This window comes from Hemiscyllium ocellatum, chromosome 16 (genome assembly GCF_020745735.1).
Source record: "Hemiscyllium ocellatum isolate sHemOce1 chromosome 16, sHemOce1.pat.X.cur, whole genome shotgun sequence".
NCBI classification, from domain to species: Eukaryota; Metazoa; Chordata; class Chondrichthyes; order Orectolobiformes; family Hemiscylliidae; genus Hemiscyllium; species Hemiscyllium ocellatum.
This window is the reverse complement of record NC_083416.1, coordinates 87149479-87437836: the sequence shown is the minus strand read 5'-3', so window position 1 is coordinate 87437836 and position 288358 is coordinate 87149479. Positions and strand designations below refer to the sequence as shown.

The following is a 288358-nucleotide window of genomic DNA, read 5'->3' as shown; positions in this document are numbered from 1 at the left end:
GAGCCTTTTTTCCTAGGACGGAAATGGCTACCATGAGGGGGCATAATTTTCATGTGATTGGAGGAAGGTTTAGGGCAGATGTCAGAGATAGCTTCTTTACACAGAGAGTGGTGGGTGTGTGGAATGCACTGCCCGCAGCAGTAGTAGAGTCAGATACATTAGGGACATTTAAACGACTCTTGGATAGGCACATGGAAGATAGTACAATGAAGGGTGTGTAGGTTAGTCTGATCTTAGAGTAGGATAAAAGGTCAGTACAACATCAAAGACCGAAACTGAAAATGTGTTGCTGGTTAAAGCATAGCAAGTCAGGCAGCATCCAAGGAACAGGAATTTCCTGTTCCTTGGATGCTGCCTGACCTGCTGTGCTTTAACCAGCAACACATTTTCAGCTCTGATCTCCAGCATCTGCAGACCTCACTTTTTAATCAAAGACCGAAAACCCTGTACAATTATATGTTCTATGTACATTTCGCTGGGAGATGGGGGAGGAGATTATAGAGGTTCTGACTCAAAATTTTTAGATTAGATTCCCTACAGTGTGGAAACAGCCCCTTCAGCCCAACAAATCCACACTGACCCTCCAAAGAGCAACCCACCCAGACCCATTCCCCTACACCTACCACTATGGGCAACTTAGCATGGCCAATTCACCCAACCTGCACATCTTTTGGACTGTGGGAGGAAACCAGAGCACCTGGAGGAAACCCACACAGACACGGGGAGAGTGTACAAACTCCACAGACAGTTGCCCGAAGCAGGAATTGAACCTGGGTCTCTGACGCAGCAGTGCTAGCCACTGTGCCACCATGCCACCCTTTTAGTTCCTCTCTGGTTGCAGGGGTGGTGCCAGAGGACTGGATGAAAGCTAATGTGATTCAACTTTTAAAAAAAGAGTGGCTGATATAAATCAGAGAATTATGGACAACTAGTCTCACATCAATGGGCGGCACAGTGGCACATGTGGGCGGCACGGTGGCACAGTGGTTAGCACTGCTGCCTCACAGCGCCTGAGACCCGGGTTCAATTCCCGACTCAGGCGACTGACTGTGTGGAGTTTGCACATTCTCCCCGTGTCTGCGTGGGTTTCCTCCGGGTGCTCCGGTTTCCTCCCACAGTCCAAAGATGTGCGGGTCAGGTGAATTGGCCATGCTAAATTGCCCGTAGTGTTAGGTAAGGGTTAAATGTAGGGGTATGGGTGGGTTGCACTTCGGTGGGTCGGTGTGGACTTGTTGGGCCGAAGGGCCTGTTTCCACACTGTAAGTAATCTAATCTAATGCTAGGGAAACTGTAGGAAGTCAATCCGGGTGTTCCTGAACAGAAAACCCTGGATGAATCAGGACATACAGAACCTGCTAAAAACCAGGTGTGAGGCCTTCAGTTCAGGAGACCCACTCAAACACAATGTTAAAAATCACACAACACCAGGTTATAGTCCAACAGGTTTAATTGGAAGTACACTAGTTTTCAAAGCGCCGCTCCTTCATCAGGTGATAGATGAAGGAGTGTCGCTCCGAAAGCTAGTGTGCTTTCAATTAAACCTATTGGACTATAACCTGGTGTTGTGTGATTTTTAACTTTGTACACCCCAGTCCAACACCGGCATCTCCAAATCACTCAAATAAAGGAATCCAAGTATAACCTTGGCAGAGCCATAAGACAGCCAAGGACCAATACCGATCCAACCTAGAGACCTAGACAGACACCCGGTGACTGTGGTAAGAACTGAATGCCATCATAAGTTCTAAAAAGGGACAGTGCAAGACAATGACACTTTCCTCCCAAATCATCTCAACGCCTTCTAAACTCTCTTTGAGCAGAATATAGGCGGAGAGGTAACACCTATTCCGACAAGTTTTGACAAACCTATCTCAGCAGTCACTGCATCAGAGATCAGATCAGTTTTCCTTCGTGTGAATCCAAGGAAAGTGATGGGACCAGATGGAGTACCAGGCCGTGCACTCAGAGCATGTGCAGATCAACTGGCAGAGGTCTTCTCGGACATCTTCAACCTCTCCCTGCAGCAGGTCACTCTTCCTGCCTGTTTCAAGAGGGCCAACATCAGCCCTATGTCTAAGAAGGCTCATGCAGCATGTCTCAATGACTCAAAATTTGGGAGAGGATTTGTAGCTCGGGTGCTCGTTGTTGTGGTTCAGATCGCCGAGCTGGGAGTTTTTGTTGCAAACATTTCATCCCCTTTCTACGTGACATCCTGAGTGCTTGGGAGCCTCCTGTGAAGCGCTTCTGTGATGTTTCCTCCTGCATTTATAATGGCTTGTCTCTGCTGCTTCCGGTTGTCAGTTGCTGTCGGCTGCAGTGGCCGGTATATTGGGTCCAGGTCGATGTGTTTGTCTCAATGACTACCGCCCAGTGGCCTGAACTTCAGTGGTCATGAAGTGCTTTGAAAGGCTGTTCATGGCATTAATCAACTCCAGCATCCCCACTACCCTTGACCCACGCCAATTTGCCTATCGGACCAACAGATCCACGTCAGATGCCATATCACTAGCCCTTCGTTCCTCCCCAGAACATCTTGACACCAAGAACACCTACGTAAGAATTGACTACTTGGTGTCAAGTTCAGCCTTCAACACTATTATCCTCTCGAGACTGATTACCAAACTTAGTGATTTCAGATTAAGCCCCACTCTCTGCAACTGGATCCTCAGTTTCCTGACCCAATGAAGATCGGGGACAATATTTCAGCTTTCTAACACTCAACACTGGAGCCCCCCAGAAGTCCGCACTCAGCCCCCTACTGTACTCACTGTATACCCATGACTGTTCGCCAAATACCAGACTAATGTCATTTACAAGTTCACTGATGACACCACCATAGTCAATCGAATCTCAGATGGCAATGAAACAGACTACAGATGGGAGGTGGAAGACCTGGAAAAATGGTGCACTGAGAACAACCTAGCTCTCAATGCTGGCAAAACCAAGGAATTCATTATTGACTTTCGACGGGATGTGACTAATGTCCCCCTACACATCAACAGCACAGAGGTGGAATGAGTGGAGAGTGTCAAGCTCCTGAGAGTGGTCACCCACAACAAACTTTCTTGGACTCTTCATGTGGACGCACTGGTTCCAAAGGCGCAATAACATCTCTTCTTCCTCAAGCAGCTGAGGAAATTTGACATGAAAACGAATACCCTTGCCAACTTTTATAGGTACGCCATCGAGAGCATTCTGTCTGGATGTATCACTACCTGGTATGGCAACTGTACCATTCAAGATCGGAGACAGTTACAGAGAGTGGGGAACTCTGCCCGGACAATCATAAAAGCCAACCTCCCATCTACAGAATCCATCTACCAGACCCGCTGTCAAGGAAAGGCTGCCAGCATTCTCAAAGATCCATCCCACCCTGGCAATGTTTTTCTACAATCTCTACCATCAGGGAGAAGGTACTGAATCCTGAACACACACACCGGCCGGTTTCATAACAGTTTCTACCCGACTGTTGTTAGAATACTGAATGGACTCACAAACTCTTAACATTCACCTGTACCTGTGTTTTTGTTTTGGCTGCTGTTTACCTATTATTTCCTATCTCTGCTACTTAACTCTGTGATCTGCCTGTATTGCTCACAAGACAAAGCTTTTCACTGTGCCTTGGTACACGGGACAATAAATTCAATTCAATTCAGAAGAAAATTCTGAAAGAGAGAATTAACCTCATCTGAAAAGTAAGGTTTCATCTAGGTTTGTAGGCATGGCTTTGTTAGAGGTAGGTCACCCTAAACAAATTTGACTGAATTTTTGAGGAAGTGATCAGATGTGTAGATGAAGGTAGTGCAGTTGATGTAGTTTTTCTTGATTTCAGAACAGCCTTTGACAATTCCCCACTTGGGAGACTGATAAAAACTCATGGGATCCATGGTAACTTGGCAAATTTGATCTAAATTGGCTTAATGGCAACAGACAGAAAGTGATGGTAAGAGGCTGTTTCTGTGACTAGAACCCAGTGTCCAATCACATATCACAGAGACCAACGCTGGGTCCCTTATAGTCCATCATAACAAAATGTGTAATGTGTGTGTATATATATATATATATATTATATAAGGAAGAAGATCTTATGTTACTGTAGAATATAGGTGGTTTAGTCAGATGGACAGGTCAGTGGCAGACGATGTTTAATCCCAATAAATGTGAGATGATGCACTTTGGAAGAAGTAACAAGACAAGGGAGTACTCAATGAACTGCAGGGTATTTGGAAGCTTAGAGTAACAGAGCGAAATTAAGGTTTTTGTTCATAGATCCTTGGTGGTGACAGGGCACGTTAATCGGGTGGTTAAGAAGGCATCCAGGACATTTATCTTCATCAGTTGTGGCATGGATTATAAAATCAGCCTGTTGGAGCTGTACAGGACTTCAGTTAGGCCACAGCTTGAGCACTGCTCACAGTTCTAGTCTCCACACTTTAGGGAGGACATGATTGCACTGGACAGGATGCAGAGGAGATCACCATGATGCTGCCTAAGATGGAGCAATCAAATGATGAAGAGAAGATAGTTAAGCTCGGGTTATTTTCTCTGTAGCAGAGAGGTTTACTGGAGAACCTGACATACACATTTAAATGATGAGGGCATGAACAGAGTGGATAGAAAACATACGTTCCCCTTATTTGAAGGATCAATAACTTTAGGGTGAACAGCAAAAGGTTTTGAGGGGATTTGAGGAAGAATGTTTGCTGTCTGAAGGTGTGATTCTAGAATGCACTGCTAGGACGGGTAATTGAAGTGGGAAACCTCACAATCTTTAAAATGTACTTGGATTCTCTCAAACTGTCATAAAATTCAAGACAATAGGTCTCATTTGGGAAAATGGGTCTGGAGTAGATTTAGTGTAGTTTTTTTGTTGCAGACTTGGGCTGGAGGACTCTTCTCTCTTGTATGATACTATGATTCTATGAAAATACAAACAGGTGAATCCTGGGGCTTGTGAAATACAACAGAAAGACAGAATTTAACAAGGTCTGACCATCTTGATTGACAGGCTGCAGATGATTAACAAGTTCCATTTGTACCCATTATCCAGGACAATCCCATGGATCTCTATTGGCACAATTAGGTTGTTAATTGTTACACATCAGGAATAGATTAGAGATCGCAGCCAGATTCCAACTTTGAGAGAAAACAGAGTAATTGCAGGGCAGAGACAGGACGCAGACTGAGATCCTGCTTTCAGTTCTGCTGTTAGTTCATGATATTAAACAACCAACTCCATGTGAAAAGGGATCAACATAAATGGAAAAACAATTTTAAACATAAAAGCAAAGAACTTGGTTGCTTTACCCTGCTAAGTGTCCAAAAGCAGGCAGCTGCAAATCTTAAAACCAATACCATACTTCTTTTAATTTATGGGCTGTAGGTTTTAATGCTGGGCCAGCATTGATTGCCTGTTCCTAGTTGCTATTGAGAAGGTGTGATAAGCTGCTTTCTTGAACTGCTGCAGTCTATGTGCTGTGGGTTGACCCACAATACTGTTAGGGAGGGAATTCCAGGATTTTGAGCCAGCGACACTGAAAGAACAGTGATATATTTCTAAGTAAGGATGGTGATTGGCTTGGAGGGGAAGTTACAAGTAGTGGTGTTCCCATATATCTACTGCCTTTGTCCTTCTAGAGGGAAGTGATCATAGGTTTGGAAGATGTTGTCTAAGGATCTTTAGCGGATTTCTGCAATGCATCTTACAGCTGGTACACACTGCTGCTACTGAGCATCAGTGGTGGAGGGACTAGATGTTGGGGGATTTGGTGCCAGTCAAGCAGACTGCTTTGTCCTGGATGGTGTCAAGCTTCTTGAGTGTTTGCTAGACCTGCACCCATCCAGGCAAATGGGGAGTATTGCATCACACTCTTGATGTGTGCCTTCTATGGTGAATAAGCTTTGGAAATCAGGAGATTAGTTAGTCATTGCAGGATTGCCAGTGTCTGACCTGTTGCCAAGGGCTCTTTGGGTGCTGTGGTAATGTGTTGAACTGGTCCTCACTCTCAACAACTTCTCCTTCCAATCCTTCCACTTCCTCCAAACCAAAAGGGTAGCCATGGGCACCCGCATAGGCCCTGGCTATGCTTGCCTTTTCATTGGGTATGTGGAACAGTCCATCTTCCACAGCTACACCGGCACCATTCCTAACAATTTCCTCCACTACATCGATGGCTGTATCAGCGCTACCTCGTGCTCCCACGAGGAGGTTGAATAGTTCATCAAATTCACCAACACCTTCCACCCCGACCTCAAATTCACCTGGAAAATCTTGGAGACCTCCCTCCTCTTCCTAGACCTCTCCATCCCCATCTCCAGTGACCAACTAACCATGGGCATCTACTTCAAATCCACTGACTCCCACAGCTACCTGGACTACACCTCCTCCCACCCTGCCTCCTGTAAAAACACAATCCTTTATTCCCAATTCCTCCGCCTCCACCGCATCTGCTCTCAGGAGGACCAATTGCACCATAGAACATCCCAGATGGCCTCCTACTTCAAACAGCACAATTTCCCCTCCCACAAGGTTGGCGATGCCCTCCAGCACATCTCCTCCATTTCTTGCACTTCCATCCTTGAACCCCACACCTCCAATCACAATGAAGACAGAACCCCCCTGATCCTCACTTTCCACTCCACCAACCTTCAGATATATTGCATCAGCCTCCACCACCTCCGCCACCTACAAACAGATCTCACCACTAGGGATGCATTTCCCTTCCCAACCCTATCTGCATTTCAGAAAGACCATTCCTTCCGTGACTCTCTTGTCAAATCATCGCCACCCCCACCATTCCCCCCTCACCACACCAGCCCACACCCCATTCCTGGCACTTTCCCTGCATTCCTGATGAAGGGATTATGCCCAAAATGCCGATTCTCCTGCTCCTCGGATACTGCTTAGGCTGCTGTGCTTTTCCAGCACCACACTCTCGACTGCTGTGGTAATGTCCCTGACTCTGGACAAGAAGGCCCAGGTGCAAGCTCCACCTGCTCCAGAGGTGTGTAATAATATCCCTGAGCGGGATGATTATGAAATATTTAATCTGTTGTTGTTGCCACAGTCTTTATATTGCTGGTCCTGTTTATTGCTCCTATGTATCTGTTGCCCTTGGCCACTTTGTCACTTTAACATCACACAGTGGAAGTGAAAGTGGAAGAGAATTCCTGATTGGCCGCTTTATTAGGAAGATTGGGGCACTGGTGTGAATTTAAATCTGAAAGGAATGTAAGTGTAGGGAAATATTTGTAGGTCAAATTATTTCCTCCTTGTATGCTTTTGGAACTTCTAAAATCGAAAACAAAAACTCTAAAATATTAAGCAATTTGTTACTCATTAAATAATCTTCAGTAAGAGGGATCAATACTTTTGGTGCAACAAGCTGTTGACCACAATGTCTATTGGCTCAACACCGGAATTCAGTGAGTCCAAGTTCCTGTTTCTTGGAGTTTAACACAGAAGGTGTCATCTTTTAAATAACCAGCTATTGATTGAGTCCTTCTCAGATCCTAAATCACACGGCCGTTCTGGGGTTTTCTGCAAAGCTTTCTCCAAAAACACTGGCAGGATATTTCACACAGAAAAACTACTTTAATTTTTCTTCTTTGTCTTTCATAACCAGATGCTAAACACAATGGCTTCCCACAGCTTTCTTCTCAGAAAGGTTGTTTTTAGATAGTATTTGAAATAACATGCATCACTAAAACAAGTCTTTCACCCAACTGAGTTTAGACTTCTTACAAGTCCTAAACTGTTGGTGGAGCTAAGCTATTGATCTCACCTCAGCCTTTCAGAACTGTTCTACTCACTTTTCTCTCGTGTTTTGAAAGCTTATTTCTCTCTCTTTTGAAAACATCAATGTTTTTCAGCTCAATCACTTGTGGTGATGCATTTTGAGCTATTCCTTAGATTCTTATAGGACCTATTAGTCACTATATGGTATCTACAGCACCAAGAATTGAATTCTGTCCTTTGGAAATATTTTCTCTGAATCTACTCATTCCAACACATTCACACTTTGAAAGTTCTCTGTCAGGTCACCTCTGAGTCTCCTCTTTTCTGCAGAAAAGCAAGCCACAATTTATTCAAGATTTCCTGATAGCTGTAATCTTTAAGTTCTGACACCATCCTTATACATCTTTTTTGTGCTTTCTTCTGTGTTTTCAAAGAAGGGTAACGTTCTCCAGCCTGGTTCAGGCCTAAATATATCTGTAGATCTAAATCTAAAGTTGCACAGAATTTCAGTGTTTTCTTAAGAAATTAATGCCAGTGTTTTAAAAACATTTTGATTTTTATCTGTTTGTAATGATATGCAATGCTTTGCAATGCTGTTTATAATGATTATCTAATATTTATCCCTTGATCCACAATCTTGACTACACCAATCAGCTTTTTCCTCTTGAAGGTGTCAGTGGTATTTCTGTTCTTCCTGGCAAAGTACATTAAAATAAAATCAAACAGAAAAAGTGAGAATATGATTTTGCTGCCTCGATCTCTGGGCCGTGGGTGCAGTATGGCTGTTGTGTCGCTGTACATCACATGCAAGCCTGAGCAGATAATTGTTCATGATCTGTTTGGCTGCATGATCTCCTGCAACATATATACACATGCCATGAAGGGGAGTCCAGATGATAATCAGAAACACAAATGCAGCGGTTCTGAACCTATACTACTTCCCACTTGTCAGTCCAAACCTGGATATTGTTCAGGTCAGGCAGCATCCAAGGAACAGGAGATTCGACGTTTCGGGCATAAGCCCTTCTTCAGGAACCTGAAGAAGGATTCCTGAAGAAGGGCTTTTGCCCAAAACGTCGAATCTCCTGTTCCTTGGATGCTGCCTGACCTGCTGCTCTTTTCCAGCAACACATTTTCAGCTTTTAGATCAAAAGTCTAAGATAGATTTTATGAAAGTCTATGGAAAGTATTTTACTTAATATTTTAAGCAGCAGAGAAGAACCTTTTCCCTATGTTACCTGAAAACTTCAACAAATTAATCTGCTTCTTACATGTACATTTATATACTTAAAAATAAATATTGTTTAAACTCAGTTCTCACATTCAAGCTTTTTAGTTTTTTCAGGAAACAGAAGTGCCAAAAGGATGATTCTCCAGTGGTCTCCAGCATTACAGATATTAGTCTTCAGCCAATTCGATTCATTTTACCTGATATGAAAAAATGGTCAGAGACACTGGATCTGCATATAGGCCCTGATAACATTCTGGCAATGGTGCTAAAGACTTGTGTCTCAGAACTTGCCCTAGCCAAGCTGCTCTAGGACAGTTTCAAAACTGGTATCCACCTGTCAATGTGGAAAATTGCCCAGATCTTCCCTGCACACAAAAAGCAGGACAGATCCAACACGGCCAATTACCATCCATCAACCTACTCTCAGTCATCAGTAAAATGATGGAATGTATCACCAACAGTGCTATCAAACAGCACCTGCACAGCAATAACATGCTTAGTGACACCCAGTTTGGGTTCTTATTTCTCCTATTTCTTATGTTCTTATTAAAGGAATTAAGGGTTCTGGAGCTGAATCCACAAAACGATCAGCCATGATCGTATTGAATGGCAGACCAGACGGTCTGCTCCTGCTTCTATTTCTTATGTTCTTGTTTTCTGCTAGGGCCACTCAGGTCCTAGAGAGGAATTATCTTATTAGGGAGAATTATGCAGAGGAGGTTTTGTCTCACAAGCTTGATCGAGCTTTGAGGAAGTGATGACGATGATTCATGAGGGTAAGGCAGTGGATGTTGTGTACATAAACTTTACAAAAGGAACTAACAAGATCCCTCATGGTAAGTTGGTCCAGAAAATTAATGAAATCTACAGTGAGTCAATAAGTTGGATATAAAATCAGCTGCAAATGTGTTGCTGGTCAAAGCACAGCAGGTTAGGCAGCATCTCAGGAATAGAGAATTCGACGTTTCGAGCATAAGCCCTTCATCAGGAAGGGCTTATGCTCGAAATCAGTCTGGCGATAGAGGACAGAGGATATTTGTAGAAGGATGTTTTTATGACTGGAGGTCTGTGACCAGTGTGTTCCACAAGGATCAGTGCTGGGACCTTTGTTATTTGCAATATATGCAAATGGTTTGGATGAAAATGTATGTGATCTGATTAGTAAATTTGCAGATGACACAAAAATTGGTTGAGCGTGGATAGTGAAGAAGGATATCAAAGGATACAGAAGGATATGGATCAGTTGGAAAGTTGGGCAAAGAAATGGCAGTTGGAGTTTAATGTGGAAAGTGTGAGGAGATCATATGCAGGAGGAAAATACACAGTAAATTGCAGGACCCTTAGAAGCATTGATATACAGAGGGATCCTGAGGTGTAAGTCCCTGAATACTCCATAAAAGTAGCAACATGAATGGATAAGGTGGTAAAGAAAGCATACAACAAGCTTGCCATCATTGATTGGAGCACTGAGTATAAACATTTGTAAGTTCTGTTGCAGCTGTATGAAACTTTAGTTATGTGACATTTGGAATACTGTGTACTGTTCTGGTCCCAACATCATGGGAAGTATGTGAAGGCTTGGGAGAGGGTGCAGAAGATATTTACCAGGGTGTTGTCCAGATTAGAGTGTATTGGCCATAAGGAAAGATTGAACAAACTTGGATTGTTTTCACTGGATTGTCAGAAGCTGGCGGGTGACCTGGAAGAAATCTATAAATTATGAGGGGCATAGAGAGGGTAGATAGTCTGAGTCTTCTTCCCAGGATGGAAATAGAAAATACTGGAGGGAGTTGGGGGCAGGGAGGTGGAGGAGGAGAGGAGGCATAGGATGAACATAAAACCATACAGTGCTGAACAGGCCCTTCGGCCCTTGATGTTACGCTGAACTGTGAACTATTCTCAGTTCGTCCCCCTACACTATCCCAAAATCATCCATGTGCTTATCCAAGGATTGTTTAAATCTCCCTAATGTGGCTGAGTTGACTACATTAGCAGGTAGAGCATTCCACGCCCTTACCACTCTCTGAGTAAAGAACCTGCCTCTGACATCTGTCTTAAAACTATCGCCCATCAATTTGTGGTTTTGTCCCCTCATATAAGCTGATGTCATCATCCTAGGAAAAAGATTTCACTGTCTACCCTACCTAATCCTCTGATCATCTTGTATGTCTCTATCAAATCCCCTCTTAGCCTTCTTCTTTCCAATGAGAACAGAAGGTGAGAGGCAAAACTTTAAAGGAGATGTGGGAGTGGTAGGTGGTTGCAACATACTCCCAGAATGGTGGTAGAAGCAAATACCATAGCAATGTTTAAGAGGTATTTAGACAGAGACATGAATACGCAGGAAATAGAGAGATACAGACCATGTGCAGGTAGATGGGATTAGTTTAGAATAGCATCATAGTCAGCACAGACATTGTGGGATGAAGGGCCTGTTTCTGCACTGTACTGTTCTACATTCCATGTTCCATGTTCCATGTTCTATGAGCAGTGACCACTGTTGGTTTGACAAGCAGTTCCCAAATTCAAAATCCTGGAGTTCAAGGTCAGTTAAATGGGCCATTCTTTTGGCTTTGAGAGGGGTGAGGTCCCAGGTCACTGTGGAGACAGAGATGTGATTTTAATGAAGAGATCACTCTTGCTGGACAGAGTACGGAGGCTGTCTATGGGGAAGTCTGCCCCACTCCTCATGTCCAAACTGAGCAACCTGTGGGGCTGTACCCAAACCTCCCACCATATCCTTGACTTCCTTTCAACTATCTTAAAGTTGAGGCCGGGTGGACAGTAATTTGCGGCCTGCAATGTGAGGGCAGGTAGAGGGTGTAAGGTAGGGCAGTGAGTAATCGTTTTGTCCAGCCATTCCCCCAGCCTGAGCTGCAAGCCTGCTGGTGAGAGGTTACCAAGGCCTAGTGATTGCTGTCCTTTCTCTCAATGGCAGTTAACAGGTGTACTAATCTGGACGAGTTCCAACAACTTCCACATTGTGTGACTAGAATTTCAGAAAACAGGAAGTTTAAGATGATGTGGCACTTTGGAATGTCTTGGTTTGGAAACCTGCCAAATTGTAATTAACACTAAAATGCTTGTTGCAAGTGAGATTCTATATGAAATCTAACTCTGGGCAGAAAGTTTGAGTTCAAACCTAAGTTCAGAGCTTGAGCAGACATTCAATATTTCTGATGATATGTTAAACCAAAGCCCAGGCTTGTTTGTTCAGTTGGATGTAAAAAACTCTACAGCACTGTTCATAAGGAGAACAAATAACTCTTTTGATGCACTGACTAACCTCCAACCATTACACTGAGAACAAATTAACCGGTCAGCCATTAATTCATGTTTGCAAGGCCACACTGTGCACAATCTGCCACTCACACCTTCCTCCCTGAGGTAGTTTCAAAACTAATAAACAAAACAAAGCAAAATATTGCTGATGCAGACATATGAAATAACATGGAAAATCAGCAGGTCTGGCAGAGGTTGAAAGAGTTAACCTTTTGAATCCAATATGACTCGTGTTCACAGTCCAAAAGTAATTTGTTGTCTGTGAACACTTTGGGACTATCTAAGAACATAAAATTAATATTTCTTCTTCAATGCAGTAAAAATTGTCAAGTTAAAGATTTAAGACTGTACCTAACAGCACAGAAGCATAACACTGAGGCCCCTTCTCCTGTTGGAATAATGTAAATAATCCCATCACACTATTTCAGAAAAGAGTTGGAGGAGTCTTCCCAGTATCCTAACCAACATTTACCCCATAAACACCAGCACACAAACAAATTATTAGGTCATTATCACATTAGTCATTCCAACACATTGATGTCAATGTCTAAGGTTATTAAAGGCTGCCCAAAAAGTGGAAACAAATACTTAATTTGTGTAGCATTGATTATTTGTAAATTGTGGAACCAAATATGTGCTGCTTTGTACTTTTCATCTTAAATTTTCAGTCTGTTTTGATTTTAGTATGGAAAAAATTGATGTTTATACAAACATAAGTGAGGTTTACATCCCCGGGCAAAAGATGGACAGTAATCTGAATGAGCCCTTCCTGAAGAAGGGCTTATGCCTGAAATGTCGATTCTCCTGCTCCTCGGATGCTGCCTGGCCTGCTGTGTTTTACCAGCACCACATTTTTCAACTCTGGTCTCCGGCATCTGCTTTCCCCTAATAATCTGGATGATGCCAGTTTGTGGTGCCCACACTTAGGGCACATGTTTAAATGGAAAAAAAAGAGAATGTTGATGGCACATTGTGGTGTCTACACAACTAAAACACAATAGAGAAGCACAGACACTGTGGGTGTTGCCACACCCCAAAGAGTGCCACAGCTTGTGAAAACAGCTCACCATCAAATTCTGCAGAGCAATTAGAGATAGATAATAAACTCTAACCCAGCCAATGATACCTACTTTCTGTGAAAGAATGAAAAAGTAATTCAGAAATATACTGGTTTAGTTTTGCCTCAGACAAATTTGCTCTGTTAAACCTTGGAAACTGACATTGTTAGGTAAAGCTGTATTTTCAGCAGGAGTATAAAATGAGCTTTCAGTGAAAGCATTTATACCATGACTAACTTTCCTTTGAACTTATCTACAGCTGCACTTCAATGCTATTCATTGCCTAAATATCACTTTTTAGATATTCTCAGTTAAAAATCACACGACACCAGGTTATAGTCCAACAGGTTTAATTGGAAGCACACTAGCTTTCGGAGCGTTGCTCCTTCATCAGGTGCGACACTCCAAAAGCTAGTGTGCTTCCAATTAAACCTGTTGGACTATAACCTGGCGTTGAGTGATTTTTAACTTTGTACACCCCAGTCCAACACTGGCATCTCCAAATCATAGATATTCTCAGGTTGTGATGGGTGATGTAAACACTGTCTGAAAAAGTTGGACACTATCAAAACACATTGCTGATTCACTGGCAGTGTAGGTTGTCGTACTCAAGAAGACACAAATATTACATTTTAGTTTCCATTTTAGTTCAAAAAGGTGAATCTTATGTGATGAAGGGTCCAAAACGTCGGATGCCCCCCTCCTCCAATGCTGTCCTACTATGTTTTTCCAGCTCGGCATTTTATCAACTCCGACTTCAGCATCTACAGTCCTTACTATCTCTAAACCTATGTCCCAAACTACTTTGAAATAGCTGTGAGCTGCTGTTGCAGTTGTAATGCACAGAAACAGAAACAACTTTGCACATAGCAAGGGCCCAAATTTAGCACCGTGAAAATTTTGGAGATTCTGTTGAGAGATAAATGCAGCCAGAACAGCCCAACTCTGCCTTGAAAGAACCACAGTGAACAGAAGTGTCTCATTACATTCTGAAGTGGGACTTTAATGCACAACCATCTGACACAGAGGCAAGAGTTTTCAACAAAATCAGGAAGTCCAAACTTACATTATGTTTGAGCTGAAAAATGTGTTGCTGGAAAAGCGCAGTAGGAAGTCCCTCTCCCACTGCAACTACTCTATGCTACTCTCTCCCCACCCCCACCCTCCTCTAGCTTATCTCTCCATGCTTCCAGCTCACTGCCTTTATTCCTGATAAAGGGCTTTTGCCCGAAACGTCGATTTTGCTGCTCGTTGGATGCTGCCTGAACTGCTGTGCTCTTCTAGCACCACTAATCCAGAATCTGGTTTCCAGCATCTGCAGTCGTTGTTTTTACCTAGCATCCAAGGAGCAGAAGAATTGATGTTTCGAGCATAAGCCCTTCTTCAGGAATCGCATTCCTGAAGAAGGGCTTATGCCCGAAATGTCAATTCTCCTGCTCCTTGGATGCTGCCTGACCTGCTGCGCTTTTCCAGCAACACATTTTTCAGCTCTGATCTCCAGCATCTGCAGTCCTCACTTTCTCCTTACATTATGTTTGGGCCATTTTGAACATAAGACCCTTCAGAGCAACACTGAACAGCTATTTTTAAATGCAGCATTAAACTAATAACCTACCAATTGGATCAGTATAAAATATTCCATAATACTATTCACACTATACAGCAGGGAAGTTCTGCTAGGCCAATAGTTATGTCTCAATCACATCACTAAAACATTGTCTAGTCATTTACCCTATGTTGCAGGTGAAATTTAAATCCCCAAGGACTGCAGCAGTTCAAAAAGACAGCTCACCATCACGTTCTCAAGGGCAACTAGGGACAGCAATAAATGCTGGCCCAACCAGTGTCCCCACATCCCATAAATGTCGGAAACAAACCAATTGCAGATTTTCCTCTACTACACCAGTGACTGATGTAACATAAATAGAAGTCCTTTCCATTTGCTCACTTTCTGAAAGAAATTTGAGCAGCAGCACACAGAGCCGAACTCAGACTAAAAACTGAAAGAAAAAATGAGAGAAGGTCTTTGATAAAACTTCCTTTGTTACTTCCTGTCGACAGTTAAAGCTGACTGAATAATGTGATTGTTCTGAAAGCTTTGCCTAGTACAAATGTTTAGACATTGTTTTGGTTCCTTCCGTTTCCAGCAATTGTGTTCCAACAATTACGTTCCAGTTCACTTCCTTCCCTATGTAACCTACAAGACCTCACGCAGAAAATATGATACTCTCCAATTTTGGACTGTAATACACCTAACTGTAGAGTAATCAAAGCACAAATACTAATGCCAACTGGGTCCTTAAACACCCACCCCTCTTTTAAAAAAAATTAGTGTTTTGGTAAGACAGGCCAATTACTGTACAAGAAGCTAGGAACAACAATGATGGAACTTCAGGTCTGCCCCACAACTCAATAAGATCTTGGCTGATCTGGCTGTACTCTGCTGTCTACTTCCCACTCACACCTCCACTGCCCCACCTCCCCACTCCCCACTCCCCATCCCCCACCTTCACCATTACCCTTAGCTCCTCTGCTTATCAAAAATCAGCAGTCAAGATAAAACAGACTGTCTCATCACTGCGAGAGAATAATATCAGCCAATTTTCAGCACATTCCAGATCCCAACTATGTATTGCATAATAAAAATCATCATCTTTTACCTGCTACCTTTCTAGTCATCAACCATACAGTGAGAGAAATGTGCCCAAGTCTCTCAGTCCTGGTGCTTAAATCTGTTGTTTAAACATATTTTCAAGCTCCCAATTCTAGGCCTTTCAATATTCGGTTACTTCATCAATTTAATTGCCTATTCCCACCATAAATGTCTGTAATGATAAGTGTTATTACCAGTGAAACCACCTCAGCACCATCTTGATGAGACAGCTCCACCCAAGGACTTAAGAACAATTATCAATGAGATACACCCATTTCCAAAGTAACTTAGTACTCTTACAAGCAAATCTGTTCAAAGACCGATGTGATTCCAGCAGTAAAAGTAGAAGCATAAAGAAAAAGTCAATTTGCTAACTTACACCAAGTTTGCCAAAATTCCTGAAGAGTTCTGAAAAGTGGTCACTGGGCTCGATATGTTAACTTTGTTCTCTCTCCACAGATGCAGCTGGACCTGCTGACTTTTCGCAGCAATTTTTGCTTTAATAATAATTCTACTCTGTAACTTACTGTTTACAGAAAGCTACCTTAAACCCAACCTCAACAAAAACAGAAATTATTGGAAAAACTCAGCAGGAGTGAAGGGTCACTGCACTTGAACATTAACTCTGTTTTTCTCTCCACAGATGTTGCAAGACTTGCTGAGTTTCTGCTTTTGTTTCAGATTACCAGCATCTGCAGGCTTTTCCTTTGTTTATTAAATCTGACCTCATTTCCTAACTGGAGAATGATCTGATAATTTTCTGCTTCTAAACCATAAATACTTGTTTCACAGTTTACGTCATGGAGTCATAGAGGTCTACAGCACAGAAAAAGGCCTTTCAGTCTATCAAGCCTGCACTGGTCAAAAACAACCACCTGACTATTTTAACTCGATTTTCCAGCACTTGACCCATAGCCTTGTATATCTTGGCACTACAAGTGCACATCTGAATACTTCTTAAACAATTTGAGGTTTCTGCCTCCACCACCCTCACAGGCAGTGACTTCTACCACCTTCTGAGTGAAATAGTTTTTCATCACATTTCCTCTAAACCTTCTGCCCCTTACCTTAAATCTTTGCCCTCGAGTCATTGATCCCTCTAACAAGGGAAAGTGTTCCTTACTGTCTACCCTATCTACACATCTGATAATTTTATACATCTGAATCATGTCCTCTCTCAGTATCCTTTGCTCCAAGAAAAGCTACCCCAATCTCAATGTTTCAGGTATAAGTCCTATGCTGATGAAGGGCTTACAGCCGAAACGTCAATTCTCTCCTCGGATGCTGTCTGACCTGTTGTGCCTTTCTGGTACCCACACTCAACCCACATTCAACCCCTCAAGCCTGTTCCACCATTCAACATGGTCATGGCTGTTCATCAAGATCAATACCTAATCAACCTTCCCCCAAAATTCCTTGATCCCCTTAACAACAGGAACCTTACGTCCTTCTTCTTTGAAAACCTGTTTATATATGCTCCTAAAATCTAAGGAGTACATTTAGTACCTTGCCAATTTTCATTTTATGGAGGAGCTAGTGTTAGACTGGAATGGACAAGTTAAAAATCACTCAACACCAGGTTATAGTTCAACAAGTTTATTTGGAAGCAGTAGCACTCCTTCATCAGGTAACTGTGGGACAGGATCATAAGACACAGAATATATAGCAAAAAATATAGTGTCATACAACTGAAATGATATATTGAACAAACCTAGATTGCTGTTTTTGTTCAATATATCATTTTAGTTGCATGACACTGTCACCTTTTGCCATAAATTCTATGTCTTATGATCCTATCCCATGGTTACCTGATGAATATAGAATATTACACCACAGTGCAAGCCCTTCAGCCCTCGAAGTTGCACCATCCTTTGAAACCAATCTGAAGCCCATCTAACTTGGATACTTGTGGGGGGGATGACTTACCAGGGGCAAGCAACGAGGTTCAGGCCTCTGGCACGGAGCCTGGCCCCGTTGCTCAGAAGGGAAGGGTGGAGAAAGGTAGAGCAATAGTTCTTGGGGACTCGATAGTGAGGGGTACAGACAGACGGTTTTGTGGGGGCGACAGTGACTCACGTTTGGTATGTTGCCTCCCAGGTGCAAGGGTACGTGATGTCGCTGATCGTGTTTTCCGGGTCCTTAAGGGGGAGGGGGAGCAGCCCCAGATCGTGGTCCACGTTGGCACCAACGATATAGGTAGGAAGAGGGGTGAGGATGTCAGACAGGCTTTCAGGGAGCTAGGTTGGAAGCTCAGAGTTAGAACAAACAGAGTTGTAGTCTCTGGTTTGTTACCCGTGCCACGTGATAGAGAGTCGAGGAATAGGGAGAGAGAGCAGTTGAATGCGTGGCTACAGGGATGGTGCAGGAGGGAGGGATTCCGGTTTCTGGACAACTGGGGTTCTTTCTGGGGAAGATGGGACCTCTATAAAAAGGATGGTCTACACCTGAACCTGAGGGGCACCAGTATCCTTGGGGGGAGGTTTGCTAGTGCTCTTTGGGAGGGTTTAAACTAACTCCGCCGGGGCATGGGAACCTGGACTGTAGCTTTAGGGTACAGGACCTTGAGTGGAGGGAGGTTATGAATAATGCAGCGATCTCGAAGGAGGGTGCCTGTAAACAGAAGGGTGGCTTGAAGTGTGTATACTTCAATGCCAGAAGTATAAGAAATAAGGTAGGTGAACTTGCAGCGTGGGTTGGTACCTGGGACTTCGATGTTGTGGCCATTACAGAGACGTGGGTAGAACAGGGACAAGAATGGCTGTTGCAGGTTCCAGGGTTTAAATGTTTTAGTAGGATCAGACATGGGGGTAAAAAAGGGGGAGGTGTGGCATTACTTGTCAAAGATAGTATTACAGCAGTGGAATGGATGATGGAAGAGGACTTGCCATCTGAGGGAGTTTGGGCTGAGGTTAGAAATAGGAAAGGTGAGGTCACCCTGTTAGATGTTTTCTACAGGCCTCCTAATAGTCCTAGAGAAGTAGAGGATAATATTGCGAGGATGATTCAGGAAAAGAGTGAAGGTAGCAGGGTGGTTGTTATGGGGGACTTTAACTTCCCAGATATTGACTGGGAGAGCTATAGCTCGAGTTCATTAGATGGGTCGGTGTTTGTCCAATGTGTGCAGGAGGGTTTCCTGACACAATATGTAGACAGGCCAACAAGAGGTGAGGCTATACTGGATTTGGTTCTAGGTAATGAACCAGGCCAGGTGTTAGACTTGGAGGTCGGTGAGCACTTCGGGGACAGTGACCACAACTCGGTGACTTTTACTTTAGTGATGGAGAGGGATAAGTGTGCGCCGCAGGGCAAGAGTTGTAGCTGGGGGCAGGGAAATTATGATGCAGTGAGGCATGACTTAGGATGTGTGGATTGGAAAAACAGGCTTCAAGAGAAGAACACTAATGAGATGTGGGGATTGTTCAAGGAGCAGCTACTACGTGTCCTTGATAAGTATGTACCAGTCAGGCATGGTGTAAAGGGCCTTGTGAGGCAGCCGTGGTTTAGTAAGGAATTGGAATCCCTTGTGAAAGGGAAGAAGGCGGCATATGTAAAGATGAGGCGTGAAGGTTCAGTTGGGGCGATAGAGAGTTATAAGGTAGCCAGGAAGAATCTAAAGAGAGAGCTAAGAGAAGCGAGAAGGGGACATGAAAAGTCTTTAGCTGGTAGGATTAGGGAAAACCCAAAGGCTTTCTATAGGTATGTCAGGAATAAAAGGATGACTAGGGTAGGTATCGGTCCAGTCAAGGATAGTAGTGGGAAGTTGTGTGTGGAGGCGGAGGAGATTGGAGAGACACTAAATCAATACTTTTCATCAGTATTCACTCAGGAACAGGACACTGTTGCTGACGTGTATATGGAGTCACAAATGATTAGAATGGATGGCCTGGAAATATGCAGGGAAGAGGTTCTGGGAATATTGGAGAGGATGAAAATAGATAAGTCTCCTGGGCCTGATGGCATTTACCCTAGGATCCTATGGGAAGCTAGGGAGGAGATAGCAGAGCCATTGGCCTGGATTTTTATGTCGTCATTGTCAACGGGAATAGTACCAGAAGACTGGAGGATAGCGAATGTGGTCCCCTTGTTCAAGAAAGGGAGTAGGGATAGCCCTAGTAACTATAGGCCAGTGAGTCTGACTTCAGTGGTGGGCAAAGTCTTAGAGAGAATGGTAAGGGATAAGATTTATGAACATCTGGATAGGAATAATGTGATCAAGGATAGCCAGCATGGTTTTGTGAAGGGCAGGTCGTGCCTCACAAACCTTATTGAGTTCTTTGAGAAGGTGACTAAGGAAGTGGACGAGGGTAAAGCAGTAGATGTTGTGTATATGGATTTTAGTAAGGCGTTCGATAAGGTTCCCCATGGTAGGCTAATGCTAAAACTACGGAGGTATGGCATTGAGGATACATTAGAGGTTTGGATTAGGAATTGGCTGGCTGGAAGGAGACAGAGGGTAGTAGTTGATGGACTAAGTTCACCTTGGAGTGCAGTTACTAGCGGTGTACCACAAGGATCTGTTTTGGGACCATTGCTTTTTGTTATCTTTATAAATGATCTAGAGGAAGGGCTTGAAAGCTGGGTAAGCAAGTTTGCGGATGACACAAAAGTCGGTGGAGTTGTGGATAGTGAGGAAGGAAGTGGGAGGTTACAGCGGGATATAGATAAGTTGCAGAGCTGGGCAGAAAGGTGGCAAATGGAATTCAATGTAGCTAAGTGTGAAGTCATTCACTTTGGTAGGAGTAACAAGATGATGGATTACTGGGCTAATGGTAGGCTACTTGGTAGTGTGGATGAGCAGAGGGATCTTGGTGTCCATGTACACAGATCTCTGAAAGTTGCCACCCAGGTAAATAGTGCTGTGAGGAAGGCATATGGTGTACTGGGCTTTATTGGTAGAGGAATTGAGTTCCGGAGTCCTGAGGTCATGTTGCAACAGTATAAGACTCTGGTGCGGCCTCATCTGGAGTATTGTGTGCAGTTTTGGTCGCCATACTATAGGAAGGATGTGGAGGCATTGGAACGAGTGCAGAGGAGGTTTACCAGGATGTTGCCTGGAATGGTAGGAAAATCTTATGAGGAAAGGCTGAGGCACTTGGGGCTGTTCTCATTGGAGAAGAGAAGGTTTAGGGGAGATTTGATAGAGGTGTATAAGATGATTAGGGGTTTAGATAGGGTCGACACTGAGAACCTTTTACCGCTAATGGAGTCAGGTGTTACTAGGGGACACAGCTTTAAATTAAGGGGTGGTAGGTATAGGACAGATGTTAGGGGTAGATTCTTTACACAGCGGGTTGTGAGTTCATGGAATGCCCTGCCAGTAGCAGTGGTGAACTCTCCTTCTTTATGGTCATTTAAGCGGGCATTGGATAGGCATTTGGAAGTTATTGGGCTAGTGTAGGTTAGGTAGGATTCGGTCGGCGCAACATCGAGGGCCGAAGGGCCTGTACTGCGCTGTATCTTTCTATGTTCTATGTTCTAACCTACACTATTCCATTTTCATCCATATGTTTACCCAATGACCATTTAAATGCCCTTAAATTTGGCAAGTCTACCAATGTTGCAGGCAGGGCTTTCCATGGTCTTACTACTCTGAGTAAATAAACTACCTCTGACATCTGTCCTATATCTATCACCTCTCAATTTAAAGCTATGTCCCCTCATGCTAGCCATCACTATCTGAGGAAAAGGGCTCTGATTAACTCTCTGATTATATTGTATGTCTCAATTAAGTCACCTCTCAACTTTCTCTCTAACAAAAGCAGCCTCAAATCAGTCAGCCTTTCTTCATAAGACCACCCTTCCAATTGAATCTAATCATTTGGAAAGGAATAACTTGATGAGGGATAGTCAACATGATTTTGTGAAGGGTGGATCATGCCTCACAAACCTTTACTGAGTTCTTTGAGAAGGTGACCAAACAGGTGGATGAGGGTAAAGTGGTTGATGTGGTGTATATTTCAGGAAAGCATTTGATAAGGTTCCCCGCGGTAGGCTATTGCAGAGAATACGGATGCATGGGATTGAGGGTAATTTAATGGTTTGGATCAAAAATTAGTGAGTTGTAGGAAGAGAGAGTGTGGTGTTTGATGGGAAATTTTGATCCTAAAGTTCAGTTACAAGTGCTGTACCACATGTTTTAGGGCCACTGCTGTTTGTCATTTTCATAAATCACCTGGATGAGATCTTAGAAGGATGGGTTAGGAATTATGCAGATGATACGAATGTTGGTGGAGTTGTGAACAGTGCAGAAGGATGTTGTAGGTTACAGAGCATCATAGATAAGCCACAGAGTTGGGCTGAGAGGTGGCAAATGGAGTTTATTGTGGAAAAGTGTGAGGTGATTCACTTTGGAAAGAGTAACAGGAATACAGAGTACTGGGCTAATGGCAAGATTCTTGGTAGTGTGAGTGAGCAGAGAGATCTCTGCATCCATGTGCATAGATCCCTGAAAGTTGCCACCCAGGTTGATCGGGTTGTTAAGAAGACGTGCAGTGTGTTAGCTTTTAGTAGAAAGGGAATTCAATTTCAGAGCCACAAGGTCATGTTGCAGCTGTAAAAAACTCTGGTGCAGCTGCACTTGACGTATTGTGTACAGTTCTGGTCACCGCATTATAAGAAGGATGTGAAAGCATTGGAAAGGGTGCAGGGGAGATTTACCAGGATGTTGCCTGGTATGAAGGATGGTCTTATGAGGAATGGGTAAGGTACTTGAGGCTATTATTATTAGAGAGAAGAAGGTTGAGAGGTGACTTAATAGAGGCATACAAGATGATCAGAAGATTAAATAGGGTGGACATTGAGAGCCTTTTTCCTCAGATAGTGATAGCTAGCATGAGGGGACATAGCTTTAAATTGAAGGGTGATAGATATTGGACAGATGCCAGAGGTAGTTTCTCTACTCAAAGAGCAGTAAGAGAATGGAATGCCCCCTGCAACAGTAGTGAACTCACCAACATTAGGGCATTTAAATGATCATTGGATACACACATGGATGATAATGGAATCGTGTAGGTAAGTGGGCTTTAGACTGGTTTCACAGTTCGGGTCAATATCAAGGGCTGAAGGGCTTGTGCTGCACTACAATGTTCTATGGCCTATCCTCCACCAGCATTTCAGTATGTCCCAACACCTTGAAAGAATGTTCTTTATTTGCCTTATCCCATGACTCCAGCTACTTCGTCAAGACCAGAATGGACACCAGAGACACTTCAGTATCATCACAGTAAGAAAGCAAGGCTATATTCTCTTCCCATTCCTTTTCCTCTTGGTTCTTGGTTCCATTATGGTGAAGGCAATGGTGGATGCAGATTTTGGGATTCAACAATAACACCATTGATTGATGGATCTGGATGCTGGCAATAACATTGTCGTGTTGGCCAAAGAATTGCATCTGCTCCAAATCAGCCTCAAGAGTATTGCACCAAAGCTGGTTTGTGCATCAGCAGAGGGAAGGCCAGGTCAGTGATGAGTAAACTGCAAAATGGATCCCTTCACCATCGGTAAATGAAATACTGAAGGTCCTCATCACTGCCCCTACCCGGGAAGCAACATTTCCAAGGAGGTTGATATGGAGATTGATGTCTACATGAGTAAACAAAGCATCATTGGTCTTCCAGTGACTTTATACAGTTTGGAAATCAAATACTATTCACAAGTGAGACTGCCACCCCACTTGTCAATTGTAATTCCAACCACAATCTATGCCAACAAGACTCAGAATAGAACACCAAAGATATCACATGCGATGGGACGTTTTACATCAGCACTTATTACATAAGATTCTGGGCATCAATTGATGATAAGGAATTGCTGGACAGAACTGATCAGAAGTAATTGTGTTACATTGTAATAACATAAATAAGTGTGAAGTTATTCACTTCATTTGAAAAAAAAAGGAAGGCAGAATATTTATTAAAAGGTGAGAGTTTGGGAAGTTCAAGTGTCCATAGGGGTGTCCTTCTTAATGAATCACTAGATCTTAGCTTCCAGGTGGAGCAAACAATTGGAAAGGTAAACAGTTTGTTACCCTCAATTTCAAAGGGATTTTAGTCCAGGAGTTAAAGTATCTTGCTGCAGTTGTGCAGAGCCTTGATGAAGCCTTTCTGGAAAATGGGATGACTCAATTGTTAGCACATCTGCCTCAGAGCACCAGGGACCCAGGTTCTACTTCACCCTCAGGCGACTGTCTGTGTAGAGTTTATACATTCTCCCCGTGTCTGCGTGGGTTTCCACCAGGTGCTCTGGTTTCCTCCCAGTGTCCAAATATATGCAGGTTGGGGTGGATTGGCCATGCTAAATTGCACAGTGTCCAGGAATATGCAGACTAGTGGATTAACCATGGGAAATGTGGAATTACAGAGATGGGTTTGGATGAGATGGTCTTTAGATTGTCAGTGCAGGCTTGATGGGCCAAATAGCCTCTATCTGCACTGTCGGGGTATTTTGATTCTAGAGTATTATGTACAGCTTCTTTTCCGTTGACTAAGGAAGGTTCTGCTTGCTGTAGATGAAATGCAACAGAGATTCAACAGACAAATTGTGGGAGGCAGAAATAGAGTTGGTTGTAAGAATCTTCTTCGCAGAGGGCAGAAGGTTAAAGGTCAGGAAAAAGTAGTTTAGAGGAGATCTGAGAAAAGTGCTGCCTGAGAGGGTGGTGGAGGCAAGTACTGTCACAATATTTAAGCAGCATCTGGATGGGTATTTAAAATGCCATAACAAAAGAACAAAGTACAGTACAGCACAGGAACAGGTCCTTCGGCCCACCAAGACTGTGCTGACACAAGGTGCCTTTCTAGACTGAAAATCTTTTGCCTATACAAGATCTGCATCCCTCTATTAGCTGCCAGTTCGTGTATCTGTCAGGCTGCTGTATGTGCCTCCACCAGCTCCTCTGGCAATGCATTTCAGGCACTCACCACCCTCTTTTTTAAACTTACCTCATTTTACCTTCAACACATCCACAGGTAATTTACTTTCTACCCTGGGAAAAACAGTCTGACTATCCATTCTATCCATGCCTGTCATAATTTTGTAAAATTAATCAGATCACCCCTCATCTTTTAATGTTCAAATGAATAAAAATGTTTCTCCATTTCTTCTCATAGCTAAACCCTCCAAACCAGGCAACATTCTGATAAACTGGATCTTTACCCTCTCCAAAGCCTCCGGATCCTGCTGGTAGTGTGATGAGATGACCAGAACTGTACAGAACATTCCAAATGTAGCCCAACTAAAATTCTATACAGCTGCAACATGACTTGGCAATTTTTAAACTCTACATCCTGACTAATGAAATAAAGTGAGGACTGCAGATTAGAGTTGAAAAGTCTGGCACAAGTAGCAGGAGAGTCAATGTATCGGGCATAAGCCATTCATCAGCATTCCTTCCACATCCCCACACCCCCATTCATCCCTACATTCCTTCCTCCTCCTCATTTCCCTTCCCCTCTCCATTCCCCTCATCACCTCACACTCCCTCACAAGTATTCATGTGAGAACATGTGACAATAAAGCCAATTCAATTCAATTCATGGTGGTGATGCCATTAAATATCAAAGGATGATCGTTATATTATCTCTTGTTGGAAATAGTCATTGCCTGAATTTCAAGGCATGGCAATGTAGCACTGACTATAACATGACTGAACTTTACTTTCAATTTGAGGGAGAGTGGAGAGGGTCCCAGATGGCAACACTAAACACATGGAGGCTGAGCTGGCTAAAATGAATTGGGACATTTGGTGAAAGGAAAGATCAATAGAGATGTAATGCAGATATTTAAGGAGATATTTAAAAGTACACAGGATAGATCCATTTCAATAAGTCAGCAGTCAACTAATTAAGATGTGGAGGTGCCAGTGTTTGACTGGGGTGGACAAGGTCAGAAGTCAGACAACACCAGGTTATGGTCCAATAGGTTTATTTGAAGAGTGCCAGACGGTTTGAGTAAAGTGGCAACAGCTGAACAACAAGTAAAGGGATGATTAAATGAGGGAGAGAGATAGTTATAATCAAATACAGTCTTGCTAAAATAATAATAATGATTACTTATTACTTTTATTAGGCCCTCACCATGCGACTCTAATACTTTACTTATCATGTTATTCCAGTCATTAGATTTGTCTTCAGCACCACCATATTTTAATTTTTATAATTATCTATCTTCCTCAGTTAATTAGATTATAGGTTATCCTTTTGCTTACTATTCAGCTCTTGACACTCTACTCACATGGTCTGACACTCTACTCACATGGTCTGACACTCTACTCACATGGTCTGACACTCTGATCACCTGCAGAGACCTATTATTTAACCTGTCGACACTCCACTCACACCATTTGTATGCTCTTTTGATGTCTTTGCCCAGTAATCTCTCTCTACTTATAAATTCTGTTTCTGTGTGCACTTCTCTCTTGCTTCACCTGACAAAGAGACAATGCACAGAAAGCTTATGATTTCAAATAAACCTGTTGGACTAAACCTCTGACTTCTGACTTTGTCAACTAATTAAAATAGCGATGAGATGAAATAGATTCTCTCTGAGGGTCATGAACCTTTGGCAGTAGAATCAGAGTCCTTGAGTTATATTTTAAGACAGAAGTTGGAGATTATTGATAAGCAAGACGGTGAAAGGTTATTGTGGTCGGTGGGAATGTAGATTTGAGGTTACCATCAGATCAGGCATGATCGTTTTCAATGGCATAGCAGGCTCAATGGACTGAATGGTCTACCTTTGCTCCTTGTTCATGTGTTTGCTGTACTTGATTGTATTTTCCAAAATGTTCAAGAAGGTTTCATGATAGCTTATATCACTCTATGCTGTCATTTTGTTGAACATAAAGAACATAAGAATGTAAGATTCTGGAGCAAGAGTAGACAGGTTCTTGAGTATCACGGGGATCAAGGGTTACAGGGAGAAAGCGGGAGAATGGGGTTGAGAAATTTATCAGCCATGATTGAATGGCAGAGCAGACTGGATGGGCTGAATGGCTTAATTTCTGCTCCTATGTCTATGGTCTTATGGAGCAGGCAATCAAGCCCCTCAAGCGTGCTCTGTTACTCAAAATGATCATGACTGATCTCACCTTAGCCTCAACTCCACTTTCATTCCTATTCCCTAAAACCCTACAACTCGTTACTAATTAAACATCTGTCTGAAATGTACTCAATGTCCCAGTAGCCACTGCACTGTGCTCTGAGGGACTGAATTCCATAAATTCATGACCCTTTGAGAGAAATAATTTCTCTTCATCTGTGTTTTAAATCTGCTGTCACTCACATTAAAGCTTTGACCTCTTGTTCTAGATAGACTCTTCCTGTGGGCCGATCTTGGCAATCCTCTTTTGCATCTCATATATCTCAAATGGATCATCTCATTCTTTTTCAATCTGCAGTGTCCAGGACCAAACTGCTCAATTTCTCCTCACAAGACAAATTGGAATCAAGCGAGTGATCCTCCTCTGATCTGCTCCAATGCAACTCATCTCTCCTCTTGTTAGGGGACCAAAACTGTACACAAAACTTCAGGTATGTTCTCTCTAATACCTTGTACAATTGCAGCAACACTTCCCTAGTCAACACTTCCCAACACTTGACAGTGGGTTGAACTCTGTTGCTGATCCATTAAATTCAGCGCTGTAAGGCCATTGAGACAGAGCTGTACAGCACTGAAACAGACCCTTTGGTCCAACTCGTCCATGCCGACCAGATATCCTAAATTAATCTTGTGTCATTTGCCAGCACTTGGGCCATATTCCTCTAAATTCTTCCTATTTTCTACCCATTCATTTAAATGCTATAATGGTGCCAGCCTCCACCACTTCCTCTGGCAGCTCATACTATACATGCACCAAACTTTGCATGAAAACGTTGCCCCTTGGATCCCTTTTAAATCTTTCCCCTCTCACCTACAGCTGCAGCATGACTTCCCAATACCTACACTCAATGTTCTGAACAATATCTACAGCATACCAATCATATCCTATTTACCTGCAACTCTACTTTCAAGGAGTTATGAACCTGCACTCCAAGGTCTCTGATCAGCAACACTCCCCAGGACCTTACCATTAAGTGTATAAGTCCTGCTCCAATTTGCCATTCCAAAATGAAGCACTTTGCATTTATCTAAATTAAACTTCATCTGGCACTTCTCAGCTCAGTGACTCAACTGATCAAGATCCTGTTGTCCTCTGAGGTAACCTTCTTCACTATCCACTACACCTCCAATTTTGGTATCATCTATAAATTTACCAACTATACCCCCTATATTCATATCCCAATTATTTAAGGCCGAACCCCGTATCCACAGAACCATTTCCATGGTTTCAGTTACCTGCGGTTTACCACGGCCTGAACATATTATAGAGAACCTTCTGGAACCAGTGACCAGGGGCTGCTGGGAAGGTAAATTTCACATTGAAATGAATGGGTTCATTCCTATCTGTGGTAGGTCTTGGAATGTATCCCACGCACATAGTAGTGGGGGGTGTGGAATTACTTTAAAAAATGACGAAAAGCAGTGGACCCAGGACTGATCCTCGTGGCACACCACTGGTCACAGACCTCCAGTCTGAAAAGTAAACCTCCATGACCACTCTCTGTCTTCTACCTTCTAGCCAGTTCTGTATCCAAATGGTTACTTCACCCTGTATTCCGTAAGATTTAACCTTGCTAAGTAATCTACCATGAGGAACCTTTTTGGACACCTTACTGAAGACCATGTAGATCAGCTAATGTGGTTCCATTATTCAAGAAGGCTGATCGAGACAAACCAGGAAACAAAAGGACATTGTGTCTAATATCAATGATAGAGAAACTATTGGAAAAAATTCTGAGCAATGTGATTAATCTCCATCAGGAGTGGCAACAATTAATTGAGGATAGCCAGCATGGCTTTGTCAGGGGGAGATCATGCTGAACAAGTTTAAATGAATTTTTTGAGGAGGTGACCAGGTGAGTGGCTGAGAGTCATGGAGTTGATAGTATCTACATACTTTTGGCAAGGGCATGCATGGGAAACTGGTCAAGATGTTAAGTGCCAAGGGATCAATATGACATTTTGCCACAGGGAACAATACGGGAGATTGATGTGAGTGGTGCAGGAGAGTTGACAGCAAGATAAAAAGACTTTCATTTGTTGTCTCCACTCTCCCCATGTCCAGGCCCTTGATCAGGCACTGATACATTGAGGTTCCTCACCTCCCCCACCTAAAGATGAGAAGCTGGTCATATGATTTTAGTTGCTCCAGAGACAGACTAGCCACCACTGAGTCAATCTCTGTTGAAATGAGATGCAGTCCTTAATAAGTCATTAATTTGCTACTTAAGGGCCTCAATTATAGCCATGGCAGGAAGATTAGTCATGGGATTTCTGACCAGATTTTAACTCCAGAGGAGATGGGAAAACAGCGAAGTTCAGGGGCATCACCATCTGCCTCTTTACATTCCTTACTGCCTGCAAAATCAAACCTGCCCAATCTTTCTTTGTAGCTCAGTCCTGCAGTCTAGGAACAAGTCTGTGAACTGTTACTCTTTCTATGGCAATAATATTCTTCATGAGATAAGGAGAGCAATACTGTTGACAGGACTCCAGGTGCAGCGATTAGGAGAAAGTGAGAGCTGCAGATGCTGGAGATCAAAGTCAAAAGGTGTGGTGCTGGAAAAGCACAGCAGGTCAGGCAGCATCTGGGGTGCAGGACAGTCGACGTTTCGGGCATAAGCCCTTCATCAGGAATGTGGGGGAGGGCGGGACCAAGAAGGCTGAGAGATAAATAGGAGGGGAGTGGGATTGGGGGAGAAAGTAGCTTGGAAGGTGATAGGTAGATGAAGGAGAACAGGTGATGGTGATCGATTGGAGCAGAGTGGAGCAAATAGGTGGGAAGGAAGATGGACAGGTAGGACAGTTCAAGAGGGCAGTGCCGAGTTGGAAGGTTGGATCCGGGATAAGGTGGGGGGAGAGGTGATCAGGAAATTGGTGAAATGGGAATGGCCTCTGCTGAATGCTGATAGGCATGGGGAAGGAAATATATTCCGCAGAGACGACTCCATCCACGACTTTCTCGTTAGGTCCATGCCCCACAGCAACCTACCCTTCACTCCTGGCACCATCCCCTGCCACTGCAAGAGGTATAAAACCCTCACCCACATCTCCCCCCTCACCTCCATCCAAGGGCCCAAAGGATCCTTGCACATCCAGCAGAGATTTTCCTGCACATCCAAACACCTCACCTACTGTAATTGTTGCTCTCACTGTGGTCTTCTCTACATTGGAGACCACCCTGTGACCAATCACTTCAACTCCTCCTCCCAGTCCACGAAGGACTTGCAAGTCCTAGGCCTCCTCCATCACCAAATCTAAACCACCTGATACCTGGAGGAAGAATGTCTCATCTTCTGCTTTGGGACCCTCCACCACTTGGCGTCAATGTCGATTTCACCAGTTTCCTCATCTCCCCTCACCCCACCTTATCCCAGATCCAACTCTCCAACTCGGCACTGCCATCTTGAACTGTCCTTCCGACCTACCCGCTTCACCCTCCGCTCCGACCTATCACCAATCTTCCTCCTTCATGTACCATCGCCTTCCAAGCTACCTTACTCCCAGCACCAACTGCCTCCCATTTATCTCTTTGCCCTCTTCCCTTGATATTTCTGATGAAGGGCTTATGGCCGAAACATCGATTCTCCTGTTCCTTGGATGCTGCCTGACTGGCTGTGCTTTTCCAACTAGAGCAAGCCTTCATTTCTCCTGCATTCAAGTCCTCACTACTCCTGTACTCAAGTCCTCATTAGCCTTCCTCCTTATCATTTCAAAAAACATTTTCTAAGTTTTGCTTTTTTGATTTTGTACACACTTTAATTGTCTGACATCACTGTGATGAGGGTATTTGGTTTCTCTGGCTGATACGCCAAATCAGTAAGAAAGAAGCCTGTTTGTACCAACCCCAGCTAAGATTACTTCATATGATTTAACACTTGGTCCTATGTATGACCCTGTAAAAAATTCACAAAACGAAAACCCAAAAGTTTCAGTTGCCTATTTTCTACATATTTCAAATGGCCTTTAATTCCTGCTGTGTATTGCATTTGCTGGAATCAATGTGAAATTCCATCACTAACAACCCCTTGACTTTATATAACTTCCCCTCCTTTGCCTTCTGTTGTAAACTCCCACGGGCGGAGGCAATGTAATTACACTGTAAAAACAGACAGACTTCCTTCAGTCTCTGGACTAAGGAAGTTACAGCTTCATAAAAAAAAAACCTCAAAGACTGCAAATGCTGGAAATCAGAAACAAACAGAAATTACTAGAAAAACTCAACAAAACTGGCAGCGTCTATGGAGAGAAAGAGAGAACATTTCGGATCCAGAGACCATTTTAGATTAGATTCCCTACAGCATGGAAATCCACCTAAACCAATTTCCCTAACAGACTATGGGCAATTTAGCATGACCAATTCACCTGACCTACACACTTTTTGATTGTGGGGGAAACCAGAGCACCCAGTCGAAACCCACACAGACACGAGGAGAATGTGCAAACTCCACACAGACAGTTATCTAAAGCAGGAATTGAACCCAGGTCTCTAGTGATGTGAGATAGCAGTGTTAACTACTGAGCCACCTATCAAAGCTTGCATAAATAGTGATGTTGCCTAGTTATCCCTTCCACTAAAAGCATGCACTTTGATTACAGGAGAGTGAGATTGTTCCAGCTACCTGAACTCTGTCTGGATGAATGGACTTTGCACAGTTCAACAATGTGTGTTGATTACTGCACAACATATAAATCAGGGTTGTGATTTGAACACACAAATCTCCGACGGAGGAACTCCACAAACTGACGTTTGACTGCTGCTGATTCACTCAGTCAATTACTGGCAATAACATCGGGCTATGGTCAGACATGACCAAGGCATTTGTGTACAGCTGAGTTTGCTGAAATGGCACAGAGGGGTTGCAGCTAGTTACAGAAATGCTTCTTTTATAGTGCCTATTTCATTGGTTCCACCCCATCACTGCACCCAGCCTCTGGCATAATCCCAACTTCTGGAAAACTGACCCCCGAAGGTAAAGAGCGAAATGTAACTTTTAAAATTTTCTTCTTTGTGTTAAATATACTCCTTTGAATTTGGCAATGACCCAAATCTCAGTCATCGTTTCTCAAACTCTGCTTTCCAAGCTGTCCTTTTGCTATGTACTTTGCCTGCTTGTCTTCCTTTAGCAATGTTGGCATCAGCTGTCTAGGCTCTAAGTTCAGGAATTCCCTGTCTGAACATTGATCATCAGCTGTGAGTCATTCCTTCATTCAACTATTCCTTCTAAACTTACCTCTTTGACTAGGCTTTCCGAATCTTGGCCCAGTGTCATTTTCTTATCTGATTATGCCTCACTGAAGAGGTTTGGAGATATTTTGCTAATTAAATGAAAGTTATTGTTGTAGTAGAAAAACTAAGCATATTTGTTGTCCTTAGGTAAATTATAGGAAGGAGGAGTGAAGGTCAGATATTGTTCAGGCAACTAAAAAACCTGAAAATTAAATAAAAAGGTGAAGAGCTGGAAACCCTCAGTAGAACAAACAGAAAATAACTGAACCTTTGGCTGAAAGAGCTTGCGTTATTCAGGAACAATCTGTCTTATTGAAGGACAAGAGCAGCACACACATGGGGGCACCACCTCCTGCAAGTTCTCCTCCAAGCCACTCACCATCCTGATTTGGAAATATTTCATTATTCCTTTAGTGTCACAGCATCAAAATCCTGGAATTTCCTCCCTCAAGGCACATAGACTGCAGCGGTTCAAGAGGCAGCTCACACCACTTTCTCAAGGGTAACTAGGGACATACGATAAATGCTGGCTTAGTCAGCGACACCCACATCCCACCAGTGATCCTCCAGCCCTGAGTTCACAGATGGTTAAGTGGTTGCAGCATTTTCTGTTTATGTTTCAGACCTTCAGCACCTGCCCTGTTTTGTTTTTCTCCATTTCAATAATCTGCAGCCATTTAGACAATGACACATCCTCCAATCAAGCAATTTCCTGTAAGATGTTAAAAAGACTGGAAAGGAAGTCTCGGGTCAATTTAGCAATAACCGAGGAATTCTTCTCCCACTAGTTAACACAAAGCTGCAGGAGCTTGTGGTTTCCTGCTTATTCTTCCTGACCCAACCAACCTTCAACTTACGGAGTGCGTTCATCCTCAGAATCTTTGCCTGCTCCCTCCTGAAGGGTAATTTTTTTTTGCTTAGTTAGTTTTACATTGGGATATTACTGAGTTTTTTTTTACAGGACAGGCCCACAAACATTTTCCTATTTCAATGCTGGGCAGTTGCATTGATCCATCAATGAGTCTTTAAGAGTGACAGGGTTGGGTGTGGGGAGCCTGGGAGAACAGATTGTGAGAAGATCTCTTGGTTTTTTTCAAAACTATATACAGACTATCATGGCTCCAGGACTCAGGCTTTGTGGTGAGATGTTTATGCCTCACACACAGTTTGAAGAAATGACAGGTTTCAAAGCTCCCTGACATCTGTTCATCAGTCAGGACTCCATGGCAGTATAGTTCACAACTCCAACATTTAGACTGACTTCAGGTCACAAACTCTACTTCAAGAAGCCCTGTTCTACACATGAGCAATATATAACTTTTTAAATTGCACTGCGAAATCTTATAGGAGAAAATGAGGACTGCAGATGCTGGAGCTCAGAGTCAAGAGTGTAGTGCTGGAAAAGCACAGCAGGTCAGGCAGCATCCGAGGAACAGGAGAATCAATGTTTCAGATGTAAGCCCTTCATCAGGAAATCTTATCAATGAATACATGAGTCTGGAGTCTCCCAAACATCCGTCAAACCTTGGCAGAAGAGGTGTCAAACCTCTTAAAACAATGAGAAATAGTTGCTGCCATCACTTCTCCAGGGTTCCCATGATATTTCCCATAGGAAGGTAGGTGACAAATGGTCACTGGAAGAGGAAGGAGATCTTTCAGTGGGTCACAGGGAGTTAATGGAGAATGGAAATGGAGAGGTATATAACTTTAGTTGGTTGAGGACAAGATAGTGACATCTTCTAGTCAGGAGGATGTAGTCAGGGGAAGACAGAGGATGAAAGGACATAAAGAGCAAAAGTGGTGAAGGCATGGATGAGGATTTCAGCAGGGGGTCAGGCAGAGGCAAGAAGACAGAAGAGATGGAAATTAGAGGTGTTTAGCCCAAATCCTCTTGCCTATATCCTCAGTACCACGTCTTGCTGAAATCTGGGAGATAGTGGTGCAGGGGTAATGTCACCAAGAACTTCAAGGTGTAAAGGGTTCAAATCCATAGCAAAATTCCTTAATAAAGTTCATGGAATTTAAAACTGAAGGTGAATTGTGAATTTGAGACTCAGAGCAAACTGAAGTCAGGATCAACTCTGTCAGCTTTACACCATTACTATGTGATAATGAGCATTACAATAATAGCCTTTCTGAACTACTCCTGATGGAAAGGGTATTGAAGATGGAAGGTCTGTCTGTCAAGTGTCAGTCCTGCTCTTGTTTGGCATGGAAGAAATATAAAAAAAGGGAGCAGGAGACTGTCATTCACTCCATTAAGCCAGCTCCTGCCATCCAGCATAATCATAGCTGCGCTTCTATCTGAATTCTGCAGGAAGTTTTTGTTTTTAATGTTTAATCCTTAAATTAAAAAATCCAGGAGGATTTAGGCACTTCTATGAAAGAAAAGTGAATGATGTTTTGTCATTTGCTATTGATGTTTTTCAGAATGAATAACAACCCCTATCTACTCCTCATGTCCCTTCTTCCTAATTCATGCTTGTTCACACTCCCCAAAAGGTTCCTCATACCCTACCCATGTCAATTCTACCTCTCATCCACTTTCAAAGAACTCTCATACATTCCATGACAGTTCATACCTCTGCAACCACACCAATTGCCGTGGTTATACCCTCCATGCCAAGCCGTACCTCCCATTCATCTCCATGGCTCTGTAGCCCAGATGTCACCTCAATGACAGTCCATATCCCCCATCCTTTGTCCTTGCACTCCTGATGCCAACTCAGCTGGTCTTCATCATGGGGAGAATTCAAAAGTCATGATGAGATTAAATAAAGGTCTAAATTGATCACATTGTTCAACAAATTGAAAAAAATCATTTATCAAGAGGCTACTCAAAACAGTTTTCAGAAGAGGCTGAATAGGATGGGGCTGTTTTCCCTGGAGCATCAGACGCTGAGGGTTGACCTTAGAGAGGTTTACAAAATCATGAGGCCCATGGATTGGGTAAATATACAAGGTATTTTTCCTGAGGTGGGTGAGTCCAGAATTAGAGGGCATAGGTTTAGGGTGAGAGGGGCAAAAATTTAGAAATGACCTAAGGGACAACTTTTTCACACAGAGGGTGTGTGGAATGAGTTGCCAGAGAAAGTGATGGAGGCTGGTACAATTGCAACATTTAAAAAGCATCTGGATGGGTATATGAATAGGAAGCGTTTCGCGGGTTATGGACCAAATGCAGACAAATGGGACTAGATTCATTTAGGATATCTGGTTGGCATGGATGAGTTGGACGAAAGGGTCTGTTTCCAAGCTCTACATCTCTGTGACTCTAATGCAGGCTGTTCGAAAGGATATAATTTAAATGGTGATGGATTGGGAAATGGTGACTGACAAAGGCACCTGGGTTTCCTTGTGTACCAGCCACTGAAAACAAGTGGGTGCAGCGAGCAGTGAGGAAGGCAAGAAGTATATTGGTCTTCATTGCAAGACGATTTGATTCAGAAATCTTACTGCAGCTGTACAGGAGTATTGTGTGTATTTTTTGACTGCCTATTTAAGGAAGGATAGACTTGCCTTAGAGGGAGTGCAGTGAAGGTTCACCAGACTCCTTACTGGCAAGGTATGTTATTGTACGAGGAGAGATTGAGTAATGAGACGATGAAGGGGGTTCCAATTCTGACAAGGCTGGATTACTGATGCAGTGATAATGTTCTCCCTGGCCTGGGCATCCAGAATCAAGGACCAAAGTCTCAGGCTATGAGACAGGTCATCTTGGATTGAGATGGAGAGAAATTTCTTCGCCCCCACCCCACTCCGGCCTATCACCCTCACCTTGACCTCCTTCCACCTATCCCACCTCCATCGCCCCTCCCCCTAGTCCCTCCTCCCTACCTTTTATCTTAGCCTGCTTGGCTACTCTCTCTCATTCCTGATGAAGGGCTTATGCTCGAAACGTCGAATTCCCTATTCCTGAGATGCTGCCAAACCTGCTGTGCTTTAACCAGCAACACATTTTCACTGACAGTGAGGCAAACCTGGTCATTTTGAGACACCCACAGTACTGCTCATGACGCAATTACCTCGGGATACTGTAAGGTCAGTGATTTAGTTCCAAGTCAGGGTCCTGTTTGACTGAGAGACTTTGAGCTGCTTAATCTTCTATGACCCCAATCTGTGCCAATGAGAGTAAGGGCAGTAGCCTTTCAACTTCAACATGTCCCATTTATTTCTATTCCCTTCTTACTGTCTATTACTAAATCTTCTTTGCTGCGAGAAATCATGACGTGGAGGTGCTGGTGTTGGACTGGGGTAGATAAAGTTAAAAATCTCACAACACCAGGTTATAGTCCAACAGGTTTATTTGGAAGCACCAACTTTCAGAGCACAGCTCCTTCATCACATAGCTAGCTGATGGACTATAACCTAGTGTTTTGTGATTTTTAACCCGGTGAGAAGTAGTTGAGTAGGTTGTGTTTGCACTCATTGGAGTTTAGAAGAATGAGTGGCAATCTTATTAAAACATAGAAGACTTAGAGTTCTTGGCAAACAGATACAGCATATTGTTAGGCTGGGACTGGAGGGTTTGAGTTATAAGGAGAGGCTACAGGCAGGGTCATTTTTTTCACTGGAGTGTAGGAGGTTAGGAAGCGATCTTATAGAGGTTTATAAAATCACAAGGGCCATAAATAAGGTGAATAGCAAATATCCTTTCTTTAGAATGTGGGAGTTCAAAACTAGGGGGCATATTTTTAATGTGAGAGGAGAAAGATTTAAAAGTGACCTGTGGGGCAATGTTTTCACACAGGCAGCGGTCCATATGTGGAATGCACTGTCAGAGGAAGTGGCAGATGCAAGTAGAGTTACAACATTTAAAGATATTTGGATAGATGCATAAGTAGGAAAGATTTAGAGATATATGGGCCAAATGCAGGCAACTGGGACTAGTTTAGTTTGGGAAATTTGGTTAGCACGGACGAGTTGGACCGAACAGATTGTTTCTCAGCTGTATGGCTCTACGACTCAATGATTCTATGATTGCTGACATTAATTGCAAGGGGATTGCTGTTCAAGATGAAAGATATCTTGACACAATTTCACCAGACTTTGGTCAGACCATGTCTGGAATACTGTATTTTTGATGTTGTCTCTGTATTTAAAGAAGGATAGATTTGAATTGGTGATGGTAGCAAAGGTTCACATGTTTGGTCCTAGGGATGAGAAGGTTGTCTTATGATAAGCTGAGGAAATTGAGTTGTTATTTTCTGGAGTTTAGTATAATGAGAGATGATTACATTAAAATGTGGAAGATTCTGAAGGCTCTTGACAGAGTAGACCCTGAGGGGTTAATTCTGCCTGCGTATTAATTCATCATTTTTTCTCCTGAGTCATCAAAGGAGAGTCTAAGAGTTCAACCTCTAAATCCTGGACATGCCTGATGGGGGATCGATCCTATCCTGTGGCCTCAGCACTATCTCAGGGACCCCACATACCCTTTAAAACACAAAGTTGCTTTAATGCACAGCTACTGCAGTAAGATATTATACATTTGTGTCATTTTCATGATCTGAAAATGTTGCAGTATATATTTCATTGCACAGCATGGTGACAGACAGAGGAAAAGGAATGTTAGCACTGAATCCCATTCTGTTAATGGGATAATCACTGAGTATTTTCATCCACTGTGAAGTAAACAAATGATCACAGCTGTGCCGCATTCCCTTTTACTGAAGGACCAATGCAACAGACGGAGCTCATTAGAAACTTCAAAGGCACTATTTCAGCTGACTCTAATTAATCATTGCCTATTAACCAAAGGTTTAAAAATAGGTAGTGGGGTCTTATCGAGCACAGTATTAGTGCCATTACCTTTTGGCCAAGATGATAGGTTCAAGTTCTACCTGCCCTTGAAGTATGTCATAACATGTTTGAGTAGATTGGTTAAAAAACACATTTGTTTAAACATGTATGCACAGATAATGAATGAACTAGACATGGGAATCGATGGGCAGAACACAACAGCAGCAAATCTCATTGCCTGAAAAAGCTGAATGTAGTGCTCGTTCAGAGGAAGTGGCCATTCAATTGTTCAAGACTCTTTCAACATTCAAATAAATTTTGCCTGATCCAAACTTTGGTTTCATCTACCCAGGACCCATAACTCCATTCTTAGGAACAATGGACCTTTAGAGGTCTATCAGATGTCTGTTTCTTCCTCCAAACATCTAGCTTTTCAAGGCAGGGTTTCAACCATTGAATTAATGTCTTCATTTAATTATTCCTCTTTCTGACTCTACTCAGCTTTGGTGTTCTGGCTCTGAACTGTGGCCTGTGTTTTTGTCCTAGGCTCACAAGTGTGAGGTGATACATTTTAGGAGGTCAAGTGCAAGAGGAAAGTATACAATAAATGACAGGACCCTTAGCAGCATTGATATACAGAGGCATCCTGGAGTACAAATCCATAGTTCCCTCATAGTGGCACCACACGCGGATAAGGTGATAAAGAAGAAATATAACATACTTCATCCATTGGAGCAATGAGTAAACAAATTTGCAAGTCATGTTGTTGCTGTATAAAACTTTAGTTAGGCCACATTTAGAATATTGTGTCCAGTTCTGGTCAGCAAACTCTAGGAAGAATATGGGGCCTTTGGAGAGGGTGCAAAGGAGGTTTACCAGGATGTGGTCTGAATTGGAATGTATTAGCTATAAGGATGGGTTGAACAAACTTGGATTATTTTCACAAGAGCATTGGAAGCTGAAAGATGATCTGATAGAAGTGTATGAAATTATGAGAGGAATGGATGGAGTGGATAGTTGGAGTCTTTTTCCCTGCTCGAAATGTCAAATACGAGTGGCATAGGTTTAATGTGGAAGGATGGAAGTTTCAAGAAGTATGAGGCAATTTTTTTTACACAGAGGGTATTAGGTGCCTGAAATACCCCGCTAGGAGAGGTGGTAGAAGGAGATATGACAACAATGTTTAAGAGACATTTAGACACACACATGAACAGGCAGAGAATAGGAGAATATGGATCATGTGCAGGTGGGATTAGTTTAGAATAGCATCATGGTTGGCACAGACATGATGGGCTGAAGGATCTGTTCCTGTGCTGCCCTGCTCTATGTTCTACGTGACCACTCCTGATACCCTGTAATATTTTCCAACTCTTCCAGTGTGCGGTTCTGGGAAAGGTTTCTCAGGCAGCATTGCTGTCATCAATCCTCCTTTGCCTTAACTTGATCTTGGGTCTATTTAATGATTATTTGTATAAGATACACCATAATACAGAACAGGAACCATTCTTAGATAACAAGAAGAGTTAATATGTGTGAGCAATAAGTACAATTACTTTTGATCAGGCAGAACGACCAGGACTTTAAGGAGTTGGTACAATTATATCCATTCCCTTCTTGATCAGAACTCCTTTTCTCCACATTTTACACACGATCCTTTCACTTGATTCTTCAAGCAAGAAACAAATGTCACAAACGTGAAAACAAAATAGCCCCAATAACAAACTTATGTCATTACATTATTGAAGAAGCAATCATATTTGGGGCATGCCAAAGGTTAGAATAAAACAGGCATAGATATAGTAGAGGGGTTCAATTTCAAGGCATGATTTCTTCATTTTTAAAGAACACAACATTTGGAAGGATAGAAGAACAAGCCCCTTCAGCCAATAGCATCATATACCTTGGTATCACAGCTGCAGATTTAAATATTTATTAAATGTTATTAAGGTTTTCATGCCGCTTCCATCCTCCAGGTGAAAAATAATTTCCTCACATCTCCTCCTCGCAGCCTGCTCTTATCTTTAACTTCTAACCCTCATCACTGATCTTTCCTACCAAGGGGGAAAAGTTTCTTCCTGTTTATCCAGTCGATGCTCCTGATAATTTTATACATTGCAATTACACCCAGCTGGAAGGAGTAGAGTCTGTCCAATCTCTTTTCATAACCAAAACTCTCCAGACCAGGCAATATCCTGGTAAATCTTCTCTGCACTCTTTTCAGTGTTATCACATCCTTCCTATAATGTGGATTCCAGAACTGCACACAATACCATAACTGTGGTCTAATCAACATTTCACAGAGTTCTAGTATCATCTCCCTGATCTTAATCGCTGTGCCTCGGTTAATAAAGGCAAGTGTATCATATGCCTTCTTAACCACTTTATATACCTGTCCAGATACCTTAAGGGACTGGTGTATGTGCATAACAAGGTCCCTCTGATCCTCGGTGCTTCCCAAGGTCCTGACATTCATCATGTCATGTCATGATGGAGTCAGGTGTTACTAGGGGACATAGCTTTAAATTAAGGGGTGGTAGGTATAGGACAGATGTTAGGGGTAGATTCTTCACACAGCGGGTTGTGAGTTCATGGAATGCCCTGCCCGTATCAGTGGTGAACTCTCCTTCTTTATGTTCATTTAAGCGGGCATTGGATAGGCATTTGGAAGTTATTGGGCTAGTATAGGTTAGGTAGGACTCGGTCGGCGCAACATCGAGGGCCGAAGGGCCTGTACTGCGCTGTATCCTTCTATGTTCTATGTTCTATGTTCTATGTGTTCCTGTGCCTTGTTTGATCTGCTCCAGTGCATCACCTCACACTTATCTGGATTGAATTCCCTTTGCCATTGATCAGCCTCACCTGGCCAGCCTGTTTATATCCTTCTATAATCTAAGACAACCCTCCTCATTATTTATCCGCCTACCAACTTTTGGATCAACCACAAACTTAACAATCAACTCTCTGATATTCAAGTCTAAATCATTTATATGAATCACAAACAGCAAGGGCTCCAACACTAATCCCCGTGGAAAGCGAATGGACAGTTACAAAAACATCCCTTGACCACCATCCTCTGCTTCCTGCTGCTCAGCCAGTTCTGGATCCAATTTGTCAAATTTCCTTGGATCCCATGGGGTCTCACCTTTACTATTGCTCTCCCAGTTTGGTGAAGATTATTGCTATATTAGTATTCAGAAACCTGCAATCTGAACTGGAAGAAACATGTATGGTTTAGTTTGTATTTCCACATTTATATTTCTACTCTAATCAATATATCTCACTTTCATTCAAAAATAGCATATTAACAAACAGATCATCATTCATATCTGAGCTGCACAACATTGGTCCCAGTGTTACTCACCAAAATCTCAGAAGTTTGCTGGAAAGACAAGAGTCATAGAGTCATACAGCGCGGAAACAGATCGTATAGTCCAACTAGTCCATTTTGACCTAGTCCCCAACTAAATTGGTCCCACCTGCCTGCTTTTGGCCCATGTCTCTCAAAACCTTTCCTTTTCATGAACTTAAAATGTCTTCTAAACAGTGTAACTCTACCTGCATGCACCACTTCCTCGAGCAATTTATTCCACACACTAGCCACTCTCTATGTTAAAAAGTTGCTCCTCAGGGATAAGACCTTGAATAGTCACCTTATTTATGCCCCTCATGATTTTATAAACCTCTATTAAGTCATGCGTCAACCTCTGACACTCCAGTGAAAAATGTTCCAGCCCATCCAGCCTCTCCCTATAACTCAAACTCTTAATTCCCAGCAGTATCCTGGTAAGCTTTTTCTGAACCTTCTCCTGTTTAATAGTATCCTTCCTGTAACAGGGCAACTATAACTGTACACATACTCCAGAAGAGGCCTCACCAACATCTTGTACAACCTCAACATGACATCCTAACTCCTATACTCAAAGGATAAGCAATGAAGGCATGTTGCCAAATGCCTCCTTAACCACTTTGTCTACCTATGATGCAAATTTCAAAGAATTACGTACCTGAAGCCGAACTTTGTTCTACGCCCCTATCCAGGGCCCTGCCATTAACTGTGTAAGCCCTGCCCTTGTTTGTTTTACCAAAATGTAATACAAATGTCAAATGATAGGAAGAAGACCAGAATTGCACGCAATATTCCAACAGTGGCCTAACCAATGTCCTGTACAGCCGCAACATGACCTCCCAATTCCTGTACTCAATACTCTGACCAATAAATGAAAGCATGTCAAACGCCTCCTTCACTATCCTATCTACCTGCGACTCCACTTTCAAGGAGCTATGAACCTTCACTCCAAGGTCTCTTTGTTCAGCAACACTCCCTAGGATCTTTCCATTAAGTGTATAAGTCCTGCTAAGATTTGCTTTCCCAAAATGCAGCACCTCGCATTTATCTGAATTAAACTCCATCTGCCACTTCTCAGCCCATTGGCCCATCTGGTCAAGATCCTGTTATAATCTGAGGTATCATTCTTCGCTGTCCACTACACCTCCAATTTTGGTGTCATCTGCAAACTTATTAACTGTACCTCTTATGCTCACATCCAAATCATTTATGTAAATGACAAAAAGTAGAGGGCCCAGCACCGATCCTTGTGGCACTCCATTGGTCACAGGCCACCAGTCTGAAAAACAACCCTCCACCACCACCCTCTGTATTTTACCTTTGAGCCAGTTCTGTATCCAAATGGCTAGTTCTCCCTGTATTCCATTGCAGAATTAGATTGTTCTGGAACGCTAACCAAAGAAAGGTCCAGTCTTTTGAGTCATACAACACAGAAGAGGCCCTTTATGTCATGTAGTCTGCACCAATGTACCCAGACATCCCACTTTCCAGCACTTAGCTCATAATCTTGAATATTATGACATTTCAAATGCTCATCCACATACCCTATACAGGTTGTGAGATTTTCCACCTCTACTACCCTCTCAGGTGGTGCAGCGTAGATTCTCACCACCCTCTGGTTCCTGGAAGAAATAAATCCAGTGCCTTCCTTATTTTCATTACTCTTGATCGTATCCCAGATTTTTTTTTAAATCAAAAGAATCCTTTTTTTAAGCTCTTCCACATATCGTGTTTTAAACAAGATATTCATCTTGTGGACTTTCTCTACACCTTTCCAGACCTCTAACATCTCCCATGATATGAAGGGACCAAACTTGACATAGTGTTGTAAGTTAGCCTTTAACAAGTTGAATTGACAGAAACAAGTACCTGGTGGCCTCCAGCATTAGCAAAATTTAAGGTAGCCATCTGAACAAACTGTACTTGTTAACATAAGTAAAAGAAAAATACTGCAGAATCCCGGTAAACCTTCTTCGCATCCTCTCCAAAGTCTCTTATCTTTCCAAGAGTAAGGTGACCAGAACTGGACACAGTATTCCAAGTGTGGTGTCACCAGGGACTTGTAGAGCTGTAGCAAAACCTTGCAGCTCCTAAACTCAATCCCCCTGTTAATGAAAGCCAAAACACCACATGCTTTCTTAACAACCCTATCCACTTGGGTGGCAACTTTGAGGAATCTATGTACTTGCACACCCAGATCCCTCTATTCCTTTTCACTGCCAAGAATCCTGTCTTTATTCTCATCCAGGTTGAACTCCATCTGCCATTTCTCAGCCCAGCTCTGTATCCTGTCTGTGTCATGGTGCAGCCTGCAATAGCCCTCCAACTTTTGTGTCATTGGCAAATTTACTGACCCACCCCTCAACCTCCTCATCCAAGTCATTTATAAAAACTACAAAAAGCAAAGGCCCAAAAACACAGCCCTGTGGGACACCACTCAACACTGACCTCCAGGCAGAATGCGTTCCATCTACAACCGCTCTCTGCCTTCTGTCAGCCAGCCAATTCTGAATCCAGATAGCCAAATTTCCCTGTATCCTGTACTTTCTGACTTTATGAATAAGCCTACCATGGGGAACCTTACCAAATGCTTTGCTGAAGTCCATTTACACCACATCCACTGCTCGACCTCCATTAACCTGTCTTGTCACCTCCTCAAAGAACTTAATAAGATTTGTGAGGCATGACCTGCCCCTCATGGAGCCATGCTGACTGCCTTTAATCACACTATGCTTTGCCAAATAGTCATAAATCCCATCCCTCAGAATTCTTTCCAAAACTTTGCTGACCACCAACATAAGACCAACTGGTCTATAATTGCCTGGGATTTCCCTATTACCCTTCTTGAAAAGAGGAACAACATTCGCCTCCTTCCAATCCTCCGGTACGACTCCTGTGGAGAGTGAGGAGACAAAGATCCTCGCCAGTGGCTTGGCAACCTCCGTTTTTGCTTCCCGGAGCAGCCTAGGATAAATCTGGTCTGGACCTGGGGACTTATCAATCTTAGTGTTTTCCAAAACTTACAGCACATCAACTTCATCAATCTTGATCTGTTCAAGCCTGTATCCCAGCTCCTCAAAATTCGCATTTACAACAAGTTCCCTTTCCTTAGTGAAAACCGAAGCAAAAAAACGCGTTTAAGGCTTCCCCTATCTGCTCAGACTCCACACACAAGTTCCCACCACTATCCCTGATTGGCCCTACTTTCTCCCTAATCATTCTCTTATTCCTCACATATGAGTAAAATGCCTTTGGGTTCTCCCTAATCCTTCCTGCCAAGCCTTTTTCATGCCCCCTGCTGGCTCTCCTCAGTCCATTTCTGAGCTCCTTTCTAGCAAGCCTGTAATCCTCTAAAGCTGTGCTAGATCCTTGCTTCCTCCACCTTACGTAAGCTGCCTTCTTTCTTTTGATGAGAAGCTCCTCTGTTCTCATCATCCAAGGCTAGTTAATCTTACCCCTTCTTACCTGTCTCAGAGGAACAAATTTGTGCGTCACTCACAGCAACAGTCTCCACATGTCTGCTGTGCCCTTTCTGTGGAACAATTGCTCCCAGTCTGTACTTCCCAACTCCTGTCTGATAGCGTCATAATTTCCTTTTCCTCAGTTAAATATCTTCCCTCCGTAACTGCTCCTTTCCCTCTCCAAGGCTAAGGTAAATGTCACCAAGTGTTCTCCCACCACGATATCTGACACCTGTCCTGGCTCATTGCTGAGCACCAAATCCAAAATGGCCTCTCCCCTCATTGGCCTGCCTACATACTGAGTAAGGAAACTCTCCTGAACAAACCTGACAAAAACGGCTCCATCCAAACCATCTGCATTAAGGAGGTTCCAATCGATATTGGGAAAGTTGAAGTTACCCATAACAACAGCCCTGCTACTTTTGCATTTTTCCAGAATCTGCCCGCCTATGAGATCTTCAATCTCCCTACTGCTATTAGGTGGTCTATAGAAAACCCCCAATACGGTGGCTGTTCCCTTGTTGTTCCTAACTTCCACCCATACTGACTCACTAGAAAAACTTTCCTCAACCACCTTCATTTCTGTAGCTGTGATGCACTCTCTGATGCATCCCTTCCTCTTTTTCCACCCTCCCTGTTCTTTTCAAATTTTTGAAACCCTGGAACATCAAGCAGCCAATCCTGCTCCTGGAAACCCTGGAACATCAAGCAGCCAATCCTGCCCCTGTAGATATTTAAAACTGTGTGCACAGGAAGGCAGAGTAGTACAGTATGGAATGCACTGCCTGGAAACATTTTGGGCCAGGTTCAATTGATGCATTCAAGAGGATATTGGGTGGTTATTTGAACAGAAATGGTGTGCAGGGAATGGGAAAAGTCAGGAGATTAGCATTCAATGATACAGCTAGTGCAGTCATGTTGGCTGAATAACTTCCTCCTGCCCTATAACAATTCTGTGATTCTGTGAAGAAAGGTTTCATGCTAGGGATGTGAATTTTTTTAAAAAAATGCTGGAGAAACTCAGCAGATCTGGCAGCATTTGTGGAGAGTAAAATGGAGTTAATGTTTCAAGTCTGATATGACTCTTCTTCACAATTCCATTTCTCCCCAACCAAAATCAATATATTGCAGATAAGCTTATAAGATCTACTTAGTAATCAGAATGAACTCAATGTAACAATTTAGGTGACTTCACATTCCTGTTCTAGCTCCAATGTCCTCCCAGCCTCACAGAAATTCACTGGACTCTGAGTGGAGTTTTAGAACAGTGCCAATCCAATTGGGCCTACGGAAGTCTGGTCTGTAGGTTACAAAAGCAAATAAGTTGAAAAAAACAAAGGCAATGGTTGTACAGGCATTAATTAAGAATGCCTATGGTGCAGTGGTAGCGTACATATCTCTAGACCAGGAGGTCTCAGTCCAAGTCCCACATGCACCAAAGATAAGTCACAAAATCTTTGGACACGTTCATTGGAAAAATATTGACAGGGCATTGGTGAGACCACATTTGGAATAATGTGAACAGTATTGGTCCCCTTATTTAATGAAGGATGGAAAAGAGCTGGAAATAGTTTACAGTAGGTTTACTGAGTAACGCCTTGAGTGGATGGGTTCCCTTCCATCAAAAGCTTGGGCATGTTTGGTTTGTATCCACCAGATTTAGAAGCATATCAGGCAACTTGATTGACACATATAAGATCATAAACAATCTCAACAGAATGTGATTGCACTGTGGGAGTATCCAGAAATAGGGGTCACTATTTAAAAATAATGAACCAAACATTTAAAAGAGATGAGAGGTTTATTTTTCCCTCACAGCAGGTTGTGAAATCTGTGGAAACCTCTTCCTCAAAAGATAATGGATACAGATTTTATGAATATTATTAATCAGATCAGCTATGATCTTATGGAATGGGAGTGCAGCTTGAGAGGGCTGCTCCTAATTCATATGTTTATATGTGTTTTTGTCTTAAATTTGCAATTTCTTCCTATAAGTTCAAAGTCCATTGAAGCATACAATCTACTCTTAAACTTTTGACTGTTTCCAATGCATTCATTTTTTCTTTCAGCCGTCTGGATGTAAAGTTTCAGTTTAATTTGTTGCCTAGTTAGGCTGTCTTGTTCACCGTTGAGATTCTGGTGAGAAATACTGGAACTGACTTTATGCAGCTCAGATATTAACAATTATTTTCTTGTTAATACACTGGCTTTGAATGAAAACAGGATATAACAGTTTATGTGAAAACTCTAAGTATGAGAATAAAAGAGGTATTGTTCTTTTGTACTGATAAATAATCAGAAGTCTCTCAAGTTTTCCACAAATGGTATGAGGCCATATTTTCTGATAGTTAGTCATCGGACAATACCACCACCATAACAGCTCTGAAAGAAATTTAACCAATGTTAATTGAAATATAGCCATCTCTCAAACTGAGAGATCTATTTTGAAATTTATTTAGTACTCATAATTTAAATTCAAAACTTTCACTGTCTCTAAGTTTGGATGAGCTTGATTAAACCTGCATGACAGGAAGGGTCATAAGACCATTAGACAAAGGATGATAAGTAGGCCATTCAGCCCATTGCATCTGCTCCACCATTCAATGAGATCATGATGGATATGATAATCCTCAACTCCACTTTCCTACATTTTTCCCCATAACCGAGAACTCCCTTAATGATTAAAAAGCTGTCTGTCTCACCATCAAGTATACTAAATGACCCTTGCTCAAGTAGAAAAAGTTTCTAATTAACATCTGTTAATTAGTAACCAAATATCTGACTTTCCTGAACATAAAACAAATTTACAGCAATAAACAGTGAGTTGCCAGGTGCTAGTTTTCCTCCTGTGGGAGGGCTTGCATTGTATTGTCCAAAGTCTCATTCGTGCACAATCGGTGTGTAGGACTCGAAAGGTCTCAGCATGAGTTGAGGGAAGAGGAAGTAGTGACAGAGAGGGGTAAAATGGTCAACAATAAAAAGCAGAAATGAAGTGGGAGTAGGGAGAAAGTGAACAGTCAATACTGGAAGCACAAATAATGGAAATAATGGAAATAATGACAAAGAGCATGAAGCAGTGAAGTTAACACAGAGAGTTCATTTAACAGTATCAATAATTATTGAGTGGAACAGAACAGTTCAGGGGAAGCAGGCAGTAAAGGTTAGACTAAAAACAGAATGTAATGAGAGGAGGAGAACATTGTCACTAATACATTTTTTTTAACAAAAATAGAGATTGTCAGCAATGGAAGAAATTGAAAGATGAAATGGAGATGGTGTATTCTAATCAGGAATGAGGTTTTGCGAACTGGTTCATTTTCTGACCACATTGTTCAGATGAGAACATAAAGATGTTCTGAAATGGTATTAGATAAAACAATACAGTACCTTACAACTCAGAAAAAGGCCCCTGACCCAACTGTGTACACCGGTCTCCTTCCAACAATCCAGCTCTCTCACTTTCTATTACAATGACCTTCTTGCACCTTCTTCTCACAGTGCAATTCATTTCAACAAAACAGGGTGCATATATCAGACTACTTCACCTGCAAATCAACAAACTGATGGTTTGGTCAAGTTTTGGTCATAGATCAGGGGTCACAAGCTGAAAGCATGGAAGTGCAAGCTTTGAGGTAGAAGCTGCCAATACCCCTTTTGTCTGCTGTCTACCCATCCTCCTGCTCACTGAGGATTTGTGACTGTTTTCAAGCATTCAGTTAGGATCATGGAGGGAAATGGTTTGGAAAGAGCTGGCCATAGGGCTGTAGGTTAAAAAAGCAGATCTTTGTCTCAAAAGCAGCAAATTGTTTTAATTGTGTCTCAGGTATTGCGGAACGGGAGTGTTCTGTGTGTGACCATAAGGGTTCTGGTTGGATACCCCTGTTTTAAATGCAAAAATGTTTCATTGTTTATCTATTGGAGATTTTGTCATTTCCAAATGGCTCCTGGCAGCATAGAGCAGACTTTACCCCCTCACCTCTGAATGCTCATTATCATGATTGACTAACCTTCCAGGTCACTGCTCTGACACTATGTTTTCGTGGATGAGCAGGATCCATTAATATGGTGTATATTCAGAAACACTTCAATTTACAACAAGCTTTTTTTCAGACTGTGGAACAAATGCCAGCTGAAAAATGACAGTGACACTGGAATTCCATGTCAGCTTCAGGAAATGAGAGACAATCACTTGCAGAGAGCCTCAACGCGAACACATCATCTCCTCCATCAAGCATCATTCCACCTCCTTCGATTTTCCTCTGGAGACAAGGTTCTGATCTGTCTCTTCCTGAGGCTGATCAAAGACAGTTTCAGAAAGAAGAAGGGGTGATGTGGGGTAGGAGCGTCAAGGATGGCTTGCTGGCACACCCATGTAGCCTCTGAGGAATATCAGTCCTGCTGTCCACATCATTTTTATATAGCTCACCTGCTAATTGTCTCACCCTGTACACTCCTGCTTGCTATTCCTCCATGCCTCCTCATTCTCACAGTTCCCCTCTGCATTTTCCATAGCCATTCATCCTGTTTCCACTATGGACAGACATCAGGAACTATGCAATAGAAATGGGAACTCTTTGAAATTTGATATGAAAAAGTTAAAGTCTTTCAAGCTTTTGAATCCTTTTTGTTTCTTGGTCAATACAAGTTTCAGGGTACTTAACTTCGATAGTTCCTGCTAATCATAATGTCTAGTACAGTACTGGAGCGAAATAAGGCAGACTACAATCAGGCAAAGTTAAAAATCACACAACACCAGGCTATAGTCCAACAGGTTTAATTCGAAGCACACTAGCATCACCTGATGAAGGAGCGTCGCTCTGAAAGCTAATGTGCTTCCAATTAAACCTGTTGGACTATAACCTGGTGTTTTGTGATTTTTTTAACTTTGTACACCCCAGTCCAACACTTGTTCTGTTTGGGATGGTTAGAATTTATTTGCCCCCATTTTTCTGTTTCTCTTCTGAGGTCAGGTCAACATCAGTGAGAGTTGTGTTTGTTTGCAACATGGTTGTGGTTAAGAGGTTGTTGGCTAGTTTTTCATACCTACATTTGTAAGACAGCTGCGGCTGTAGAATCGAGAATCCTATTTTCTTTATATCCTAGTGACATGGGTGTCATTGGCTAGTCCAGCATTTATTGCCCACCTCTAACTGTCCAGAGGACAGTTAAGAGTTACTCACATTATTGTGGGTCTGGAGACACCAGACTAGGTAAGGATGGAAGATTTCCTTCCCTAAAGGACATAGAGTCATAGAGACGTACAGCATGGAAACAGACCCTTCAGTCCAACCCATCCATGCCGACCGGATATCCCAACCTGATCTAGTCCCATCTGCTAGCACCCGGCTCATTGTTTTTCCAACAATCAACAGTAGTTCATGGACATCATTAGACTCTTAATTCCACATTTCTATTATTGAATTCAAATTCCACCATCTACCACGGCAGGATTCAAACCTGGGTATCCAAAATGTTATCTGCGTCTTGAGATTATTAGTCTAGTTATTACACCGCTAGGTTATCATCTCAATAGCATCTTGCTGTTGCCTGAAAAAGGCCACTGTTTCTGCTGACTTGAAGCCAAGTAACCTGACTTCTTGTGGGAGGGTTAGGATTGGAGTCTCGTTCTTTCCTGGGCCTGTAACTCTCCCACTGGACAAACTCGATGACCATCTTACTGACTGAAGAATTTGGGACTGTTCTTCTTACAGAGAAGAAGGATGAGAGAAAATGTAATAGAAGTGTTCAAAATCAAGAACGACCAGATGGAATACATTGGAAAAAGCTGTTCCTATTTGTTTTTTTTTAAATCGAGGTGATATAGATTTAAAGTCATGTGCAAATGAAGCAAGGGTGATGTGAGGAAACCCTTGTTCCAGCAGCAAGTAGTTAGGGTCTAGAATGCGCTGCCTGGTAATGAGATGGAGGTAGGTTCAATTGAGGCATTCAAGAGGGAATTGGATGATTATTTGGGTAGAAATAGTGTGCAGGGAAAAGGGGAGAAAAACCAGGAGATTCGTATTGGGCAATTGGACCAATGCAGGCACAATGGGCCAAATGCCCTCTATCTGCATCATAACAATTCTGTGAGCTTTTCTTTTTTTTCAAATCTCTAACAACGTCTTTGATCTGTCACCAAACACAGCAATTTATCCTGACAAATATCCAAGTGGCCAATCAATTGTAAAAACAAACAGACATCTACTCAGAAACCATACCAAAGACAGATAAATTTTCAATAACCCTTGTGCATTGCTGTGTTGAGAGGTGTAATAGCTTATGAAATTCAGCCAATCAATTACACGGGGCTCTCTCTCAAAACAGGCAAGAGAAGCCCAAGACAATAAAGCCTATTTCTTTTGATGTGCCAATTGGCCACAAGCAGGTAGCTGGCTTTTTATTGAAGTTAAATCAACAGAATAATTTCTTCAAAGGTAAGGGGTAATTGAATTATTTCAGATCATGACATTTGAGTTCCAAAGCATTGTTTTTACAGCTTAAAATAATTAATTGCACTTCTTTCACTGAGAAAAATGCTCCAATGCACTTCAATAATTTTATAATGACAGCCAATGTAATAAACAACTTATCATTTCAGGAATTTAGATTTAGGTTCACTACAGTGTGGAAACAGGCCCTTCGGCCCAACCAGTCCACACCGACCCTCCGAAGAGTAACCTACTCAGACTCATTTCCCTCTGACTAATGCACCTAACACTGTGGGCAATTTAGCATGGCCAAATCACCTGACCTGTACACAGGAAGAAGGTGCAAAGAAGGTGCAAACTCCACAAAGACAGTCACCTGAGGCTGGAATCAAACCTGACACCCTGGTGTTGTGAGGCAGCAGTGCTAACCACCATGCCACCCTAGAGGTTAAGCCTTTAGTCAGCAGTATTTAGAATAATGAAGGATGATCTTATTGAAATATACAAGACTCTGAGAGGTTTTACAGGGGAGATGTTGAGAAGATGTTTCCATGAGAAAGGAGTCTCATACTTGTGATATATAATTACAGAATATGATTGGTCACATTTACAACTGGAATGTGAAGGTATTTGTTCTCCCAGAGGATACTGAACATCTGGAATTCTCAACACCAGCGAGTTGTGGGGGTTAGATAACCGAAAATGTTCAAAGAGGAGCTAAATAGACTTTACCTAAAAGAACAGATGAGGCCTGGGGCAGAATTGTGATCAAAGAATGGATAGACAAGTTTGAGGGGCTGAATGGTCAACTTCTATATCAATTTCTTATGTTCTTATAAAAGCAAGAATCGAAGAAACAAGATTATGAAAAGACATTACAGCTCCTCAAATTACATTACTCTAGGACTCTGAACATTAATATCCAGACCACCTTGAATGCCCCTGGTGCTTTTATCCAGGAACACATACCTAATAAGATATTCCAATATTCTACACTTCTGAAATAAAATTCTTCCTAATATTTATTTTTAGTATAATTTTTATTTGTTTCAGTTTCAATCCATCATACAACTTTTCATATCTAATTTATAGGAATATTTTCATGTTAATGTACATTGTAACTCAGTTGGGTTATTTTCGGGACCATCTCTGTCCTGACTAAGGGCTGGCTTGTTGCAAATTCTCTCCAGGCTCAGTTTCCTGCACTCACTCTGACCCCAGTTTTGTTTTAGCTTGAATTATGATGTACAAGGAGAGCGTTGTCATTTGATTGCCCTCTACATGCATTCGGAGAGAATTTATTAATCATTTTCCCTAATGACTGTTCACAAATGAATGCTTCCTTTATCAAGGAAATTCAGTGAAATTTCAAAGTGCCTCTTTTCACCATTCACTGGACAGGGGAGCCATTCCTAATTGGAAGTAAAGATGGGTCACAATGTCACAAGAGGTCACATATGAACTTCTTCTCTGCATTCCCATTTCCATAGCAACAGACTCCATAATATTTCTCATATCGTTTGCATTTCATTCTGTATTGGATACTTTGTGGTGGAAGCTCTGATATATTTTAATGGTAGTAACTGGAACATCAAGGGTGTTTTCAAAAACACAATAAAATCAAATATTTCACATCTTTAATTCAAGTCAGTTGGGAACAAAAGCTTAATACATTGTTAAAATCTCAGCTCTCTTCAGTCATTACTCATTTTTAAAATCCTTAAGTGATATGTCCAGGCTTCCCAATGGATGCTTGAAGTTCTCATCCCAACTTTGCCAGGACCAGGGAGAGGCCATCAATGTCCAAAAAAGTATTATTTGTTTATCATCAATCAACAGGCATTTCTCTCTTTATTCCTAACTTCTAACTGGGTCATTACATTCTTCACGTGAACAATTTATCTGATTAGGTTTTCCTTTGTCACAAATATCAGGATTATTGAATCAGCTGCCTCTACCACTTTACATCCTCCTCAGCTTCCACTGAGCTAAACTTTCTCTGAATGGCCCCCTTGCCCTTTACACACATTTTTCTCTTGTTTTTCTCCTATGTCCTCCACCATCAATGCTCAGTAGAAGCAGCGTGTACTGCCTGAAAGGTGCACTGCAGGAATTCACCAAAGATCCTTAGACAGCACATTCCAAACCCACGAGCCCTACCATCTAGATGAACAAGGGTTGCAGATACATTGGGAACACCACCCCCTTCAAGTTTCCTTCAAAGCCACTCACCATCCTGACTTGGAAATATATCACCATTCCTTCACTGTCACTGGGTCAAAATTCTAGAATTCCCTCCTAATTGCATTGTGGGTCGACCCACAGTGGGTGGATTGCAGCAGTTCAAGAAGGCAGCTCACCACCTTCTCAAGGGCAATTAGGGATGGGCTATTAGGGATGGGCAATAAATGCTGGCCCAGTCAGCGATGTCCACAACCTACAAATAAAAAAAACTCTCTGCCTCCTGACCTCTCATTGGCTCTTTAGCAGTTCCTCTTTAGCCATCTGCCCAATATCTTCTGAAACTTAAAGTAGGTTATAACCTGTTTGTTTCTGATTCTGCAAAGTGGACTATGTCATTATTTTTATAAACTGAAGTTGTAGAACATTGCTGTTGATCATCTCAAAGCTTCCAAAGTTCATGGAAAATCTGTTTTGTGTTATTTTCACACAAATCCTTATCACAGTTTACTTGGCGTACAGTGTCCAATATATTAAAACACATTGACATCAATGTATTGAATAAACAACAGGACATTTCGCCTTGTGTTGAAACTCTTTCTCACTGCACCCAGGGCAAATTCCTTAATCAATGTCAGATTAACTGAATCCTGCATTATTCCAACACACAACCTTATCTCAGAAGGTCAATATTTTTCACTAGTCACTTAAACATCACAAACATTAGTGAAAGTTTACTGATTATATTGTCATGATTGTAGAGATGGACAGGAAAGTATTGTTAAATATATAGTATTTTAGGAAAGGGAAGGGTTTCAGGTAATCCAATTGCATTGCTATTCAATTCCAGGGAAGATCAATTGGCTTTCAGCTAAATCTTCAGAATATTGATTCAAAAATACAATGGTCCAGAGACATGAACAGCAATTTGTCAGCTGAAGTAAAGATGTGATTACAGTCCATTTGCTTGTGATCACACAATGCAATAAACTGAAATTGATAATAATAGAACCAGGTAAATCCAAATCCACCCTCGCCCACTCCCCTACCCCTCCCCCAAAAAAGGGCAAGGAGAGAACTATTCCCATTTCATATTTGCAGCAATTCTTCTCCCTTGGTGTCACATGTTACTTTAGACAGCTTTAATTTCTACTCCTTATCAGCATTGCCGTTGAACCTTCATCTTCATCAACATCTTCGTAGAACCTCTGTTTCATGTCATTAGATTTTCTAATGGACAGATCCAATATTGACTGAAAATTGCAAATTTCTGAAAAAAATGATTTGAAGTAGTTCAGATTTTGGAACTGAACAGTTATAAATGACAAAGAAGGCATCAGAGGGTCAGTACTGATGGAGGGTCGGGCTGAAGGACAGTTGGAACTGAGAAAATGCGGTTGGAGATGCTGTCTTTTGGATGAAATATAAAACTAATAGGTTCAAGGCAAAAGGGGATAAGTTTAAAAGGAGTTGTGAGAGGCAGTTTTTTTTACACAGAGGCTGGTAAATGCCTGGATTGTACGACCACACGAGGTGTGGAGGTGGCTGCAACAGCAAAGTTCAAGAGGCATCTTAACAGATACATGAATAGTCAGGAATTGAGGGATGTGGACCGCTTAGAGGCAGAAGGGTTTTAGTTAGAAATGCATCATATGTCGACATAGTCTTGGTGAGAAGAAGGGTTAAGATTAGAGTGGTGCTGAAAAAGCACAGCAGGTCAGGCAGATTCCAAGGAGCAGGAGAATCGATGTTTTGGGCATAAACCCTCATTCCTGATGAAGGGCTTATGGCTGAAACATCGATTCTCCTGCTCCTCGGATGCTGCCAGACTGGCTGTGTTTTTCCAGCACTACACTCTGGACTCTGATCTCCAGTATCTGTAGTCCTCACTTCCTCCTGGTTGATTTCAAACTTCAAAACGACAGGTGATAGAAAAAGCAACACCTCCCTTTCATTGGTCAATGCCAACATCAGAAAAGTGTCAATAATTGTCAGATGTGCATCAACTTTTAAACTATATTTGATATTTCCCTCAGTGATGGGTTCCACTAAAAATTATTAGGACTGCTATATCAAAGGGCTTAAAGATTTTGATAAAGTGCTATGATTGGTTGTTTTTGTGGAATATTCATTACAATTTCGAAATGGGGTTTAGTTGGTTCTTTTTCTTTCTTCATTTATTTGTTTTCTTAAATCCACAAACTGCGTTTTTTAAAAAAAACACCCCAATGCCAAGCAGCACAAACGCATGGGAATAGTTCCTGTTTTGTTCCATGTTGATGGCTGGGTTCATTTTGTTTTCACTGTGAGGATTTACAATATGAAGATTTTGGATGCTTTTGAAAAATAAGTTTTTGTTATTTTGTGTTTTCCCACAGTTTTTGTTAAAGCCTGTTTCACATATGGCATCAAATGCAGTTTTCATGCTGCATTTAAATTTTCTGTTGCAATGTATATCCCGTATTTCTTAAACCTCAGTAAATATTGACACACAAGACAAAGGAGGAACAACAAAGGCTTGCTGGAGACTTGTGGCTGCTTCACAAACTCAATACAAAACTACCTTGTAAAAGAATTGTTGGATTCATTACAGCAATATTTAAAATAAAAACTCAAATCTTATCCTTTTTTTTGTCCTCTTGTTTCCAGAAGCTGCTGAATCTGTGTGCGATATACCTCAACAACAATTTGCATTTATATAGCATCTTCAGGAGTAAATCATCACCATCTTCAGGAGAAACTCAACTGGACTCATCACATAAACACAGTGACTACAATAGCAGGTCAGAGGTTAGGAATACTGCAGTAATCAGCTCACCTCCTGACTCCCCAAAACTTGTCCATTATCTACAAGGCACAAGTGTGATGGAATTCCCTCAACATGCCTGGATGTTTGCAACTTCAAAAGCACTCAAGAAGCTTGACACTATCCAGGACAATGTAGCCTGATTTATTGGCACCACATCCACAAGCATCTATTCCCTCCACCACCAGTGCTGCAGTGATCTACAAGATGCCCTGCAGAAATTCACCTAAGATCATTACACAGCACCTTCCAAACCATGACCACTTCCATCTAGAAGGACGAGGGCAGCAGATACATGGGAACACCACCACCTGCAAGTTCCCCTTCCAACCACTCACCATTCTGGTTTGGAAAAATATCGTTGTTCCTTCATTATCATTGAGTCAGAATCCCTGGGATTCCCTCCCTAAGGGCATTGTGGGTCTAGCTACAGCACATGGACTCCAGTTGGTCAAGAAGACAGCTCATCCCCAACTTCCCAAGGGTCACTAGGGATTGGCAATAAATGCTGCCCAGCCAGCGATGCCCACATCCCACTAATAAATAAACAAAAATCTCAAAACCTGCTGGCTGTTACAGTGATAGGAAGAAATGAGGTCAAGTCACAGAGAGTGGTCTTTATGCCTTAGACTATTCAAAGCAATAGCTTTGCCCAGGAATTACATTCCCATCATGTCTTGGTCTAATGATACCAGGCACTGGTAGGACAGAATGTCAGGGCCAAATCTCAACAAAATGTCAGGGGAAGCTGTCAAACAAATAATTCTGCAGCAGAATGGAGGAGAGTGAACTAAATGCAGAAATCACTCTCTCGTGTTCCTGTTGTAGTTGAGTGACTGTTAGAGAGCAGCAACTGGGATTAACCTGGAAACACATCAACTCAGAACTGACTGGAATTGGAGGCTGTGTTTGAGAACAACGGACACAATCATAACCGCATCTGCCCCAGAAGCTCAAACACACAACTCCTAAAATCAAAATACACGCAACATATCCGCCTGAAATTCGGGAATATCTGGAGAGGTCGATGGGTAATTGCTATGGCCCCATTAATGAAATTGTCAGTTTCTGGGTAAAGACTGGGATAAAGTTGCAAGATAGTAACAAGGAGCTGGGTTAGGGCTGATATCTCGAGAATACCGTCCTGCGGTCAGACCAGCCACGGGTACAAGGCGGAAACACTGAATGAACAGGCGAATTCTCGAAAGGGATGAAGTTAAATTCAATGCTGATTTTTTAAAGATTAGAACTCGGATCTCCTGCCTCCGATTCCTGCTCGCAACCTTTTCTCAAACCCGGTAACAATCATGAGCTACAGCCAGGAACTCGGTGTGAGTGAGAAATTGCGGTACCTTTTCCTGCTCTTGATGTTAACTCCGGGAGTTGGGTTTATTCTCCTCCTTCTCTGTGTCTGTGTGTGTGTCTGTGTGTGTCTGTGTTCCGGAATCCTAACCAGCTGGCGCCGCACTTCTGCAGTTGTAGTTTGAGGCTCCGGGGAGGAGAGTTTCTGTGAGATCAGGTCCAGGAGGAGGAGGAGCGAAGGGCTGGAGCATTTACAGAGCGAGTATTAGACACTGAAAGACCAGCTGCCTGCCTACTCTCTGCCCTATTCCAGTCCCACACTCAGTTGCAGGTTTCAGAAAACTCTATTTCAAGCAAACAAATTGCCAGGGATTCATGATCTTTGCGACAGTAAAAGTGAAATAAAAGCAAATTCCTGTCGATGCTGGAAAAGTTTCAGGAAATGTTGAAATGTCATCTGCAAAAACCCATCGAGGTTAGACACAAAAACACCTGCAGATGCTGGAATCAAAGGGAGACAAGCAGAAGAAGGCTGAGAGAACACAGCAAGGCAGGCAGCATCAGGAGGGAGAGGGAACACAGCACGGCAGGCAGCATCAGGAGGGAGGGGAACACAGCAAGACAGGCAGTATCAGGAGGGAGAGGGACATAGCAAGGCAGGCAGCAGCAGGAGGGAGAGGGACACAGCAAGGCAGGCAGCATCAGGAGGGAGGGGAACACAGCAAGACAGGCAGTATCAGGAGGGAGAGGGACACAGCAAGGCAGGCAGTATTAGGAGGGAGAGGGACACAGCAAGGCAGGCAGCATCTGGAGGGAGAGGGACACAGCAAGGCAGGCAGCATCTGGAGGGAGAGGGACACAGCAAGGCAGGCAGTAGCAGGAGGGAGAGGGATACAGCAAGGCAGGCAGCATCAGGAGGGAGGGGAACACAGCAAGACAGGCAGTATCAGGAGGGAGGGGAACACAGCAAGGCAGGCAGTATTAGGAGGGAGAGGGACACAGCAAGGCAGGCAGCATCTGGAGGGAGAGGGACACAGCAAGGCAGGCAGTATCAGGAGGGAGGGGAACACAGCAAGGCAGGCAGTATTAGGAGGGAGAGGGACACAGCAAGGCAGGCAGCATCAGGAGGGAGAGGGACACAGCAAGGCAGGCAGCATCAGGAGGGAGGGGAACACAGCAAGGCAAGCAGTATTAGGAGGGAGGGGGACACAGCAAGGCAGGCAGCAGCAGGAGGGAGGGGAACACAGCAAGGCAGGCAGTATCAGGAGGGAGGGGAACACAGCAAGGCAGGCAGTATTAGGAGGGAGGGGGACACAGCAAGGCAGGCAGCATCTGGAGGGAGAGGGACACAGCAAGGCAGGCAGTATCAGGAGGGAGGGGAACACAGCAAGGCAGGCAGTATTAGGAGGGAGAGGGACACAGCAAGGCAGGCAGCATCAGGAGGGAGAGGGACACAGCAAGGCAGGCAGCATCAGGAGGGAGGGGAACACAGCAAGGCAAGCAGTATTAGGAGGGAGGGGGACACAGCAAGGCAGGCAGCAGCAGGAGGGAGGGGAACACAGCAAGGCAGGCAGTATCAGGAGGGAGGGGAACACAGCAAGGCAGGCAGTATTAGGAGGGAGGGGGACACAGCAAGGCAGGCAGCAGCAGGAGGGAGGGGAACACAGCAAGGCAGGCAGTATCAGGAGGGAGAGGGACACAGCAAGGCAGGCAGCAGCAGGAGGGAGAAGGAACACAGCAAGGCAGGCAGCATCAGGAGGTAGAGGAACACAGCAAGGCAGGCAGCATCAGGAGGGAGAGGAATACAGCAAGGCAGGCATAGAAGATAGAACATAGAACAATACAGCACAGAACAGGCCCTTCGGCCCACGATGTTGTGCCGAACATTTGTCCCAGCTTAAGCGCCTATCCATGTACCTATCCAATTGCCACTTAAAGATCACCAATGATTCTGACTCTGCCGCTCCCACAGGCAGCACATTCCATGCCCCCACCACTCTCTGGGTAAAGAACCTACCCCTGACATCCCCCCCATACATTACCCCCTATACCTTAAATTTATGTCCCCTTGTAACACTCTGTTGTACCCGGGGAAAAAGTCTCTGACTGTCTACTCTATCTATTCCCCTGATCATCTTATAAACCTCTATCAAGTCACCTCTCATTCTTCGCCGTTCCAATGAGAAACGGCCTAGCACTCTCAACCTATCCTCGTACGTCCTATTCTCCATTCCAGGCAACATCCTGGTAAATCTCCTCTGCACCCTCTCCAAAGCTTCCACATCTTTCCTAAAGTGAGGCGACCAGAACTACACACAGTGCACCAAATGTGGCCTTACCAAGGTCCTGTACAGCTGCAACATCACCTCACGACTCTTGAATTCAATCCCTCTGCTAATGAACGCTAATACACCATAGGCCTTCTTACAAGTCCTATCCACCTGAGTGGCAACTTTCAAAGAGCTATGAACATAGACCCCAAGATCCCGCTGCTCCTCCACCTTACTAAGAACCCTTCCGTTAACCCTGTATTCCGCATTCTTATTTGTCCTTCCAAAATGGACAACCTCACACTTGACAGGGTTGAACTCCATCTGCCACTCCTCAGCCCAGCTCTGCATCATATCTAAGTCCCTTTGCAGCTGACAACAGCCCTCCTCACTATCCACAACTCCACCAATCTTCGTATCGTCTGCAAATTTACTGACCCACCCTTCGACTCCCTCTTCCAAGTCATTAATAAAAATTACAAACAGCAGAGGACCCAGAACTGATCCCTGCAGAACTCCACTTGTAACTGGGTTCCAGGCTGAATATTTACCATCTACCACCACTCTCTGACTTTGACCGGTTAGCCAGTTCTTATCCAACTGGCCAAACTTCCCTTTATCCCATGCCTCCTGACTTTCCGCATAAGCCTACCATGGGGAACCTTAGCAAATGCCTTACTAAAATCCATGTACACTACATCCACTGCTCTACCCTCATCCACATGCTTGGTCACCTCCTCAAAGAATTCAATAAGACTTGTAAGGCAAGACCTACCCCTCACAAATCCGAGCTGGCTGTCCCTAATCAAGCAGTGTCTTTCCAGATACTCATAAATCCTATCCCTCAGTACCCTTTCCATTACTTTGCCTACCACCGAAGTAAGACTAACTGGCTTGTAATTCCCGGAGTTATCCCTATTCCCTTTTTTGAACAGGGACACAACATTCGCCACTCTCCAGTCCCCTGGCACCACCCCCATTGACAGTGAAGACGAAAAGATCATTGCCAACGGTACTGCAATTTCCTCTCTTGCTTCCCACATAATCCTAGGATATAACCCGTCAGGCCCAGGGGACTTGTCTATCCTCAAGTTGTTCAAAATGCCCAACACATCTTCCTTCCTAGCAAGTATCTCCTCTAGCTTACCAGTCCGTTTCATACTCTCCTCTTCAACAATACGGTCCCTCTTGTTCGTAAATACTGAAGAAAAGTACTCATTCAAGACCTCTCCTATCTCTTCCGACTCAATACACTGTCTCCCACTACTGTCCTTGATCGGACCTACCCTCGTTCTCGTCATTCTCATGTTTCTCACATACGCATATAGGGCCTTGGGGTTATCCTTGATCCTACCCGCCAAAGATTTTTCATGCCCTCTCTTAGGTCTCTTAATCCCTTTCTTCAGCTCCCTCCTGACTATCCTGTATCCCTCCAACGCTCTGTGTGAACATTGTTTCCTCAACCTTATGTAAGCCTCCGTCTTCCTCTTCACTAGACATTCAACCTCCCTCGTCAACCAAGGTTCCCTCACACAACCACCTATTTCCTGCCTGACAGGTACATGCATATCAAGGACACGCCGTATCTGTTCCTTGAAAAAGTTCCACATTTCAACGACATCCTTCCCTGACAGCCTATGCTCCCAATTTATGCTCCACAGATCCTGTCTTGCAGCATTGTATTTACCTTTCCCCCACTTATAAAACCTACCCTGTTGCACGCACCTGTCTCTATCCATAACCAAGGTGAAAGTCACAGAATTGTGGTCACCATCACCAAAATGCTCACCCACTAACAAGCCCATCACTTGTCCCGGTTCATTACCGAGTACCAAATCCAATATGGCCTCCCCTCTGGTTGGACAATCTACATACTGAGTTAGAAAAGCCTCCTGGACACACTGCACAAACACCGCCCCGTCCAATCTTCTTGATCTAAAGAGCTTCCAATCAATATTTGGGAAGTTGAAAGTGCCCATGACTACGACCCTGTGGCTTCTGCACCTTTCCAAAATCTGTTTCCCAATCTGTTTCTCCACACCTCTGCTGCTATTGGGGAGCCTATAGTAAACACCCAACGAGGCAGCATCAGGAGGCTGGGGGAACACAGCACGGCAGGCAGCATCAGGAGGGAGGGGAACACAGCAAGGCAGGCAGCATCAGGAGGGGGAGGGACACAGCGTGGCAGGCAGCATCAGGAGGGAGTGGAACACAGCAAGGCAGGCAGCATCAGGAGGCTGGGGGAACACAGCAAGGCAGGCAGCATCTGGAGGGAGGGGAACACAGCAAGGCAGGAAGCATCAGGTAGGGAGAGGGACACAGCAAGGCAGGCAGCATCAGGAGGGAGAGGGAACACAACAAGGCGGCAGCATCTGGAGGGAGGGGAACACAGCAAGGCAGGCAGCATCAGGAGGCTGGGGGAACACAGCACGGCAGGCAGCATTAGGAGGGAGGGGAACACAGCAAGGCAGGCAGTATCAGGAGGGAGAGGGACACAGCAAGGCAGGCAGCATCAGGAGGGAGAGGGACACAGCAAAGAAGGCAGCATCAGGAGGGAGAGGGACACAGCGAGACAGGCAGTATCAGGAGGGAGGGGAACACAGCAAGGCAGGCAGCATCAGGAGGGAGTGGAACACAGCAAGGCAGGCAGCATCAGGAGGGAGGGGAACACAGCAAGGCAGGCAGCATCTGGAGGGAGGGGAACACAGCAAGGCAGGCACCATCAGGAGGCTGGGGGAACACAGCAAGGCAGGTAGCATCTGGAGGGAGTGGAACACAGCAAGGCAGGCAGCATCAGGAGGGGAGAGGAACACAGCAAGGCAGGCAGTATCAGGAGGGAGAGGGAACACAGCAAGGCAGGCAGCATCAGGAGGGAGGGGAACACAGCAAGGCAGGCAGCATCAGGAGGGAGGGGAACACAGCAAGGCAGGCAGCATCAGGAGGGAGGGGGACACAGCAAGGCAGGCAGCATCAGGAGGGAGGGGGACACAGCAAGGCAGGCAGCATCAGGAGGGAGGGGGACACAGCAAGGCAGGCAGCATCAGGAGGGAGAGGGAACACAGCAAGGCAGGCAGCATCAGGAGGGAGAGGGACACAGCAAGGCAGGCAGCATCAGGAGGGAGGGGAACACAGCAAGGCAGGCAGCATCAGGAGGGAGGGGAACACAGCAAGGCAGGCAGCATCAGGAGGGAGGGGGACACAGCAAAGCAGGCAGCATCAGGAGGGAGGGGGACACAGCAAGGCAGGCAGCATCAGGAGGGAGGGGGACACAGCAAGGCAGGCAGCATCAGGAGGGAGGGGGACACAGCAAAGCAGGCAGCATCAGGAGGGAGGGGGACACAGCAAGGCAGGCAGCATCAGGAGGGAGGGGGACACAGCAAGGCAGGCAGCATCAGGAGGGAGGGGGACACAGCAAAGCAGGCAGCATCAGGAGGGAGGGGGACACAGCAAGGCAGGCAGCATCAGGAGGGAGGGGAACACAGCAAGGCAGGCAGCATCAGGAGGGAGGGGGACACAGCAAGGCAGGCAGCATCAGGAGGGAGGGGGACACAGCAAGGCAGGCAGCATCAGGAGGGAGGGGGACACAGCGTGGCAGGCAGCATCAGGAGGGAGGGGGACACAGCAAGGCAGGCAGCATCAGGAGGGAGGGGGACACAGCGTGGCAGGCAGCATCAGGAGGGAGGGGAACACAGCAAGGCAGGCAGCATCAGGAGGGAGGGGGACACAGCAAGGCAGGCAGCATCAGGAGGGAGGGGGACACAGCAAGGCAGGCAGCATCAGGAGGGAGGGGGACACAGCAAGGCAGGCAGCATCAGGAGGGAGAGGGACACAGCAAGGCAGGCAGCATCAGGAGGGAGGGGGACACAGCAAGGCAGGCAGCATCAGGAGGGAGGGGGACACAGCAAGGCAGGCAGCATCAGGAGGGAGGGGGACACAGCAAGGCAGGCAGCATCAGGAGGGAGGGGGACACAGCAAGGCAGGCAGCATCAGGAGTGAGAGGGAACACAGCAAGGCAGGCAGCATCAGGAGGGAGAGGGAACACAGCAAGGCAGGCAGCATCAGGAGGGAGGGGGACACAGCAAGGCAGGCAGCATCAGGAGGGAGGGGGACACAGCAAGGCAGGCAGCATCAGGAGGGAGGGGGACACAGCAAGGCAGGCAGCATCAGGAGGGAGGGGGACACAGCAAGGCAGGCAGCATCAGGAGGGAGAGGGACACAGCAAGGCAGGCAGCATCAGGAGGGAGGGGGACACAGCAAGGCAGGCAGCATCAGGAGGGAGGGGGACACAGCAAGGCAGGCAGCATCAGGAGGGAGGGGGACACAGCAAGGCAGGCAGCATCAGGAGGGAGAGGAACACAGCAAGGCAGGCAGTATCAGGAGGGAGAGGGACACAGCAAGGCAGGCAGCATCAGGAGGGAGAGGGACACAGCAAGGCAGGCAGCATCAGGAGGGAGGGGGACACAGCAAGGCAGGCAGCATCAGGAGGGAGTGGAACACAGCAAGGCAGGCAGTATCAGGAGGGAGTGGAACACAGCAAGGCAGGCAGCATCAGGAGGGGAAAAGGTCTTGAAGAAGGGTTACACCTGAAATGGTGACATCTCCACCTTCTGATGCTTCCTGCTAGCTGTGTTATTCCAGTCTCCTGCTTGTCTACCATAAAATCCCATCTGCCTCATTAGCATTCTTTCGGGAAGGAAACTGCTATCCTTACCTCGTCTGGCCTACATGTAACTTCAAACCCACTGTAATGTCATTGACTCTTAACTGACCTCTGGGCAATTATAGTTGGGCAATAAATGCTGTCCGAGCTAGCTGCACACACATTCCCTGAGAGGGAAACAGAGTTAATGTTTCCAACTTGGTATGACTTGTCGATAGAATCCTGTTCAATTGGGGTCCCTCATGCTCTTTCAGATGATGTCAAAGATGCTTCAGCAAAGGAGGTTCTGCCTGAGGTCTTGGTCATCTCAATAAATTCCACTAAAACAGACAATCTGGTATTTATCTGAATGTAGTTATGTGGGATCTTGCTTCGTTCCAATTGCCGACTGTATTTTCTACATTAGGACAACAACTACACTTTAACCTTATTTCATTGGCTTGATCTATCCTGGAGATGTGAAAGGCACAACATAAATGCAAGTCTTTTATGATTTGAGTAGAAGAAGAGGCATCAATCAAACAGAGCTCAAGCAGTGAATGCAGGATAGTCGGGCAGTGTCTGATGCCAATCACTCTAAGTGATGACACTCCAGCTCTGTGCAGCCTGAACAGATGAAGGGGTGATACCTAAAGATTTGATGGTAACCATTTAGAATTATAATCTCTGGTCATATTCCTGGAGGAATCATCACAAGGAAGCCCCCCCTCCAACCCTCACCCCTCAACCCCAATGGTAAACCCTCCACTGATTACCTGAGTTGCGTGGTTCCGATCATCATGCTGATCACAAAATGAACAAAGTCTTGGAGTAGAATCTTCCAGGAGAAGTTGAAGTCCTGCCATTAGTTTGAAAGCAGGAGGTGACCGAACTTCCTGCAAAGGGAACGTGGGGCATATTCTGAGGAAGGGTCACCAGACCTGAAACATTAACTCTGCTTTCTTTTCACAGGTACTGCCTGACCTGGGTTTTTCCCAGCATATTCTGATTCTGTTTCTGATTTCCAGCATCCACAGTTCTTTCTTTTATTTTATTTGGGGTGCATTTGTTTTCAGCACCAATTAAGAGGCATACATGGGGCTATTGTCCAACTGAGGAAATTGGGCCATCCGACACCTCAGCAGCAGCAGCGCTGCAGACTAACACATTTGCAACACTTGTGATGATTTTTAACAAGACTCAGAAAGCAATTTCTGTAAAATAGTTTATTTCCTCGCTCCGTACCATACACTGTGATATTTCCTTTTGTTTGTATTCACTCATGAACTGTAGGTATTGAAAGCCAGCTTTTATTTTCACTCCCGGATTGACAGTGAGACAGTTGAAAGACTGGTTATGCAGGTTCAGTAGACAGTTTAGAGTGAACTACATTCTGGATTAGTGGTGCTGGAAGAGCACAGCAGTTCAGGCAGCATCCAAAGAGCAGCGAAATCGACATTTCGGGCAAAAGCCCTTCATCAGGAATAAAGGCAATGAGTCTGAAGCGTGGAGAGATAAGCTAGAGGAGGGTGGGGGTGGGGAGAGAGTAGCATAGACTACAATGGGTGAGTGGAGGAGGGGATGACGGTGATAGGTCAGGGAGGAGAGGGTGGAGTGAATAGGTGGAAAAGAAGATAGGCAGGTAGAACAAGTCATGGGGACAGTGCTGAGCTGGAAGTTTGGAACTAGCGTGAGGTGCCACCCTAGTTGCTCTCCCCCACTCACCTATTGTAGTCTATGCTACTTTCTCCCCACCCCCACCCTCCTCTAGCTTATCTCTCCACACTTCAGGCTCACTGCCTTTATTCCTGATGAAGGGCTTTTGCCCGAAATGTTGATTTCGCTGCTCCTTGGATGCTGCCTGAACTGCTGTGCTCTTCCAGCACCACTAATCCAGAATCTTGTTTCCAGCATCTGCAGTCATTGTTTTTACCAGAGTTAACTATAGTCAGACAAAGATATCATTGTAATTGACAGTAAACTAGCAAATTACACACATGATCATAACAAATATCAAAATAACATCAACAACTAAATTTAGATCCTAACAATAGCTGAGATTAAGATCACTGGCATAATCATTGCTGGTTTATGGCAAACAGTACATAGCTAATATTGCATAGTGACATTACGTCCAAATTATTTTAGTAATGGTGGTTGGGTGCTGGGAGCATTTGTAGCTGAATAGAAATAATGAGCCCCACTGAAACAGAAGCTCCAGCATATGAAATGAAATAGTTCAATGTTCACACAGGCTGAGTCTCCAGTGAGACAAAGGGGCAGCTCCTCAGTTTTCTATTAAGCATTTCCAGCCTTACACACAACAGTGAGTTCAATAATATCATGTTAAATCCCCGGCCCACAATTAGATATTTTTTGCTTCCTTTTTGTTTTTGATTTGTTTCCATGTGGCAGCTGTCCATAATTCTGCTGGACACATCAAGTAAAAGTGTGCAGATGCTGGAAATCTGAATGAGAAACAGAAAGTGCTGGAGAAACTCAGCAGGTTTAGAAGAATCTATGGAGAGTCAAATCAAGTTAACACAGTAAGTCAAGTATGACACTTTGTTAGAACTTATTCTAGACCCATGCTTTGTGTCTTTATTTGTTCCACTCCCACTTCCTTTGGCCTTTCATTTTTTAATCCAAACAATACCCCCACAGCCCCAGGTCCTGGCGTGAAACAGGTTGCTTTCAGTACAGTAAACCCATTTTTAATTACTCAGCGTTCCCATTATCACCAATCGCCTCCCTTGATTTACTATCAACAGTCGCTTTGTCTGCTACCCATTTTTCTGACTCTCTCTCACTGGCCTCTGTCTCCACTTATTCACTCACTCCTTTTTCCTCCACCCATCTCTGCTCAAAGTTTCATTATCAGCATAAATACAAGCTTTTCCTCTCTGTTTCTATTTTTGAAGAAAGGTCTCAAAACATTAACAAACTCCAAAAGCTTGTGTTTTTTAAAAAAAACTGTTGCACTGTAACCTGGTTTTGTATGACTTTTGACCCTGTTTCTATCTCAGCACAGATGCTGCCTGGCCTGCTGAGTTTCTCCAGTATTCTCTGTGCCTATTTCAGATCTACAGCAACCACAGTTCTTGGTTTTATTCAACTCATTGTCTTTGAATTAGAACTGTTTTCTCCCATTTTATTGCCCTTCTTTCTTCTCCTTGCCCATTTGTTCAAAACTAATTACATTGCCAAGGTTTCTCAGTTCTGATGAAGGATTGATTGAATTTTATTTTCTGGTACAGTTCCCACCCACTGACATCAAATTCAAAGGCACAACAGCTTTTTGTTGTTCTGGCAATGAGAAGTAGGAAATTGAAGAGTAAAGGCAGGTGTGATAATTCACGGGAATTGAGTATACAGAAACACAAACAGGAGTAGGCCATTCAGCCCCTTAGCCCTGTTCTGCCATTAAATGAGACCACAGCTGATCCATGTCCTAACTCCACATACCTACATTTTTCCCAGATCCAGGAAAGACCCAAAGAGAGAGTTAAGAAGAGCCAGGAGGGGACATGAGAAGTCATTGGCAGATAGGATCAAGAAAAACTCTAAGGCTTTCTATAGGTAAGTCAGGAATAAAAGAGTGATGTCAGTAAGGTTAGGGCCATTCAAGGGTAGTAGTGGGAAGTTGTGTGTGGATTCAGAGGAGATTGGGAAGCACTAAATGAATATTTTTTGTCAATTTTCACACTGGAAAAAGACAAAGTTGTTGAGGACAATACTGAGTTAAAGGCTACTAGACTAGATGGGATGAGGTACACAAAGATGAAGTGTTAGCAATTCTGGAAAATTTGAAAATAGATAAGACCCCTAGGCCAGATGAGATTTACCTTAGGATTCTCTGGGAAGCAAGGGAGGAGATTGCAGAGCCTTTAGTTTTGATCTTTATGTTGTCATTGCCTGCAGGAATAGTGCCAGAAGGCTGGAAGATAGCAAATGTTGTCCCCTCGTTCAAGAAGGGAAGTAGGGACAACGCTGGAAGTTATAGACCCGTGAGCCTTACTTCAGTTGTGGGAAAAGTGTTGGAAAGGGTTATAAGAGGTAGGATTTACAATCATCTAGAAAGGAATAGGTTGATTAGGGATAGTCAACATGGTTTTGTGAAAGGTAGGTCATGCCTCACAAACCTTATTGAGATTTTTGAGAAGGTGACCAAACAGGTGGATGAGGGTAAAGCAGTTGATGTGGTGTATATGGATTTCAGTAAGGTGTTTGATAAGGTTCTCCATGGTAAGCCATTGCACAAAATACGGAGGCATAGAATTGAGGGTGATTTAGCAGTTTGGATCAGAAATTGGCTAGCTAAAAGGTAATGATTGATGGGAAATATTCATCCTGGAGTTCAGTTGCCAGTGGCATACTGCAAGGATCTGTTTTGGGTCCACTGCTAGTAAATTTGCAGATGACACTGAGGTCGGTGTAGTTGTGGGTAGTGCTGAAGGATGTTGCAGGGTACAGAGGGACATAGATGAGCTGCAGATCTGGGCTGAGAGGTGGCAAATGGAGTTTAATGCAGAAAAGTGTGAGGTGATTCACTTTGGAAGGAGCAACAGGAATAAAAAGTAATGGGCTAATGGTAAGATTCTTGGTAGTGTTGATGAACAGAGAGATCTCGATCCATTCCTTGAAAGTTGCCACCCAGGTTGATAGGGTTGTTAAGAAGGCATACGGTGTGTTAGATTTTATTGGTAGAGGGACTGAGTTTCAGAGCCATGAGGTCATGTTACAGCTGTACAAAACTCTGGTGTGGCCGCACTTGGAGTATTGCATACAGTTCTGGTCACCGCGTTATAGGAAGGATGTGAGAACTTTGGAAAGGGTTCAAGGATATTTACTCAGATGTTGCTTAGTATGGAGGGAGGATCTTATGAGGAAAGGCTGAGGGACTTGAAGCTGTTTTCATTGGAGAGAAAAAGGTTGAGAGGTGGCTTAATTGAGACATATAAGATGATCAAAGGATTAGATCGGGTGGACAGTGAGAGCCTTTTTCCATGGTTGGTAATGGCTAGCATGAGGTGATGTAGCTTTAAATTGAGGGGTGATCGATATAGGACAGATGTCAGAGGTAGTTTCTTTACTCAGAGAGTAGTAGAGGCATGGAATGTCCTGCCTGCAACTGTCGTAGACTCGCCAACTTTAAGGGCATTTAAATGGTCATTGGGTAGACATATAAATGAAAATGGAATAGTGTAGGTTAGATGGGCTTCAGATTGGTTTCACAGGTCGGTGCAACATCGAGGGCTGAAGAGCCTGTACTGTATCATAATGTTCTTTGTTCTATCCCAAATACAAAAGGAACTCTAGCTCAGATTGAATGTTAACAACTAATCTAGCATCAGGTGCCATTTGTGGAAAAGAGTTTCAAAACTCGATCACTTTTGTTGTATAAAAGAGCAGATTTTGAAGCGGAAGAAGGAGGATCCAGCTGTTGTAGTCCATACGGATATGAGCGACACACGTAGGATTAGGAAAGAGGTTCTGATTCAGGATTTTGCACAACTAGAAGCTAAATTAAAAAAAAGAGGTTACAATCTCTGGATTACTCCCCAAGCCATAAGCAAGGGGAAGTGATAGTCTTGTGGTATTATCACTGGACTACTAATCCAGAAACTCGGTTAATGTTCTCGGGACCTGGGTTCAAATTCCACCATGGCTGATGGCAGAATTTGAATTCAATAAAAAATTTGGAATTACAAATTGACTGATGACTACAAAACTATTGTCAATTGTCTCAAAAATCTATTTGATTTACTAATGTCCTTCAAGGAAGGAAACCTGCAAACCTGTCCTAGCTTACATGTGACTCCAAACCCACAGTAATGTGATTGACTGTTAACCATCCTCTGAAATGGCCTCGCAAACCACCCATTTGAGTCAGATTCTATGAAGCTGCAACAAGGTTATAAAACTGCATAAATCATCTGGCATCGACCTCGGCACCAGAAAAGACAATGGTGGAAATGGCGCTGCCTCTCCCGTGAGGTTCTCCTTACTAACATCTGGGGCCTGGTGCCAAACTTGCAAGAACAATCTTACAGAATTGTCAAGCAACAGCCTGACTAGTCATACTCATGGAATTATACAAACAATGTCCCATACACCACTATCACCATCCCTGGATATGTCCTTTCCCATTGGCGGGACAGGCCCAGCAGAGGCAGCAGCACAGTGGGATATATTTCGGAGGGAGTTGTTTCGGGAGTCCTCAACATTGACTCCAAACCCCATGAAGTTTCAAGGCTTCAGTTTGAACTTGGACAAGGAAATCTCCTGCTCGCCACCATGTACCTAGACTGATGAATCCGTACTCCTCTGTGTTGAACACACTTGGAGGTCACACTGAAGATGGCAAGGGCACGAAAAGTATTCTGGGTGGAGGATTTCAATGTCGACCACCAAGAGTGGCTCAGCAGCAGCAGGTTACTGCTCAAACAAGTTGGGTCATAGAGTCATTGTCATACAGCACAGAAACAAACCCTTCAGTCCAACTCGCCCATGCCAATCAAGTTTCCCAAACCAAAACACATCCCACTTGCCTGCAATTGGCCCACATCACTGTAAACCTTTCCTATTCATGTACTTGTCCAAATATCTTTGAAATGATGTAATTGTCCTGCATCTACTACTTCTGGCAGTTCATTCCACATACAATCCACCCTCGGCTTGAAAAGGTTGCCCCTCAGGTTCCTTTTTAAATCTTTCTCCTCTCATTTTCAAAATATACCCACTTATGTTTAACTCCCCTGCCCGAGGGAAAATACTTTTGCTATTCACTTTATCTATGCCCCTCATGTTTTTATAAATCTCTGCTAGGCTGGGTCTGCAGCAGGTGGTGAGGGAATCAACAAAATGGAAAAATATACTTGACCTTATCCTTGCCAATCTGCTGGCTGTGGATGCATCTGTCCATGACAGTGTTGGTAAGAATGACCACCAGACAATCCTTCTGAAGACAAAGACCCACCTTCAAACTGAGAATACCCTCCATCATATTTTGTCACATGATCACCATATTAAATGGGATAGACTTCAAACAGATCTAGCAACTCAAGACTGGGTATCCATAAGGAACTGTGGGCCATCAACAGCAACAGGACTGTACTCCAGCACAATCTGTAACCTCATGGCCTGGCATCCAAGGATCAACTCTGGTTCAATGGAGAGTGCAGGAGGGCATGCCAGGAGCAGCACCGGGCATACCAAAATAAAAAATAAGTTTCAACTTGGTGAAGCTACAAAACAGGACTACTTACATGTCAAATAACATATGCAGCAACTGATAGACAGAGCAAAGTCATCCCTAACCAGTGGATCAGATCTAAGCTCTGCAGACCTGATACATTCGTCATGAATAGTGGTGGACAATTAAACAACTCCCTGTAGGAGGAGTCTTCACAAATATCTCTATCCTCAATAATGGAAGAGCCCAGCACATTCACGTAAAAGATAAGGCTGAATCATTCACAACAATCTTCAGCCAGATGGGCCGAGTGGATGGTCCATCTCAGCCGCTTCCAGAAGCCCCAGCATCACAGATGCCAATCTTCAACTAATTCGATTCACTTCACGTAATATCAGGAAATGGTTAGAGGCACTGGGTATTACAGATACTAAAGCTATGGGCAACATTCAATAATAATACATGGCTTTGTGCGTGGGAAATTATGTCTCACGAACTTGATTGAGTTATTTGAATAAGTAACAAAGAAGGTTGATGAGACAGAATGGTAGACGTAATCTACATGGACTTCGGTAAGGCGTTTAACAAGGTTCCCCATAGGAGACTAATTAACAAGGTTAGATCTTATGGAATACAGGGAGAACTAGCCATTTGGATACAGAACTGGCTCAAAGGTAGAAGACAGAGGGTGGTGGTGGAGGGTTGTTTTTCAGACTGGAAGCCTGTGACCAATGGAGTGCCACAGGGATCGGTGCTGGGTCCTCTACTTTTTGTCATTTACATAAATGATTTGGATGTGAACATAGGAGGTATAGCTAATAAGTTTGCAGATGACACCAAAATTGGAGGTGTTTTGGACAGCAAAGAAGACTTCAGATTACAACGGTATCTTGATCAGATGAGCCAGTGGGCTGAGAAGTGGCAGATGGAGTTTAATTTAGATAAATGTGAGGTGCTACATTTTGGGAAAGCAAATCTTAGCAGGACTTATACACTTAATGGTAAGGTCCTAGGGGAGTTTTGCTAAACAAAGAGACCTTGGAGTGCAGGTTCATAGCTCCTTAAAAGTGGAGTCATTGGTGGACAGGATAATGAAGAAGGCATTTAGTATGCTTTCATATATTGGTCAGAGTAGTGAGTATAGGAGTTGGGTTGTCATGTTACAGCTATACAGGATATTGGTTAGGCCAGTTTTGGAATACTATGTGAAATTTTGATCTCCTTCCTATTGAAAGGATGATGCAAAACATGAAAGAGTTCAGAAAAGATTTACAAGGATGTTGCCAGGGTTGGAGGATTTGAGCTACAGAGAGAGGCTAACCAGACTGGGGCTGTTTTCCCTGGAACATTGGAGGCTGAGGGGTGAGGTTTATTAAAGAGGTTTATAAAATCATGAGGGTCATGGATAGGATAAATAGAGAAAGTCTTTTCTCTGGGCTGGGGAGTCCAGAACTAGAGGGCATAGGTTTAGGGTCAGAGGGGAAAGATATAAAAGGGATCTAAAGATCAACATTTTCATGTAGAGGGTGGTACGTGTATGGAATGAGCTGCCAGAGGAACTGGTGGAGGCTGGTACAATTACAACATCGAAAAGGCATCTGGATTGGTGTATGAATAGGAAGGGTTTGGAGGGATATGGGCCAAGTGCTGGCAAATGGGACTAGATTATGTTGGGATATCTGGTTGGCATGGACATGATGGACCGAAGTGCCTGTTTCCGAGGTGTACATCTCTGTGACTCTATGACTCCATGATAATGATGTAGTCATGAGAATACAGCAGAACCTGCCGCCTGAGCCATGTGCAGCTGAGCCCCACTGGTCACCCTGCCCTATATCAAGAACATGTCAGAAATGACAACCAGACTACTACAACCGCTAGGAATCACATAGCACACCAACCCACAGCCACACTACACCAACTACTCACAAGAACAAATACCCCATACCCGCAACATGGAGAACTAGTGTAATATACAAAATTCCATGTAGTGACTGTTATAAGCACTACATCAGACAAACTGGAAGAAAACTAGCAATTCGGATACATGAACACCAATTAGCATCAAAACAGTATGACCAGCTCTCCCTCATCTCAATACACACAGACAAAGAGGGCCATCAATTTGACTGGGTGAGGTATTAGACAAGCTAACCTGAGACACTCACAGGACTTCCTGGAGGCCTGGTTTTCAATGCCATAAACAAGCAAGTAGAAATCGATCCACATACAAACCACTGCTGAGCAAAACCAGAAATGCCACCACCCATCTTAACAGACCGGATCATATAAATATCAAATGGAGTAGAACAACACTTCACGGGTGTCGCACTGATGATGTTACCGAGCATGGTGATGAAACATTTGCATGATAACCCACCAGCTCAATGAGAAAATTAACAATTGCTTATTCAGGTATGTCCTGTACACAAACATCAGGACAAGTCCAACCCAACCAATTAGCACCTTATCAGTCTACTCTTGATCATCAGTATAGTGATGGAAGGTGTCATCAACAGTGCTATCAAACAGCACCTGGTCAGCAATAACCTACTCAGTGACAAGTATTTGGGTTTGCCAGGGCCACTCAGCTCCTGACCTCATTCCAGCTTTGATTCAAAAAGGGACAAAGAGCTGAACTCCAGAAGTGAAGGGAGAGTCACAGTCCCTGGCATTAAGACCCCATTTGATCAATTGTGGTATCAAGGAGCCCTAGCAAAATTGTCTAGTTCTTTTATGAATTCCTTTAATCTGTGATACTCTAGTTACTGACTGTCCTGCAGTTGGAAATACTTTCTCCTGAGTTTTGTTCTCTGGACTTTGAACATCTCTCTGAAATCTCACCTTCACTGTTTCCAGTCTCAGGAGAATAATTCCACCTTCTTTTGTAATGCAACATGGAAGTTAATTCAGTAAAGCAATGGCAGAGGTACTTTGAATGCAAAATGTTTCGGGGTGCTTCAAAGCGTCGGTCTTTAGGAGATAGTTAACGGAATTAAGAAGATGTCCTTCCTTTCACCGTAGGTCATAGAGTCATAGAACATTGCAGTTCAGTACAGGCTTTTCGGTCCTCGATGTTGTGCCAACCTGTAAATCCAATCTGAAGCCTGTCTAACCTACATAATTCCATTTTCATCCATATGTTCATCCAATGATTATTCAAATGCCCTTCAACTTGGCGAGTCTACTACCATTGCAGGCAGGCCATTCCACGCCCTTACTCCTTTGAGTAAAGAACATATCTCTGATATCTGTCCTATATCTATCACCCCTCAATTGAAAGCTCTGTCTCCTCATGCTAGCCATCACCATCCAAAGAAAAAGGCTCTCACTAATCCTCTGATCATTTCATATATTACTATTAAGTCACTCCTCAACCTTCTTCTCCGGAATGAAAACAGCCTCAAGACCCTCATCTAATCTTCCTAAGACCTTCCCTCCATACCAGTCGACATCCTGGTAAATCTCCTGTGCACCCTTTCTAATGCTATAATGTGGTGACAAGAACTGTACACAAGTGCGGCCACACTAGAGTTTTGTACAGCTGCAACATGACCTTATGGTTCCGAAACTCAATCATTCTACCAATAAACGCTAACACACTGTTTGCCTTCTTCACAACCATATTAACCAGGTGGCAACTTACAGGGATCACCGAGATCTCTCTGCTCATCCACACTACCAAGAGTCTTACCATTAGCCCAGTACTCTGTATTCATGTTACTCCTTCCAAAGTGAATCACCTCACACTTATCCACACTAAACCCCATTTGCCACCTCTCAGCCCAGCTCTGCAGCTTATTTCTGTCCCTCTGTAACCTGCAACATTCTTCCGCACTGTCTACAACTCCACTGACCTAGTGTCATCCACAAATTTACGCACCTATCTTTCTACACCCTCATCCAGGTCATTTATAAAAATGACAAATAGCAGTGGGTCCAAAACAGATCCCTGCGGCACACCACGAGTAACTGAACTCCAGTATGAATATTTCCCATCAATCACCACCCTTTGTCTTCTTACAACTAACCAATTTCTGACTCAAACCACTAAATCACCCTCAGTCCCATGTCTCAGTATTTTCTGCAATAGCTTACCATGGGGAAGCTTATCAATCAGAGATGTACAGCAGAGAGATATTGAGCAGAGAGATGTACAGCAGAAAGATGTACAGCATGGAAACAGAACTTTTGGTCTAACTCCATGCCGATCAGATATGCCAACCTAATCTAGTCCTGTTTGCCAGCACTTTGCCCATATCCTTTTAAGCCCTTCATATTCATGTACCCATCCAGACACCTTTTAAATGTTATAATTGTCCCAGCTTCCATCACTTCCTCTGGCAGCTCATTCCACACACCACCCTCTGTGTGAAAAAGTTGCCCCTTAGGTCCCGTTTAAATCTTTCCCCTCTCACTAAATCCATTCATATTCTTCTTGATATCTCTAGAATTTGTTGCAATGCCAGAACGTTGTACTTTTTACTGCACATTCTGGAGCCCAGCTGGCTGCCTGTGGCAGCACATTGCTATTACCCTCTGGCCATTGAAAATAACAAAAATGGAATGGTGTCAGCTGGCAGCTTTTACAGAGGAAACAGGAACTCACTGACAATGAGAGATTAGGAAACACTGACTTGCTGGGTTCCACAAAAATAATCCTGACCTCATATTCAGGAGAATTATGATTAAATCTTATTAAAATAGCAATGGAGAAACTGCAAATAATAACTGTCAATCATACTGTCATTATCATTGTATTTATTTGTTCGCTTATTTAAACACTCTTTTAATTTAACATTGCCTGACAGAGCAGAGAAACTGCTCATTTTGGGTCGATCAATCAGGGAAATCGGGTTAGAAATATAATCTGCCCCGTCATAATAACACCGTAAAAAATGGGAGCAGAAGTAAGTCATTTATTCCATCAAGTCTGTTGCATCATTCAATAAGATTATGGCGGATCTGATAATTCTTAACTCTGTTCCTACATTTTCCCCATAACCTTTGAATCCCTTATTGATTAAAGATTTATCTATTACAAGTATACTTTATGACCCAGGCTTGACAGCCCTCTGTGGTAAAGAATTCTGTAGATTCAACACTGTCTGAGAGAAAAAGAAAGTCTCCTCATCTCTGCCTTAGATGTGTGACCTCTTATTCGGAGATTTTCCCTCTGGTCCTAGACTCTGCCATGAGGGGAAACAACCTCTCTTCATTTCCCCCCTCCAGTCCCCTAAGAATCTTGTATGTTTCTAAGGTTAACTCTCATTCTTCTATATTCCAACAAGTCCAGGCCCAACCTGCACAACCTCTCCTCATATGTCAGTCCCTCTGTACCTGGAATCTGCCGAATGAACCTCCTCTGGACTGCCTCTGGGTTAGGTGAGGCGGGGTGGGGGGCACAGAATATAGGGCAGCAGCTGGCCTAGTACCTTCTTATTCAACCTGAGCTTAATTCCACAATACAGAGAATGTGGGTGTGTGGGTACCAAAATCAGCAGCTTGCCCATAATAGCTCAATAAATGATTCAGTCACTGGTAAGAGCTGCACATGGCACAGTTCGGCTGTTTTGAAAAGTTGGGGTGATGGTTGGAGGGGAAGAGTGGAATTTATGATTTCTTTTGGAAGTGATTAAAAAAGGAACAACTAAGGGAGTTGCTGTAATTTGACGGTGACCCTTATCAAGCACAGCCACAATACAATAGCATCCCATGCCCAGCTTGTTCCTAACCACACATTCTTTATAGTGGTCCTCTTCTGTGGGTCTGTCCGCAATCCTGGCACCACCCATTACGGTGTCTAATGTTCCTGGGGGTGTTGGAGATCCAGAGAGTGGGACTTCCTGTGCACTGCAGATGAGAATTATGTCAGTTTCTGCTTTGAAGTAATCACAAGCTGTATGGGGCTGTCAGACTGGGTTTCTATCTGGTCAATAAGTTTCCTTGAATTAGGGTGATAGAGATCTCCTCTGAGATCTTTTGCCCCATGATCAATTTGAAATGTAAAACAGTTTCAAAAAGTCCAAATGGTCTTCTCCTTCTCTATTTAATGTTGTTTCCACACGTAGATGAAAAACTCCTTCTCCATTCTCATACTTCATGTTGAACTGGACCTTGTAAGGGATGGATGTTGAAGGAGACACAGTGAGGGCCATTAGATTGTTTGCTGGAATGGAGGGGGTTAAATTATGAAGGCAGGGGAGGCTGAAAAAGTGTGTCAGCAGTTTCTGGAGCACGGTTGAAGCAACAAGGTTCTGAAGGTTTTTGAGAGGGTAGACTCTGAGAGGTTTTTTTAGTGGACCAATGTAAAACACTGGCACACAGTCCCAGGATGAGGACCAATTGTCTCGGACTGTGATGTGGAGAAGATATTCCACTCAAAGTGAATATTTGGAATTCTCTGACAACAGGGTTATGGGTGACCCATGAACAAATACATTTAAATCTTCGATAAAGAGAGTTTTGATCTCTCAAAGAATGAAGCATATAGGGGGTGAGCAGATACAGGAAGATGAAACATTAGGTTAGCCATGATCTTTTTGAATAGTAGAGCAGGAGCAACAGGCTGTAAGCTCTGCTCTTGCTCCAATTTCAGATATTTGTCTACAGGGGAGAAAGTGGCACAGTGGTAATATTGCTGGACGAACAATTTAAAGACCCAGATCAATGATTTCGGGGACATGGGTTAAAGCTAAATATAGACGTTGGGAGGTCATGTTCCGGCTGTGCAGGACATAGGTTAGGCCACTTTTGGAATACTGCCTGCAATTCTGGTCTCCATGCTTTAGGAAAGATGTTGTGAAACTTGAAAAGGTTCAGAAAAGATTCACAAGAATGCTGCCGGGGTTGGATGGTTTGAGCTATCGGGAGAGGCTGAATAGGCTGGGGCTGCTTTCCCTGGAGTATCAGTGGCTGAGAGGATTACCTTATAGAGGTTTATATAATCATGAGGGGCATGGATAGGGTAAATAGTCAGGGTCATTTCCCTGGGGTGGGTGCACTCCAAAACAAGACGGCATAGGTTTAAGGTGAGAGGAGAAAGATTGAAAAGGGACCGAAGGGAAAACGTTTTCATGCAGAGGGTGGGGCATGTATGGAATGAGCTGCCAGAAGAAGTGGTGAAGACTGGTACAATTACATTGAAAAGGCATCTGGATGATTATATGAATAGGAACTGTTTGGAAGGATATGTGCCAAATTTTGGAAAATGGGATTAGATTAATTTAGGATATCTGGTCAGCATGGATGAGTTAGAATGAAGGGTCTGTTTCTGTGCTGTACATCTCTATGCTCTCTGACTCTAAAGTGGCAGTTGGTGGATAATTTGAATTCAGTTCTTAAATCTGGACTTGAAGGCTATTCTCAGTAATGGTAATCATTGATTGTTATAAAACTCCATCTGGTTCACTAATGTATTTTAAGAAAGGAAATCTGCCATCCTTACCTTATCTGGCCTACATGTGATTCCACACCCACAGCAATTTGGTTGACTCTTAACTGCCCTTATTCAAGAATAATTAAGGTCAGGCAACAAAATGTTGACCTTGTCAGTGACACCCACGTTCTGTGAAACAATTCTGTTCTTTGACGGTGCCATGAAAGGATTTTGTGAAGAATCAGGGCATGGTGTTTAGGCTTGGCCTCCCTCTACAGGAACAGAAACAGGAACAAGAAATATTGGAATTACTCAGGAGATTAGGCTAGGTGACATCTGTGCAGAGAGAGACAGAGTTTGTTTTTCAGGCAAAGGAAGGTGATTAATACTTGGATAGTTTTTACCAGGACAGTCTGGCCCCATTCTAGTGGTTTATTCTGTAGACTTTTAATCATTATTTGTTTAAGTTGAACCTCCACCCTCATTTGGAAAGGACATCCTGCCTCCTAGTGCTGCCACCAAATAATTGGCAGTGTTCCAGATTGAGCAGTGGCACTGGAAGTAATGGCTACACCTGGAACTACATCCTGACCCGAACCATGAGGAGCCACGGAGTATGAGCCAAACGTAAGTGGAAGCTGGGATGGTTTTAATGAGACCAGGCCAGAAGACCTGAGCAAGAGGAGGGGGGGGGGGGGGGGGGGGGGGGGTTGCGGTGGAAAGAAGGTGGGAGGTGGGTTGATAGCCTCAGCTGAAAGGACAAGGCAGCAGATATTAGATTAGACTTACAGTGTGGAAACAGGCCCTTCGGCCCAACAAGTCCACACCGACCCGCCGAAGCGCAACCCACCCATACCCCTACATTTACCCCCTACCCAACACTACGGGCAATTTAGCTTGGCCAATTCACCTAACCCGCACATCTTTGTGACTGTGGGAGGAAACCGGAGCACCCGGAGGAAACCCACGCAGACACGGGGAGAACGTGCAAACTCCACACAGTCAGTCACCTGAGTCGGGAATTGAACCCGGGTCTACAGGTGCTGTGAGGTAGCAGTGCTAACCACTGTGCCACCGTGCCGCCCATATGTGGGAGCACCATCGATTGTAAATTTTCCCTCCAAGTCACTCACCATCCAGACTTAAAACCATAAGACCATAATACATAGGAGTGGAAGTAAGGCCATTCGGCCTATCGAGTCCACTCCGCCATTCAATCATGGCTGATGGGCATTTCAACTCCACTTACCCGCATTCTCCCCGTAGCCCTTAATTCCTCGAGGCAACAAGAATCTATCAATCTCTGCCTTGAAGACATTTAGCGTCCCAGCCTCCACTGCACTCTGCGGCAATGAATTCCACAGGCCCACCACTCTCTGGCTGAAGAAATATCTCCGCATTTCTGTTCTGAATTGACCCCCTATAATTTTAAGGCTGTGTCCACGGGTCCTAGTCTCCTCGCCTGACGGAAACAATTTCTTAGCGTCCACCCTTTCCAAGCCATGTATTATCTTGTACATCTGTATTAAGTCTCCCCTTAATCTTCTAAACTCCAATGAATACAATCCCAGGATCCTTAGCCGTTCCTCATATGTTAGACCAACCATTCCAGGGATCATCCGTGTGAATCTCTGCTGGACACGTCCAGTGACAGTATGTCCTTCCTGAGGTGTGGGGACCAAAACTGGACACAGTACTCCAAATGGAGCCTAACCAGAGCTTTATAAAGTCTCAGTAGCACAACGGTGCTTTTATATTCCAACCCTCTTGAGATAAGTGACAACATTGCATTCGCTTTCTTAATCACGGACTCAACCTGCATGTTTACCTTTAGAGAATCCTCGACTAGCACTCCCAGATCCCTTTGTACTTTGGCTTTACAAATTTTCTCACTGTTTAGAAAGTAATCTATGCTTTTATTCTTTTTGCCAAAGTGCAAGACCTCGCATTTGCTGACGTTGAATTCCATCAGCCATTTCCTGGACCACTCTCCCAAACTGTATAGATCCTTCTGCAGCCTCCCCACTGCCTCAGTATTACCTGCCTGTCCACCTAACTTCGTATCATCGGCAAACTTCGCTAGAATGCCCCCAGTCCCCTCATCCAAATCATTAATATATAATGCGAACAGCTGTGGCCCCAACACTGAACCCTGCGGGACACCGCTCATCACCAGCTGCCATTCCGAAAAAGAACCTTTTATCCCAACTCTCTGCCTTCTGTCAGACAGCCAATCCTCAATCCATCCCAGCAGCTCACCTCGAACACCATGGGCCCTCACCTTGCTCAGCAGCCTCCCATGTGGCACCTTATCAAAGGCCTTTTGGAAGTCTAGATAGACCACATTCACTGGGTTTCCCTGGTCTAACCTACTTGTCACCTCTTCAAAGAATTCCAACTGGTTTGTCAGGCATGACCTCCCCTTACTAAATCCATGTTGACTTGTTCTAATCAGACTCTGATCTTCTAAGAATTTAGAAACCTCATCCTTAATGGATGGATTCTAGAATTTTACCAACAACCGAGGTTAGGCTAATTGGCCTATAATTTTCCATCTTTTGTCTTGATCCTTTCTTGAACAAGGGGGTTACAACAGCAATCTTCCAATCATCCGGCACTTTCCCTGACGCCAGTGACTCTTGAAAGATCTCAACCAATGCCTCCGCTATTTCCTTAGCCACCTCTCTCAGAACTCTAGGATGTATCCCATCGGGGCCAGGAGATTTATCAATTTTAAGACTTTTTAGCTTTTCTAGCACTATCTCTTTTTTAATGGCAACCATACTCAACTCAGCCCCCTGACTCCCCTTAATTGTTGGGATATTACTCATGTCTTCCACTGTGAAAACTGACGCAAAGTACTTGTTAAGTTCTCCTGCTATTTCCTTATCTCCCATCATGAGGCTTCCTGCATCAGTCTGAAGTGATCCAATGTTTACTTTTGCCTGTCGTTTGTTTCTTATGTATTGAAATAAACTTTTACTATCATTTCTAATATTACTGGCTAGCCTACCTTCATATTTGGTCCTCTCCTTTCTTATTACTCTCTTTGTTATCCTCTGTTTGTTTTTGTAGCCTTCCCAATCTTCTGATTTCCCACTGCTCTTGGCCACTTTATAGGATCTCTCTTTTTCTTTAATACATTTCCAGTCTTCCTTTGTCAGCCATGGTTGTCTAATCCCTCCCTGGATAATCTTTCTTTTCTTGGGGATGAACCTCTGTACAGTGAACTCAATTATACCCACAAACTCCTGCCATTTTTGCTCTACTGTCTTCCCCGCTAGGCTCTGCTTCCAGTCTATTTTTGTCAGTTCCTCTCTCATGTCCTCATAATTACCTTTATTTAACTGTAACACCATTACATCCGATTTTGCCTTCTCTCTTTCAAACTCCAGACTGAACTCTACCATATTATGATCGCTACTTCCTAAGGGTTCCCTTGAAAATATATTGCTGTTCCTTCAGTGTTGCTGGGTCAAAATCCTGAAATTCCCTCCCTTATCACATTGTGGGTCTACCTACAGCACATGGACTGCAGTGGTTCAAGAAGGCAGTCGGCCATAACCTTCTCAAAGACAACGAAGGGCGACTCTTGTCCCTAATTTGAATGTTATGATAAGAATGAGTAATAGGCACTGGTGTACCCTGCATTTTTAAAATTAATCAAATTACAATATAGACCCAGATGGAAAATGTAGAGAGGAATGGAAGGGGTGGGGGCACATTGTAAGGAGGAAGCACAAGATGAAGAAGGGGAAAGACTAGGACCCGAGAGCACATCCTCAGACCGAAGGGAATGATCCTTTAAAACTGAGATGAGGGGGGTGCTGAATCTGTGGAACATATTGCCACAGAAACCAGTAAAGGCCAAGTCATTGAAAGCATTTAAGACAGAGATAGATAGTTTCTTGATTATTAGGCTCAAAGGTTACAGGGGGGTGGTAGGAGAATGATGTTGAGAAATAAACCAGCCATTTCAAACAAGTTTGCTGTTTTAGGGAATGGTGGATTCTCAGGGGAAATATAGCATGAACAGTCAAGCTTCTGGTATTGAGACTGGCTCTAATGCAATGAGGGGTACGTTGGATACCAAGCGATTGATTGGGATAGGGGACTCACTAGTTGGGGTACAAGCAGATGTTTCTGCGGCCAGCAGCGAGAAATCAGACTGGAGGCCTGTGGCCAGTGGAGTGCCACAAGAATCGGTGCTGGGCCCTCTACTTTTTGTCATTTAAATAAATGATTTGGATGTGAGCATAAGAGGTACAGTTGGAAAGTTTGCAGATAACACCAAAATTGGAGGTGTAGTGGAGAGTGAAGAATGTTAGCTCAGATTACAACAGGATCTTGACCAGATGGGCCAATGGGCTGAGAAGTGGCAGATGGAGTTTAATTCAGAAAATGCGAGGTGTTGCATTTTGGGAAAGCAAATCTTAGCAGGACTTATACACTTAATGGTAAGGTCCTAGGGAGTGTTGCTGAACAAAGAGACCTTGAAGTGCAGGTTCATAGCTCCTTGAAAGTAGTCGCAGGTAGATAGGATAGTGAAGGAGATGTTTGGTATGCTTTATTTTATTTGTCAGAGTATTGAGTACAGGAGTTGGGAGGTCATGTTGCAGCTGTATAGGACATTGGTTAGGCCACTGTTGGAATATTACATGCAATTCTGGTCTCCTTCCTATCGGAAAGATGTTTGAAACTTGAAAGGGTTCAGAAAAGATTTACAAAGATGTTGTCAGGGTTGAAGGATTTGAGCTACAGGGAGAGGCTGAACAAGCTGGGGCTGTTTTCCCTGGAGCATCGGACGTTGAGTGGTGTCCTTATAGAAGTTTACAAAATCATGAGGGGCTTGGATACGATAAATAGAGAAAGTCTTTTCCTTGGGGTCAGGAGTCCAGAACTAGAGGGCATAAGTTTAGGGTGAGAGGGGGAACGATATAAAAGAGGCCTATGGGGCAACATTTTCACATAGAGGGTGGTAAGTGTATGGAATGAGCTGCCAGAGGAAGTGGCGGGGGCTAGTACAATTGCAACATTTAAAGGACATTTGGATGGGTATATGAATAGGAAGGGTTTGGAGGGATATGGGCCAGGTGCTGGCAGATGGGACTAGATTGGATTGGGATATCTGATCGGCACGGACAGGTTGGACCGAAGGGTCTGTTTTCATGCTGTACATCTCTATGACTCCGTGTGTGCTGCCTCCCTGGTGCCAGGATCAACGATATCTCAGAGAGGGTGCAGAATGTTCCCAAAGGGGAGAGGGACCAGCAGGAGGTCATTGTACCTATTGGTTCCAATGACACGGGAAGAGAAAGGGATGAGATTCTGAAGGGAGAATATAGAAAGTTAGGCAGGAATTTAAAAAGGAGGTCCTCGAGGGTAGTAATATCTGAATTACTCCCGGTGCCATGAGCTAGTGAGGGTAGGAATAGGAGGACAGAAAGGTGTGGCTGAGAAGCTGGTGGGTGGGAGGAGGATACACATTTTTGGATTGTTGGACTTTCTTCTGGGATAGAAGTGACCTGTGCAAGAAGGATGGATTGCACCTGAATTGAAAGGGGTCTAATATATTGGCATGGAGATTTGCTAGAGCTGCTCGGGAGAATTTAGACTAGAAAGGTGGGATATGGGAACCAAGGAAATCTGAGACTGATACAGTTGGGAAAGGGAACAAGTCAAACAGTCAGGGCAGAAAGAAACAAAACAGAGAACAAGGTAGGACTGATAAATTAAACTGCATGTATTTCAATGCAAGAGACCTAACAAGGAAGGCAGATGAACTCAGAGCATGGTTCAGAACATGGAACTGGGATATCATAGCAATTACAAAAACATACCTCAGGGATGGACAGGACTGGCAGCTTAATGTTCCAGGATACAAATGTGATAGGAAGGATAGAAATGAGGAATAAAGAGATGAGGGGGAGTAGCGTTTTTGATAAGGGACAGCATTACTGATGTACTCAGGGAGGATATTACTGGGAATACATCCAGGGATGTTATGTGGGTGGGAATGAAAAATAAGAAAAGGATGATCACCTTATTGGGATTGGATTATAGACCCCCTAATAGTCAGCAGAAAATTGAGAAACAAATTTGAATGGAAGTTTCAGTTATCTCTAAAAATAATAGAGTGGATATGGTAGGGGATTTTACCTTGCAAACATAGACTGGGACTGCCATAGTGTTCAGGTTTTAGATGGAGAGGAATTTGTTAAGTGTGTACAATAACATTCTCTGAGTCAGTATGTGAATGCACCTACTGGAGAAGGAGCAAAGTTTGACCTACTCTTGGGAAATAAGGCAGGGCAGGTGACTGAGGTGTCAGTGGGGGAGCACTTTAGGTCAGCAACCATAATTCTATTAGTTTTAAAATAGTGATGGAAAAGGATAGACTAGATCTAAAATTTGAAGTTCTAAACCGAAGGAAGGCTAATTTTGATGGTATTAGGCAAGAACTTTCAAAAGCTGATTGGAGGCAGATGTTCGCATGTAAAGAGATGGCTAGAAAATGGGAAGCCTTCAGAAATGAGATAACAAGAGTCCAGAGAAAGTATATTCCTGTCAGGGTGAAAGAAAAGGCTGGTAGGTGTAGGTGAATGACCAGAGAAATTGAGTTTTGGTAAGAAAAAGAAGGAAACATGTGTCAGATATAGACAGGAGAGATTGATTGAATCCTTAGAAGAGTATAAAGGCAGTAGGAGAATTCTTAAGCAGGAAATCAGGGGGGCAAAAAGCTATGGCAAATCTGGTCAAGAAGAAATCAAAGGAATTGTATAAATACATTAAGGACAAAAGGGTAACTTGGGAGAGAATAAGGCCCCTCAGAGATCAGCAAGGCATCCGACATGTGAAGCTGCATGAGATGGGGGAAATACTAAATGAGTATTTTGCATCAGTGTTTACTGTAGAGAAGGACATGGGAAATATAGAATGAGCGAAAAAAGATGGTGACATCTTGGAAAATGTCCATATTATAGAGGAGGTGGTGCTGGATGTTTTGAAATTGCTAAAAGTGGAGAAGTCCCCAGGACCTGATCAGGTGTACCCTAGGACTCTGTGGGAAACAAGGAAAGTGATTGCTGGGCCCTTTGCTGAGATATTTGTATCATCGATAGTTACAGGAGAGGTGCCAGAAGACTGGAGGTTGGTTAATGTGGTGACACTCTTTAAGAAAGGTGGTAAGGACAAACTGGGAACTACAGACCAGTGAGCCTTACAGCAGTGGTGGACAAGTTGTTGGCAGGAATCCTGAGGGACAGGATTTACATGTATTTGGAAAGGCAAGGGCTGATTAGGGATAGTCAGCATGAGTTCTTTGAAGAAGTAATGAAAAGGATTGATCAGAGCAGAGTGGCAGACATGATCTATGTGGACTTCAGTAAGGCTTTCTACCAGGCTCCCCATGGGAGATTGGTTAGCAAGGTTAGATTTTATGGAATACAACGAGAACTAGCCATTTGGATACAGAACTGGCTCGAAGGTAGAAGACAGAAGGTGCTGGTGGAGGGTTGTTTTTCAGACTGGAGGCCTGTGACCAGTGGTGTGCCACAAGGATTGATGCTGGTCCACTAATTTTCTTCATTTATATAAATGAGTTGGATGCGAGCATAAGAGGTATAGTCAACAAGTTTGCAGATGACACCAAAATTGGAGGTGTAGTGGACAGCGAAGAAGGTTGCCTCAGAGTACAATGGAATTTTGATCAGATGGGCCAATGGGCTGAGGAATGGCAGATAGAGTTTAATTTAGATAAATGCGAGGTGCTGCATTTTGGGAAAGCAAATCAGAGCAGGACTTATACACTTAATGGTAAGGTCCTGGCGAAAGTTGCTGAACAAACAGACCTTGGTGTGCAGGTTCATAGCTCCTTGAAAGTGGAGTCACAGGTAGATACGATAGTGAAGAAGGCGATTGATGTGCTTTCCTTTATTGGTCAGAGTATTGAGTACAGGAGTTGGGAGGTCATGTTGCGGCTGTACAGGACATTGGATAGGCCACTTTTGGTATATTGCATGCAATTTTGGGCCTTTCCTATCATAAGAATGTTGTGAAACCTGAAAGGGTTCAGAAAAGATTTACAAGGATGTTGCCAGCATTGGATGGTTTGAGCTACAGGGAGAGGCTGAATAGACTGGGGCTGTTTCTCCTTGAGTGTCAAAGGCTGAGAGGTGATCTTATAGAGGTTTATAACATCATGAGCGGCATGGATAGAATAAATAGAGAAAGTATTTTCCCTGGGGTGGGGGAATCCAGAACTAGATGGCAGAGGTTTAGGGTGAGGGGGAAAGATTTAAAAGGGATCTAAGGGGTAACTTTTTCATGCAGTGGATGGTGCGTGTATGGAATGAGCTGGCAGAAGAAATGAGGGAGGCTGGTACAATTACAGCATTTAAAAGGCATCTGGATGGGTATTTGAATAGGAAAGGTTTCGAGTGATATGGGCCAAGAGCTGGCAAATGGGACTAGATTAGGTTAGGATAACTGGTCAGCGTGGACGAGTTGGACCGAAGGGTCTGTTTCCATGCTGTACATTTCTATGACTCTCTGATTGAATGACAAAGCAGACTTGATGGGCTGAATGGCCTTATTTTGCTCCTGAATCTTATGTCTTTTTCTTATGGTTTTATAAGGTTGAGGATGAGGATAGGGTGAAGGGTAATGAGGAGGCATAGGGTAAAGAAGGGACACAAGAAAAGGACAATGTACTGAGTCTTATGATGTTGGTTGATCCTCTCATTGATTGAGAATTCATCTCCCTGCCCCCACTATCATGTCAGTCTGTCCAGTGAAAGCTGCTGCTGAGCAGAGAACGAATGTGGATTTCACCCTTTGTGGGTAATAGTGAAGGTAGGGTGGGGTGTAGGGACTGTCAGTACATGTGTATGAATGTGATTTGCTGCATTTGAGGCCACTCTGTCCTACAAGACACTGCCAATTGACAGTGGAAATCATCCCATTTACTCTTAGCCTCCACAGACATTGTCTAAGCTGTTGACTATTTCCAGTATTTCCTGTTTTCATTTCAGATGAAAGAATACCAGGGATATGTTGGAATGTCAAGTTGATTTTAAAGTCAGATCAGCCGTGATCTTATCGAATAGCGGAGGAGACCTAAAGAGCTGTGTGGCCTATTCTTGTTCCTTGGTCGTCTGAACTATTACCAGTATCCACGTACTCTGCTCTTGCTGGGAACTTCCTAAGTTCCATTGTCTGAATGTCAAGATATGGTCAGTATGAATCTGCAGTGACATCAGAATCCAGTCATATGAGGTTTCAGTTATTTTTGATGCCCTTTAGTTTATGTCAGACAGCCCAGAATTACAACAAGAAACTTGTTGCAACCTGTCAGACTGTTTCGAGTTGTGTTTTTCTGTTTGTAGGTTAAAGCTCAAACTGCCCCTGTAGAAGTTGTGGCATTTTTTTTGAAAAAGAGGATAATTTTCTTTCCTTATCATCATTCCCAATCTACTTTAGTTGAAATAATTGAGGTGCCTGCTGAAATTGGGCATGAGATAAATGATTATTGTTCAGTTGAATAAAAGGAGCAAAGTGATTGAAGAAACAAGAACATAAACAACGCTAAATTCTTTAATTCTAAACACAGCAAGCATCTTCACATGGCAATTTAAAAGATGGAAACCATAAAATATGTTCAGTTTTGCCAAAAAAGGCTCAATTGTGCTACTACATTTGACTTAAACAAAGTGCAGTGAAGTAATGTGATGCTTAATTAATGTGGGTGGGTAAGGCACATAGATCGAGTACTGAGAGCAGTAACATAGCTTCGGGTGAAGAAAGAGACCTTTATACTAGTACATGGAAGCCAGCCAAAACCAGCCAATGGATAGGCGAAGGGGAGTATGTAACAGCCTCGGGGTTATTATGGCAGTGAAGGTGGAGACAACTGAATTTCTGTCAGCTCAGAGACACTGACAAAACAGGATTAGAATGTCCAGATTGATATCATTTTCTCTTTGTCTGGAAAGGCTTGATTACAACCATTCACTGGGAACCTCACCCTGTGATTCTCAAGTTAGTCCCTTCAAAGATTAAAAAAATCCCTATTTTGCCAAGAAGCCACTTTCATTCAAGTTCACTAAGACCCAAACAAACTGCAGAGTGTGGTGGTGCTGGGAATGCTCAGCAAGTCAGGCAGGATCTGAGGTGCAGGAGAATTAATGTTCTGGGCATAAGCCCTACATCAGGAAGGGCTTATGCCTGAAACGTCGATTCTCCTGCTCCTCAGATGCTGCCTGACCTACTGTGCTTTTCTAGCACTACACTTTCGACTCTGATCTCCAGCATCTGCAGTCCTCATTTTCTCCAAACAAACTGCACTCTGTTTATTTTCAGAATTCTAATTGAAAAGTGGATTTGTTTCACCAGAGAATGAAGACAGAACAGATTCCCCCTCTCACTAGGCCAAAGACACCCATATGTTTTTATTGTTAAACAGCGTTAAATGGAGATACAAGTTCAGTTCACGGAAGAGTAAAACAGTAAGGCATCATCTGAAAAGAGAAGGGGAAATGTTGAGATTTTAGCTGGAACCTTGGATGTAAATTACAATCAAACCACAGAAACAGGTTAAAGGTTCTCAGACCACTGGAAAACCTTTCTCCATCCAATGCAAATCAGGAATTAAAACTGTTCACTAGTATCTTTTAGGGAAGAAATCTGTCATTCTTGCCTGATCTGTGACTCCATGTGACTCCAAACCCACAGCAATGTGACTCATAATTGCCCTCAAGACAAATATGGATGGCCCAGCCAGCGATGCCATGAAATGTTGTGCTATAACATCCTTTACAGAGATGAACATTTTTAGATGTTTAGAGAAGCTCATTGGCCAAACTGTTCCTTTTGCCTCCTTTCCTTTTTGAAAAAGTTTGTCACATTGGCAGTTTTCCAGAACCTAAGGATTCCTCAAGGTCATGCACGGCCTCATTTTATGCTGTAATAATTCTGTGATTCATTGATCTCCTTGACTTTGGACTACAAGTTACAATATACACACTGAGCTTGGCACAATAAAATTATTGGTATTCCTATGTGCAGTGGGTTTCTTTGAATAAATTTTGATCATTGCAATGACAGCGGTGCTTCTTCAGTGTGATCTTAAGTTTATATTATGCCTGTGCTCCCTTACCGATGCCAATTAATGCCCATTGGTTTGCAGTCCAGTGCTGTCATTGTTTCATGGGTAGACCCCTTTTTGCTCTCTTAATGTCCTCAGCCCCATGACACTGAGGTACTTGCACTCTCCCAACTTTGGTCTTTTCTATATCATCAATTTTATTTTCAATCAGCCATTAGTTCATAAGTTCTGGAATTCTTACCTAAGCCTCTCTGCCTTTCACTTATTTCTTTATAATTGACCTCTTTGATGAAGTTTCTCACTCTAACATCCCCCAAATGCCTTCAGCAATTTGATTACATTTCTTGGGATAAATCACAATGTTACAGGTTCTAGATAAATTGATGCTTTGTTTTGTGAGAAGGGAACATGGAAAAACCAATAAAACAGAAATGCTTTGGAAGTCAGGATTGAAATGTAGTTGTATTTTAATTTAATTTTCATGAAACATAAGAAATCTTCTAGTCTTACAAACTAACAAACAAGAAAGTGCAAAAGTAGCTGAAACTTGGGATCAGCAAAATGGAATACAGAATCTTTCATTTCAATCACAGTAAGTCATAAACATCAACAGTTAATCAAAACATTCATTCATTTCAATAAATAATTGTTGCCTAAAGTTAATCCTTTAACAGCACATGTCATTCAGAATAAATGCTGTTTTCGTAGAAACATAATGTAATTCAAATGCATGCAGTGAAAAACTCAACTGATTTTGCGAGATGATCCACGAACAGAAGCCAGACTAATCTCATCTGATGATGTGGCTTGGGGAAAGGGGAACCCGTGCTCCTAAACTAACTTTCAGTAAATGATGTGACAATGATAATTAAAATTGATTCAATTGCTCATTCCTTCCATTTCATATACAGTTTGAACAATTTAACCATATTCATTCCAGGCTGGAACAAATTGATGGTGAAAGTGCAATTGCAGATTCTGACTGATGTAAACTGGGCAATGTGTCATCCCACCACACCCATCAACATCTAGGGAGAAGGAGGCTTTTTACCCATGTGAAGATGCATCTCCACTAAAGTTATAACAGTAGAAGGGATGCGAGTCGCACATGCAAAATTATTCCTAATATCATAAATACTAAAAGCAATTTCCTTTGCCCCTCATTTTTCTAATATTATAGCCTCTGTATTACCTCAACATATTCTGCTTCCTGACTACAAAGTCTGATTTAAAAACACTCAAATCATGGTTTCTCATCTCCTCCAGGCATTACAAAAAGGCAAGGTCAGAGGTCACACGACACCAGGTTATAGTCCAACAGGTTTATTTGAAATCACAAGCTTTTGTAGCGCTGCGCCTTCTTCAGTCTGACAAAGGGGCAGTGCAGCTAAAGTCTGTGATTTCAAATAAACTTGTTGGACTATAACCTGGTGTTATGTGACTTCTGACCTTGTCCACCCCAGTCCAAAACCAGCACCTCCATATCATAAAAATAACGCATATATGATACTCCCCCTAGAGGTGGGGTTTGTGATAGAAACTGAACTCGGTTAAAATGACACTTTGTACAGCACTATCCCACTGAGTTATTGTAACAGTCAGAAATTACCAGAATGTCCAATAATCATATGCACAGATACCGTATGTAAATATGGCCAGTTGGAAAAGAATTTGGTCAAAAATACAACTGACTGTGAACATCAAGATGAAACCATAGCTGGCAATCCATGTGTCATATCACTTATCACCCCGTATTTGAGATCAACACTGACTCCTTCTTTTAAACCACATCTAAGACAACAAAATATAAAATGAACAAAATTAAACAAACTGTCAGATAGAATGCACAACAGCAAACAGCACAAAACACAGATTTTAATAAAATCCTTTAATGTCAATTTGTTTTGGTTCACTGACACAACATTGTAATTGTAGTCAGTGTAAGGGGATTGGAGACTGAAGGCTGATTGAGCTTTAAAAAGGTGGTTAGCAAACCCTGACAATGACTGTGAGGCGCTCAACAGAGTTCGAACGGTTTGTGTGCACATGAGTATGTAAGTAGGAAATTCTTTGTTCCAAGCGTTGAAACATAAAAGTGGCAGAATTTTATTCTATATGGCAGCTTCCCACAGTGATGGACAGGGTTTCAGAGTGCATGTCTGTGGAAGGCCTTGGGGATTGTCATCTGGACTGGACAGTGGACTCTGGGAAGCAAAGGCATTGCCTTCAAGTAATCAGTTTTCTTTTAGAGTCCTAGAGTCATACGGCACAGAAAAGGCCCTTCAGCTCATTGAATCTGCACCAACAATAACTATCACTTTGCTGAAATTGCTAATTTTTTTGAGTTTGTCTGACATATGCTTAATGTTCCAAACTGGCCAAACCTAATTAAGGCAATTAAAGACAATGTTAATACAAGCTCTAAATATTGCAGAGTTTGGAATGCTAATAAAACAAACAAAATAAAAAAGTGCTGGAAATCCACAGCAGGTCAGACAGTGCCAGTGGGGAGAGAAACAGATTCTAGTGGCTCCCACGTAGTTCACTACAAGGGGAAGAGGATTATGTTGGTAGAATAAGTGGATGATATTGTGGTGCTAGTAAAATGCAGATCTGTGGCTGTAGGATTCTCTGACACATTCCTGCCACAATCACATTCTTCCAGCTATGGGAATGGCAGTGGCTGTTGGATGCTCAATAAATAAAGCCAGTCAAATTTCCCCAGGCCTGCATAGGTCATGATTAAACTTAATACCCACTAACTCAATCCCAAATCAGTTGATGAAGATGGAAGTCAACATTGTTACTTTTCCTGATAATTGCAATATTCACAGAATGCAGCATTACATACATCTGCTTCTATCTACTGATCTTATATCCCAGCAGTATCTCTTTATGAGTGCTCTAAGTACTTGATCAAACAATGACTTTCATCTGTATTTCATGGAATTACCTTACCATAACATGTCATTGACACTAAGCTTTCAGATGCTCCTGAACTGCTGAGTAATTCCACAATTTCTGTTTCTAGGCCACATCAAAGCTGACACAAGTATCTGAAGGGAGTGTAGATTGGCAAGTTTGTCCTAATCAAAATACTTGTAAAATGTATAAATTAGCCTGAAGGCTTAATCCATCTGAGAGAAACTTAGCAATTATGTTCAGAAATGTAACACATTGCTCAATTAAAATAGTATTGATCTTAAACAAAATTAAAGAATTTATAGTCATAAAGTGATAAAAATAACTTGCTGTTCAGTTGTTCATATCTCTAATTATACTTGAGAATGTAGGTATGAAAATTGCAAAGCTTTATAGTTTCAAATGAAAGTCACAGAATTTTCATTTTAAATGTTTGTTACTTGAAGAGTAATGGAATTTCTACCAGGTGAACTGCTACTGTCTGATAACATGGATATTCTCCTGATTCTGGCTTGCTTCACAATATCAAAACAAATTCATTCATTGTCAGGTCTTAAAACTAAGAACAGAATCTGCAACAGTGTCTGGCTAAAATATTAATGCTGTTGACAGCACAGTAGTCCAGTACTGTCAACACTTTTACACAAATGCCATGAATCAAAGCCAACGTTTCAATGAATAAAATACTGTGGATGCTGGAGAAACTCAGCACTCACAACTCCCCAGCACTTTCTGGTCTTAGTTCCAAACCTTGTCTGTTGTCAAACATAGAGAATACAGGATGACAGAGTTGAATGCCTTTTTCTGCACAAAAATAATCTGTGATACATTACAGCATGTTTGGTTGCATCGATACTTTAAAGTCGATTTCTGGTCTTCACTAATCAAGTTTATCAGTAGTTTGACAACAGAGTATCCAAATCCTCCTTCATTATGTAATTTACAATGTTATCAGAAAATAAAACCTGATGTGCATATAATGTAAAAATGTGTTGAATATTTTCTGACCGAATCAAAGTGAGAAACATCAAATTTGGCAGTTAATTAGCATGCAAGTTCCAAAAGACATTCCGTGCTCTAAAGGGTTAAGTAGTGCCTTTTGAATGTTAATTGCCAGCTCCTTCATAAATGCTTGACTTGTCTTTACAAGGTCCTGCTCCATTTAATTAGCATTTTGACAAAAAAAAGGGTTAGCAGCGCACTTAAAGGTGAAAGACTTTTAAGCACAAAAGCTGTAGGCTTCAGTCACTTGCACAAAACAGAACAATATTGTCAAAATCTAATGTTAATATTAATAATATTTTAAGATGTGTATTAAATAGAACACAATTCAAACTCCTTCAAATTGCACAACCATGGCTGAGGCTATTTAGCTTAAAAAAAAAGAAAACTATCTTGCACATTGAATCTTAAATGGTCACCCTGAAAGGGAAAAATTGATAATATATTTAAAAATATATAGGTCCAGACAATCTGATTTGGATTTTTAGATTTAGATTTTGCAAGGTAACACCTCACAATATCTGCTAGTTTATCTTGAAGAAAGATCCTGTTGGGTTTGCAGCATAATCTAATAAAAATGAAGCTTACGCTATCAATTTGTATTCCATTTGTAATCCACTGTCAACTCTTGCACATTTTACTTTTCAGATACTAACTGTACCTAAACTATTGTAATCTTATATTTTCTGGAGAATCCTAGGAGCTCTCACATTACACTGGTGACTGAAGACAGTGGAAGACTGTGGAGGGCAAGTCATTTAAAAGTATTTAAGATAGAGATAGATGGCTTCTTGATTAGTATAGGAATCAAAGGGGAGAAGGCAGGAGAAAGGAGTTGAGAAATATATCAGTCATGATTGAATGGTTGAGCAGACATGATGGGCCAAATGGCCAAACAGCTATACTTTATAATCTTATGGACTGACTTCATACTGAGGAGTGTCAAGTTAAAAGACACAAATGTTATCTTAGTGAAATATCTGGGCACCAAACCAACATGCAAGAATTGAATTCAAGTTTGCTTTAATAGAAATTGTGTATTTTTCAAACAAGGTGTCAGAGTAGATCCCTTCAGCCTGCTCCACCATTCAATAAGACAGGTTTAGAGGGGATATGAGAAAAGATATTTTCACCTAGAGGTTGGTAGAAATATAGAACATGCTGCCTGAGAGAAAAATTGAGGCAGATACTCTCACAACATTAAAGAAGCATCTGGATGAGCACTTAAAATGCCAGGGTACAGTCGACTATGGACCAAATACAGGTAAATGGGATTAGTATAGTTTGGTGTTTGTTGGTTGGCATAGACATGGTGGGCCGAAAGGTCTCGTTTCTATGCTGTATGATGTAAGACCATGGCTGATCTGATTGTATTCTCAAAATCCACATTCATGCCTATCCCTGATAACCTTTCATCTGCTAGTTCACTAGAGTCAATCCACCTCTGCCTTAAAATATTCAAGGAATTTTCAGGAAGACAATTTCAAATATACACTTTATAAGAGAAAATAATTCACCTCCTCTCTGATTTAAATGGGTGACCCCCTAGTTCACAGTTCTCTCCACATGCACCAGTAAAGAGCCTTCAGCATTTTACATAGAACCTCTACAATGTGGAAGCAGGCCATTTGGTCTATTGAGTCCAAACTGATCCTCTGAAGAACATCCTGCCTAAATCCACCCCTCTACCCTATCCCTGTAACCCTGTATTTCCCATGGGCAATCCACCTAACATGCACATCTTTGGAGTGTGGGAGGAAAACGAGTCCCTAGAAGAAATCCACACAGACACAGGGAGAATGTGCAAATTCCACATGAATAGCCACTCGAAGATGGAATCAAATCCATGTCCCTGGTGCAGTGAGGAAGCAGAGCTAGCTACTGAGCCACATGCTGCCTTTTCATAAATCAAATACAAGAAATCAGTGAAAGATGCAGTATATGTAAATCCAGTACAGCATATTCTATCAGCAACTTTACTGAAGCTCTGGTAATGGACTTGAAACATGAAATAAAAGTAAAAAAAACAATCTTTTACTCTGTAGACATGACAACTAGATTTTGACAATCTATGAAGAGATGAGGGAGAAGGCTATTTGTCTCAAAGGCCAACTCAAAGTTGTCACCATTGTAATGTATATGGCCAAGGGATCCAGCAAATTGGAGAGAGAGAGCAGGAGAGTCCTTGGTAAATACAATCAATAGTTACATTTGCTGGATAAGGGATAATCAATTCACCCTTTACTCTCTAACGTCCAGATTATACCAGCCTGGTTTTCCCAAACTTTCCTCATTAGGTAAACCTCCTGCTCCAGATATTTGTCTGGTAAACCTTCTCTGAACTCTGAGGATAAGAAACCGTTTAGAATTCAGCAAAGAAGGACCAATGGATTGATTAAGAAGGGGAAAATACAATATGAAAGAAAACTTGCAAGGAACATAAAGACTGATACAAAGAGTTTCTATCGGTATATGAAGAGAAAGTGACTGGTGAAGACAAATGCAGGTCCCCACAGGCAGAACTGGGGGAATGTGTAATCAGGGACAAAGGAATGGCTGAGCAACTAAATACATACTTTGGTTCTGTCTTTGCAAAAGAGAACACAAATCAGACACCAGAAATGTTGGAGAATGAAGATTTAGTGAGCGGGAAGAACTGAGAGAGATCAATGTTAGTAGAGGAATGGTGCTAGGAAAGAATAGGAGTTAATGTAACTAGTAACTAGTGGGGTGCCACAGGGACCTGTGCTGGGACCCCAGCTATTCATAGTATATATTAATCATTTGGATGAGGGAACAAAAAGTAACATCTCGAGTTTGTAGATGATACAAAGTTGGGTGGGAGGGTGAACTGTAATGAGGATGCAGAGATGATAATTTGGATAGATTAGGCAAGTGGGCAAATCAATGCCAGATGCAGTGTAATTTGGATAAAAGTGAGGATATTCACTTTGGAAGCAAAAACAGGAAGGCAGATTAGTATTTGATTGGCTGTAAATTGGGAGAGGGGAGTGTGCAGTCGGACCTGGGTGTCCTTGTGCACCAGTCGCTGAAGGTAAGTATGCAGGTGCAGCAGGAGGTAAAGAAGGCAAATGGAGTGTTGGCCTTCATTGTGAGAGGGATCGAGTATAGGAGCAGGGATGTGTTGGTGCAGTTATACAGGGCCTTGGTGAGGCCACACCTAGAATATTGTGTGCAGTTTGGTCTCCTTTTCTGAGGAAGGATGTTATTGCTCTCAAGGGAGTGCAGTGAAAGGTTTCCCAGGCTGATTCTGGGGATGGTGGGACTGACATATGAGGAGAGATTGACTAGGTTAGGATTGTTTTTGCTGGAGTTCAGATAAATGAGGGGGAACCTCACAGAGGAGCAGGAGAATCGATGTTTCAGGCATGAGCCCTCCTTTGTGTTGTTTTTTCAGCAACACATTTTCAGCTCTGATCTCCAGCATCTGCAGTCCTCACTTTCTCTGGGAACCTCACAGAGGCTTGTAAAATTCTAACAGGACTATACACGGTAGATGCAGGGAGGATGTTCCTGATGGTGGGAACCAAGAGTCAAGAACCAAGGGTCACAGTCTGAGGATTCTGGGAACCCCATTTAGGACGGAAATGAAGAGATATTTCTTCATCCAGAGAATGGTGAGCCTGTGGAATTCATTACCACATGAAGTAGTTGATGCCAAAACATTGAATGGATTCAAGAGGCAGTCAGATATGGGACAAATGGGATCACAGGTTATGGGGAGAAAGCAGGATTATGCTACTGAGTTAGATGATCAGCCATGATCATGATGAATGATGGAGCTGGCTCAAAGGCCAAATGGCCTCCTCTTGCTCCTATGTTTCCATGAACTTCATCAAATGCACATACATCCTTTCTTAAATAAAGCGACCAATACTGTAGCAGTTCTCCAGATATGGTCCTGTCCTTTATAACTGAAGCAGCTTTTTCAAAATCTAGTGTGATAAAAATTTTCCCACATGTATCCTAATGGAGCTGTTAATTTTGATGGTATGCAGTTCTGCAGGTACCAGTCACACTCTACCTTATACACACTGGCACAGGCAGTAAATATTATTGATCACAATCTGAAGCTAGACTCTGACTGGTAGAGGAGTAAGTGAGGACTGCAGATGATGAAGATCAGAGTCGAGAGTGTGGTGCTGGAACAGCACAACAGGTCAGGCAGCATCCACGGAGCAGGAGAATTGACATTTCGGGCATAAGCCCTTCACTAGAAATTTAAGGGTTTTTGCCTGAAACTTTGATTCTCCTGCTCCATGGATGCTGCCTGACCTGTTGTGCCTTTCCATCACCACACTCTCAATTCTGAATGAGAGAGAAGCATCACTAGTGAATGTGATTTTTATCACAGGTAATATAAGAGATACCAAATAGGGTTGCACATAAACTATCACCCTTATAGGCAGCACTCAGTTCCTTGTGGAACAGGCAGTGAGTGTAGGACTTCCCTCGCCACACAAACACTGGGAACAGGAGAGGCCATTCAGCCCTGGGGTCTGCTCGAGTGTTCAGTTAATCTTATCAACCCGACAACTCAATTAACTCACCTTTGTTTCTCAAAGCACAACATCCTGGCCAGTGGAAAATTGATCAATCTCAGATTTGAAAGAGTCAGTTATCCCAGGGCCCACTGAAATTTGAGGCAGTAATTTCCAGCTCTCTCTGAATCTTCATTTTGAAAAACGGTTTCCTGATTTTTGAACCTGGGACCCTGGTGCTGTGAGGAAGCAATGCTAAACAGTGAGCCACCATGCCACCCCAAGCTATTAGATCCAGTCTATCCTTTTCCATCACTATTTTAAAACTAACAGAATTATGGTAACTGGCCCCAAAGTCCTACCCCACTGACACTTCAGTCACCTGCCCTGCCTTATTTCCAAAGAGCAGGTCAGGTTTTGCTCCTTCCACATACTGAATCAGAAACTTTTTATTATGCATACGTGACAAATTCCTCTTCATCTAAACCCTTAACACCATGGCAGTCTCAGTCTATGTTTGGAAAGTTATAATCCCCAACCATAACAGCTCTATTATTCTTACAGATAACTGAAATCTCCTTACAGATTTGTTTCTCAATTTCCCACTGACTGTTAGAGGGTTTATAATACAATTCCATTAAGGTGATCATCCCTTTCTTATTTCTCAGTTCCACCCAAATAACTTCCCTGGATGTATTTCTGAGAAAATCCTCCCTAAGTACAACTGTAATGCTATCCCTTACCCAAAATGCCACACCCCTCTGCTCTTGCCGCCCCCCCACCCCCCCCACCACCTTTCTATCTTTCCTGTAGCATTTCTATCCTCTAACATTAAGCTGCCAGTCCTTTCCATCTCTGAGCCATGTCTCTGTAATTGCTATGATATCCCAGTCCCCTGTTCCTAACCATGCTCTGAGTTCATCTGCCTTCCCTGTTAGGCCTCTTGCATTGAAATAAATGCAGTTTAATTTATTAGTCCTACCTTTTTCTCTGCTGTGTTCCTACCTGCCTTGACTGTTTGACTCGTTTCTTTTCCCACTGTACCAGTCTCAGATTGATCTCTTCCATCATTATCACATCCCCACTGACATGTCCAGAACTACATAAGCTCAAACAGCAAAGGCAGTAACTGTGTAGATTCATTGCTGTGTCAGAAAGCAGGATAGGTTTCTTTCTCTGACCCTGTCATCTCTGCCTTTATTTGTGTTCCTTTTTTTTAAAGTGCCATTGTTTTGGTCTTTTTACCCCAAAGTTCCAAAATAATGCAACTGTCTATAAAATAGTAATTGCTGCTCCTGCAATTAGAGGAAATCACTTCTAACACCTAAAATATCTCAAAAAGGAGCAGTACTTACAGCCACAATTTTTCCTGTCCTTCATCTTGGATCACCCTAAATCCTTTCTCTTCCTGCCTGTTGTAATTAGCATTTCCCCAGTTTAACACTTTCACCTAAGGACCAGACTCATTGTTGCTACAACTATCTTAAAACTTATGGAGCTAAGATCACTCTTCTCAAAATTCTCCGAGTAAAACGTGAGGTCTGCAGATGCTGGAGATCAGAGCTGAAAATGTGTTGCTGGTTAAAGCACAGCAGGTTAGGCAGCATCCAAGGAACAGGAAATTCAACGTTTCGGGCCAGAGCCCTTCATCAGGAATGGGGATTGGCCCGAAACGTCGAATTTCCTGTTCCTTGGATGCTGCCTAACCTGCTGTGCTTTAACCAGCAACACATTTTCAGCTCTTCTCAAAATTCTCCCACACTGAAACTTCAATCACTTGGCTTGGCTCATTCCCCAGTAGAATGTCTAGTATGGCCCCTTCCCAAGTTGGACTACCTATATCCTATTTCAAGAAACCCTTCTGGCTACACCTTACAAATTCTGCCCCATCTAAGCCCCTTGCAGTAAGGGAATCTTCGTCAATATTGGGGAGGTTAAAATCACCCACAACAGCAACCCTGTTATTTTACATCTTTCCATCATCTGCTTACATATCTGTTTCTCTGTCCGCTGCTAGCTATTGGGAGGTTTATTGTGTAACCGTATCATAGTGATCGCATCTTTCTTATTCCAAGTTTTACCTGAAAGGCCTCTCTGGATGAACTCTCCAAGATGTCCTCTCTTAGTGCAGCTGTGACATCTCACCTGATCAGGAATACAACTCCTCCAGCCCATTTACATCCCCCTCTATCACTCCTGAAACATCTAAACCTGGGAATACTGAGCTGCCTATCTTGCCCTTCTCCAATTGAGTTTCTGTAATGGCTACAATATTATAGTTCCATCTACTAGTCCAGGCTCGAAGCTCATCTGCCTTATCTGCTATACTCCTACCTTTGAAATATATAACCGTATCCTATTGGTTGAGAAGCACTGTCTGCTGGTCTGATTAAAGAAGTTTTTTTAATAAGGACTATGTAATACTAGCCTAGGATCTCAATATTGTGGCCTGTGTCACAACACAAGGATGTTTAGTCTCATCTCACCAATATCCAACAGTTTCACCTGAAATTTAGAAACCTTGCCTAAACATAAGTTAGAATTCCTACAGTTTGGAAACAGGCCCTTCAGCCCAACAAGTACGCACCACCCCTTTGAACAGTATCCCACCCAGATCCATTATCTTACATTTCCCGTGACTAATATATCTAACCTATATATCCCTGAACACTGTGGACAATTTAGAGTGGCTAATTCACCTAACTTGCACATCTTTGAACTGTGGGAAGACACCTGAGCACCCAGAGGAACCCCACACAGACACAGGGAGAATGTGCAAACTCCACACAGACAGCTGCCTGAGGGTAAAATTGAACACAGGTCCCTGGTGCTGTGAAGCAGCAGTGCTGACCACTGAGCCACCGTGCCACCCAATGTTCTCTAGTGATGAGGCGTGCTGCAGTGAGAGTTCCGAAAGGCTGAGACTTAGCAGCGTGTTCTGCTCAGGATACACCCAGGGCTTGAAGTTAGGGTTGTGTCTCTGCTTCCACTCAGGATATTTCAAACAGGCTTTGTAAATCCGCTTCATAGCTGAGAGAAAACAAAGAGTGGGTCTTGTTTGAGGCTTAGAATCATACAACATGGAACAGGTAATTCAGCCCACTAAGTTATCATTTTATAAACTGGCAATTGGAAGCAGTTAATAATAACAATACGAATGAGGGTGAAAGTTGCTCATGTAGTTCATGTCATTGAATCAGACGAAACATTAATCTTTGTACATCTTAAAATGCCATTGGTGAGGGGTGAATCTGCCAACTGGTGCCTTTGAAGGAGTCTGAGTGAATGATGGAGGCTATCAGGATTTTAAAAGAGGCAGTATCCCTTTTGACATTAGCTTCATTGTTTGCTGGTGTTCTCCAATAAAAGCAGCATCCAAACATTACAAAGCTCAGTGGGAATGGGAACAGCTTGCTTCTTTTGTGATGAATGAAAATAAGAAACACAATGATGTAGCAAAATCGCCAGCCAATCCATCCACACCCAGTAACCCACATCGCAGAGCTATACGATAGAGGATGGTTATTATCTTTTGAGGGACCAGGATGGAAAATGCAGCCAAACCTTTAGTGTCTACTCAAAGTAGCTTAATCCTGGATCTAACTGCAGTGTTTGTCAATAAAGACACACCGAACTGTTAATAATTTTAAAGTCTTGTACTATATGGTTTCATTGCTGCAGAGAGAGACTACTCTGACACTTGGTTAGATGTGCGACTTAATGTAAAAGGGATACTGAGTCTTTAATTCCACATAAATGATTCTACCACTTGCATTTTTTAAAAATCTCCTGTCCCTGTGTGTTATGAGTCCTTTGTATAGCTATCCTCCTCATCACTGATGTGAACCTTCTCCTCCGACAAGCTGCTTTCGTCAATGTTCTCTAGTGATGAGGCGTGCTGCAGTGAGAGTTCCGAAAGGCTGAGACTTGGCAGCGTGTTCTGCTCAGGATACACCCAGGGCTTGAAGTTAGGGTTGTGTCTCTGCTTCCACTCAGGATATTTCAAACAGGCTTTGTAAATCCGCTTCATAGCCTAGAGAAAACAAAGAGTGGACCTTGTTTGAGGTTTAGTATCATAGAGTTGTTGAATCATACACCATAGAAGAGGTCATTTAGCCCACTAAGTCTGCACCAATAAAACATTTCATTAAATCTACACCAATGCCACTTTCCAGCTCTTGGTCCATAGCCTTGAATGTTATTACATTTCAAGTACTTTGTAATTATTTTGAGGTTTCTTGCTTCACCTAACCTCCAGATTCCCATCACCCTGAGTGAAGGAGGTTTCTCGCTTCACCTAACCTCCAGATTCCCGTCACCCTGAGAGAAGAAGGTTTCTCGCTTCACCTAACCTCCAGATTCCCGTCACCCTGAGAGAAGAAGGTTTCTCGCTTCACCTAACCTCCAGATTCCCGTCACCCTGAGTGAAGGAGGTTTCTCGCTTCACCTAACCTCCAGATTCCCATCACCCTGAGTGAAGAAGGTTTCTCGCTTCACCTAACCTCCAGATTCCCGTCACCCTGAGTGAAGAAGGTTTCTCGCTTCACCTAACCTCCAGATTCCCGTCACCCTGAGTGAAGGAGGTTTCTCGCTTCACCTAACCTCCAGATTCCCATCACCCTGAGTGAAGGAGGTTTCTCGCTTCACCTAACCTCCAGATTCCCGTCACCCTGAGTGAAGGAGGTTTCTCGCTTCACCTAACCTCCAGATCCCCATCACCCTGAGTGAAGAAGGTTTCTCGCTTCACCTAACCTCCAGATTCCCATCAGCCTGAGTGAAGATCTGTCTAAACCTTCTGCTTTTTGCTTTAAAATTATGTCCCCTTCTTTTCCACAGATGTTCCACAATGTTACACAGATGTTACACAGATGTTGCACAGATGTTCCACAGATGTTACCAGACCTGCTGAGCTCTGCCAGCAATTTTTAAAATTTTGTTTTCTATTAATCCCGGCCATGGATCAACCTTATCTTTTCTATCTGTCTGGTTATTTATCTATCTATTTATTTATATATATAATGTATTGTCACTTGTACCCAGGTACAGTGAAAAGTGGATGACGTCGCCACCTTCAGACGTTATCTTGGATTACAGAATAAATGACTGAATAAACCGTAAAAAATATTAAAATACTGAACAAATTAATTGATACTGATATTATTTAAACTAAAGCAGCTTCAAACGTTCATCTTTCCTTCTCTGTGGCCTTCACTCTCTAAGCTTCTCCAATCGCTGTTGGCTGACATCAATCCCGGGGCCCTGGCAATGTGCTCCTTTCTTGCTTCCACGAGTGCCATTGCATCAATGTCCACTGCCTCTGAGCTGGAGACAACCACGCTGCAGAGGTCCTGTACCTCCTTTGATACTGGGTCGTCTGATGGGTCCTGGCTCCGAGTTGACCAACGAGGTCCTGACTCATCTTCTGATGGAGCAGGGATAGAGATACATGGGACCCTGGCCTCCTGTAGAAGGGCATCAGAAGGAGATCCCAGGGCAGTCAAAACAAAAAAGCTGAAAAGACCATGATTCTGTGTAATCTCCAAGAAGGAGGATGGGAAAAATTTATAGCTGTAACTTTTGCTCCCTTTTTGAGGTATTTTGGGTGTTGGAGGTGATTTCCTTGAATTCCAGAAGCAGCAATTACTGTTTTATATGCTTCTGCAATTGTTTTGGAACTTTGGAGAAAAAAAAATCAAAACAACAGCAGTTTTAAAGGGGAGAAAGACAGACAAAGGCAGCGAGTACATGGTCCATAAGGGGGAGAGAGAAAAGAAACCCACACTGCTAATTGACACAGCAGTGAATCTGCACAGTTACTGCCTTTGCTGTTTGAATTCACGTACAGGGTATCGCTGGACATCGGAGTATGTCTAGGAAAACTTAAACAGCAAAATTCACAAGTGATCTTGGAGGAACCTGTTTGAGAGAGGTTACAGCATAGAAACAGATAAGTGAATAGTTTTGAGTATAGCCTTACTGTAAATGTTGATTGGGAATACTATAGTTCAAGTAGTTTAAATGGATGGGTTTTTGTTCAGTGTGTGCAGGAGGGTTTACTGACACAGTATGTAGACAGGCTAACAAGGGACGATGCCATGTTGGATTTGATATTGAGTAATGAACCCAGCCAGGTGTTAGATAGGGAGGTAAGTGAGCACTTTGGCCACAATTTGGTTATGTTTGCAATAGCAATGGGCAGGGTTAGGTATATACCACAGTGAAAGAGGTGCAACTGGGGGAAAGGCAATTATGATGTGATTAGGCAAGACTTTGGATGCATAGGATGGGAAAGGAAACTGCAAGGGATGGACAAACTTGAAGTGTGGAACTTATTCAAGTAACAGCTACTGTGGGTCTTTGATAAGTATATCCCTATCAGGCACGGAGGTAGTTGTTGACAGAGGGATCCATGGTTTACAAAAGGAGTTGAAGCTCTTGCCAAGAGAAGAAGAAAGCTTACGTGAGGATGAGACGTGACGGCTCAGTTAGGGGGCTTAAGAGTCTTAGGTTAGCCAGAAAAGGTCTAAAGAGAGGGCTAAGAAGAGCCAGGATGGGACATGAGAAGATGTTGGTGGATGGGATTTACCCTCGGATTCTCTGGGAAGCCAGGGAGGAGATTGCAGAGCCTTTGGCTTTGATCTTTATGTCATCACTGTCGACAGGAATAGTGCCAGAAGACAGGAGGATAGCAAATGTTGTTCCCTTGTTTAAGAAGGGGAGTTGGGACAAGCCAGGTAATTATAGGCCAGCAAATGACCTGGATGTGGGTGTAGAAGGATGGATTAGTAAATTTGTAGATGACAATAAGGTAGGCAGAGTTTTGGATAGTGCAGAAGGATGTTGTGGGTTATTGAGGGACATAGATAAGATGCAGAGCTGGGCTGAGCAGTGGCAAATGGAGGTTAATGCAGAAAAGTGTGAGGTGGTTCACTTCAGAAGATGTAAAATTTGTGGCAGTATAGATGTACATAGAGATCTTGGCGTCCAGGAGCATAAATCCCTGAAAGTTGCCATCCAGGTTGATAGGGTTGTTAAGAAGGTATATGGTGTGTTGGCGTTTATTGGTAGGGGGATTGAGTTCGGAGCCATGAGGTCATACTTCAACTGAACAAGATACTGGTAAAGTCACACTTGAAGTATTACGTGCAGTTCTGGTCACTGCATTATAGGAAGGATGTGGAAGCTTTGGAAAGGGTTCAGAGGAAATATACTGGAATGTTGTCTGGTATGGAGGGAAGGTCTTATGAGGAAAGGCTGAGGGAACTGATGCTGTTTCTGTTGGAGAGAAGAAGGTTGAGAGGTGACTTAATCGCAATGTACAAGATAACGAGAGGGTTAGATAGGGTGGACAGTGAGAGCATTTTTCCTCGGATGGTGATGGCTAACACAAGGGGACACAGCTTTAGATTGAGGGGTGATAGATTTACGACAGGTATCAAGAGTAGTTTCTTTACTCAGAGATTAGTAGAGGTGTGGAACAGCCTGCCTGCAACTGTAGTAGACTTGCCGACATTAAAGGCATTTAAATGGGCATTGGACATACATATGGATAATAATGGAACAGTATAGGTTTGATGGGCATCAGATTAAATTCACAGGTCGGTGCAACATCAAGGGCTGAAGGGCCTGTATTGCGCTGTTACGTTCTATGTTCTAACTTTCAAAAGCTGATTGGAGGTAGATGTTTGCAGGTAATGGGGTGGCTAGAAAATGGAAAGCTTTCAGAAATGAGATAACGAGAATCCAGAGATAGGATATTCCTGTCAAGGAAAGGACAGCAGCTATAGGGAATGCAGTATGACTAGAGAAATTGAGGGTCTGATTAAGAAAAAGAAGCAAGCATATGTCAGGTATAGAGAAGAGAGATCAAGTGAATCCTTGGAAGCATATAAAGGCAGTAGGAGTACACTTTTGAGGGAAATCAGGAGGGCAAAAAGGATACAAGAGATGGCTTTGGCAAACAGAGTTAAGGAGAATCCAAAGGGTTTTTATATATACGTTAAGAACAAAAGGGTAACTAGGGAGTGAATAAGGTCCCTCAAAGATCAGCAAGGCAGGAGATGGCAGAGATACCAAATGAGTATTTTACATCAGTGTTTACTGTGGAAAAGAACATGGAAAATATAGAATGTGGGGAAATAGATGGTACCATCTTGAAAAATGTCCGTATTACAGAGGAGGAAGTGCTGGATGTCTTGAAACGCATAAAAATGAATAAATCCCACGACCTGATCAGGTGTACTCTAGAACTCTGTGGGAAGCTAGGGAAGAGATTGCTGGGCCCCTTGCTGAGATATTTGTACCATCTATTGTCACAGGTCAGGTGCCGGAAGACTGGAGGCTCGCTGACGTGGTCACATTATTTAAGAAGGGTGGTAAGGACAATTCAAGGAACTATAGACCAGTGGGCCTGACATTGGTGGTGGGCAAGTTGTTGGAGGGAATCCTGAGGGACAGGATGTACATGTATTTATAAAGGCAAAGACTGATAGGGATAGTCAACATGGCTTTCTGCATGGGAAATCATGTCTCATGAACTTGATTGAGTTTTTTTGAAGAAGCAACAAAATAATTGATGAGGGCAGAGTGGTTGACGTAAGGCATTCGAAAATATTCCCCATAGAACACTAGGTAGCAAGTTTAGATCTCATAGAATACAAGGAGAACTAGCCATTTGTATATAGATCTGGCTCAAAGGTAGAAGACAGAGGGTGGTGGTGGAAGGTTATTTTTTAGACTGGAGGCCTGTGACCAATGGAGTGCCACAAGGATCGATGCTGACTCCACTTCTTTGTATCATTTAAATAAATGATCTGGATATGAACTTAGAACATAGAACAATACAGCACAGAACAGGCCTTTTGGCCCTCGATGCTGCGCCAACCTGTGAACTATTCTCAGCTCGTCCCCCTACACTATCCCAAAATCATCCTTGTGCTTATCTAAGGATTGTTTAAATCGCCCTAAAGTGGCTGAGTTAACGACATTAGCAGGTAGGGCATTCCGCGCCCATACACTCTCTGCATAAAAACCTGCCTCTGACATCTGTCTTAATCTATCACCCCATAATTTATAGTTATGCCCCTCGTACACGCTGACATCATCATCCTAGGAAAACAACTTTCACTGTCTACCCTGTCTAATCCTCTGATCATCTTGTATGTCTCTGTCAAATCCCTCCTTAGCCTTCTTCTTTCCAATGAGAACAGACCCAAGTCCCTCAGCCTTTCCTCATAAGACCTTCCCTCCAGACCAGACAACATCCTGGCAAATCTCCTCTGCACCTTTTCCAATGCTTCCACATCCTTCCCAAAATATGGGGACCAGAACTGTACACAATATTCCAAGTGTGGCCGCACCAGCGTTTTGTATAGTTGCAGCATCATATTGCGGTTCCGGAACTCAATACCTCTACGAACGAAACCTAAAACACCGTATGCCTTCTTAACAGCACTATCCACCTGGATGGCAACTTTCAGGGCTCTATGTACATGGACTCCAAGATCCCTCTGCACATCCACACTACCAAGAATCTTTCCATTGACCCAGTACTCTGCCTTGCTGTTATTCTTCACAAAGTGCATCACCTCACCTTTAGCTGCATTGAACTCCATTAACCACCTTTCAGCCCAATTTTGCAGTTTATCCAAGTCCCCCTGCAACCTGCAACATTCTTCCACACTGTCCACTACTCCACCAACTTCAGTGTCATCTGCAAATTTACTAACCCATCCACCTATGTTATGCCTGCGTCTAAGTCATTTATAAAAATGACAAACAGCAGTGGTCTCAAAACAGATCCTTGTGCCACACCACTTGTAACCGGACTCCAGGCTGAATATTTTTCATCAACCACCACTCGCTGCCTTCTTACAGAAAGCCAGTTCCTAATATAAACTGCTAAATCACCCTCAATTCCATGTCTCTGCATTTTCTCCAACAGCCTACCATGTGGAACCTTATCAAAGGCTTTACTGAAGTCCATGTATACCACGTCAACTGCCCTACCCTCATCTACATGCTTGGTCACCCTCTCAAAAACTCAATGAGGTTTGTGAGACATGACCTGCCCTTGATGAAACCATGTTGACTATCTGAAATCAAATTGTTGCTTGCTAGATGATTATAAATCTTATCTCTTATAATCCTTTCCAAAACTTTTCCTACAACAGAAGTAAGGGTCACTGGTCTATAATTACCTGAGTCAATTCTACTACCCTTCTTGAACAAGGGCACAACATTTGCAATCCTCCAGTCCTCTGGTACCAAGTCTATAGACAATGATGACTCAAATATCAAAGCCAAATGTTCTGCCATCTCCTCCCTAGTTTCCCAGAGAATCCTTGGATAATCCCATCCAACCCAGGGGAGTTGTCTACTTTCACTCCTTCTAGAATTGATAACACCAGTTCATAACTAACCTCAATACAAGGTTTGTGCGAAGATTTGTAGCTCGGGTGCTCGTTGTTGTGGTTCTGTTCGCCGAGCTGGAAGTTTTTGTTGCAAACGTTTCGTCCCCTGGCTAGGAGACATCATCAGTGCTCTGGAGCCTCCTGCGAAGCGCTTCTTTGATGTTTCTTTCGGTATTTATAGTGGTCTGTCTTTGCCGCTTCCGGGTGTCAGTTTCAGCTGTCCGCTGTAGTGGTTGGTATATTGGGTCCAGGTCGATGTGTTTGTTGATGGAGTTTGTGGATGAATGCCATGCCTCTAGGAATTCCCTGGCTGTTCTCTGTCTGGCTTGCCCTATGATAGTAGTGTTGTCCCAGTTGAATTCATGTTGCTTGTTGTCTGAGTGTGTGGCTACTAGGGATAGCTGGTCGTGTCGTTTCGTGGCTAGTTGATGTTCATGTATGCGGATTGTTAGCTGTCTTCCTGTTTGTCCTATATAGTGTTTGTGCAGTCCTTGCATGGTATTTTGTAAACTACATTAGTTTTGCTCATGTTGGGTATTGGCTCCTTTGTTCTAGTAAGTTGTTGTCTGAGCGTGGCTGTTGGTTTGTGTGCCGTTATGAGTCCTAAGGGTCGCAGTAGTCTGGCTGTCAGTTCTGAAACGCTCCTGATGTGTGGTAGTGTGGCTAGTCCTTTTGGTTGTGGCATGTCCTCGTTCCATGGTCTATCTCTTAGGCATCTGGTGATAAAGTTGCACGGGTATCCGTTTTTGGCGAATACCTTGTATAGGTGTTCCTCTTCCTCTTTTCGCAGTTCTGGTGTACTGCAGTGTGTTGTGGCTCTTTTGAATAGTGTCTTGATGCAGCTTCGTTTGTGTGTGTTGGGGTGGTTACTTCCATAGTTTAGGACTTGGTCTGTGTGTGTTGTTTTCCTGTGTACCTTTGTGGTGAATTCTCCGTTCGGTGTTCTCTGTACTATCACGTCTAGGAATGGGAGTTGGCTATCCTTTTCTTCTTCTCTCGTGAATTGGATTCCTGTGAGTGTGGCGTTGATGATCCGGTGTGTTTTTTCTATTTCCATGTTTTTGATGATTACAAACGTGTCATCGACATATCTGACCCAGAGTTTGGGTTGAATTTGTAGTAGGGCTGTTTGTTCTAACCTTTGCATAACCTCCTCTGCTATGAGTCCCGAGATTGGTGATCCCATGGGTGTTCCGTTGATTTGTTCGTATATCTGATTGTTGAATGTAAAGTGTGTAGTGAGGCACAAGTCCAGTAGTTTAAGTATGCCTGTTTTCTGTTCTGTATGTCCAGTAGGTTGGCTATTGTTTCTCTGGCAAAGGTTTTGTCAATCGAAGTGAACAGTGCCGTAACGTCGAATGAGATCATGGTTTCTTCTTTGTCTATGTGTGTATTCCTGATGGCGTCCAAGAATTCCTGTGTTGATTGTTTGGAGTGTTTGGATCCGTTGACCAGGTGTTTCAGTTTCTGTTGTAGTTCTTTGGCCAGTTTGTATGCTGGTGTCCCTGGTAGTGATACTATGGGTCTGAGTGGGATGTCTGGTTTGTGTACTTTGGGTAGTCCATAGAATCTGGGGGTGTTGTTGCTTTCTGGTTTCATTCTTTGTAGGTCAGCTTTGGTTATCTGTCCGTTTTTTTGTAGATTCCTTAGTGTGTTATTTATTCTATTGGTGAGTTGTGGTGTGGGGTCAGAATCCTTTATTTGGTAGGTGTTGGTGTCTGCTAGTAGGTGTTGTGCTTTTTTGATGTAATCTGATTTATCTAGGATGACAGTCATTCTGCCTTTATCTGCTGGTAGTATGATTATGTTCTTATCATTTCTTAGTGCTTTCAGTGCTTCCCTCTCCTTGGTGTTGAGGTTATGTGTTTGTCTTTTTCTTATCATCATAGGTACGACCGTTTGTATGGAATGAAACCTGAAAGCAACAACACCCCCAGATTCTATGGACTACCCAAAGTACACAAACCAGACATCCCACTCAGGCCCATAGTATCACTACCAGGGACACCAGCATACAAACTGGCCAAAGAACTACAACAGAAACTGAAACACCTTGTCAGCGGATCCAAACACTCCATACAATCAACACAGGAATTCTTGGACGCCATCAGGAATACACACAAAGACAAAGAAGAAACCATGATCTCATTCGACGTGACGGCACTGTTCACTTCGATTGACAAAACCCTAGCCAGAGAAACAATAGCCAACCTACTAGACATACAGAACAGAAAACAGGAGGCGGAACCTATCAACAAAGACGGCATACTTAAACTACTGGACTTGTGCCTCACTACACACTTTACATTCAACAATCAGATATACGAACAAATCAACGGAACACCCATGGGATCACCAATGTCGGGACTCATAGCAGAGGCAGTTATGCAAAGGTTAGAACAAACAGCCCTACCACAAATTCAACCCAAACTCTGGGTCAGATATGTCGATGACGCGTTTGTAATCGTCAAAAACACGGAAATAGAAAAAACACACCGGATCATCAACGCCACACTCACAGGAATCCGATTCACGAGAGAAGAAGAAAAGAATAGCCAACTCCCATTCCTAGACGTGATAGTACAGAGAACACCGAACGGAGAATTCACCACAAGGGTACACAGGAAAACAACACACACAGACCAAGTCCTAAACTATGGAAGTAACCACCCCACCACACACAAACGAAGCTGCATCAGGACACTATTCAAAAGAGCCACAACACACTGCAGCACACCAGAACTGCGAAAAGAGGAAGAGGAACACCTATATAAGGTATTCGCCAAAAACGGATACCTGTGCAACTTTATCAACAGATGCCTAAGAGATAGACCACGGAACGAGGACATGCCACAACCAAAAGGACTAGCCACACTACCATACATCAGGAGCGTTTCAGAACTGACAGCCAGACTACTGCGACCCTTAGGACTCATAACGGCACACAAACCAACAGCCACGCTCAGACAACAACTTACTAGAACAAAGGAGCCAATACCCAACATGAGCAAAACTAATGTAGTTTACAAAGTACCATGCAAGGACTGCACAAAACACTATATAGGACAAACAGGAAGACAGCTAACAATCCGCATACATGAACATCAACTAGCCACGAAACGACACGACCAGCTATCCCTAGTAGCCACACACTCAGACAACAAGCAACATGAATTCAACTGGGACAACACTACTATCATAGGGCAAGCCAGACAGAGAACAGCCAGGGAATTCCTAGGGGCATGGCATTCATCCACAAACTCCATCAACAAACACATCGACCTGGACCCAATATACCAACCACTACAGCGGACAGCTGAAACTGACACCCGGAAGCGGCAAGGACAGACCACTATAAATACCGGAAGGAACATCAAAGAAGCTCTTCGCAGGAGGCTCCAGAGCACTGATGATGTCTCCTAGCCAGGGGACGAAACGTTTGCAACAAAAACTTCCAGCTCGGCGAACAGAACCACAACAACGAGCACCCGAGCTACAAATCATCGCACAAACCTTGAACACTTATGGGCGAGAGACGCTGAGACAAGCCAGGAAATGGGAATCCTGCGCTAACCGCCTAAGCGCCACATATGAACAACTCCGGTTCCTACACGAATGCCGAAAGAATCAAATCCTTCCACAATGCGTCAGGTACAGACCACGAGTCAATAATCCACAAGCCAGGGAAACAGCCAAGCAGAACGGACTCAGGATGATCCAGGTAATGATTACAGACGCTCACAACCGACTGCACAAATACAAACAAGAAATTGTGCGCCAAAAGTCGTTAATTTCAAAAACCACTAATCATGAATGGACCTGGACCATAGAACAGGCTGTCACTATAGGACAGAACAGGACAACACACCGCAAAAAAACGGCACTAAAAGAAAAAATGGCCAAACTAACACACAAAAAAGAGGACACTACAACACACACCTGGGTTAAAAACCTCTCCCACAGACAGCTCACAGACATGGAAAGAACTATACTGGCCAAGGGACTCAACTACAACCACAGGGATGCCAAGACAGCAGACTTCCTAGCAGCACTAGAATGCACACTCAGGAACAATGGACTGACAGAAGAGACACAACAAACAGTGAGACAAATGGTCGTACCTATGATGATAAGAAAAAGACAAACACATAACCTCAACACCAAGGAGAGGGAAGCACTGAAAGCACTAAGAAATGATAAGAACATAATCATACTACCAGCAGATAAAGGCAGAATGACTGTCATCCTAGATAAATCAGATTACATCAAAAAAGCACAACACCTACTAGCAGACACCAACACCTACCAAATAAAGGATTCTGACCCCACATCACAACTCACCAATAGAATAAATAACACACTAAGGAATCTACAAAAAAACGGACAGATAACCAAAGCTGACCTACGAAGAATGAAACCGGAAAGCAACAACACCCCCAAATTCTATGGACTACCCAAAGTACACAAGCCAGACATCCCACTCAGACCCATAGTATCACTACCAGGGACACCAGCATACAAACTGGCCAAAGAACTACAACAGAAACTGAAACACCTGGTCAGCGGATCCAAACACTCCATACAATCAACACAGGAATTCTTGGATGCCATCAGGAATACACACATAGACAAAGAAGAAACCATGATCTCATTCGACGTGACGGCACTGTTCACTTCGATTGACAAAATCCTAGCCAGAGAAACAATAGCCAACCTACTGGACATACAGAACAGAAAACAGGAGACGGAACCTATCAACAAAGACGGCATACTTAAACTACTGGACTTGTGCCTCACTACACACTTTACATTCAACAATCAGATATACAAACAAATCAACGGAACACCCATGTGATCACCAATCTCGGGACTCATAGCAGAGGCAGTTATGCAAAGGTTAGAACAAACAGCCCTACTACAAATTCAACCCAAACTCTGGGTCAGATATGTCGATGACACGTTTGTAATCGTCAAAAACACGGAAATAGAAAAAACACACCGGATCATCAACGTCACACTCACAGGAATCCGATTCACGAGAGAAGAAGAAAAGGATAGCCAACTCCCATTCCTAGACGTGATAGTACAGAGAACACCGAACGGAGAATTCACCACAAGGGTACACAGGAAAACAACACACACAGACCAAGTCCTAAACTATGAAAGTAACCACCCCAACACACACAAACGAAGCTGCATCAGGACACTATTCAAAAGAGCCACAACACACTGCAGTACACCAGAACTGCGAAAAGAGGAAGAGAAACACCTATACAAGGTATTCGCCAAAAACGGATACCCGCGCAACTTTATCAACAGATGCCTAAGAGATAGACCACGGAACGAGGACATGCCACAACCAAAAGGACTAGCCACACTACCATACATCAGGAGCATTTCAGAACTGACAGCCAGACTACTACGACCCTTAGGACTCATAACGGCACACAAACCAACAGCCACGCTCAGACAACAACTTACTAGAACAAAGGAGCCAATACCCAACATGAGCAAAACTAATGTAGTTTACAAAACACCATGCAAGGACTGCACAAAACACTATATAGGACAAACAGGAAGATAGCTAACAATCCGCATACATGAACATCAACTAGCCACGAAACGACACGACCAGCTATCCCTAGTAGCCACACACTCAGAAAACAAGCAACATGAATTTGACTGGGAAAACACTACTATCATATGGCAAGCCAGACAGAGAACAGCCAGGGAATTCCTAGGGGCATGGCATTCATCCACAAACTCCATCAACAAACACATCGACCTGGACCCAATATACCAACCACTACAGCGGACAGCTGAAACTGACACCCGGAAGCGGCAAGGACAGACCACTATAAATACCGGAAGAAACATCAAAGAAGCGCTTCGCAGGAGGCTCCAGAGCACTGATGATGTCTCCTAGCCAGGGGACGAAACGTTTGCAACAAAAACTTCCAGCTCAGCGAACAGAACCACAATAACCTCAATACATTTTAGTCTAATATCTCGTACCACATTCTTCGCCTCAACAATATTCTCCTTTGCCTGAGTGCAAACCGATGAGAAATGTTCATTTAGTACCTCTCCACAGGGTCCACACACAACTTCCTAATTCTGTCTTTGATTGGCCCTATTCCTACCCTAATCATCCTTTTATTCCTCACATACTTATAGAAAGCTTAAGGGTTCTCCTGTATTCTATTTGCTAAAGACTGCTCGAGGTATGGTTAGTAAGTTTGCACATGACACCAAAATTGGAGGTGTAGTGGACAGTGAGGAATATACCTCAGATTACAATAGGATCTTGATCAGGTGACCCAATGGGCTGAGGAGTGGCAGATGGAATTTAATTTAGATAAATGCAAGGTGTTGTATTTTGGGAAAGAAAATCTTAACAGGACTTATACACTTTGTTAAGGTCCTTGGGAGTGCTGCTGAACAAAGAGACCTTAGAGTGCAGGTTCAAAGCTCCTTGAAAATTGAGTCATATGTAGATAGGATAGTGAACAAGGCATTTGGTATGCTTTCCTTTATTGGTCAGAGTATTGAATATAGGAGTTGGGAGGTCATGTTGTGGATGTACAGGATGTTGGTTAGGCCACTTTTGAAATATTGCGTGCAATTCTGGTCTCCTTCCTATCGGAAGGATGTTGTGAAACTTGAAAGGGTTCAGAAAAGATTTACAAGGATGTTGCCAGGGTTGGAGGATTTGAGCTACAGGGAGAGGCTGAACAGGCTGGAGCTGTTTTCCCTGGAACATCGGAGGCTGAGGAGTGACCTCATAGAGGTTTAGAGAATCATGAGGGGCATGGATAGGGTAAACAGACAAAGTCTTTTCTCTGGGGTCGGGGAGTCCAGAACTGGAGGGCATAGGTTTAGGGTGAGAGGGGAATGATATAAAAGGGACCTAAGGGTCAAGTTTTTCACACAGAGGGTGGTGTGTTTATGGAATGAACAGTCAGAGGAAGTGGTGGAGGCTGGTACAATTTCAACATTTGAAAGGCATCTGGATGGGTATATGAATAGGAAGGGTTTGGAGGGATATGGGCCGAGTGCTGGCAAATGGGACTAGAATAGGTTGGGATATCTGGTCGGCATGGATGAGTTGGACCGAAGGCTCTGTTTCCGTGCTGTACATCTCTATGACTCTGTAACAATAATGTAGCCATGTGAGTTCAGCAGAACCTGCTGCCTGAACCATGAGCAGCTGAGCCCCACACTCAGGGGACAATTGCATGTCCTTGCCCCATATCATCATCTACGCCTAGAAGAGAAAGGAATCCCCACATTGGGGGAACTGGCCATTCAGCCGAACAAGTTCACACTGACCCTCTGAACAGCATCCCATCCATATGCATTTTCACAAGTAGCCTGTCTTGCCACCTTCAGGAATTTGTTGATCAACACCCAAGATCCCTTTGTTCCTAAGACCATAAGACCATAAGACATAGGAGTGGAAGTACGGCCATTTGGCCCATCGAGTCCACTCTGCCATTCAATCATGGCTGATGGGCATTTCAACTCCACTTACCAGCGTTCTCCCCGTAGCCCTTAATTCCTCATGACAACAAGAATCTATCAATCTCGGCCTTGAAGACATTTAGCGTCCCGGCCTCCACTGCACTCCGTGGCAATGAATTCCACAGGCCCACCACTCTCTGGCTGAAGAAATGTCTCCGCATTTCTGTTCTGAATGGACCCCCTCTAATTCTAAGGCTGTGTCCACGGTCCTAGTCTCCTCGCCTAATGGAAACAATTTCCGAGCGTCCACCCTTTCCAAGCCATGTATTATCTTGTACGACTCTATTAAGTCTCCCCTTAATCTTGTAAACTCCAATGAATATAATCCCAGGATCTTCAGCCGTTCCTCATATGTTAGACCTGACATTCCAGGGATCATCCGTGTGAATCTCCGCTGGACACGTTCCAGTGCCAGTATGTCCTTCCTGAGGTGTAGGGACCAAAACTGGACTCAGTACTCCAAATGGGGCCTAACCAGACCTTTATAAAGTCTCAGTAGCACATCTCTGCTTTTATATTCCAACCCTCTTGAGATAAGAGACAACATTGCATTCGCTTTCTTGATCACGGACTCAACCTGCATGTTTACCTTTAGAGAATCCTCGACTAGCACTCCCAGATCCCTTTGTACTTTGGCTTTACTAATTTTCTCACCATTTAGAAAGTAATCTATGCTTTTATTCTTTTTGCCAAAGTGCAAGACCTCGCACTTGCTCACGTTAAATTCCATCAGCCATTTCTTGGACCACTCTCCCAACCTGTCTAGATCCTTCTGTAGCCTCCCCACTTCCTCAGTACTACCTGCCTGTCCACCTAACTTCGTATCATCGGCAAACTTCGCTAGAATGCCCCCAGTCCCCTCATCCAAATCATTAATATAAAATGCGAATAGTTGTGGCCTCAACACTGAACCCTGCGGGACACCACTCGTCACCGGCTGCCATTCTGAAAAAGAACCTTTTATCCCAACTCTCTGCCTTCTGTTAGACAGCCAATCCTCAATCCATCCCAGCAGCTCACCTCGAACACCATGGGCCCTCACCTTGCTCAACAGCCTCCCGTGTGGCACCTTATCAAAGGCCTTTTGAAAGTCTAGATAGACCACATCCACTGGGTTTCCCTGGTCTACCCTACTTGTCACCTCTTCAAAGAATTCCAACAGGTTTGTCAGGCATGACCTCCCCTTACTAAATCCATGTTGACTTGTTCTAATCAGACTCTGCTCTTCCAGGAATTTAGAAACCTTATCCTTAATGATGGATTCTAGAATTTTACCAACAACCGAAGTTAAGCTAATTGGCCTATAATTTTCCTCTGAGCTTCCTAACATTTTGCCATTCATTAAGTTCTCCCTTGTTTTGTTCCTTCTGTCAAAGTGCATTACCTGACATTTATCAGGGTTAAATTCCATCTGCCACTGATATGCCCATCTGACCAACCCTAATCTTCCAGTCACCTAAATCATTTTTCATCACTGCCATACACTTGGCCTATCTTATCTTTTCCTGCACATTCTCATCTACATCATTTGTATCTATCATAAACAAGAATGGATCCTGATCCCTGTGTTATCCGACTGGATACAGGTCTCCAGTCACAAAGCAACATTTTATCACCACCCTCTGTCTCTTGCCACTAAGGTGATTTTGGATCAAACTTGTTAAATTTCTCTGGATCCCATGAGCCTGTATCTTATTTATTAATCTACCATTTCAAAGGCCTTGCTTAAATCAATATAAACTACATCAACTGCACTACCCTCATTGATACACTTGGTCACCTTCATGAAAGGTTCAGCCAGATTTGTTATGCATGCCCTTCCTCTGACAAAGCCATGCTGACTATTCCTGATCAAACCTTACTATCCAAGTGGAGATTAATTCTGTACTTCAGGATTTTCTCCAATAGGTTCCCTATCACTGATGTGAGACTCATCAGTCGGTAATTCCCTGGTTTATCTCTACCACCTTTTTAAAAAAAAATTATGATCATTGATAATCACTTCTTTTTGATTAAAAATAATATCAGGATGGCAGCAGTGGAGTAGCAGGGCAGTGTGTGGGCTCATCAACTCAGGAGCCCGTAGCTCACCCACTCTGTTTGTTTTTACAGTTTGTCTTTACTTTGCCTGTTTTGAATGTTTCCAATTAGTATAGTTAATATCTAAATTCATCTTACCTTCATTTAACAGCTTCAGCTGAGACTCTGTCCTGATCCAGTGAAGGGGTGACTTCCAGTGGTCCTGAATAGTGGTCTTTTCTGGTGTGGTGGGCTCAGCCCTGTGCTGTGGTACCCTGATGTAGTGGGTTTTTCCCCAGTGTGGTGGTCCCAGCCCTGTAGCGTAGTGTCCTGACGCAGTGGTTTTTTTCCCAGTGCAGAGATCTCCTCAGCGGTCCAGCTTAATCTTTGTCGAACACTTCTGGCCTGGTGGTGCGATGGCTCCGCGTGGTGTTTTCATTCCAGAGGTGGTGGTCTTGGCGGCAGTTTTTCCTGGTTGTGCCTTTTCAGCCCAGTTTTTCTGATGGCTCAGTGTTTGGGTTTTGGCCCAGTATAGAGTTCTCATCATGGGTTGATGGCCTCATTCCAACTGTGTGTAAAATCTCTTGATCAACTTTCTCTGAGGCCAGAGCCATTGAATGGACTTTGATGAACTTTTGTCTTAAATTTACTTTTATTGTTACTTATGAATGTACTTATGATTTCTGTTATTAATACAGGTGCCATGATTGGGTGACTTTCCCACTTTTCACTGTATTTTTCTTGTAATGTACATGTGACAATAGCATCTATATCTATATATACTTTGATAACTATATATTCTTCTATATCTAAATATACTTCTACATCTATATATACTTGAAAATGACTTGTATTAACAGAGTTAAAAGGAACACAACACCAGGTTATAGTCCAGCAGATTTATTTGGAAGTACCCTATACTCCTGATGAAGGAGCAGCACACTGAAAGCTAGTATTTCCAAACAAACTTGTTGGCCTATAACCTGGCATTGTGTGATTGTTAACTTTGTCTACCTCAGTCCAACACCGATCATCTTTATATAATTGCGTTAACACGGGAGGTAAATTTGAAATCAGGTTTCTGCCACTCTTTTAATATTTCAGGAGCTGCTCCCAGACCTCTGGCTCCACTTCAGACTCTTCTTCCTGACTGTTGGTCACCCAGTGCAGGTTAGAGGGACCTCCGTGCAGTGTGGCCAAAGTGATCAAGGTTGGGGATGGTCCAAGAGAGTGGTGCCACTGTCTGTCTTTGGATTTGTGTACAAATGGCTTTGGAGAAGAAACGTGCAGCCTGAGATTTTTTTATGACACTGTGCTGCAGTGGGTCATAATAATATCATTTATATTTTATTCTGGCCTTCTGTGCTTTCCTAATATTAATCCTTCACTGGTCATGGTTGTGCATTCAGATACCGAGAGCCCGAGGTTCTGGCATTCCCTCCCTATAACCTCTGTCCCTCCTTTTAAATGGTCCTTGAAACTAACCTGATTGTCAATGCTCTTCATCCCCTGTGTGTAGATCAGTGTTGAACTGTGTTTGATAACATTCCTGCAAAATGCCAACAGTTGACTTATTGGGTTAAAGATTTTGTAGAAATGTGAGTTGTTGCTGTTTTGACATTTTCTTCAGGTTTAAATTCTTTTATTATGGGGTCAGTTTTGTGTGTATTCTGGAGGGTGCCTCTTCCAGTTTATTTGAAGAATAAACATTAATTTTCTGATAATGAATATCTCATTGTCTCAAACTCAATTCAGCAGGTGGCATCACTTTGGATTGGTTCAAGCCGTTGACTGAGCAACCCTCATTCTCATGGGAGATGGTGCGGTGATGGTAATATCAGTGGGTGCATCATTAGAATCCCAGACTCTTGTTTTGGGAATGTGAGTTGGAATCCCACTATGGCAGATGTGATTTGGAGACACCGGTGTTGGATTGGGGTGTAGAAAGTTAAAAATTACACAACACTAGGTTATAGTCCAACAGGCTTATTATGGCAGATGGTTCACCCTTTAATTGAATAAAATCTGAAATGAAATGTTGACCAAATGGTGACCATATAACTATTGTTAATTGACATAAACCTCATCTGATCAATCAGTGACCTGTAGGGAAGCAAATATGCCATTCTTATACAGACTAATCTAGTTCTGACTCCAGACCCACACGTGACCCTCTGGACAATTAGGGATGGGCAATGCTGGACCCATATCCCATGAACAAATAAAATTCTTACCTTGGGAGCTACAAACTGGGAAACTCTATTCACAACCCATTTTGGTAATGAACCTGTGAAATATAAAGGAAACAATTTAACATAAACACGTGAGGAATTTAATCATCCAAAACCATTTTGCTGCTGGCAATGAATTTGATTTCTGCTGGAAAAATAAAACTTCAAGGTTCAAAGAGAAAAGATTTTTTTTAGATTAGATTAGATTAGACTTACAGTGTGGAAACAGGCCCTTCGGCCCAACAAGTCCACACCGACCCGCCGAAGCGAAACCCACCCATACCCCTACATTTACCCCTTACCTAACACTACGGGCAATTAGGCATGGCCAATTCATTTGACCCGCACATTTTTTGGAGTGTGGGAGGAAACCGGAGCACCCGGAGGAAACCCACGCAGACACGGGGAGAACGTGCAAACTCCACACAGTCAGTCGCCTGAGTCGGGAATTGAACCCGGGTCTCAGGCGCTGTGAGGCAACAGTGCTAACCACTGTGCCACCGTGCCGCCCACTATGGGTTGAAAAATGCTCTCCCCACATTCAGATTTAGCTGTAACCATAGATTAGCATCTCACAGCAGGACAGTAAATGAAGAGGAAAGATAAACTCAGTCTTTGCTGGCATTCTCCACTCAGTTGGACTATGACCTCATTACGGCACCTCACCCTCCTTCAAAACAGAGCTGCAGTCACTCTGTGACATCTTTGACCCTGGTACTGTACAGGGTCATGCAATTTTCCCAATATATTTATTATTGGTAAATTGTCAGGAAAGAAAAGTGGTTACCCTGATTGTCATGACTGGTACCTTACGACATCTGCCTCCTCTGCAGGGTTGTTGGAGGCATTTTGCTGCCATCAATCCTCCTTTATCTAAGCTGTCTCCAAGTCCTAACTATTGATCAGTGGTAAAGGATAGACCACTGGTGAGTCGAAATCAAAGAGATACTTGTCTCAGTTAGTATGGTGACTTATTGCTTGATAGGAACAATCACAACTCATACAATCAGGCAGGAATAATTACTAATACTTCTATAGGGAGTGATACAGAATATATCTGCTCCCTATAAAGGCTGAAGTCACTGATGTGACATCATCAAATAGGGTGAGCTCAATATAACATGAAAATGAGCTCCTTCAGAACCATAACCCTTTCACAATCTTGGAACATCCTAATTGTTTTGCAAGCCAAGGAGTAGAGTTTTTTAAAAGTGTCATCTCTGCTGAAGGAAAAGGAGCAGATAAATGTACACAGCAAGATCCAGGAACATTAATATGATAATGACCAATCATCTATTCTTCGGTGATATTGAAATAAGGAAAAGTATTGACCAGGACACTAAGGATAACCTATTTGCTCTGGTCTCCTGTCCATCCTGCTTTTGATTATGCATATACCAGATAGCCTGCTTATGAATGTTTGGCTGAGCTTCAGTTCCTAATGCATTTAGTTCTGCAGCAAGATTGATAGAGCTGCAGAGAGGAGGACAGGTTTTGTTCGATTGACATTTTGATTCCCTTGTCTTATGATGTACATTCTTTGTAATTTTCCAACACATATGTATTTATCTACTCAACATTAAGAGGCTAAAGTGATCAAAAGCTTCTGATGTTAATATTATGAAAGGCTGTGAATAAATGACAGCTTTATGAGAGGGCTGATGTAATTAAAAATGAATGGTAAAGTTTTCTTTTATAGAACATAGAAACATACAGCACAGAACAGGCCCTTAGGCCCACGATGTTGTGCCGAGACTTAATCCTAATGTAAAATTTAGTAACTTAACCTACACACCCCTCAACTCACTGCTATCCATGTGCATGTCCAGCAGTCACTTAAATGTTCCCAATGACTTCGCTTCCACCACATCAGCTGGCAACGCATTCCATGCGTTCACAACCCTCAGCATAAAGAACCTACCTCTGATGTCTCCTTTATACCTTCCTCCTAATATCTGCAAACTATGACTTCTCATACTAGTCAATCCTGCCCTGGGGAAAAGTCTCTGGCTATTGACTCTATCAATTCCTCTCATTATCTTGTACACCTCGATCAGGTCTCCTCTCTTCCTCCTTCTCTCCAGAGAGAAAAGTCCGAGCTTATTCAGCCTTTCTTCATAAGGCAAGTCCTCCAGTCCAGGCAGCATCCTGGTAAACCTTCTTTGCACCCTCTCCAAAGCCTCTGTATCTTTCCTATAGTAGGGCGACCAGAACTGGACACAATATTCCAAGTGTGGTCTCACCAGGGACTTGTAGAGCTGCAGCAAAACCTCACAGCTCTTAAACTCAATCCCCCTGTTAATGAAAGCCAAAACACCATATTCTTTCTTAACAACTCTATCCACTTGGGAGGCAACGTTGAGGGATCTTTGCTACTTGCAGCCCAGATCCCTCTACTCCTCCACACTGCGAAAAATCCTGTCTTTAATCCTATATTCAGCATTCGAGTTTGACCTTCCAAAATGCATCACTTCGCATTAATCCAGGTTGAATTCCATCTGTCATTTCTCAGCCCAGCTCTGCATCCTGTCTATGTCGCGCTGCAGCCTGCAGTAGCCCTCAATACTATCGATGACACCTCATCTGCAAATTTACTAACCCACTCTGAACTTTCTCATCCAAGTCATTTATAAAACCTACAAAGACAGAAGCCCCAGAACAGAGCTTCAATTTGTCAATTCAGGTGCAGGATTCTCCTGTTTAGTGACTCCTCTGAGGATTGGTGAACCACTGCTAATGGAATGGGCCCCTTTCCATCACAACTTTGCAGGTTTGAAATGTTTAGACTTGTAATCAGCTATCAAGGCCCACGGTGCTATAAATGGCTGCTTCCAATAGCCACCATCTCACATCGGCCAAAATTGCAAAAGGAAGAGAAACTCCTGGAAACAGGTCCAATATGACACTTATAGATCTCACCTACCTCCAACCTGATACTGATGGGGCAGGAACATCAAGCCTCAGTACAAGGACTAGCAGCTTTGCAGAATCTCTCAGCAAAAAGACCCGACTTTACACAGCCAACATCAATATACTGACATAACCTAGCTTCATCCAGAGTTGCATCACCTACACTCTGTGAGTCTGTGAAAGTGAGCAAGGATTTGGCAATGTTAATGAAAGCAACTGAGAAGGCAGCACTGGCTGGAAATACAGCCTGCTCTTTCATTCCAGACAAAGCACTGGAGATCAACAATGTCAAAGTTATGGAAAAGTTCAGTTGGTCTGGCACCTCCCCCCTCACCTCCATCAAAGTTTCACCTGCACTTCCACCAATGTCATCTATTGTATCCTTTGCTCCTGACGTGGTCTCCTTTACACTGGGGAGACTGGATGTCTCCTCGCAGAACGCTTTAGGAAACATCTCCGGGACAGCCGCACCAATCAACCCAACCCCCCCGTGGCTGAACATTTCAACTCCCCCTCCCACTCTGCCGAGGACATGCAGGTCTTGGGTCTCCTCCATTGCCACTCCCTCACCACCCAAAACCTGGAGGAAGAATGCCTCATCTTCCACCTCAGAATACTTCAACCCAGGGCATCAATGTGGACTTCAACAATTTCCTCATTTCCTCTACCCCTACTTACCCCAGTTCCAGTCTTCCAGCTCAGCACCATCATGACCTGTCCTACCTGCCAATCTTCATTTCCACCTATCCACTCCACCCTTCTTTCTGTCCTAACATCTTTATCCCCATCTCCATTCACCTATTGCACTCTTAACTACCTTCTCTCCAGCCACACTCCCCTCCCATTTACCTCTCCACCTCAGAGGATCGCAGCCTCATTCCTGGTGAAGAGCTCCTGCCCGAAATGTCGATTCTCCAGCTCCTCGGATGCTGCCTGACCTGCTGTGTTTTGCTAGCACCACTCTAACCCTGACTCTGATCTCCAGCATCTGCAGTATCCACTTTCACCCTGCAGGTAAAAAGGAAAGCTCCAGGATATCGGGGATCATTCCAATGAACCCCCTCTGAACTGCCTCCAATAAACTAAAACCAAAACTGCCTACAGTACACCAGATGTTGTCTCTCCAGCACCTTTTACAGTTGCAGTGAGACTTCCCAACTCTTATACTCCAATCTTCCTGAAATAAAGGCCAGTATTCCATTAGCCATTCCTGATTACCTGCTGCATCTGAGTGATAACTGTCTGTGTTTCATAAGCAAATTCCCCAAATCCCTTGTATTGCAGCTTTCTACAGTTTTTCTCCAAATAATATTCTGTTCTTTTGTTCTCCCTTCCAAAATGAACAACTTTGCACTTTTCCACATAAGCCTCATATTTCACATATCTACGGTTCACCTCTAACCTCTCCAGTTGAGACATCCTCGAAAAACTGTGATGAACCGTCAGCAAAGACAAGTTGGACCGAAGGGTCTGTTGCTGTCTTGTACACCTCTATGATTCTAACTAGTTAGACACAATTTCTCTTTAATGAAGCCACGTGGCTCTTGCTTGCTCAGATGATGATTTTTCCAAATGTTCTGCTATTGAATGCTTTATAATAGATTCCAACACCTTTCCACTCATAGAAGTTAGACTAATCAGCCTATACCTACCTGCTATTCCCCTCCCTCCCTTTTTTAAATGGGGTGTTCTTCAGACTGAAGGAGTCAAAGGGTTTGGAGAGAAAACAGGAACAGGGGACTGAATGATGGTGAGCGATAATCGCAGTGAATGGTGGAGCAGGCTGAAAGGACTGAATGACTGATGCCTGTCCATGTCTTTTATGTTTCTATGACCAACTTTGTATTTTTTGATAGAATGCTCCATCTGTCAGATTTTTGCCCAATCAGTTATTTCATCTGTATCTGTTTACATCTTGTGACATTAACTTCACAACATACTTCCTGACCAAGGTTTGTGTCATCTGTAAGTCTAGTGACCAGGTCTTTTCCTCCCCTCAGATAATACATTGACGCAAATTGAAAAACATTGAGGCCTCAGCACAGACTCCTGACAAACCCCACTCATCACATGTTGCCATCAGAAAAAAAACACATCCATATTCGCTGGCTGTACACTCTGCCAATCAACCAATCATCTATCAGTATCCCCCTATAGCATGAGCTATTACTTTTGGGTGGAACCTTGTCAAATGTGTTCTTGAAATCAATTACTGTTAAGACTGATGTAGTTGGCTCCTACGTTATTAAGGATGGGATATTTGAGAGGAAGACTCTTCCAAAGAATTGTTTAATTGTTCCTGCCATATTTGCCTTTATTTGCTGAGGAATTGGATTTGACAAGTTTCCACATAAAAGTAATTTATGGATTTGAAGAATGTATTTGACAAGGTTCCACATAAAAGTAATAGCTGATGCTATATGGGGCAGCATGGTGGCTCAGTGCTTAGCACTGCTCCCTCACAGCGCCAGGGATCCAGGCTCGATCCCAGCCTTGGGTTACTGTCTGTGAGGAGTTAGCACGTTCTTTTTGTGTCTGTGTGGGTTTCCTTCAGTTGCTCTGATTTCGTCCCACAATCCAAATTTGTGCAGGTTAGGTGAATTGGCTGTGCTACATTGCCCAGAGATGTGTAGGTTAGGTGCATTAGTCAGGGAAAATTTAGGGGAATGGGGCTGGGTGGGTTAGTCTTCGGAGGGTCAGTGTGGACTTGTTGGGCTGAAGGCCCTATTTCCACATTGTAGGAATTTAATTCTAGTCTAATGGAGCTGGGAGTTCTGCTAACCTTTACAGTGATGCCCACTCAGAGGGAATAAATTTAACAAATGACTGAAACTGTGGACCAGATCCCCATGGTGGTCCAGACCTCTTAGAGAAAGATGGGTGGACTTTATTTCAAAAAGAATAAGGGGATTGGCCAGATATTTCTCTGCTGTATATTTCATATAATTCTATCCAATATATTTCAAAGTTTCACCAGAACTTCAATTTCTTCAGCCCTCAAAAGTATTTGAGGTAGTTGGTTATCTCGCCGAGCTGCTGAGTTATTGTGCAGATGTTTTGATACCATGCAGGGTAACATCATCAGGGCAAATTCCGTGAGGTGCTGTTGTTCTGTCCCGCTTGGATTTTGTGTGTGTCTGGTCTGTTATGGTGGGTGTCACTTCTGGCTCTTCTCTGCAGCAGTGTATACACTGGATCTACCTCTGTGTTTGTTGATGGCCTTTTTGGTAGAAAACTAGGTGTCCAAGAACTCTTTGGGGTATCTCCAGTTGGCTTGTCCTAGAATGGTTGTTTTGTCATAAGTGAATTGATGTTCCCCTTGTTCTGCGTGTACAGAGATGAGGGAGAATGGATCATGTCATTTAGTAGCCAGTTGGTGCTTGTGAATTCAGACGGCTAGATTTCTACCTGTTTGTCCAATGTAGTGCTTGATGCAGTTATTGCAAGGGATTTTGAATGCCATATTGGTCCTAAATGCTGTGGGTTTGAAGTCCTTAGTCCTGGTAAATAGATAGTGTCATGTGGCTGTTGGTTGGTGTGCTCCCATAATACCTAGTGGTCATAACAGCCTGGTCGTTAATTCTGATATGTTCTTCACACAGGTTAAGGTGGCCAGTGTATTGGTAGGTACAGTGTGTATTGGTAGGTACGGTGTGTATTGGTAGGTATGGTGTGTATCGGTAGGTACAGTGTGTATTGGTAGGTACGGTGTCTACTTGGTAGGTACAGAGTCTACTTGGTAGGTACGGTGTGTATTGGTAGGTACGGTGTGTATTGGTAGGTACAGTGTCTACTTGGTAGGTACGGTGTGTATTGGTAGGTCCGGTGTGTATTGATAGGTACGGTGTGTATTGGTAGGTACAGTGTGTATTGGTAGGTACGGTGTGTATTGGTAGGTATGGTGTGTATTGGTAGGTACGGTGTCTACTTGGCATGGTTTGTTGAATGGCATCGGCAGACGAAGCTGATGGATATCCGTTGTTAGCAAAGATTTTTTGTAAGTATTACTCCTTTTCCTCGTGTAGTGCTGGTGTGTTGCAGTGTGTCACGGCTCTTTTGAATTGTGTCCTGACACAGCTGCGTTTGTGGACATTGAAATGGTTGCTTTTGTAGTTAAGGATTTGGCCTGTGTGGATGGGTTTCCTGTATACTTTGGATGAACATCCCCTGTTGGTTATCTGTTCCACCTAGACATCTCAGAATCTAAATGCTTTTAGAAACTGTTAGCAGGGAGACAATTGTTTTCAGCTCAATTAAACAGTCGCGAGTGTGGTGCTGGAAAAGCACAGCAGGTCAGGGAGCATCCAAGGAGCAGGAGAGTTGACATTTCAGGCATAAGCCCTTCAACAGGAAAAAGGGCTTATGCCCGAAACGTCAGTTCTCTGCTCCTTGGATGCTGCCTGACCTGCTGTGCTTTTCCAGCACCACATTCTCGACTCTCATCTCTAGCATTTGAAGTCCACACTTTCTCTTCGATCAATTAAACACTTTGATTAATTCTATGTCATTCTGAACTCAAGTGAAAGCTTTGTAAACCTGTAAGTTCAACATCAGCAGTCCCACTAGCTCCATCAAGTGGTTATACAAATTAAAATTTCTGATGGACCTGAGGGAAATGACAGAGAGTGGAAGCCACTATCCCTCACAGATGGACCATGGGACAGGAATCCAGGGACCTGGCTGTCAAACTGTGATATATTTAGAAAGATGCAAGAGCATTTTATGACAGTGGGAAGTCAAATATGTTTTCAAGGTGAAATTAATAAATTTAAAAGGTATTTAGCAGATACTGGGCGTAGGTTTTAAAATTGTGGATGGAGGGAGAGGGGTTAAAATGTTTGTAAAACCTGAAACCAACTCAAAACCGCCTTGAACACTATCTGCTTTAATAGGATTAGTTTGTGGGTCAGGTAGATGACTGGCACGTGAATGAGCCATTAACTATGTTAACAATATATAATTACAGAATATATATAATATATAATTCCAGAATTGCTACATTGTTATATTGCAGAAGGAGGCCATTCAGCCCATTGTGCCTGCATAGGAACTCAAAATGAGTATTATGACTCAGTGCTTTTTTCCGATGTTTCCCCATAATCCTATTCATTGTTTCTATACAAATAACTATCTAATACACTCCTGAATGCTTCAGTTGAACCTGTCTCCACCACATTTCCAGGCAGTGATCCCAAACTCTAAGTTCGCATTGAATAAAAATCTTTGCAAATCACTTTAAACCTGTGCTTTCTTCTTTCCAATGATTTTATAATTGGGAACAGTTTCTCCCTTTCTGCTGTATCCAGCTCACACATGGTTTTGAAAACTAATATACGTTTCTGCACTGCAGATATTCACCAAACAGCACCTTCCTGACCTATGATCATTTCCATCTCGAACGACAAGAGCAGCTGATACATGGGAACACCACCCCTGCAAGTTCCCCTCTGAACTACTCATCATTCTAACTTGGAAATATATCACTGTTGCTTCACTATCATTGCATCAAATTTCTTGAAATTCCCTCCCAAGGGGCATTGTGAGTCAACCTAATGGATTGCAGCGAATCAAGAAGGCTGTTCCCCATCACCATCTCAAAGATAACTAGGGATGGGCAATAAAATGCTGGCCAGCCAGCGATATCTATGCCCCATCAGTGAATATAGAAAAAACAGATCTCGTCTCACCCTTTTGCTCTTCAAGGAGAACAGTCTCAACATCTTGTGTGATTTTTAACTTTGTACACCCCAGTCCAACACCGGCATCTCCAAATCAGTCTCAACATCTTCACTCTATCCTCATCTCTGAAGTTTCACATTTTTGGAACCACTCCTGTAACTCATTTCTGTACTCTCTCGCATCTTGTCTAAAATGTGGTGCACACAACTATACAAAATACTCTAGCTGAGGTTAAAATAAAAGTCAAAACCCTGTAACTGTTTTTAATCACATGGTGGATGCAATAATGGAATTTTTCAGGGGAACTGGGAAAGGCAGATAATTTAAGCAGATATTTTCCCATCAAGTTGGCAAATGAAGTATAAAGTGGAAAAATGTGAAGTCGTTCATTTCGGAGAGATAACAAAAACAAGAATATTATTTCAATGGAGAAATACTGCAGAAAGTGGTATCACGTCGCAGGTGGAGTTTGGTTCACGCAAGTGTGAGATTATCCATTTCAGATTGAAAAAGGATAAATCAGGGTATTTGTTTTAGAGAGCACAAAATTCAACAAAATTTGAGGGTTCAGGTATAGCTCTTTAAAATGCCACAAACAGATGCAGGAAATAGTCAAAAAAGCTCATGGAATAAAGATCTGGATATAAGGATGCAGATGTTATGTTGCCATTTTACAAAACCCAGGTTAGAGCCCACTTGGAGTACTATCAGCAGATCTGGACACCACACCTTAGGAAGAATATTTTCGCTCTGGAAAGTGTTCGAAGCAGGTTTGTAAGGATAATACCTGGACTTCAGGGGTTGTGTTATGTTATGAGACAAATTAGGCCCCTGTTCTGTAGATCTAATCAAGGTTTTCAGGATATTAACAAGGAAAGACAATGTATATAAAGATAAAATCTTTCCACTGGTTGAAGATTCTAGAAACAAGAGACAGTCTAAGAATTAGTAAGTATTAGGGGCGTGGAACGGCCTGCCTGCAACTGTAGTAGCCTCGCCCACATTAAGGGCAATTAAATGGGCACTAGACATACATATGAATAATAATGGAACGGTGTGGGTTAGATGGGCATCAGATTAATTTCATAAGTCGGCACAACATCAAGGACCAAAAGGTCTGTACTGCGCTGTAATGTTCAGGAGGCCATTCAGGAGAGATGTTAGAGCCATAGAGACGTACAGCACAGAAACAGACTCTTTGGTCCAACTTGTCCAGGCCGACCAGATATCTCAACCTCATCTAGTCCCATTTGCCAGCACCTGGCCTATATCCCTCCAAACTCTTCCTATTCATTTACCCATACAGGTACCCTGTTATATACCAAATGGCTAGTTCTCCCTATGTTCCATGAGGTATAACCTTGCTAAGCAGTCTCCCAAGAGGAACCTTGTCGAACTGAAGTCCATATAGATCATGTCCACCGCTCCACTCTCATCAATCCTCTTTGCTACTTTTTCAAAAAACTTAATCAAGTTCGCGAGACATGATGTCCCTTTCACAAAGCTATGTTGACTATCCCTAATTGTACCAGACTCCACCACATCTTCTGGCAGCTCATTTCATACACGCACCACCCTCTGTGTGAAAAGCTTGACCCTTAGGTCCCTTTTATATCCTTCCTCTCTCACCCTAAATCTATGCCCTCCAGTTCTGGACTCCCCGACTCCAGGGAAAAGACTTTGTCTGTTTAGCCTATCCATGCCCCTCATGATTCTCTAAACCTCTATGAGGTCACTCCTCAGCCTTCGATGCTCCAGGGAAAACAGCTCCAGCTCTTCAGCCTCTCCCTGTAGTTCAAACCCTCTAACCCTGGCAATATCCTTGTAAATCTTTTCTGAACCCTTTCAAGTTTCACAACATCCTTCCGATAGGAAGGAGACCAGAATTGCACGCAATATTTCAAAAGTGGCCTAACCAACATCCTGTACATCCACAACATGACCTCCCAACCCCTGTACTCAATACTCTGAACAATAACGAAAAGCATACCAAACGACTTCTTCACTATCCTATCTACCTGCAACTCTACTTTCAAGGAGCTATGAACCTGCATTCCAAAGTCTCTTTGTTCAGCAACACTCCCTCGGACCATTAAGTGTATAAGTCCTGCTAAGATTTACCTTGCCAAAATGTAGCACCTCACATTCATCTAAATTAAACTCCATCTGCCACTTCTCAGCCCATTGGCCCATCTGATCAAGATCCCATTTTAATCCGAGGTAACCTTCTTCACTGTCCACTACACCTCCAATTTTGGTGTCATCTGCAAACTTACAAACTATACCTCTTATGCTCACATCCAAATCATTTATATAAATGATGAAAAGTAGTGGACCCAGCACCAATCCTTTTGGCACTCCACTGGTCACAGACCTCCAGTCTGAAAAACAACTCTCCACCACCACACTCCGTCTTCTACCTTTGAGCCTGTTATGTACCTAAATGGCTAGTTCTCCCTATATTCCATGAGGTATAACCTTGCTAACCAGTCTCCCATGAGGAACCTTGACGACTGAAGTCCATATAGATCACATCCAACACTCCACCCTCATCAATCCTCTTTGTTACTTCTTCATAAAACTCAATAAAGTTTGTGAGACATAATTTCCCATGCAAAAAGCCATGTTCGACTATCCCTAACCAGTCCTGGCCTTTCCAAATACGTGTAAACCTGTTCTTCAGGATTCCCTCCAACAACTTGCCCAACAGGATGTCAGGCTCACCAATCTATAGTTCCCTGACTTGTCCTTCCTACCTTTCCTAAACAGAGGCACCACATAAGCCAACCTCCAGTCTTCTGGCACCTCACCTGTGACTATCGATGATACAAATATAACTTGAATTAGAATTTGAATTCAATAGTAATCTGGAAACAAAAGTTTAATGACTGTAAACCATTGCTAGTTGTCAGGAAAAGGCCATTTGGTTCATTAAATGGTCTTTAGGGTCTTTTTGCAAGAGGCCCAGCAATCACTTCCCTAGCTTCTCACAGAGTTCTAGGGTACATCTGACTAGGTCCTGGGGGTTTATCCACCTTTATGCATTTCAAGACATCCAGCACTTCCTCCTCTGTAATATGGACATTTTTCAAGATGTCACCATTTATTTCCCTACATTCTATACCTTCCATATCCTTTTCCACAGTAAATACTGACGCAAAATACTTGTTTAGTATCTCCCCCATTTTCTGCAGCTCCACACAAAGGCCACCTTGTTGATCTTTGAGGGGCCCTATTTTCTCCCTAGTTACCCTTTCGTCCTTAATGTATTTGTAAAAACCCTTTGGATTCTCCTTAATTCTATTTGCCAAAGCTATCTCATGTCCCCTTTTTTCTCTCCTGATTTCCCTCTTAAGTATACTCCTACTGCCTTTATACTCTTCTAAAGATTTCCTCACTCTATCCTGTCTACACCTGATATATGCTTCCTTCTTTTTCTTAAACAAACCCTCAATTTCTTTAGTCATCCAGCATTCCCTATACCTACCAGCCTTTCCTTTCACCCTAACAGGAATATACTTTCTCTGGATTCTCATTATCTTCTTTCCAAAGGCTTCCCATTTTCCAGCCGTCCCTTTACCTGCGAACATCTGCCCCCAATCAGCTTTTTGAAAGTTCTTGCCAAATACCATCAAAATTTGCCTTTCTCCAATTTAGAACTTCAACTTTTAGATCTGGTCTATCCTTTTCCATCACTCAAGGATGCTTACCTTGAAGAAGTTCGCCTCACTCTACAAGAATCTCGGAGAGCCTCTCTCTCACTTCAACCCCCACGTCATTTCCTCTGCCCTGAAGCTCTTCAACCATGTCCTGAAACAGACTCGCTTACACAGCCACATTTGCTTCCTCAGTGCCTGCCTCCTCAACCAACTGATCCCACTTGGACTCCAGACTATATTCAAACCAGCACAGTTTGGATCCGAACAGGACCACCAGTACAGACTACAGATTCAAAACCACCAGCAATGGTTCTCCTTCAGGATCCTCACTCGCAGCCATGTGCCAGCACCTAACCTCTCTACAGTCAGCTCTGCCTCAACTGAGGGCCACACTCTCTCAGAATTGCACAGGACCCCTCCTGTACTATATCCTAAGAAGAATTCATACTCTCAACAAACAGTGTTTCAACACCACCTCAAACATCAAAAACTAAGTACAACAAACTTTTATATATCCACCTCCATAACCAGCACTCCTCAAACATTCCAGAAGGTTCCCCTGGCCTCTAGAACTGCTCAGATGCCATTTGCCATGAGGCTGGTACAGCTACCATCCCCACAATGATCGATGATGTAACTTTTACCCCCATCATGGCCGCTTCCACGCTCCTCACAAGTTCATATGACATCACTTCCGCCCCTGATGTCATCGTGATGTCACACATTCAGCGACTCCCGCAACACCCCCCCCAACCGCCATGCTTGCCACCAATTCTGCACCCACCAACAGCACTCATCTGTATACTGACAGGACCCCCACAGATCCCACTGTCACCATCCCCGCCCTCCAGAACCCTGAGAGGAACACCCCCCTGCTCATAATTCCATCCCATTCCCCCTACCACCACGCCCACTCCAGTTACGGGCTCTGTCCCCACTCCCAGCTCCACACCTACCTCCAGGTCCTAGCTCCCAGCCCTGCCAACTTTACACCATCCCCCCCAAACGCCCCTTCACTGAGGACAAACGATCAGTCCTCAGCAAAAGCCTCACCTTTATCCCCCTCCGCCCACGCATCAATGAATCCAATACACGCCGTGATGTCAAACACCTCTTCGGCCACCTCCTCCTCCGAGCTTGCTTTCACAATCAGGACTCCCGCTCACCTTCTGAGGACCCCTTCACACGCCTCCAACACACTCCATCCACCTGGACACCCCGCGCTGGCCTATTACCCACACTCGATCTCTTCATTTTCAACTGCTGCCGAGACATTAACTGCCTCAACCTGTCCAACCCCCCTCCCCCTCCCCACACCAACCTCTCATCCTCACAATGCACAGCCCATTTCATTCTTGATGAAGGGCTTTTGCCTGAAACGTCGATTTTCCTGCTCCTTGGACGCTGCCTGACCTGTTGTGCTTTTCCAGCGCCACTCTGATCTAGACTTTAGGGTCCTTACGTAGTCTGGCCTACACATGAGTCCAGACCCACATCAGTGTGGTTAACTCTTAACTGTCTTTGGACCCTTAGGGATGGGCAATAAATGCTGGTCCGGCCAGTGATGCCCACATCCCATGAATGAACAAGAAGATGCACAATGTTTCCCTTCACTGTTCACCTTTCATTTTGATGATAATCATCCAATTATTTAACTCCATGGGTTTGTTTATTTGTCAAATCTTTTATAGGTTATGAATCAACCATTGCAATGAACCAATTGATTTCTTTGTATCCTGCACCCTTCTTCACCCCTCAAACCCTATGCCACTTCAATCCCAATCTTAACCCAAAAGATATGTGACACTGGAACTAATCAGAGTTTATAATCTGAAGCTAGAAGCTTTGTGTTAGGTTTGGATATTGAGTATGTTTAAAATTAAGTTGAGGTGCCAATCAGTCATGATTGTATCAAATGCCAGTCTGGGATGGTTGGACTGAATGGTCTCCTCATGTTCTTAATGCATATTGCTAAATCTATTCACTGAACCACTGGAAGGACAAATTCCGAAATCAATTTGTGGCAGAGGATTTGAGTATTCTGTTCCTGCACTCACCTCTTGGGTCCACTTGGGTTAGATAGTACAAGGTACAACTGTTAGCTCCATTTGATTTGATGAAGTAGCCAGTCTGAAGTGAGACAGCTCGCACAATATCCTTCTTTGGGGGATATTTCTGAAAATAAAGATATAGATAGTGATAACAGTTAATAATCTCGAACTGAGAAAAGATATTTCTGTGCAGCAGTGGTTTCTCTTCCCAAAGACACACTCACTTCAATGCCTGGGTCTATTGTTTTGTCACCCATAATTTATTCAATCATTTGTTTTGCATAATAAGTTGAAAATCCTGACATCAATAACTTGCTCAATGCAAATCTCTGGGAATGTTCATTCCTGTGAGAATCAGCCGTTCAGAGTCAGTAAATCTCAAAGACAGAAATTTGACCAGGTGGAGTTTATTCAGCCTCTTCCTCTAGTGAGTTGTTTGATTGTCCTTCACCATTGATAACTGGATGTAGTAGGACTGCAGAGCTTAAATCTAATGCATTGGGTGTGAGATCACTGACTGTCTATCTCTTGCTGCATATGTCTTTTGGTGGGCAAATGGGGTCCTGTTTGGTGGCTTCACTAGGCAGATACCTCAACCTTCACCAGATTAACACCTCATTGTTTTCTTAGGTCTGCCTGGTGCTGATCCTGGCATGCCCTCCTGCACTCTCCATTGAACCAAGGCTTTTCCCAGCTTGATGGTAATGGTTGAGTAGGGGATATGCTGGGCCATGAGCTTGCAGGTTTTGTTAGAGCACGATTCTGCTGCTGCTGATGGCCCACATCACCTCATGGATGTCAGTCTTGAGCTGCTTGATTCTTTTGAGGTCTATTCTATTTATAACAGTGATAGTGCCATACAACACAATGGAAGCTTCCTCAATGTGAAGGAGGCAGTTTGTTTCCACTAGGACTATGTGTGGTTACTCTTACTTATATCATTTTCACCATCTACTGTTTTGATTTCGAGTCTATGATCCTAATATTATTATTATGAGACCTCTGCCTCCTACTGTCATATTGCTTCTATTTGATGTTTATTCCTATAGTATCCATCTTCCCTCAGGTTTACAGGAAAATCAGCGTCTGTGCTTTCCTGAACCCACCAGATGCCAGGATGTCTCTCTATGGTCTGAAAGTCAAGCTTAGGTTGTGGTCTGAAGGAGCAAACACTTCACATTCAGCCACAGTCTGGGCCACAGCCTGTAAACATTTTGTTCACATATGGAATAGTAAGATGCTCAGAATATGCTGCTTTCTCCCTTTCACTGAACTATAAAGCCTTTGTTTCGTGGAAGACCTCCACTGGAACCCTGAATTTTATATTTTGTGACATTATATGCAAGGTGTTTTCAAAAGCAAAAAAACAAACCAATGTTCCCATTGGACAGGAATACCTCTTCATAGAATGATACTCACTGGGTGCTTCACAGAGTAGTTGATTATCATGTAGTCATTGCCAAGAGGCAGCCAAGAACGCAGAGTAACAAAGTCTCTGTTCTTCAGTGGACTTGGACATTTCCCTAACAGAAATAAGCACAGAACATTTCACTGTCAGTAAAACTGCAATACCGTCTTAAGGAGCTGTATTTACAATTACCGATTCCGGACAGGCCACTTCGTCATCATCTCCACAAGTAGAATTGTCCCAGTACTACACCGCAGCCTGTGCTCTGTGGCCATGGATCTTCCCAAGAGAAAATGATGCAGTTCTCTCTTTGAGTGAAGCTGCCTCCACCACACACTCAGACACTGCATTCCAGACCCCAGTCACCTGAGTGAACCTGCCTCCTCCATGCTCTCAGGCAACACATTCCATACCTTCACCTGATTAATGCATTCTTCATTCAAGACCTTTTTCCATTCAAAGTCCATTTGCCAACCAATCAGCACACTCTTCTCATCCAGTATAAAGATGTGTCCCTTTACTTTAGTATTTTGTGAATTGTTCTGTTGAGTGTCAGTGTTTTTTCAGCAATGCTGAAGATAGGAGACAGTAAGGACTGCAGATGCAGGAGGTCAGAGTTAATAAATGTAAAGCTGGAAGAGCACAGCAGGTCAGACAGCATTCAAGGAGCAGGAAAGTCAATGTTTTGGGCCGAACCCCTTTGTCAGGATCCTGAATGCTCAATATCGCTTTGTTATAAGCTTTGCATTGTACCAGCTAAAGCTCTGAAGTTCCCATACATCGCCACTGGCAGTTAGCCAGCCGTATACTAGCTACCAGGAATAGGAAGCAATATTTAAATTTTGTTTTTCATTCACTCATGGGATGTGGCTGTTGCTGGTTAGGCTAGCATTTAATGTCCAATTCTGGTTAAGAACATAGAGATGGAAGTAGGCAATTCAGCCCCTCAAGTCTGTTCCACAATTGAATGTCCTTGAGGAGGTGGCAGCAAGCTGCAGTCCGTGTGCTGTAGGTTGACCCACAATGCCATTACAGAGAGAATTCCAAGATTTAGATCCAGTGACAGTGAAGAAACAGTGATATATTTCCTGTCAGGATAGTGAGTGGCTTGCAGGGGGTGGTGTTCCCATTCATGTTGCCCTTGTCCTTCGAGATGGAAGTTGTCATGGGTTTGGAAGGTCTTCGGAGTCTTGGTGAACTTTGTAGATGGTACCCACTGCTGCTGCTGAGCATCTGTAGATTCATTTTAGATGCGTCTGGACGGATGCATGAGTAGGTGGGGAGCAGAGGGATCCAGATGCTTAGGAATTGGGTGACAGGTTTAGACAGTAGGTTTGGATTGGATCAGGCTTGGAGGGCTGAAGGGCCTGTTCCTAGGCTGTAATTTTTCATTATTCTTTCTTTATTCTAATGACCACTTTGTCCTTTGCACTGGGCATGTACACCATTCACACTCTTGTTTCTCTAATTCTGTCAGAAGTACAATATAAATTCTTCCGCCTGGGAACCCTCCAACCACAAGGTATGAAACCCATATTCCTAATTCCTTCGTCTCCGCCGCATCTGCTCCCAGGAGGACCAATTCCAACACCGCACAGCCCAGATGGCCTCCTTCTTCAAGGACCGCAGATTCCCCCCAGACGTGATCGACGATGCCCTCCACCGCATCTCCTCCACTTCCCGCTCCTCCGCCCTTGAGCCCCGCTCCTCCAACCGCCACCAAGACAGAACCCCACTGGTTCTCACCTACCACCCCACCAACCTGCGCATACAACGTATTATCCGCCGCCATTTCCGCCACCTCCAAACGGACCCCACCACCAAGGATATATTTCCCTCCCCTTCCCTATCAGCGTTCCGCAAGGACCACTCCCTTCGTGACTCCCTTGTCAGATCCACACCCCCCACCAACCCAACCTCCACCCCCGGCACCTTCCCCTGCAACCGCAGGAAATGTAAAACTTGCACCCACACCTCCACACTCGCTTCCCTCCAAGGCCCCAAGGGATCCTTCCATATCCGCCACAAGTTCACCTGTACCTCCACACACATCATCTATTGCATCCGCTGCACCCGATGTGGCCTCCTCTATATTGGTGAGACAGGCCGCTTACTTGCGGAACGCTTCAGAGAACACCTCTGGGCCGCCCGAACCAACCAACCCAATCACCCCGTGGCTCAACACTTTAACTCCCCCTCCCACTCCACCGAGGACATGCAGGTCCTTGGACTCCTCCACCGGCAGAACACAACTACACGACGGCTGGAGGAGGAGCGCCTCATCTTCCGCCTGGGAACCCTCCAACCACAAGGTATGAATTCAGATTTCTCCAGCTTCCTCATTTCCCCTCCCCCCACCTTGTCTCAGTCGGTTCCCTCAACTCAGCACCGCCCTCCTAACCTGCAATCCTCTTCCTGACCTCTCCGCCCCCACCCCACTCCGGCCTATCACCCTCACCTTGACCTCCTTCCACCTATCCCACCTCCATCGCCCCTCCCCCTAGTCCCTCCTCCCTACCTTTTATCTCAGCCTGCTTGGCTCTCTCTCTCTTATTCCTGATGAAGGGCTTATGCTCGAAACGTCGAATTCTCTATTCCTGAGATGCTGCCTAACCTGCTGTGCTTTGACCAGCAACACATTTGCAGCTATAAATTCTAAAGACTCATGCCAGACTGAAAAAGTTAATTCTGTTTCTCTCTCTTGGACAAATGCTGCCAGGTGTACTGTACTGAGTTTCTCTAACATTCTCTGTGATGGTATCAGGTTTCCAGCATCTCCACTATTTTGCCTTAAGACCAAGGGGTGGAGGAGGGATTAGTTTTTAAGAGTAACATTTAACCCCTCTCCCACTAGTCTGTCTAAGGAGGAAAGTCTTCCCATGTGAGGGGTCCTTGCTGCTTTGAGTCTTTCGCTTGGGGCGAGCTGCCTCGATAGGCGGTTCCAACCCCCCCTCCCCCCTTCCCCCACCCAGCTAGGCACAGGCAGAGGTTGTGGCCCCAAATCCCACCCCTGCTGTTTGAATGGCAAAGGCAGTTTGATGAGGTTGTAGAGTGGTCGAATTATCTTGAGTTTTCTTGCTTTCTCTTTCATTATTTGACATGAAGAAGTCATCAGCTTAAGAACTTCTTTATGTACTGTTGGTTATTATTAGTTTATTCACTGCTCCCTGAATGTGGTAGTGAATCTTTCTCCCTGCATTAACATGTGATAGTCTTCTGTGTCTGTGAACAATCTATTTAACAAATTATACAGGTATGCGTACAGGTCCTGACTTAATTTCTGGCTCAGTCTGGAACCAGGGTCAGGACCGATGCAATTCCAATTTGCCTTTGCAGTACTTCATGAGCTTAATTATTAAGATTCTAGGGGATCTGACATGGGTAGATGCTGAAATGCTGATTCTCCTTGTGGGAGAGTCTGGGACCAGAGAGAATAATCTCAGAGTAAAGGGTCATATATTTAAGACAGAGATGACAAGGAATTCCTTTTCTCTTATGGTAGAGAATCTGTGGAAATCTTTATCATACAGGGCAGTTGCGGCTGGTTAGTTAAGTATATTGAAGACTTAATCAGTAAGGGAAGTAAAGACGGTGAGGGAAAGGCAGGAATGTGGAGTTGAGGATTATCAGACTATCAGATCAGCCGTGCCCTCATTGAATGGCGTAGCAGACTTGCTGGGCTGAATGGTCTACTTCTGCTGCTGTGTCTTATGGCTGTATGTTGTTAAAAGGGTCTTTGGTGTTACTTACAGGAGTAATAGCCCACATCTGCATTGACTGTCAGCCGACCGATGTCATAGGTCTCAATCATATTGGTGTCCCATTTCTTCCTGTAATGTGTGTCATGGAGCACATCATAGAGGGTGGCAGCTGAAACATCTTTGCAGTTAATCCTCATCTGAAAAAGAAATGGTGGCAGTTTAGAAGGTGTTTTGATGTGATATCCTTCCTTAAATAAGGTGACCAATACTGTACACAATACTCCAGATGTAGTCTCACTGTGTCCTGTTTAACGGAAACATAATCTCCTTTCTTTTGTATTCATTTCCTTTTTGATAAATGATCATGTTCTGTTAGCTTTCCTGGTTACTTGCTGCATTTGATGATTCACGCACCAAAACACACAGTTCTCTTTGTATTGCAGAGCTCTTCAATCTTTAACATTTAGATCATGTGCTCCTTTTTAATTCTTCTGCCAAACTGGACGGTTCTACATTAGACCCATTTGACAGATTTTTGAAAACTCAGTTAACCTCCTGATATGACTCGGTTATCTCCCGATGTCTTCTTCACAATTCATTTGGTGACCTATCTTTGTGCCATCAACTTAACAATGAAAATGAATCTTCCAGCTCAACCTGCAAACCTACATCCAGAACCAGAACTTGAGCTAAACATCTTCTCAAAACTCATTAACAACAATTGCTTCAGTCCTGTCATCTAGAATATTTATAGAAATTAAAATTAGTTACAGTCCCAGCACTGATCCATATGACACACCATTCATTACAACTCACCAATCAGAAAATGACTCATTTCTGCAAACTTTCCCTTTCCTCTTCACCAGCTCATTTTCTATTCCTGAGAATATGTTACCATATTACTTACTGCAATAAACTTTGATAATTTAAAATTTATTTCTGAACTTTGTGAATCCCTGGTATTACAGATTGCTAATTGCACAGCAGGCAACTGAGAATCACTGTGGGTCTGGCATCACGTATAAGCCCAGGCCAGGTAAGGACAACAATTTTCCTGCCCTACAGGATATTAAAGGATCTGACAAGTTTTTATCAGCATTATAAGTACATCGTTGTCACTAGGCTAGCTTATTATTTCCAAATTTTTATCGAATTCCAATTTCGGCCATAGTGAAATTTAAAGTCTTGCCCCTAAAACAAAGCCTTGAGTGTGTGCTTTACTAACTTATGGACATTATTTTTATACTACTCACTCCCTGTGGTGGACCTTTATCAAATAACTGCAGTACCTCCACCAGCTCCCCTTCACTGCAGCATGCTGCGATGCAGAGGGAGCTGGGTGTCCTTGTGCACGAATCACAGGAGGTTGGTCTGCAGGTACAGCAGGTAATTAGGAAGGCAAATGGAATTTTGTCCTTCATTGTTAAAGAAATTGAGTTTGAAAGCAGGGAGTTTATGCTATAGCCGTACAAAGTTGGGCTGAGGTCACACCCGGAGTACTGTGTGCAGCTTTCAGTCTCATTACTTGAGAAAGGATGCACTGGCATGAAAGGGCGTACAGAGGACTTTCCTTTGGATGATTCTGGAGTTGAGGGGGTTGGTTTATTTGAAGAGATGGAGTAGTCTGGGATTATATTCATTGGAATTTAGGAGAATGAGCGGAGATATTATAGAAACATATAAAATTATGAAGGGATTCGATAAAATGGAAGTAGAGAGGATATTTCCACTGGCAGATGGAACTAGGATAAGAGGGAATAGCCTCAAAATTAGGGGGAGCAGATTTAGGACTGAATTAAAAAGGAACTTCTTCACCCAGAAGGTTATGAATCAATGGAATTCCCTGTCCAGAGAAGTAGTTGATGCTACTTCAGTAAATGTTTTTAAAGCTAAGCCAGACTTTTTAAAATAATAAAGCAATTAAGGGTTGTGGTGAGAGGGCGGGTAAGTGGAGCTGAGGCCATGAACTTATTGAATGGTGGAGCAGGTTCAAAGGGCCAGATGGCCAACTCCTGCTCCTTGTTCTTAAGTTCTTATGATCATTCAGATAAAAGATCAAAAGAGAGGTACAGCACGGGAACAGATCCTTCGGCCCTCCAAGCTTGTGCTGATCACGCCTTAACTAAACGAAAAAACAACCCTTCTGCCCTTATTCTGTCCATATCTCTCTATTCCCTCCCTATTCATGGAACCATCCAGATATCTCTTAAATGTCGCCAACGTACTTGCTCCCACCATCTCTTCTGGCAGTGCGTTCCAGGCTCCTAGCACTCTCTGCATGAAAAACCTCCCTCGCAAATATCCCTTAAACTTTCTGGATAAAAGCAAATTATTGCGGATGATCAGATTAGATTATTACTTACAGTGTAGAAACAGGCCCTTCAGCCCAACAACTCCACACGGACGAGCAACCCACCCAGATCCATTCCCCTACACCTAACACTACAGGCATTTTAGCATCGCCAATTCACCTGACCTGCACATTTTTGGACTGGGGGAGGAAACCAGAGCACCCGGAGGAAACCCACGCAGAAACGGGAGAATGTGCAAACTCCACACAGACAGTTGCCTGAGGTCTCTGGCAGTGTGAGGCAGCCGTGCTAACCACTGAGACACTATGCCACCCAGGATACTGGAATCTGAAACCAAAAGTGAAAATGTTGGAAAATTTCAGCAAGTCTGGCAGCATCTGTAAGGAGAGAAAAGAGCTGACGTTTCGAGTCTAACTGACCCTTTGTCAAAGCTGACTGGGTCAGTTAGACTCGAAGCTTTGACAAAGGGTCAGTTAGACTCGAAACGTAAGCTCTTTTCTCTCCTTACAGAAGCTGCCAGACCTGCTGAGATTTTCCAGCATTCTCTCTTTTGGTCCCTTAAACTTTCCCCTCTCACCTTGAACCTGTGCCCCCTTGTAATTGAAACTTCAACCTTGGGTAAAAGCCTCTGACTATCCACCCTATCTAAGCCTCTCGTAATACTGTAGACCTCTATCAGGTCTCCTCTCAACCACTGACTTTCCAGTGAAAACAATCCTAGCTCTTTCCAACCTCTCCTCAAAGCCAATGCCCTCGAGATCACGCAACTTTTCTGGTGAACCCTCTCTGCACTCGCTCCAAAACTTCCACACCCTTCTGGTCGTGTTCTTTTCTCCAAAGAACTCTAAATTACTCATTAAACATGATTTCCCTTTCACAACATGATATTGACTCTGCCTGATTACATTGAACTTATCCTGTTAGAACTTACCCTGTTACTTTGTTAGTAATAGCTTGTAACCGAGTGGTACTTTATTACAAGTTAATTCTATACTGTTGCATCATTCCAGGTCCAATACAGTCTGCTCTCTCATCAGGTTCAAAATGTGCTTTTCTAAGAAACTATCCGAAAAATATTCTATAAACTTATCTTTAAGCCTATTTTTGTCTATCTGATTTTGTTGTCTATGTGTATATTAAAATTCACCATGATTCCTACTGTACATTTCTAATAAATCTCCCTTCATACCTCACTATACCATGTGGTTGCTGCCTCACTATACCATGTGGTTGCTGCCTCACTATACCATGTAGTTGCTGTTCAGAGGCCCTCCATCAGATTTTTTGCCTTTACTGTTTCTCACTGCTACCCAAATTGCTTCCACTTCTCAGTTTCCTGAACTCAGTTTAATCATCCCTCTTTAATCATGGGACTATAAGATATAGAAGCAAAATTAATCCATTCAGCCCATTGAATCTGCTCTGCCATTCAATTATGGCAATCCTATTCTTCTGCCCTCTCCATGTAGCTTTCAATTCGTTTCCTAATCAAAAACCTACCTATTTATGTCTTAAATGCAATTAGTGACTTGGCCTCCACAGGCTCACCCCATCATTCATGAAGAGAGCCACATCTATACCTTTTCCCAGCTTATTATCCATTTGAAATGTTCTATATATTTTAATATTTACATGTCAATCTCTATAATCCTGCAGTCATATATCTGTAATGATAATCAGATCATACTTGTCTATTGTAAATTTGTTTTCTTCTAAATGCGAATTGCATTCTGATATGGAGCCTTTAGTTTTTATTATTTATTTCACCTCTAGCCTTATCTATTGATTTAATCTTTTAGCCTCAGGTCCAGATAAGTTGTATCCCAGATTGCTGTGGGAGGCGAGGGAGGAAATTACAGGACTTCTCCATCAATTTTTTAAATTCCTCTCTGGCCACAAGGTGGTGCCAGAGGACTGGAGGACAACTGATGTTCCACTTTCAAAAATGGTGGTAGAAATATACCAAGGAATTACAGATAGTGAGTCTCACATCAGTGGTAAGAAAGCTATTAGACAAAATATTGAAGGTTAAGAGAGGATTTTTCCAGAGGGTGGTGGGTGTCTGGAATTCACTGTCTGGGAGAGTGGTTGATGTGGGAGACCTCACAAACTTTAAAAAATACTTGGATAAGCACTTGAAATGCCATAACATAGACTTAGTGGGGGAAAGTGGGAAGATTTGGTGTCTTTTTCCGGAGATATTTTAAAATACATTAAAGGGAAAAGGTTAACCAGGGAAAGAGGATAGACCAAAGGGGCAACTTGTGTGTGAAGCCTCAGGATATTGGAAAGGTGTTGAATGATCCATCTTCATTCTGGAAAGGGAGAGCATAGGTGTAGAATTCAAAAAAAGGGACTGTGAGGAAGTTGCACAGTGCCATAGAAAATAGGGAGCTATTGGAGACTCTGTCAGGCTTAAAAACAGACAAATCCCTTGACCTGGATGAAATGCATCCCAGGATGCTGTGGGAGGCAAGGTAGGAAATTGCAGGAACTATGACACAAATGTTTAGTTTCTCTCTGGTCACAGGAGAAGTCATGATGTGAAGGTGCCAGTGTTAGACTGGGGTGGACAAAGTCAGGAATCATGGGATACCAGGTTAAAGTCCAATAGGTTTATTTGAAATCACAAGTATAGCCCCTTTGGAAATTTGGAGCCTTTTGGAGGTCCTGTTTCAGTCCATTTCTGAGGAGAATGCTGCGGCACATCAGAACTGGCGATCGATGAGTTGAGCAAAGTATTCCATTCTCATGAGGGCGTCCTTCAAAATCTTTAGGTGTCCATCATGTTCCTCCTCATCTGAGCAGATCCTGTGTATAGGCAGGGCTTGTTGGTAGAGGATGGCTTCTTAAAATGTTTAGAGTGGAAGTAGCTTGAGAAGTGCAGCATTGTGAGGTTACTCGTGGGCTTGTGATAGAATGAGGTACTGAGGTGTCCAAACTTGATGGAGAGGTGTGTGTCCAAGAATGGGACAGATTCTGAAGAGTAGGTTGTGGTAAGTCTGATGGTGGGATGAAACTTGTTGATATCGCTATGTAGTCATTTCAGTCCTTGTCCAAAGGAAGGAAATGTCATCAATGTAACTGGTGTATACCATTGGTCAGAGGTCCTGTGCAGTGAAGAAACCTTGCTCAAACTTGTGTTGGAAAATGTTGGTGATTTGGGCTGCAAATTTGGTCCCCATGGCAGTTCCGTGTGTCTGGGTAAAGAACTGGTTGTCAAAGGTGAAGATATTGTGGTCGCGGATGAAACGGGTGAGTTGTAGGACAGTGCCTGGAGCGTAGCAGATGTTGGTGTTGAGCACTGAGGTAAAAAAACTGCAACAACCCCCTTGGAAGACAGATGCAGGATAGATCCAGTCAAACAAAAGCCAAGAGAACTGTGGCTGTTTTAAAACAGGAGCAAGTGCAGAGGTTGCTGGAGGCAGTCAGTGGATCTGGCGGCATCTATGAAGAAATATCAGAGTTAATGTTTTGTGTCCAGTGACCCTTCTACGGTTTTTCTTCACAGGTGCTGCCAGATCTGCTGGGCTTTTCCAGCAGCTTCTCTTTTGTTATATATTACTCAAGTCTTTGGTTCGTCTTCAGCATCAACTCATTTTAAATTTTTGTAATTATCTCTCGGCCTCATTCAATGGATTATAGGTCAACCCTTCGCTTGTTATTCAGCTATTGATACTGCACGCACACTGTCTAACACTCTTGGTCATCTGCAGAGACTGATCATTTGACACTCCACTCACACCCTGTGTATGAATTTTTGATCTCTCTACCCATAAATTTTGTACCTGTGGGCTTCCCTCTCACTTCACCTGACGATGGAGCAGTGCTCCGAAAGCTTGTGATTTCAAATAGACTTGTTGGACTATAACCTGGTGTCATGTAACTTCTGCCTTTGGTGTGCTTTAAAACCACAACCTCTGACTTTTAACCTGTATTTCGGAATTATTCTAATGCGACCACTAAACAACCATCATTACTATTTCAGCAAAGATATTTATTCATCAATTATGAATTGAAAATACTTCATCAAATACATATTGAAAAGTAAAATTCAACCTTGAAACTCAACCTCAAAAGAAAGATTATTTCAGTGAGGTGCTTGTCCAGATTGTCTGCCTTATACAAAATATTAAAAGCGACTTGAATTGGGGAGACTAGTTTGGATAAACCAGGCCTATCTGCATATTTCTGTCATTTATAAAACAAGTAATAGTCAGTGCACCTCATGCACATCAGCTGAACTATTTATGCATGGAGCTTTCCTACTGATGTAAAGTCAGCAGTTCAACCTTTGAAACATAAGATAAAACAACCTCAATGGGGTGAATTAAATAATTTATAGTTTACCAATGGATACATACTGCTGACCAGCTTTATAATTAGCATAGTAAAAAACCCAGTGTAACTACTATCCAGTGTAACTATTTCTTCAATCAATAAATAGGTTTGGCATGGTAATAATGGGAGCCAGTATGCAGTATAGGTACAAGGGTTCCATTTGCCACTTGGCTTCTGATTTTGGTGTTATTTCTTTGGAATACTGTGCACACTGGGATTGCTATTTGAGATGGAAAAGAAAATAACTGAAGCCATTGGATATGGACATGTAATGTAGAGACTGCATGTGAGACCCTTAGTGTTAGTGAATAAAGCAGCCTTCTTACTTGCATTCCAAATTACCCCAGCCCTATTGTAGTGCTGGAGGTGATCTGGGTGATCAATAATGGCTGTTAGTTCTTAGGATAGGCAGACTCACCCATCCACAACATCATCTACACGCATTCTACTCCAAAATGAAATGTCCTTTTGGTAAGCGGGGGGACAATGAGCCTAAAGTAACAACAGTGAACCAATTGCTTGTTATTGTGTGTACAAGACATTTTAGAGGCTGAGGTTTTATCAGGAGATGAGATAGTTTTGGAAAGTGGAGCTGAACAGAAGAAGAGCAATGATACTAAGTGGAGCGCTGACAGCCTTTTCTGTTTTAGTTCCTTAAGTTGCTGTGTTCTTCAAAGCTGAGCTGTGTTTTGAGTTGCTCGTGTATAAGTGTTTTCTGGTGTGCTCAGTGGAGTACTGTCAGAATCAGAGCAGGTTGCTTTAAGCTTCATTGTAAAAGCCCAATCTCATTTTCCCCAAGGGCTTCCCTGCTCGTAGCATCTTCACCCATTGGCCACATAAAAGATTTTGTGAAATCAAAATCCTATACAAGCGCTGTGTGAGCACATAAAGTTATCTGCCCAACTGGTGATGCGTCACCCACTTCCTAATGACGTTCCTTGAGTTAGATACAACATCGATGTGGGCGAGAAAGACAGCACTCAGAGCCCAGCATCGTCATACTATAGTAACATAAACGAGTACCTCCTGAGGCCTGCTGAGTCCACTGATAAAAGAGCTAGTAACATTGGAAAAGAGGAAACTAATGCGTCACAGCGAGACATGATCAAAGTTTCCATTAATTATCCACAAACACATTTTAGTAAATCTATGCAGAAATATTCAACTTAAAATTCTGCACTATAAGATGAAGAGAGTGCATTTAAGGTTTCAGAGAGTGGTTCCTGTCCTGAGGAATTTCAGTTGTGAAGATGCTGGAGATTAGAATACTGAAGAAATAGAAACATCATAGAGAGGGTGGGGATTAGATCTTTTCTCTTTTGAATTTTAAGCAATATCTTTGACAACAATATATGAATCATTTTAACAACCTTAATCAGAAACGACAGGATGGATAAACTTACATTTCCTAACAGAGGAGGTGGAAAATTGACACATGGAAGAAATTCTTATTCCATTATTAATTAAGTCGGAAGAACATTCTCTGAGCAAAATACGAGGTCACTCAGTGTGACACCAGGAGCTGCAGCAGAAGTGAAGTCATTGAGGGTTAGGGTCTGGGATGTCCTGCCTGGGTGTGTGGCACAGGCAGGGGCAACCAAATCGTTTAAGAAGGCATTGCACAATTATTCAAACAGAAACAAGTGGCTCTCTTTTACCAGAGGTTGGTCAAGTCTCCATTTTGGTGAGTTATGTGGTGAGGGCTTCTCTCTGCAAGACCTTAAGGAATTTATCTATTTTCCAAAACGTGCCTCATTAACTATGTACCAGTCCTTGAGGGTGTCCTATTGTTGTATTTTCCCTGTTGCCACAGCTGGACTTGCCCAGGATTCCTATTGATGGTGCTATATTTAACACACAGCCAGCACTTCTTTGTAAGCACTGTCAGTCTGGAGCTGCTCCGTATGGTTCCTGTGAATGGCCCCACACAAGACAGACAGTGGAAAATTGGCAAGAGCCTGACGGGCCTGGTGAATGGGATGGTTCAGGGAGGACCATGTTCTTCCTCAGGGATTAGCAGTGGCAACTAGGCACCTGACTTTGCCAGCTTGTTCTGAGATTGCCACCCGACCATCTGCTTTCTGATACCTCGCACTCACTCTATTTCCACTACTGTACCCACCTCCCACCAAGGCACATGCTCTGTCACTCTCACTATTATCCACAACATCCTCCATCACTCACTCTCATCCACTTCAACCCCTGGCATTACTAACCCTGCATGCCCTCTATGCTGCCCACTCACTCAGTAACCCCCTACTTGTTTCTACAGTAGTAGCTGCAATCTCTTTCAATCCCTCCAAATCCAGGAGAAGGTGGAGAGAGCCAGGACGATGGTGGACTGCCTGACGGTCAGCTCCTCACCACCCACTGAGCAGAGGATCCTGTTCCACACCAGCAAGCACCAGGAGCAGTCCCCTGTGGAGATTCCAAAACCTCCACGTTGTGCCAAACAGGGAAGAAACATTGTTCACTGTTGTGCTGTTATCCCAATACCCCACCATCACTGGATTCTTATCATTGCCATATCTTCTCGCCCTTGGTCCCAATGCATTCCCTTTCTCTCTCTCTCTCTCTCTCTCTCTGTGTTTCAGGGACACTTGCACAGTCTTCACTGTCAGGAGCTTGCCCTCAGGTGATCCCCTCATCTACCTCTGAGGAAGAGATCATAGATTCCTCATGACTGCTTCCTGCACTGTCCCCCAGCCCAGATCCTCAGTGGGACCATCAGCTTTCGAGAGTGTGGGAGGACAATCTGGTGAGCACCTCACTGTAACAGCTCTGCAGCTGCCTGAGGAAGAAACAGCTAAGAAACAGCATTCAGAGATCTGCCTGAGAGCAGGCAACTGCTCAGCCACAGGCAGGAAGGATAATTTGGGACGTCATTGAAATGTGCAGCCAGAAACAGGAGCAGCGGGCAGATTTGTCAGGGACACAGCAGGACTGCAGCTACACTAACTGTAACCCTCTGCCTCAGGCATGGGAGTACCAGGCTGTATCTATGGGAAGGTTAGTGGCAACGCACAGACCTGTACTCTATCATTCTTGACTGCCTCATTCCTGATGAAGGGCTTAGCCCGAAACGTCGATTCTCCTGCCCCTCAGATGCTGATGTCCTTTTCCAGCGCCACACTACTCCAACCTCCTGCATCTACACTCCTCACTTTCACCTCTATCATTCTAGCCACTAATGGCAAGACAACAGCAGGTGAGGGACCCTGACCTCACCCCAGGTGCCCTGTCTTCACAAGGAGACAGGGGAATGTCAGGAAACACCCTGCTGGAGGAGGAACCACACACAGGTCCCCAGGAGGGTCTCCTTTCAGGACACTCCAGGGGTAGCTGTGTTTTCTACCTCCACTCTACTTGCCCCCTTACCCATGTCAGAGGTCGAGTCAAGAAGGAAGCACTTGCCTCTGGACAGAATGCACTCAGAATGCACTCAAGAGTATCTGGGCCCAAAAGACACAAACACCCAGGGGATTAGCTGACCAAACCTCTCAGGCTGACAGACTCAAATATCGGGCAGGACCCTCCTCCCCTGCTACAGACTGTGGGACTATACTGAGGCAGACTAGGAGAGAAAGAACAAACACTTTCTGAAGGCACATCAGGGTAGCACTTTGTTGTAAAGATGTTCTTACATTCATCAAGAAATATTAACTTTTCACCAGCAGCTATGTAAGTGAATGTCTGTCTAGCTGCTACTGAAACGTTAGATGGCCACGTTCTGGTCACCTTTAGAGCTACACACAGTCCAATGGTCCCAGCTATGAAGGGAGCAGTTCCTTCATTATAAGCTAGCTGAGGCACGTTGTCAAAGTACCATCACCTTCCAACAAGATACAATCTTTCCAGGCTCCAGAACATCGCTTATTTATCACAGCCATTCATGTGATTGGTTCTGATGCTGTGTGATCTGGTCGAGAGGCTTTCGGACAGGATTTGAACCCAACAGGAGGAATGCTTTGCCCTCACATGCACCATTTTCTGGTCACAGTTATTTATCTCCTATACTGTTAAATGCTGTTGCACTTTGAGGGTCTCACATCCAACAAAATTGGAGGCCCTCCCTGCCGGAATGAAACACTGACACTACCCACTCCGACAGTGCTGGAAGTAATTTCCATCTCCATTATGTTCTTGCTGTCTGCATCCTAATGGAAGGAAATAGCAGTCATACTTTAACTTAGATTCCTAAGAGTAGGGAAACAGGCCCTTCAGCCCAACAAAGTCCACACTGACCCTCTGAAGAGGAACCCACCCAGAGCCGATATTTAACCCTTACTAATGCACCAAACACGATGGGGAATTTCGCCTGGCCAATTCACCTGTCCTGCACATCTTTGGATTGTGGGAGGAAACCCACGTAGACACGGGGAGAATGTGCAAACTCCACACAGACAGTTGCCTGAGGCAGGGATTGAACCCGTGTCCCTGGCTCTGTGAGGCAGCAGTGCTAACTACTGAGCCACCATGCTGCTGAGCTTCACGGAGTGAGTCACAGGCCTAGCCTCTTAATCTAGGTGAACCCTTCAGATCTGCATCTTCCTTAACTTGGATGCCCTCTTCATTAACCCCTTTAACTTTGTTCTTCCCAGGTCCCCACCCAACCCATTTATTTAACAATTCATCTCTCACTCTATCCCTGAGCCCCAAGACCTGCTGTATTTGGTGGTGCTGACTGTCAATTACCCCCATCTTGCCTTCCCATGCCCTATCTCCTTTCCAAGTTGAGCTATTCCCTTCACAATACTCTCTGTGCCCCAGCGTGCTGCCTCTTTTTTCCACAATGGAGTTCCTCAGCTTCCCTTGCACAGGAACACCCCGCTGACCTGTAATAAACAGAGTCTGAGGATTGGCCACGACCCCAACCGATGATTGACCAGACCTCTGACTGATCTCCACACATCTCCCCTACTGACCCATCACAATTCCTCAGACCGGTTACACTGGACTGACAGTGAATACAAAGCCCTGACTCCAATCACATCAATCGGCCAACTGACCATCTCCAAGCCTATCAGCAAGAGAACATTCGAGAGGCCCTGAGATATATCTGGTTTCTGTTCATGAGCTGGGGTGCTGTCCTTGGCTGCAGAATGCTCTGGAAGCACCTGCCCATAATAGGTGCCAGAGTGGTCCAAAGTGCAGAGTCCAGGTGCTGGATCATCTTATAAATGGATTGGCCATAAGGTGCAGATGGGGCACAGATGGATGCCAACACCTATGGATGTGGGTGCAGGTGGTCACTGCCTTTGGAGCACACACTGAGATGTTAATATCAGATGTCTAAGGTGGAGGTCTGGATGAGCAAGTGGTGAGCGCAATTCTCCAGATACCCACTCAGACTTCTGTGTCAGGAATTGTCTCCATCTAGTTTCTCTCCAGTGGGTGGACAAATGGGAAACTGCATCTTAATGAGGGGAGATTAGGTAAGAATGACATGGTGATGGGCCTCTCGCAGCTCTCTAGCAAGATTCAAATCTCACTACTCAACACTCAGTAGGAGAGTGGCATTCTTTGCTTTCAATGTCCAGGATCTCACCTCTCCAGATCCCTTCTAATTTTCCCCGTTATTCTCACCAATGTCCATGTGGCTCAGGGGCTGAAAAGCTCTTGCCCAATAGTCACAGTGACAGGGAAAGACAGGAGAATGACTCCATTTTTTACAGAGTGATGAGGAGAGTGGGCGGAGAAAAGTGAGGGCTGCTGGGAAGGGTACATTTTTCCACTTAAAAAGGGGCTTAGCTTGGGAGTTGGGTTTCCATTTTTTTTTACACAGCAGCTTGGAGAGAGAGTAGAGAGAAGCGAGAGCGGCCAGGAAGGGTAAGAGATTGTTTTTTAAGTGGGTTCTGAAGGAGAAGGGTGAGCAGTCAGAAATCATGGTTCATATTGGCACCAATGATATAGCCAGGAAAGGGGTTGAGGATCTGAAAAGTGACTACAGAGAGTTAGGTTGGAAGCTGAAGAGCAGGACGAGTAGAGTAGTGATCTCAGGTTTGCTACCGGTGCCACGAGATTGTTCCTCATCTCACTGTCAGTGAGTGCAGCTTAACACGTGGCTGTGAGGCTGGTGCAGGAGGGAGGGCTTCAGATACCTAGACCATTGGGATGCCTTCAGGGGAAGGTGGGACCGATGTAAGAAGGACTGGTTGCACCTGAACTGGAGGGGCACAAATGTCCTGGGTAGGAGATTTGCTCATGTGTTTTGGGAGAGTTTAAACTAGTTTGGCAGGGGGGTGGGACCAGAGTTAAATATCTGAGAGGGAGGCAGTTGTAGATGGGGCAGTGACAGGATGTAGTGAACCTATCGGGAAGGTTTCTCATGTGATGTCTACTTTAACGCAAGAAGTGTCAGAACTAACAGTGATGAACTTAGAGCATGGAACAGTACTTGGGATAATGATGTTGTGGCCATAACAGAGACATGGGTATCACAGAGGCAGGAGTGGTTGCTAGATAGAGTCATAGAGGTGTACAGCATGGAAACAGACCCTTCGGTCAAAACCGTCCATGTCGACCAGATATCTCAGCCCAACCTAGTCCCACCTGCCAAAACCTGGCCCATATCCCTCCAAACCCTGCCTTTTCATATACCCATCCAAATGCCTCTTAAATGTTGCAATTGCACCAGCCTCCACCACTTCCTCTGGCAGCTCATTCTGTCCATGTACCACCCTGTGTGTGACAAAGTTGCCTTTCAGGTCTCTTTTATATCTTTGTCCTTTCACCCTAAACCTATGCCCTCTAGTTCTGAACTTCCTGACCTCACGGAAAAGACTTTGTCTATTTATCCTATCCATGCCCCTCATAATTTTGTAAACCTCTATAAGGTCACCCCTCAGCCTCCGATGCTCCAGGGAAAACAGCCCCAGCCTGTACAGCCTCTCCCTATAGCTCAAATCCTCCAACCCTGGCAACATCCTTGTAAATCTTTTCTGAACCCTTTCAAGTTTCACAACATCTTTCCGACAGGAAGGAGACCAGAATTGCACGCAATATTCCAACAGTGGTCTAACCAATGTCCTGTACAGCTACAACATGACCTCCCAACTCCTGTACTCAATACTCTGACCAATAAAGGAAAGCATACCAAACGCCTTCTTCACTATCCTATCTACCTGCGACTCCACTTTCAAGGAGCTATGAACCTTCACTCCAAGGTCCCTTTGTTCAGCAATACTCGCTAGGACATTACCATTAAGTGTATAAGTCCTGGTAAGATTTGCTTACCCAAAATGCAGCACCTCACATTATCTGAATTAAATTCCATCTGCCACTTCTCAGCCCATTGGTCCATCTGGTCCAGATCCTGTTGTAATCTGAGGTAACCCTCTTTGTTATCCACTACACCTCCAATTTTGGTGTCATCTGCAAACTTACTAGCTGTACCTCATATGCTCGCATCCAAATCATTTATATAAATGACAAAAAGTAGAGGGCCCAGCACCGATCCTTGTGGCACTCCAATGGTCACAGGCCTCCAGTTTGAAAAACAACCCTCCACCGCCACCCTCTGTCTTTTAGCTTTGAACCAATTCTGTATCCAAATGGCTAGTTCTCCCTGTATCCCATGAGATCTAACCTTGCTAATCAGTCTCCCATGGGGAACCCTTGTCGAACACCTTACTGAAGTTCATCTAGATCACATCTACGACTTTGCCCTCATCAATCCTCTTCGTTACTTTTCAAAAAACTCAATCATGTATGTAAGACATGATTTCCCACGCTTTAGTCAAGCCATGTTGACTATCCCAAATCAGTCCTTGCCTTTCCAAATACATATGTCCCTCAGGTTCCAGGACTCAGAGCATTTAAAAAGAACAGGGATGGGGAGAAAAGAGGAGGGGGTGTAGCATTGCTAATCAGAGAGTGCATCACAGCTGCAAAAATGAAGGTTGTTGAGGAAGGTTTGTCTACTGAGTCAGTATGGGTGGAAGTTAGGAACAGCAAGGAACAGCCACCTCATTGGGGTTTTCTACAGACCACCTAAAAGCAGGAGGAAGATTGAAGAACTCATAGGCAGGCAGATTTTGGAAAAATGCAGATGAAGCAGGGTTGTTGTTATGGGTGATTTCAACTTTCCCAATATTGACTGGAACCCCCTTAGTGCAGATGGTTTAGATGCAGCCGTTTTTGTCAGGTGTGTTCAAGAAGGTTTCCTTACTCAGTATGTAGACAGGCCAATGAGGGGAGAGGCCATTTTGGATTTGGTGCTCAGCAGTGAGCCAGGACAGGTGTCAGATCTCATGGTGGGAGAACACTTTGGGGAAAGTGATCACAACTGCCTCATATTTACCATAGCCATGGAGAGGGAAAGGAGCAGTTACCCTGGGAAGATATTTAATACGGGAAAAGGGAATTATGACGCGATCAGACAGGAGTTGGGAAGTACAGACTTGGAGGAATTGTTCCACAGAAAGGGCACAACAAACACGTGGAAACTGTTTAAGGAGCGGTTGTTGCGAGTGATGCATAAATGTGTTCCTCTGACACAGGCAAGAAGGGGTAAGAACCTTGGATAACGAAAACAGACGAGCTTCTCATCAAAAGGAAGAAGACAGCTTACGTAAGGTGGAGGAAGGAAGGATCTAGCACAGTTTTAGAGGATTACAGGCTTACTAGAGAGGAGCTCAGAAATGGACTGAGGAGAGCTAGGAGGGGGCATGAAAAAGGCTTGGCAAGAAGGATTAGGGAGAACCCAAAGGCATTTTACTCAGACATGAAGAATAAGAGAATGATCATGGAGAAGGTAGGGCTGGTCAGGGATAGCGGAGGGAACTTGTGCGTGGAGTCTGAGCAGATAGGTGAAGCCTGACATGAGTTTTTGCTTCGGTTTTCATGAAGGAAAGGGACCTTGTTGTGAATGAAAACTTTGAGAAGCTGGGAAATGGGCTTGAACAGATCGAGAGAGGAAGTTGATATGCTGGAAATTTCAGCAAACATTAAGACTGATAAGTTCCCAGGGTCAGACCAGATTTTTCCGAGGTTGCTCCAGGAAGTGAGAAAGGAGGTTGCTAAGCCGCTGGCGAAGATCTTTACTTCCTCATTCTCCACGGGAGTTGTACCTGAGGATTGGAAGGAGGTGAATGTTGTTCCTCTTTTCAAGAAGGAGAATAGGGAAATCCCTGGCAATGACAGACCCGTCAGTCTCACATCTGTGGTCAGCAAGGTTTTGGAAATGATTCTGAGGGATAGGATTTATGACTATTTGGAAAAGCACAGCGTGACTAAAGACAGTCAGCATGGCTTTGTGAGGGGCAGGGCATGCCTTGTAAGTCTTATTGACTTCTTTGAGGATGTGATGTGACAGGTTGATGAAGGTCGAACAGTGGATGTCGTGTATCAGCAAGGCATTTGATAGGCTTCCCCATGGTAGGCTCATTCACAATGTCAGAGGCATGGGATACAAGGAGATTTGGCTGTGTGGATTCAGAATTGGCTGGCTGAGAGAAGGCAGAGAGTGGTTGTAGATGGAAAGTATTCTGCCTGGAGGTCAGTGTTGAGTGGGGTCCCACAGGGCTCTGTTCTTGGGCCTCTGCTCTTTGTAGTTTTTATAAATGACTTGGATGAGGAGGTTGAGGAGTAGGTTACTAAATTTGCAGATGCCGTTGATATTATTGAGGGCTATTGCATGCTGCAGCGCGACATAGACAGGATGCAGAGCTGGACTGAGAAATGGCAGATGGAGTTTAACCTGGATAAATGCGAAGTGATGCATTTTGGAAGCTCGAACTTGAATGCTGAATATAGGATTAAACACAGGATTCTTGGCAGTGTGGAGGAACAGAGAGATCTAGGTGTTCAAGCACATAGATCCTTCAAAGATGCCACCCAAGTGGATAGGGTTGTTAAGAAAGCATATGGTGTTTTAGCTTTCATTAACAGGGGGATCAATTATAAGAGCCACGAGCATTTGCTGCAGCTCTACAAGACCCTGGTGAGACCACACTTGGAACATTGTGTCCAGTTCTGGTCGCCCTACTATAGGAAAGATACAGAGGCTTTGGAGAGGGTACAAAGAAGGTTTACCAGGATGCTGCCTGGACTGGAGGGCTTGTCTAACACAGAGAGGTTGAATAGGCTCAGACTTTTCTCTCTGGAGAGGAGGGGAAGAGAGGTGACCTGAGCGAGATGTACAAGGTAATGGGAGGCATGGATACAGTTGATAGCCAGAGACTTTTCCCCAGGGCAGGATTGACTGCCACGAGGGGTCATAGTGTAAGGAGGAAGGTATAGAGGGGACATCAGAGGTAGGTTCTTTATGAAGAGAGTTGTGAATACATGGAATGAGTTGCCAGCTGTGGTGGTGGAAGCAGAGTCATTGGGGACATTTAAGTAACTCCTGGATATTCACATGAATAGCAGTGAGTTGAGGTATGCGTTGGTTGGTTATTTTGTTTTAGATTAGGAATAATCCTCAGCACATGGTGGGCCAAAGGGCCTGTTCTGTGCTGTACTTTTCAATGTTCTATGGTGTTCTGCTTTGTGATGGCCAGTACAGACATGATGGGCTGAACAACCTCCTAACAATTCTGTAGTTCTGTGGAATCACAGTTGATGCACTCTCTGGTAGTTGGTGTCATACTTACCATAAAGGAAGATCCATGTGATTGTTGGAGATTTTTGACTGAAGATGGACGGCACTGTGGCACAGTGGTTAGCACTGCTGCCTCACAGTGCCAGAGACCCAGGTTCAATTCCCGCCTCAGGCGACTGACTGTGTGGAGTTTGCACGTTCTCCCCGTGTCTGCGTGCATTTCCTCCGGGTGCTTTGGTTTCCTCCCATGGTCCAAAAACGTGCAGGTCAGGTGAATTGGCCATGCTAAATTGCCCGTAGTTTAGATTACTTACAGTGTGGAAACAGGTCCTTCGGCCCAACAAGTCCACACCAACCCGCCGAAGCGCAACCCACCCATACCCCTACATTTACCCCTTTACCTAACACTACGGGCAATTTAGCATGGCCAATTCACCTGACCGACACATCTTTGGACTGTGGGAGGAAACCGGAGCACCCGGAGGAAACCCACGCAGACACGGGGAGAACGTGCAAACTCCACACAGTCAGTCACCTGAGTCGGGAATTGAACCCGGGTCTCTGGTGCTGTGAGGCAGCAGTGCTAACCACTGTGCCACCGTGCCACCTAGTGTTAGGCGAAGGGGTAAATGTGTGGGTGGGTTGTGCTTCAGCGGGTCAGCGTGGACTTGTTGGGTCGAAGGGCCTGTTTCCACACTGTAAGTAATCTAATCTAAATCTAAGTAATTGTTGGAGGTTGGTAAATGATCTGGAATGTACAACTTGAGGATAGGAGACAGATTCAGTCTGAAGAGAAAAGCTTTGCATGCTGGTGGGGTGGAGGGTGGAAACAGGAAATAGTGAATGTTGGTTTTACAAAGAGACAAAACATGATCTGTTGTACTGTAGTCTTTCTCTGACTCATTAATCCAATGGACTGAATGGCCTCAAGGCGAATGGAATATTATTGAAAGCAGACCCTGACATGTAGAGATGAGGCTCAGATGAGATCGCACTGAATCGTACAGTAGTCTTGATGGATCATAAGTAGGGCCCACATCTGCTCCTGTTTATTATATTCTGACAGCCTTTGATGTGCCTCATGATTCATTGGATAATCATATTTTCAGATGTCATGATTCAGAAGGTTGCCTTCACACAGATTTTGTGATTGGTCCCTATTTAGAAACTCAGACTTAACATCTGTGCAGAAGTTAATGGCTGTGGCTTGTTTAACATGAGCTGGGATTAATGCTGCCTTCTTTCAGGAGGAGCAGGAAGTGACAGCAGGAGAAGGGGGAGGTGGGGATCTGCTCTTTAGGAAATGTGATGGGATTTAGGAAGCTTCTGTTGCACAGTGAAGGCTTTGACAGCAGTAATTAACTCCTCAGTGTTCCGATTATAGGGAGCATGTTGCCCATAAGGGAGCTGTCAAGGTGCGCAGTGGGTGGGTGAACAAACCAAGCTGCTCAGTTCTGAATTCCAACAAAGAAACTGCAGCTGGCCACTGAAATATCTCACGGCTGGCAGCAGCAGCAGGGTTTTTTTCACAAAAACTCACAATCAAGTTTTGAAAGGATTGTTCACTGTACAATTATGTCACCTGGTTTACAGATAACAAATGGATGTTAAGATCCACTCTGACTTCATCCTGTCCCTTTAATCCTCTCTTTCTGCCTCCTGCTTATGTTGATATTTATGGATGTTATTTTCTCTCTTCTCCTTGTCATTCTCTGTATTTTGTGATGACAGCAAAATTAAACATAAGAAAGGTTACAATTTTGCAGAAGTATCATTTACATAATCATCAACTAATGAAAAGAATGGGACTTGATGTTCACGTTCCAGACAGGACTGAGACAGAGCTGCACAAAATGTATTCATTCTCCAATAGAAACATTCATCATCTTCAAATAGCATCAAATATCCATTCAAAACGAATTACTTTTGATAAATACATTGGAAAGTGTGATGATCTGGGAACAATGATAGCACTGTGAAGGATAACAATGATAGCACTGTGAAGGATAACAATGATAGCACTGTGAAGGATAACAATGATACCACTGTGAAGGATAACAATGACACCACTGTGAAGGATAACAATGATAGCACTGTGAAGAATAACAATGATAGCACTGTGAAGGATAACAATGACAGCACTGTGAAGGATAACAATAGATACCACTGTGAAGGATAACAATGATACCGCTGTGAAGAATAACAATGATACCACTGTGAAGGATAACAATGATAGCACTGTGAAGGATAACAATGATACCACTGTGAAGGATAACAATGATAGCACTGTGAAGAATAACAATGATAGCACTGTGAAGGATAACAATGACAGCACTGTGAAGGATAACAATAGATACCACTGTGAAGGATAACAATGATACCGCTGTGAAGAATAACAATGATACCACTGTGAAGGATAACAATGATAGCACTGTGAAGGATAACAATGATACCACTGTGAAGGATAACAATGACACCACTGTGAAGGATAACAATGATAGCACTGTGAAGAATAACAATGATACCACTGTGTAGGATAACAATGATACCACTGTGAAGGATAACAATGACAGCACTGTGAAGGATAACAATGATAGCACTGTGAAGGATAACAATGACAGCACTGTGAAGGATAACAATAGATACCACTGTGAAGGATAACAATGATACCGCTGTGAAGGATAACAATGATAGCACTGTGGAGGATAACAATAGATACCACTGTTGAAGGATAACAATAATAGCACTGTGGAGGATAACAATAGATACCACTGTGGAGGATAACAATAGATACCACTGTGAAGGATAACAATGATACCGCTGTGAAGGATAACAATAGATACCACTGTGGAGGATAACAATAGATACCACTGTGGAGGATAACAATAGATACCACTGTGAAGGATAACAATGATACCGCTGTGAAGGATAACAATGACAGCACTGTGAAGGATAACAATGATACCACTGTGAAGGATAACAATAGATATCAATTCAGGTCATGCAATTTTTATTCGATGATGAGAATCTTTGATTTTACCACTCAACTTATCAAGATTCCTGGCCATTCCCCTCAACATAGTTTTACTGCAATAAAATTGGCCAAATACGTACCTTCCTGACTGAATTATCTCATCGTAATAGCCTCAAAAATGGGGCTGACATCAGCACACATTTGAAGAGAATGTCAACTCTACTTTTCAATGTTGACTACTCAAGAAAAAATAATCCTGAGAATATTCCACAATTCATGCATTATTCTGTGACTGGGAGGCAATGTTTAGACCATCTTGAACCTGATTTTCAATCTTCTCCAGAAGGTTGCCTGACGGAAGGTCTGCTTGAAGCAGCTGCCTTGCAGCACCCTCTGTATTCTTCAGGTTTGAGTTTAGTCTTTTGTGAGTGTTACCTCAGTAAGTCCATGTCTCCCAGTAGGGAGACTGCAATATCCAATTAATTTCATGTGCTGGGCCAGCTTCCTAGAGTAACCCCTTCTCTCTGTTCCACCACAATATTGGGTTTTCCTGTTGTATCTAGAACTTTAGCATCAAATGGTATCCAATACCTCTTCATTATTAATTTTAAACTTATCCAGTAACAGTTCCTCTTCTGTCACCATGGTCTGGGCAGTCTCTGTCTCATGGTAAAGACAGTAGGAAAGTATTAATTTAACACCTCAGTTTTGACCATTGCCTCTACCAATTACATACAACAGGATGAGGCCATTCAGCCCCTCTTACCTGATCTACATTCAATCTAACCTTATTCAAGGCCCATATCCTTGAATAATGTTGCTTAAACAAAAGTTTCTCTCTCTCAGATTTATAATTAACAACTGATCCAGCATCCACTGCCACATGGAAAAGAGTTCCAAGCATCTCTCACCCTTTGTGTAGAAGTGCTTCCAAACATCTCCTTGAATGCTCTGGCCTTAATTCTCAGACTATTCCCCCTAGATCGAGAATCCCCAACCAGTGGAAATCATTTATCTTTACCCTACCTTTCCCTGTTAATATCTTGAAGATTTTGATCGCATCACCACTTAACTGTTTAAATTTGTAAGAAAACAAGCCTAATTTGTCCAATCTTTCCTCATAACTTAACCCCTGCAGTCCAGAGATCATTCTTTTAAACCTATGTTGTATTCCCACCAGGCTGATCTATCCTCCCAAAGATATAGTGGCCAGATCTGCTCACAGTATTCTAAGTGGGGTCTAACCAGGGTTTTGTTTAACTGCAGCATAACTTCAGCATCCTAATACTCCAATTCTCTAGATACAAAGGGCAATAGATTAGATTAGATTAGACTTACAGTGTGGAAACAGGCCCTTCGGCCCAACAAGTCCACACCGACCCGCCGAAGCGAAACCCACCCATACCCCTACATTACCCCTTACCTAACACTACGGGCAATTTTAGCATGGCCAATTCACCTGACCCGCACATCTTTGGACTGTGGGAGGAAACCGGAGCACCCGGAGGAAACCCACGCAGACACGGGGAGAACGTGCAAACTCCACACAGTCAGTCGCCTGAGTCGGGAATTGAACCCGGGTCTTCAGGCGCTGTGAGGCAGCAGTGCCACCGTGCCGCCTAATATTCCATTAGCTTTCTTGATTATTTTCTGCACCTGTTTTGATGTTTTAAAGATCTATGCACCTGAACTCCCATGTTTTTTTGGACATAACAGCATATAACCTTACATCATCTAGAAAGTATCCTGCTCTATCCTTTATCAGTCCAGCATGGATAACCTCACACTTGCTTACTTTGAACTCCATCTGCCACAGTTTTGTCTATTTACTTAGACTAACAATATTTTTTCATGATGTTATGCTAACATCTGCACTGTCTACAATGCTTCCCAACTTTGTCATTGGCAAATTTGGATGCAATCTATTCTGCTACAACACAGTAGTTGCACTCTCACGTGACCTCATGTTATAGAAAATTGCACAATAGAAATAATGGGGTGTAATTAAAAACAAGGTTGGAACGAAGCATCAAAAATATCAATTAAAATCAAAACAAAAATACTAGTTAGCCTAACACAAATGATAGCATAGTGTTAGTCAATGTTAAAGTCATATATTTTAATACAATACTAATAATGTAATGGAATAATACAATAAATTTAACACTTTAAGGGATTTGAGTTTGCTGAGTTACAGGACTGTACTAAGACATCGGCTGAGGGTTATCATCAGCGTCATTATTTTCAGGTGCAGTTCTGGGTGCAGGGCTATGATGAACAAAAATATTTAGTCCAGAAGTGGATGGCTGTGATTCATTGTCCTCAGACTGTTTCTTGGGAGTTGGTTTAAAACAGGCATCTAGTTTTTGCTGCTTTGTCATCTTTCTTCTTTCATGAAAAATGTTCATAGGGTTCCAGAGAAGACTTTATGTTACAAATTACTATCCTGTTGCATTCTGCATTGTAGTTATTGTCTGCTCGGAGCTACAACAGCTTCTCAATTCCTTCAGACAGAAGACAAAAAAGAAGTGGGATATTCTCATGGTGCTGCATCCTGGACTTCATCGTCTTCACCTCAAGTTTCAATTTTTCCCGCAGCAACAAATTGTTGTAGTTCAGTTGTGGAGAGATCTTCACAATGGGATTCAAACAGGTCTCCGACATCCTCAGTCTCCACTTCTTCAAATCCACCTCGCTTTGCAAGAGCAACACAATGTTCTTTGATTGCTGGAAGCTCCTCTGACAGTTCAACACCTTTAAAATCATGAAGAAAGTCTGAGAGAAGCTTCTGCCAAACTGACATCACTCCAGGCCTCCACAATGATATCATTAGCATTCTTAACATTAAAGCTCTTCCAAAATTAAATAACACTACCTTCATTATCCTGCTCAGCAGCTGCAATCAGCTTCCAGAATGTGCACCTTTAATAATAAGCTTTAAAAGCTGCAATTGCACCCTGACTCATGGCTAGTGTTCAGAAGCACTTTGGTGTTTTCAGAAAGCTCACCAAAGGTGGGAGAATGGCTTGGTGCATTGTCCAGAATGAGGAGAATCTTGAAATCCAATTTTTTCTCCTGCAATAATTTCTTTAAACATCCTCGAAAACATCAACAATCTGGTAAGAAAAAAATTGTCTTGTCTTCCAACCTCTTTTGTTTGACCTGAATAAATGCCTCGAGTGGACGTAAGGTAACCTTTCAAGGCTCGCAGCTTGGCAGAGTGGTACATCACGACAGGCTGAAGCTTTAAGTTTCCATTAGCATTGGCACCCAACAACACAGTCATACAGTCCTTTAAACCTGGAGCATGTGCTTCATGCTTAAAAATATAGGTTCTGGTTGCCATCCACTTCTTGTATAAATCTGTCACTTCCAAAAGGATGACTCGTTCAAAGGTGTAGCCTTTGTCCTCAATCATTTTTTTTCACCATGGGAGGAAATGACTGCAATGGCAGCTTTGCCACATAACTTCATGTCATGTTATGCAGTTTTAAATTGAGCAAACTAGCTGCAGCTAATACTGAAGGCAGGCACATTTGCAGGATTTTCAGCTTTTTTTCCTTAGGTCCTCATAAATTGATAAAGCTTTCTGTTTTATGGTGAGAAAAGTGGTCCTAGATTGCTTTTCCAATTGATCTTCTAGCTATATACTCAGAAACCACTGTCTCCTCAAGCTCCTGTGTTTGGGATCTCCCAGACTTGCTAACACTCAGACTTATTCCAACAATGCAGTTTGCTTTAATTCTTTCTGAATTGTCTCTAATGGTAAGTAGCATAGACTCCTTTATTTCTGTTGCACAAGCAATATCACAAGCTCTTTCATTATGCTCAAAATACTTTACAACATCTAGCTTCTGTTCAAGTGTTATAGCCTTTCATTTACGGTCACCACCATATTTGTTTTCACCTGGATGCTTCCTGTTAATATCCTTGCAAACTTTTCCTTTGTTATTCATTAAAAACACAGTGAGATTTGCAAAATACAAGATCTAAAATTACTGAGAACAGCACTGTACCTTTCATGAAGCACTTCACCTCAAAGTGCACAAACTGAGTGACCATGGGATGTCAATGCAGAGTTCAGTCCTCAACAAACCGCCACACCCAATACTGGGGATAGAATCATGCAATAGCCAACGGGAGTTCATGTTATTAAAAAAGTTCCCCAATTGGCCAATTGTGTTACAGCCAAATCACATTGATGAAATGTGCATTAGAAAAGAATGACCTGTATATGACTTCCTATGTCATTAAGGAGGAGAAAGTGAGGTCTGCAGATGCTGGAGATCAGAGCTGAAAATGTGTTGCTGGAAAAGCGCAACAGGTCAGGCAGCATCTAAGGAACAGGAAATTCGACGTTTCGGGCATAAGTCATTCCTGATGAAGGGTTATGCCCGAAACATTGAATTTCCTGTTTCTTTCTATGTCATTATCCAAGTCATTAATAATGAATGTGAATAAATTAGGCCCACAGATTCTTGTGGGACACCACTACTTGCACCCTGCCAATTTGAGGACCTACCCATTATCCTTACGTTCTGTTACCTGTTACTCAACCAGTGTCCCAGCCATGTCAGTATTTTTGGATAAAGACTGGAAATACAGCAACACAAGCAGCACCAGAGGAGCAGGCGAGTCAATGTTTCAAGGAGGAATCTTTCATCAGGACCTAATGAATGTTCTGACCTGAAATGTCGACTCCCGTCCTCCTCTGATGCTGCTTGACCTGCTGTGCTTTCTCAGCTCCACACTTTACCCATTCTGCAGTTCTCACTATCTCCACGTCAGTAATTTTCCTGCAGTTCCATGGGTTTCTATCTTTGTTAACGGTCTCTTATTTGGGACTTTATCAAACACCTTTTGGAAGTTCGAACAATGTCTACAGGCATTCCTGATGAAGGGCTCCTGCCCAAAACGTGATTTTCCTGCTCCTCAGATGCTGCCAGACCTGCTGTGCTTTTCTAGCGCCACTCTAATCTTGTCCACAGACATTCCCCTGCCCATTACCTTAGTCACCTCTTCAAAACATTCAAGAGGCTTGTCAAGCGTGATTTACCTGTTGAATCCATGATTAACTGAATTTTTCAAAGTTTTCAGTTACTCAGTCCTTGATTATAGACTCCAACCATTTTCCCACTACAGATGTTAGGCTAACTGGTCTGTAATTCCCTGCTTTTCGTCTTTTGCCCTTCTTAAGGAATGGAATGACGTGCAATTTTCCAATCCAGAGGGATGACTCCTCTATCTAGGGAACTCTGAAAGATATAGCCAAGATGTCCACAATGTGCTCCCCTGCTTCCTTTAACACCCTCAGATGGAAACTGTCAGTTAATTGTTGACCAATGCCATTTTCTACCATCACAATAATCCTTATGAAAGGTAAGACATCATATGTAAGTGTAGTTAATCAGCCATCCTTGAACAGTATTTCCATTGTAGAGAATACAGGGAGAAATAAACAGAGAGAAATAAACAGGGCTTGTACAAAATCCACACAATAATAATGGCTGAGATCAATTCATGTTGATTGTTTAAAAACAAACAACCAAAATTAATTCAGAGAGAGAGGTCAGGACAATTTCTGAGAGCAATTAATTCTCCAGCCAACATGGGAGTGAGTAATTGTGGATCCAGTAAGGAGCAATGAGACATGATTGTTCAGTTGACTCAATGATAAAGGAATTTCCCATTGATAGCAATCCTTACACATGGTTCTGGGGAGTAAATGTCAGAAAGATAACATTTATCAAAATAGTGAACACATTTTTAAAGTATAAACTATTTAAAATAAAAAAAATTAACAACATTAAGAAGCCACCTTGACTATGAAGCAGAGCTAGCGAGAGATAGACTATGCCCTGTGCCCTCATCCTCAGGGAATGGAAGGAGACAGGGCCCAAGTGAAATTAGGTTTCACTATTAATGACCTACTGTTGTCCTTTGATGGTGGTCACTCAGAGGAGCCATCAGCAGGGCATATCGGAAAATGGGGTTTGGAAATAGTTTCCAAATATATGAATTAGGAGTAGGGATAGGCCATTCAACCTTTCAAGCCTGTTCCACCATTTAGTAAGATCATGGGCTGAGCTAATACTCAACCCTTTCATCTCTCCCCAATAACCTTTCACCCCCCTTGTTTATCAAGAATTTATTGATCTTTGGCATAAAATTGTACAAGGACTCTACTCCCACCATCTTTTGAGGAAGGAAGTTATGTATGACTCTCAGAGGAAATATTTTGCCCCGGTTTTAAATAGAGTCATAGAGATGTTCAGCATGGAAACAGACCCTTCAGTCCAAACCATCCATGCTGACCAGGTATCCCAACCCAATCTAGTCCCACCTGCCAGCACCCGGCCCATATCCCTCCAAACCCTTCCTATTCATATAACCATCCAAATGTCTCTTAAATGTTGCAATTATACCAGCCTTCACCACTTCCTCTGGCAGCTCATTCCATACACGTACCACCCTCTGTGTGAAAAAGTTGCCCCGTAGGTCTCTTTTATATCTTTCCCCTCCAACCCTAAACCTCTGCCCTCTAGTTCTGGACTCCCCGATCCCAGGGAAAAGACTTTGTCTATTTATCCTATCCATGTCCCTCATGATTTTATAAACCTGTATAAGGTCACCCCTCAGCCTCCGCGCTCCAGGGAAAACAGCCCCAGCCTTTTCAACCTCTCCCAATAGCTCAAATCCTCCAATCGTGGCACCATCCTTGTAAATCTTTCCTAAACCTTTTCAAGTTTCACAACATCTTTCCGATGGGAAGGAGACCAAAACTGCACGCAATGTTCCAAAAGTGACCTAACCAATGTCCTGTACAGCTGCAACATGACCTCCCGATTCCTGTACTCAATACTCTGACCAATAAAGGAAAACATACCAAACACCGTCTTCACTATCCTATCTACCTGTGACTCTACTTTTAAAGAGCTATGACCCTGCACTCCTAGGTCTCTTTGTTCAGCAGCACTCCCGAGGACCTTACCATTACATGTATAAGTCCTGCTTAGATTTGTTTTCCCAAAATGCATCACCTCACGTTTATCTAAATTAAACTCCATCTGCCACTTCTCAGCCCATAGGCCCATCTGATCAAGATCCTGTTGTAATCTGAGGTAACTTTCTTCGTTCACTACACCTCCAATTTTGGTGTTATCAAACTTACTAACTATACCTCTTATGCTCAAATCCAAATTATTTATATAAATGATGAAAAGTAGTGGACCCAGCACTGATCCTTGTGGCAGTCCACTGGTCACAGGCCTCCAGTCTGAAAAACAAATGCCGACCAGATATCCCAACCCAATCTCTGCCTTCTTCCTTTGAGCCAGTTCTGTATCCAAATGGCTAGTTCTCCCTGTATTCCAAGAGACCTAGCCTTGTTCACCAGTCTCCCATGGGGAACCTTGTCGAATGCCTTACTGAAGTCCATATATATCACATCTACTACTCTGCCCTCATCAATCCTCTTTGTTACCTCTTCAAAAAAACTCAATCAAGTTTGTGAGATATGATTTCCCACGCACAAAGCCATGTTGACTATTCCTAATCCGTCTTAGCCTTTCCATATAAATGTACATCCTGTCCCTCAGGATTCCCTCCAAAAACTTGCCCACCACTGACATCAGGCTCACTGGTCTATATTCCCTGGCTTGTCCTAACTACCTTTTTACAACAGTGGCACCACGTTAGCCAACCTCCAGTTTTCCGGCACCTCGATGATACAACTATCTCAGTAAAAGGCCCAGCAATCACTGCCCTAGCTTCCCACGGTGTTCGCAAGTCTTGAGAAGATTTATAGCTCAGGTTGAGGTTTTGGATGTAGGTGTGCTTGCTGAGCTGGAAGGTTCATTTCCAGATGTTTTGTCACCCTTCTAGATAACATCCTCAGTGGGCCTCAGGTGAAGCACTGCTGAAAATTCCTGCTTTCTACTCATATGTTTGGTTTTCTTTGGGTTGGTGATGTCATTTTCTATTGTGAAGTTATTTCCTGTGCTGAAGTCACTTCCTGTTTCTTTTCTCAGGGGGTGGTAGATGGTGTCTAACTTGATGTGTTTGTTGATAGAGTTCTGGTTGGAATGCCATGCTTCTATGAATTCTCATGCATGTCTTTGCATGTCCTAGGATGGATGTGTTGTCCCAATCGAAGTGGTATCCTTCCTCATGCTATTGTCTTTTTGTGGCTAGTTGTTGTTCATGTATCCTGGTGGCTAGTTTTCTGCCTATTTGTCCCATGTAGTGTTTGTTACAGTCTTTGCACGATATTTTGTAAATTACATTAGTTTTGCTCATTGTTTGTACAGGGTCTTTCAAGTTCATTAGCTGCTGTTTTAATGTGTTGGTGGGTTTGTGGGCCGAGTAGTCTGGCAGTCATTTCTGAGATGTCTTTGATTTAGGGGAGAGTGGCTAAGGTTTCTGGATGTGTTTTATCTGCTTGTTTGGGTTCGTTACTGAGAAATCGGTGGACTGTGTTCATTGGGTACCCATTCTTTTTGAATACACTTGGGACTAAAGAGATCAATGGATATGGGGTGAAAGTGGGAACAGATTATTGAGTTGGATGATCAGCCATGATCATATTGAATGGAAAAGCAAGATCAAGGGGTCAAATGGCCTACTCCTGCTGCTCTTTTCTCAGTTTACAGGTCACTCGTCTTGAATTCCCCCATTCTAGGGAAAGGAAACCTACCGTTAACCCTATCAACCACCTGGTGATTTTATAAACCTCTAAAAGGTCACCTCTCAACCTCTTATGCTCCAGTGAATAAGTGCCAGCTTTTTTAATAACTGAAACCTTGCATACCTGGCAACATCCTGGTAAATCTTTTCTGAACCCTCTCTAGCTTAATAATGTCCTCTCTATAACTGGCAATCAGAACTGGACACAGTATTCCAGAAGAGGCCTCAACAATGTCCTGTACAACCTCCACATGACTTCATTACTCCAAAACTCAAAGGACTGAGCATTAAAGTAAAGCATGCTAAACATCTTTTTAACTACCCTATCTATGTGTGACTTAACTTCAAAGAATTATGTACCTGAATCCCTGATCCCTCTATTCTACAACACTACCCAATGCCCTCCATTAATTGTCCAAGTTCTGCCCCATTTGCTGTATCAAATTGTTTCTCAGCTTTATCCAAATTGAACTGTATCTGCCATTTTTCAGCGCATTGACCCATTTGTCAAGATCCCTTTGTAATCTTGGAAAACCTTCTTCACCATCTACTTTGCCACCAATTTTACTGTCATCTGCAAACTTATTAATCTTGCCTTCTTTATTCTCAACTGAATCATTTGGGTTTGGTTTCTATCAACGCCTTAAGTAAACTCGCATCCTTTAACTTCCTTGAATTCTGTCATCTTTCTCTGGTCTATTGATATCACAGCGATGTTTCTGGTGATACCAGCAGCAAAACTGCAGAACTGGGGTGGCACAAAGATTTCCCACGAACAAGAGGCAAAATATCAGTGAAGACAAATAAATACCAGCACTCAACACCAGGAGTCATCACTTTGCAATGCTGCACGTTGACTAGAGAACATCACATGATGCACGATGCAGCCACATGAGTTTAGCATCAACATCAGGGAAAATTCCTGGTCACAGATTTAAAATTGCAAACACAAGTTTTGATTTGACAAACACGTTTTAACTGGACTTCTCAGTGGCAATACACTGACAGTGATAGGTGGATACCAGTCTCACCTTACGGTTAGTCATTCTCAGTTGTATTGTACACATCTATAAATATGGGTACACAAACAACCAGTGTTTTGTGCTGTTCTTTGCTGTAATGTTCCTTTCTCATTCCACCTTATTATACTGTACACAGGGCATAGTAAATGTGCGAGCACTGGCGTTAATAAAAGATAGATCTACCACTCGTTAAGAACAAGAATAAAAATGACGGTTGAGGGTTCATCTCATTTGCATTAAAATTCAAAGAGGTTTCTGGCAGCGTGTCAGTTGTGACTGACCTCAACTGTTATTGAGCTGGGCAGATTGGTTTTCAGTATCATTGAGTGGCCACAATATTAATGAAACCTGAGAACAAGGAATGGTATTGTGCCACAGCAGAATGATGTATCATTGATGAGGCATCTGGATAACTTGATGTGACTTTGCAGCCTCCGTGAATGGAAAGGTCTGTAACAACTCTCTTCTGCAGTCAATAGGTCCTGAAATATTTATCAATGAGTCAACATCACTGCAAAAAGAACATTAGTTATTAATGAAGTTCCATCTTTACTCTTTTGTTAAAATGTCAGGACCCTTCCATTTTTTCCAGAGGTCAAATTAGGATCTTTTGTTCTGGAGTGTAATGAATAATTTGTTCCCACCGTGTTGAGATTCTTCAAAGCTTAATTCAAGATTACCCTAATGAGTTCATCTTTTCCAGACAGAAAGCTTTTTCAGGTGACAGCTCCGATAACGTTCAACACAACTAATTGGGAATTGGTATGATGTTTCTCGAAGTGAGAGGAGGACAAATTTCTTCAAACAGCAATTTGGGGATTGGAATGCACTGCCTGAGAGTGTGACCACATTTATGTTAACTTTCAAAAGTGAATTGAATAAATACATGAAAAAGGGCAAATTACTGACCCAGAAGGAAAGGCCAGTAAAAAAAAAACTCGAGACCAAACATTGAGGCTGCATTTTCAGATATACAAGATGGCCTTGACCAGTTTACATTATTTTTAAGTTTTACTGTTTTTTCAAGGGAAAGAGCAGCAGTGTGTAATATATTCTTGTCTCATTGCCTTGACAGCTGCACATCCAGCACAGATTCAGCACTGACACTGGGCACTTTATTATCTGTTTAACTTATTTGAAAGAGCACAAATGTTTAAACTAAACAAAGGCTTCAAGTTTATTCCTGACATAATAACATCTGCAATTTGATCTTGTGATAGTGCTACTCATGGAGAAAGGCATCTCAGCGCATTTGAGATGAAAGGATGAGAAAAACAAAAGAAAGACATTTATCTGGCAGGGACTTTAATCAAGGTTTTGTAACAGGGAGGGAATAAGGGAGAGTGATGAACATTTCCTCACAAACCTATCTTCATTCACACCAATTTAATTCATCATCATGTCATTGGAAAAATCACACCAATCAAAACAATCTGAATGTATTTGACTTAAAAAGACCATGGTAGTTTTAATGCTGTGAATGAAAGTGCTCAACTAAATACTTTACTGGAATGATCTGAAATGATGTCAACTGGGGTTCAGTGATGACAAGTGTCCATCTAAGGAAGGGGTTATAGGTTCAAGTCCAACTCAAGCCCAGAGACCTGACAACACAATCTGGGCTGAGACTCAATGCAGTCCAGAGAGACGATGCAATATTGCAATGTAGCTGAAGTGAGGGTACAGGAGCAGGCCAGAGGCTGGGAATCCTGTAGCTATTGGCTCACCTCCTGACTCCCCAAGGCCTGTCCACCATCAAGAAAGCACCAGTCAGGAGTCTGATGGAATAATCCCCACTTGCCGAGATGGGTGCAGCTTCAACAGCACTCCAGAATCTTGACATCATCCAGGACAGAGCAGCCCACTCGATTGGCACATTCCCAAGCATCCACTCCCTCCATCATAAGACCATAAGACATAGGAGTGGAAGTAAGGCCATTCGGCCCATCGAGTCCACTCCACCATTCAATCATGGCTGATGGGCATTTCAACTCCACTTACCCGCATTCTCCCCTCGGCCCTTAATTCCTCGTGACATCAAGAATCTATCAATCTCTGCCTTGAAGACATTTAGCGTCCCGGCTTCCACTGCACTCTGCGACAATGAATTCCACAAGCCCACCACTCTCTGGCTGAAGAAATGTCTCCGCATTTCTGTTCTGAATTGACCCCCTCTAATTTTAAGGCTGTGTCCACGGGTCCTAGTCTCCTCGCCTAACGGAAACAATTTCCTAGCGTCCACTCTTTACAAGCCATGTATTATCTTGTAAGTTTCTATTAAGTCTTCCCTCAATCTTCTAAACTCCAATGAATACAATCCCAGGATCCTCAGCCGTTCCTTGTATGTTAGACCAACCATTCCAGGGATCATCCGTGTGAATCTCCGCTGGACACGTTCCAGTGCCAGTATGTCCTTCCTGAGGTGTGGGGACCAAAACTGGACACAGTACTCCAAATGGGGCCTAACCAGAGCTTTATAAAGTCTCAGTAGCACAATGGTGCTTTTGTATTCCCATCCTCTTGAGATAAGTGACAACATTGCATTCGCTTTCTTAATCACGGACTCAACCTGCATGTTTACCTTTAGAGAATTCTCGACTAGCACTCCCAGATCTCTTTGTACTTTGGCTTTACGAATTTTCTCACCATTTAGAAAGTAGTGTATGCTTTTATTCTTTTTGCCAAAGTGCAAGACCTCGCATTTGCTGACGTTGAATTCCATCAGCCATTTCCTGGACCACTCTCCCAAACTGTCTAGATCCTTCTGTAGCCTCCTCACTTCCTCACTACTACCTGCCTGTCCACCTAACTTTGTATCATCTGCAAACTTCGCTAGAATGCCCCCAGTCCCTTCATCCAGATCATTAATATATAATGCGAATCACTGATACACAATAGTAGCTGTGTGTACTTTCCACAAGATTAAATGCAGACATTCATAAAGCCTCCTGAGACAGAACCTTTCAAGCTCACAAGCAGTACTGTCTAGAATGTCAAGGGTAGTTCAAGTCAGGTCTGCTACCTCTTTCAGATTCTATTGCACTATTTCAAGGAAGAGCAGAGAGCTTATTTATCCCTCAGCCATCATCAATCAAACAGATTATCAGCTGTGAAACGTCTTCCCTTAAAACAATCACTGTACATCATTGGTTGCAAACACTTCGGAAATTGCTCATTTTGGATGATCAATAATGTGATATCGTTTGAACATTATTCTTGGAAAATATTTATTTTTCTAATGATTTTGTGACAGACTTTGTGTATGAGTTTACATTAGTAGAGAATTCAAAGTTTTTTTTACAATAGACAACAAAATTGGACAATATTTTTTGGTTTTTAGTCAGGGGATTTGGGTTGATTGTATTCACTGTCTATGTAACAATGTGAATGCAGTTCAAAAGGAATGAATTGAGTTAGTCCTGTGGAGGACTCGGTGAGCTTTGCAATGCCACAGTGCACCAATGGATCATGGCTGGCATTTATTGTCCATCCCTAACTGCCCCAGAAGGCAGGTAACAGTTAGCCACATTATTGTGTGTCACATGTAAGCCAGACCAGGAAAGGCCAGCAGATTTCCTTAAAGGACATTAGTGTACATGGTTATCATTAATGAGAATAGCTTTATACTCTGATTTTATTAAATTAATTTAATTCTACTAATTAACATTTTAAAAATTCATTTACTCAAGAGATGTGGGTGTCACTGGCTTTGGCCAGCATTTGTTACCCAACCCTGGTTGTCCTTGACGCTGGTGAGAAATTGCCTTCTTGAACAGCTGTGGTCCATATGTTGCAGGTTGACCCAAGTGTCCTTCAGGAGGAAATTCCAGGATTTTGACCCAGTGACAGTGAAGGAATGATGATATATTTCCAGGCGATGGTGATGAGTAACTTGGAGAGAAGCTTGCAGGTGGTGGTATCCCCAAGTACCTGCTTCCCTTGTCCTTCTCAGAGTTAGAGATCAGATTTTAGAAGGACTATTGGCAGAATCCTGATGAATTTCTGTAATGCCTCTTATAATTGGCACACTGTTGTTACTGAGCATTGCTGGTGGAGAGAGCAGGTGTTTGTGGAAGTGGTGCTTGTGGAGCAGGCTGCTTTGTCCTGGATGATGTAAAGCTTCTTGAGTATTGTTGGAGCTGCACCCATCCAGGCAAGAGGTGAGTATTCCATCATACTCCTGATTGGTGCCTTTTGATGGACAGGATTTGGCGAATCAGGAGGTGAGATGCGTGCTGCAGGATTCCTCGTCTTTGACCTGCTCTTTAGCCACACCCTCCTTCGACTGACTGAACTGGTCCTCACCCTGAATAACTTCTCTTTTCAATCCTCCCACTTCCTCCAAACTAAAGGAGTTGCCATGGGCACCCGCATGGGCCCCAGCTATGTCTGCCTCTTCGTAGGATATGTGGAACAGTCCATCTTCCGCAACTACACTGGCACCACCCCCCACCTTTTCCTCCGCTACATCGATGACTGTATCGGCGCTGCCTCGTGCTCCCACGAGGAGGTTGAACAGTTCATCAACTTTACTAACACCTTCCATCCCGACCTGAAATTCACTTGGACTGTCTCAGACTCCTCCCTCCCCTTCCTAGACCTTTCCATCTCTATCTCGGGCGACCGACTCAACACAGACATCTATTATAAACCGACTGACTCCCACAGCTACCTGGACTACACCTCCTCCCACCCTGCCCCCTGTAAAAACGCCATCCCATATTCCCAATTCCTTCGTCTCCGCCGCATCTGCTCCCAGGAGGACCAGTTCCAACACCGCACAGCCCAGATGGCCTCCTTCTTCAAGGACCGCAGATTCCCCCCAGACGTGATCGACGATGCCCTCCACCGCATCTCCTCCACTTCCCGCTCCTCCGCCCTTGAGCCCCGCTCCTCCAACCGCCACCAAGACAGAACCCCACTGGTTCTCACCTACCACCCCACCAACCTCCGCATACAACGTATCATCCGCCGCCATTTCCGCCACCTCCAAACGGACCCCACCACCAGGGATATATTTCCCTCCCCTCCCCTATCAGCGTTCCGCAAGGACCACTCCCTTCGTGACTCCCTCGTCAGATCCACACCCCCCACCAACCCAACCTCCACTCCCGGCACCTTCCCCTGCAACCGCAGGAAATGTAAAACTTGCGCCCACACCTCCACACTCACTTCCCTCCAAGGCCCCAAGGGATCCTTCCATATCCGCCACAAGTTCACCTGTACCTCCACACACATCATCTATTGCATCCGCTGCACCCGATGTGGCCTCCTCTATATTGGGGAGACAGGCCGCTTACTTGCGGAACGCTTCAGAGAACACCTGCGGGCCGCCCGGACCAACCAACCCAATCACCCCGTGGCTCAACACTTTAACTCTCCCTCCCACTCCACCGAGGACATGCAGGTCCTTGGACTCCTCCACCGGCAGAACATAACAACGCGACGGCTGGAGGAGGAGCGCCTCATCTTCCGCCTGGGAACCCTCCAACCACAAGGTATGAATTCAGATTTCTCCAGTTTCCTAATTTCCCCTCCCCCCACCTTGTCTCAGTCGGTTCCCTCAACTCAGCACCGCCCTCCTAACCTGCAATCCTCTTCCTGACCTCTCCGCCCCCACCCCACTCCGGCCTATCACCCTCACCTTGACCTCCTTCCACCTATCCCACCTCCATCGCCCCTCCCCCAAGTCCCTCCTCCCTACCTTTTATCTTAGCCTGCTTGGCTACTCTCTCTCATTCCTGATGAAGGGCTTATGCTCGAAACGTCGAATTCTCTATTCCTGAGATGCTGCCTGGCCTGCTGTGCTTTGACCAGCAACACATTTGCTACTGTGTATATGGTAAGTCCAGTTCAGTTTCTCGTCAATGGCAACACCTACCCCAGGGTGTGGATTTAGAATTGGTGATGCCCTTGATATTCAGAGGGCAGTGGTTAGATTGCCTCTATTGGAGATGGTTATTGCATTTTTGTGACACGAACATTATTTGCTACTTGCCAGCCCACGCCTGGATATTGTCCAGATCTTGTTGCACGGACTGCTTCAGTGTCTGAGGAGTCACGAATGGTGCTGAAAGTTGTGCAATCATTGGTGAACAACCCCACTTCTGATGTTATGGTGGAGGGAACGTCATTGATGAAGCAGCTGAAGATGGCTGGGCCTAGGACACTACCCTGAGGAACTCCTGCAGAGATGTCCTGGAGCTTAGATGATTGACCTTCAGCACGCTGGGATTTGAACCCTTGCTCCCAAAGATTCAGCTTAGCCTTTGGATTACAAATCTAGTGACTTTATCTCTTTATCTCTCACAGTTCAACTATAATTTCCAGTCCTCAATCTCCTTGTCAATTATTTTCATGTCAGGCAGTCCAAACAAGTCTTTCTTCTGATTATAGACATATGGAGTTGTCATTCAATTAATTCAATACAATTTACAACTATGGGAGCTATAGATAAGATCTCCACTCTGAACCCCATAAAGGTTGCTCAAGCCTATGCAGTATTTAAGGAAATCTTCATTGGAAGGGACTTTACAATGTAAGACCTTCCTTTTTCCGCTGTGAACTGCTGTCCTATGGCATAGTTTGAAGGATGTTTCACAGTTAGAAGGAGAAAGGCAGTGCCCCTTGGCTTCAGAGGCTTGCTGCCAATTACAGAAAAATAAAATTCATGGATACAACATCCTGATCCTGAACTGACCTTCACACTCCGATGATGCGTGCCCAGGTAATAAAATCTCACCAAAATGTCTCTACTCGCACTGAATTAATTTGCAGCTGATGAAACTTGAAGCAGCAACAAAAAAAGTCAAGGAACTGAAAGTGGTTCAGAGTATTATGCAATAAACTGGACAATGCAGCTCAGTCCAATTCCAAAAAATATACAATTTCAACCAGTGACTGTCTCTCACAGGAAATCGCTGACTGGAAGCAATCGGAGGGCTGTGAGAAAATAGTTTATAAAATTCCCATCTTCTATTCAATACAAATATAAGATGTCCTAGGCTGTAGAAACCTCAATAAGTTTAAAGATAACAAACAAAAATATTAAGTTAATTTTATGAACTTAGCAATTTTTCTAAAGTGCTTAGGTAAAATTACTCCATCAATTCTTTAAGAAAGGCAGTAACCCATGTTTTAGATGTAAGATAAAATTAATTCAGAAATAGTAATTTGAATAATATTAAAAACCCAATTCCAATGCAAAATACTTCATCGGTAACAGTAACCGTTTCTTAAAGCACAATTCAAAACCTGCTTCATTTTAATCATTAAATAAATTTCAGTTGGCTATCATGAGCAATGATGCACAATCATATGCAACCTCTTCATTAATTAAAGAGAAACTGAGAAATGGATTCCTGTGTCTTCTCAATTTATGAAGACATAATAAAACACAATTATCTGTTCAGTAATACCTTCTGACAGATTTCTCTTTCAGCACAACTGTTTCAGTCATGTTAAAGGTTCTTTTGTTTGTCTCTGAGTTCAGAGAGTTCTCATTTCAGGTTCTACATGAAGTTTTGCTCTTGCATGAAAGAAATAAACTGTAGACCACTGATTTTCAAAATCAATTATGTGAGATTAATACCCGAGACTTGTGTGGACTAAAAGTAGTTACAAAGGGAAACAATGACTTAAAATAGACACAACAGTCAGCTGACCACCCTGGGTTAGCAAGCGGCAGGGAACCAACTTGGAGCAAACAAAATAACCTCCCCAATAAAAAAAGAGAGGGCAAGAATAAACTATGAGGGTAACCTTGTGAGTAATGTCAAGACAGAGAGCAAGAACTTCTTTCAATCTTTAAAAAGAAAGAGAGGCCAAAGTAAACACAGGGCTCTTGGGGAGTGACGCTGGGAATTGGCAATGGAGAACTAGGAAATGGCAAAGGAGTTAAATAAAAACTTGATCTTAGTTTTCACAGCAGGGGATACGAATAGTATCCCAAAATTACTAAATAATCAGGTGGCGAAGGAAGAAGAAACAAATGCAATAACTATCACTCGTGAAAAATACTTTGGAAACAAAAGAGGTGAAAGAGTGGTCAGTCCCTGGAGCTGATGGAATGCATCCTAAGATATTAAAAATAGAAGCTATAGAAATAATGGATGCAGGAAAATGTGAGGTTGTGCACTTTAGCAGGAAGAAAAGAAGAGCTGAATATTATTTAAAAAGAGAAAAAACTGCAGAAAGCTACAACACAGAGGGATTTAGGAGTCTTTCTCCATGAACCACAAAAAAAGGCATCCAAGTTCAGCTTTATTTCAAAAATAAATGGAGTTTAAAAGTAGGGAGGTGTTTGATATAACTATACAAGGCGCTAGTCAGACCACAGCTAGAATTCTGTGAATAGTTTGGAACCTCTTACCCAAGGAAAGATACATTAACATTGGAGGCTGTCCACAGAATGTCCGCTCGGCTAACACAGGGTATGGAGGAACTATCTTATGGGAAGAGGTTGAATAGATTGGGGCTATATGCATTGGAATACAGAAAAATAAGAAGCAACCTTATTGAAACATACAAGATCCAGCAGAGACTTGGCAGAGTAGAACAGCACAGGTTGTGTCCTCTCGAATCAGAGAGGATAACCTCAGAATAAACGGCTACACACTTAAAACAAAGATGAAAAGGATTTGTTTTTTTCTCTCGGAGAGTCATATACACTTGGAATTCTTAACGCCAAGAGCTTTTGGGGCTGGGTAATTAGGTATATTCAAAACTGAGATAGATTTTTAGTTAGAAAAGGAATCAAGGATCATGAGGAAATGGTAGAAAAGTGGAGTTGAGGATTCTCAGATCAGCCATGATTGCATCGAATAGTGCAGCTGACACAATGGACTGAAGGGGCTACTTCTGTTCTCATGCCTTGTAGTTTTATGGAATGTCTTATGAAGTTGACATTTATCAACAGATCTTGAAACTAATCCATCCTGTCAGACATGAAAAGGCATAATTTTGATTTATACTTGTACGATCCATTTCACAAACTGGAGGTAAAAGAGATCGCTTTCAGTTATCAAACTTGGAAACAATGAATCTTGAAACTGAAATATACACACCAGCTGTATTTCCGGGAATTCTTTGTAGCGGAGCACGAGAAATGGACTGTGACTGCAGAACTGGAAAAAGTTCTCTCTTTCTCTTTGCCTCACAAGAAGGAAAAGTGCCCAGTGATCGAATGTTTTACAAAGAAGCATGGAACACGGAATTGAAAGGAAAGGTGAAATATTGGCTAATGCTGAAGACACAAAACATTCAAGAAACAAACCTAGTCTCAGATTAAAACCTTACACTTCAAGGACACATTTAAGAACTTTAAACTGCACATTCCTTTCATTTTCACATTGCACTGTATACTAATCCTTTTGAAATTTGTACTTGTGTGTTTATTTGCGTCATGCCATGTCTTTATAGTTTTTCTTAGGGTTACCAGCTTTTCCAGCACTCTCTGAAATGTTGTCATTGTCTCCCGACTGAATCGAAACTGATTAACTACCTTTTTATTTGAGAGAGGTGTAGGCTTATGCTAATAAGATCAATAGCCTACCAGGGATGTTGAAAAGATGTGAACTGATGAACTCCTCCTCACCTTGTCTTTACATATTCATGATTCAGGCTGATCCTTCCCTCTCATACTGAGTGGGAACGGCATCGTCATGCCTATCATCTTGGATGTGAGGTTCTGTCTGCCTGCTCAATTGGATGCTGTATTTGAAATGGAACAGATTGTTCTCATAGTGTCCTGATCTAAGTATGTCCCTCAGTGATAATCATTTCTTCATTGCTGCTTTTGGGACCTTGTATCTCATTAATTTGCATCATCTGCCTATAAAACAAATGAAGCATGTTTCAAAACAAATTATTGTGAGTTATTGTGAACATGCGCACATCACTGTTGATATTGTTCTTTTCAAATTTGATTGTGCTAAGTAATTCTTGTGGTTGAGTTCCCAGTAGAGTTTGGGCTATTATATTTTATCTTTTACAGACAGCTATCAGTGGTCGTATCTTTAATTTTTATAAAGAAATTATGAGTTACTGCATATAATTGTCAAAATATTAATGAGTGAGGTAGTGCCAAAGTGGAGATGTCACTGGCTAGCAATCCCGAACCCAGGCTTGAAACCCACCATGGCAGCTGGTGCAGTATGAATTCAATAAACAGTTGAGCTATTGGTGACTATGAAACTGTTGTTGAATGTTAACGGGAATGGGAAAAGGCCAATAAATGCCAGAGATTCCCATGAACATTTCATGAACAAGTAAAAGTTATGGAATTCCACACCATGAAACATTTGTCTGATTCATTACTCTAAGGCAGATATTATTGACTATGTATGTTGCATATTATATGGAAAACCTGCAGGATTCCACTTTCCAGAAAGAGCACAGAAGCAAAATCAAACACTCCATGTCAAAAGACGGGGAAAGAGTCCTGAATGACAGGAAAGGAAATTACTCCACGCTCATGTCCCTCCTACAAATCTCTCAAACACCAACACAGAAAAAAACAACCTACAATTCTGTACTGGTCTTGAACAGAGTAAACTGATAGCATGTATTTCTTAGAAGCATCACAAATATCTGTACTAGAAATTGGTAAGAAATTATTAATTTAGTGGCAAGAGGAGGAGAGACAACAGGAACAATCAATGTAAGAGCAAGAGGCCAGAGTCTTCCGAGGAATGTCAATCATTGTCAGATGGTCACTTCACACGAACCTTTCCCAGATCCTGCTCTGCTCTGCTTTACTTCTGGGACCTTCCAAACTCAGAAGGGAAGTTGACAGATTTGATCCTTCTACAAACCCCTCACACATTATTACACAAAGAACAACTCCTAACAAAAATTCAGAGTGCAGCATTCCTCAAGTGCTCTACGAGAGTGCTTTAGAGTCACAGGAAAAACATCCTCTCATGATGCTTGCTGCTTAATGGTAAATGTTAATGTTAGTGAATAGGTCAATAAGTGGAAACACAGCGTGATGGGACTGTGATAAGGAGGTGGGTGATGGGATGCTGGGTGGATAGAGGGAGGAGGTGGGTGGGCTATTGGGAGGATGGGTAAGTGGATAAGATGACAGGTGGATCTGCGGTAGTCACGTGGCTTGAGGGACGGGGCCTGGTTGTGTAGGAGGATGCTGTTGGGAGTTCAGGAGGTGATCATGGGGATGGGGGTGTGGGGTGTAGATGTGCTTGGTGAGTCAGCATGAAGATTAGGGGATCAGTTTTGGAATTACCTTGTTGGTACAGTCTGTGGAATTCTGGGAGTCAGGGACAGGTTGTCTCATTCAAAAGCAGTCTGAGCCTGGCCATGGGACTTAATAACAGGAAGTGGGAAAGCTGTAAGAAGAGACCTGTGCTTCCTCCCCACCGGCTCCGCCTGGTGGGTGCCCCTTAGCCCTGCAAGCCTCCTCATGTCCCATCTATCTACGTATGGAGGAACCATTGCTGCTCTTGCATGGGATAGTGTAATACCACCAACAGCCTTGGCACCTGCTGGCAGTGCCCCTAACCAGCTGCCTGCTCCTGACTTAGCAATTAAAAGGTGGGCACCTCTCAGGGGTAGGGTGTCTGCCTACATCAGGCAGTTCAAGGATTTAAAGATCCCAATGGAACTGGAAGCCCTAGAAACATGGCTCCCGTCCCCGTCAATGAACCTTAAACCATTGAGCTCCACAATGAGCAATTTCTTACCTGCAAAGGAACAAAGTGAGAACATACTGACCAGTAAAGAATGAAAAGTGTGGACACTGCAAGCCAGGAGAAAATTCACTTCAAAATCCGCAACACAGTATTGACACTTTTACTCCACTGTCGAAGGAGAAGCCAGACTCTTGTTTGGCCTATCAAAATATTAGGAGAAAGTGAGGACTGCAGATGCTGGAGACCAGCGTTGAAAAGTGTGGTGTTGGAAAAGCGCAGCAGGTCAGGCAGCATCCGAGGAGCAGGAGAATTGACGTTTCGGGCATAAGATTCCTGAAGAAGGGCTTATGCCCGAAAAGTTGATTCTCTTGCTCCTCGGATGCTGCCTGGCCTACTGCGCTTTTCCAGCACCGCACTATCAAAATATTGTCATAGTCTTCTTTTTGTTATTTAATGCATAGTAGCTGGACACTCACTGGCAACAGGGATTACACTTCAAATGGACTTCCTGGGTCATAAAACACTTTGGGACATTTTGAGGTCATGAAAGGGTGTTATGTAAATACAAATTATTTGTCCAATGCCTTCAAGCAGGGGTTTACTCAGGCTCCAGTCAAAGGCTCAACATTCAACAATATCTTAGCTCAGCTGCTCATTCTCTCAGCTCCTGTTCTTTCCTAAATCCAATACTCAAATGCAAGACGTGGATGTCACTGGCAAGGTAATCATTTATTACCCACACTTAATTTCCTTGAACTGAGTATCTCACTTGGCTATTTCAGAGGGTAGTTAAATATCACTCTCATTGCTGTTGGCCTAGAGTCACATGTAGGCCAGACCAGGTAAGGACGGCAGATTTCCTTCCCTAAAGTAAACCAAATGGGTTTTTAATATCAAGAGAAATAGGAGCAGGAGTAGGCCATTCAGCCCTTCAAGCTTGCTCCACCATTCAGTAGGATCATGGATGATCAATAACAAAACATTAATGACTGTCACGATACTAGCTTGTTCTTCCACATTTATAGAGTCATAAATTTAAATCCTGCAGCCTCTCCCAGGATTTGATCTAATGCCTCATAACTTTGGATCAACAATCACTATGCTACCATTCCCTAAATCTTTAATTCCCAACAATTTATAAGTGTTGAAATCGATAATAAAGTGCATAAGACCATCAGAAGTCAGAGCAGAAATTAGGCAATTCAGCCCATTTAGTCTGCTTCGCCATTCAATCATGGCTGATAACTGTCAACCCCATTATCCCACTTTCTCCCTGTAACCTTTGATGCCCTTGATATCTAAGAACCTATCTCCATTTTAAATATACTTAATGACCTGAACTCTACAGCCTTCTCTGGCAATAAATTCCTTAGATTCCCCACTCTCTGGCTGAAGAAGTTGCTCCTTATCTCTGTTCTAAAAGGTCTTCCCTTTACTCTAAGGCCATGCCCTTGGGTCCTAGTCTCTCCAACCAATAGAAATATCAAAGAACAAAGAACAAAGAAAATTTACTGCCCAGGAACAGGCCCTTCGCCCTCCAAACCTGAGCCAATCCAAATGTACCGTTTAAACCTGTCAGTCAATTCCTAAGCATCTGTATCCCTCTGCTCCCCAAATACTCATGCATCTGTCCAGACGCATCTTAAATTAATCTATCGTGTCTGCCTCTACCACCTCTGCTGGCAACGCGTTCCAAACACCCACCACCCTCTGTGTGAAGTACTTGCCGCGTGTATCCCCCTTAAACTTTCCACCTCTCATCTTGAAAGCATGACCTCTGATTATTGAATCCTTCACCCTGGGAAAAAGCTTGCCTCTATCCACCCTGTCTATACCCTTCATGATTTTGTAAACCTCAATCAGATCCCCCCCTCAATCTCCTTTTTTCTAATGAAAATAAACTAACCTACTCAACCTCTCTTCATAGCTAGCACCTTCCAGACCAGGCAACATCCTCATAAACCTTTGACAAAGGGTCAGTTAGACTTGAAATGTCAGCTCTTTTCTCTCCTTACAGATGCTGCCAGACCTGCTGAGATTTTCCAGCATTTTCTCTTTGGTCTCCTTGTAAACCTTCTCTGAACCCTCTTAAAGCGTCCACATCCTTTTGGTAATGTGGCGACCAGAACTGTACAGAGTATTCTAAATGCGGCCAAACCAATGTCTTGTACAATTTTAACATGACCTGCCAGCTCTTATACTCAATACCCCGTTCAATGAAGGAAAGCATACCATATGCCTTCTTGACCACTCTATCCACCTGTTCAGCAACCTTCAGGGTACAATGGACCCGCGCTCCCAGATCTCTCTGCCCATCAACTTTTCCCAAGGCTCTTCTATTCATTGTATAATTCACTCTAGAATTAGTCTTGCCTAAATGCATCACCTCACATTTGTCTGGATTGAACTCCATCTGCCACTTCTCTGCCCAACTCTCCAGTCTATCTATATCCTCCTGTATTTTTTGACAGTCCCTTATGCTTTCTGTTACTCCACCAATATTCGTGTCATCTGCAAACTTGCTGATCATACCAACAATCCCCTCTTCCAGATCATTTATATATATCACAAACAACAGTGGCCCCAGCACTGACCCCTGTGGGACACCACTGGTCACCTTTCTCCATTTCAAGAAACTCCCTTCAATTACTACTCCCTGTCTCCTGTTGCTCAACCAGTTCTTTACCCACCTAGCTAGAACACTCTGCACACCATGTAACTTCACTTTCGCCATTAGTCTACCATGGGGAACCTTATCAAATGCCTTACTAAAGTCCATGTATATGACATCAACAACCCTTCCTTCATCTATCAACTTGGTCACTTCCTCGAAGAACTCTATTAAGTTGGCAAGGCATGACCTCCTCTGCACAAAACCATGTTGCCCATCACCGATAAGCTCAATCCTTTCCAAGTATAAATAGATCCTATCCCTCAGTACTCAGCAACTTCCCCACCACCATCATCAAGCTCACTGGTCTGTAGTTACCCGGAATATCCATACTACCCTTCTTGTACAGGAGGACAACATAAGCAACCTTCCAGTTCTCCGGCACCTCACCTGTGTTTAAGGATGCCACAAAGATATCTGTCAGGGCCCCAGCTATTTCCTCTCTTGCCTCCCTCAGTAACCTGGGATAGATCCCATCTGGTCCTGGGGATTTGTCCACCTTAATAACCTCTAGCCTACCCAACATATCTTTCCTACTTAAACCAACGTGATCCAGACTAATCAAACTTCTATCTCTAATCTCAACATTCATCATGTCCCTCTCTTCAGTGAACACTGATGCAAAGTAATCATTCAGAATCTCACCCATTCACTCAGGTTCGGCACACAGCCTTCCTTCATTATCTTTTAGTGGACCAATCCTTTCTCTAGTTACCCACCTGCTTCTTATATAAGAATAAAATGTTTTGGGATTTTCCTTAATTCTGCTCACTAAAGCTATCTCATGACCCCTTTTAGCCTGCTTGATTCCTCGTTTAAGACTTGTCCTACTCTTCCAAGTTCCTCCAGCGCCTTTTCTGTTCTTAGCTGCCTGGACCTTATGTACGCTTCCCTTTTCCTCTTGGCTAGTTGTACAATTTCTCCTGTCATCCACGGTTCACGAATCTGGCCCTTCCTATCCTTTGCCTTCAAAGGGACATGCCTATCCTGCATTATCTTTAACCTAACTTTGAAAGCCTCCCACATCTCAAATGTGGACTTCCCTTCAAATAGCTGCGTCCAATCCACATTTCCCAGCTCCTGCCTAATTTTGATATAGTAGGCCTTGGCCCAGATGAGTACTCTTCCATTAGGACCACTCTCTTCTTTATCTACGAGTATTGTAAAACTTACAGAATTGTGGTCACTGTTCCCACTGTTCCCATCATCCCAACATTTCCTCTGGCCAGGCCATTCATTATTCTGTATGTTTCAATTAGATTCCTCTCATCCTTCTGAACTCCATTGAGTATCGACCCAGAGTCCTCAAACGTTCCTCATATGTTAAGCTTTTCATTCCTGGGACCATTAACATCCTCTGAACATGCTCCAGGTCCAGTATATCCTTCCTGATATATGGGGCCTGAGACTGCACACAATATTCCAAATGTGGTCTGACCAGAGCCTTATAGAGCTTCAGAAGTACATCCTTGCTTTTATACTCAAGTCATCTTAAAATAAATGCCACCATTGCATTTGCCTTTCTAACAACTGACTCAACCTGCAGGTTTACCTTGAGAGAATCCTGGACTAGAACTCCCAAGTCTCTTTGCACTTCAGACTTCTGAAGTTTCTCCCCATTTAGAAAATAGACCACGCCTCTATTCTTCTGACCAAAGAGCATGATTTCATAGTTTCCCACATTGTACTCCATCTGCCACTTCTTTGCCCATTCTCCTAATCTGTCCAAATCCTTCTGCAGCCTCCCTGCCTCCTCAATGCTACCTGTCCCTCTAACTATCTTTGTATCATCTGCAAACTTAGCCAGAAGACCCTTGGTTCCTTCATCTAGATCATTAATGTACAAAGTAAAAGGTTGTGGTGCCAACACAGAGCCTTGCAGAACACCATTTGTCACTAAGCTGCCTTCCTGAGAACGACCCTTTTATCCCCACTCCCTACTTTCTACCTATGCTAGCACCTTGTCTCTGACACCATGGGCCCTTACCTTACTCAGTAGCCTCCTGTGCAGCACCCTGTCAAAGGCCTTCTTGAAGTCCAGGTAGACAACATCACTGTCTCTGCTTGGTTTAACCTGCTCATTAATTCCTCAAAGAATTCTAGCAGATTTGTCAGGCATAACCTCCCCTTGATGAAACTATACTGACTTTGCCCTATTTTACCATGCACATCCAAGTATATAGAACATAGAACATTACAGCACAGTACAGGCCCTTCAGCCCTCGATGTTGTGCCGACCTGTGGAACCAATCTATAGCCCATCTATCCTACACTATTCCATTTTCATTCATGTATTTATCCAATGACCATTTAAATGCCATTAAAGTTGGCATGTCTACTGCTGTTGTAGGTAGGCGTTCTATGCCCCTACTACTCTCTGAAGAAAGAGACCACCCCGACATCTGTCCTATACCTATCACCCCTCAATTTAAAGCTATGTCCCCTCATGCTAGCCATCATCCAAGGAAAAAGGCTTGCATTGTCCATCCTATCTAACCCTCTGATTATCTTAAATGTCTCAATTAAGTCACCTTGTAACCTTCTTCTCTCAAACAAAAACAGCCTCAAGTCCCTCAGCCTTTCCTCATAAGACCTTCCCTCCATACCAGGCAACATCCTAGTAAATCTCCTCTGCACCCTTTCCAAAGCTTCCACATCCTTCCGAAAATGTGGTGACCAGAACTGTACGCAATACTCCAAGTGTGGCTGCACCAGCTGCAACTTGACCTCCTGGCTCCGAAACTCAATCCCGCTTCCAATAAAAGCTATACACTGTATGCGCTCTTAACAACCCTATCAAAATGGTTGGCAACTTTCAGTGATCTAGGTACATGAACACCGAGATCTCTTTGCTCATCTACAATGCCAAAAATCTTACCATTAGCCAAGTACTGTTTATTCCTGTTGCTCCTTCCAAAGCGAATCACCTCACACTTTTCCACATTAAACTCTATTCGCCACCTCTCAGCCCAGCTCTGCAGCTTATCTATGTCCGCCGATAACCTGCAATATCCTTGTGCACAGTTCACAACTCCACAGACCTTCATGTCATCTGCAAATTTACTAATCCATCCTTCCACGCCCTCATCCAGGTCACTGGTAACTGAACTCCAGGATGAACATTTCCCATCCACCACCACCCTCTGTCTTTTTTCAGATAGCCAATTTGTGATCCAAACTGTTAAATCACTCTCAATCCCATGCCTCTGTATTTTGCGCAATAGCCTACAATGGGGAACCTTATCAAACGCCTCACTGACATCCATATACATCACATCAACCACTTTATTCTCATCCACCTGTTTGATCAATAAGGTTTATGAGGCCTGACATACCCTTCACAAAACTGTGTTGACTATCCCTAATCAACTTATTCCTCTCTAGATTATTATAAATCCTATCACTTATAGCCCTTTCCAACACTTTACCCACAACCGAAGCAAGGCTCATTGGTCTATAATTACCAGGGTTGTCTCTATTCCCCTTCTTGAACAAGGATAGAGCATTAGCAGTCCTCCAGTCTTCTGGTATTATTCCTGTAGACAATGATGACATGAAGATCAAAGCCAAAGGCACTGCAATCTCCTCCCTGGCTTCCCAGAGAATCCGAGGATAAATCCCATCCCACCCAGGGGACTTACCAGACTTTCCAGAATTGCTAACACTTCCTCCTTAAGAAACTCAATCCCGTCTAGTCTAGTAGCCCGTACCTCAGTATTTTCCTCAACAACATTGTCTTTTCCAGTGTGACTACTAATGAAAAATATTCATCCTGCACCTGTCCTATCTCTTCGGGTTCAAAGTACAACTTCCCACTACTGTCCTTGATTGACCCTAATCTTACTCTAGTCATTCTTTTATTCCTGATATACCTCTAGAAATTCTTAGGGTTTTCCTTGACTCTATCCACCAATGACTTCTCATGTCCCCTCCTGGCTCATCTGAGTTCTCTGTTTCGGTCTTCCCTGGCTAGCTTGTAACTCTCAAGCACCCTAACTGAGCTTCATGTTTCATCCTCACATAAGCCTTCTTCTTTCTCTTGACAAGAGATTCAATTTACTTAGTAAACCATGGCTCCCGCATTCGACCACTTCCTCCCTACCTGACAGGTACATACTGTTCAAGGACCCGCAGTAGCTGATCCTTGAACAAGCTCCACATTTCAATTGTGCCCATCCCCTGCAGTTTCCTTCCCCATCCTATGCTTCCTAAATCTTGCCAAATCACATTGTAATTGCCTTTTCCCCAGTTATAACCCTTGCCCTGCGGTACATACCTATCCCTTTCCACCGCTAAAATGAACTTAACCGAATTGTGGTTACTATCACCAAAGTACTCACCTACCTCCAAATCTAACACCTGGCTGTTTTCATTACCTAGTACCAAATCTAATGTGGGTTCGCCTTTTGTTGACCTACATACATGTTGATGGTATAGGTTCATCTTGGAGTGCAGTTACTAGCGGTGTTCCACAAGGATCTGTTTTGGGACCATTGCTGTTTGTCATTTTTATAAATGACCTAGAGGAGGGGCTTGAAAGCTGGGTGAGCAACTTTGCAGATGACACGAAAGTCGGTGGAGTTGTGGACAGCGAAGAAGGATGTGGCAGGTTACAGCGGGATATAGATAAGTTGCAGAGCTGGGCAGAAAGGTGGCAAATGGAGTTCAATGTAGCTAAGTGTGAAGTCATTCACTTTAGTAGGAGTAACAAGAAGATGGATTACTGGGCTAATGGTAGGCTACTTGGTAGTGTGGATGAGCAGAGGGATCTTGGTGTCCATGTACACAGATCTCTGAAAGTTGCCACCCAGATAAATAGTGCTGTGAAGAAGGCGTATGGTGTACTGGGCTTTATTGGTAGAGGAATTGAGTTCCGGAGTCCTGAGGTCATGTTGCAACTGTATAAGACTCTGGTGCGGCCTCATCTGGAGTATTGTGTGCATACTGTAGGAAGGACGTGGAGGCATTGGAACGAGTGCAGAGGAGGTTTACCAGGATGTTGCCTGGCATGGTAGGAAGATCTTATGAGGAAAGGCTGAGGCACTTGGGGCTGTTCTCATTGGAGAAAAGAAGGTTTAGGGGAGATTTGATAGAGGTGTATAAGATGATTAGGGGTTTAGATAGGGTTGACAGTGAGAACCTTTTTCCGCTAATGGAGTCAGCTGTTACTAGGGGACACAGCTTTAAATTAAGGGGTGGTAGGTATAGGACAGATGTTAGGGGTAGATTCTTTACTCAGCGGGTTGTGAGTTCATGGAATGCCCTGCCAGTAGCAGTGGTGAACTCTCCCTCTTTATGGTCATTTAAGCGGGCATTGGATAAGCATATGGAGGTTATTGGGCTAGTGTAGGTTAGGTAAGCTTTGGTCGGCGCAACATCGAGGGCCGAAGGGCCTGTACTGCGCTGTATTTTTCTATGTTCTATGTTCTATACATACTGTGTCAGCAAATGTACTTGAACTGTTACATTTCCAGTCAATATTTGGCAAGTTAAAGTCTCCCATAAAAACCACTTTATTACTCTAGCTCATATCCAGAATCATCTTTGCAATCCTTTCCTCTCTATTTCTGGAGCTATTTGAAGGCCTATAGGGTGGCTTCCCAACAGGGTGACTTCTGTGTCTAACCTCAGCCCAAACTACCTCAGGTGAGTCCTCAAATGTCCTTTCTACCACCGTAATACAGTCCTTGACTAACAATGCCACACCTCCCCCTTTTTTACCATCGTCTCTGTTCTTACTGAAACATCTAAATCCCGGAACCTGCAACAACCATTCCTGTCCCTGCTCTACGCAGAAGTATTTCGAAATCTCATCCTTCATAATGGATTCCAGGATCTTACCAATGTCTGAGATTAGGCTAATCGGTCTGTAATTTTCTGTTTTTTGCCTTACTCCCTTTTTAAACAGAGGTGTCATGTTGGTGATTTTGCAATCCTCTGGGACCTTCCCTAATTCTATCAATTCCTGAAAGGTCACCACTAATACCTCCACTATCCCATCAGCCATCTCCCTTAGAACTCTGGGGGAATAAAGTTGAATATTGTCTTTAAAGAAATCTTTATGTATAATTATAAATTCCTCTGAAAGAGTTTAATGAAGCTCTGCTCAGTAATAAATACAATAAAGAATTCAATTGCGATTTCTTTACCCAGAGAGTTGAGAGATGTGGAACTCACTATTGAGGTAAGTAGGACAGATGCATTTAAAGGAACCCAGCAGGCATGGCAACATCTGTGCAGTGAAAGCAGAGTTAACGTTCTCGGTCCACCAACCTTTCTTCAGAACATGTTATTTTAGTGTGTTTAAGGGGAAGATCAATAGACACATGAAGGAAGAGGGAATTGAGGGTTGAACTATTAGGACTGGATAAAGAAGAAATTCTGAATAATCTGTTTCTGTGTTTAAAACTTTCTGTAACATTAACTAATGCAGCAGTGAGACAGAAGAAAAACCTTTCCAGAACCTAGGTATCATGTAGTCTGGCTTTGTAATGTCATTTAATAGTTCAATTTTTAAAATGTTCTGTAATGGCTTGCAATGGTTTGTAATGGTTCATAACACTTTGTACTGTTCCTATAAATATTGTGGAACAGGGGTTCAGGAACCTTGAAAGTGGTAGACAGGGTGGTGAAGAAGATCTTAGGTATACTTGTTTTTATCAGAGCATTGAGTGCAGGAGTTGGGGCATCATGTTACAGCTGTACAAGACATTGGTAAAGGTATCTGCTATTGGAAGGATGTTATTAAACTGGAAAGGGTGCAAAGAATATTTACAAGGTTGTTACCAAGTCTGGAAGGTTTAAATTATTAGGAAAGGCTGGGACCTTTTTCCCTGGAGCATAGGAGGCTGAGGGGTGACCTTATAGAGGTTTCTAAAATAACAAGGGGCAGAAATAAGATGGGGAGCCAAGGTCTTTTCCGAGGGTGGGGGAGTCCATAACTAAAGGGGGTAGGTTTAAGGTGAGGGGAAAGATTTAAAAAGGACCTGAGGGACAATGTTTTCACACAAAGGATGGTCCTTGTATAGAATGAGCTGCCACAGGAAGGGTAGAGCTGGGCACAATGACAGCAATGAAAAGGCATCTGGATGGGGAAATGAATAGGAAGGGATATGGGTCAAATGCAGGCAAATGGGACTAGATCAGGAAGGAAAAATTGGTCAGTATGGATGAGTTGGGCTGAAGGGCCAGTTTCCATGTTTTATGACTCTATGCCTCTCCAACAACAATCATGGATCAGATTCAAGATGAAATAACAGAAAACTTGGAAGTGCCTGGTATAATAGAGTTGAATCAGCAGGACTTTGTCAAAGGGAGGCCATCCATTGGAATTCTTTCAGAAAGTAACAAGTTTGATAATGGAGTGGGCATGATTGATTTGGGTTTCCATAAAGGACATTGACAAGGTGCTGTACAGGAAACTGCTAACAAAGAACAAGAACAAAGAAAGCCCAGGAACAGGCCCTTCCGCCCTCCAAACCTCAGCCGATCCAAATCCACTGTCTAAACTTTTCGCCCAATTCCTAACCACCTGTATCCCTTTGCTCCCCACCTACTCAGGCATCTGTCCACACGCATGAGTAAGTGAATCTCCTGTGCCTGCCTCTACTACCTCTGCTGGCAACGCGTTCCAGGCACCCACCGCCCTCTGTGTGAAGTACTTTGTGTGTATCCCCCTTAAACTTTTCTTCTCTCACCTTGAACACATGACCTCTCGTTATTAAATCCCTCAACCTGGGAAAAAGCTTATCTCTATCCACCCTGTCTATACCCTTCATGATTTTGTAGACCTTAATCAAGTCCCCCAAATCTTTTTTCTAATGAGATATTTTGCAAAATAAGATAAGAGCCCATGGTGTTAGTGATTAATGGAGTTCAGAGGGGTCAGTGTTGTGCCCACAATTATCACATTATCCATTAATGATCTGGACAAAGGAATTGAGAAACAATACCCAAAGTTTTCAGATGATACAAAGATAGATGGAGGGACAGCCGGTGTGGAGGGACAGCCGGTGTTGAGGGACAGCTGGTGTTGAGGGACAGCCAGTGTTGAGGGACAGCCGGTGTTGAGGAGGCAGGGCAGTTGTAGAAGCACTTGGACAGGCTAGGAGACTGGACAAAAAAGTGGCAGATGAAATACAATGTGGGGAAATGTAATGTCATTTATTTTGGTAGGTAGATTAGTGGCAGAGACTATTTTCTAAATGGGGATAGACTTCAGAAACGTGAAGCGCACAGGGACTTGGAGTCCTAGTTTAGGTTTCTCTTAAGCTTAACATGCAGATTCAGTTGGCAGTTAGGAAGGCAAATGTAATATTAGCATTGTGCCGTTGAAGTTGTAGAAGGCTCTGGTCAGAACTGATTAAAGGCGGCTCCCTGGACCCAAAATATTCACTCTGCTTTCTCTCCACAGATGCTGCTCGGCCTGTTGAGTTTCTCCAGCAATTTCTGCTTTTGTTTCTGATTTCCAGCATCTGCAGTTCTTCAGTTTCTTTTTGGAACAGTGTGAGCAAGTTGAGGCCCTGTATATAAGGAAGGGTATGCTGACCTTGGAGTATGTCCAGAGGAAGTTTATAAGAATGATCCTGGGAATAATCTTGGGACTTTTCACAGGAGGCAAGGCTGAGGACTCTGGGTCTATACTTGATAGAGCTTAGAAAGTTGAGGGGGAAATCGGATTGAAACTTATAGAATACAGAGAAGCCCGGGTAGAGTGAACATGAATAAGATGATTCCACTTGTGGGAAATGCTAGGACTCAAGGCACAGCACCAGAGTGAAGGGATGACCCTTTGGAACTGAGATGAAGAGGAATAATTTCAGCCAGAGGATGGGGAATCTGTGGAACTCATTGCATGCAGAAGGCTGTGGAGGCCAAGTCAATGAGTGTCTTTAAGACAGATAGATAGGTTCTTGATTAATCAGGGATCAAGGGTTACAAGAGAAGGCAGGAGAATACGTTGAGAAACATATCAGCCATGATTGAATGGTGCAGACCTGAATGGCTGAATGCCTAATTCTGTTCCTAAAGCCTACTGTATTATGCGTTATGTTGGCCATTTGATTCCCTCAGAATTCAATGTGTGAAATTACAAACAGAATAGGGAAGATTTACAAAACATCTTTATATTTGTCAGTTCTTCCTTTTAAAAACAAAGGAATCTCTCACATAATATTGGTAAACTAAACCTCGATTATCAAAAGAAACATTGCACTGGTTTGTTCATGAGATTGGCTGGAGTTAAATCACAAGAAACAAGCCTCACACCTGCTCCATTATCCCTTTTGGAAACTTTTTCAGGAAGGTACTCAGGAGGTCTTGCAAATGCTTTGGAAAGTGAAACAGAGTTAATATTTTAAATCCAGCATGACTTTTCTTCACACAGGAGAGAGAGAAAATCTCTCTTACATATGGCTTTCAAATTGGCTCATTCTTAACGTTGAAACACGTGGAGTTTTACATTGGAAAAATACTGTATGTTATTTTAGCATACACTTGATAACAAGTGAGAAATGTTTAATATGGTTAAAAATCAAGTATATGAAATGAAAATTAAAACTGACTCGTCAGAGTTCTAAAAACAGAGTTTTTTACTATGGGAATCTTGTGGCTTTTTACTGACACAATTCATTCATTTCTAAAGTGAGCAATCATAATTGAAATGCAATGAACTTCTGCAATCACTTTAGTGAACAGACGTATCAATAGTTTACTGAGAAATGTCCTGATCATTACACAACTGCCTTTCCTGAGATTGAGGCATGTGAACTTCTGAGATCCCAAAAGTTATTGGTCCAAAACCCTCTGAGAATTTAAGCTGAAATTTCAGGGAGCATTAAGGTTGCGATCCAATGCTCGAGATAATTGTCCTAAATTAGAGCTCCTACTTCCCACTGACCTTCAGGAATGGCATCTTTCATGTGCTGAGATATTCCTTTTTGAACTAATAGGAACCCGATACATTCCAGTTATAGTTCACTGGCGTCAGTGATAATTTCAATTAAACTGGAAGCTGCTGTAAGTTGGAGGTTGGGGTGGTGAGGGTGAGGGTCACTGATGGCCCCTTCTCTGCACTGACTGAGTGCCCCAGCTAGAAAGCAGACTGTGTGTGTGTGTGTGTGTGTGTGTGTGTGTGTGTGTGTGTGTGTGTGTGTGTGTGTGTGTGTGTGTGTGTGTGTGTGCTAGCTTCCTGGGAGTTGACTGGTTTGGAAGGATGAGGGGCATGCTGCAGGTGGGGGGAGAAAATGGGAGATGTGATAAGAAGGGTAGGGAGGATATGTTTGAGGGGGTTGGGGTAAGGGATGTGGGGATGAAGGGTAGAGAGGGGTGAGAGGGATGGAGGTGAAGGAAAGGGTTTGAGGAGTTGCAGGAGAGGGAGGAGTGGCATGCCCGGGCCATCACTGCAGTCAGATTTACAAAGTCGGGGACATGAGGGGGAACATCTGAAAGTTATGATGATTTTTAAATTGAAGTTATTTGCTGAGGTGCTGTTTCTCCAGTAAGACCCACCTCTCTCCTGCAGCAGCTGGGCGCTTTAGGGTAAGTGTATCACAGCACTGAGCCAGCTAGACAGATCCTAGACTTTATTGTGAGACCAGGATCCCAGATTCAGAATAAAAAAATCACCCCCTATGTCTATTACAGCCACCAATAGAAAGCTGGCTAGTTGAAGGCACACATCCGTTTATACACTGTGGATATTACTGTAACCTTGAGCAGGAGAACAATTACTGAAAGCAATTATTGAAACTGCTCCATTATCCATTGACCTCCCAGTGCTGCCATTCTTCTGTTTAATAAGCTATTATTAGAAGAAACTCATTTCACAAGATCACAGAGAGTCGTGAGCAAAGGTGCTATTTATTGCTAAAGCAGTCAGTCATTCTTTCCACTTCAGACCATAACATGCAGAAGGAAAGTAGACCATTCAGCCCATTTGACTATTGTCCAATGAAATCATGGATATTTTGATCATTCTCAACACCTCTTTCTTGCCTTTACCCCATACCAGATTACCTTGCTGATTAAAAACCTACTGACATCAGCATTGAAAATACTCAATGACACAGCCTGACAGCACTCTGAAGGACACAAACTCACAATCCAAGTGCAGAAATTCCTCCTCACCTGTTTTACAAAAGTGTGACCCTCTACTCAGATTGCGCTTTCTGATCCTAGACTCCCCCACAAGGGGAAACACATCTATGTGAAATATTCTGACAGGAGTAGATGTTTCTCCAAGGAGTACAGGGACACATCAAGTAAGCTTCTCTTTTTTACTTTCTGACCAGGGGACTAGCAGGGATGGCAGTGCAGGGAGAGGACTGTTCTTCCGGCATGATGTTTGAGGTGAGGGACGCCATTAGTGTCCCATCCAAGTACATCTGCAGGAAGTGCATCCAACCCTCGTACCTCCAAGGCCGTGTTAGAGAACTGGAGCGGGAGCTGGATGAACTTTGGATCATTCGAGAGGCAGAGGCTGTGATAGATAAGAGTTACAGGGAAATAGTTACTCCTAGGCACGAAGAAAGCTGGGTGACTGTTCAAAGGGGGAGAAAACAGTCAGTGGAGAGATCCCCTGTGGTTGCTCCCCTGAAAAACAAGTACACAGTTTTGGATTCTGTTGGAGGGGGATGACTTCCCAGGAGCATGCAGTGGGGTGCAGGTCTCTGGCACAGAGTCTGTCCCTGTTGCACAGAAGGGAAGGAGGGAAAGGAGGAGAGTGTTAGTCATTGGGGACTCAATAGTTAGAGGGTCAGATAGGTTTGTTGGGAATGAAAGAGACTCACGGTTGGTGTGTTGCCTCCCAGGTGCCAGGGCGGTGATGTCTTGGATCGTGTCTTTGGTGCCTGAGGGGAGAGGGTGACCAGCCCCAAGTTGTGGTCGTGTAGTTTCAAATGACATAGGTAGAAAGAGGGATAGGGATGTAAAGTGGGATTTCAGGGAGTTAGGGTGGAAACTGAGAGTGAAAACAAATAGTGTTGTTATTTCTGGTTTATTCCCGTGCCACATGACAGCGAGGTGAAGAACAGAAAGAGATAATCAGCTGAACACGTGGCTGCAGGAATGGTGCAGGAGGGAGGGTTTCAGGTACTTGGATAATTCGGGCTCATTCTGGGAAAGGTGGGACCTCTACAAACAGGATGGTCTTCAATTGAACCAGAGGGGTACTGATATCGTGGATGGGAAATTTGCTGGGACTATTCAGGTGAGTTTAAACGAGCTCAGCAGGGGGATGAGGTGTAGTTCCAATGCACAGAAGGATGAGAATAGGGAGGGCATGGACAGGATATCACAGTCACAGGAATATGCTGGCAGACAGCGAAGTGGTTTGAAGTGTGTCCACTTCAACACCAGGAGTATCCAGAATAAGGTAGGTGAGCTTGCAGCATGGATAGGTACCTGGGATTTCAATGTTGTGGCCATTTCAGAGACATGGATAGAGCAGGGTCAGGAATGGATGTTGCACGCTCCAGGGTTGAGATCTTTCATTAAGATCAGGGGAGGCGGTAAAAGCGGGGGAGATGTGGCCATGTTTGTCAAGGACGTTATAATGGTGGCCGAAAGAACTTTTGTCGAGGACATGTCCACTGAGATGATATGGGTTCTGGTTAGAAACAGGAGGAGTGAAGTCACACTGCAGGAAGTATTTTTATAGGCGTCTCCGCAGAATTCCAGGGAAGTGGAGGAGAGTATTGGCAAAATTATTCTGGGTAGGAGTGGAAGAAAGAGGGTGGTCATTATGGGAGACTTGAACTTCCCCAACACTGACTGAAAAGCTATAACACTAGTACATAGAACATAGAACATTGAAAAGCACAGCACAAAACTGGCCCCTTCGGCCCATTATATTGTGCCGAGGATTATTTCTAATCTATAAAAATAACCTAATCTACCCACCCCTCAATACTGTATGTCCAGTAGTTGCTTAAATGTCCCTAAAGACTCTGCTTCCACCACCACAGCTGGCAACGCATTCCATGCATTCACAACCCTCTGCGTAAAGAACCTTCCTCTGACGTCTCCTCTATACCTTCCTCCTAATATCTTCAAACTGTGGCCCCTCGTGCCAGTCAATCCTGCCCTGGGGAAAGGTCTCTGGCTATTGACTCTATCCATGCCTCTCAAAACCTTGTAAACCTCGATAAGGTCACCTCTCTTCCTCCTTCTCTCCAGAGAGAAAAGTCCGAGCTTAGTCAACCTCTCTTCCTTGGAACCTTCTTTGCACTCTCTCCAAAGCTTCTGGATCTTTCCTATAGTAGGGTGTCCAGAACTGGACACAATATTCCAAGTGTGGTCTCACCCGGGACTTGTAGAGCTGCAGCAAAACCTCGCGGCTCTTAAACTCGATCTCCCTGTTAATGAAAGCCAAAACACCATATGCTTTCTCAACAACTCTATCCACTTGGGTGGCAACTTTGAGGGATCTATGTGCTTGAACACCAAGATCCCTCTGTTCCTCCAAACTGCCAAGAATCCTGTCTTTAATCCTGTATTCAGCATTCGAGTTCGACCTTCCAAAATGCATCACTTCACATTTATCCAAGTTGGACTCCATCTGCCATTTCTCAGCCCAGCTCTATAGCCTGTCTATGTCGCGCTGCAGCTTGCAATAGCCCTCAATACTATCAAAGGCACCTCCAACTTTTGTGTCATCAGCAAATTTACTAACCCACTCCTCAACCTCCTCATCCAAGTCATTTATAAAAACTACAAAGAGCAGAGGCCCAAGAACAGAGTCCTCCGGGACCCCACTCATCACTGACCTCCAGGCAGAATACTTTCCATCTACAACCACTCTCTGCCTTCTGTCAGCCAGCCAATTCTGAATCCAGATCGCCAAATCTCCCTGTATCATATTCCTCCTGACTTTATGAATGAGCCTACCTTGGGCAACCTTATCAAATGCCTTGCTGACGTCCACATACACCACATCCACTCCTCGACCTTCATTGACCTGTCTTGTCACCTCCTCAAATAACTCAATAAGATTTGTGAGGCATGACCTACCCCTCACAAAGCCATGTTGACTGCCTTTACTTATGTTATGCTTTTCCAAATAGTCATAAATCCTATCCCTCAGAATCCTTTCCAAAACCTTGCTGACCACAGATGTGAGACTGACTGGCCTGTAATTGCCAGGGATTTCCCTATTGCCCTTCTTGAAAAGAGAAACAACATTCACCTCCTTCCAATCCTCCGGTACGGTTCCTGTGGAGAGTGAGGAAGCAAAGATCTTTGCCAGCTGTTTAGCAACCTCCTTTCTCGCTTCCCAGAGCAAACTAGGATAAATCTGGTCTGGTCCTGGGGACTTATCAATCTTAATGTTTGCCAAAATTTCCAGCACATCAACTTCATCAATCTTGATCTGGTCAAGCCTGTATCCCAGCTCCTCAAAGTTCTCATTCACAACAAGTGCGTCAGATGGATCGGTTTTTGTCCAATGTGTGCAGGAGGCTTTCCTGACACAGTATGTCAAAGGGCCAATGAGAATGGAGGCCACACTGGATCTGGTGCTTGGTAATGAACCAGGTCAGGTGTTTGATTTAGTGGTAGGTAAGTACTTTGGAGACAGTGACCATAAATCGGTTACTTTTTTAAAAAAGTGATAGAAAGGGATAGGCACATCCGCAAGGCAAGAGTTGTCGATGAGGGAAGGGCAATTATAATGCGATTAGGCAAGACTTAGGATGCAAAGAATGGAGTCACGAAATGTAGGAGATGGGGACAATCAAAATGTGGAGCTGGTTTCAGGAACACACTGCAGGTCCTTGATAGGCATATCCTGTTAGGCAGAGAGGAAGTGATAAGGTGAGGGAACTGCGGTTTACGACAGAAATTGCATATCTTGTCAAGCGGAAAAAGGAAGCTTATGTGACGATGACACAAGATGGTTCAGATGAGACGATGGAGAGTTACAGATGAGCTAGTAAGGATTAAAAGAGAGAGTTAAGAAGAGCAAGGAGGGGACATGAACAGTCTTTAGCAAGGAGAATAAAGGAGAATCCTAATGCTTCCTATAGGCATGTGAGGAATAAAAGGATGACTAGGGTAGAAATAGGGCCAGTCAAAGTCAGAAGTGGGAAGTTGTGTGTAGACCCTGTGGAGATTGGAGAGGTGCTAAATGAATATTTCTCATTGATTTTCACTCAGGAAAAGGAGAATATTGAAGAGGGGAAGAATGAGATTCAAGATATTAGACAAGAAAGGATTGACGTTAGTAAGGAAGAGGTGTTATCAATTCTAGAATGTGTGAAAGTAGACAAGTCCCCTGGGCTGGCTGGGATTTATCTGAGGATTCGCTGGGAAACTAGGGAGGAGGTGTTGGAGCCTTTGGCTTTGATCTTTGAGTCGGCACTGTCCAGAGGTTTAGTACCTCAGGACTGGAGGTTTGCAAATGTTATGCCTTTGTTCAAAGACAGCAGGAGAGATGACCCAGGTAATCAGGGTTTAGTGAGCCTTACATTTGTTGTAGGAAATGTTTTGGAAAGAATTATACGAGATAGGATTTATAATCATCTAGCAAGCAACAATTTTATTGCAGATAATCAACATGGTTTCATCAAGGGCAGGTCATGTCTCACAAATCTCATTGAGTTTTTTGAGAAGGTGACCAAGTATGTGGATGAGGGTAGGGCAGTTGACATGGTATACATGGACTTCAGTAAAGCCTTTGATAAGGTTCCATATGGGAGGCTGTTGGAAAAAATGCAGAGGCATGGGATTGAGGGTAATTTAGCAGTTTGGATTAGAAACTGGCTTTCTGAAATAATGGAAGCGAGTGGTGGTTGATGGAAAATATTCAGCCTTGAGTCCAGTTAGTGGTGGTGTGCCACAAGGATTTGTTTTGGGACCACTGCTGTTTGGCAATTTTATAAATGACTATGACGCAGGCATAGGTGGGTGAGTTACTAAGTTTGCACTAAAGCCAGTGGAGTAGTGGACAGTGTGGTCAGTGTGGAAGAATGTTGCAGGTTGCAGGGAGATTTGGATAAACTGCAGAATTGGACTGAAAGGTGACAAATGGAGTTCACTGCAGATAAATGTGAGGTGATTCACTTTGGGAAGAATAACAGCAAGGCAGAGTACTGGGACAATGGACAATTCTTGATGGTGTGGATGTGCAGAGGAATATTGCTGTTCATATGCATAGATCATATGCATATGCCACCCACGTTGATAGTGCTGTTAAGAAGGCATACAATGTGTTAGGTTTTATTGGTAGAGGGATCGAGTTCTGGAGCTGTGATGTCATGCTGCAACTATACAAAATGCTAGTGCGGCCGCACTTGGAATATTGTGTACAGTTCTGTTCGCCCTATTACAGGAAGGATGTGGAAGGACTGGAAAAGGTGCAGAGGAGATTTACCAGGATGTTGCCTGGTCTGGAGGGAAGGTCTTATGAGGGAAGGCTGAGAGACATGAGTCTGTTCTCATTGGAAAGAAGAAGGCTAGGAGGGGATTTGATAGAGACATACAAGATGAGCAGAGGATTAGATAGGGTAGACAGTGAAAGTCTTTTTCAAAGAACAGAAGAGCAAAGAAAATTTACAGCCCAGTCACAGGCCCTTCAGCCCCCCCAAGCCTGAGCTAATCCAATTGTATTGTCTAAACCTGTCAGTCAGTTCCTAAGCATCTGTATCCCTCTGCTCCCCACCTACTCATGCATCTGTCCAGACGCATCTTAAATGAATCTACTGTGCCTGCCTCTACCACCTCTGCTAGCAACGCGTTCCAAACGCCCACCACCCTCTGTGTGAAGTACTTGCCGCATGTATCCCCACTTAAACTTTCCATCTCTCACCTTGTAAGCATGACCTCTCGTTATTGAATCCTTCACCCTGGGAAAAAAGCTTGTCTCTATCCACCCTGTCTATACCCTTCATGATTTTATAAGCCTCAATCAGGTCCCCCCTCAATCTTCTTTTTTCTAATAAAAATAAACCTAACCTACTCAACCTCTCTTCATAGCTAGCACCTTCCATACCAGGCAACATCCTCGTAAACCTACTCTGTGCCCTCTCTAAAGCATCCACATCCTTTTGGTAATGTGACGACCAGAACTGTACACAGTATTCTAAATGCGGCCAAACCAATGTCTTATACAATTTTAGCATGACTGGCCAGCTCTTATACTCAATACCCCGTCCAATGAAGGCAAGCATATCATATGCCTTCTTGACCATTCTCTCCACCGGTGCAGCAACCTTCAGGGTACAATGGACCTGCACTCCCAGATCTCTCTGCCCATCAACTTTTCCCAAGGCTCTTCCATTCATTGTATAATTCGCTCTAGAATTAGTCTTGCCTAAATGCATCCCCTCACGTTTGTCTGGATTGAAATCCACCTGTCACTTTTCCGCCCAACTCTCCAATCTATGTATATCCTCCTGTATCCTCTGACAGTCCCTTATGCTTTCTGCTACTCCACCAATCTTCGTGTCATCTGCAAACTTGCTGATCATACCAACAGTACCCTCTTCCAGATCCTCTTCCTCTTTCCTTCGATGATGATGTCCACTTGTATGAGAGGGCATAGTTACAAATTAAGGGGTAATAGATTTAAGACAAATATCAGAGGCAGGTTCTTTACTCAGGAGAATGGTAAGGGCGTGGAATGTCCTGCCTTCCAATATAGTTAACTCAGCCACATTAGTGAGATTTAAACAATCCAGTGGACCCAGCACTGACCCCTGTGGAACACCACTGGTCACCTTTCTCCATTTCAAGAAACTCCCTTCAATTACTACTCTCTGTCTCCTATTGCTCAACCAGTTCTTTATCCACCTAGCTAGAACACCCTGCACACCATGTGACTTTACTGTTTCCATTCGCTTACCATGGGGAACCTTATCAAATGCCTTTTAAAGTCCATGTATATGACATGTAGGGGAATGGGCTTAGATTAGTTCACAGGTTGGTGCAAAATCGAGGGCCGAAGGGCCTGTTCTGCGCTGTATTGTTCTATGTTCTATGTTCTGTCGGTCCAACCTCTTGTTTTAGGAAATTCCACTATACTTGAGATAAGCCAAAACAAACCTTCTCTAGATTGCCACCAATGCCAGAATATCTTTCCTCAGGTAAAGGGCCAAAACTGTTCACAATATTCCAGCTGTGGTCTGACTAGTGCCTCGTATCATTTTGGTAATCTCTCCATGCTGTAGCTTTCTTCAATCTGTATCTATTTTTGATTTGTCCCCCTCCTCTTTGATGATATTTTTCTCCAATACATTTTGTTTGCCATTGTCTCACTGTTGGTGCGTCCCCAACCTGTTTCGTTGTAAGGTGCATCTCAATTCTCTTATTCAATAAATTACATGAATCTGATTATACTTCGATCACTTGTCTCAAGATGCTCTCACATAGATACATTCTTCATCTGTTTTGGGTCTTTTCTTTTATTAGATCCAACAATGTTATCCCTTTGTTGGGTTTCTGAAATTCTACATCAGAAAAAAGTTTATCACATAACTATGAAATCTCCACATTCTGTAGTTTGAGCTATGTGTCAGGAATGTGTGAACAAGTCTGAAAGAAGCTGTGCATTTTGAAGTCAGAAGAGGATGAACCACTGTAAATTTCCCAGAGGAATCTTGAAAGGAGGGTTCTGTCACTTGCCTGATTCCAGCTTGCCCTGTGGACCCTTTCACTGTGACAGATGAATAACCTGACCAGATTTATTGAGCTAATTGTTTCAGTCAGACTACAGCTAACACAGGCTCACTTTGTACAAAAGAAACTGATCATCCTGGGATAGTGTGGGGTTATTGTGGTGCAAGGGTAGTGCCCCATCTCTGGACCAGAATGCCTGATTAAAATCACACCTGCACCAGAATTTGTAGTCATATCTCTGAACAGGGTGATTGGAAACTATCTAATCCTGGGTCACTAATTGGGTTGAGGCAAAGGCACTTGACAATATCGGATCATTGCTCCTTTATCCTGCATCTTTAGAGGAATGTTGACTCCATGGATATGGAGCATGGGAGCATCAACAACTCATTTTTACCAAGACAAATCATTCCCAGCCTCTCACCTGGAAAATCACTGGCATCAGGGAGAAAAAAAGCAAACAATTTTAAACTTCATCATAATTCTTTTTGAAACCATTTATCTCTTAGGTGAGCAAAAAAATGCAACTCTTATTTCATATGAAATTTCTGCCTGAACACATGAAGGTCAAATTGACGATGAAAACCCACCAAAAGGGATATAATAACCGAAGAATTTCAATGGGAGAGGGAAAAAGATGTGCAACGGATGAGATTACCAGCCCGATGAACTAATTCCAGAGAGGCTGGTATCCCGTCACCAAGTCACCCTTTATTTACACTTGGAGAGTACTTGACACTGATCCACCTCCCTCAGAGCCAGCTCCCAGAGTGAAAAGGCCCTCTGACATAAGAAAAGCAAAAGAATAATAACCAGGAGCAGAAGTAGGCTTTCTGGCCCTTCAAGCCTGCTCTGCCATTCAATAAGATCATGACTGATCTTTTCATGGACTCAGCTCCACTTACCCACCCTCTCACCATAACCCTTAATTTCATTATTGTTCAAAAAACATCTTAGCTTTAAAAACATTTACTGAAGTAACATCAACTACTTCACTGTGCAGGGAATTCCACAGATCCACAACCCTCTGGGCGAAGAAATTTCTTCTAAAGTTGGTCTTAAATCTGCTCCCACTAATTTTGAGGCTATGATCTATCATCCTATTCTCACCCACCACAGGAAACATCCTCTCCACATCTATCTTATCTATTCCCTTCATAATTTTATATATTTCTATAAAATCCTCCCCCCCCCCTCATTCTTCTGAATTCTAATGAATATAATCCCGGCATAAGCCAACCCTCTCAACTCTGGAATCAACCTAGTGAGCTTCCTCTGCACCCACTCCAGTGCCAGCACATCCTTTTTCAAGTGAGGAGGAGACTAAAACTACACACAGTACTTCAGGTGTGGCCTCACCAGCACCCTGTACAGCTGCAACATAACCGCACAGCTTTTAAACTTAATCTCTTTAACAATGAAGGACAAAATTCCATTTGCCTTCCTAATTACTTGTTGTACCTGCAGACCAACCTTCTGTGATTCATGCACAAGGACACCCAGGTCCCTCTGCACAGCAGCATGCTGCAACTTTTGTCATTTACGTAATAGTTCTTTTTACTGTTAATACAAACAAAATTAATGACTTCTCATTTATTAACAGTGTACTCCATCTGCCATTCCTTTGCCCACTCACTTAAAATTTATGTTTTGCAAGTTTCACAGTCTTCTGCACACTGCGCTACCACTCAAGTTAGTGTCATCTGCAAACTTTGACACAGTATATGTGGTCCCCAATTCCAAATTTCCCCAATGCAAATTGAGAATAATTGTGGTCCCAACACTGATCCCTGAGGCACACCATCAGTTACGGATTGCCAGCCAGAATAGCACTCATTTATCCCCACTCTGCTTCCTGTTAGTCAACTAATCTTCTATCCACAACACTGGTGTAGCCTGCTTTCTATTTTTATGTTTGAGTTTCCTTGGGGGTTGGTGATGTTATTTCCTGTGGTGACATTATTTCGTATGGTAATGGAATTTCTGTTTTTTTTACTTTGGGGGTGGTAAATGGGATCCATATTAATATGTTTGTTGATAGAGTTCCAGTTAGAGTCACCTCAGGGAATGACATTGTCAACCCAAGGAAACTCAAACAGACAAATAGAAAGCAGGTGACATCACCAGTGCTTCATTCGGAGGCTCACTGACATTGTTAACTAGTATGGTGACGAAACGTCTGAAAACAAACCTTCCAGCTCAGGGGGCAAACCTACATCCAGAACCTCAAACTGAGCTACAAATCTTCTCAAAACTCGCTAACTCCTATTTATATCTGTTAGCCATGGCTCCTTGATTGGACCAGATTAACAGTCCCAATCAGGGAACTAATTCTTCCTGGCTGACCTCATTATATGATTGCTGTTATTTTACAGTAAATGGATGAGTTGGTTCCTTCATTAACAGGATGCTACCATCAGCCAATGAGATGCTTGGGCACTCACACCAAGGTGAAATTTGATATGAGTTTCAGTGTTACAGTTAATGTCATGCATATCGTCCGAACATGCAAACGACCAGGGGTCCAGATCAGAACATATGTTCCTTTGACTGTCAGAGTTGGCAGCATGCCAATTGCATTAGCAGCCCATGATGCCAGACTGAGAGTATAGTGCCCAACATCAGGTGAAATTCTGCTCCTGGACAACATTTATTAAATAATCCAGACTGTGTTAAGAATTTAACAAAAAGTACTTTTAAGATTCTCAGTTGAGTTCAAGGTAATTGAAATAGCTCTCTAGCCGAGTCAGGCATGTGGTTCTAAGGTAATTACAGATGGATACCTGCTGACCTTGCCAGTGATGCCCTAACCCATGTCAACCGCAGTCCAACCAATCAACATCATCTTCTCAAAGAGGAATAGAGACATACAAGATAATCAGAGGGTTAGATAGGGTGGACAGGGAGAGCCTTTTTCCAAGTATGGGGATGGCAAACATGAGGGGACACAACTTTAAAGTGAGGGGAGATAGGTATGAGACAGATGTCAGAGGTAGTTTCTTTACCGAGAGAGTAGTAAGGGCATGGAATGCTTTGCCTGCAACGGTAGTAGATTTTCCAAGTTTAAGTGCATTTAAGTTGTCATTGGACAGGCAAACGGACGTACATGGAATAGTGTAGGTGGGATGGGCTTCAGATTAGTATGACAGGGCGGCGTAACATCGAGGGCCGGAGGGCCTGTACTGTGCTGTAATGTTCTATGTTCTATGTTCTCATGTTGCATAAACTGTTGTGACCTTTCTCTCATTGGTTTCTCATTTCTATCAGTCTTGATGACTGCAAGACAAAGAGCTTCTACTTTAACAACATTCATGTTCTGTGCTCCCAAGGAACTACTATTTAAGGACAAAATGTTACCTATGGTGATAAAACTCAAAAGCAAGGCACTGACCCAGAATACACTCACTGTTCTGGAATAACTAAGGATTCCTTGGCTCACAATCTGAAGAGCAGGTCATAGGCCAATATTCCTTCTTCAAGTAAATACAAGAAGTGCTGGAGAAATTCTGCTCCTCAGCTGGATGGAAAAGATCTGACAGAGCCATTCAAAGAACAGCAGGACAGTTTTCCCAGTGTCCTTGACAGTGTTTAATCCTCACCCACCACTTAATCAAGAACTCAGCTAGTGATATTTCTTCTTTGGAAATGAATTCAGTTTAGTCTTGAAAGCCTGGTACTTTATCAGTTTTTAAAGGAGTAGAAGGCATTCTCTCAAGGACAGTGATGATTGCTCAATCAGCCTTTACAAATCATTTACATTGTTCTGTCACAGGGATAAGGCTGAGCTAATCAAAAGCTGATGTGTTAGTTCCTTCACGGTCTACACTCACCTTCCTCAATACAGTTCTTCTAAGAGGTTGAACACAAGTGAATGATCTACAACATCATGCCTGAGTCTACATATCTTGGTGTCATCATTACTCAGCATCTTCAGAACCTCTCTTATCCTTAGTTTTTGAAAATTTGCTCTGACTGAACATCATGGAAGATTAAAGAATAAAAGATTCAAAATTTGGATTAATTTCTGATGATTCCATTAATCAGGAAGTCCAGAACCAGGGGATCAATTTAACGAAATAGAGTAGGCTACAGGTTGATACAGTACACAACCCCATAACCAACAGATCAAGTCAAATATACACTGAAGGAGACGCACTGGAATCAATACATTAATCCTGTTTCTCCCCCCACAGATGGTGGCAGACCTACTGAGTTTCTCCAGAATTTTCTGCTTTTAGTCCAGATCTCCAGCATCTGCCCATCTCGGCTTTATTTTGGGTCAGATGTGACTGACACAATTTTGTTGACACTGAAACAATGAACAAGATACAGAAGAGGGTCCACAAATTGTAGGTAATGATGGAACTGACTTGAAAAAACAAAGATCAAAGAACAGTACAGCACAGGAGCAGGCTCTTCGGCCCACGAAGACTGCATCAACATATGCTGCCTTTCGAAACTAAGACTTTTTGCCTCCCTGCAAACCTTATCCCCCTATTTCCTGGTTATTCATGCATCTGTCAAGATGCCTTTTAAATATTGCTATTGTATTTGCCTCCACCACCACTTCTGATAGCACATTCCAAACACTTACCACCCTCTGTGAAAAATAAACTTGCCTCTCACATCTCCTTTACACTTTCTCCCTATTACCTTTAACCTATTTCCCCTAGTAAATGATTTTTCTATGCTGGGAAAAAGATACCAACAATCCATTCTCTCTATGCCTCTCATAACTTTATAAACTTCTACCAGGCCACCCCTCAACCTCGAATGTTCAAGTGCAAACAAACCAATTTAGTTCAACCTCTCCTCATAGCCAATACCCTCCAAACCAGGCAAAATCCTGGTAAGCTGCTTTTGTAACCTCTCAACACCATCCAAACCTTCCTGGCAGCATGGCAACCAAAACTACACATATTCCAAATGCATACTCATTAAAGTTCGACACAACTGCAACATGACTTGCCAATTTTTAGACTCTACCTTGACCGATGAAGGTAAGCATGCCATAACCACCTTAACTACCTTAACTACTTGTGTTTCCACTTTTAGGCAACTGTGCACTTGTATGCCTAGATCCCTCTGTATGATGATGCTAAGGGCTCTGCCATTTACTGTCTACATTTCTGCTGCATTAGATCTTCCATGAAATGTATCAACTCACAATTTTCCAGATTAAAATTGCATCTGCCATTTCTCAACCAAGTCTCCAGCCTGTCTGTATCCCAGTGTATCCTTTGGAAATCCTCCACCCTACATGTAGCTCTCCTAATTTTTGTCATTCACAAACTCACTAATCAGGCCAATTACATTCTCCTTAATACATATTACAAACCTTACAGGTCCCAGCACTGATCCCTGGGAAACACCACTGGTCACAAATCTCCAGTCAGAAAAACACTTAGTGAGTTTTGAGAAGATTTGTAGCTCAGGTTGAGGTTTTGGACACAGGTTTGTTCACTGATCTGCAAGGTTCATTTCCAAACATTTGGTTACCTTACTAGGTAACATCGTCAGTGGGCCTCAGGTGAAACAATGCTGAAAATTCCTGCTTTCTATTTATATGTTTGGGTTTCTTTAGGTTGGTGATGTCATTTCCTGTGGTGATGTTATTTCCAGTGAAGTCACTTCCTGTTCCTTTTCTCAGGGGGTGGTAGATGGGGTCTACTGCTCTGCGTAGTTTCTCTGCACTGCAGTGTGTGTTGGCTCATTGAAATAATGTTCTGATGGAGCTTCGTTTGTGGGTGTTGGGGTGATTGCTTCTGCAGTTCAATACTTGGTCCGTATATGTTGTTTTCCTGTAGACGTTGGTTTGAAGTTTCCCATTGGCTGTTCAGAAATGACTGCCAGACTACTCAGATTCCTTGGCATCATGGTAGCCCACAAACCCTCCAACACACTAAAACAGTGGCTAATGAACTTGAGAGATCCTATACAGACAACAAGCAAAACTGATGTAATTTACAAAATACTGTGCAAGAACTGTAACAAACTGCTACCAGGATACATGAACACCAACTAGCCACAAAATGACATGACCCAATCTCACTAGTATCCTTATGCACAGGTGAGGAAGGACACCACTTCGATTGGGACAACACATCCATCCTAGGTAAAAACAATGACTGCAGATGCTGGAAACCAGATTCTGGATTAGTGGTGCTGGAAAAGCACAGCAGTTCAGGCAGCATCTGAGGAGCACATCCATCCTACGACAAGCCAAACAGAGACACGCACGAGAAATCCTAGAAGCATGGCATTCCAACCGGAACTCTATCAACAAACACATTGAGTTAGACCCCATCTACCACCCCCTGAGAAAAGGAACAGAATGTGACTCCCCTCCGACGTGGTCGACGATTCTCTACACCGCATCTCCTCCACTTGCCGCACCTCCGCCCCTCCAATCGCCACCAGGACAGAACCCCACTGGTCCTCATCTTCCACCCCACGAACCTCTGGATACATCGTATCATCCTCCATCATTTCCACCACCTCCAAACAGCCCACACCTCCCCCCTCACCTCCCTCCAAGGCCCCAATGGATCCTTCCATATCTGTCACAAATTCACTTGCACCTCCACACACATCATTTACTGTATCCACTGCACCCAATGTGGTCTCCTCTACACTGGGGAGACAGGCCGCCTACTTGCGGAACGTTTCAGGGAACATCTCTGGGACACCCGCACCAACCAACCCAACTGCCCCATGGCTGAACACTTTAACTCCCTCTCCCACTCCGCCAAGGACATGCAGGTCCTTGGCCTCCTCCATCGCTAGACCCTGACCACACGATGCCTGGAGGAAGAGCACCTCATCTTCCACCTAGGAACCCTCCAACCACACCGGATGAATGTAGATTTCTCCAGCTTCCTCATTTCCCCTCCCCCCACCTTATCTCAGTCCCAACGCCCGGATTCAGCACCGCCCTCTTGACCTGCAATCTTCTTCCCGACCTCTCCGCCCCCACCTCCTCTCAGGCCTATCACCCTCACTCTCACCTCCTTCCACCTATTGTATTTCCAGCGCCCCTCCCCCAAATCCCCTCCCCCACCTTTTATCTCAGCACGGTTGGCACCCCAGCCTCATTCCTGAAGAAGGGCTTATGCCTGAAACGTCGATTCTCCTGCTCCTCGGATGCTGCCTGGCCTGCTGTGTTTTTCCAGCACCACCTTTTTCAACTCTGGTCTCCACCATCTTCAGTCCTCACTTTCTCCTAGCTCAGTGAGCAAACCTACATCCAGAAAAACATTCTTCCACCTTTACTCTCGATGACTAAACCAGTTCTGTCTCCACCTTATCAGCTCATGATGGATCCTTTGTGACTTCATCGTTTGTATTAGCCTGTCATGAGGGATCTTGCCAAATGTCATGCTAACATCTGCTGCCCTGCCCTCAATCATTTTTGCCACTTCCTCAAAATGCTCAGTCCAGTTGGAGATGAAAAACAGAAGGCAGCAACAATTGCTACCAGAAAAAAATAAAAAGGGTTTGCATTTATATAGTGTCTTTCTAGACGTTAGGATCTCTCAAAAATACTTGCCAGCCAATGAAGTACCATTACTGTTGGATGTATGAAACACAATACCCACTTTGTGCATTGCAACCTTCAACAAACAGACCAGAAAACTAGTCTTTTGGTGTTGATTGAGAGATTAATATTGACCCGGAAAGAGGACTGACCCCGTTTGCTCTTCTATAAAATAGTGCTGAGAATTTTTTTGTCTGCCTTTGAAATCATTCAGGGCCTCAGTTTAACATTCAATAAGACACACCTCTGGCAGTGACAGACTCTGCTGGAGGATCGTTCCTCAAGTTTTTTCTCAAGGCCTGTATTCAGGCATCAATACACAGTCTCCCAATTCAGAAACAAGAATGCAATTGGCCAACCACAGTTTCAGTCAGAAGTTCTGAGCAGATGATTCTCCTCAGACTCCTTCTGAGATTCCCACCATTCCAGACATCGGTATACAGCCAATTTGAAGTGATCCATAAGACATCAGGAAATGGTGAGCACACTGGATATGGGGAGAGCAAACATTCAATCTAGGGATTTTCGAGGGCCAGATTTTCATTACCGCATTCACAATCCAAGACCTGTCTGCAAATGTCTGAGGTTTCAGCACGGTAGAATGAAGCTTGTGGTGAGCTCCTTAATCGACAATTCCAAGAGGCTTGTGCACACACATTCAGACACACTCACATAAACAGGCAAATACAAACGCACCCAGAGTGACAGACATACATATCAACACTAAAATACACATGGCACAGTCACGCATGTTCCCATCCTTTTAAACAAAATGTTCAGCTTTACGTTGGCTGATTTTGCCCCTGTGAAATGCTTTGAGATGTTTTGCAATATTAATTTATGAAATAAATGCAAATTATCAGTACAGTTTCTGTAAACTTTATGATTAACACAATTATCACCATCACGGAGCACAGTGGATAGAAAGCCAATGGTTTTGTAATTACCTCTCTCAAATTGGATTGAGATGGAAGAGAATAGTTATCATGACAACAGACTGAAGCGAAAGTTCAGGATCCAACGCGTAATTGTCAGAACATTGCCAGACATTGTACGGTATGCAGCATTTTGTATATTTGCCAGACACTTCTTGTTGAGGGACAAGAGACCATTCATTGCCCTGAAATTTGCTGCAGTTAATTTATCTTTGATTTATTTTATTACTGTCATGTGTACCGAGGTACAATGAAAAGTGTTGCATTCAGTCACAAAGCACGTAAGACATCTGTCAGAGCAATCAAGAGATACTGATTTAATGAGAGTTAGTCCCTACATAAATGAAGAATGCTATATATCATAAACATGGACAAATACCTTGAATCAACAGGTTCATAATCCCCCCAATAGTCCACAATTCTTCCAAACTTAGGATTCTATTGCTGTGTTGTCTCAGTTATTGGGTTAAATACCTAGAACACCATTCCGAACAATGGCAGATTGAATTTAATCCTGATAAGTCTGAGGTGAAGCATTTTGGGAGGTCTAACAAGGGAAAGATGCACATAATGAATGGTAGAGAGTATTGAGGAATGAAGTGACCTTGCTGTACAAGTCCATAGATTCCTGAAAGTATCAGCACAGGTAGACAGACAGGTGGAGACAGCATAGGGATGCTTATCCTCATTAGCTGGGGGTATGGAATAAAGCAACAAGGAAGTTTTGTTCCAACTTGATAAAATGTTGATTAGGTCATAGATTGAACACTGTGTGCAGTTCTAGACACCACACTATAGGAAGAATGTGATTGCAGAGGAGAGGGTAGAGAGGAGATTCACCAGGGGATGTTACCCAGGATGGAAAGTCTCAGTTATGAGGAAACAGAATAGCCTGGGTTTGTTTTCCTTGGAGCAAGGGAAGCTGAGAGGGAAAATTATAAGAGGCTTAGACAGGGTAGATCAGAAGGATCTTTTCACAATGATTGACATGTCTATGACCAGACAGCATAAATTTAAAGGTGAGGAGTAAGTGGTTTAGAGGAGATCGGAGGAAAAATGCTTTTCTGTCTGAGAGAAATATGACGGGTGCTGCCTGAGAGGTTGGTGGAGACAGGTACTCCCATAATATTTCAGAAACATCTTAAACAGAGTTCTTAAAATGCCTGGGCATAGTAGACCATGAACCAAGTACAGACAGATGGGATTCGTGTAGTTTGATGGTTCTGATTTACAGCATTTGTAGTTCTTTCAGTTTTTATTTAGTGAAGTTTCATGTTTGTTGGCTGGCATAGACATGGTGGGCCTGTTTCCATGTTATATGACTCTATGACTCACTAACATCCTGCAATAAAAAAGAATTTAATATTTCACTCCCTTTACAATCAAAAAGTAACATCTCTGCTTGTTTTCCTAATCACTTGCTGTACATTGAAGAAAATTGAAGGTGTAAGTACAGCAGCTAAAGAAATGGAAATTGTCTAATTCGACAAACACTGGGGAACACAGGTTACAGGCAACAGATAGCCAGAGTGTGAGAAGCAAAATCTATTCCTACTAGTGTTGATGAGTTGTAACTTGCTGCTCACGAGCGTGGGGAAGCAAGGACCATCATTAATTTCAAAAGAGTAATTGGACAAACACCTGAAGGAAAGAAACTTATAGGGTTATGGTGATCCAATGAGGAAATGGCATTGACTGGATTTTTATAGAGAGAGTTGAGATGGAGCTGATGGGTTGAATGGCCTCCTTCTATGGTGTAATGATTCTAATAACATTTTATTGCGATACTCTTAAAGCAAAGAAAATGTTACTTGAAGCATTCATCTAGTCACTTGATAGCATTTAACTCATTCTGGAACCAAGTATCATGAAAGAATAACCACTGAGGATCAGGTTCAATTTGTTTTAATCCAATCCGAACTGCACTGGAGCATCAAAACTGAACAGATAGAGAAACCAGGTCAGTGGATGTAAATAATAGCATTTGTTAACAATAGCTTCATTATCATCAAAGCTTGGCTGGAATCCTTAGCACCCAGTTTGAGTGTCTATGGGAGTTGTTGAGGTATAAGTAACATGTTTGCAGGTGGAATTGGTCCCACAGAAGACAGCATTCCTGTTTCTAAATCATAACACTTTAGGAACAAGTCCAAGCAGCTGAATATATATTAAAGGATGTCAGTCAAATGCATCAGGATAGGAGCTCCACACTTGGTGTGACTGCATTTTCGATCAAAGCAATGCCCTACCTGCTCACTCAGGTGGATAGAGAAAAAAAACCCAAAGATTATTTCAAAGAAGAGCTTTGCTTAAGCTCTTCACTGAATGAACTGTTCATTACCTCACTGCAGCTTGGGAGAGTTTGCTGTGCAAAAATATAGCACTGTGCTCCCTAAGTCGCAACTTCAAAAATATTTTGTAGTCTCTAGATACTTGTGAGATTATGAATAGTCCAAGGTGATTGCATTAAATTTTATAATTTCAAATTGTGGCTGTAGGTCAGATTGACAATATGAATTGCAAGCTTGGAAATGATTGCTTTTCACCATTAGGAGGTGAACCACTAAGTAATGAAACAGGATTAATGAATAATGTCAAAGAAAAGGATCACTGAGACAAAATTATTCATTATGTGTTCGAAATTCATGTTCAGTTTGAGTGCGAAAAACTTGAATCTGAAGCTAGAGTCTTAAAATTAACTGAAGGCAATTTCAAAGCTAGCAAGATAAAATTAACCACAGTAGATTGGGAAAATAATATAAAACCATATTATCAATGGGTGAAGATATTGATATTAACTTTACCTTAGAGTAAGGGGTTTCCTGATTGTCCCAGACCAGACGTTTTTGGCTAATAAGGGCTCCCTTGTCAGCCTTTAGTTTCTTTAGTTTCCTTGAACGTATCACCTGTTGTTAGTACCCGTAAGGTCCTCTCTCCATTTCAACCATTCTTTGGAGTTTTTAAAAAAATTTTGCCTTTTACTGCAAAGAACAAAGTATTTGTTCAGCTTCTCTGCCTGTTCCCCAGACTTATTCTACAAAGGGTGCACATATTCTTAAGCCTCTCTCTCTTCCTTTTGAATACTTAAAATTAAAATATCAGAGCAAATGTGAAAAAACAGCAGACTGTAAGAATATTTGCAATTTTGCTTTTTTTGCTTTTAAAGATCATTTGCTCACTTGAAATATTTTCCCAATATTCTAAAGAATCAGAGTCTTATAGAATTGTAGACCTTTTCTTTCCATTCGATACTCTCCTTAATGTCTGGATTTTGGCACTTGGAGTTAGCCACGTCTAGATTTAGGAGAAAGTGAGGACTGCAGATGCTGGAGATCAGAGTCGAGAGTGTGATGCTGGAAAAGCACAGCAGGTCAGGCAGCATCCGAGGAGCAGGAGAATCAACCTTTCGGGCATAAACCCTTCATCAAGATTTTGCCAAGTCTGAATTTCACCATGTGCAGATTTGGTCATGGATGCTTTCTACTTTCCTTTGGATACCTTTCTCAGTAGAACATATTTAAAACTCTCAAGAAAGATATGTCCTCAAGCATCTGCCTCTGCATACCTGCATCTTAATTAAAGGCCATACAATCATAGGATGTAGGAGCAGAATCAGGCCATTCAGCCCACTTCACCATTCAATGAGATCATGGCTGATTTGATAATCCTCAATCCCTCTTTCCTGCCTTTCCCAATAATGTTTGATTCCCTTACTAATTTAAAATCTGTCTATCTCAACCTTGAATGTACTTAACAATCCAGCCTTGACAGCTCTCTGTTGTAAAGAGTTCACTACCCTCCAAAAGAAGGACTGCTGATATACTACCGGCAACACCTAGGGCTCTTATCTTATCAAGAGGTTAATGTGCAGTATCTTTGAAACTCCACATATTACATCCACTGCTTCCCCATTATCTATTCTGTTCATTACCTCCTCAAAGAATTCGCATAAATCTGTCAGACATGAATGCTGCTGAAAATGTGTTGCTGGTTAAAGCGCAGCAGGTCAGGCAGCATCCAAGGAACAGGAAATTCAACGTTTCGGGCATAAGCCCTTCATCAGACATGATTGCCCCTTCATGAAGCCATGCTATCTTTGAGTCACTAGCATTAACCATACCTTTGCTCCCTTAATGTAAGTCATTGATATAAATGGGAAAGATTTGAGGCCTCAGCACTTACCCCTGTGGTAAACCATTTGTTACATTAACTTTAGATTGACAAATAGCAAATGACGTTTGCGCTACACAAAAGCCAGGCAATGACAAAGAAATAATCTAATTATTGCCCCTTGATATTCAATTGTGTTACCATGACTGAATCCCCAATTATCAACATCCTGGAGGTTATCATTGAGCAGAAACTCAACCATACTACTCACATAAACATAGTGACAACAAGAGCAGGTCAGAGGTTAAGTATGCTGTGGTGAGTAACTCACCTCTTGCCTCCCACAGCCTGTCCACTATCTACAAAGCACAAGTCAAGAGTGTGATTGAATATTTCCCATTTGCCTGGATGGGTGCAGCTCCCATAACACAAGAAACTTGGCACCATCCAGGACAGATCATCCACTCCTTCCACTGCCAACACTCAGTAGCAGCAGTTTGTACTATATATAAGATGTACTGCAGAAATTCACCAAAGATCCTTCGACAACATCTTCCAAATCTAAGATCACTTCCATTTAGAAAGACAAAGGCAGCAGATACCACTACTTGAGAGTTTCCCTCCAAACTACTTACCATCTTGGTTTGGAAATATATCATTGTTCCTCCACTGCTGCTGGTTAAGTATCTTGAAATTCCCTCCCTGATGATATTATGGGTTAACCGAGAGCATATGACTGAAGCTGTTCAAGAAGCAGTTCGCCATCACCTTTCCAAGGGCATCTAGGGATGGGCAATAAATGCTGCCCTGGCAGTAACACTCACATCCCATGAGTGAACAGAGACAAAGACTCACTTACACCTACTTTCTGTTTCCTGTCAGCCAGCCAATCTTCGACTCATGCCAAAATTCCACCCTCTACACGTGGAATAACTATCTTCCACAAAACCAGGAATAAGGGTGATGAACTCAGAGCATGGATCAGTACTTGGAAATATGATGTTGTGGCCATTACACAGCCTTGGATATCACAGGGGCAGGAATGGTTGTTGGATGTTCTAGGGTTGAAATGTTTCAAAAGGAATGGGGGGGGAAGTTAAAAAGAGATGGAAGAATGGCATTGTTAATCAGGGATAGTATCACAGCTGTAGAAAGAGAAATCATCGAAGAGGGTTTGTCGACTGAGACAGTTTGGGTGGAAGTCATAATCAGGAAAGGAGCAGTTACTTTACTAGAAGTTTTCCACAGGCTGCCCAATACTAACAGAGACATGGAGGACCAGACTGGGAGGCCGATTTCGGAAATGCATAGAAGTAACAGGGTTGTTGTCATGGGTGACTTCAACTTCCCTAATATTGATTGGAACCTCCTTAGTTCAAATAGTTTGAATGGAGCAGTGTTTGTCAGGTGTGTCCAGGAAGGGTTCCTGACACAAGATGTAGATAGAGTCAAAAAATGTGGCACTGGAAAAGCTCAGCAGGTCAGGCTTTATTCAAAAAGCAGAAGAGTCGACATTTTGAGCATAAGCTCTTCAGCAGGAATAGGGAGGTTCTTACTGATGAATAGCTTATACTCGAAATGTAGACTCTCCTGCTCCACAGATGCTGTCTGACTGGCTGTGCTTTTGCAGCATTTCATTTTTGACTCTGATCTCCAGCATTTGTTTCTCCTAGCAATATGCAGATAGGCCGACTAGAGAGGAGGCCATATTGGATTGTGTCCTTGGCAACAAACCATGCCAGCTGTCATATCTCTCGGGGGGAGAGCATTTCAGTGATAGTGACCTTTACTATACTCATGGAGAGGGATAGGAGCAGACAGTATGGGGAAGTATTTAATTGGGGGAGGGTGGAATTACAATGCTATTAGGCAGGAACAGGGGCTTCTAAATTGGGAACAGATGTTCTCAGGGAAATGCACAACAGAAACAAATGTTTAGGAAGCACTTGCTGATAGCGCCACTGAGGCCTGAAAGGGATGATAGGGTGAAGGGACCTTTGGTGACAAGGGACATAGAACATCGAGCCAAGAGGAAGAAGGAAGCTTACTTAAGGTTAAAGAGGCAAGGATCAGATAGGGCTTACAGGGTTACAAGGTAGCCAGGAAAGAACTGAAAAATGGACTGAGGAGAGCTAGAAGGGGGCATGATAAAGCTTTAGCAGGTAGGATTAAGGAAAACCCCAAGGCGCTCTACAATTATGTGAGGAACAAGAGGATGGCCAGAGGGAGGTGAGGGCTAATCAGGGATGATGGAACTTGCACCTGGAATTAGAGGAAGTAGAGAAAGTCCTTAATGAATACTTTGCTTCAGGATTCACTGAGAGGGGCCTTGATGTTTCTGAGGACAATGTGAAACAGACTGATCCACTTGAACAGGTTAATGTTAGGAAGGCGGTTTCTAAAGAAGTGAGGGAAGCGATTACTGTGCCTTTTGGTGATAATCTTTGCATCCTCCCTGTCCACTGGAGTAGTGCCAGATGATTGGAGGGTGGCAAATGTTATTCCTTTGTTCATTCGTCAGTCTCATGTCAGTGATGTGTAAAGTATTGGAGAGAATCTGAGAGACAGGATTTATGATTACTTAGAAAACCATATTTTGATGAGAGATAGTCGGCATGGCTTTGTGAGGGGCAGGTCAAGCCTCACAAACCTTACTGAATTCTTTGAGGATGTGACAAAACATGTTGATGAAGGTAGAGCAGTGGATGTGGTGCACATGGATTTTAGCGAAGTGTTCCCCATGCTAGGCTCATTCAGAAAGTAAGGAGGCGTGAGATACAGGGATGTTTGGCTGTCTGGATACAGACCTGGCTGACCCATGGAAGACAGGGGGTGGTGGTAGAAGGAAAGTATTCAGCCTGGAGCTTGACAACCAGTGATGTTCAGCAGGGATCAGTTTTGGGAACTCTGCTCTTTGTGATTTTTATCAATGACTTGGATGAAGAAGTGGAAGGCTGCTTTGGTAAGTCTGCCGATGACATGAAGGTTGGTGGAGTTGTGGAGGGCTATTGTAGATTGCAACGAGACATCGACAGAATGCAGAGCTCAGCTGAGAAGTTGGCAGATGGAGTTCAACCTGGAGAAATGTGAAGTGATTTATTTTGGGAGGTTAAATTTGAATGTCGATTACAGGGTTAAACGCAGGATTCTTGCCTCACAGGTGTTGTTAGGAAGGAGTATGGTGTGTTGGCTTTCATTAGCAGGGTGATTGAGTTTAAGAGCTGCGAGCTTATGCTGCAGCTCTATAGAGCCCTGATTAGACCACACATGGAATATTGTGTTCAGTTCTGGTCACCTTATTACAGGAAAAGTGTGGAAGCTTTAGAGAGGGTGCAGAGGAGATTTACAAGGAGGTGCCTGGACTGGAGGGCATGTCTTATGAAGGAAGTGCAAGATGATGAGAGGTCTGAGAGGATAGCCAGAGACTTTTTCCCATGGCAGAATTGTCGATCACGAGGGAGCATATTTTTAAGGTGATTGGAGGAAGGTTTGGAGGAGATGTCGGAGGTCGGTTCTTTACACAGAGAGTGGTGGGTGTGTGGAATGCACTGCTAGTATTGGTAGTAGAATCAGATACATCAGGGACATTTAAGCAACTCTCAGGTATGCACATGGAAGATAGTACAATGAAGGGGATGTAGGTTAGTCTGATCTTCGAGTAGGATAATAGGCTGGCACAATATTGAGGGCCAAAGGGCCTGTACAATGCTGTAGGGTTCTGTTATGTTCTATAACATTTAAAGTGACTATTTATCAAATGCCTACTAAAAATCTAAGTACTGCAAATCCATCAGTTCCACTTTATCCACAACACAGTTACTTCCTCAAAGGAGATTCTCCAATCGGATAAGGGATAATGTATTGAAATGGATAGAAAACTAATTAGCAGACAGGAAACAGTGTATGTAGGAACATAGGAAGAGGAGTTGATCAGTAGGAGTGAGCTGTTCTATCATTCAAGGAGATCATGGCTGACTAATGGCCTAACTCCACATACCTGTCTTTGGCCCATATCCCTTAATACCTTTGCTTAAAACAAATAATCACCTCAGATTTAAAGTTAACTGATCCTCAAAGTTTGTGAGAAGATTTGTCGCTCGGATGCTCATTGTTGTGGTTCTGTTCGCCGAGCTGGGAATTTGTGTTGCAAACATTTAGTCCCCTGTCTTGGTGACATCCTCAGTGCTTGGAAGTGCTTCACAGGAGGCTCCCAAGCACTGAGGATGTCACCTAGACAGGGGACGAAACGTTTGCAACACAAATTCCCAGCTCAGCGAGTTAACTGATCCTGTATCCACTGCTGTTTGTGGAAAAGAGTTTCAAACCTTTCCCACCCTTTGTGTGGGGAAGTGCTGCTTAACATCTCTGCTGAACTATTTGGTACTAATTCTTTGGCCATGTCGCCTGGTTCTGGAATCTCCAAACAGTGGGTATAGTTATCTTCATTTGCCCTGTCTCCAAGACATTAAAAGGGAAAGACATAGATCACCCCTTAACTTTCTAAATTATTGGGTAAAATTGCCTAATTTGTACAATCTTTCCTCATAACTTAAACCCTGAAGTCCAGGTGTTATTCTTGTAAACTTATATTTATTCCCTCCAAGGCCAACCTATCCTTTCTAACATGTGGTGTCCAGATTTGCTCACAGTACTCCAAATGGGGTCTAACCGGGGTCTTGTATAACTGCAGAGTAAGTTCAGCTTCCTTATATATCAAGGACTGGCATACAAAGGTCTGTATTCCATTAGCTTTCTTGATTATTTCTGCACCTGTTTGTGACATCTTAAAGAAATATTCACCTGAACTCCAAAGTCTCTCTGGATATCGCTGTTTTAACTTCATATCATCCAGATAAAAGTTTTCCATCCATCTTTTGCTCAAAAATGGATAACCACACACTTGCTTATATTGAACTCTACCTGACACTGTTTTGCCCATTCACTTAGTCTATCAATATCCCTTTCCAATTTTATGCTATTGTCCACACTATCTCTAATGCTGCTTAATTTTGTGTCATCAGAAAATTTGGATACAACTTTCTATGCCACTAAGTAATTCATAATTAATATGAATAATTGAGGTCCAAACAGATCCTTTGGGGACACCCCGCTAATTCAAGTACCAACCATAATCCCTTCACTCTGCTGTCTGCCACTAACCCAGTTTCCCAGCCAAGTCTGCATTTTGCCCTTAATTCTATGGATTTCTACCTGTGTTAGCAATTTCATATGTGAGAATTGATCAAATGCATTTTGTAAGTCTATATAAACAATATCCATAGACATTCCCATGCCCACTACCTTAGTCATCTCTGTTTAGCCATTTTTTATCAAATGTGTTATTCATAAAATATCTTTATACATCCTCGTCACTAAAGCAGTTTGGTGCTGCACAATAGCCTATGAAGAAAACAAACAAATAAACTCTAAACAGCAATCCCTGTCCTGATCTGCTATTAATTTCTTTGGGACTTCCAGCAAGCTATCCCACTTTTCTACTGCAAATACTGAGGCAAAGTTATTCTACCTGTGTTATTTATCCACAGTCAAATTGCAAATATTCTCATTCTTTAGTGGGTCAACATTGGTCTTGACCACTTGCTTTACCAAGGAATACATGGTTCTTTATCTGAATGACAGTGTCCAAAGGGTACTATCGTGATCAGTAATTGGACTCAAGTTATTCACAAATATCAATAATTTAGATGTAAAACCAAATGTAATATGTCCAGGTTTGCAGATCTCACATAGCTGGGTGGGAGGGTGAGCCGTGAGGAGGATGCAGATTTGATTGAATATAATTTGGACAAGTTGAGAGTTTGGAAAAAATACATAGTGGATATAATATAATGCGGATAAATGTGAGATTACCCACTTTGGTAGCAAAAATAGGAACCCAGATTATTAGCTGAATGGCTATATTTTGAGGGAAGGGAATAAGCAGCAAGATCTGTGTGTCCTTAAACATCAGACACTGCAAGAAAGCATACAGGTTCAGAAGGCAGGAAAGAGGGCAAAGGTATGTTGTCCTTCACTGTAACAGGGTTTGAGTACTTGAGCAGGGATGGCTTGTTGCAATTGTACAGGACCTTGTGATTATGCCTGGAATATTGTGCTGCTTTGATTCCTTACCTGAGGAAGGACTGGCTTTGGAGGGAGTGCAGCAAAGGTTCATCTGATTGATTCCCGGGATGACAGGACTGAAGTATGAGTAAAGGTTGAATTGGTCAGGATAATATTTGCTCATGTTTAGAAGAAGGTGGAAACTTGTCGGAACCTATAAAATTCTAATTGGACAAGACAGAGTGAATGCAGGAAAGATGTTTCTGGTGACTGAGGAGTCTAGAACCAGGGCTGACAGTCTAAGGATACAGGGTAGCCATTTAGGACTGAGATGAGGAGAAATGTCTTCACCCAGAGAAAGTGGTGAACCTATGGAATTCACAACCACAGAAAGCAGGTGAGGCCAAAAACTGAATACTTTCAAGAAGGAATTGGATATAGTTCTTTCAGGTAAAAGTATCAAAGGGGACAGGTGTTGAGTTGGATGATCAGCCATGATTATGTTGAATGGTGAAGCAAGCTTGAGAGCTGAATCACCTACCACTGTTCCCAAATTCGATGTTTGTGTGTGTACAGAATCTAATAGTTTGGTTTAACATGATCAGAGTCCATACAGTCACCACTGATATGCTTCAGGACTTCCACGATCAGCAAACCCTACAGGGATGGAGTGTTCTCTCAGTCCAGAACAACATTTGAAGTAAACTGATTTGTTTCCTTGTGGACAGTTTCTCAACTTGAGTGAATATAATCCTAACCAATCCAGTCTCTTCATTTGTTAGACTTGCCATCCCAGCAATCAGTCTGGCAAACCTTTGTTGCACTCCCCCCATAGCCAAAACATCCTTCCTCACATAAAGAGACCAAAACTACAGATTACATTCCGTATATATAAGTGCAGCAAGACAGCCTTGCTCCTGTCCTCAAATCCCCGTGCTGTGAAGACCATCATACCATTTCCTTCATCACCTGCTGCATCTCTCATGGTTACTTTCGGTGACTGGTGGACAAAGGCACACAGGCCTCATTGCAGCTCTCCCTTTCCCAATGTATCATCATTCAGGTAGTAATCTGTCTTCCTATCTTTGCTTTAATGTAAAATACCTCACATTTATCCTCATTATATGGTGTCTACCATACATTTGCTCACTCACTCAACTCGTCCAAATCACATTGAAGAATCTCAGCATCCTCCACCCAGTTCACCCTACACCCAGCCTTGTGTCATCTGCAAACTTGGAGATATTACATTTATTTCATTCCTCAAAATTACTAACATATCTTGTGAACAGCTGGGGTCCAAGCACTGACCCCTATAGTACCCCAATGGGTAAAAAAAGACTCATTTATACCTACTCTTCTTTTTCTGTCTGCCAGTCAGTCCTCTACCACGTCAATACTCCATCCTCAATCCCATGTACTTTAAGCATGCACACTCGTCTGTTATGAGAGACCTGATCAAAAATCTTTTGAAAATCCAAATAAACCAATTCACTGGCTCCCTTCAACAACAACGATAGTTACACCCACAAAATACTCCTGCATAATTGCCAAACATGATCTCCCTTTGTTAAAACCATGCTTATTCTGTCAGATTCTGTCAATGACTTTCAATTGCGCTGCTATTAAATCTTTTTTTAATGGACTCTAGCATCTTCACCATTACGGATGTCAGGTTAACTGATCTATAATTCCCTACTGTCTCTCAATCTCCCTTTTCAAATAATGGGGTTAGATTAGTTATCCAACAATCCCTATCAATTAGTCCAGGGTTCAGAGAATCTTGGAAGATGACCATGAAAGCACTACTACTGCTGGGCCACTTCCTAAAGTACTGGGATGGAGATTATCAGGCTCTGGGGATTTATCAGTCCACAATCCCATCAATGTCCTCAACACCATTTATCTACTAATTCTGACTTACCCTCTTGCTCACCCGATGACCCCAACATATTATCTGCATCCTCCTTCATGAAGGCAAAACAAATGTACATGTTTAATTGGTCTGCAGTCTCTTTGTTCCCTATCATAACTTCCCTTGTTTCTGACTGAATAAAAAAAAGGACATTTGTCCAATTTCACACTTCACAACTGACAAAAAACCATTTAACACAACAGAACCAAATTCTAGCTTTTACAGTCATAGAATCATATAGCACAGAAATAAACCCTTAGAGCTTAGAACATAGAACAATACGGTGCAGAACAGGCCAGTCAGCCCTCAATGTTATACCAACCTGTGAACTAGCCTAAGCCCATCTTCTTACAGTATCATCCATGTGCTTATCCAAGGATTGTTTAAATGCTCCTAATGTGGCTGAGTTGACTACATTGGCAGGCAGGGTATCCCACGCCCTTACCACTCTCTGAGTAAAGAACCTGCCTCTGACATCTGTCTTAAATCCCTTCGGTTTACAGCTATGCCTCCTTGTACAAGCTGACATCATCATCCTAGGAAAAAGACTCTCACTGTTCACCCCATCTAATCCTCTGATCATGTTGTATGTCTCTATCAAGTCCCCTCTTAGCCTTCTTCTCTCCAATGAGAACAGACCCAAGTCCCTCAGCCTTTCCTCATAATACCTTTGCTCCAGACCAGGCAACGTCCTGGTGAATCTTCTCTGCACCTTTTCCAATGCTTCCACATTCTTCCTATAATAGGGCGACTAGAACTGTACACAATATTCCAAGTGTGGCCGCACTAGCATCAAAATGGCTCCGGAACTCAATCCCTCTACCAATGAAACCTAACACACCATATGCCTTCTTAACAGCACAATCAACCTGGGTGGCAACTTTCAGGGATCTATGTACATGGACTCCAAGATCCCTCTGCACATCCACACTACCAAGGATCTTTCCACATTGACCCAGTATTCTGCCTTCCTGTTATTCTTCCCAAAGTGCATCACCTCACATTTAGCTGCAGTGAACTCCATTTTCCACCTCTCAGCCCAATTCTGCAGTTTATCCAAGTCCCCCTGTAACATTCTTCTAAACTGTTCACTACTCTACCGACTTTAGTATCATCTGCAAACTTACTAATCCATCCATCTATGTCTGCGTCCAAGTCGTTTATAAAAATGACAAACAGCAGTGATCCCAAAAACAGATCCATGTGGCACACCACTAGTAACTGGACTCCAGACTAAATATTTTCAATCAATCATCACTTGATGCCTTCTTACAGAAAGCTAGTTTCTAGTGCAAACTGCTAAATCACCTTCAATCCCATGCCTCCGCATTTTCTACCGTATGAAAACTTATCAAAGACTTTACTGAAGTCCATGTAGACCAAGTCAACTGCCCTACCCTCATCCACATGCTTGGTCACCTTCTCAAAAAACTCAATGAGGTTTGTGAGACACGGCCTGCCCTTGATGAAACCATGTTGACTATCTGAAATCAAATTGTTGCTTGCTCAATGATTATAAATCCTATCCCTTATAAATCTTTCCAAAACCTTTACTTCAACAGACATAAGGCTCACTGGTCTGTAAGTACCTGGGTCATCTCTACTGCCCTTCTTGAACAAGGGCACAATATTTTTGATCCTCCAGTCTTCTGGTACTAAACCCATAGATCATGATGACTCAAAGATCAAGGCCAAAGTCTCCACCATCTCCTCCCTAGCTTCCAAGAGAACTCTTGGAAAAATCCGATCTGACCCAGGGGACCTATCTAATTTCACTCCTTCTAGAATTGATAACATCTCCTCCTTACTAACCTCAATCCTTTCAAGTCTGATTGCCTTATCTCAGTCTTCTCCTCTACAATATTCCCCTTGTCCTGACTGAAAACAGATAAGGAATATTCATTTAGCACCTCTCTGATCTCCACAGGGTCCACACAAAACTTCCCACTTCTGTCTTTGATTGGCCCTATACCTACCCTAGTCATCCTTTTATTCCTCATATACCTACAGAAAGCTTTCGGGTTCTCCTTTATTCTATTTGCTAAAGACTGCTCGTGTCCTCTCCTTGCTCTTCTTAACTCTCTCTTTAAATCCTTCTGAGCTAGTCTGTAACTCTCCATCACCTCATCTGAACCATCTCGTCTCATCAACAAATAAGCCTCCTCCTTCCGCTTAACAAGAGATGCAACTTCTGTAGTAAACCACAGTTCTCTTCCCTTATCACTTCTTCCCTGCCTGACAGGGACATACCTACTAAAGACATGCAATAGCTGTTCCTTAAATCAGCTCCACATTATGATTGTACCCACCCCCTACATTCTGCTACCCCACTCTATGCTTCCTAATCGCATTATAATTGCCCTTCCCCCAACTCTAACTCTTGCCCTGTGGCATGTACCTATTCCTTTCCATCGCTAAACTAAATGTAACCGAATTATGGCCACTCTTCAAAGCGCTCACCGACCACTAAATCAAACACCTGGCCTGATTCATTACAAAGCACCAGATCCAGTGTGGCCTCCATTCTCATTGGCCCTTTAATATGATGTGCCAGGAAAGCCTTCTGCACACATTGGACAAAAACTGACCCATCCGACATACCAGAGTTAGTTACACCATTTCCAGCCAATATTGGGGAAGTTAAAATCTCTCACAATGACCGCCCTATTATTTTCACTCCTGGCCAGAATTGATTTGCCAATCCTCTCCTCTACATCCCTAGAACGTTGCAAAGGTCTAGAAAACCTCCCAGCAGTGTGACCTCTCTTCTCCTGTTCCTAACCTCAGTCCAGACCACCTCAGTAGACATGTCCTTGTCAAAAGTTCTTTCAGTCACCGTTATACTGTCCTTGACTAACAAAAGCCACACCTCCCCTTTTTTTAACCATCCTCCCTGTTCTTAATGAAAGATCTAAACAGTAGAACCTGCAACATCCATTCTTGACCCTGCTCTATTCATATCTCTGAAATGGCCACAACATCAAAGTCCTCGGGTGCAACCCTCAGCTCCCCGATTCTGGATACATCTGGTGTTGAAGTAGACACTTCAAACCAGCTTGCTGTCTGCCAGCACATTCCTGTGACCATGAAATCCTGTCTATGTCCTCCCTACTCTCATCCTTCTGTGCACTGGAACTACAACACAGGTTCCCATCCCCCTGTTGAGCTAGTTTAAACCCACCTGAATAGTACCAGCAAATTTCCCATCCATGATATTAGTATCCCTCTGATTCAGATGTAGACCATCCTATTTGTAGAGGTCCCACCTTCCCCAGAATGATCCCCAATTATCCAAGTACCTGAAACCCTCTTTTCTGCAACCCTTCCTCCTGTACCATTCCTGAAGCCATGTCGTCAGCTGATATCTCTCCCTGTTCTTCGCCTCGCTATCATGTGGCACGGGTAACAATCCAGAGATAACAACGCTGTTGTTCCAGCTCTCAGCTTCCACCCTAGCTCCCTGAAATCCTGCCTTACATCCCTATCTCTCGTTCTACCTCTGTCATTGGTACCTGCGTGGGCCACGACTTGGGGCTGGTCACCCTCTACCTTCAGGACCCTAAAGGCATGATCCGAGACATCACAGACCCTGGCACTTGGGAGGCAACACACTAACTGTGAGTCTCATTCGTTCCCAACAAACCTTCTATCTGACCCTCTAACTATTGAGTCCCCAATGACTAATACTCTCCTCCTTTTCCTCCTTCCTTTCTGTGCAAAAGGGACAGACTCTGTGCCAGAGACCTGCAACATAGTATATGCCCCTGGTTAGCTGTCCCCCCCAACAGTATCCAAAACAGTATACTTGTTTTTCAGGGGAACCACCACCACAGGGGAATCCTACACTGCCTGTTTTTCCCCCTTCTAACAGCTACCCAGCTTTCTTCATGCCTAGCAGTAACTGCTTCCCTGTAACTCTTATCTCTCAGAGACTCTGCCTCCCGAATGATCCAAAGTTCATCCAGCTCCCGCTTCAGTTCCCTAACACGCTCTTGGAGGAGCGAGAGTTGGGTGCACTTTCTGCAGATGTACTTGGATGGGACACTAATAGTGTCCATCACCTCAAACATCATGCAGGAGGAACAGTCCTCTCCCAGCACTGACATCCCTGTTAATCCCCTTATCACAAAATAAAAAAGAAGAGACACTTACCTGATGTGTCCCTGGTGTTTAAGGTTAGAGGATGTGGTTGGGTGGGAGGCTCTACAAGGGTAGGATCTCGTGTATAGAAAACACTCACTTATATAACTGGAGAGAAATACAAAAGTGCCTCCTTTCCCAGAAACCTTTACGCTCCGAGGTGCCACTGCTACTTAAAGTTTTAAATCAGTGACCCACCTTTCCTGACAAGCTCCTGGTCCAAGCTCCCGCTCTTCCTTCAGTCCAACCAGCCCATGTTGAACATATCCCAAACTAAACTATCCCACCTTCCTGCTCTTGGCCCATATACCTCCAAGGCAAATGTGGGGACTGCAGATGCTGGAAACCCAAGTTTAGATCAGAGTGGTGCTGGAAAAGCACAGCAGGTCAGGCATTCCAGATGATGGGCTTTTGCCCTCCCCCAAGTCCCTCCCCCCTACCTTTTATCTTAGCCTGCTGGACCCACTTTCCTCATTCCTGATGAAGGGCTTATGCCCGAAACGTCGAATTTCCTGTTCCTTGGATGCTGCCTGACCTGCTGTGCTTTTCCAGCACCACTCTGATCTAAACCCATATACCTCCAAACCTTTCCTTATCAAAATGTAACTGCGCCCACATCTACCACTTCCTCTGGAAGTTCATTCCACATGTGAACTACCCTCTTTGTAAAAGATTTGTCCCTCATGTCTTTAAATCTCTCTCCTCACCCCAGTCTTGAAATTCCCCATCCCACAGAAAAGATAATTACTATTAACTCTATATCTATACCTCTCACCATTTTATAAACTTCTGCAAGGTCACCTCTCAACCTCCTATGCTCCAGTGATAAAAGTGCCAGCCTTTCTTTACAACCTTCCATTCTCAGCAACATCCAGGTAAATCTTTTCTGAACCTTCTCCAGCTTAATAATATTCTTCCTATAACTGGGTGATGAGAACTGGACACAGTATTCCAGAAGAGGCCTCATCAATGTCCTGTAAAATCTCAACATGACTTTCCAACTCCAATACTCAAAGGACTGAGCACTGAAGGCAAGCGTGCCAAATGCCTTTCTTTATGATTAGATTCCTTACAGTGTGGAACAGGCCCTTCAGCCCAACCAGTCCACACCGACCCTCCAAAGAGTAACCCAGCCAGACCCATTTCCCTCTGACTAATGCACCTAACACTACAGGCAATTTAGCTTGGCCAATTCACCTGACCTGCACATCTTTGGACTGTGGGAGGAAAGCCACACAGACACAGGGAGAATGTACAAATTCCACACAGACAGTGACCAGAAGCTGGAACTGAACCTGGGACCCTGGTACTGTGAGGCAGCAGTGCTAACCACTGAGCCGCTGTGCAGCCCAAGTGTGATGCAAACTTCAAAAACTTATGTATCTGCACTCCTAGGTCCCTCTGTTCTATAACACTACCCAAGGCCCTACCATTCGGTATATAAACTCTACCCTTGTTTGCTCCTACCAAAATGCAATACCTCGCATTTATCCAGATTGAACTCCAACTGCTATTTTTCAGCCCATTGACCCATTTTCTAAGATTACAAAGGGATCCTAATCAACCTTTCCTCTTGATCCACTATACCACCGATTCCAGTGTTATGCACAAACTTACTAACTAAGCCTTCTATATTCTCATCCAAATCAATTATATAAATAACCAAAGAGAATCCAGAACTGATCCCTGTGGACCACCACTGGGGACAGGGCTCCAGTCTGAAAAACAACCCTCCAATACCACCTTCTGTCTCCTGCCATTAAGCCAATTATATACCCAATTGGCAAGCTTGCCCTGAATCCCATGTGACCGAACTTTACTAATTAGTCCACCATATAGAACCTTGAAGGCTTTAATAAAATCCAAGTAAACAACATCCACTGCTCTGCCGTCATTCTTTACTTTTTGTTTGTAACATAAAACATGATTGGTTTAACATTGCTTCATTTGAAGTTGCACTTTTTTTCTAAATGGAATTCAACCTCAAATTTCAGGATTCTACACCAACATCCCCCACAATGACGGCATCATGGTAAGAGTCTCGGTACTCAACACCAACAACTGCCAATCTCCGAGCACTGTCCGACAACTCATCATTTTATCCTTGATCACAGCATCTTTACGTTTGACAACAGTTCTTCATCCAGACACACGGAACAGCCATGGGGACCAAATTTGCACCCCGATATGCCAATATTTTCATCAACAAGACTTCTTCAATACGCAGGACTCCAACCAACTCTATACACCAGGTATATTGATGACATTTTCTTCCTCTGGACCCATGGCAAGGAGTCACTGAAACAACTACAAAGTGATATCAACACGTTTCATCCCAGCATCAAACTCACCATGGACTACTCTTTAGGATCTGTCTCATTCTTGGATACATGCATCTCCATCAAGGATGGGTACCTCAGCACCTCATTCTACACAAACCCACAGATAACCTCATGATGCTGTACTTCTCCAGCTTCCACCCAAAACATATTAAAACAGCCATCCCCTATGGACAAGCCTTATGCATACACAAGATCTGTTCAGATGAGGAAGAACATGATATGCACTTAGAAGTGCTCAAGGATGCCCTCATAAGAATGAAGTATGCTGCTCAATTCATCCACCACCTGTTCTGACATGCCACAGTGAGAAACCGTAATGACCTCCTCAGGAGACAGGCACGAGCTGCAACCGACAGGGTACCCTTCGTTGTCCAGTACTTCCCAGGAGCCGAAAAACTACACCATGTTCTTCACAGCCTGCAACACATTATCAATGAGGATGAGCACCTTGCCAAGACCTTCCCTACACCTCCACTGATCGCCTTTAAACAACCGCCAAACCTGAAACAGATCATTGTTCGCAACAAACTGCCCGGCTTTCAGGACAACACCACACAACCTTGTCACGGTAGACGTTGCACGACTGTTGACATGGATACCACTATTACATGTGGGGACACCACCCACCGTGTACTTGGCAGGTACTCATGTGACTCGGCCAATGTTGTCGGAGAACACTTCAGTAATCCGGGATGTTCGACCTCGGACCTTTGGGTGACCATCCTACAAGGTGGACTTTGGAATAGGCAACAACGCAAAGCGGCCGAGCAGAGGCTGATAGCCAAGTTCGGTACCCCAGCTTGGGTTCATGTGACACTACAGGTGACCCCTACACCTACAGACCACATACACTCACACATACACTCCCACACTCACACCCACTCATGCACCCTCTCACAGACTTATACTCCTTTATACTCACATCCATACACACTCTCTCACAGACACTCATACCCCCTCGCACGCGTGTGCAGACACACACACATATACACATGTATGTTTGTGGGGTGAATTTGTACTTGCAGAATTACATTTTATTTTGATCAAAAACTGCATGAATCCATGTAAGGTTCTATAAATCCCTTTTTTAGAAATAGTCTGAATATTGGGGCACAGACAACCTCACACAGGGCACCTCACACCTTCAATGCAGTATCTGAGCCGACAGACACCTTTTGTTAAAGTTCATTTTAGATATACAAGATAATGAAAGGCATAGATAGAGTCGATAGCCAGAGACTATTTCCCAGGGCAGAAATGACTCACACGAGGGGTCATAGTTTTAAGCTAGTTGGAGGAAAGTGTAGAGGGGATGTCAGAGGCGGGTTCTTTACATAGAGAGTTGTGAGAGCATTGAATGCGTTGCCAGCAGCAGTTGTGGAAGAGAGGTCATTGGGGACATTTAAGAGACTGCTGGACATGCATATGGTCCCAGAAATGTGAGGGTGCACACATGAGGATCAATGGTCGGCACAACATCGTGGGCTGAAGGGCCTGTTCTGTGCTGTACTGTTCTATGTTCTATGTCCTAATGTAATTTTACAATGTTCTGCAATTTACATGTGAAAGAACTGAAACCAACATGGTCATTCTAAAATATGAGAGACTTAACAAACAATCCAGGTCTTTTTTAATATATAATTTCAGTTACATCACACTATAAATTTTGCTGTAAATTCAGTGACGAATGATCTTATACTCCACAACCACTTGATGAAGGAGCAGCGCTTTGAAAGCTAGTGCTTCCAAATAAACCTTTTGGGTTGTAACTAATAGGTGGTTGATGTTATGTGATTTTTAACTTTGCTAACCTCAAGCAAGTGAGTCGCAGGTTATAGTGTGAGCGAGCTTGCGAGATGCCAATAAAATCAGTCTTGATTTATTCATTGTTGGAGTAAGCCAGAATGGTAACCTCATGTTCCTTTTATCATGTTATGTTCTTTTTGATTTGTGGGAGTCAGGCTTGTTTAGGAGCAGAAAGATGAATGCATCAAGCGAGTGTCTGGGAACAGTCACTTCCAGGTAAGTGAATATACATTTTCGAAAATGCAATTTATGAAATATAACAAAAAGGAAATCGGTCCTCACTTTTAACAAAGTGAAGTCATTACAATGTGCAGTTTGCTGCCTGTTCAGTCAGTGTGTGGCTAATGTCAACATAGACTCCTGATTTACTGACACTGATTCTAACAGTGCAGTGAAATGAGGGACAACAGGTTTTACGAGTTCACACTCATAACAACTTTGAGAAAGGAGAAACTTCCAGCTTGTCAGCTACTGTTTGAGATCACGTGTGGAGCTCAAGATTTACCCCTATTTAGAATGAGAAGGATCGGAGAGAAAGATGCAGGGTGCTGGAGGGAACATTCCTGTTGACCGAGATTGTATGATTGAAATATTCCACATTGATAAAGGACAGAGTGACATTGCAAATACTGGTCTGAACCAGCTGAGGCCAATGTTTAACCAGCAGCTTGGAGTTAGAAAAAGTGAAGCCATCTCAGTCCCAGAGAACCAAGGGGCTGCCCTCTCATTACAGAGAGATGACTGGTGGTGGCTTAACCTGAGGGGCACTATGTCTCAAGTGAGATGGAACCGTCATGGTGACCTCAGTTGAGTTATACTGCTGGCTTTGCTGTCCTGCTGGTCTAAAGAAACACCACTCTGTGTCTGCTTGTATTAAATGGTTGAGGTTAGAAAATATTGAATGGAAAGGATAAGACATGGTGTGGCCATAGGGGATACAACTGCTGCTGGTTCAATGGACAGTGAAAGGAGCAGGAAACCAGGCAACAGTCTTCTAATAAGGTCAGATTTGGCAGTTTGACAGTTTGACAACTATATAAAAGTCACTTTCCAAAGTGTTTCATTTGCTAATAATCCTAACAAGTAGCTTGTTTGTTTTCTTTCATTTTGATTTATTTCTGAATGTTTTAAATGTTTGATAAATATTATTGTAAAATCTATAATAATGTACAAACTATATATTCTACAAATATGAACTGTACAACCGTGAGGATGCACACCCTCACAATAATGTACACGCAAGGCCATACTCAACTTGGGAGGGGATGGGGAACAGGGGGTGGAGGGGCCGAGGGGTGGAGGGGACTGAGGGACAGAAGGGGACATAGGAGTATAAGAAATGAGTGCTGGAATATGACATTTGGCCCTTCATGGCTGACCTGCCTGAGGCCTGAACTTTTCTTATTTGTTAGTTCCTCATAGACCTCAGCTTCCTAATATTTTAATACCCTCTCTACCTTCTCTGCAAATTGTTTCAGTGATCAAGCTACCAGAACTGTCAGAGGTAGAGAACCCCAGGCATTCATCTGGAAGAAGAAATTTCTTAACATCTCAGTTGTAAATGAGTGTCCCCTCATTCTTAAACTATGTCCCCAGTTTGAGATTCTCCCACAAGTGAAAACATTTTCTCAATGTCTCGCTTTTCAAGCCCCCTCAAGAGTTCACACATTTGGCTGTTCTTGATTAATCAACTCCTTCATCTAAGGAACCAACTGAAAGGACTTCTGTTGAACTACCTCCAATGCCAATGTGCCCTTTCTTAAATTTGAAACCAAAACTGGACACAGTACTCCAGTCTTTGTCCAAAAGGAAAAAAAGACTCAAACAATCTTTAGTCTCAGGCAGATATGTGGCAAGTAACATTCACAAAGCAGAAAAGCCCAGTGATAACCATCTCCAATAAGAGAATTTAAACATCTCCCCTTGACATTCAATGGTATTTCCATCACTGAATTCCTCTACTAACAACACTCTGGGTTTACCAGAGATGAGAAACTGAATTGGATTCACCAAATAAATACAGTGGCTCCAAGAGCAAGTCAGAGGCTAGGAATCTTACAATGAGGAACTCACTTCCTGACTCGCCTAAACCCTATCTGTCATATACAAGACACAAATCAGGAGTGTGATGGTCTACCCTCCACTTCCTTGGATCTGTGCAATGCCCAACAACACTGAAGCTTCACACCATCCAGGACAAAACAGCCCATTGATTGGCACCACAAGCATCTACTCCCCCCACCAACACTCTCAGTAACAAGCATGTGGATCATCTACCAGGTGCAATGCAAGAAATTTCCCTTTCAAATCCAGAACCACAAAACCAGGACAAGGGCAGCAGATACATGGGAGCACCACCCCTGCAAGTTCCCTTCTAAGCCACTCACCATCCTGACTTGAAAATATATTGCCATTCCTTCAGTGTGTCTGGGTCAAGATCCTGGAATTCTTTCCGAGGGAATATGAGTCAATAGACAATAGACAATAGGTGCAGGAGTAGGCCATTCTGCCCTTCGAGCCTGCACCCACCATTCAATATGATCATGGCTGATCATCCTTAATCAGTATCCTGTTCCTGCCTTATCCCCATAACCCTTGATTCCACTATCTTTGAGAGCTCTATCCAACTCTTTCTTAAACGAATCCAGAGACTGGGCCTCCACTGCCCTCTGGGGCAGAGCATTCCACACAGCCACCACTCTCTGGGTGAAGAAGTTTCTCCTCATCTCTGTCCTAAATGGTCTACCCCGTATTTTTAAACTGTGTCCTCTGGTTCGGCACTCACCCATCAGCGGAAACATGTTTCCTGCCTCCAGAGTGTCCAATCCTTTAATAATCTTATATGTCTCAATCATATCCCTCTCAGTCTTCTAAACTCAAGGGTATACATTCCCAGTCGCTCCAGTCTTTCAGTGTAAGGTAATCCCGCCAATCCAGGAATAGACCTCGTGAACCTACACTGCACTCCCTCCATAGCTAAAACGTCTTTCCTCAAATTTGGAGACCAGAACTGCCCACAGTACTCCAGGTGTGGTCTCACCAGGGCTCTGTACAGCTGCAGAAGAACTTCTTTGCTTCTGTACTCAATCCCTCTTGTTATGAAGGCCAGCATGCTATTAGCCTTCTTCACTACCTGCTGTATCTGCATGCTTGCCTTCATTGACTGGTGTAGAAGAACGCAGCTGCAAATGTGTTGCTGGTCAAAGCACAACAGGCCAGGCAGCATCTCAGGAATAGAGAATTCGACGTTTCGAGCATAAGCCCTTCATCAGGAAGCTTCTTCAAGGAAGGCATCCTTGTAAAAGGATTCGCAGTAGGTTAAAATCTTCGAGTAAAAAATGAGGTCTGCAGATGCTGGAGATCACAGCTGCAAATGTGTTGCTGGTCAAAGCACAGCAGGCCAGGCAGCATCTCAGGAATAGAGAATTCGATGTTTCGAGCATAAGCCCTTCATCAGGAAGCTTCTTCAAGGAAGGCATCCTTGTAAAAGGATTCGCAGTAGGTTAAAATCTTCGAGTAAAAAATGAGGTCTGCAGATGCTGGAGATCACAGCTGCAAATGTGTTGCTGGTCAAAGCACAGCAGGCCAGGCAGCATCTCAGGAATAGAGAATTCGACGTTTCGAGCATAAGCCCTTCATCAGGAAGCTTCTTCAAGGAAGGCATCCTTGTAAAAGGATTCGCAGTAGGTTAAAATCTTCGAGTAAAAAATGAGGTCTGCAGATGCTGGAGATCACAGCTGCAAATGTGTTGCTGGTCAAAGCACAGCAGGCCAGGCAGCATCTCAGGAATAGAGAATTCGACATTTCGAGCATAAGCCCTTCATCAGGAAGCTTCTTCAAGGAAGGCATCCTTGTAAAAGGATTCGCAGTAGGTTAAAATCTTCGAGTAAAAAATGAGGTCTGCAGATGCTGGAGATCACAGCTGCAAATGTGTTGCTGGTCAAAGCACAGCAGGCCAGGCAGCATCTCAGGAATAGAGAATTCGACGTTTCGAGCATAAGCCCTTCATCAATTGGTGTAGAAGAACACCCAGATCTCTCTGTACTGCCCCTTTACCTAAATTGATTCCATTGAGGTAGTAATCTGCCTTCCTGTTCTTGCCACCAAAGTGGATAACCATACATTTATCCACATTAAACTGCATCTGCCATGCATCTGCCCACGCACCTAAACTGTCCAGGTCACCCTGTAATCTCCTAATATCCTCCTCACATTTCACCCTGCCACCCAGCTTAGTATCTTCAGCAAATTTACTAATGTTATCACTAATACCATTTTCTGTATCATTAACATATATTGTAAAAAGTCAATCTGCAGCACATGGACTGTGGCAGTTCAAGAAGGCATCTCACCCTCACCTTCTCAAGGGCAATTAGGGAGAGGCAATAAAAGCTGACCCAGCCAGTGTCACTGTCATTTAAAGAACAGATAATAAATATAGAAGGTAGAACATAGAAAATTGAACAATACAGCGCAGAACAGGCCCTTGATGTTGTGTTGACCTGTGAACTATTCTCAGCCGACACTATCCCATCATCATCCATGTGCTTATCCAAGGATTGTTTAAATCTCCCTAATGTGGCTGAGTTGACTACATTAGCAGGCAGGGCATTCCACGCCCTTACCACTCTCTGAGTAAAGAACCTGCCTCTGACATCTGTCTTAAAGCTATCACCCCTCAATTTGTAGTTATGTCCCCTCATACACGCTGACGTCATCATCCGAGGAAAAAGACTCTCACTGTCTACCCTATCTAATCCTCTGATCATCTTGTATGTCTCTATCAAAACCCCTTCAAGCCTTCTTCTCTCCAATGAGAACAGATCCAAGTCTCTCAACCTTTCCTCATAAGACCTTCCCTCTAGACCAGGCTATATTCTGGTAAATCTCCAATGGGGCAACCAGAACTGTTCACAATATTCCAATTGCGGCCACACAAGCGTTTTGTATAGTTGCAGCATGATGTCACAGCTCTGGAACTTAATCCCTCTACCAATAAAACCTAAGACACTGAATGTCTGCTTAACAGCACTATTAACTTTCAGGGATCTATGTACATGGGCACCAAGATCCCTCTGCACATCGACACTATCAAGAATCTTTCCATTGAACTATTTCCATTCTGCCTTCCTGTTATTCTTCCTAAAGTGAATCACCTCACATTGAGCTGCATTGAACTCCATTTGCCACCTCTCAGCCCAATTCTGCAGTTAGAACATAGAACATAGAACACAGAACAATACAGCACAGAACAGGCCCTTCGGCCCACGATGTTGTGCCGAACATCTATCCTAGATTAAGCACCCATCCATGTACCTATCCAATTGCCGCTTAAAGGTCGCCAATGATTCTGACTCTACCACTCCCACGGGCAGCGCATTCCATGCCCCCACCACTCTCTGGGTAAAGAACCCACCCCTGACATCTCCCCTATACCTTCCACCCTTCACCTTAAATTTATGTCCCCTTGTAACACTCTGTTGTACCCGGGGGAAAAGTTTCTGACTGTCTACTCTATCTATTCCTCTGATCATCTTATAAACCTCTATCAAGTCACCCCTCATCCTTCGCCGTTCCAACAAGAAAAGGCCGAGAACTCTCAATCTATCCTCGTACGAACTATTCTCCATTCCAGGCAACATCCTGGTAAATCTTCTCTGCACCCTCTCCAAAGCTTCCACATCTTTCCTAAAGTGAGCCGACCAGAACTGCACACAGTACTCCAAATGTGGGCCTAACCAAAGTCCTGTACAGCTGCAACATCACTTCACGACTCTTGAATTCACTCCCTCTGCTAATGAATGCTAATACACCATAGGCCTTCTTACAAGCTCTATCCACCTGAGTGGCAACTTTCAAAGATCTATGTACATAGACCCCAAGATCCCTCTGTTCCTCCACCTGACTAAGAACCCTACCGTTAACCCTGTATTCCGCATTCTTATTTGTTCTTCCAAAATGGACAACCTCACACTTGGTAGGGTTGAACTCCATCTGCCACTCCTCAGCCCAGCTCTGCATCATATCTAAGTCCCTTTGCAGCTGACAACAGCCCTCCTCACTGTCCACAACTCCACCAATCTTCGTATCATCTGCAAATTTACTGACCCACCCTTCGACTCCCTCATCCAAGTCATTAATAAAAATTACAAACAGCAGAGGACCCAGAACTGATCCCTGCGGAACTCCACTTGTAACTGGGCTCCAGGCTGAATATTTACCATCTACCACCACTCTCTGACTTCGACCGGTTAGCCAGTTTTCTATCCAATTGGCCAAATTTCCCTCTATCCCATGCCTCCTGACTTTCCGCATAAGCCTACCATGGGGAACCTTATCAAATGCCTTACTAAAATCCATGTACACTACATCCACTGCTCTACCCTCATCCACATGCTTGGTCACCTCCTCAAAGAATTCAATAAGACTTGTAAGGCAAGACCTACCGCTCACAAATCCGTGCTGGCTGTCCCTAATCAAGCAGTGTCTTTCCAGATACTCATAAATCCTATCCCTCAGTACCCTTTCCATTACTTTGCCTACCACAGAAGTAAGACTAACTGGCCTGTAATTCCCGGGGTTATCCCTATTCCCTTTTTTGAACAGGGGCACAACATTCGCTACTCTCCAGTCCCCTGGTACCACCCCCATTGACAGTGAAGACGAAAAGATCATTGCCAACAGTACTGCAATTTCCTCTCTTGCTTCCCACATAATCCTAGGATATATCCCGTCAGGCCCGGGGGACTTGTCTATCCTCAAGTTGCTCAAAATGTCCAACACATCTTCCTTCCTAACAAGTATCTCTTCTAGCTTACCAGTCCGTTTCACACTCTCCTCTTCAACAATACGGTCCCTCTCGTTCGTAAATACTGAAGAAAAGTACTCATTCAAGACCTCTTCTATCTCTTCCGACTCAATACACAATCTCCCAGTACTGTCCTTGATCGGACCTACCCTCGTTTATCCAAGTCTCCCTGCAACCTGCAACATTCGTCCACACTGTCCACTACTCTGCCGACTTTAGTGTCATCTGCAAACTTAATAACCCATCCACCTATGCCTGTGTCTAAGTCATTTCTAAAAATGACAAACAGCAATGGTCCTTGTGGCACACCGGAATCCAGGCTGAATATTCTCCATCAACCACCATTCGCTGCTTTCTTTCAGAAAGCCAGTTTCGAATCCAAACTGCTAAATCACCCTCAATCCCATGCCTCTGAATTTTCTCCAACAGCCTACCATATGGAACCTTATCAAAGGCTTTGCTGAAGTCCATGTACACCACGTCAATTGCCCTATCCTCAGCTACATGCTTGGTCACCTTCTCAAAAAACTCAATGAGGTTTGTGAGACACGACCTGCCCTTGACGAAACCATGTTGACTATCTGAAATCAAATTGTTGCTTGCTAGATGATTATAAATCTTATCTCGTATAATTCTTTCCAAAACATTACCTACAACAGATTAAGAGCACAAAATTTGCAATCATCCAGTTCTCTCTAAATCTGTAAACAATGACGACTCAAAGACCAAAGCCAAAGACTCCAACACTTCCTCCCTAGCATCCCAGAGAACCCTTGGATAAATCCCATCAAACCCAGGGGACTTGTCTTCTTTCACTTCTTCTAGAATTCATAACACCTCTTCCTTACCAACCTTCATCCTTTCTACTCTAATATTTGTACCTCATTCTTCCCCTCTACAATATTCTCCTTTTCCTGAGTGAAAACCAATGAGAAATATTCATTTAGCACCTCTCCGATCTCCACAGGGTCCACACACAACTTCCCATTTCTGCCTTTAACTGGCCCTATTCCTACCCTAGTCATCCTTTTATTCCTCATATACCTACAGAAAGCTTTAGGGTTCTCCTTTATTCTACCTGCTAAAGACTGCTCGTATCCTCTCCTTGCTCTTCTTAACTCTCTCTTTAAATCCTTCTGAGCTAGTCTGTAACTCTCCATCACCTCATCTGAATCCTCTCGTCTCATCAACACATAAGCCTCCTCCTTCCGCTTAACAAGAGATGCAACTTCTGTAGTAAACCACAGTTCTCTTCCCTTATCACTACCTCCCTGCCTGACAGGGACATACCTATCAAGGACATGCAATATCTGTTCCTTAAACCAACTCCACATTTTGCCTGTCCCCATTTCCTGCATTTTGCTACCCTGTTCCATGCATCCTAAGTCTTGCTTAATTGCCCTTTCCCCCATCGATAACTCTTGACCTATGGCATGTACGTATCCCTTTCCATTGCTAAACTAAATGTAACTGAATTATGGTCACTCTCTCCAAAGTGCTCACTTACCACTAAATTAAGCACCTAGCCTGGTTCATTCCCAAGCACCAGATCCAGTGTGGCCTCCCCTCTTGTCAACCCTTCGATATGATGTTCTAGGAGAAAGTGAGGACTGCAAATGCTGGAGATCAGAGCTGAAAATGTGTTGCTGGAAAAGCGCAGCAGGTCAGGCAGCATCCAAGGAGCAGGAGAGTCGACGTTTCGGGCATAAGCCCTTCTTCAGGAATGAGGAAAGTGTGCCAAGTAGGCTAAGATAAAAGGTAGGGAGGAGGACTTGGGGGAGGGGCGTTGGAAATGCGATAGGTGGAAGGAGGTCAAGGTGAGGGTGATAGGCCGGAGTGGGGGTGAGTGCGGAGAGGTCAGGAAGAAGATTGCAGGTTAGGAGGGTGGTGCTGAGTTCGAGGGATTAGACTGAGACAAGGTGGGGGGAGGGGAAATGAGGAAACTGGAGAAATCTGAGTTCACCTCAGGTTACCATCCCCCTGCTGAATTAGATTAAACCCACCTGAACAGCACCAGCAAATTTCCCACTCAAGATATTCGTACTCCTCTGGTTCAAGTGAAGACCGTCCCGTTTGTAGAGGTCCCACTTTCCCCAGGAGGAGGCCTGGTTATCCATGTACCTGAAACCCTTCCTCCTACACCATCCCTGCAGCCACGTGTTCAGCTGATATCCCTCCCAATTCTTTGCCTTGCTGTCACATGGCACAGGTGACAAACTAGAGATAACAACTCTGTTCTAGCTCTCAGCTTCCATCCTAGCTCTCTGAAATCCTGCCTTACATCCCTATCCCTCTTTCTACCTCTGTTGTTCGTACCTACATGGACACCGACAGGGGCTGGTCAGCCTCTCCCTTCAGGGTCTCAAAGATTCGATCAAAGACATCACAGACCCTAGTGCATGCCCCTGGTAAGGGTCATCCCCCTCCAACAGAATCCAAAACCGTTTACTTGTTTTTCAGGGGAACGACCACAGGGGATCCTTGCACTGACTGTTTTTCCCCCTTCTAACAGTTACCCAGCTTTCTTCATGCCTAGAAGTAACTGCTTCCTTGCAACACTTATCAATCACAGCCTTTGCCTCCCGAATGATCTGAAGTTCATCCAGCTCCCGCTCCAGTTCCCTAACGCGGTCTTGGAGGAGCGAGGGTTGGGTGCACTTCTGGCAGATGTACTTGGATGGGACACTAGTGGCGTCCCTCACCTCAAAAATCATTCATATTATTTCACTCTGTCCCACACCTTCATCATGCACTTAATATTTCCATAATCAAAACCTAATTAAAATCACAAATAACATCTGATGTGACTTAGGCAAATGTGAACTTTCCTCCATTATCCACTTGAATTTATATAATCATGAAGTGCACGGATAGGGTGAATAACCAACGTCTTTTCCCCAGGGTGGGGGAGTCCAAAACTAGAGAGCATTGGTATAAAGGGGGGGTGGAAAATGAAAGGGACCAAAGGGGCAATTTTTCATGCAAAGTGTGGTGCGTGTATGGAATGAGCGGTCAGAGAAATTGGTTGAGGCTGGTAGAATTACTATATTTAAAAGACATCTGGATAGGTATATGAATAGGAAGGGTTTAACGGGATGTGGGCCAAATGCTGGCAAATGGAACTCAATTAATTTAGGATATCTAGTTGGCATGGATGAGTTGGACCAAAGTGTCTGTTTCTGTGCTGTACATCTCTATGTTTCTATGACCTGTCAACAGCCTTTGATATGGTGATCACACCATGTTCCTTGGCAGAAGTGGGTACCGCAGATACTGGAGATTAGAGTCAGGATGAAGGGCTTTTGCCCGAAATGTCAATTTTCCTGCTCCTCGGATGCTGCCTGACCTGCTGTGCTTTTCCAGCACCACTCTAATCTTGACTCCATACTCCTTGTCCAGTGAATAGGTCTCCTCTTACCTGTTACAACACAGCAGTGAACCCCCCTGCTAATTAACTAAACACCCAGAAAAGCTCATCTCGCCTCATAATCTGTTAAAATATGAGTGACAGAGAATTCCCAAATTCTACTATTTAAAGAAAAAATTCAATTTATTCTTTAAATCTAAAAGTGAACATTAAACAACAACTACTTTCAACCCTAAGCCTCCTTTCTTCGAATTGCTTGTTAACTGCCTCCAACTCGATAACATAGAACATAGAACACTACAGCACTGTACAGCCCCTTCGGCCCTTGATGTTGCACCAACCTGTGAAGCCAATCTGAACCCCACCTAACCCACTCTATTCTATTATCATCCATATGTTTGTCCAACGCCCAGTTAACTGCCCTTAAAGTTGATGAGTCTACTACTGCTGCCAGCAGTGTGTTCCATTCCCCTACTATTCTGAGTAAAGAAACTACCTCTGACATCTGTCCTACATCTATCACCATTCAATTTAAAGCTATGTCCCCTCGTGTTAGCCAACAGTATCTGAGGAAAAAGGCTCTCACTGTCCACCCTATCTAACCCTCTGATCATCTTATATGTCTCAATTAAGTCACCTCTCAACCTTCTTCTCTCGAAACAAACAGTCTCACATCCCTCAGTCTTTTTACATAAGACCGACCCTCCATACCAGGCAACATCCTAGTAAATCTCCTCTGAACCCTTTCCAAAGCTTCCACATCCTTCCAATAATGCAGTGACCAGAACTGTACTCAATACTCCAAGTGTGGCTGCACCAGAGTTTTGTACAGCTGTAGCACGACCTCATGGCTCCAAAACGCAATCCCTTTTCCAATAAAATCTAACACACCGTATGCCTTCTTAACAACCCTATCAACCTGGAAGGCAACTTTCAGGGGTCTATGTACATGGACATCGAGATCTCTCTGCTCATCCAAACTACCAAGAATCTTAACATTAGCTCAGTACCCTTTCGTCCTATTGCTCCTTCCAAAGCGAATAACCTCTCACTTTTCTGCATTAAATTCCATTTGCCACCTCTGAGCCCAGCTCTGCACCGTATCTATGTCCGTCTGTAACCTGCAGCATCCTTCAGCACTATCTGCAACTCCACTGATTTTAGTGTCATCTGCAAATTTACTAACCCATCCTTCTATGCCCTCATCCAGATCATTTATAAAAATAATAAACAGCAGTGGCCCCAAAACAGATCCTTGCGGTACACCACTAGTAATTGAACTCCAGGATAAACATTTCCCATCAACCACCACCTCTGTCTTCTGTCAGCTAGCCAATTTCTGATCCAAACCGCTAAATCACCCTCAATCCCATGCCTCCATATTTTGTGCAATTGTATACCGTAGTGAACCTTATCAAATGCCTTACTGAAATCTATATATATCACAACAACCACTTTACCCTCACCCACCTGATTGGTCACCATCTCAAAGAACTCAATAAAGGTTTGTGAGGCATGACGTATCTTTCACAAAACCATGTTGACTAACCCTAATCAACATATTCCTCTTTAGATGATTATAAATCAATAACAATATACTGTTTCCGTAAACACCTCTATTAAAATTACATCGAGTTAATTTTCACAGCGGCTGTCATCTCCGATGTCCTCCTATCTCTGGCTGTCAATCTCCCTGGGTCGGCTTTGGTCTTTCGCTGGAACGAAGTTTCGGTCTTTTGCTGTAAAGATGTTTCATATGAAAAAGGTACCTTTGATCGAGTGTTTTGCTGGCAGATACTCTGACAATGGCAGTTGGTCACTTTCTGTCTGGCTAACTCTCAAAATGCTGGCTTCTTTTATTCCCCAAACATCGGATTGTCTCATTGGTTCAACGTTATCAAAACAGTAAAATTAAAATTCTATCGGATTTTAGTGTCCTGGGGCATAATTTAAACTGATTGGTTAAATTCAAACTGTTGTGAAAATATGGCAACCTAAAATCAAATATTTGCTTCACAGTTAAATATTACATATATTCAATGTTCCAGTACTCCCTGAGTGCTAGTCAGTCACATGACAGTTGCCTGCAAAACAGCTTTCACTCTCTCTTAAAGGTACAGTAGATGCCTTCAACTTCATAACACAGCTCAATTCATTCTTTTCTGACTAATCGTAGCCAGAAGATAACTTCCATTACTTTCTTTCTTACTCTGGTGCAGTTCCTTCTTGTTTCCTTAAGGATCTGTCCTTGTCCTCTCGGAATTCTCATCAACATCCTTCCCATTGGCCACATCCTCTGAACTACATTGTTTGCTTTGACATGTACAACACTCAGCTCTACCTCACTAGCGATCTTTCCAGACCTGTCACTAAATTATCAGATTCCTTCTTGGACATCTCTCCTGAATGAACAAATATTGCCTCCAATTATATATTGGCAAGGCTGAAGACATTGTTTTGTTCAACTCCAGAATGCATTCCCCAGCTACCAACTCCATCCCAAGAGTTTAAGATTAAGCCAATTTGTTCACAAACTCAGGGTCACGCTGAGTCAGAGATGAACTCCTGATCTCAGATCTGTGCCAACAGGAACTCTGTTTATTTCTACCTTGGTAATGTTTGCCGATTTGATCAATCACATATCAGCAAAATTACACACAGTCAATATGGATCTGTGAAAAGGAAATGGTGTTGACCAGCTGTTTAAAACACTTTGCAGCTAACTAGTAGAATAGATAAGAGAGAGCCAATGGATGTGGAACCTTTGAATTTTCAGAAAGCTTTTGATAAATCGCGTTTAAGAGGTCATTTAGAATCAATACGCATGGGATCAGGAGTAATGTTTCATCACGGATTGAGCATTGGCTAGTGGGCTAGAAAACAGGGAACACAAATAAATGGATTGTTTTATAGCCGTGACTAATGACATGGGTCAATGCTTGGGCACAAGATTGTCACAATATGCATCATTGATTGGATAAAAGAACTAAATGAAATATTTCTAAGGTTTTATTTTTCATTCACAGGTTGGGTGGGTTGCTGTCTAGACCAGCATTTATTGTGCATCCCACATTTCCCAGAGAGTCGCTAAAAGTCACATTGCTGTGGATCTGGAGTCACGTTTAGGCCAGGAGGGGTAAGGATGGCAGATTTCCTTCCAAAATGACATTTGCTGAACAGTGAACAGTGAGGAGGACAGAATCAGCCTTCAAGGTACTTTAATTAAGTGGACTGAGTGGCAGACACAAGATAGATACAGTATCTGCTGGATAAATGTGAAGTTATTGTGAATACGACAGAATGGAAAATATTATTTTCATGATGATAAATTGGGAAAGGTTGATGTACAAAGAAACCCAAGTGTCCTTGTACAATGGGCATCAAATGCAAGCAGGTGTAGTGAGTAGTTAGAAAGGCAAATGCAATATTGGCCTTCATCGAAAATGGGGGAGTACAGAAGGAAAGAAGTCCTACGATTTTACAGGGCCATGGTGAGACCACAGAGGAGTATTTTGTGCAGTTCTGCTCTCACATGACAAAGGAGTCAAAGATTACGGGGACAGACGAGAATGTGAGTTGAAGCTATAACCAAAGCAGCTATGGTCTTATTGATTGATAGGGTAGGTTCCAATGGCTGAATGGTCTGATCCTGCTCCGAAGTCTCTACTTCAATGTTTAGTAGGAACAAATTACTGCAGATGCTGGAATCTGTATTGAAAACAAATGCTGGGGATCACAGCTGCTCGGAGAAAGTGAGGTCTGCAGATGCTGGAGATCAGAGCTGAAAATGTATTGCTGGAAAAGCGCAGCAGGTCAAGCAGCATCCAAGGAACAGGAGAATCAACGTTTCGGGCATGAGCCCTTCTTTAGGAATTTTCAGGAACCATTCCTGAAGAAGGGCTCATGCCCGAAACATAGATTCTCCTGCTCCTTGGATGCTGCCTGACTTGCTGCGCTTTTCCAGCAACACATTTTCAGATCACAGCTGCTCAGCCAGCATCCATGGAGAGAGAACGAGCAAATGCTCCAGATCTAGATGGCTCTGAAGAAGTTACCCAAATTCAGAACTTTAGCTTGCTCTTTCCCCATGGATGCTGCCTGACCTGCTGTCATCCCCAGCATTTGTTGTTTTCAGTAGTGTTTGGATGATCACATCGATCTAAGGATATCATTGATGATTGTTGCTAGGATTAATTTTATTCTGTGGAATTTAAAGGCCAATTAAAATTTAAATGCAAAAATTCAAATGCAAAAACTTCATGAGGCGGTTTTGGGGCAAACTGCTGTTTCTAACCAGGCAAACTGCCAGTACCTTGCTGCGATTCACAGTTTGCAGTGCATCTTGCTGCTACCATTAATTGCTGGATTATTTAACAACAGTCAATGTCTTTCACATCCTTATTTATTCAGGTATCCTGGGACCAACATAATTTCACAATCTCACCTTCTGTCAAAATATTCCTTTCAGATAACCAAGAGCAGTTTTAAACATTGACTATCTCAGTGATTAGATCCGTCATCATTTAAGATGACAATCAGTAACAGAGTGCTTGTGAATTTGGTTGAAACAGATATGCAGTGCACATGTGAGCATATCACAATGCTGACTCAGATGGAAAGGCTGCAACATCTGATACTGAATTCTATCCTCATCATCACTTATCAGTCATAAAAACTGATTACGTTAGCATCAAAACTGCAGAGGCATTTTCTGGCAAATCACAGACTGATTCAGGATCTGTTTTGAGGAAAAGAATAAGGTGCGAATATTGAGGAGTCAGATTTAAGTTCAAGCAATAGAACCCAAGAGATTCAGCTCAGAGTTTTATTGACACCAGTGATACACTGAAATATTCAAACAAGAGAAACCCAACAAAACATCACATCTGCAAGAGTTGCTGATGTTGACTTTATCTAAATTGTTGCTGCCCTTTGAAGCTTTCGTTATTTAAGCATTTCTTAGCAGAACAAAAATATTCTGTTGATATAATTAATTTAGAACCAGACAAAAATCAATCTTTCAGAGCCAAATAATAGCTTCATATAATGGATCCGCTCAGAAGGAGGATTTCTGTTCATCATGCTGAATTTAATAGTGCCCAGTTTGCAAGAGGGAACACAATGTATACCACATAATTCATAATTATCAGCAAAGGAACAAATCAAAACCGTGTTATAGCAGAAATTATGATTGAATAGCTTATACTGAGACAACATGGCTTGGGAAACAATGATCTAGTTGTATTATTGCTAGACTATTAATCCAGAAACTCAGTGAATGTTCTTGGAACTTGGGTTTGAATTCAATAAAATATATCTAAAATTACAAACGACTGAAGACCATAAAACTATTGATGATTGTCAGAAAACTCATCTGGGTCACTAATGGCATCAATTAAGTATGGCATCAAGGAGCCCAAGCAAAACTGAATTAATGCATATCATGGGGTAAACTCTGCTGGTTGGAGGCATACCTGACACATAGGAAGATTATTGTTGTTGTTGTTGTTGTTGGGGGTCAGTCATCTCAGCTCCAGAACATCTCTGCAGGAGTCCCCAGGGTGATGTCTGAGGCCCAACCATCTTCAGCTGCTGCATCAAGTAAGTACCTTCTCTTTATCATAAGGTCAGACATAGGGATGTTTACGAATGAGTGCATTATGTTCAGCATAATGAATTAGCAGATACTGAAGCAGTCCAGATTCAAAAGCAATAGGATCTGGACAATATCCAGGCTTGGTCTGACAAGTGGCAAGTAACATACAAATTTCACAAAAGCCAGGCAATGAACATCTCCAATAAGAGACAATCTAACCACAGCTCTTTGACATTCAATGTCAGACAACCACTCAATGAGAAGGTGGTGGTGAGCTGCCTTCTTAAATCGCTGCAGTCCACTTGCTGTGGATTGACCCACAAGGCCAGTGGGGAGGGGATCCCAGGGTTTTGACCCAACGATTGTGAAGGAACAGCAGTATATTTCCAAGTCAGGGTGGTGAGCGGCTTGGAGGGGAACTTGCAGGTAGTAGTGTTCCTAAGTACCTAATGCCCTTGTCTTTCTAAGCAGATGTGGTCATGGATTTGAAAGACACTGTCTAAGGATCTTTGGTGAATTTGAAATTGCAGCAAATCAATTTGTGCCAGATTAATTCCTATAGCTTTTTTCACAATTTTGATAAGCCAATCACAAATGGTGCATCCAAGAGCCATTTAAAAGAGTTTTTAAACAGATGAAACCTCTCATTCTTTGAAACATTACAACTCCTGGTTTGCTTCGCATTAAAGTATCTTTCATTTGAGTTCATGGCTTCAGCAATCAGCTCCGATTTCTAACATGTTCATTGCTTTCTTTGATTTACTGTACCTTTGTAACATTGGATCCAGAAGATGGATAGTGAATCAGAATTGGGAGAGGGCAATTCCAATGAATCGGGTTTGGGAGTGGATAATTGCAGTGATTTGGGATTGGGAGTTTGTAATTCCAGCAAATCAGGATTGAGAATGGGCAATTTTATTGAACTAGGATTGAAGGGAATTAATTTCATTTAATTCAGAATGGGAGTGGATACTTCCAATAAATTGTAGTAAGTAATTCTAGTGCATCAAGATTGGTGTAGGCGATTCAAGTGACTCAGGATTGGCTGATACCAGTGAATCTGGTTGAAGTGGTTAGTTCTAAGGGGAACCCAAGTTGGATTTAAATGAAAATTCAGTCAGTAATTTTGTTCTGAAGAAAGGTCACTGGCCCAAAACATTAACTCTGCATTCTCTCTACAGATGCAAGGTGATTCATTTTGAAAGGTTGAATTTGAATGTTTAATACAGGGATAAAGACAGGATACTTGTTGGTGTGGAGGAACATCAGGTTCATGGACATAGATTACCCAAAGTTGCCACCCAAGTTGACAGAGTTCTTAAGAAGGCGTATGGTGTTTTGGTTTTCATTAACAGGGAGATTGAGCTTAAGAGCCGTGAGGTTTTGCTGCAGCTCTATAAAACCCTGGTTCAACCAGACATGGAATATTGTGTCCTGTTCTGGTTACCTCGTTATAGGAAAGATGTAGATGCTTGAGAAAGGGTGCAGAGGAGATTTACCAGGGTGCTGTCTGGATTGGAGAGACTGAGTGAGCTTTTCACACTGGACAGAAGAAGGAAGGTGATTTGATGGAAATGTACAAGGTAGTGAGAGGCATAGATAGAGTAGATAGCCAGAGACTTTACCCCAGGGTAGAAATGTGTCCCAAGTGTCATAATTTTAAGATGATTAGAGGAAGGTTTAGGGGAGATGCTAGAGGTAGATTCTTTACGCAGAGAGTGGGCGGCACGGTGGCACAGTGGTTAGCACTGCTGCCTCACAGCGCCTGAGACCCGGGTTCAATTCCCGACTCAGGCGACTGACTGTGTGGAGTTTGCACGTTCTCCCTGTGTCTGCGTGGGTTTCCTCCGGGTGCTCCGGTTTCCTCCCACAGTCCAAAGATGTGCGGGTCAGGTGAATTGGCCATGCTAAATTGCCCGTAGTGTTAGGTTAGGGGTATGGGTGGGTTGCACTTCGGTGGGTCGGTGTGGACTTGTTGGGCCGAAGAGCCTGTTTCCACACTGTAAGTAATCTAATCTAATCTAATCTAAAAGTGGTGGGTGAATGGAATGCACTGCTAGTGGTTGGAGTAGAGTCAGAGACATTAGGCACATTTCAGCCACTGCCAGACAAGCAGGTGCATGGCAGTAAAGTGAGGGGATTGTAGGTTAGGTTGATCTTAGACTAAGATAAATGCTTGGCTCAATTTCATGCTGTGCTGATATATGTTCTATGCTGAGTTTTCCCAGCAATTTCTGATTTTGTTTGGTTTGTAGTCACAATAAGAGTTAAACAATGGGTTAATGTTAAAAGACATGTTGAGAATTATTTTGTTTAAGATCTAACTTGCTTTTGTCTCTTACTGGATGTGTACTGAATTTATACAAATTGATTCATCTCACTTGTCCATAATTCAAGAATGCAATAATTCACCTGGTAATAAATTTATATTTGAAACTGTCTGATATACCACACGGACGCACATACTCATGTGAATAAAACTCTACTTTGTTGAGTGTGACTGCAAAGATAAATCGATTTTGATCCAAATTCAAATCTTACCACAGTTTAAAATTGTGACCATTTTGTGATCAGCTGACCTGAAATCCCATGATCATCCCACCTACAGTATTCTAGAGGAATCATTTAAATTCCGCAAATAGAGCAGTATGGTAACTCAGTGGTTACAGTGCTGCCTCACCGCACCAGGGACTCTGGATTGACTCCAACGTTGGCAACTCAGTTTGCATGGAGTTTACCCATTCTCCCTGTGTCTGCATGGGTTTCCTCTCACAGTCCAAAGATGTGCCAGTCAGTTGGATTGGCCATGCCAAGTTACTCCATAGTGTTCGGGGATGTTCTGACTAGGTGGGTAAACATGGGGAGAGACAAGGACTTGAGGACACAGTCTCAGAGCGAAAGGGTGACCCTTTAGAATGGAGATTAAGAGGAATTTCTTTAGCCAGAGGGTGGTTAATCTGTGGACCTCATTGCTGCAGAGGATTGTGCAGACCAAGTTGTTGAGTGTCTCTAAGATAGACAAAGATAAGCTCTTGATTAAGAAGCAGATCAAGGATTACAGGGAAAAGGCAGGAAAAGAGGGGTTAAGAAACATATCAGCTATGATTGAAATCGAAGCAAATTTGATGGGCTTAATGGCCTAATTCCATTCCGTCATCTTATAGTCTTACAGTTTTTTTACGCACATAGACTTTTTACATGTTAGTGGGAGAAGTGAATTTCAAAACATTTTTTTTCACTGGATTTAAAGCAGAATTTAAAATTGTTGGTCAGGTTTCTGGAAATGGATTGAGTATGTCTTTACAAAAAGAATTTCAGCAATTCCCAACACTGAAATGGAGAAATTGCAGACGTCTAATTGAACAGTGAAATAATTGAGCTCCCAAAAAGATCCAAAGGCAAAAGATTATTCAGGCAAATAAAGTATTCACGTTAGTTAGAAATGAAGCATTGTGCTTTAAAATCTCTATCGTGGGGAAATGCCAGGAACATGAAGGGTTAATATAGAACATAGAACACTACAGCACAGTACACGCCCTTCAATCCTCAATGTTGTGCTGAACTGTGACACCGATCTGAAGCCCATCTAACCTACACTATTCCATTATCATCCACATGTTTATCTAATGACCTTAAAGTTAGCGAGTCTACTACTGTTGCAGGCAGTGCATTCTATGCCCTTCCTACTCTCTGAGTAAAGGAACTACCTCTGACATCTTTCCTTTATCTATCACCTCTCAATTTAAAGTTGTGTCCCCTTGTGCTAGCCTTCACCATCCAAGGAAAAAGGATCTCACTGTCCACCTTATCTAATCCTCTGATCACCTTGTATGTCTCTATTAAGTCACCTCTCAACCTTTTTCTCTCTAACGAAAACAGCCTCAAGTCCCTTAGCCTTTTCTCATAAGACCTTCCCTCCATACTAGGCAACATCCTAGTAAATCTCCTCTGCACCCTTTTCAATGCTTCCACATCCATCCTGTAATGCCACGACCAGAACTGTACGCAATACTCCAAGTGCAACCACACCAGAAATTTGTGCAGCTGCAGCATAACCTTATGGCTCTGAAACTCAATCCCTTTACCAAAAGCTAACACACCGTATGCCTCCTTATCAACCCAATTAACCTGGGTGGCAACTTTCAGGGATCTATGTACATGGACACCAAGATCTCTCTGCTCATCTACACTACCAAGTGTCTTACCATAAGCCCAGTACTCTGTACTCATGTTGCTCCTTCCAAAATGAATCACCTCACACTTTTTCCCATTAAACTCTATTTGCCACCTCTCAGCCCAGCTCTGCAGCTTATCTATGTCCCTCTGTAACCTGCAACATCCTTTGGCATTATCCACAACTCCAGCAACCTTAATATCATCCGCAAATTTACTAACCCATCCTTCTACATCCTCATCCAGGTCACTTATAAAAATGACAAACAATAGTGGACTCAAAGCAGATGCTTATGGTACACCACGGATAAATAAACTCCTGGATGAACACTTCCCATCAACCACCACCCTCTGTCTTTTTACCAGCTTGTCAATTTCTGATCCAAACTGCTAAACGTATTTTGTGCAATAGCCTACTGTGGAGAATCTTATCAAACGCTTAACTGAAATCCATGTACAACATATCAACTGGTTTACCCTCAACCGCCATTTTGGTCTCCTTCTCAAAGAACCCAATGAGGTTTGTGTGGCACGACCTACCCTTCACAAAACCGTGTTGACTACCTCTAATCAACTTAGGATTTGTAATCATCTAGAAAGGAATATCTCTGATAACCCTGTCCAATAGTTTACCCACAACTGAAATACGGCTCACTGGTCTATAATTACCAGAGTTGTCTCTACTCCCCTTCTTGAACGAGGGAACAACATTGGCTATCCTCCAGTCTTCTGGCACTATCCCTGTAGACAATTATAACATAAAGCTCAAAGCCAAAGGCTCTGCGATCTCCTTCCCAGTGAATCCTAGATTAACTTTCATGTGGCCCAGGGGACCTATCTACTTTCACACTTTCCAGAATTACTAACACATCCTCCTGATGAATCTCAAACATATCTAGTCCAATAGCCTGTACCTCAATATTCTCTTTGACAACATTGTCTTTTTCCTGTGTGAATAGTGATGAAAAATATTCATTTCACACCTCTCTCATCTCTTTGGACTCCATTCTCAACTTCCCACTACTGTCTTTGATTGCCCTAATCTTACCCCTGTCATTCTTTTATTCCTGACACACCTTTCGAAAACTTTAGGGTTTTCCTTGATCCTACCTGCCAAAGATTTCTCCTGTCCCCTCCTGGCTCTTCTTAGCTCTCTCTTTAGGTCCTTCCTGACTAACTAACTCAAGTGCGCTAACTGAGCCTTCATGCCTCATTTTTGCATAAGCCTCCTTCTTCCTCTTAACAACAGTTCAACATCTTTAGTAAACCACAGTTCCCTCACTTGACCACTTCCTCCCTGCCTGACAGGCATACACTTATCAAGGACACACAGTCACTGTTCCTTTAATAAGCTCCACATTTCAATTGTGTCCATTCCCTGTAGTTTCCTTCCCCGTTCTATGCATCCTAAGTCTTGTCTAACTGTATCAAACTTGCCTTCTCCCATGCTGTAACTTTTGCCCTGCTGTATATATCTATCCCTATCTAAAGTAAACTAAATCGAACTGTGGTCACCATCACCAAAGTGCTCACCTACCTCGAAATCTAACACCTGGCCCAGTTCGTAACCCAGTACCAAATCTGATATGGCCTCATCTCTTGTTGGCCTGTCTACATACTGTGTCAGGAAATCCTCCTGGACACAAGAGACAAAAACTGACCTGTTTAAGGCACTCAAACTATAGCATTTCCAGTCAATATTTAGAAAATTAATGTCCTCCATAACAACTGCCCTGTTATTTTCGTTCCTATCCAGAATCATCTTTGTAATCCTTTCTTCTTCACCTCCAGAGCTTTTTGGAGGCCTAGAGCAAATCCCAACACGATGACCTCTCCTTTCCAGTTTCTCAGCCCATACTACCTCAGGAGATGAGAGCTCATGAAACGTCTTTTTTGCCACCATAATTCTTTTTGAAGAAGGAGGTAAATGTTGTTTATTAGCTTAGAAAAATCTAAAACAAACTGCTAAAAGTACCTCAGCAACATAAACTCTCACTTTTGGTGAGGTGGTTGATAGAGTTAGGGTTAATATTGCAAGAAATTCTAAAAAGGGGTTCAACAGTTATTCCCATTGAGTTCCACATTCCTATGAGCATCATTACCTACTGCCAATCTCTTGCTTTCTCCCGTATTCTTATACTGCATTTTTATCCAAATAATCAAAACATACCTCCTGGAAAGTTTCAATGCTCCATATATAAGGTACATACACTTTAAATCTCAAAGGAAAAGAAAGGCATCTCTTTTGTCTAGGTTAGAGTGGGGCTGGAAAAGCACAGCAGGTCAGGCAGCATCCGAGGAGCAGGAAAATTGACATTTCAGGCAAAAGCCCTTCATCAGGAATACAGACAGAGTGCCTGCAGAGTGGAGAGATAAATGAGACTGGGGTGGGGATAGGGAGAAAGCAGCATAGAGTATAATGGGTGAATGGGGGTGGGGATGAAAGTGATATCTGAGAGGAGGGTGGAGTGGATAGTTGGAAAGGAAGATACGCAGGTAGAACATGTCATGAGGGTGGTGCTGAGCTGGAAGGCTAGAGCTGGGGTGAGCTGGGGGAAGGGGAAATGAGGAAACTGGTGAAATCCACATTGACGCCATGGGGTTGAAGCGTTCTGAGGTGGAAGATGAAGTGTGCTTCCTCCAGGCGTTGTGTGGTGAGGGAGCAGCGGTGAAGGAGGCCCAGGACCTGCATGTCCTCGGCTGAGTGGTAGGGGGAGTTGAAATGTTGGGCCACAGGACACCGTAGTTGATTGGTGTGGGTGTCCTGGAGATGTTCCCTAAAGCACTCTGCTAGGAGGTGTCCCCTGTGTAGAGGAGAACACATCGGGAGCAACAGATACAATAAATGATATTGGTGGATGTGCAAATAAAACTTTGATGGATGTGGAAGGCTCCTTTGGGGCCTTGGATGGAGGTGAGGGAGGAGGTGTGGGCACAGGTTTTGCAATTTCTGCAGTGGCAGGGGAGGGTGCCAGGAAGGAAGGGTGGGTTGTTGGGGGCATAGACCTGACCAGGTAATTACGGAGGGAACTGTCTTTGCGGAAGGCGGAAAGGGGTGGGGAGGGAAATATATCCCCGGTGGTGGGGTCCATTTGGAGGTGGCGGAAATGTTGTCGGATGATGCGGTTTATGCGAATGTTGGTAGGTGGAAGGTGAACACCGGGGGGGGGTTTGTTCTTGCTACAGTTGGAGGGGTGGGGTCTGAGGGCAGAGGGGCGGGATGTGGATGAGATGCATTGGACGGCATCTTTCACCACATGGGAAGGGAAATTGCGGTCTCTAAAGAAGGAGGTCATCTGGTGTGTTCTGTTCTAAATATCATTTATTGTATCTGTTGCTCCCGATGCAGTCTCCTCTACATTGGGGAGACTGGATGCCTCCTAGCAGACCACTTTAGAGAACATCTCTGGGACGCCCGCACCAATCAACCACACCGTCCTGTGGCCCAACATTTCAACTCGCCCTCCCACTCTGCCGAGGACATGCAGGTCCTGGGCCTCCTCCACCACCACTCCCTCACCACCCGACACCTGGAGGAAGAACGCCTCATCTTCTGCCTCGGAATACTTCAACCCCATGGCATCAATGTGGATTTCACCAGTTTCCTCATTTCGCCTTCCCCCACCTCACCCCAGCTCTAGCCTTGCAGCTTAGCACTGTCCCCATGACCTGCCCTACCTGCCTAACTTTCTTCCCATCTATCCACTCCACCCTCCTCTCTGACCTTTCACCTTCATCCTCACCCCCATTCACTCATTGTACTCTTTGCTACCTTCCCCCACCCTCCTCTCTGACCTATCACCTCCATCCCCACCCCCTTTCACCTATTGTACTCTATGCTACTTTCCCCAACCCCACCCCCCTCTCATTTATCTCTCCACTCTGCAGGCACCCTGCCTCTATCCTTGATTGAAGGGCTTTTTCCTGAAATGTCGATTTTCCTGCTCCTCGGATGCCTCCTGACCTGCTGTGCTTTTCCAGCACCACTCTAATCTAGACTCTGGTTTCCAGTATCTGCAGTCCTTGTTTTACCTAGGCATCTATTTTGATCTAGTAGGGTCTAGTGGGGATTGATCCTTAATCTCTTTTCATTCAAACATTTTGTTGATTGTACGTTACCCCACAATCGATGTGGAACTCTTTGGGAATTACTGCTGAACCCTTTCTTTAGAATTTCTTACAATATTAACACCTGATTACAAATGGTCTGGGAGAGGAAGTAATAGTTATCAATTAATTAATGGGATAGGTGGGTAGGGAAGTGATTGCATGTGTATACCAGACAAGTAATCAGAGGTTTTGGTGCTTTGTGATGTGTGTGTTGAAATAAACCTGTCCCAAAAAGCATATGCCTGGAGACTGTATAATGAGCCTTTACCCTTTGCTGTCTATCATTCCAGGATGTTTTAATGATAACATTGATAATTGTGCTGAACTGATTGAAATAATCTCCTATGTCATGTTGATCATGTAGTTCAACATATTTCTGGCTTGAATCATATTCTTTGTACTTTTTTCCAAAACAAATAAACTGACTCAATCAAAATAACAGCAGCGTTTAGTGTCAGGGAAGTACACTTGTCTCTGATTGTTACTTTTCAAATCAAAACTCACATTCAGTGAACATTGTTCATCCCCATTAACCTCCAATGTTCAGCAGCATTGATTTTCTGATTTGCTAGTTGGAAATGTAGTTAAAACATGGAGGAGAATTGTGCTTCCTTTTGACTTAAAAATCAAAAATTCAATCAAAAATTGCTGGAGAAACTCAGCGGGTCTCAATGCATCCATTAAGAATTAATTTTTCAGGTCAATTGACTGTTCTGGGATATGACACTATCATGAAGCATTCTGTCGAACACACTGGCTAGAAGAAAATTGGAGACTTGAATCTGTCAACTCCCAACGTTATCACTGACAGAATTTATATTATCATGTTTATATGGGGGCTCCAAAAACACAAAGCTTTTTTTTTCTCAGCACACAGTTACAAAGGTTTAAAGGTACAAATCTAAGTTATAAATGGGCAGTGTGTAAGCTGCTGATCTTAACGCTCAGTCTCTGGATTTCAGCCAGTGACTGAGCTGGATCTGAAAAGAAAGGTCACTAGCATTTGTCCATAACTCACAGGTACCTGAACGTGACTCACATTGGAAACATTGACACCCCTACAAAAACATTCTGAAATAGACTTTAGCAGTTCTGCTCATAAATCAAAAGCTAATTGGTTTGGGTACATGCAGGTCCTGCAGTTTTAATCTTCACAGGTATAAGGAGAGACAGGTGTAATGTGACCTTGATAAGGCTACGACACAGCCATCATAAAATCTGAATTAAAGTTCCTCAGTTTTACATTTGTATTCCCATTTCCTTTCTCACACTGAACTTCAGTACTCAGGTTCACTGTTCACAGTGCTGCAGCTATCAGGTTCCCCATCATCTGTTATTAAACCCATAGCCCTTTATTGTGAACCTAAACTCTCTATCACTTTCAATGGAAATGCACACAGCCATTGTCAATCCCCTTCAGTTTCTGTGGATCCAGAAACGTCTCTTAGTAAGTCTGTCCCATTTACTGGTCAGCCCTGCTTAAAGTTCCCAAAAGCTCATCAAGACATGTGAACCACCTGAACTACAAAGCATCCATGTGGGTATCTGAGCCACTGAAGGACACAGGAAACAATATTTCATTTCAGATAAATCCAGTACCAAAGTTTATAAATCCATTGCTCAAAATCATGAAGCATTTTGAAATGGAAACCATGATAAATTGTCTCGAACAGTGGAAGAATTGTTAACGAAAGGACAGAAATTTCAATCATTTGCTAAAGAACTAAAGTGAACATCATGAAGAAGCTTCTCACACATCTCATGGTTATGATTAGAAATGAGTTTCATCACAACAACATAGAACATAGAACATAGAAGGATACAGCGCAGTACAGGCCCTTCGGCCCTCGATGTTGCGCCGACCGAGTCCTACCTAACCTATACTAGCCCAATAACTTCCAAATGCCTATCCAATGCCCGCTTAAATGAACATAAAGAAGGAGAGTTCACCACTGCTCCTGGCAGGGCATTCCATGAACTCACAACCCGCTGTGTGAAGAATCTACCCCTAACATCTGTCCTATACCTACCACCCCTTAATTTAAAGCTATGTCCCCTAGTAACACCTGACTCCATTAGCGGTAAAATAGAATATAAACATTGAAAGGGTAACTGATAATATTGAAGTGGGAATATCTGCACGAATGCCAATAAAGGGAAACATACTATTTTGGATTCCAACATCTGCATTTTGTTTTGTCTCTATTAAGGAGAGACTGGCACTGATTGGCTAGCTCTTTTAGAGATCCAGCACACACATAATGGGTGGAATGGCCAGTTCATCCGCTGTCAGATCCTGAGGAGGGTGGCTCAGTGGGTGGAACTGCTGCTTCACATTGCTAGAGACATGGGTTTGATTCTAGCCTTGGGTGACTGTCTGTGTGGGGTTTGCACATTCTCCCTGGGTCTGCTCCAGTTTCCTGCACAATCCAAAGGTGTGCAGGTTAGATGGATGGGCCATAGGACATTATCCATTGTGCTCAGGGATGAGTAGGCTAACTACAACTGCCATGGGAATTGCAGGGATGTGTGTCTGGGTGGAATGCTCTTCAGAGCTTCAGTGTGGACTTGATGGACTGAATGGCCTGTTTCCACACTGTAAGGATTCTATATGATCCTGTGACTTGTTGCAGGGAGAGCCATGGAAGCGAAGGGTCTTATTCTAATCTCTGTAATTTTTGGTAATTGAAATTTGAGACTCACTGTGATGATAAAAATAAAATCTCTCAATATTTTGAAGTGAGGAAGAAAGTGCAATAACAAAACAGAAGGCTAACATTTTCTTGCCTATTTTAATTTTGATCAATTCAAAAGTCATTGATATTCAACATTAATGAAACAGTTGGTAAATACAGCTGGGAGAATAGCCACAGGTAACCATTGGTTTATATGGTTTTCATGGTTGCCATTTTCCTAACTACCATTAATTCTGAGGAAGAGTCACTCAACCCAAAACATTGACTCTGATTTCTCTCCAAAGATGCTGCCAGACCTACTGAGCTTTTTCAGCAATTTAAGTTTTTGTTTCTGATTTACAAAATCTGCAGTTCTTTTGGGTTTTTTTTAAACAGGTAAACATTTTTGGTTTTGTAAAACAGCGAGTAGTTTCAGTGCTTCGTATTCACCATTGCTTCCAATTTAATGATTAGATTAATTCCCTACAGCATGGAAACAGGCTCTTCGGCCCAACAAGTCCACACCGACCCTCCGAAGAGTAACCCACCCTGACCAATTTCCTCCTGGCTAATGCACCTAACACTATGGACAATTTAGTGTGGCCAATTCATCTGACCTGCACAACTTTGGACTGTGGGAGGAAACTGGAGCACCCAGAGGAAACCCATGCAGACACGGGGAGAATGTGCAAACTCCACACAGACAGTCGCCCGAGGCTGGAATCAAACCTGGGACCTGGTGGTGTGAGGCAGTAGTGCTAACCACTGAACTAATGTTTATGTTTCTGTTACAAAAATATACAAGCAGCAGAATGAGATTTAACTGATCATCTTGTCCTGGTTAATTCCAATACAGGAGGTAATATTTTATAATGATTGCATTCTCTATTAATAACTAAGCATTTTTGGCCTAACTAGCTCTTCGAAGGATCTTTACAATTAATCCCACATCCCTCTTTTTCCTTCGTTGTCCTACAATTTTTTTTTCATTTTAAACATTTATCCAATTCTCCCTCACTGCTGCCATTGAGTTTGATTTGAGCACATTCAGATCCGAACAACTTGCAGTGTAAAATGATGCTTTCTCTAATTGGACTGGTCTGTCTATGTCTTTTATGTTGTCTATAATTCTTTCAAATTCTTGCTTTATATTTCTCTCTTCAGCTGTGTTTTCTCAATTGTAGGTTGGGGTGTTAGGCTCCTTTAACTCTAACTAAGGGAGCACCAGAGAGGATCATAGTCAAAACATAAACGTTGTCCCTCCAATGATGCTCCCAGACCAGCTTTCCCTGTCTGCCTGGTTACGTTCCCATGATAATCTTATTCATGTCTGTCGACTCACCTCTTACTCTCCAATACAATCCAGTCTGTCTATCTTTTCCATATAAGACAACCTGTTCATTGCAGGTATGGAAGAGTGTGGCGCTGGAAAAGCACAGCTAGTCAGTCAGCATCCGAGGAACAGGAGAAACGATTAGATTACTTACAGTGTGGAAACAGGCCCTTCGGCCCAACAAGTCCACACCGACCCGCCGAAGCGCAACCCACCCATACCCCTACATTTACCCCTTACCTAACACTACGGGCAATTTAGCATGGCCAATTCACCTGACCCGCACATCTTTGGACTGTGGGAGGAAACCGGAGCACCCGGAGGAAACCCACGCAGACACGGGGAGAATGTGCAAACTCCACACAGTCAGTCGCCTGAGTCGGGAATTGAACCCAGGTCTCTGTTGCTGTGAGGCAGCAGTGCTAACCACTGTGCCACCGTGCCGCCCGTGTCGATGTTTCGAGCAGAAGTTCTTCACCCGGATGCTTCATCACAGGCTCTTCCCGATGAAGAATTTATGCTCGAACATCGATCCTCCTGCTCCTCAGATGCTGTCTGACCAGCTGTGCTTTTCCAGCACAACACTCTTTGACCCAGATCTTCAGCATCTATCGTCCCCACTTTCTCCCATTCCAGGTATCAACCAAATCAATCTCCTCTGAACTGTTTCCAATAAATTAATTGCAAATTCCAGTACATTTACATTGGAAAGGGGATCATTACTGTGCACAATCTTAAGGCTCTTGATCAGATACCCCTCAGCTTTCTCTTTGAGAGACAAAAGTCTGTTCACTCAAACTGATTATCACAATCTTTTTAATGGCATGAACTGTAGAAGTCATTGTTTCCAACTTATGCACAGCTGTTACAGTTCTGATAGTATGGAGAGCAGACAGGTACACAGTACTTCAACTGGTCTGAGTACCAGACACCGAACACATTCGGCTCGGTTCCACATGGGGCCGCATTGTTGGTTTTGTGTCTAATGAAAACAGCATGCTCGTATTTTCCCCAAAGACCTTTCAACAAAATCAGCTCTCTCACAGAACTAAATCCCATCAGATTGAAAGTGCCAAAAAGGCCATCGAAATGAACTCTATTCCCAATATTTCTCATGGTAGAATTGTTTGATTTTTCCGATTATTAAGTGAGAGAGAGGGAGCGGAATTACGGTCCTTTCTAAACGGCTGACGATTGAAATGAAACTAAATGAGTTTTAATATTGCGCACAGGCAGCACTGCCTGTAGTTCATTGTATATTGCAAAATACACCTGCATTGACATAGCACCTTGCAGTGAAGTACTTGCTGAATTACTGTGATGCAGGACACAACACGGCCCCACAAACAGCGAGAAGGACCCAATGTTGGTCAGGGGACAGATACTGACCCTGCCGCCGAACTAAACCCCGAGTCTTTAATGCGATATAGTTTTCAGCATCCAGCTGCGGCCAGGGCTCTGGGGGAATGCGGCTGGAGGGGCTGAATGGCCGGCGTGTTGCCCTCCTTACCTTCAGTTTCTGGATAGACCTGTTCTCCTCGGGCTGCCGGTTCCACACGGTGGTACCTCCCTTGTTGTACTGGACCAGCCAGCCCTCCTGGTGCTCGCACTGCTCCCGGAACGAGCTGAAATGGGAATCATCGGGGACCTGGACGATCTCACCACTCGACATGATCCCACCAGATCCCAACTCTGCGGCCACACAGTCAGGGATCCACTCAGAGCCCGCCCTCGATCCCGGCTGATGGGAACTGCAATTGCTGACTTTGTTTGCGGCTCCGTCTCTGCATCAGTTTCCTTTCAGTTTCAGAGTTGTCCCGCTGCGGGTGAGCGGCCCGGGCTGGGGGGGGGGGGGGGGGCGGCACTGCCAGGGACCCGGCTTCCCGCTCCCGCTCACTCCCTGCGGCCGCTCCCAGCCGCGCTCCCTCCGGGGACTGCAGCGGCTCAGGCTCCGGGAACGGCACTGGGCAGGGGGCAGGCATCAGGCAGGAACCTATCAGCGGAGCCGCCTGCCCCCTGGCAACATGATAGCATAGAGAGAAGGACAGAACGGCCTCACCCCGCCCTCATCATCACTCAGCCCCATCCTCACTCTCACCCTTACCCTCACACTCACTCCAACCCTCACCCCAGCCTCACCCTCACCCTATCCCCCTAATCAGTCCTTGCCTTTCCTAATACATGTACATCCTGTCCCTCAGGATCCCTCCAACAACTTGCCCATCACCAATGTCAGGCTCACTGGTCTATAGTTCCTTGGCATGTCCTTACCACTTTTTAAAAATAATGACACCATGTTTGCCAACCTCCAGTCTTCCAGCATTGCACCTGTGACTATTGATGATCCAAATCTCTCAGCAAGATTTTGGAGTGCAGCTTCATAGTTTCTTGAAAGTAGAGTTGCAGGTAGATAGGATAGTTAAGAAGGTGTTTGGTATGCTTTCCTTTATTGGTCAGAGCATTGAGTAGGGAATTGGGAGGTCATGTTGCAGCTGTACAGGACATTGGGTAGACCACGTTTGGAATATAGGTTAAAACAATGACTGCAGATGCTAGAAACCAGATTCTGGATCAGTGGTGCTGGAAGAGCACAGCAGTTCAGGCAGCATCCATATTGCATTGCAGTTCTAGTCTCCTTCCTATCAAAAGGGCGGCACGGTGGCTCAGTGGTTAGCACTACTGCCTCACAGCTCCAGGGTCCCAGGTTCGATTTCAGCCTCAGGCAACTGTCTGTGTGGAGTTTGCACACTCTCCCCGTGTCTGCGTAGGTTTCCTCCCAAAGTCCAAAGATGTGCAGGTGAGTTGGACATGCTAAATTGGCCATGGTGTTTGGTGCATTAGTCAGAGGGAAATGGGTCTGGGTGGGTACTCTTCGGAGGGTTGGTGTGGACTGTTTGGGCTGAAGGGCCTGTTTCCACACTGTAGGGAATCTAATCAGAAGGATGTTGTGAAACTTGAAAAGGTTCAGAAAAGATTTACAAGAATGTTGTTAGCGTTGGAGGATTTGAGCTATCAGGAGAGGCTGAACAGGCTGGGGCTGTTTTCCCTGGAGCGTCGGAGGCTGAGGGATAACCTTATAGAGGTTTCTAAAATCATGAGGGACATGGTTAGGGTAAATAAACAAAGCATTTTCCCTGGGGTGGGGGATCTCCAGAACTAGAGAGAATAGGTTTAGGGTGAGAGGGGAAAGCTATAAAAGAGACCGAAGGGGCAATGGTTTTACACAGAGGGTGGTGTGTATATGGAATCAGTTGCCAGACGAAGTGGTGGAGGCTGGTACAATTACAACATTTAAAAGACATCTGGATAGGTCTATGAATAGGAAGGGTTTGGAGGGATATGGGTGAAGTGCTGGCAATTGGGACTAGATTGGGTTAGGATATTTGGTCGACATGGATGGGCTAGACCAAAGGATCTGTTTCTGTGGTGTACATCTCTATAACTCGATGACTCTAAGACACTGGAAGTGTCCCAGACCTCCAATGTTGCATAATAGGACCATTTCACTGGGTTGAGCTGCCCTGCCATTAGCTACCATTAAATTCATTACTTTAAGTTTACAGAGGGCCACGACAGCTCAGTGGTTAGCGCTACTATCTCACAGCGCTAGGGACCTGGGTTTGATTCCCAGTTTTCTGTGTGGAGCTCGCACACTCTCTCCATGTCTGCGTGTGTTTATTGTGCTCTGGTTTCCTCCCACAGTCCAAAGAAGTGCAGGTTAGGTGGATTGGCCATGCTAAATAGCCCATTGTGTTCAGGGATGTCTCGGTTCGGTGTGTTAGCCAAAGGAAAGAGAGGGTAGGGGGTGGGTCTGGGTTTGATGCTCTTCAGAGGGTCAGTGTGATTTCGTTAGGCTGAATGGCCTGTATGCACACTGTAAGGATTCTACGGGTTCTTCTCATTGAGTATATATTGAGTTTGTACCAGGCACCTTACCTTACTCATTATACTTTAAATTCTCTTATATTAAACTAAAGACTACTTCATACTTTAAGGATTGTAAAGCAGAAATACTCAAAAATGGAAATGACTGTGATTGCCCAAAATCCAAAAACTGGGAGTGCTGGAGAGACTCACCAGATCTGGCAGCATGTGCGGAGAGAGAAACAGTTAATATTTTGAATCCAGAATTACCTTTCTTCAGGTTCCACACATCTCTTCATGCCATTAGTAAATCTAAGCCCCCACAGTCTTCCAGGATAAAGAATTCCGAAGATTCACCATCACCTGAGTGAAGACATTCACTCTTCTATTGGTCCCAAATGGCTGGCAAAATTGGCAATAATGCCTCACTGTCTCATCACTCTATAATTAGACAATAATTTGTGACGAGGAAGAAGATATTAAACAATCTGATCCCCTCCAACATTAAACTCCAAAAAAAATCAATTTCACAGTTTCTTCAATTTGCTGCTATTTTGCATAAAACATGTAAAAATATTGCTGAGATTTAAAGCATGAAGATCTTTTAATTGAGATATATACATATTTCTGAAATGTGACTTGACATCTCTAACCCAAAAAGATTTACAATTTAAATTATGGAGTTTCATTCCTATAAGTAATGAATTATTTGAAGTTTTTTAAAAAATCATTTCACTTTTTAACTCATTCAATCCTTGTTCCAGGATCATTTGGTCCACAGTTTTTTTGTAGTGGCAAGTGAATATATTTGAGAACTGAAGTTAATTTATTTTTGCTTTTCTGGCAGATTTTACTCTTCTGATTTACTCCCATTCCCCTGCAGAACCCACCCATTTTTCTTCAAGAAGTAAACTCTTCTTTTATTTCCGAAGTTGGACTTTGAACTGTGACACATGTGCTTTGGTCAGTGTGAATAAAAGGGATTAACACTTAACTTCAGTCTTTTATGCCACTATATGCCAGAAAATGTGTAAAGATTAATAAGGCCAAGATATTGAATGTTTAGCAAGCATAAAGGTACATCAAGCCCCATTGCTTCATGAGATAAGCAGCAAGTGACAGATGGAGCTAAGCAATTTCATGACCAATGGTCAGACCTAAACTCTGCAGTCCTGCCACATTCAGTCATGAATAGTGGTGGACAATTAAACAACTCACTGGGGCAGGAGGCTACACAAATATCCCCAAACTCACTGATGGAAGAGCCCAGCAGATCACTGCAAAAGATAAGGCTGAAGCTTTTACAGCAATCTGCAGCTAGGAGCGCCGGGTGGACAATCCATCTTGGCCTCGTCCAGTGGTGCCAAGCATCACAGAGACCAGTCTTCAGGCAGTTCAATTTGCTTTATGTGATACCAAGAAATAGAATATAGACATAGAACATTACAGCGCAGTACAGGCCCTTTGGCCCTCGATGTTGTGCCAATCTGTGGAACCAATCTGAAGCTCATCGATCCTATACTGTTTCATTTTATCCATATGCTTATCCAATGACCATTTAAATGCCCTTAAAGTTGGCAAGTCTATTACTGTTGCAGGCAGGGCGTTCCACGCCCTACTACTCTCTGAGTAAAGAAACTACCTCTGACATCTGTCCTATATCTATCACCCCTCATGTTATGAAGGTGTGGAGGTCCTGAACCTTTATGAGAGTTGAGAAGCTAGCGAGGCCTGCCTGACACAGCACAAGGTGTTCTGAACAAGGTAACAATGTAACATTTGATCAAAACAGCTAGTGGCAGCTGGGTTATCATGAAACAAAAACAAATTCAAATTCAGCCAATCAGTTTAAATTATACCCCAAGATAGCTAACTCCAATCAAGTTTGAATTTAGTGAAACAATCCAATGTTTTGGGGTATAAAACTGAACATTTTGAACAGTTGTGGGAGAACTGTGAAGCCACCAACAAGTACAGACTGCCAGCAGAACAGCTCTCTGAAAGGTACCAGGCAAAAAGAAGTTTGTTCAGCAGAACATCAAAAAGACGACCGAGGAAAATCTGCAGAGGAAGATACAAAGAGAAGATTCGACAGCTAACTGGTTTTGAAAGAAAGGAAGTGTTGGTATTTAATATTCTCTATTGGACTGAAAGAATAAAATCCTTAACTTTTACTTTAAATAGTGACCTCTGGGGTAATTCTTTGCCTCTCGAATTCTAACAGATTACAGCACGGGATGAATCTTTTCTGTGTTGCTGGTTTAAATTAGCTGAGGGGCTAACTCACGTTGTAACAACTTGGAGGTTTTTGTTAGCTATTTGAACAGGTTTAGACAGATCCAGTCTGAGATTTGGACAGATTTGAATCGATTTGGAGTACAAAAAAGCCCAGTAGATTTAAACACTTGCTGGTTAGTGTTCCAGATCTTTAAATGAAATGTAGGTGAGACAATTTATTTAATTTCAGTGACTTGTGTTTGGCAATATTAAAAGTGAGAGAAATGGCTCTTAAAATTGCTAAAGAGGTTCCGGGGTTTGAAAATGGTTCTCAAGTTTGCCAAGAAAGTTTAGAAGGAAAGGAAACTCCCATACTTTTAGAATCAGCAAAGAAGTTAGATTTGGGTTTAATCAAAGGCAACAGCAAAGTTGAAATTATAAGGGAATTACTCAAACACATAGGTGTATTAGAGAAATAGACAAGTACAAGTAGAGATAGAAAAACTTAAATTACAGTTGAGGAAAATGGAGTTAGAAGATAAGCAAAGAGAGAGAAGGTTGTTAGCTGAGCAAAGAGGGAAAGAATCTGAACTTGAGAAGTTGTGACTTTGTCAGCAAAGTCAAGTTAACAGGATGGAGATTATGAGAGAAGGTAGTGATATATATCTGCAACATTTTGATGAGAAAGATGTTAAAGCCTTCTTTATTTCATTTGAAGCATTGGCTAGGCAGATGGAGTGGTCTGAGGATTTATGGGTAATGTTAGTTCAGACTAAACTGGTCGGCAGAGCGAGTGAGGTATTCACCGCGCTGTCAGATGAGGGATCAAGAGACTATGAAGAGGTTAAACAGGAAATTTTAAGTGCTTTTGAATTGGTAGCAGAAGCATATAGACAGAAAATAAAGAAGGAGCCAGGTCAGACTTACGTTGAGCTCAAAAGAATTAAACATAGTCAAGATTCTGGCCAGGGAGGGATAGAAGTTGGGAGAAAGGGAGATCCTACACTACAAAACAAAGACTGGAGAAAATTGGTAAGAATTTACGACAGATTAAAAAAGGAGCCCAAGAAGGTTGGAAAGAGATGAAAGGCCCCTGTGCTAAAGTGGGACATGTAAAGTCACAGTGCTGGCCATTAAAGAAAGGCACTGTGGGAAAAGATGTGGTAAAAGAAGCTAAGCCAGTGACATTCATGAAGATAGTAAAGGAGATGCCAAGAAGAGCTGAGGACCTGCAGGAGAGTTCACAGCCTCGACAGGGGCTGGGTATGGAATTAGTGCCTGATCTCTACAAAGAATTTGCCTCTGCGGGTAAAGTTTACTCAGAAAGAACAGGGGGAGAAGGACAAGAAGTTATAACTTCGAGAGATACAGGATCTAACCAGTTGCTGATAGTAAGGGATGAAAGAATTTGCATTCTTCCTGATCTGTTACTCAAGATTATGGTAATTTGTGGGATAGATGGACAGAAATTTAGCATTCCCCTCTGTAAAATCAGGTTGGAGTGCCAACTCAAGACTGGGGAAATTACAGTGCGAGTGATTGACCGAGTGTCAGTTCCAAGAATTTAGTTTGTTCTTGGGAATAATTTAGCAGCATCCAAGGTGAGAGTGACACCCCTTGTTCTAGAAAAGCACAAGGAAGACCAAGAAACTGAGGAGTTAAAAGAATAATATCTTGGTATTTTCCCAGGCTGTGTAGTAACCAGATCACACTATCATAAGTAATAGCATGAAGCAAAAACTAACGAGAAAAATGAAGGAGTTGAGGTTCAGTTAGCGGAGACCCTGTTTGATGTGATGGTGTAGGAAAACCCTGAACAGGCAGAGGGTCAGACAGAAATGCTTATTCCTGAAAGGCTCAGAGACTTGCAACAGCAAGACAAGACAATAAAAAATAGATATATATGGATGCATACTCTGAAAAAGAGGCAGAGGGTTATTATCTGAAAGATAGAATCCTAAGGCAGAAATGGAGACCACGGCAAGTTAGTGCAGAAGAGAAATGAGTCGAAGTGCACCAGATTGTGTTGCTGATAGCATACAGACAGGAAGTTCTATGGGTGGCACATGAACTACCTGTAGGAGGTCACCTAGAGGTACGAAAGACTCAGGCTAACATACAAAAAGATCTTTATTGGTCTGTAATGTACAAGGATATGGTTAACCTCTGGCATATGAGACATACATGCCAAATGGTAGGTAAGTCATAGGTGGTAATAAAACCAACACTTGCGTTGCCAATTCCTGCATTTGAAGAAACTTTCACGTGGGTTATAATTGATGGTGAAGGTCCCCTCCCGAGAATTAAAACTGAGAACCAATACTTGTTAACCTTAATGGATGTGTCTACCCGATTTCTGGAGGCAATTTCATCATGGAGTATCAAAGTGAAAAGGGTAGTAGAGGAGTTAGTAGCTTTCTCCACATTGTACGGGCTACACAGAGAGATTCAGTCAAACTAAGTCAAATTTTACTGCTAGGCTGTTTAAGAAGATTATGGATAGCTTAGGTATTCAGCACTTTAAATCCAGTAGGTATCATCCTGAATCCCAGGGAGCTTTAGATGGCATCAGACCTTGAAGATCATGTTGAGAGCATACTGTCAGGATTACCGAATGATTGAGATTAAGGTATCACATTCGTATTGTTTACCATTAGAGATGCCCCAAATAAATCTGCTCAGTTCACTCCCTTCAAGTTAATATTCAGGCATGAACATAGAACATAGAAAAATACAACACAGGAGAGGGCCTTTGGCCCACAATGTTGTGCTGAAGATTATTCCTAATCTAAAATAAAATAACCTAACCTACGCACCTCTCAGTTCACTGCATGTCCAGCAGTCGCTTCAATAAAGTGAAATGAGAGGCCCTTTGAAATTAATTAAAGAAAAATGGACAGAAGCAAAGTCAGAGATCTCACACTTAGATGATGTTTTACAGATGAGCAAGAGACTAAATCGAGTAGGTGAGTTAGCTGAACAGCATCTAAAGAGGACACAGCATAGAATGAAGCAGGTAGCAGATAAAAACTCTGAGACTCAGATGTTTTCCTGAGGGGTTGACATGTTAGTACCATAACCAGTGATGGGAGATCCCTTGAAAACCAGGTTTAGTGGTCCCTATCAAATTGAGAAAAAGTTGAGTCAGGTGAAATCTCCAGTAAAGATGCCAGATAGAAAACAAAATGGTATTGAGTATGTCATGGGAACATGTTGAAGCTGTATTAATCGAGAGAGGAAGAACTGGAGAATCAGGTGTTAGTTACTTCCCTGCAGAGTGAGGAATCAAATCCAGATGATGTGGATGTTGATGTGCCTCAAAATAGATTAAAAAAATGAAGAAGTCCTTGAGGAGTGGGATAGGTTAGTAAGCTATCTGTCTCAGGACCATCGAACACAGTTGAAAGGCTGTTACTGCAGTATAAGAACATATGTAAGAATCAGATGGGGAGGACTAATGTTATTGTATATGAAGTAGATGCAGGGAATACTGCTTCGATAAAACAACACCCCTATTGGTTTAATCCTTTCAAAGCCAGACAGGTCCAAATGGAGGTGGAGTCCATGCTCGACAAGAACATCATTGAACCAAGCCAGAGAAAGTGGAGTTCACCAATTGACTTAGTTCCCAAACTGGATGGGACTCAACAGTTTTGTGTGGATTATCAGAAGGTCAATACCATTACGAAATCTGACTCATATCCAGTTCCGAGATTGGAGAACTGTATCAAGAAAGTCAGACAAGCCAGTTACATCACCAAGTTGGATTTAATGCGTGGTTACTGGCAGGTACATTTATCAGAGACGGCGAAAGAAATTTATGCATTTGTAACTTCAAATGGGCTATATCAGTTTAAAGTGCTGCCCTTTGGAATGAATAACACACCTGCCACCTTCTAAAGACTCAGGGACGCAGTTGTGACTGGGTTAACAAACTGTGCAGGTTATTTGGACGATGTTGTGATCTTTAGTAAGTCCTGGAAAGATCACATGGTAGAGTGGCCAGAGCTCTTTGAATGACTATGAGAAGCAAAACTGGTAATAAACTTAAACAAAACAGAATTCATGAAAGCAGAGGTGACATTTTTGGAACATAGCTTTGGTCATGGAAGGTTGACCCCACGGAACACAAAGACAAAGACCATCGAGGAATTTCCACACTAACCTTGAAGAAAGAGGTGCTTCGATTCTTAGGACCAAGTGGATTCTATCGGAAATTTGTTCTAAACTTCAGCAATGTAGTGGCACCATTAACCAATTTTCTGAAGAAGAACACAAAGCTTTGGTGGACAGAACAATGCCAGGAAGCATTCGACCATTTGAAATCAATATTAACCCACCAAACCACTTTTAGCTACACCAAACTTTTCAAAACCTTTTAAAGTTGCCATTAATGCTAGCGACATAGGAGTTAGAGATGTACTGCTTTGGGAAGATGATGATGGGATTGAACTGCCAGTTGGTTACTTTTCAAAGAAACTCAACATCAACCAGAGGAAATACTCCACAATTACTGGCCTTACAACATTTTAATGTGAATATCACGAATATTGTGTCAGTGATGGTTGTGTACACAAATCACAACTTGCTTACATTCTTAGAATGCTTTAAAGACAAGAATATGAGACTATCTCGTTGGAATCTTATGTTACAGACTTTGAATTTACATCTATATCGTACATGTTGCTGATCATAAGGATATAATCGCAAAAGCGTTATCTTGGATTGAACTGATAAAGATAAGGATTGGTAATTATTCATTTGTTTTATATTTATGTAGGAAGATGTTAATGTGAACTTAGATTAAAGTCATAAGTGTGTCATGATATTGTAAAGGAATAGAGGAAAAGAATGAAGCCATCTTTTCATTATGATAGCTCATTTTTTCCTTTGGGGGGAGAGGTGTTAAGAAGGTGAAGAGGTCCTGTACCTTTAAGAGAGTTGAGAAGCTAGCAAGGCCTGTCTGACACAGCACAAGGTGTTCTGAACAAGGTAACAATGTAACATTTGGTCAAAATAGCTAGAAGCAGCTGGGTTATCATGAGGCAAAAACAAATTCAAATTTGGCTAATCAGTTTAAATTGTGCCCCAAGATACCAAAATCCAATCAAATTTGAATTTAGTATTTTCATAAAATGAAACCAATGAAACAATCCGCTGTTTTGGGGTATTAAAATGGACATTTTTGAACACTTGAGGGAGAACTATGAAGCCACCAACAAGTAAAGGCTACCAACAGAACAGCTTGGTGGCACAGTGGTTAGCACTGCTGCCTCACAGCGCCAGGGACCCAGGTTCAATTCCCACCTCAGGCGACTGTCTGTGTCGAGTTTGCATGTTCTCCCCGTGTCTGTGTGGGTTTCCTTTGGGTACTCTGGTTTCCTCCCACAGTCCAAAAATGTGCAGGTCAGGTGAATTGTCCAGGCTAAATTGCTGTAGTGTTAGGTGTAGGGGGGTGGGTTGTGCTTTGGTGGGTCAGTGTGGACTTGTTAGGCTGAAGGGCCTGTTTCCACACTGTAAGTAATCTAATCTTAAAGGTACCAGTCTATAAGACGTTTATGCAGCAGAACATCAAAAAGTCAACAGAGGAAAATCTGTGGAGGAAGATACAAAGAGATGTTTTGACAGGTGACTGTTTTGAAAGTTGAATTTTCTTTGTAAACCTTAATTGGGACATTTTTATTGGAAAAGTATTGTAGAGTGGGAGGTGAAAGATAGATTTAAAGAAAGGAGTTGTAAAATAACTTGGTTTTTCATATTCTCTGTTGGACTTAAAGAATAAAGTTGTTAGGTTTTATTTTAAACAGTGACCTCTGGGATAGTCCTTTGTCTCTCGAATTTTAACAGATTATAGCGCGGTGTGAATCATTTCAGTGTTGCTGGTTTAATTAGTGTCATAACACTCAGTTTAAACCTATGAACCCTTGTGCTAGCCTTCACCATCCAAGGAAAAGAGCTCTCACTATCCACCTGATCTAACCCTCTGATTATCTTATATGTCTCAATTAAGTCACCTCTCAACCTTCTTCTCTCTAATGGAAACAGCACCAAGTCCCTCAGGCAATCCTCATAAGACCTTCCCTCCATACCAGACGACATCCTAGTAAATCTCCTTTGAACCCTTTCCAATGCTTCCACATCCTTCCTATAATGTGTCACCAGAACTGTACGCAATACTCCAAGTGCAGCCGCACCAGAGTTTTGGACAGCAGCATGACCTTGTGGCTTTGAAACTCAATCCCTCTCCGAATAAAATCTAACACAGCATATGCCTTCTTAACAACCCTTTCAACCTGGGTGGCAACTTTCAGGGATCCATGTACATGGACACCAAGATCTCTCTGCTCATCTTCACTACCAAGAATCTTACCATTAGCCCAGTACTCTGCATTCCTGTTGCTCTTTCCAAAGTAAATTACCTCACACTTTTCCCCATTAAACTCCATTTGCCAACTCTCAGCCCAGTTCTGCAGCTTATCTGCAGCTTAGTGAGCAAAATTAGGGCGCATGGTATTGGAGGCAAAGTACTAATTTGGATTGAAAGTTGGTTGGCTGATAGAAAACAAAGAGTAGTGATAAACGGCTCCATTTCGGAATGGCAGGCAGTGACCAGTGGGGTACCGCAGGGATCAGTACTGGGACCGCAGCTTTTTACAATATGTGTTAATGATATAGAAGATGGTATTAGTAATAACATTAGCAAATTTGCTGATGATACAAAGCTGGGTGGCAGGGTGAAATGTGATGAGGATGTTAGGAGATTACAGGGTGACCTGGACAGGTTAGGTGAGTGGTCAGATGCATGGCAGATGCAGTTTAATGTGGATAAATGTATAGTTATCCACTTTGGTGGCAAGAACAGGAAGGCAGATTACTACCTAAATGAAGTCAATTTCGATAAAGGGGCAGTACAAAGAGATCTGGGTGTTCTTGTATACCAGTCAATGAAGGCAAGCATGCAGATACAGCAGGTATTGAAGAAGGCTAATAGCATGCTGGCCTTCATAACAAGAGGGATTGAGTATAGAAGCAAAGAGGTGCTTCTGCAGCTGTACAGGGCCCTGGTGAGACCACACCTGGAGTACTGTGTGCAGTTCTGGTCTCCAAATTTGAAGAAAGACATTCTGGCTATTGAGGGAGTGCAGCGTACGTTCATGAGGTCAATTCCTGGAATAGCAGGATTACCTTACACTGAAAGACTGGAGCGACTGGGCTTGTATACCCTTGGGTTTAGAAAACTGAGAGGGCATCTGATTGAGACATATAAGATTATTAATGGATTGGACACTCTGGAGGCAGGAAACATGTTTCCGCTGATGGGTGAGTGCTGAACCAGAGGACACAGCTTAAAAATACGGGGTAGACCATTTAGGACAGAGATGAGGAGAAACTTCTTCACCCAGAGAGTGGTGGCTGTGTGGAATGCTCTGCCCCAGAGGGCAGTGGAGGCCCAGTCTCTGGATTCATTTAAGAAAGTTGGATAGAGCTCTCAAGGATAGTGGAATCAAGGGTGATGGAGATGAGGCAGGAACAGGATACTGATTAAGGATGATCAACCATGATCATATTGAATGGTGGGTGCAGGCTCGAGGGGCAGAATGGCCTACTCCTGCACCTATTGTCTATTGTCTATGTTCTTCTGTAATGTGTGACATCCTTCAGCACTATCCACAACTACACCAACCTTTTTATCGTCTGCAAATTTACTAACTCATCTTTCTACGCCCTCATCCAGGTCATTTATAAAAATGACAAAAAGCAGTGTCCCCAAAACAGATTCTTGCAGGACACCACTAATAACTGAACTCTAGGATGAACATTTCCCATCAACCACCAGCCTCTGTCTTCTTTTAGCTTGCAAATTTGTGATCTAACCCCCTAAATCACCATCAATCCCATGCCTTTGTATTGTTTGCAATAGCCTACCGTGGGGAACCTTATGAAATGCCTTACTGAAATCCACATACACCACACCAACCACTTACCCACCTGTTTGATTACCATCTCAAAGAACTCAATAAGGTTTGTGAGGCATGACCTACCCTTCACAAAACCATGTTGATTATCCCCAATCAACGTATTCCTCTCTAGATGATTGTAAATCCTATCTCTTATAACCTTTTCAAACACTTTACTCACAAGCGAAGTAAGGCTCACTGGTCTATAATTACCTAACTACTTCCTATCTTGAACAAGGGGACAACATTTGCTATCCTCCAGTCTTCTGACACTATTCCTATAGACAATGATGACATAAAGATGGTTGGAGACACTGTATACATCAAAGGCTGTGGGCCTTAACAACATTCTGCTGATAGTCCTGAAGACTTGTGCTCCAAAATCTGCTGCTCCCCTAGCCAAGCTCTTCCAGAACAGCTACAATGCTGATATCTATCTGACAATGTGGAAAAATGCCCAGGTGTGTCCTGGAGGCAAAATGCAGGATATTTCTAAACTGGTCAATTACTGCCCTCTCAGGTTACTCTCAATCATCAGGATTTGGAGGTGTTGGTGTTGGACTGGGATGGACAAAGTTAATAATCACACAACACCAGGTTAAAGTCCAACAGGTTTGTTTGGAAGCACTCACTTTCAATGTGCTGCCTCTTCATCCTGTGGTTGTGGAACATGACCATATGACACAGAACTTATAGCAAAAGGGTGACAGTGTCATGGTGTTGTCATGATATATCATCAGTATTGCAATGGAAGGTATCATCAACAGAGTTATCAAGCAGCATTTGCTCAGCAATAACCTGACACCTACTTGGTCAAAATCCTGGAAATCCCTCTGTAACAGCATTATGGGTTTACCGCCATCCCAGCAGCAGTTCCAGCAGGCAGCTCATCATCACCCTCTCCAGGATAATTAGGGATGAATAATAAATGCAATCTCACTGATCAAATCTCTGTAACAATTTGAGAAAAGCTGCTCCTTAAATTGCTCTTTGATCCAAGTTTGGGTGATCTGCTCTGATGTCTCCTCATGTAACTCATTAATATTCTGCATCTTCATGTTTCTGTACAATGCCTTTGGCAATTTATTATCTTAAAGTTTCTTTATGATTGCAAGTCATGCAGTTTCACTCGGGAATGTAATGGAACTCAAAACTAGGTTTCCCTCTCCTGGTTACATTTGGAATCACTCAGATTTCAGGATTCTCCCAGTGACAGCTGATTCAGGGGTCAACTTGATTGAATATTTAGTTTGGCAGCAGAGACAGTTGATGGAATAGGCTGAAGCTGATGAGGAGATGGTAAATGGAGACTCTGCTGGCAGACATGTTGGGTGTCACACAGAGGGGAAAGGGATCTGTTTAATCTTTCCATGTAAATTATGTTGATGTTTGAAATTGATTTTGAAATCTTGCTTGCAATAATGTGATTGTATCATCAACCTTGGGATTCGGAACCAATGACTTGATGCTTCAGCACCAGATCCTGATGCAGATTGAAGACCTTTTCAATTGGATTTGTTAAACTGAGAAAACTGGGATCAGTGAATAACACAGTCACTACATATTTAAAAGACGTTGAACTGGCATGAAGCAGAGTTATTTTATAAAGCTATAGGGGTCCACTTTTAACTGCACTGACTAAAACATGGAGCATTCCCATGGGAACAGCAAGATTTGCAAATTCCAATCTGAGTGGCAGACCATTCCAGTTTGGACCATACCATTCTTCCATTGTCTCTGGGTTAAAACCCTCGAGCTTCCTCCCTGTCCTGCGGACCACTATGGTTTAAGAATGCAGCTTAAATCTCAAAACATGTCACCTTTTCCAAGAACAGGCCACAATGAATCAGCCTCTGAAGTGGAAGACTTCAATTTGTTTGATAGCATGAGGGGGGATCTCCGAAACCTAGAAAATTCTAACAGAATTATACAGGGTAAACATAGGAAGGGTGTTCCTAATGGCAGGGGAGTTCAGGACTAGGTGTCACAGTCTAAATATATTTTTATACACATTTAAAACTGAGATGAAGAGAAGAGTCTTCTCCTGCAGAGTGGTGAGCTGGTGAGATTCACTACCATTGACGCCAAAAAGATGAATGCTTTTAAGTAAGCAGCTAACATAATCAAAGATCCCTCCCACTGTTATCAGAGTCCTGAACAAATGTCTCATATATTAGAGTTGGTCTTTCTCTGCATCTTCTCTGTAGCATAACATTATATTCTGCATTCTGTTCTACTACCCTGATGTATTTACATAAGGTATGATTTGTCTGGAAAAAAATGCAAAACAATACTTTAGATTAGATTATTTACAGTGTGGAAACAGGCCCTTCAGCCCAACAAGTCCACACCGACCCGCCAAAGCTCAACCCACCCATACCCCTTACCTAACACTACGGGAAATTTAGCATGGCCAATTCACCTGACCCACACATCTTTGGACTGTGGGAGGAAACCCACGCAGACACAGGGAGAACGTGCAAACTCCACACAGACAGTCACCTGAGGCGGGAATTGAACCCAGGTCTCTGGCACTGTGAGGCAGCAGTGCTAACCACTGTGCCACCGTGCTGCCCACTTTTCACTGCATCTTGGTAGATGTGACAATTATAAATCCAATCAAAACAGAAGATAGATAGAATTCTTAGCTAAAGGGATCAAAGGATAAAGAGAGAAAGCAGGAATAAGGGACTGAGTCGGATGATCAGCCATGATCACATTGAATAGTGAAGCAGGCTCAAAGGGTCGAAGGGTCTATTCCTGCTCCTATTTTCTTTCGATATGGATCCTGGCTCTGAATTCAGAGTCAGGTTGGTAGCCCCTTCAGACAACCCCAAACCACTGATTATTATCCTGACATCCTTAGCTGCTGCTTATTCAGCCAGTCACAGAAGGGAATTGTTTCCTAGTTGGCAGGTAGCCAAACACACACAAACGTTATGTGTAAACAGAGGGTTTGTTCACCATGGTTTGCACAGGGAGCTATGAGGAAAAAGCCGTCTGCCTCAAATGGCCTGCTCTATATCAGTTCATATGCTCGAGCAATTTAAGTGAGACTCAAATAAACAGCAAGATCAGGACATCACCTGCTTTGCTGTAATTCTCACAGACTGCTGTGTGCCAGGTGGTAATGTGATAGAATCTGATGTTACCATGGATCAGATGTGCTGAAAAACATTTAAAAGATCAAATGTGGTTCTTTTGATGATCGTTTGCTGAATTTGACCCATTGTCGTCAAATGTGGAATATGATCGTGCTGAAGGATTAATAATAAATCAAAGGTATGATGTTGATGGGCATGATAGTGGTAAAATACAGGGCTCTGTCAATTCAACTGTCCTGTTTAAGATAGATTAAACTGTGGAAAACAAAATAAATACTTGCACTGATGTAGTATTTGTCATGTCATTAAAGTGCCATCAAGCTATTTGCTAAAACTCTTTTGGAATGAGAAGTCACTTGGACAGACAAATGTATCAATCATTCTACAAACTAAAAGCAGCAATATTCTTTTCAAAAGCTACAAAATAAAGTATTTCCACAGAATCTTTCACAACCTCAAAACTCCCAAAACCCTTTACAGCCAAGGAAATAGTTTTTAAAAAGTAGAACAAGAACAAAGTAAAAAAGAGAAGAATGGCATGGGAACAGATCCCTCGGCCCTCCAAGCCTGTGCCCATCATTGTGCCCTAATTAAATTGAAAAACAAACCTCCTGCCATTATTCAGTCCATATCCCTCTATTCCCTCCCTAATCATGGAACCATCCAGATGCCTGGCAAATGTCACCAATGTACCTGCTCCCACAACCTCTTCTGGCAGTGCGTTCCAGGCTCCTACCACTCTGTGTGAAAACCTTCCCTCGTACATCTCCCTTAAACTTTCCCCCTCTCTCACCTGGAACCTGAGCTCCTTTGTAACTGAAACTTCAAACCTCTGACTATCCACCCTTTCCAGGCCTCTGATAATATTGTCAACCTTTATCTGGTCTCCTCTCAGCCTCCGTCTTTCCAGTGAAAACAATCCTAACCTTATTAATCTTTCCTCAAAGCCAATGGCCTAGAGACCAGGCAACATCCTGGTGAGACGTCTCTGCACTCTCTCAAAGCTTCCATGTCCTTCTGATAGTGTAGTGACCAAAACTGCACACAACACTCAAATGCAGCCTGACTAGGGTTTTATATCGCTGAAACATGGTTTGCTAACTCTTGTACTCCATGACCTAGCTGATGAAGTCAAGCCTGCCATATGCCTTCTTAATTATCTTGGCCACCCATGTTACCACTTTTAGGGAACTGTGGACCTGCACATCCAGATCCATCTGTTTGTTAATGTTCCTAAGGGTTCTGCCATTTACTGTAGTCATTGCTGAGATGTAGGTAACACTGAAGACAATTTGTGCACAGCATGATCCCATAAAGATGCGGTAATGATGAGACAATATAATGTTTATTGAGTTCAAATATTGGTTAGGATTTCAGGGAGAGCTTCCTGATCTGCACTGAGATAACACCATGGGGTTTTTCATACCCATCAGGGAAAGCGGACTGAATCTCATCTGAAAATCCCATCCAAAAGAAATGAAGTCTGAGTGATGCAGAACTCCCTGACTACAGGATTAGGAGTCAGTACATGGTTTTGTGTTCAAGTCTCAGGAGTGGCATTCGAAATCATAGTCCTCTGACTCCGAGCTGAGAGACCAGTCATTGGTCTGTGATCATTGACCCATTAATAGGATTGATTAATCAAGAAAACTGATCCCTTGGAATACACAGGGAAAAGACACAAGCTTAAAACTGGCTGAGGTACAGGCCTGTTTAATTTCTTCGTTTGTGGAACATAGGTGTTGCTGCCTGGGCAGCATTTATTGCCCGTTCCTAGAAGGTGGTGATGAGCTGCTTTCTTAATCTGCTGCAGTCCACCTATTGTGGGGTGACCCACAATGCCAACTGGGTGGAAATTCCAGGATTTAGCCCAGCGACAGTGATGGAACAGCAATATATTTCCAAATCAGGATGGTGACTGATTTGGAAGGGAACTTGCAGGGGCAGCATTCCCATGTATATGCTGCCCTTGTCCTTCTAAAAGTTAGACTTTACAGATTTGGAATGGGCTACCAGTGGAAGCTTGGTGAGTTGCTGCAGTGCATCTTGTTGCTGCTGCTACTGAATGTTAGAGGCGGAGGGGTTGGATGTTTGGGGATGTGATGCCAACCAAGCGGGCTGCTTTCCCCTGGTTGGTGTTAAGCTTCCACGTGGAAGTTGTTGGAGCTGTACCCATCCAGGCAAGTAGGGAATATTCCATCATACTCCTCACTCAGAGCTGCAGCAGAAACTTTAGGTTGAACAGATTAAAACCCTGATGAGCAGGGTCCAAACTGATGTGTTCAGCTGCAGCTCCATATTGCTCACATGGAGGGGCTGGAGCTGTGGATGGACTCACTATGGAGCATCCGTGAGGATGAGAATGTTGTGGATAGCACGGTTAGTGAGCTGGTCACACTGACAGAGAAACATTGGGAGACTGCCAGGAAATGGAGTAAGTGTGGTCAGGCAGTGCAGGAGACCCCTGTCGCTATTCCCCTCTCAAACACATAGACCGTGTTGGATAGTATGGGGTGAATGGCCTCTCAGAGAAAGCAGCAGCAGCCAGGTTATTGGTGCCAGCAGGGGAAGGAATAACCCAGGAGAGGTTAAGTGATCGGGACTCGATTGTAAGGGGAACTGACAAGGGGTTCTGTGGCACCAACATTGAATGGGATATTGCCTCTTTGGTGCCAGGGTCAGGGATGTCTCAGAGAGGCTGCAGGGCAAACTGAAGTGGGAGGGTGAATAACCAGCAGCCGTGGTACATGTCGGTACCAAAGACATGGATAAAAATAGAAATTGAAAGTCCAATAAAGGAAGGATATATGCAATAAATGGAAAGTTCCTAGGGAGTACTGAGGACCAAAGGGAGCTTGTTGCCATTGCAGGTGGACAGGCTGGTGACGAAGGCACATGGAATGCTTGCCTTCATTACCTTGGTCAGAAAATATAGTAGCTTTTTAAAACATTGCTAAGGTCACAGATGGAATACTGTGCACAGTTCTGGTTGTCACACTGTCAGAAAGTTGTGATTGGAGAGGGTGCAGGAGAGATTCACCAGGATATTGCCTGGGATGCAAAATTGAAGCAAAGGAGGGTGAGGATGGGCGAAGGGGAATCTGATTGAGAAGTACAAAATTATAAGAGGCATAATCAGACTGGACTATGACAATCTCTTCCCCATAGTGTCTAAGGCCAGAGGATATATGTTTAACGTGAGGGGTAAGTAGTTTAGAAGAGATCTGAGGAATTTTGTTTTCTCCCAGAAAGTGGTAGAAATATAGAGCGTGCTGTCTGAGAGAGTAGTGGAGGGAGGAACTCTCACAACATTTAAGAAGCAACTGGGTAAGCAATTAAAATGTCAGGCCACAGTAGGCTATGGATCGAGTGCTGTTAAATGGGATTGGTGTAGGTTGGGAGGAGAACTGACACCAGACCAACAGCTGTAGACTGCTAGTCATACCTCTCGGAGACGTACCTGTCTAGAGAAGGAGTTTGCACAGAGAAAAACCTCAACACTGACCTGGAGAGTCAATCTACTGACGAAGATAAAGAGAAGATTTGACCGCAGGCTGGTTTTAAAATTTTAATTTTCCTGTAAATCTTAATTGGGAATTTTATCGGACTAGTATTCTTGAAGGCAAGGTAAAGACAGGTTGGAGAAAGGAGGTGTAAATAGTTGTGAGTAAATTATTTTATGTTATACTCTAGAAATAAAGTTAATTTTTACTTTAACTAGTTCTTGGCCTCTTGAATTTCATAGATTTCTGCATGTTGCTGGTTTAAATTAAGCAGGAGGGTTTACCCAGTAGACAGAAGGCCATTGATGAAGAAAGGAAAAGGATTCCATTGTGGTAATATCACGGGGCTAATAAAACCTCAGGGTAATGGGAATGGAGGTTGGATGGCAGATGATGAAATTTGAATTCAATAAAATTTTGGAATTTTGGAATTTTCAGTAAAATTTTGGAATTAAAGGCTATTGGTAACGATGTAAAAAAAAGCAAATTTCAAGTTTCGTCTGGTCCACCAATGTCCTTTAGAGAAGGATATATGCCATACTCATCTCCAAGTGACTCCACACCCACAGCAATGTGGTTGGCTGTTAACTGCCCTATGGGCAATTAGGGATGGGCAATAAATGCTACCGAGCCAGTGACTCTGACATCCCACAAATGAAATTAAAATAAGCTGAAGATCATTGAGCCATAGTCATTGCAATGAGGAATTGCTGCAGAGATATGGAGGAGTTGAAATCACAGCTTTTCCTTTTGTGCTGTATGAATTAACTAATGAAGGTTTAGTACAGGAAAACACAGCCATCGCATACTTCAATGCCCAGTCCCTTTCTTCATTAAAACAAAAAATATTCAAAAATCAACAACAAAAGTCAAAGCTCACAGGGAGCGTCGAATTGTATAAAGTCACAGCTCACAGGGAACGTTGAATTGTATAAAGTCACAGCTCACAGGGAGCGTTGAATTGTATAAAGTCACAGCTCATACGAGCGTCGAATTGTATAAAGTCACAGCTCACAGGGAGCGTCGAATTGTATAAAGTCACAGCTCATAGGGAGCGACGAATTGTATAAAGTCACAGCACACAGGAACGTCGAGTTGTATAAAGTCACAGCTCACAGGGAGCGTCGAATTGTATAAAGTCACAGCTCACAGGGAGCATCGAATTGTATAAAGTCACAGCTCACAGGTAGCGTTGAATTGTATAAAGTCACAGCTCACAGGAGAGTCGAATAGTATAAAGTCACGGTTCACAATGAGCGTCGAATTGTATAAAGTCACAGCTCACAGGGAGCGTTGAATTGTATAAAGTCACAGCTCACAGGGAGCGTCGAATTGTATAAAGTCACAGCTCACAGGGAGCGTCGAATTGTATAAAGTCACAGCACACAGGGAACGTCGAATTGTATAAAGTCACAGCACACAGGAGCGTCGAATTGTATAAAGTCACAGCTCACAGGGAGCGTCGAATTGTATAAAGTCACAGCTCACAGGAGCGTCGAATTGTATAAAGTCACAGCTCACAGGGAGCGTCGTATTGTATAAAGTCAAAGCTCACAGGGAGCGTCGAATTGTATAAAGTCACAGCTCACAGGGAGCGTCGAATTGTATGAAGTCACAGCACACAGGAGCGCAGAATTGTATGATGTCACAGCTCACAGAGAGCATCGAATTGTATAAAGTCACAGCTCACAGGGAGCGTCGAATTGTATAAAGTCACAGCTCACAGGAGCATCGAATTGTATGAAGTCACAGCACACAGGAGCGCCGAATTGTATGATGTCACAGCTCACAGGAGCGTCGAATTGTTTAAAGTCACAGCTCACAGGGAGCATCGAATTGTATAAAGTCACAGCTCACAGGGAGCGTCGAATTGTATAAAGTCACCACTCACACGAGCGTCGAATTGTATAAAGACACAGCTCACAGGGAGCGTCGAACTGTATAAAGTCACAGCACACAGGAGAGCCGAATTGTATAAAGTCACAGCACACAGGGAGTGTCGAATTGTATAAAGTCACAACTCACAGGAGCGTCGAATTGTATAAAGTCACAGCTCACAGGAGAGTCGAATTGTATAAAGTCACAGCTCACAGGGAGCGTCGAATTGTATAAAGTCACAGCTCACACGAGCGTCGAATTGTATAAAGTCACAGCTCACAGGAGAGTCGAATTGTATAAAGTCACAGCTCACAGGAGCGTCGAAATATATAAAGTCACAGCTCACAGGGAGCGTCGAATTGTAAAAAGTCACAGCTCACAGGAGCGTCGAATTATATAAAGTCACAGCTCACAGGGAGCGTCGAATTGTATAAAGTCACAGCTCACAGGGAGCATCGAATTGTATAAAGTCACAGCTCACAGGAGCGTCGAATTATAAAAAGTCACAGCTCACAGGGAGCGTCGAATTGTAAAAAGTCACAGCTCACAGGGAGCGTCGAATTGTATAAAGTCACAGCTCACAGGGAGCATCGAATTGTATAAAGTCACAGCACACAGGAGCGTCGAATTGTATAAAGTCACAGCTCACAGGGAGCGTCGAATTGTATAAAGTCACAGCTCACAGGAGCGTCGAATTGTATAAAGTCACAGCTCACAGGAGCATCGAATTGCATAAAGTCACAGCTCACAGGAGCGTCGAATTGTATAAAGTCACAGCTCACAGAAGCGTTGAATTGCATGAAGTCACAGCACACAGGGAGCGTCGAATTGTATAAAGTCACAGCTCACAGGAGCGTCGAATTGTATAAAGTCACAGCTCACAGGAGCGTCGAATTGTATAAAGTCACATCTCACAGGAGCGTTGAATTGTATAAAGTCACAGCACACAGGGAGCGTCGAATTGTATAAAGTCACAGCTCACAGGGAGCGTCGAATTGTATATAGTCACAGCACACAGGGAGCGTCGAATTGTATAAAGTCACAGCTCACACGAGCGTGGAATTGTATAAAGTCACAGCTCACAGGAGCGTCGAATTGTATAAAGTCACAGCTCACAGGGAGCGTCGAATTGTATAAAGTCACAGCACACAGGAGCGTCGAATTGTATAAAGTCACAGCTCATAGGGAGCGTCGAATTGTATAAAGTCACAGCTCACAGGGAGCGTCGAATTGTATAAAGTCACAACTCACAGGAGCGTCGAATTGTATAAAGTCACAGCTCACAGGATCGTCGAATTGTATAAAGTCACAGCTCACAGGAGCGTCGAATTATATAAAGTCACAGCTCACAGGAGAGTCGAATTGTACAAAGTCACAGCTCACAGGAGCGTCGAATTATATAAAGTCACAGCTCACAGGGAGCGTCGAATTGTAAAAAGTCACAGCTCACAGGGAGCGTCGAATTGTATAAAGTCACAGCTCACAGGGAGCGTCGAATTGCATAAAGTCACAGCACACAGGGAGCATCGAATTGTATAAAGTCACAGCTCACAGGGAGCGTCGAATTGTATAAAGTCACAGCTCACAGGGAGCGTCGAATTGTATAAAGTCACAGCACACAGGAGCGTCGAATTGTATAAAGTCACAGCTCACAGGGAGCGTCGAATTGTATAAAGTCACAGCTCACACGAGTGTCGAATTGTATAAAGTCACAGCTCACAGGAGCGTCGAATTGTATAAAGTCACAGCTCACAGGGAGCGTCGAATTGTATAAAGTCACAGCTCACAGGAGCGTCGAATTGTATAAAGTCACAGCTCACAGGGAGCGTCGAATTGTATAAAGTCACAGCTCACAGGAGCGTCGAATTGTATAAAGTCACAGCTCACAGGGAGCGTCGAATTGTATAAAATCACAGCTCACAGGGAGCGTCGAATTGTATAAAGTCAAAGCTCACAGGGAGCGTCGAATTGTATGAAGTCACAGCACACAGGAGCGCTGAATTGTATGATGTCACAGCTCACAGAGAGCATCGAATTGTATAAAGTCACAGCTCACAGGGAGCGTCGAATTATATAAAGTCACAGCTCACAGGAGCATCGAATTGTATGAAGTCACAGCACACAGGAGCATCGAATTGTATAAAGTCACAGCTCACACGAGCGCCGAATTGTATGATGTCACAGCTCACAGGAGCGTCGAATTGTTTATAGTCACAGCTCACAGGGAGCGTCGAATTGTATAAAGTCACAGCTCACAGGGAGCGTCGAATTGTATTAAGTCACCACTCACACGAGCGTCGAATTGTATAAAGTCACAGCTCACAGGGAGCGTCGAATTGTATAAAGTCACAGCTCACAGGAGCGTCGAATTGTATAAAGTCACAGCACACAGGGAGCGTCGAATTGTATAAAGTCACAACTCACAGGATCGTCGAATTGTATAAAGTCACAGCTCACAGGAGAGTCGAATTGTATCAAGTCACAGCTCACAGGGAGCGTCGAATTGTATAAAGTCACAGCTCACACGAGCGTCGAATTGTATAAAGTCACAGCTCACAGGAGAGTCGAATTGTATAAAGTCACAGCTCACAGGGAGCGTCGAATTGTATAAAGTCACAGCTCACAGGGAGCGTCGAATTGTTTAAAGTCACAGCTCACAGGGAGCATCGAATTGTATAAAGTCACAGCTCACAGGGAGCGTCGAATTGTATAAAGTCACCACTCACAAGAGCGTCGAATTGTATAAAGTCACAGCTCACAGGGAGCGTCGAACTGTATAAAGTCACAGCACACAGGAGAGTCGAATTGTATAAAGTCACAGCACACAGGGAGCGTCGAATTGTATAAAGTCACAACTCACAGGAGCGTCGAATTGTATAAAGTCACAGCTCACAGGAGAGTCGAATTGTATAAAGTCACAGCTCACAGGGAGCGTCGAATTGTATAAAGTCACAGCTCACACGAGCGTTGAATTGTATAAAGTCACAGCTCACAGGAGAGTCGAATTGTATAAAGTCACAGCTCACAGGAGCGTCGAATTATATAAAGTCACAGCTCACAGGGAGCGTCGAATTGTAAAAAGTCACAGCTCACAGGAGTGTCGAATTATATAAAGTCACAGCTCACAGGGAGCGTCGAATTGTATAAAGTCACAGCTCACAGGGAGCATCGAATTGTATAAAGTCACAGCTCACAGGAGCGTCGAATTATAAAAAGTCACAGCTCACAGGGAGCGTCGAATTGTAAAAAGTCACAGCTCACAGGGAGCGTCGAATTGTATAAAGTCACAGCTCACAGGGAGCGTCGAATTGTATAAAGTCACAGCACACAGGGAGCATCGAATTGTATAAAGTCACAGCTCACAGGGAGCGTCAAATTGTATAAAGTCACAGCTCACAGGGAACATCGAATTGTATAAAGTCACAGCACACAGGAGCGTCGAATTGTATAAAGTCACAGCTCACAGGGAGCGTCGAATTGTATAAAGTCACAGCTCACAGGAGAGTCGAATAGTATAAAGTCACGGTTCACAATGAGCGTCGAATTGTATAAAGTCACAGCTCATAGGGAGCGTTGAATTGTATAAAGTCACAGCTCACAGGGAGCGTCGAATTGTATAAAGTCACAGCTCACAGGGAGCGTCGAATTGTATAAAGTCACAGCACACAGGGAACGTCGAATTGTATAAAGTCACAGCACACAGGAGCGTCGAATTGTATAAAGTCACAGCTCACAGGGAGCGTCGTATTGTATAAAGTCAAAGCTCACAGGGAGCGTCAAATTGTATAAAGTCACAGCTCACAGGGAGCGTCGAATTGTATGAAGTCACAGCACACAGGAGCGCAGAATTGTATAAAGTCACAGCTCACAGATAGCATCGAATTGTATAAAGTCACAGCTCACAGGGAGCGTCGAATTGTATAAAGTCACAGCTCACAGGAGCATCGAATTGTATGAAGTCACAGCACACAGGAGCGCCGAATTGTATGATGTCACAGCTCACAGGAGCGTCGAATTGTTTAAAGTCACAGCTCACAGGGAGCATCGAATTGTATAAAGTCACAGCTCACAGGGAGCGTCGAATTGTATAAAGTCACCACTCACACGAGCGTCGAATTGTATAAAGACACAGCTCACAGGGAGCGTCGAACTGTATAAAGTCACAGCACACAGGAGAGTCGAATTGTATAAAGTCACAGCACACAGGGAGCGTCGAATTGTATAAAGTCACAACTCACAGGAGCGTCGAATTGTATAAAGTCACAGCTCACAGGAGAGTCGAATTGTATAAAGTCACAGCTCACAGGGAGCGTCGAATTGTATAAAGTCACAGCTCACACGAGCGTCGAATTGTATAAAGTCACAGCTCACAGGAGCGTCGAAATATATAAAGTCACAGCTCACAGGGAGCGTCGAATTGTAAAAAGTCACAGCTCACAGGAGCGTCGAATTATATAAAGTCACAGCTCACAGGGAGCGTCGAATTGTATAAAGTCACAGCTCACAGGGAGCATCGAATTGTATAAAGTCACAGCTCACAGGAGCGTCGAATTATAAAAAGTCACAGCTCACAGGGAGCGTCGAATTGTAAAAAGTCACAGCTCACAGGGAGCGTCGAATTGTATAAAGTCACAGCTCACAGGGAGCGTCGAATTGTATAAAGTCACAGCACACAGGGAGCATCGAATTGTATAAAGTCACAGCTCACAGGGAGCGTCGAATTGTATAAAGTCACAGCTCACAGGGAGCATCGAATTGTATAAAGTCACAGCACACAGGAGCGTCGAATTGTATAAAGTCACAGCTCACAGGGAGCGTCGAATTGTATAAAGTCACAGCTCACAGGAGCGTCGAATTGTATAAAGTCACAGCTCACAGGAGCATCGAATTGCATAAAGTCACAGCTCACAGGAGCGTCGAATTGTATAAAGTCACAGCTCACAGAAGCGTTGAATTGCATGAAGTCACAGCACACAGGGAGCGTCGAATTGTATAAAGTCACAGCTCACAGGAGCGTCGAATTGTATAAAGTCACAGCTCACAGGAGCGTCGAATTGTATAAAGTCACATCTCACAGGAGCGTTGAATTGTATAAAGTCACAGCATACAGGGAGCGTCGAATTGTATAAAGTCACAGCTCACAGGGAGCGTCGAATTGTATATAGTCACAGCACACAGGGAGCGTCGAATTGTATAAAGTCACAGCTCACACGAGCGTCGAATTGTATAAAGTCACAGCTCACAGGAGCGTCGAATTGTATAAAGTCACAGCTCACAGGGAGCGTCGAATTGTATAAAGTCACAGCACACAGGAGCGTCGAATTGTATAAAGTCACAGCTCACAGGGAGCGTCGAATTGTATAAAGTCACAGCTCCCAGGGAGCGTCGAATTGTATAAAGTCACAACTCACAGGAGCGTCGAATTGTATAAAGTCACAGCTCACAGGATCGTCGAATTGTATAAAGTCACAGCTCACAGGAGCGTCGAATTATATAAAGTCACAGCTCACAGGAGAGTCGAATTGTACAAAGTCACAGCTCACAGGAGCGTCGAATTATATAAAGTCACAGCTCACAGGGAGCGTCGAATTGTAAAAAGTCACAGCTCACAGGGAGCGTCGAATTGTATAAAGTCACAGCTCACAGGGAGCGTCGAATTGCATAAAGTCACAGCACACAGGGAGCATCGAATTGTATAAAGTCACAGCTCACAGGGAGCGTCGAATTGTATAAAGTCACAGCTCACAGGGAGCGTCGAATTGTATAAAGTCACAGCACACAGGAGCGTCGAATTGTATAAAGTCACAGCTCACAGGGAGCGTCGAATTGTATAAAGTCACAGCTCACACGAGTGTCGAATTGTATAAAGTCACAGCTCACAGGAGCGTCGAATTGTATAAAGTCACAGCTCACAGGGAGCGTCGAATTGTATAAAGTCACAGCTCACAGGAGCGT

The 288358-nt window shown here is 43.3% G+C and overlaps 2 protein-coding genes across 3 annotated transcripts in view; both read right to left on the bottom strand.

Moving 5' to 3' along the window:
* Positions 1-57758, bottom strand: part of arap3 (ArfGAP with RhoGAP domain, ankyrin repeat and PH domain 3) — a 344677-nt gene extending 286919 nt beyond the window's left edge. The window contains exon 1 of one of the 2 annotated variants that reach the window (XM_060837460.1): positions 57603-57758. The gene's annotated coding sequence lies outside the window, so the exon portion shown is untranslated. The remainder of the gene's footprint in view (positions 1-57602) is intronic. The other variant, XM_060837459.1, reaches the window with a different exon arrangement.
* Positions 57759-100279: 42521 nt separating this feature from the next.
* stard15 (StAR-related lipid transfer (START) domain containing 15) lies at positions 100280-261823 on the bottom strand. The gene is made up of 6 exons (XM_060836964.1): positions 261390-261823; positions 140208-140355; positions 136469-136572; positions 135056-135173; positions 120754-120806; positions 100280-102597 (listed from the first exon to the last, which is right to left on the bottom strand). Exons 1-6 carry the CDS (start codon positions 261549-261551, stop codon positions 102367-102369), a joined length of 816 nt encoding a protein of 271 aa, XP_060692947.1. The 5' UTR covers positions 261552-261823; the 3' UTR covers positions 100280-102366.
* Between the last annotated feature and the right edge of the window lie 26535 nt (positions 261824-288358).

Coding starts and splice junctions, on each gene's coding strand:
- stard15 (XM_060836964.1), bottom strand. CDS start 261,551: ATGTCGAGTGGTGAGATCGTCCAGGTCCCCGATGATTCCCATTTCAGC. Junction 135,174..136,468: donor ACTACTCTGTGAAGCACCCA/GTGAGTATCATT, acceptor CTTTATTTTCAG/AAATATCCCCCAAAGAAGGA. Junction 102,598..120,753: donor CCCAGTTTGTAGCTCCCAAG/GTAAGAATTTTA, acceptor TGTTTTCTCTAG/GCTATGAAGCGGATTTACAA.